Source organism: Amphibalanus amphitrite, unplaced genomic scaffold (genome assembly GCF_019059575.1).
Source record: "Amphibalanus amphitrite isolate SeventyFive unplaced genomic scaffold, NRLGWU_Aamphi_draft 000835F_arrow, whole genome shotgun sequence".
In the NCBI taxonomy this organism is placed as follows: Eukaryota; Metazoa; Arthropoda; class Thecostraca; order Balanomorpha; family Balanidae; genus Amphibalanus; species Amphibalanus amphitrite.
The window spans coordinates 1-205,352 of NW_024882329.1; the positions used below are offsets into that span (position 1 = coordinate 1).

Genomic DNA, 205,352 nt, shown 5'->3' on the forward strand with positions numbered 1-205,352 from the left:
GAATGATGCGCCACGTGACCAAAAATTCCGTGCCAATGCATAATTGAAAGGTGCGAGGACATCTGTATGAAAAACGAAAACTATCTTATAGCGGCTTCAATTAGAATGTATCTTGTGTAGCTAAAACGCATCACCTCTTCTCACACATAGGTCAATACCGCCTGTCACTAGTGTTCGTATAAGGTGTGTCTGTCTATGGATATGCTATGCTCTCAAACCACTGACACGCTGTGATCTTTCCGCCCGTCCCAGTCCGAGCCGCTGCTGTACCGGCGAGATGGGTGACCTGCCGGAGCTCTCGGCGCCGCTGCAGCTGCCCCACCTGCCCGGTATCGCCGCCGACGTGACCTTCTGTACCGAGCCAGGGCCGGCCATCGCGCCGTCCGTGCTGCTCGCTGCTGACCTGCCGCTGCCGGAGCTGCCGCCGGCAGTCGATGGCGGCATGGATCCGGCCGTGCCGCCGCCCCCGCCGCCACCGCCCCCGCCGGCGGTGGGCAGGTGACAGCGGCAGGACGGGAGGGGGATGGGGCGGTGACCGCTCCGCCGCCGCCGCCGCCGCCGCCACCTCCGCCCCCGCCGCCGCCTCCACCGCCACCACCGGCGCCAGCAGCGACAGAGGCATCGCCCGGCCCACCGGAGTCTACCTCAACACCCGAAAAGGTGAGGAGCATGCAGCTGAGGAGCTGTTGGAGGTTGGCGAGCCGTATCTCACATCGTAGTGTATGCTCAATGCTGCACGATGAAAATGTTCGTCTGAATGCATCAGTGCCAATGAAGAAAAAAATACAGTCTAGGAGATATTAGAACACAAGCGCGAAGCTGTACCAATTTTTAGTTTGGTACCTCACCAGAGTAGTTGATGCATTGGTAGGCTTTAGAGAATGGTGGTGGTTGATTCATGACCACTGGCGTTTATCTTGAGCTTATCCAGGCACCCAGCTATTGCGCAGTTATGACAAGGAACAAATGAACTCGAACGATTTCACTCACGCGAGAAACATGCCAGAGGTAACGCACCAGTGTGATATATTTCAGTTTCCAGAGAGCCATTTAATGCCGGCAATGAATCAAACGCCGAGCTCTATTTAATTTTGTTGTTATTTAAGAAGGCTGCTGCTAATTCGGTCATCAGTCACCTCTGATCAACCTAGTCTGTTTGAGAAGATGTTGGCTTTGCGGGAAGCTTCATATGTATGTCACTATGTGCATTATGAATGCATGCAAAGGTATCTCTATCGTTATAATTAAAGTAAGCAATAAGCATATGAGGCCATGAAGCGACATAGGGTAAGGGCGGGTAAGAGTACGCGGGCGATAAGAGTACGCATCAGCTGTTTCGGTTGCTTAGCAACGCGGGTTTGTCGAGTTCATGAAGTGACATGAAGCCGCCAGTGCGTGCTTGTCACCAACGGAACGTGGGCGTTGAGCGGCGACGCTTTTGAGTTTAAGGCGATAAATATTATTTTCGAGCGTTATGATATTATTATGGTATGGTACAATAATTTTGATACTTGGCAGTTGAGATAAGGTACATTTCCGTGATTGTTGTGGGAAACTTGTTAGGTTATCTGGGGAAATACTGTGCAGTGCAATATTCTGTTTGCGAAGTTTTGCACAACGTTTCGGGGTTGTTTTGTGCGCGAATTGCATGTACGGTAAGAGGACGCACTGTTCAGGAGGGTAAGAGTACGCAGAATTATACATTAAATCGAATATACAGAAATATAAAATTATTAATCTATCGCTCAATGACGTTTGTTTTGTAGGTATATCATCAATGGAGCACTGTGATGCAGATGTGTACCCGAAATTCTTCCAAATACGAGTTATTCTCCCTTTTGATTGTACATTTTTTTTCTAAGAAACACACGACATGATTATTTCCTGATTTATAGACTTGAAAGATGTATTTTATGTTTTTCTTTTTGGATACTAGAATTAACTTAAGTGCCTTCTGAGTTTGAAGTTAAGCATTTGGACAATGGACAGTACAAGCTGCATAGGTGTGTGTTCATATGCTTGCGTACTCCACCCGCCTGGCGTGCGTACTCTTACACACCCCATATGGTAAGAGTACGCAACTGCAGCGGTTCAGAAAATGTCAGTTTTAGACCACTTCCATTTACGCTGAAGGATCGTTGCCCCATGGGTTGATAGCTAATTCAATGAACTTTAATATTCCCTATTTGCGATTTCTTTCTTTCAAATATTAAACAAATGAGAGAAAGAAATCCACTAAGTGCGTACTCTTATACGACTTCACCCTATGTCTCGTGTCACTTGGTTGTAATTGAATAGTATTATGCCTTAAGTTTGATGTACCTAATCGTCTCAGCTTACGCAATATTTCTTGGCTTCCATATCAACTGTCTGAACTTATCCTCGCTTGATCATTAGCGCGCTTTTTTAAGATACCGAAAAAATATTGATTGAGGAATATGCTTCTTTAATGGTTATGATTGCGTTTGATTGGTTCTTTTTTTTTCTGAGTTACTTCTAATGAGGGAAGACGTCTGCGGTCTGATGAGGAAGGGATTCTCAAGAAGACTCATGTTTGATAACCGCATCATGTAAACGGGGACATTGTTTAACGCATCCTCTGATATTGTCTGGCTAGCTGATAAGTTAATGAAGTCCCACTGTTTCTTGATAGCGTTTTATTTCTGCTGCCAACACACAAATGTGCGCGGACGGAATAGATTAAATTATTTCCAAAGTATCTTCAGGACTAATTCGTATATGATGTAAGATAAAAACACCAAAACCACCCAACGTTTCGTGTTATTACCACATGCCGAGATATCCCTTTAACATTAGCACGTGCATTTGGGAAATGGCTTCGGCCCGCCTCGGCTAATGTTGAAGGTATTTGGGAAACGATTCGGCCCTAGGGCTTTTTGATTTTCCCAGACAAAGTTTTACTGAATATTCTGAGCGGAAGAACCAATTTCAAAGAAGATATTTACGAATTGTGTGTTCACTAACAGCAACAGCAAAAGTGAGTGACTGCGTGTTTACATGCTTTTGCTGTCAACGTAATTCAACTAAACAAGGTTATCGTTCCAATGCCAATGTATTTATTGCTGCAGAACATGTTCGGAATAATAATTATTTCTACATAATGCACGCAAAAAAAACGAACAATTTAAATGCGTGAAGCATCTTAACGTGCCACAATGAAACATTTGATATTGTTCCAGCTGGGATCCAAGACGCGTTTGATTCAGCGTTTCACCCAATTTTTAGTTTTCATCACGGTTTCCTCACTCCTGCTGGACTCCATATCTTTATTCTAACTTCTGGCGCTTCACCATCTTCATCCTCAGCTTTTTCAAACCCTAAATAAGGGGGAAGTAGGAATTTCATCTTTCATACTCAACGCAGCCTAATAATGAAAAACACAAAAAAATAATCACGGTGACTATAAATATGAACATAGTATTAATATAACATTAACACAATACATATTAAGATTAAAGTGTAAAATATCAAATGCATATGATATCAACTGTTGCGCCGGTACGGCATGTGGTAAATCTCTTCCCAACCTTGGGCTGTGAAAATGTGTGAAAATGCAGTTTTATTCACCTCGGTTTTTGGCTACGGACCTCGTGCCTACCGGCACTCGGTCCTCCGCACAAAAACCTCGGTGAATAAAACGCATTTTCCCAGCCCCGGTCGGGAATATATATTCACTTTTTCAAGGGTGATATATCACCCTTGAAAAGTGAATAACACGAAACGTTGAGTGGTTTTGGTGTTTTTATCTTACATCATATACGAATTAATTTGTCCAATTCAAATAATCATCTTCAGGACTACTCACGCAGTGGCGAGAAGCGGCGAACACTACGGAAAGGTCCACAGAATTATTCATCTAATTCACAATGAAAAGCATTTTATGTGGATGATGCAAGTGCAAATAAATAGTTACACTTTTCTGTTACACGTGCTGGTAAATTAGCAGACTATTTTTGTTACCTACCGGCTACCGCTCTCAAATCTTGAAGAGCCTCGCCCTCGACTTTTCCGGGAAGCTTATTACTGGCGACAGTCTAATAAGAGTTGTTCCCACTGTTTACTGCATTTCTGCACACAAGCCAGACTAAAGCTATTACAATTACATGTTTGTTTGTCTTGTTCTCCGGGGCTGAGACGTAATCCCACAGACAAGTTGAAAGCCAGACATACAGACAGACAAGTTTAGTGTTGAGTATGATTTACTGTACTACTTTGATTTAGCGTCATGAAACTTAAACAATAGATCGTTTTTTTATTCTAAATTTTCTATTCCTTCCCTTTCTATGTTATTATCACCACCATATGTTACATACTCGTAAATCATGTTATCCTGCGATCGATGTCAACGCTAAAAATATAATGCAACTGTTACAACAGTGGCAAACTATACTAATGTCTGGCGTCCGCAATATGCTCGCTATACCGTTTTCTTTTATATCCCGCAATGCAATATCCTACGGTACTTATATTACTTATACTGCTTATGACTCGGTAAATTGTCACAGATGAACATTGTCGCAAAATTACAACCAGCTTAGACCCCACTTTATCTTGGTTCTAGTCAATAAAGCATCCTTATCGCAAATTGAATTTCCGCCTTATGGATCCTCCAGGAATATGACATGCTGTATCTGCAAATTACATCAGTTATGGGTAGAATAGTCCAATATATCTATGACGTGTTGTCGTTCTTGCATCGGGAGATTGCCGGATGGATAAGCTTGCCATCTTTTCGGGCGTTTCTTTTCGTGAAGATGCATGCATGCCTATAATCTCTATCTCTATCTCTTTATAATCTCTTTCTGCAAACCTCTTCTGTTAACACATGGTCGAATGATGAAGCTACTCTCAAATGTGTCATTGCTCGCCGGTCTTGGTCACTTTACGTCTGCACGTGCACACCCCCACCCCCCCCCCCACCCCCTCCTCCTCCGCACGTGTCATCCCCCACAGGCCACCCGTGCCGTTACCCTCGGCACGCAGCGGCATGGATCACAGTAAACATCGGTAGTCAATTGTCGAACCACTTCGGGGATTTGTCCACTCTCTTGTTGGCGCACTCCCCCGGAAATGGAGCCGCCCACGAGCTCATACAGCCGCCAGCGTGCGGCGCCAATAAGCCTCGTAGCTTAGCGCGTTAGAAGCCGGCTAAATTGAGAAGCGATGGGAGTTCTTTTTTCAATAACGGGTGTTGGAAGCTGTTTGTATTAGCGAGCGATGAGAACTGTTTACTGCTGAGCGGTGAAATATGGCTTTATCGACGAAAGCAGAAAGCTACAGAAAGCTGTAGTAACGTTGCTGAGAGTTGAAAGGTTTAGGTGGCTAATTTGATGAGAAGTGGGAGCTAGGCACAATGATAGATATAGAAGCTGTTCGTCCGATAGGAGGAAGCCATGTAATAATGTCGAGCAAATGACCATTTGCTAATACTCTGATTATGATACACCCATGATAGCTACTCTGTCTGCTAACTATCTGCCCATTTTCCTGTTCCCTTTTTTACCAAGCTAGGCGAACAGGCTTGAATGCATAGTGCTTGCTCCCATGCTGTGGTTTACGGATTTTATTGCAATGCGGCTTAGCCAGTTCCAAACATCTTTTTGTGATGAAAAGCTTCTTTATACGTTTGGTAAAATTTTACAAAATTGTACAGCGTCTAGTGTCCATTGTCCATATAATATACGTCCGAGTCCATCAACATACATTCCCAAACTTCCATCTAGCGCACGTCTACATCTGAATCGGACCGTTCTATATACATGTAGTAATCTTGATCTGACCTTTGTATATACAGGGTGTCCCAAAAATAATGTCACACCTTTCCAGCGTCAATTTCATGAAAATAACAAACATGAGAGGCGCGCTTTTCTTACGTATGCATCCCACCTTCTCCCTGATGCGGGCCAGCATTCGGTCCGGGACATCAGACATCAACATGTATAGATTCTGTGGACTGATCTTGGACCAGACAGATCGAACGTTCCTGGTCAGCGTGCGTTCAGGTTATCCTGGCGCCGTTTTGCTCACCTCTTACAGGACGATCGCCCAAATATTTTCTATCGGCGACAGGTCGGGGCTATTCACCGGCCATTTGTCCTTCTCCCAGAATGCTGGGAAGTTCGATCTGTACCAGCCCTTCGTCGTTCTAGCTCGATGAGCCGTGGCGCCGACTTGTTGAAAGATGACCCTGGACATGTTCAGCAGAAGTTTTCGGCTGGAAACGTGGCTTGTTGGGCTTCAGCTTTAGAGACATCCTCCGGTACCGATGGATTATCAATTTAAAGACTGGATGACTGTTGGCAATCAGCCTCCTTGCCAGTTTCCTTGTGGATAAGCCCGTCTTTAGCTCCGCACTTCGCGATGACGATCTGCGCTATACCCGGCTGGCGGAAGTCTTCCCGCCGCGACCTAGCTTGTTCCCAGGCGTCTATCCGCTTCTGTCGCGTGATAACCAGTGCCAAATCGTGCGACAACTCATGCTCAGTACCTCGGCGACCTGGCCGTGGGTCGTGCCACCGGCAACCATGCTGACTGCCCCGCTGCGGGACGATTTGCTCTGCAGTTTCGCCATCCTGGATACCTGGTCCGCGCGCGCTGGGTACTGCCCCGGAAATGACCTCTGTACACCCCTTGACCGGTCAGGGTCACAAAAATTCGAAGGTCACGTGACTTGAATGTAGCCAATATGGTCTGGGAGTCAGTACCGGTGAAATTATATTGATATTGCGCAGTAGAAGGCAAAACAAAGGTTGTGGGAGGGTGTGACAATAATTTTGGGACACCCTGTAATAAACGAAGGAAACTAGTTACACAGATAATACCAATCCCGCTTGCTTCCTAAACTCTCGTACTTTGATCATTACTCATCCCTAGGTACTTAAATGTCATATGCATAGTTTAATGAGGCTCTGTCTCCCATTCAGCCCCATCATGCTGAAGGTTAACGATCATAAAGAGTAATTACGGTAACATCATTAACGTGCAGCTTCACTGCCAGGTAGTCAGTTCTCACGGCCAACCAATTTAGCTTGACTTTGCCCTACAAATCTCTAGCGAGCCGCCTGTACAATGTACATACGTTGAACATGGGGACAATGTTCTATGGCTTTGTCACCAAAGCTTCAGGGGGTTGTTGACCTTTGGCGTTGCGCAACAGCAATCTCTCGAATGGTACCGCTGAGAGTTCGTGTAAGGTCAGCCTGCTTTGGGGTCACATCAATAGTGGTTCAAAGATTAAGATTCGTTTTTAATTTTTAAAACAAGCGTCACGCCGCGGCTGGGGATCCGTTTTTTTTACATGGTCGTGCTGCTTTCGGTCCCGTGGCGAAGGAACCGTCTTTCAAAAATGTTTATAAGAACTGTGTCTCTCAAGGGCTTCGTGTAAAGCCCTTACACCAGTTTTTATTACATTAGGGTAGTGTGGGGTAATTTGAACATATTTTTACGTCTTCTCCGTTGTACTAAATTCCAGTTCAACCCTGGATGAAGAAAAACTGCTTCAGTAGCGCAAGTGTCACTTGCTTTCACCATGCAAGCCTCATTTTTGGACGAGCCGAGCATACCTTGAATAGCATAGCCTCACTTCTCCACCAAGTCACGGTGTGTTCAAATTGCCCCACCGTGGGGTAATTTGAACATACTGCCTTTACCTGTCATAAAAACGATAGTCTCGCCAGCACCGATGTTGTTTGACCCATAAACAAATAGGCAGAACAATTCTAAACATACCTTCACTTGAAAAATCAACACAACAGCAAAAATAACAGTTGCAGTGTATCAATATCTGCACGCTGCACACCAATCAGTTGACAGAATTCGCCCCTCTTCAATTAACAGAACGGCTATCATTTTTGTTCGATAAAAACTCTCCCAACCGTACTACATCTGTTAAAGTGGTGCCAATCGAAACCTGGACATTTGGAATTCTGATTTTGTCCAATGTCCAATTCGGAATAGGTTGGACAAAGGTAGCAGACTGGACAACATTGGACGATGGCTTGCTACACTTCAGCGCTTTTTATAAAGTAATCGTGCATAGCATTGATTGGCGAATGGAAAGCTTGTTAAGCTCTCAATATAATGAACACTTTTCGGCTGGTAAAATTACATGATAAGCAATATAAATGACGGTTTTGAGTGTTGATAGCTGCATAATTTTCGGACATATTTGGACAAATAGTTGACTTAAACATTTTTGGACGGAAAATCAACAAAAATGCCGGACATTAGACGGATATTAGACGTAAATTTTCTAAAACTGGCATCACTTATCTGCTACTGCCTTGGGTCGAAAATATTGGCAAAAAAAAAAACTGGGAGCGTTGTTTTTTCGGAGCTATCCCTGTCTTCACTCAAATTCTCACACTATGTTCAAATTACCCCACGCTAAAAGTTATTTTGCCATTTTAAAAAAACAGGGTTCAAAAGCAAATTTCTTGGATTGAAGGCACTGATTAGGTCATTATACAACAAAAACCGTTGCGTATTAGGCGCTAGCAATGCAAGATCTTGCGCTGCAATGAAGTTGCAATGACGTGCTGTTAGGCGTTTTTCCTTGCGAAATTGATTTTTACACTGTGCGTCAACATCTTCATTCCCTGAAACTTTAAACCCCGTTCATATGATAGCCCTTTTAGTTACGATAATTTCCCTCATTGGTCTTATTGTCATGCCACTTATGGATTTTCCTTAATTTTCTGTTATTCACACTATGTTCAAATTACCCCACATGTTCAAATTACCCCACCCTACCCTATTAACGTATTGTACGAAGTAATTCACATGTTGAAAATTACAGACTTGCGAGAAACCTAAATAACTAGCCTTTTGATCTAGCTATTGGCAATATTCTGTTTAGTAGCTTATTAGGAAACTTTTACCCCAGGAATGCTGCATCTGATCCAATCACTATTACTGAACCGTTTCATCCAACTGCGCGCTCTCAATGACAGTTCCAATGACATTATTAGCCAGTATTACCCATGTATGTATATACAGGCGACGTGAATAACTTGCAAGCGTCTTTCATCCCACAACTCAAACTGACACGACCGCAGGATATATCATGCGACCTGTACGATTTAAGCGACGCCATTTTAGCGCAGGATATTCTGTATAATCGAATGACGTTATAAAATGCTGCAATTGGATTGTTACCGTGTTATCCGTAATAAGACATTAACATTTAATCAGCTGACGCACCAAGCTCTTTTTCTCCTCTCTCTCGCTCTCTCTCTCTCTCTCTCTCTCTCTCTCTCTCTCTCTCTCTCTCTCTCTCTCTCTCTCTCTCTCTCTCTCTCTCTCTCTCTCTCTCTCTCTCTCTCTCTTCTCCATCACTCTCTCATCTCGCCATTAGTGGCTCAAACCGCCCAGCCCGCCTCGGCCGCTGAGCTGTGTCTCATCCGCGTCTGTGTGTTTTGATAGTCGCCGTCTATTGATGTATGTCTGTCTGTCTGTCGTCACCGGCAGCCGAGTGTGGTGCCCGATCTGGCCGGCTCTGCGTCCCGCTCGGACCTGATGGAGGCGATACGGCAGGCGGGCGGCCGCGGCCGGGCCAAGCTGCGCTCAGTGGCGGCCGCGCCGCCGCCGCGACGGACTGAGGTAGGGAATAAGGGAGGGTGTGTTGGATTGAGTGGCAGGAGACGGACAGTGGAGGCTCTTACAAGGCTTGATGATGGACTGTGATGCGAGAGGCATCGGCTGAAATAATAGTTACATCAGACAATGTAATTGTACTGGAAATAAGAAGATAGTCGTCTTAAGTTTCATTGGGTATTCTTCCACTTAAAAAAGTACGTTCATCTTACAATCACCTATCATGTGTCGCTCATCTTTCATTACCATAATAAGTGTCAGTGTTTTTGCGCCCTCACCGACATTGATAGTGCTTATGTCATCATCTCTACCGTCCCTGCTCTATTTCCACCGTCCATATGAATTCCACGAACTAGTCCAGTGTGCGTCACAGCTGTCACCAGATGTCATCCGAGTCTGTTGATATCGTAGCTGCACTATTACCAGTTGTCGCCGGTGTCAGGTGACACTGCCGCTGACACCGTGTCACGGTTGTGACACTGATGGGTGATGAAAGCATCGATGTACTGCAGGAGACGGAGGCACCGCCCAGTGGGGACCTGATGGCAGACCTGGCGGCCAAGCTCTCCATTCGGCGAAAGGTTAGAGAGATTGTTGGGTAGAATGCGAGATGGACGATGGGAGGTGGCTTGGGACGATTGGGAAATCATTTGAGGGTGAGGCGATTGGCTAATTTCAATGGTGTTGGGCTGATTGAATCCCCGGATTCTTGTGACACAAGGTGGATCGATCACTTGGATTAATTTGGAATTCTTTTGTGCTGGTACAATTTAGGAAAATGTAGGCGTAACTAACTTTAATAACTTATCATACCAAAAACCGGATTCCAGGACAAATCTTCGTATGGCATTTCTTCGTCGCGCAATTCTTCGTCCGCATTTCTTCGTCCGCAAATCTTCGTCGGCGCATTTATTCGTGTCGCATTACTTCGTCTCGCATTTCTTCGTAGGTGCAAAAATTCGTAGCGCATTTCTTCGTATCCGCATTTCTTCGTCGGCGCATTTCTTCGTCAAGCATTTTTTCGTCCACGCATTTCTTCGTCTACGCAAATCTTCGTCCGCATTTCTTCGTCCACGCAAATCTTCGTCTGCGCATATCTTCGTCCGCAAATCTTCGTCCGCGCAAATCTTCGTCCGCAAATCTTCGTCCGCATTTTTTCGTCCACGCATTTCTTCGTCTACGCAAATCTTCGTCCGCATTTCTTCGTCCACGCAAATCTTCGTCCCCGCAAATCTTCGTCCGCAAATCTTCGTCCGCAAATCTTCGTCCGCAAATCTTCGTCCGCAAATTTTCGTCCGCATTTTTCGTCCACGCATTTCTTCGTCCAATCAAATCTTCGTCCGCAAATCTTCGTCCGCAAATCTTTGTCTGCGCTATCTTCGTCTCCGCAAACATTCGTCCACAAATGTGGTTCAATAAAACCATGAAGAAATATCAGACAGTCAAGTGAATGACGAATTTAATGCGTGGAATAGATGATCGAAACTTTTGAAGTCAGGTTGATGAGGTCAGTCAGGTGAAGCTGTTGTATTTGGGAGCCGACAATTGTAACATTCCATATCATTTGTGTCCCGGACATTCTTTTTTTTCGCGGTCGTTGAATGACAATATAATCTCTTGTACCCTCGCCGGCATAGGCGGCGGAACGGGGAGGGCACCGGGGCACCGTTCCCCTCTTTAATTTTGGCCTTTTAACAGTAGCCCTATGGGCGTTGCATGGAAAGCATATTGGACCAAAAGTCGGCAGTGCCGTGCCCCCCGCCCTTAATTGAAGATGTTCCGCCGCTACTGCCCGCCGGACCTATTTGTTTTCTACGGTACACGCCGGCCGAGGGGGCGGGTACGACCCCCCCCCCCCCTCATCGCCGTTTCGCCACTGGTGGAGCTAGCGCGTCGCGGAAAAAAACGAGCGTGTGCGCCGTTACGAGCCGCAGAGATTAATACCCGATTTTAAGGCCTTCTAGGTCAGGGGTCGGCATACGGCCCGCGGGCCGGATCCGGCCAGGTGGGTGACGGTTGGATCCGGCCCGCGACCATCTAACGTCCGGCCCGCGGCTGGTATCAGTGACTTACATCGTGTTCCGGCCCGCGGTTCCTTCATAAATCGACTCCGATATAAAAGTGATTCAAATGTGCTTTGGCACATCAGTTCTTCCTTCGCACACTTCATGAGTTTATAAACACCATTTGCGGGTGTTTTTGTCTAATTCTACTTCTAGACAAAACTTGCAACGGTAAGATTTGGTTAGCAGCTTTTGCGCACAGCATCAACGACTGCTGGCTGCGTGCACTTAGCGGCTTCACGTGGTCTATCTCGCGGTGTGTGTGTGTGTTGTTGTGTGTGTGTGTGTTGGGGGGGGGGGGGCGGGCCGGAACCCGAACAAGTTATAAGTCGCTGATACCAGCCGCGGGCCGGACGTCAGATGGTCGCGGGCCGGATCCAACCGTCACCCACCTGGCCGGATCCGGCCCGCGGGCCGTATGCCGACCCCTGACCTAGAAGGCCTTAAAATCGGGTATTAATCTCTGCGGCTCGTAACGGCGCACACGCTCGTTTTTTTCCGCGACGCGCTAGCTCCACCAGTGGCGAAACGGCGATGAGGGGGGGGGGGTCGTACCCGCCCCCTCGGCCGGCGTGTACCGTAGAAAACAAATAGGTCCGGCGGGCAGTAGCGGCGGAACATCTTCAATTAAGGGCGGGGGGCACGGCACTGCCGACTTTTGGTCCAATATGCTTTCCATGCAACGCCCATAGGGCTACTGTTAAAAGGCCAAAATTAAATAGGGGAACGGTGCCCCGGTGCCCTCCCCGTTCCGCCGCCTATGCCGGCGAGGGTACAAGAGATTATATTGTCATTCAACGACCGCGAAAAAAAAGAATGTCCGGGACACAAATGATATGGAATGTTACAATTGTCGGCTCCCAAATACAACAGCTTCACCTGACTGACCTCATCAACCTGACTTCAAAAGTTTCGATCATCTATTCCACGCATTAAATTCGTCATTCACTTGACTGTCTGATATTTCTTCATGGTTTTATTGAACCACATTTGTGGACGAATGTTTGCGGAGACGAAGATAGCGCAGACAAAGATTTGCGGACGAAGATTTGCGGACGAAGATTTGATTGGACGAAGAAATGCGTGGACGAAAAATGCGGACGAAAATTTGCGGACGAAGATTAGCGGACGAAGATTTGCGGACGAAGATTTGCGGGGACGAAGATTTGCGTGGACGAAGAAATGCGGACGAAGATTTGCGTAGACGAAGAAATGCGTGGACGAAAAAATGCGCACGAAGATTTGCGGACGAAGATTTGCGCGGACGAAGATTTGCGGACGAAGATATGCGCAGATGAAGATTTGCGTGGACGAAGAAATGCGGACGAAGATTTGCGTAGACGAAGAAATGCGTGGACGAAAAAATGCTTGACGAAGAAATGCGCCGACGAAGAAATGCGGATACGAAGAAATGCGCTACGAATTTTTGCACCTACGAAGAAATGCGAGACGAAGTAATGCGACACGAATAAATGCGCCGACGAAGATTTGCGGACGAAGAAATGCGGACGAAGAATTGCGCGACGAAGAAATGCCATACGAAGATTTGTCCGGTTACGCAAAAACCGTCCCATGCTGGGTGGGATGCGCGAATCATGCCAGAAACCGTCCCATGTGTAGCAACCCTTTCGTGACCGGTCGCCTCCTCCCGTCAGGGTATCTCTGGCGAGAAGGCCCGCCAGGACTGGGCGGAGGGCTCCGGCGGCGCCCTGGCCAGGGTATCGGCCCTCATACCGCCCCCGCCTCCCGGGCCGGGGGACGACGCCGGTGACGACCCGGCCGCTGTGGACCCCGACTGGAGCTGAGACTTTCGGCCGAGGAAGGTGTGAGGGGTTTGTGTCAGCGATGGAGACTTGTACCGAGTGGAGAGTCATTGAGGCCGGGCGCTGAAGGTGTCTACGTTTTGGTGTGAAATATGGAGACTCGTGTTACCGAGAGATGCGTTGTGAGAGGGAGGGGTATTCGCTGGCCAAATGCGGACCAATGTGCCTATGCTTGGTGAGGATAACGCAGGGTGATATTATATCATGGCAGGCTGGAAATTATCCGGGATCAATGTTATACTGAGCGTATAGTCAATTTGAATTAATGCATGCATTTGTATCGTCGTTATCAGATGTAAGCACTGTGCAATGTGCATGTATGTCCAATGTATTGAACTATGTGCACAAGTATTTTTTCTGCATCGCTGAATACCATTATCGACAAATTATCTTTGATTTTTCACTCCGATTGTTCGGTTTTCCAATGCGACCAGCAGGATGATAAATCACTTACAGCAGGGCAAATTGTCTCTTGTCTCCATCTGAGCGTACTTTCTTTTCAATATTCATCGTTTCACAGCATATGCGCCACGACGATGACCTTTTCTACTTCACCAACAAGTGCATTGAGCACTCGCATGGATTGTGATCTTATGGAGCTTCTGTAATCTGAAATATAGAACAAAAGCAATGCAAATAGTCATAAAAAGGTCAACTGTGCTACTGTGCTAGCTCCATGGCAATATGGATGGATGGTGACTAGGAAATGGCATTCGTCTCTGTGTTTTGCTCTTACATTGATATGGTTTTTATCCTTGAAATACGCCGTAGCACTCGATCTACGAGACGCAATGATGCTACCAAGTTATAATAACGACCAGGATAACTGATAAAGTAATAAATTGAAGTTCATTGGCTGGTGCAAATGCTCTTTTAGGAAGGAGGCATACTTTTTACTCGTATTTACACGATGAACCTCTAGAAGCACAGTGACAGGTTATGCCGCAATTTCAGATAACGTTGGTTCAATTTGCTGATGTCATATCTGGATGCGAGTTGATTCGAGCATCTGACGCCTCCACTGTTGCTAAGCACATCCGAACGCCGTCACCTAGTAATATCTTGTCACGTGGCTGGCGGGATGGGATAACGCGCCGACTTATTCTCACTGAGGGAGCTCTTCACATCCTCGCCTCCACGGCAATGCCGGGCATTGAAGACGGCTGAATGGGCATGAGATACTCTCGGGTGTGTCAATATCTTTCATATATATGAACGGCTCACAGATGCGATAACGATGATGATATGACTTGAAGTGAAAAGAAAAAATGGGAAGTCGAAATAGTTTTCGTGGACCGGAAATGGAGAGGCACTAAAAGAGCTTTGTGCAAGAATGGTGTAGCTATAAGAGAATCGTGAAAATCAAATAACTGGATGCGTATGCGAACTATGTGACATGTTCGTGAAGTGCAGGGCTAGTTTGGCTCTTTCGGTAAGCTACGATGTCATTTTTGTTTCGATCCTCTTCACTGAAGGATGAGTAGGCCACAGTTCTTTCCACACAATATGTCCGTCCGTTGTCCAGGGTCCGGGATTGCTCGGCCAGGGCCTTGGCTCGGCCCATCATCTTCCCTTCAGCTGACGCTCATGCAACGACTTCTTCCTCGACATGCCGTGATCGAGACTCGATGTATGTTATAAACCGGTTCCGTTATTGGTTCATGAATTATGTGACGTCCAAACTAAACCAAGGAAGTCGATCATTCTTGTCCGGCCCAGTTCCTCGACAAGCCAGTGTCCTTGTAGTTTATCGCCACAGTCCCAGTGTTACGCTCGGTGCAACAATTCGAGAGCTAAAGGACTGGCTGTCACGGGCTGTTGCTTTGTCGTGCTACATTATTTCGAAGAAAAGTTTCCAGTGTTACAGTCATCCGACATCGAGGCTATAATAAGTCAAAACGATGTAGCCCATCTGAATATAACCAGAGTCCGAGTATCCATTATTAAGACGTTGGATTATTTTCGTGACATTGAACCACTACGTAGCGCGTCTACTACGTCGACGCCATGCATTATCCGGTGTTCACTGGCGATATAATCTGAGGGCGTCGTTTTTATTGCCAGCGCAAAAGACGCTGCTTCAGTCCCATGCTCGATGTTCGGAGCCTCATGCCCTTTTCTTCCGATGAACAAATGTGAACTATGGGCGTTTGGCTATGTTTCACATTTATCAGAAATATGTGTAAAAAGCTCAAAATAACGATATAGCTTGCAGCCCACTCGCGTGGCATGCAGCGCTCAACTGATGAAGGGATAAACATTGCTCGCAAGAGATCGGGTGTTTGACGTCTCTTTTCCAGTGTCTGTTTTCAAGTAATTTGTAGTCTTTATGGGTCCCGCACAATGCACTTTATCCAGGGTAGGTACGGGTTTTTCGGAATCCATTGCTCCTTTCGCTTTGAATAATCGCCGTCTTGTTCCTAACTTCAGCACAACGCTTTGAACAATAAGTCGTTTTGTAACGCCTCTGTAGAGTGGTTTTCCGTTTTCCAAATTTTATTTCCTAATCCAGGCGACACTGCTAAAAAAAATTATTATTCGACATCCGTCTGTTCGACACATACCTACTGTTTTAATAAATACTCCCAGGTGTACTTTCTGCCTGAAGTTACTAACGATTTCGAATTTGTATTATAAAATAAAAATTCAGCAAACTAAGGCGTATCTAGCAGTCTAATCAATCTAGCATACCTTTTCAAAATAATAATCGTTTCAAATACGGAGTACTATAAACCAAATTAAAAATTAAATACAAAAGACTATGATCCGCTGACGATAAATAACACGCTGAAACGCAGTGCGGTTCACTAAGGAACTGCGCCAAATTAACTGTAAATCATGCGCTGGGTAATGGGTATGCCGTGTTCCAATTTCCTCGCAACATTGCTCGCGGCCCGGACGATGTAACGTCGGATCGCCCATTACTGAAGCTTCGATGCGAGAGGCGTGTTGCGTAAGCGTGCGATAGCCTGCCTGCTGACTGGTCGACGGGACCCCCTCCTCCCGACCCCGCTACTAAAGAACCCCTCCTGGCCTTCAGGATACCTCCTCGCTGACCAACCCAACAAAGTGTCCCTATTTCCCTTCCGACTGAGTGTCCATGCATACAGCGCAGTTGTTCACTGATCCCCAATCCCCATGCTGCCCTTCTTCTCTCTCCTGACTATCGGGATTCGGGATGCCCTCCTTATCCACCCTCCCCTGACCGTTGGGGCGCCCTTCCCCTCCACCGACCGTCCTCGCCTCCCTCTCCCTCCCTCTCGGTAGCTGCGGAACACCTTCAATTAAGGGGGGGGGGGCACTGCCGACTTTTTGTCCCATTCTTTCCATGGAACGCCCATAGGGCTAATGTTAAAATGCCAAAATCAAAGGGGGGCACGGTGCCCCGGTGCCCTCCCCGTTCCGCCGCCTATGCTCCCTCTGGCCGTGGGACGCGCTCCTCCCCTGGCCGTCATGATGCCCTTCCCTCCCCCTCCCCTGACCGTTGTGATGCCCTCCTCTCCCCTCTTCTCCTGGTCGTGGGATGGTCTCCTCTGCTGACCGTCGAGATTTTTTTTTTAAATAAATTTAGTCCGAACCTTTTGATAGGAAGGATTCACAAGGACAAAGCCAGACGAATCCTTTTGCGGTGACCCTGCTCTCTACCCTCCGATCGCGCAATTCCAGTTCTATGCAGAATTTAGAGTTCAAAGTTTAACGTGCGCACATTGACATAGCCGCGCACGGCCGGTCCCCTCACTGACTTCGCCTGGCTACAGCCTGCCACCAACCGCAAACATACCTGTCAGGAGGCTGGAGGCCCTTAGATGTCAAGCGCCCGTCGCGCTTCAAACCCGGACTGTTATAACCGGTAACGCGTGCTCTCACCACGCGGAGTCCAACGCTCTACCAACTGAGCTGTCTGAGCTATGCGACCGGCAAGATGAGATTCTCCCCTCTCCTGACCATTCAAGTGTCCCCCTCCACTGACTGTCAGGATGCCCTCCTCTCCTCTCCTGGCCGTGGGTTGGCCTGCTCTCATAGTTCTGTTCTGAGCATCGGGGATGCCCTCCCCTCCTCTCCTGGCCGTGGTCTGTCATCCTCTCCTGGCCGTGGGGAGGGGGAGGGAGGGTGCCCTCCTCTCCTGACCGTCGCGTCGGTTGAGGCCGGTCACCGGTCCGGCCGGCTGCCCGTCCAGTTGCCGTTTCGTCTCGTCTCTGACTGGGCGCGCCGTCGGAGGCTCGTCTGGTTAACCGAGAGGGATCTGATACTGGAGTGAACGGCGTCTGTACAGAGGGGAGCTGAGAATACTACACAGGTAAGTTCACCGCTTTATATTACCAGGAGTTTGATTCAAGCTCATCGTTATGCAGGTTGTTACGTAGGTCACTGCTATGTTTGGCACCTAGAAGTCCTAAATGGATGGCATGCTGTGTCATGATTTACGCCTTTAATATCCTCACGCTAATTTCTTATGATGAATAGGGAGAAATACAAAGATAACTACTAAAAAATGCAAAGTAATGAGAAGCAGGAAATAATTGAAACCCTTTTGTTAGAAAGCAGCTCGGTTCATTCATACCATTCACTAAAAGTAATTACCTTACCTTATATTTAAAAGTAAAGTCGATCTTTAATGCAAACTTCGTTTATAATGCGCACTTAATTCCTCAAATATTTAGAGGTTAATTGGCCCGTATTTTCTGGGGCACTCACCGTGCTGAAAGAACCTCGAAACTCGTTCGATAGTTTCAGCGCCGATGACCTGCCTTTCGGAACGCTCAATTTAAGCAGCGGTTTTAATGAGCCACAAGAGAGTTTGGCTACCCCGTTTTCTGTTATGTGTTCGCGCCAAACGTTGGTTAGTGCGGTATAAATAATAATAAAGGCCTGGCTACACTATGCGTTTTCTTCGTGCGTTTTTTGCGTGTTTGCGTGTTTTGCGTGATATCGTTCTAGAAAAAAGAACGATATTACGTTTTTGTGATGTTTTTCACCTTAAATTTTAGTTACATAAGAGTTATATTAGCTTTTGTATATAACCAAAGTAAAAATTATACTGTTTATAACTTTTTTCCTAGAACGATATTACGCAAAACACGCAAACCTGCAAAAACGCACGCAGAAAACGCATAGTGTAGCCAGGCCTTAAGTCTGTGTGTGCGAGTTCTTTTATACTAACAGGCTGAACCAGCCTCACCACATCACATGTGCGGATGCTGAGAGACTCTCTATGCCCGAGTCCTATATGATATTCAACCTTACAGGTAACAAACTCTGCGTTCATTATCTCGTCTCTCACGGTTCCGCTTGCCGAAGTGTATAACGGAGTTCGCGTGCCAGCTGTAACCTGGCCGGGTGCCACCCGACTTCATAGGCTTCTCCGAGCTCCAGATTGCTTCCTGCACTGTCTCTGCCGCTCATACTGACTCAGGGAACCGAAACAAACGGCCCGGTGGCATATCCTGAAAGGGCTCAGTGGCAATGGGATACGGATCTGCATGACAGTAGCATGCCTAGTTAAATGGCTCGACAGCTTCTGCAAATCAATTATGCGCTAAATCGTATGGCATAGCTTTGCTAGGCTTTTTGACCATGACAATGGGACGCATCGATTGAACACATTGATGGGGCAAATCGATGTTATTCCAATTACCTGCCAGAAGTATCAAGCTCAAAATGTTCGATTTATATCAGGGCGGTGTCACAAAATTGCAAAAATGAAAGATTCATTTCTTTTTTCATTATGTATCTGTATTACTGAAAGCTCCCGATGGATAGTGATATTGTTTCGTCACTCTACCGATCTGTTGTCCGTTCGTGAAAAATATTCTTGGTAACTGATTTGAAACAAATATGCTGGACTGCGCTGGTAAATCCCCACAGCTCTACTGAACGTGAGCAGGCAATCGTTTCCCTCTGCCTGCTGCGCTGTCGCCGTCTGAACAGCGGCAGCTTGTAGTGTATCGAGTACCTAGTGCATCGGGTGTCCGAGGCTCGGCATCGGGCCCCCGGTAATACGAGTGTGAGGCGGCCGCACCCTGCTCGGCTCCAGTCAGAGCCAGCAGTCGAGAGGCTCCGCCCGGCCGCACAGCACGGCAGTGCCTCAGTGTTTTGCACCGCGAGTTTGTGAGAATACATCGGAACCCGGAGACGGCGGTGGACACTACATCTGGCGACAAGGATGAGATCCTGAATACTACCGACGATGAACGTCGAGGGGGTGTCGCCGCCAACTCCGTTCCTGGCGAGACCAGGAAAACCAGCACTGCCCTGGAGTGACTGGATTTTCAGTTTCCACAACTACCTGACTGCCCTGGGAGGTGAGGCCTACAGCACGGAGAGGAAGACGGCTCTCCTTCTGCACTGTGTCGGCGCCGAGGCGCAACGGGTGTACCGTACCCTACCGGTCCAGCCGAGGAGAGAAGACGAAGACGAGTTCCATGCGGCTGAGCGGCAGCTCGCCGAGTTTTATGAACCTCAGGTCAACGTGATCGCGGAGCGGTTCTTCTTCCGGCAGCGACGGCAAGAGTCGCACGAGCCGACGGCCGACTACGTGGCGGCGCTGCGCCGCCTGGCAGTAAACTGCTCGTTTGGACAAATGACAGACGCAATGATACGTGACCAAGTCGTGGAAGCAACAGTGCATCCGATTCTCCGCGAGCGTTTTCTGCAGGATAAGGGCCTGACCCTGGACCGCGTTCTGGAGATCGCCGAGGCATTCGAGCGATCCCGACGCGAGGCGACCGCCATGGCCGGGCCGGCGCGGCCCGCCGCCGACGGAGCGCAGTCACTGCATCAGATATCTGACGCTCGTCAGCGCCGCGGGCGCCGGCCCTGGCGACCCGCCCGGCGGCAAGACGACCGCCGCCCCGCCCCTGCCCAGTTGCAAGCCGACCGTCGTTCCGGACCTGCCCAGCTGCAACCGGACACGTGCCCCAGCTGCGGCCGGCGCCAGCACAATGAGCGCGGTCGGTGTCCCGCTACCGGTGCCACGTGCGGGCAGTGTGGGCGGACGGGTCACTTTGCCGTGGTCTGCTGGTCTGGTGAACGGAACGACGACAGAAGGTGTCACGAGCTGACTGTTCTCTGCTGCGCCGTACCAAATACCGATAAGATGATGTGCGAAGTACAGATGGAGGTACCAGGTATCACGCAGACCGTGAATCTGCAAGTTGACACGGGTGCCACGGTGTCCGCTTTAGGACTCGGCATCGCCAGACGTCTCTTCAAAGGCAGTCGTCTCAATAGAACGTCTGCTCGTCTGTTCGGTTTTGGTCGACACCAGCTTCAAGTGCTTGGCACGCTGCCAGCGCTGGTGACCTACCGTGGACGGCGAGCCAACACAGAGTTCTTCATCATAGATTCCGACGGTGAAGAAGCCGTCATGGGACTGGACCTGCTGAAGCAGTTGGACGTAAACCTGCACCCCGCGAGTGGGGCAATCGATCAGCTGGCGGTCACTGGGAGCGCAGAAGTCCCGGAACCGCCACCGTCTCAGCCCGACCCTGGCGAGATATGCTCACTGACAATGGTCCGTGGCCACCCCGAAGAAGCGGACCTGCATGAAGACAGCTCCGCTGAAGAAGAGGTGATCGCTCTTCTGACAGATGAAGAGAGCGTGCTGACCGAGCAAGACGTCCGCACCGCGGCAGCTGCTGATCCTGAGCTGCAGCAGCTGCGTCATCAGATCAAGCGCGGCTGGCCGAGCAGCGCCAAGGCCTGCCCGGTTGAAGTCCAGCCGTACTTCAAGATGAGACACGAGTTGTGGGTGCGCAACGACGACGTCATCCTGAGAGGAGCCCAACAAGTTGTTGTGCCCGTTCAGCTCCGCCGCAGATACCTGGAGCTGGCGCACAGCGCGCACGACGGAATCGTCCGCATGAAACAGGCGCTGCGGAATCTGGCGTGGTGGCCCGGCATCAACCGTGAGGTGGAGGAGCTGTGCCGAAGTTGCGAGCGCTGCCAGCACAGCGACGCAGTCCTCTCCCAGCGCGCACGCCCTGCGCCCATGCAGCCAGTCGACCTGCCGGACCGCGCCTGGTCGAAACTGGGAATGGATATCGTTGGTCCAATCAACGGAGCACCAGCGACTGCCCGTTACGCCATCACTCTGATTGACTACAGAAGCAAATGGGCGGAAGTCTGCCTGACGTCATCGACTGAGACTGAAGACGTCATCAAGTTCTTGTCAACTGTGTGGGCCAAAGAGGGCTATCCCGACGAGATCGTGACGGACAATGGGCCTCAGTTCACGAGCAGGGAGTTCACTGCGTATCTGGCCGCCCGAGGGGTGAAGCACACCAAATCGTCCGTCTACTGGCCTAGAGGCAACTCCGCCGTAGAGCGCTTCAACAAAACGTTCAAGTCGTGGATCACAGACTGTCCACCAGCAGCGTTCATTGACGAGGTACGCAAGAGCCTGGCGGTGTATCGAGCCACCCCACACACGACAACTGGGAAGTCACCGTCAGAGCTCCTGCATGGACGACAGATGAGGCTGAACCTGCCTGTCATTCAGCCGTCAACACCAGGAGCCGACAGTGTGGCGTCTCGAGTTCGACGCCGACAGCAGTCCAACAAGAGGTCCTACGACCGCCGCCGTGGCGTGACGACGCCGCGCATCACTGAGGGCGACTACGTCTGCGTGAGACGGCAGGGATACCGCTCGAAGACGTCCTGTCGGTTCACGTCTCCGGTGCGAGTCACTGGGCGCGTCGGTCCCGCAACGTACCGTCTGGCTGACGGCCGGACCTGGAACGCCGCCCATCTGGCCCGTCTCCCATACGCGCCGGCGTCTCCCTCCGCATCTCCCCCCGCTGGGCCCGGCGAGACCACGTCGACCGCCACGACTTCCGAGGCCGACGCCGCTGGCCCGCTGACCTCGCTCGCCGCTGCTTCTCGCCCGTCGACCGAGACAGCTTGCGAGCCGTCGCCGGACGCCGCCGATGTGAGCGTGCAGCGTCCCAGGCGAAGCGACCGTGTCTGTAGACGACCGGACTACTACGTGTCGCAGTGATGCTGTTCCTTTTTTTTGCGAGAGGGGGGAATGTGTAGTGTATCGAGTACCTAGTGCATCGGGTGTCCGAGGCTCGGCATCGGGCCCCCGGTAATACGAGTGTGAGGCGGCCGCACCCTGCTCGGCTCCAGTCAGAGCCAGCAGTCGAGAGGCTCCGCCCGGCCGCACAGCACGGCAGTGCCTCAGTGTTTTGCACCGCGAGTTTGTGAGAATACATCGGAACCCGGAGACGGCGGTGGACACTACACAGCTGTTTACCGTACTATATTTGGCAGCCAAACAGCAACCCAGACTGGCGGTGAGCACTGCGCCGGTAACAAACAGAACACGGTCAGACGTCAACAGGTTGCGGCCGAGCCCGCGGGGCGACTCTGCGGTCAACAGCGGCCAAATCTGTGTCGGAGACAACAGCAGAATAGATGGTCGGGAAGACAGAGCTTTGTGGGCCAAAACAACAGGGAGATTCATTAGCTCACGAGCACTGTAAGAACAGATAAATACGAGCTGCAGAAGAATGCATGTAATTGATGTTCAGAAGGATCACTAGAAGGCCCAGTAGGCCAGAAGTATCACAGAACCACCGACCGACGCCGGTGCTCAATGTCAACGTAGATATATCATCACTGCTAACAGCACGTTCACTATAAATTCCGGCCCGCAGGGATGCGCCCGTTATCGACGTAGCGGTGCATACCTATAGCCTATAGGTGTTATGACCTAACTTATATGACCATGCATTGATTGTTCACAAGTACTGTTCACTTCAAACACACTATTTTTGTTGAGAGCCGACACTTACCATTGTTTCTTTTTGCTATACATTGCTGTTACACTCGTACCAATTCTCAATATCAAACATAATATATCCACTTACCACTATTTTCAGTTCATAAGAACAAGAGACGAAGGCCACAGGGGCACGTCCCTTAGCCTTAAAGGCTGCATATTGACACGAGACTTTGGTTTCAGAGCAGTCTTATCCCTTTCCGTGGTAACCATTTCTATGCGGGCTGACCGTCATTACCGCCATACAACTGGTTAAAGGGCGGCACCAGTAGAAGCATACCTCCTTTCCACAGTGACCTTATGACTGGCTTTGTGGTCAGTTCTACCGGAACATTTTTGCCTCAACTAGATAACCTCAGTCACTATGGTGTACCAGTCGGTGGTCCATTCAACCCAATGTTTCCTCTTATAATATTTCATCCCATGCGGCCCTGAAATGGTCTTCATTGACCGAAGGGCTTAACCCAACAGAGAAAATATCGAAACCTCTCCCGATTGAGTTGGGTGATATAATTGGTAAGCCTTGTCAGTTGTCAAATTTAAACGCTTTAAAAGAGTCATATAACTGTCAAAACATTTTATAAAAGCAGTTTTTTATCATTTTGTGAAAAGTGCCACTAGGAGACCTTTGTGAGGCCGCACCGTGACGTTTCATCAGACAAGACAATGAGATAGCTTCCTTGATCGAGAACGTTTTTTTATAATGCTTACCTTCCCTCCATCACACCACAGCTGCTACAGGGAAATGCAAGCTAAAGTTTTGAACACTGTTTTTAAAGGAAGATTTATAATTAGCCTTTCTTGTCACAATTTTGTGTCTCAGCGTCAAGGAACTTCTCAGCAAAGTTTGTTACATAGTGCACATTGCAGCACCGACCCATCTCTCGACATTTTAGTCAAACAGCTTTCAGTATGTGACATATTATAGTGCATGTATGGCCTAAACTTTTGAATTCATTTTAACCCTATTAGTGGCAGGCTCCTGGCTACCCCTATTAGTGGCAGGGGGGGGGGGGCTGTTTACGACCCCCCCTTGATATCTCGAGATCTAACGGGCCGATTTTCAAAATTCAGACGGCATTCGATTTCGCTCAACGAGATCTACATTTCTAATAAAAATGTCAATAGGGGGATAGAGGGGGGTAAAAACGGGCAAATTGCAGATACATTTTAGACTGTTTATCAAGGCCAGGTTTCTGAACCAATCTTAACGCAACTTTTGCCGATCGATAGAGAATGAACCAGGAATTCACATGGATCCTAAAAATATGCATTTTCAAAAATCATAGGCGGATACAGATCATTGAGATTGGGGGTACACAAAAAGTATAGTAAATAAGGTTTTTGTTGGTACTGTTTCTAAAAAGGGTGGCAATGGTCTTGTTATGTTACAATTTTCTTATGAGAGAACGACTAAAATTGTATTGGTCATGCATAGGCGGTGTCAGGGCACCTATGTTGGGAGGTAAAAAATAACCCCTCTTTTTGGACGCCTGGATCCGCCTATTATAGCAAAAATGTGTCAAAAGAGGATGCACAATAACTTTGTATATGTTATCACATAATACCTTTCATTCACTGTTCGTAAAACCGGTGCAGCATCGTGATCTTCGCCCAAATGACTCGCTTCACGAATAGGACCCCCCAATTCCCAGTGCTCTGGAGCCGCCCCTGGTAAAGTTATGAACTTGAAATTTTCAGGGAATGTGCCCAATTTAGTTTTTGGAAAAGTCAGAAAATTTCAGCATCGTAGCTTCAGCGGTTTTGGAGATATTCCCGAAAAAACCTGAGGGGTGGATAAAAACAACCCCCTGCCACTAATAGGGTTAAAAGGGGAAAATACGCATGAAATTACACCTGTCTATTGATAATCCTCAGCTTTCAGTATACCTATTATAGTGAGAATGTTCGGATGATAATTAGCCATTTGTTCCATTCACTTGCGACTTGCAAGCATTAGGACGCTGATCCCAATGCCAAATTGAACGACACAATGTCAATAACAAAACAGCCATTTGCTGGCAGGCGGGAAAACAACGTCATCAAGTAACAAAAGCAACAACAAGAACAGCAACAAGCAACAAACGTCAACTTAGAGAACCATGAATTCACACCTCGGACACCTTGCAAAATTTTAGTTTGACTCGGCTTTGGTGTTCTTAATTTAGGTAAGCAGTGACAGACAATGAGGTTGGGGAGCCCGAAGCCAATAAAAGCCGGCTTGCTGCCTTTAGCCAGATAATTGTCGCGCCGGCTGGCGTCTAATAGGATGGCAAATGTGTGAAGTGCATTAGGCGCAGAAGACAGGTAAAAGTATCAAGAGACCCTGTCATCCAAGTTAGCAACTCTGACGCTCTTAGTAGATCTCGTCTGTTCATTAAAAAAAAAAACAGAAGTACCATGCTATTTAGTTTTATATGTATGTTTAATTGTTTAGCTATCCCTTTGTGCCTCCCGTTTACGATAATAACCACCGAAACGGTGGAAAGTCTCATGACTTAGATGTAATAAGAGGCGCGTCTCCGGAAGCGCTCAGAGCAGCTGTTGCGCCATATCGTACACCCGGTTACCCATAAGCTTATTTATAACGATACTCTTCTCTTTTAATGTTCAAGGCCTTGACAACAAGCCAGTACATATATGGATATTACGGTATGAGAGCACTTGTTATTAAGGGCATTATTTTAACCTAGGAAAAAGAGTTAGGAAAATTTGCGGGTATTTGCCGACGTATTTGTAAGAATCAATGAGTACACTGTTATCAAGAACTTTCATCCCAAGCCTCGATTACTTCATTCACATATCGAGTTTGCTTTTGAAAGCTGTGGACCTCGGGCTACCAGCAGATTGAAGCCTTTATCTTCAGACATAGCCTACGGAGAGTGGCTCACGGCAGTTGTTGGCACACTGCAGCCGGACCGAGACCGTGACGAATTGTCTGCCGAGTGGCGTGGAATGCTATAAACATCACATGTCTCCCATATATTTATTGGCCGTATCTAGTTGCTTTGGAAGTCCTGGACGGACCGACTGTAAAAATAGACAGAAAGGCTGAACGGTCGTGCGATCTTCTTTGTAAAATCTTCTCGACGACCCAGTTCAGTTTCGGGTGATGTATTTCAAAGACTGTTTTTGTTGGTAGCACTAGTGTATGTGTTCGACTGATGGCGCCTCCGTTTTGGCGGAGCGTTTCGCTGAGCTCCCAATGGCCCAGCTGGTCTCGCGCTGGTCGTCCCTCATCGATCGTCTTGTGTCTGTCGTCACTCAGAGAGCAAACGCAGACCACCATTATCTGAATAACATGCGCCGCAGGATGGCGCAAACAACAGAATGGAACAATATGCGCTCATTTCCTTACGCCCCAGGCCGATTCTCTCATGGGTGAGGCCTGAGGAAATAGGGACAAAGTGATGAGAGAAGATGCATTATGCAATATGCATCGAGTTGTTGACTGTTTTCGCATTTTCGCTTGATAGCGATAATGAGTTTGTTTGTGACTTTTGCCTTCACAAAGAACCTGTCTTTCATGAGCCGGCACTCTTTGAAAGAAAATAACCTGAATGAAAACTGACCTGCCTGGACCACCGCCAGTTCCAGTGATCGTTATCTCACGTTACCCTCACATCCGTGTGGTCTGCACTGCCATGCTGGTGGCGTCAGCCCGATACCTGTCTGGCCAGAGTCCACCGCTGACCTTTCATTAGTGATGTTTGAACGGATCAGCGAACAGCACGGTGGGTGGGGGTGGGCTGGGGCGGGGGTGGGGGGGTGGGGGGTCACTCGGTCCAGAGTGACGGTGTGTCGCGATTCATCCACCCCTCACATCCTCGACCCCTCCCCCTACACACTCCCACCTCGCTACCCGGCAGCAGTCAATCAGAGAGAAGATTGTCAGGTCAGAAGAACGACACACCTACTCATTCCCACTTCTCACCGGAAAAATAAGTCGGCTGGCTGGGAGCTCCGATACGCCTGATGATCTCTTCAGCCTGAAGATCAAGAGGTCGCTCTCTCTCTCTCTCTCTCTCTCTCTCTCTCTCTCTCTCTCTCTCTCTCTCTCTCTCTCTCTCTCTCTCTCTCTCTCTCTCTCTCTCTCTCTCTCTCTCTCTCGTGCGTCACAGTCATAGAAGCTCGTTGTGTGTGAGTGGTTCTGGCCTGTGCCGGGAGCTGGCAGCGTCATTGTTGGCTCGACAGATGGCGGCCAGCCCCGGAGCGGGCGGATAGCACACCGTCTCTGTTTACCGATCGGATAGCGGGCCGGACAGACACACACAGACACACAGACACACAGACACACATAGACACACACAGACACACACAGACACACACAGACACACACAGACACACAGAGACACAGACACAGACACGTACAGACATAGACACGTGAAATAGATACAGACACACATAGACTAAGACACACACGGACACAAAAAGACACAGACACGGGGGATAGACACATACACAGACACATACGCACACAGACACAGGGATAGACACATAGAGAAGCAGGCACAGTGACCGGCAGACACAGACACAGTAAATACCTACAAGCGCATAGAAGGCACGGTGACTGCCAGACACAGGCGCAGACATAGGCACACGACACAGGCTCAGTCGCAGGCGTACACACAGGAATTTAGAGGCACAGACACAGGCACAGCAACACAGACACAAGCACATTTCTTTCAAGCAAAGACAGACATCGGCTCGCAGGCAGCCAAGGGCGCAGTGTGGCAGCAGAGTAGTGGTTAAAGTCAACGTTTGATGCAGCCATTTTTTCTTTACAGTGTACAGTAATTGAATAATAAATAGCTGTGTCTTATAGATACACAAATATAGACACAGATGCAAACATAGCACAAATACCTACATGTATTAGACACGCATGGCCCGCACAGACACCGGCGCACCTGACACAGTTTTTCAAAGCTAGCGCCTGCCGCATGCTGTACCGCACGGCACTGTAGTTTCAACGCCTGCCGCTAGATGTCTCGTAAAGTAGGCGCCTAATAGATGCTGCGCCGCATAGCACAGCCCGCGCGGCTCGGTGTATTTTACGCTCGGGCATACGTGCGGATCTAGAAGTAATGGTAAGTTTTTTGTACCAGGGGAGAGCAGAACTTGGCCGGTAGTTTAGCGAGGGCGCGTCGGATAGCTGCTAACCGGCAGCAAAAGTCGCTGAGCACGGAAGGAGTGGCCGCAATTGTTTTTAACTCGACCGTCAGTACGAATCGATGAGCGGGGGTGGGAATTCCAACTGTTGGCAGATGATAGGCGTTAAAACTTCAGGCCGCCGTCCACTGTTTGAGTACGCGCTGAATTTAACATTATATAATGTTAAATTCAGCGCGTGTTTTCTTTTTTTGCTCATACACTCTAGGGTGCATGAGCTGCTCGCCGAATGCAGTTCAGTGCCGAATGCGCGATAAAACGCAGTCAGCTGATCATTGGTCACCTGTTGGGCGCCGACGCACGCGCTGACGATTGAAGAGTATGTACTTTACTTCTCCTGACGACTTGAAACGCTTCAACCTTTCAGTGCGCTCTAAGCACCGAACAATTACGCGCACAATGGGCGCCTAACCAGTGGACAGCCACTTTTAGGCAACTTAGGCCTGTCCTTGTAACTTTGCGACGCTTGAAAGGGTCAGATAATGCTCTTCCGACTTTGGCGATCATTCACGGCACCGATTAGATGCAGAGATCCGTCTTTGTTCTGCATGCTCATATGGCAGATATATTACAAACCGTATGGACTTAAATCTGGAACCTCATTTATCTGTTACATTTAGACACATCCGGAATTCCGAATAGTGTTTGATAGCTGTCACTCATTCTCCGCGTGTTTGGCAATGTTTTGCAAACATCCTCTGACCTTTTAGCGTTTGGCTGTAGGATAAACATTACACGTAAACATACCTTCTTTGGTCCGAATAAAGATGAGTCAGATGCCTTTCTATGACAGCCTTTTTATCCCCTAGAGGTTTCTAGGCTCTTGTTGGTCTTTACGATCTTCGTGTCAACTTTTCGACAGACACTGGAAAGACTCCGGAGTCCTCTTCTTTTATATACCAACCCCTTTGGCTCTTTGTGTCGTTCTTGTGTTATCCCATCACCATGCACCAAGTAAAACGGCGTCTCAAATGGGATCAATGGCGGGAATACAATAAAGAATACGCACTCACGCCGTTTTTTCAGTCGCGCCTAAAAATTAAAACCATGAAGCTCCCAGGTCATGTCTGTTTAAACTTAAAAATGCTTACGTGTTGTCAGTTGTCACCGTTTTCAATATCGTGCCATTTTTTAAGTCCCCGAAAACTTTTTTTCATATCCTGACTGCTTATCAATCATCAAATAAAAAGGGAATGCTCCTGGCAATTGCATATGGTTTCGCAATGTTATTATTATTTTTTTTGTTGGGTTAGGCCCTTTCGGTCGACAAGACCATTGCAGAGCCGGAAGGATGATAGGAATTAGGGGGAGACATTGGTCTGGGCAGGCACCCTAGTGAGTCGCCGAGGCTGAGCCCGTCCAGAGGACAGGCCACCCAGCCCCAAGGCACTCACTGCACCCGGCTACGGGGTGCGCTCCCTCAGGAGCAGCGGTGCCGCTCCAAGGGAGCAGCCCGCATGAGATTGAGATAAAGTTACCTGTCCAGCCCGGAGGGGGTTGCGGCGTGGAGGAGAAGGATTTCAGTATCCTGAGGATAGAAGCATGGAAAGGTGTTCGCAATGTTAGTAAGACTCTTTCTTATTTCATTTCAGATCACGACTCTCGGCAGACCATGGAGCTTCCAAGCACGACCCGTCTTCCGTCGCCGATGAGTTTTACCACAGCGCCACCTACCGCGGACACGGCGGCGCCCTCGGAGCCAGTTTCGGACGCGTGCATGCAGATGGCGCTGGGGCGGATGTGTGAGGCTCGCTACCTGCGTGAAATGGAGTCGCTGCACAGCACCGCCTCGTGGTACGGCACCGTGTACGCCGTTCTGGTCATCACCTTCTACGTCGTGTTCTGTCTGGTGCTGCTGCTGCGATCCCGGACCAGCCTGAGCTACAGTGCGAGAGGAAACCTGCAGGTAAGCATTGTATAGCCAGGAATTGGCCAGGATGATCGATATCCGTCCTCTCTGTCCTCATGATTAGCCCACCCTCATACTTGATCACGCTCCAGCTGGGCTGACGGCCACTCCTCCTGACGACCAAGAATGGTAGCTCCAGTAGGATCACACCCATCAGGGGTGTATGTACGTCTGGTGTGGTGAGGTGACCGTCCGCAGCCTCCACCAGGGAAGTTGTCATGAAGGAGTTTGGTGCTCAAACTCATGAGCATATGGATGAGCTATCTCACCAGGATACTCAGATTCCACTGGAATGACTCAGCAACGGCGACGCTCAACCCGGTGCACCGGCTTGAGCCCGTCACTACTAGCGAAATGATATAACTGCTGCATCGTTAACACGACTTCACCTAACAAATATACACCGTTAACTGTTAAGTGATATGTAATGTCACCATGTAATGTCATCCATTGCAATATGATGTCTTTCATATGATTTGACGTCGCCAACCAGTGATATATGTAAGGTCATTCGTTTCAGGCTTGCCGCGTGGTATCCCGACCTCCCTGCAACCGACGCGCGGCCGCAAGAGATGTCACAAACGACAGCAGTTTCTCTACGGAATCTGCGCTGATGAGCGAACCGAGCTGTTCGTCCCAGGCGCCGTCCCGACCCAGGTCAACCGCGCACCCCTGAAGGGGTGCAGCTTTGAGGGGAAGGGAGCGAACTAACCGTCGTTCTGTTATCGGTGCAGTGCTAACTTTAAGAAAATATGCTGGTGAATGGTCATAAAAGTGAAAAACACATGCAGGGAGGTTCACTCTCTTCAGAAGAAATTTATGAGTGTGTGAGTCGTTCGGACCTTGCGAGGCGGCTGATCGTTAGGTGTGTGACTGTGTCACATCTCATGGTGTCACACCCGTCATACATTCAGGTATAGCGTGCAGTGTTATTGGTGTGTTGTCCAGTGTCGCTGGTATTACTTGCATGACATTGACATGCTACGTGCAGTGTCATTCGGCGAATAATAGGAAGCTATAGTGTCCCGCGTCAGGTCAAGTCCAGATGGTGAGCCGATGAGGCCTGAGAGTCTTGATGATTGAGTTTACTGTAAGTAACTGACATGACTGTTATTTACAGCCAATCAGTTCATCATCTTGCATTCGTCGATAAAACTCTTGTGACAAAAGCTTTTTCTATGACGAATGAGTCTTCTAGCATACTATGTAGTATAATGGTAAAGTATTGGTTTTGTGGTCTCTAGCATGTATGATTGTACCTATGTACATATGCATTATTTTTCTGTTGCCCGATTGCAGTTGTGCATTGTATTACAGGCATACAATTTTATGGTCCGTTTTATTGTTTCCCATACCTGCTACATTGCATGATTAAATCGAGACATCTAGGCATTTAAACGGCACGTGCACTGTACCACACTTTTCAAAGTTTAACCCTCGCCGGCCGAGGGGGGGGGGGGAGGGCGGATGCCGCCCCCCCCCATAGGGTTTTTTGCGATAGCTCCGAACACGCTGGCGATAGAGAGCTGAACCTTAGCATACCTGACCTTTGATTCAAGCCAGATCTTTTGACACCAACCGCATTTTTGGGTCAGGTCAGGTCAGGTCACTGACCTATAACGTCATAAGTGAACCTCTGCACGGCCTTCAGATGTCGCAACTTCGCAACGCCCTCACTGCCAGAGGAGATGTCACAGGGAAATGAAACTTGCAGGATCTAGTATCAATTATGAGTCTCACAACTTGTATATCTCGGATTTTTCCTGAAGGTCATATGAGGTCAGGTCATTTTCGTGACCTCACCATTATAAGTCAATGGGGAAAAATGAAAACTGCTATTCTGGCGCCGGGAACGATCTCCAACTATCTCAAGCACACAGAATCGTGATTTGATGCACTCCTTGCAAGATTAGATGCGTCACTTTTGCAATGTTGACCTTGCGTGAAGTCATTTATGACGTCATCAAGGTCATATTAGTTTTTCGTCAATAACTCCCGATCAAATTGAGCTAGCGAGTCGGGAAAGCCACCAACGGACTCAGGACCAAATCGAATGATATGCGACATGACCTCTTTCGACCAACTTCGTGACCTGGGGGTGCTGACCTGACCTTGACCTGAGGTCAACACCCTAAGTTGACCTGACCTGAACAAAAAGTATATCATTCGACGCGCCTGAGCGAGGCGAACACGATGCTGCCAAAATCGCGGCTCTGCGTCCGTTTTTTGCGAAGTTATTCACCAAAATCTGAACCGTACCTTGGGGCACTTGACCTGACCTCAGAGGTCACCGGTTGACCTATCCCTTAAAATCGGGTACCAATCTCTTCGTCTCGTAACGGCGCACACGCTCGTTTTTTCTGCGACGCGCTAGCTCCAACAGGGGCGAAACGGCGAGGGGGTCGTACCCCCTCGGCCGGCGCGTATGTAGAAAACCAATAGGTCCGGCGAGAGTTAATGCAATGCTTTAATACATATTACAAGCCGTGTGGTTCAAGGGGTGTGGTTAAACACGTTGAACCACACGGCTGCTGACGTCACTATCATATAGTTGTGAGCTTTTTGGCAGGTATGGGAAACACCTTCCAGCCCTAAGGCCGGGAATTAAGTAAATGTCTCCTCGCCTTTTTTAGCAAAATCACCTCGGGCCTAACGGCCCTTGGAGTTTTCGCTCAAAAACCTCGGTGACATTTATTGAACCATCCCGGCCCCGGGCAGGAATACCTATATTATGCCGAATGTAGATGGGCGCCTTTATTTACGCAAATGCGTAAATAAGGGCAAACACTCTTTTCCCAACATGGTAGGTATATTGTTCGTTTACTTCATATGCAGCTGTTTAATCCGATATAATCTATATTTTGTTCATATCGAAGTGTTTTTTTTTTGCATAAAGCATCTGTACCGTCGCGAAACGTTAAAAAATGTAGCAAAAATTATTAGCGACTATGTCAAATACACGTGACTATCAACCGTCACATAATGATACACCTATGTGGAAAAAGTGTGTTTCATTAGCTATAATTATGCATAGCAAAGAGATGTTGTTGGTATCACGCAACTGGCAATTGGTTTCGTTTTTATTCGTAACACGCAACCGGCACTATGGCAATACCTAACTATGAGACCTCGGGAGAGGTTAGCATGTGACACATTGACAATTGAGAAGTCCACGGACGTTAATTGGCACAAGATGTTCATTTTCCCACGATTGACGAGAATCATCGACGTCATGATATGTATATTACTTAATCATTAGCCTTCATATGGAGTGTGGACTTAGCTCAAACGGTTAAAAAGGCTGATTGACCGAGCCGGAGCCTAAGTTAAACATATCTTGTTACGAGGCCCCCGATCAGACTTGATTCCTGGGATCGGTAGAGTTTGGATGTTAACCCGCGCATGGCTGGGGTATTTTCGATAACGCGAGTGACTGGGGGGGGGGGGGACTTGAACAGAGCTACCCCTCCTATCTCCGAAACCACTAGGCCGATCGTCAAAAGTTCAAACAGCATCTGATAGCCCTGGAAAAACTGTCGAGACGAACCTAATTTTATTGACCTCGTGGTCACAGTTGACGTCAAAGGTCAGATCAAAGTAAAAATTATCAGCATTTTGGCTTGTTCACAATTCAGGCTCTGGCCGCCGGCTAACAAGTCCGATCAGGCTCTTTTTTGGTTTACGCACTCCTTGATATATGCCTTGCTGAACTTGTACTTCGAATTTTTAAGGTCAAAGCTAGGTCATCCTAGGTCACGGTAATTTTATATCATGAATCGGTCACGTGACGCATGTTTTATGGTCCATTTTACTCAAAGATTTCAAAACAATGTCGTCTGTGTCATTTGAGGTCATTTTCAGCTGAATTTACAGTCAGGCCACTTTCGGGTAAAAAAAGGTCAAATTTTGAAAATGAAATTTTTCAACAAAAAAGGTGCCTATCAGATGCAATTTGAGCTCATAAACACGCTGGTGGTAAACATATTGCTGTATGATGTCAAAGACGTACTGCAAAATGAATTTAAAAATCTATATTTGTGAAATTTTAACTATAATGCGTATAACTTGGCCATTCTTGAAGATATTGGGCTCAAATGCTTTAAAGTTGGTCATCGATGGATGGTCTATTGCATATACATATTCTGGTTTATTTGAAAAAGCAAAAACGTTTATAATTTTTTTTGTAATTGTATATGTATATTTTAAGAAATTTTCAAAATTTTGAAAATCAAGGAGAGTAGTTTGATAGCCATGTTCCTTTTGAGTCCACTAATGCAAAGAAATTAGATCTAGCTTGAAAACTGAGCTCTTGAGAGCGATTGCGTAGTTCAATGTTTTGCTTAAAAATCGGTCGACATTCCGTCACTCTGACGTCATTTTCGGTCGACCTATGGTAGTAAGAGAGTTGAAATTTGTATATAAAGTGTCAAATTAATGCTGCTGAAGGTACGTCAAGTTTCGTGTTGATACGTTAAACGGTTTGGAAGATATTGCCGAAAAATGGGAAGGGGCTCTGTAGAGCCCCCCAGTCATGCGCAGGATAGCGAGTAGTAGCGAGTAGCGAGACTTAGCGAGTCCATCAAAGCCAGATGTGGTCCGGCGCACTCAATTAACTTCAACTGGTTGTGGTCGCTCTCACAGCCCGGTAGATCATTTCCGTCAAGAGTCTCGTAAATCGAGCGCCGGATCGACTCAAACCCGGGCTCTTACCACCGGTAGCCTAAGGCTCTCCTCTTCCAACTGAGCTACATGACAGATTTGATAGAGTTATCACATTATTATAAAACCTCATTCGTTTTCAGTAAAAGCCTTACTTTTCTACGGTTTTCAGGTAACTTGGTATTTACTTCCATTATCGAACGGACGCCATTTAATTGCGTCCCAGAAAAGCTATTTCTGGCACCTAAAAGCTGACTCGCCCCAAAATTGGTCCTCAGCACCTATTTGGTGGATACCAGCACCAATCATGGAAAATGACCTTAATTAGCTGTTTCTGGCACCTATTCATCGGTACGCCTTACTCTTTTTTCTGAATCTGGCACCTAAATGCTGAGCGTAGCACCAATCTAGTAGAAAAATGAACTACTGGCTGGTAGAATCATGTTGTTCTGGTATAATGACCCCTGGAGTCTAGCCTAAAGGTTGCCAGTGCAGCTACACTCTAAGACAGCCCCGTAGTGATCTCAGCATTGTATATGACGTTTAAGTAAGCAAATAATATTAATTTGTTTGAAAAAAACAATGTCATTTGCATATTTAAAAGTATTTATTTGTAATGCTTAAAGGGAAACATTTTTGTGAGTAATTGTCTCGATTTTGACCATTAAAACGGGTATTGTATTTTTTGACGTCATCAAATAGCTCCAAAAAAGAAATGTAATGTTTTCATTCCGTTCAAGGCCGCTGAAGAAACGCGGGATCTTGCGTGGGACATTGTCCGTTGTTTGCCGCGCAGAGTTGTGCCGTGGTTGTGCCTTTTTCATCCGTTTCTTACGTATGACATATGTGTGCATGAAGCTTTGATTTTAGTTCTTCTGAATGCTTGAGACGAGGTGTTAGTATCACTGATGTTAGTTGTCGGACTTTCGTCCCCGACTTTCGTCCCCGTCTAACATCTCAACTCAAGACGGGGACGAAAGCCCGACAACTAACATCAGTGAGCTTTGATTTTGTTTTTGTTATTGTGTGGCCGGTCAGTCAAACGCCCCTGTAGAAACCGGATGCTGCCTTTGATCGAGATGGAGTCAGACGATGATTGCAGAAAGCTAATAATATTGAAAAGAGGGCCTGTTGCGTGGCATGTCTGTTCAGAGTTGACATTTTGCTTTACTCCAGTTTATGACCTGAGAGCCTCGCTGGAAGTGACGGATCCAAACTTTTCACGTTAAAATGGCTGAGGGTGCAATAATCTCTAGTCTCTACATAGCGGGCTGGTATAGGAGCGTCTTGCTACGCTGCACCAGTGCACCATAGCTGGCTAGTGATTCTCTTTTGGCTAGAAATGGCATTAATCATTATCTCCACTGGCGAAAATGGCACTTGACATCACCGAATGCAACGTTCATGTTGTTAGGATACATAAAATCAGGAAGATTACGCGAATTAGGTAGGCAAGCGTGGAATAAATAGGTGCTGGATGTTTTGGTTTTGGTGCTGAATCAGCAAACAGCAAATACGGAGTTCAACTAGACGATCTGGCAACTTAAGGCTGTGTGGAAGCAATTAGGTGCCAGATTCAGATATTAGGGTCGAATAAGCATTTTGGGGCTGATCAGCAATTAGGTGCCAGAAACAGCTTTTTAGGGACCAGAAACAAATATTCCCCCTATCGAACTAGCAATGATTGTTGGGGCAAATAAATTTTTCCCCCTATTTCACCACTTTTTATTAAAGCTAGGCATGTAGATAGATGATGACAAAATATATAAGCAGCAAATAGCAACAAATATTGAATATCGAACTTTTTCACAAATTTATGCTACCCATAAAAGTGAATTATTGAGCGCTGAAAATTTGAAGGTTAAGATAAGCACGGCAAATCCAACTTCTCGTCGTATATGTCATATGCGTCGTATATGTCATAGTGCTAACATTCAGACACACATCCTTTCGGTAAACATGATCGACCTAGCTCCTGACCATTTACCGGGTTAAGGGAAATTAAAAACAGCGCTATGCATTCCAACTAATCTATAACATCGATACATCTAATAAGTCTATTTTTGTTTTTCGTAAATGCTATGATCCTGGCAGATTTCATGCGCATAGCAATCACTTCTTTATCACAGATCACAATCCTTTCTCCGCAGATTGCTAATAAGTTCAGTGATTCAATATCGTTCAAGGGTAGCCCAATCAAATAAAAACGGACCCTTTCGACCGTGGCCAGGCTGTTTTCGAAAGAGTCGGGCAGCCGGCTGCAGATTGCCGTGTCATTATGCGCCGATTGTTTGGCGTTTACGACGGCCCGGTCGGCGGCCTTTTGTTGTATGTATTGATTTCGTTATTATGGTAACGGCTGGCCACACAAATCTGGCCAGGTCGAGGTCGAAACCTGCCCCATGGAGGCACAGAAGGGGCGGGGCGGGGTGGGGCACGGCACGACATTGTCTGCCACTCCGCAGGACATTGAACGACGGTGCAGAGCTCGGCTGGCCAGTTTGTTGGATCAATACGAGGACTGTCACCCTGGCCGTAACACGGCGACGTCCCTGTCCGTGCCGCTGCCGAGGAGACACTGTAACGCCGGGTCAGAGGACGGCAGACGTGCGGCCTCACAGGGCGAAAATCACCAGCTGCGTCCCTCAACGAAACCTGAACTCAAAAGGCTGCCATTTGCCCTCGGTAGTTTCCCTGGCAGGTGGTTGAAAAGAATGATTTAATTAGCCACATTTCAGCCCTGAGCTACCAATGGCTTTCGACAAAGGCCATGTTTTTAGTTTTGATGGACGCTGACACGATGAAATGAATGTTTTTGCCTCACTTGATAGAGCAGCGCCATCGGAAACATTGCAATGAACAATATTCATTATTCAATGTAATTTATACCTAACCTAACTCGAGTTAAACACATTGATTTGAGAAGGAAATTCAAATGATTGTTTCATCTAAGCATTTGTAATGTTTTTGGTCTTTTGTTGAAATCATATTTTATCGGCAAAATTTCTTGATTAAAATGTTACAACTCATAACAAAGTCATTATTACATAACCAATGTTTTGTCGGTTTTCAATGTGCCTCTACTAAGATATTGAACGGTAGTATACCTAACGACCTTAGTCAATGAGAAATGGTCACTCAGCATAAAAGATGAATCAATGCGAAGCTGAATGTTGTAAGACAAAGTTTCAAAATATGCTTTTACCACATACCATAACTTGCATTTCAACAGAGGTTTACGAGCGAGGATATTTTATTCGGCTTCAAAATGCACCGTTGCACCTTGCTAAACTGCGCCACAGGTAGTCACAGCATCAACTCGCACAAGAGCCATAAAATATGACCGCTTAAGGTAGGTAAGTAGCTTTCAAACATCTCAAACACGCACACATGAAAATTTTATCACGCTTATGAGGCATAAGGCACCGCAAATCTACATGGAAGACAAATAGATTGCTTCTTATGTATGTACTTTAGTTCGATGGCAAAACTTTGCTAAGCTTTCTTACTTTGCACTCAATCAACTAACAAATTGCGTAGCTGTGCTACCCATAAATGCTGGCTCTAACCGCCGCAAATGCACGCCTATGTATCTAACTTGCAAACTTTCTTATTGCCACCTACACGCCCCCACTTCAAACTACCTCAACTCACAAATGGATGACGGACGTTTTGTTAGTCTACGTTCCATAGTTGACCTGTGACGTCATCCATCATGTCATGCAGTCGGCGCTGAATTTCCACACACCCTGCCAACACGAGGGGCTCAGAGGTAATGTCAACAGGTGTTGGGGATTGCGTGCCACAGGACCACCCGGCACTCGGCTGCCACCCGGCGACTGTCGTGTGACAAGGGCCGATTTCCGACACACTTACACTTGTGAGTAAGTCGCTATCGTGATTTACCCGAGTGAATTAATGCATGTCAGGAAGTCACGATAGCGATGTGTGCGTGCCACAAGCACGCACTGTTGGATGAGGCTGTGTAGAGGCTGTTCGTATCTATACAAACAATTTACTGAGGATGAACTCGGCAGTGATTTTACGATTGAGTTTGAAACTTGATAATCACTAACATGCTTGTAGTGCCATCTCATGTAGTTAGTTAGTTCCACGACATTTACGCTAAAACTGTGTGATTGCTAGTATCTCTTCTTTATTTACGGGAAAACCTCAGAGTCGAATCTATACATAGATTGTTCGCTTCTGAAAAATTACCAACCAAATCTTACTAACCATCGCCGGTCCCATAGCTCAGTCGGTAGAGATTTGGACTCCGCGTGGTAAGAGCACGCGTCCCGGTCACAAAAGTCCGGGTTCGAAGCGCGACGGGCGCTTGACGTTTATGAGCCTCCTGACAGGTATGGCTGGGGTTGGTGACAGGCTGTAGCCAGGCGAAGTCAGGGAGGGGACCGGCCGTGCGTGGCTATGTGCGCACGTTTAACTTTGGACTCCTAAGTCTGCCATAGCACAGTGATGCAAATGGGGTTCACGAGTGGCCATAAATACGAAAAAGGCCCAAAATTCAAGTTCACTTAATCGAATAAATCGTAATATGGTCAGTTAGGCAAATGTTTGGGGCGTCTGAAAAAGTATGATTTTAATGTTTTTGTCAAAACCGGCCTCGTGTATGATTGTCAGAAGTCGAGACATTTTCGATGTCGTAAAATGACTGTCAGGTACTTGAACTTCAAGTGCCGCTAGCGTGCGATCATGTCATACAAACTGCAAAAATTATACATGAAAATGATCCCCGAAACCTGTTGCTTCTAATGCCAGGTCATAAAAAGCCGTATCTACTTTGGTTTGGCGGTGAGCTAACTATTTGTAATCATGTTGCAACCGCAGTTTTTTACCAAAAATATTTGCTTTCAATTCACCTAGAGAAGTTCACACAATGTGTGCCCGTTAGTGCACCATATCATAGCATTCCCTAATCATTTCTGAGTCGCATAGTGAAAGAATTAAGGCGCTAGCACAGGGCTGACCGGCGCTACAGAAGTTTTCGTCCGGCGCGGTCGGGTGCCGCGGCGCAGCGGGCGGCCCGGGCGGGACGCCGCGCGGCGGCACCCACCCGCCCACTGCGCGCCCACTGCGGCACCCGACCGCCCGGACAAAAACCTCTGTAGCGCCGGTCAGCCCTGTGCTAGCACCGTAATTCTTTCACGATGCGACTCAGAAATGATTATGGAAGGCTATGGTATGGTGGACTAACGGGCACACACTGTGTTAAGTGCTGTAGGTGAAACGAAAGCTTTTTTTCTTAGTAAAAAACTGCGATTGCAACATGATGATAAATAGTCAGATTACCGCCAAAGCGAATGAGATACGGCTTTTTGTGACCCGGCATTAAAGGCAGAAGGCTTTGGGGATCATTCCCATGCATATTTTTTTTTCAATTTGTACGAAATGAACGCAAACCAGCGGCGTTTGAACTTGCGGGTGTCTGACCGTCATTTTGCGACCTAGAAAATGTCACGACTTCTGACGATTATACACGAGGCCGGTTTTGACAAAAACATGAAAACCATGTGATTTCAGATGCCCCAAACATTTGTCTACTCGGCCATATCGCAATTAACTCGATTTGGTAAACTTGACTTTTGGGTATTTATGGCCACTCGTGAACCCCATTTGCATCACTGTGCATAGTACCGGAATTGCGCGATCGGAGGGTAGAGGACAGGGTCAACGCATCAAGCTTCGCTTAGCGGGGGCTATGTCTTTGTGAATCCTTCCATTCAAAAGGTTCGGAGTTCGGACCAATTTTTTTAATGTGAGCAGATCATTGGACGGCATAGGACGGACGGCTTACAATAACCAACACCTACCACCACATGAAAACATGCAGGACTTGTCACCGTTGTCTACTTCACTTTAATTACATCTGTTACTCGGGTAAAAATAGACATGTCATCTTCATCAAAAGCTTAATGATCGTAGTCGCTTCAGGTAAAACATTCATATTGTCACGGTGTAGCAGTTATTGCATGGAACGGAATAGGCTGAATTATTCAGTAGAACAGTAAGGCGTATATGAATCCAAAACCAAATAAGAACGGGACAAGGTTTGGACTGATTTGGTGGGACTTCGTATCAAAAGAAGAAGAAAAAACGTTAAACTGAAGCGGCTGAGCTTTTTTTATATGCATAAAAATTTCCATTGCAATACCAAGCGCGCCTGCGTCTACAGTGGCCAATGCGCGACCACCACCCTGTCGGTCTCGTTCCGGCTTGGTTACGCAGTGTGGCGGGTTCTTGTTGTTGCCTACCAGCCTGGTTACAGAAGGAGCGAAGCGTCGACCCCCTGGCCGTCCGACACTTGTCTAGCGGCCCGGCGAGGGGGCAGCCGCAACGGCCGACACACCGACGCTGGTAGGTGGGGGCAAAGTAGAACGATGGGAGGATAAGGCGCCTGTATTTGCTGTCCGGCTAGGCCCTTTTGATCTGATTAGGACATTTTAGTCCCTGGGCTTAAATGATAAGCGGAGAAATTTAGGACTGAATCGACCACTTGCTGGTGCGCTGCATCAGCTGAACCCATCCCTTAGACTATCGTACCACGGTGACACAACCACTGATCATCTCGTACAGTCACCCCTTACGGGTATTTTCGTTTGGTTTTCCTTAGAAAATGCCCTCACTGACCGGTGGGCCAATCGATTATCGGGTGACCGACATCTCGGAACCAGACAATTGGGGGAGGGCAGATCCGAAAGAAGCATGTGCCTCTATAGTGTGAACGTTGAAGTATCTGGTGGCCTTTTCCACAGACACTCTGGCTCTTGCTCTGACTCGGATTCCATCGCGATAAGTTCAGTGGCTACGGTGCATCAGTCGGAGCTCATCCCAGCCCGATATTTTACCCCATTTTCTTATTTTCTCGCCCGGAAATGTCCTCAGTAAACCGAAAGAGGCCGACCGAACAATGGAAAGATGTTTTAGTTTGAGAACACCAATGTTTTATGAAATAAAACGATAATTTAATTGGTTTTCCTATTCGGAATAAGTATTTGAGTCAAAACTAAAATGCATAATGCGAATAAATCGACTTCCCTTCTTAAAGTGGTCTTTGTCATCAAGACCCATATCTTTTTGTTATTATGGCATTTTTTCCTACGATTAGGGTGTCATTATCCTATTGTTGTCCAATTATGATAGTTTATTTTCCATGTTACCTAAACGTAATTTGAAGTGATCTTATGTCTCCAAAGCAGCCTAGCATAAATGTTGAAATACTTAAAACTACAAGATCTGTTTTCATGCTCAATAATGTGAAAACCAGAGCCTAAGTGGCCTGAGTTCTTCTGCGTCAACTCATGCAAGAATAATTTTTAACTAAAAAATGTCCCCCAGACAGTAGTATTTAAGAAGATAATTATTTTGCTTCAAAATTGATCAGACGTGACATAACTGACGTCACAGCTGCTGTAATCGAAACAGCTTTCCGAAAATACCAAATTCCCTCTGTCTGGTCGGCCTGCGCTCGCGGGACGTCTCGGTCGCTGCGGGTCGTCGGCGGGGGACCGGTGCAGTGGTTGGCGCTGGGTGGCAGCCGCTACCTGGTGGTCCGTGTGCCCTGGCCGCCCTTCGCGGGGCGCCCGCTGGCGCGTCTGCCACCGCCGCCGCCCGTGCTGGTTTGAGCTGTATCGCGCAATGTTCTTTTTACCGTTTTTTTTCGTGTTTCGGCCGCGGCCGGCGGCAGCTGATGGCCCGCACGGCCGCCGGACGGCCCCCACCCCTAGGCCGTCGAGGGGCGCGGGCTGCCGCCACACACCGCTGTGAATTGTGTCGTTCCGTCGCGATTGCCACTGTTGGATTAACCGGCTGGGGCGCGGGCGCGCGACAGACTCGTGCGCGCAGCACTGGGGCAAAGTGACTGTGTTCTGCGTCTTGTTAACCACTTATGAGCGAAATAAAGTTGCTAGCATTAAAAAAAAATACCAAATTCCCTCGCCGGCACAGGCCATTTTACGTCCTTCGACGGCACAGGGAGGGGGGGGGGGAGGCGTTGTTACGACCCCCCTTGCGTTTGGTTCCTGATCAAGCTAGCTAGCTTCGCGGAAAAAAAACAAGTGTGTTGCCCGTGACAAGAGGAAGCTGATGATACCCAATTTTAACGTCCTAGGTCATCGGTTGACCTTCCAGGTCAGGTCAATGACCCAAAGTCGGGAACATCGGGACCTATTAGAACGTCGTTAACCCGCGACCCGCTGGGGGGGGGGGGGGGGGGGCTGCTATGGTGTGGCTGCGATGGTTTTTTCGGGGGTGCTGATCACGAATAGCATGTTAGTTTTGAATTTTGATCACAGATGATGTCTTTATACATTTAGGCCAGATCGGGTCGGTCAGGTCAGGTCAACCAGTAGGGGTCCTGCTGGGTATTCGTGGTACGTGTCAACCACCTCTGACAGCCATGCTTAACATGTTACGAAGGAACCAAAACTACTTGGTAAATGTTCAAATGGTTGCTAAATTGGAATTCAGCTCCAGACACTAGCTTAGAAACATGTAAAACTCAAAAAAGTGAGCCGAGCTCATCAAAGGTCAATGACCTGAGCTGAACTTCAAGTGACCTTGACATACATCCTAATACATGGGAGCAGCATCAAATCACATGTTTGAACGCTTGAAACCACGAGAAGATTGCAAACGCGCGGTTAATGCGAGCCGACATACCTACGCCGAACCGCGATTCCGGCCAAACATAGTCTCGGAAAGTTAAATAGGTCACAGGTCAAAGGTCATTTGGGTCAAGGTTATGAAATTTTCAGGGTAAGTGTAAAATTGATCAACGCGAGGGTACTGAAAGTTTCGTCGCGATCGCCCGCTTCGCTTTTTACGCGAGTTATTTGCGAAACAGTTTTTTTGGAGCATCAACTTGTGCCGGCGAGGGTTAAGGCCCCAGGTCACTGGTTGACCTTCCACCTCATGTCAATGACTCAAAAGACGGGAAAACAGGGACCTGCTAAAGCTTGTCAAAGTGAGGTCGTGATGTGGTTTTGGGTTACTCATTTTAAATTTCATACTAGTTTTGATTAACAATGGTGTTTTAATGCATTTTGAATAGGCCAGGACAGGTCATGTCAAGTCAACCATTAGGCGTGCAATAGTAACTCTGAGCAACCACTGACAGCTTCGTAATATGCTGCATAGGCACCATGCCTACATACTTCTCAGATGTTTAAATAAGTGCTTTCGAAAATAGCTCCAAAAACTATATAGCAAAGCAATAAAACTCGAAAAAAATCACCCGATGTCATCAGAACTCATGACTTTTACCCGAATTTCAAGGTATCCTAACACTCACCATAATGCATGAGGTAAACATTATTTCACATGTTGGCACGTTTTTAATCACGAGAAACATGTCACAGGTCAAATGCCATGTAGGTCAGGTTCATTAAATTTTCAGGGCATGCATGCCCTGAATTTCAGTTAACACATGTGTTAACTGAAATACGAGGGTGATGAAAGTTTTGTTGCAACTGGCCACTTTTGCGAGTTATTTGCGAACAACCGAGGGTTCCATCCGCCCCTTTCCGCCCATAAGTGCGAGAGTTAAAGGGAACCTCTCACCTTCAAAAAAGTTAAAACTCGCATAACAGTGATGTACCGTGGTTCAGAAAGAGCAAAGATGAATGCCTACCAAATTTCACCGAAAATATTCGCCGGTTTATGAGATATTTGAATTTCATTTTTGTACATTTTGGGGGCCTCTGCTGTTCCAATGACGTCATTTGGAAGCAATGATTTTGTGTCTTTAAAGTGCGACAGATGTTGCGTGCAAGCTGGTATATACCTCCACAGCAACAATTATCCTCCATCAAGGTTTTAGTGTTATATTTAAAAATCGCTAGACCTGCACTGACGTCACAAAGTCTGAGGAGGCATTCAAATGTATTAGCCTATCATAATCCAAAATCTGCAGACTTCGAAGCTAAATACCTCCAATTCAAGGCATTGCTCGTTGTGAATGCCCAAACCGGTAATTACAAGCCAGGGGCCCAAATTTGGCTATCTCAACTCAAAACTAATGCTAAGGTGGGGTATCCACTTTAAGATAAGTCACAGACGCCAAATTTAGGTACAAATTGAAAAGGGAGGAAAGTTTTATGACGGTAGATTACGATGATTGATAAAACGATTCCTCCAGCTAGTAGTGCAGAAAATAAAAAGCTAGAGGAGCCTGATAAGTTCCCGTTAAGTCGGGTACCGGTTTGTTCTAAACTGATGTTTGTAATTTGTATAAGCAAAACAATGCTTACTCACTAAAAAGCCTCAAACCGAAAAAAATGATGCCGTGGCTCAACTAAATCCCTTCACTTTTATTGCACTATGCCCAGCTGTTTCTTTCGTTGACAGCCCCCATGACCGTTGACTGTCTGTGCCGTTCAGTCAGCCGCCATGACGAGGCGGTGGCAGCCCGGCGGCACCGGCCCAGTGGCTCTGCTGCTGCTCGTGGCGCTCTTCTGGACAGAGGCTGAGGGCGCCTGTCTGCAGGACGACATCACAGCTGACGGCTTCAGAGGCCTGCTCGCCTCCGGAGGCAACTATGACCCAATCAAAATCACACTGACGGTGAGTGTTGGAACGCACGCATCTGTCGCAGTACGACAGCCCGGGGACTCAAAGGAGTCTGTTACTGCGATGTAGAATCGTAAATACTATGCCATAATGGGTTTGAATTAGGCATTGATGAATTCCATTAACCCTCGCATGTGTAGGGGAAGGGGCCCCCATGGACCTCCCTCAGTTTTTCGCAAATAACCCGCGCAAAAAGCCGACGATCGCGAGGAAACTTTAAGTGCCCTCGAGTTGATCAACTGTACACATAATCTAAAAATTTCATGACACTGACCTAAATAACCTTTGACCTGTGATCTATTTCTCGAGACAATGTTTGCCCTGAATCGCAATTCAGCGGTATGTCAGCTCACAGTATCCGCGCATTTCCAGTCTTTTTGTGATTGTAGACATCCAAACATGTGAAATGATGTTCGTCCCATGTATTGCGGTGGGTATCAAGGCTACCTGAAGGTCAGGTCAGGTCAGGTCATTGATCTTTGACGACTTCGGTTCACTTCTTCGAGTTTTACATGCTTCTAGGGTAGTTTTCTGGACTGATTTCGAATGTAGCATCCAGTTGAACATTTATGAAGTAGTTTTAGTGCCTTCGTAACATGTTAAGACGCCGTCAGCGGTAGTTGACACCTACTGTGGATAGCCGACAGGATGCCTACTGGTTGACCTGACCTGACCTGACCCGACCTGACCTAAATGCATGAAGACATCATCTGTGATCAAAGCTAACATGAAATACGTGATCAGCAACCCGAAAAACCCAGTACAGCTTCACTTTGCGAAGTTCTGACACGTCCCGATTTTCCCGACTTAACCCTCGCCCGTAAACGGCGATCTGCCACCTTCGCCCATGCAGGGGGGGGGGGGTTGGTGCGACCCCCCCTTGGCGTTTGAAAACGGAGCGTCGTAGAGCTTAGCGGAAAAGACCAACGGATTGCTCTCGCCGCGATCTCGCGATTGGTGGTATACAGCTGCCGGACATTGGTCACGTGACCACATTTTCCGTGTGACCTTGAGTTGGCACCAGATTTTATCGACAGACGTGGCGCAGCTTATTTTACTGCATTATTTTAGAAACTAAATATTTAGACGCATGGTGGTAAATGATACCGTGCAAATAATATTGAATCATCGGTGACATAGTTACCATTGATACTTGAATAGCATCAATAAAATGCAATTAATCTATTATTACTCTTCCATTGATTTTATTGTGTTTGCAGGCATAGGTAGAAACTGAAGAGCTGAGCCTGCAGCTTACAGTTGTTCTATACAGTAGCGGCGGAACACCTTCAATAGGGGGGGGGGGGCACTGCCGACTTTCGGTCCGATTCTTTCCATGCAACGCCCATAGGGCTAATGTTTAAATGCCAAAATTATAGGGGGCACGGTGCCCCGGTGCCCTCCCCGTTCCGCCGCCTATGGTTTTATAACTCTTAATGCATAAATCAATGCTACTGAGGGCTGCAAATTTGTTTCACTTATCTTTAATAACTGATGCCCTTCCTTCATCTACCATTATCTGTAAGAATCTTGCATCAATCATCACCAGACTTCTTAGTTTTTTTTTTACATACCACATACCTACGCCCCCGCCGCGAGAGTGGGCAGGTACGACTCCCTCGCCCTAATTGAGCTAGCCTCGCGGGAAAAACAAGCATGTGTGCCGTTACGGGACCGGGGGCGCAGCGATTGATGCACGGTTAAAAAGTCTCAGGTCAACTGGTGGCCTCTGAGGGTCAGGTCAAGTGCCCCGAGGGCCAAAATACGATTTTGGGTTTTGAAAAATAACTTTGCCGAAAAAAACGGCGCAGAGTCGCGATGTTAGTACCATCATGTTTGTCATGCTCCGGTGCGTCAAAATGGTACACTTTTGTTTGGGTGGGGTCAACATAAGGTGCTCATATCGGGTCAAAGCCAGGTCAGAGGCACTCAGGTCACGAACTTGGTCGGAGGAGGTCATATCGTATATCATTCGATTCGGTAGGTCTTCCCGAGTCTATTGGCGACTTTTCCGACTTGCCAGTTCAATTTTGTCAGGAGTTATTGACGAAAAAACTTGTGACCTTTGTGACGTCATGAATGACGTCACGCTACGTTAAAGATGCAAAAGTGAAGCATTGGACATTGCAAGAATTGCATGAAATTGCGATTCCATGTGCTTGAGCTAGGTTTAGATCATTCTCGGCGTCAAAATTACAGTTTCCATATTTTCCCCATTGACTTGTAATGGTGACGTCACGCGATCGGCCTGACCTCATATGACCTCTAGGAGAAATCCGAGGCGAGATATACAAGTTTTGAGACTCCTAGAGGATACTAGGTCCTGTAAGTATCATCTCGCTGTGACAGCTCCTCTGGCACCGAGGGCATTGCGAAGTTTCGGTATTTTGGAACTATTGCAGAGGTTCACGTGTGACGTCATAAGTCAGTGATCTGACCTGAGACGGAAATGCAATTGGTTTCCAAAGATGCGTATGGAAGCAAAGATAAGGGGTGCCAAATAGCAGCCCTCTAGCTGTAAGGTGTTTTGAGCTATCGCCAAAAGTCGTGAGTGGAGCGCTACTGACTCTCCGGTCGGCCGCCGGGGGTTCGGAGGCGTGCAGGGTATCGGAAAACCACCTGGTACTTTGCGAATTTTGCCGATAAAAATATGTTTCTTATGCCGACTTATAGCCAAAAGACTACTGAATCTCAAACCAGTCGTATCCTTGCACTAAATGGCTTGGTTTAGACACGATAGGTCTGAAAAGAAAAGGTCCCATGTATTCTCTATGGGCGCCGCGAGGCCGTTGGCACCAGAGTTTCGGGAAGTGCCCTCGCCACAACCGCACGTGCAGATTTGGTCACGTGACCAAGCGCATTTGCCGCCACTGTATTTATATACACTGTGGTGGTATATTTTTTGTTCCTAGGTCAACATTTGACCTACTTTTGACCGGTCAAAGGTCAAATTTTCGGAAAAATAGACTTTTTTTCAACTTTCGGCGGCGATTGCGGCAACACGGTGGGAGATGTCGACTTGAAACCTTCACTATCGTGTTCCTTGATCAATTCTCTATCGTTTGGTATGTATTTCGTTTCCCTAGCTCTAAAAATGGCGCGTTGGGAGCGCCGGAAGTCGGCAAGGTCACAGTCGGCGGCAGAAATTCGAAAAATCCAAATTTAAATTTTTGAAATCTGATTGTATTTTTGGATTTAGGAGGTCCATGTGCTCCCTATAGAAGCTAATATTGCTGCATATTCCCATTGAGGTGACAAGAATTAGCAAAATAGTGGTTCGGGCGCTTTCCAAAAATAGTACCGGACGCTGTTCCTCTTGTGACGTCATAGCTCCGTGACCTGACCTGACCCGGTCAAGTTTCTTATACCATATGATAGCCAATACTTGCCCCAACATGCATGGGAAGTTTCATCACGATCCATCAACCGATCTCCGTACCACCGGCAGGAAACCTCGGGCGTTGGCACTCAGTTTGTGAAAATCCGGCCGGAGGCTGTTCCCTTTGTGACGTCATAACTCCGTGACCTGACATGACCCGGTCAATTTTTTTTATCAAAAGATGCGCAAGGTTTGCCCCATAAGGTACCCAAAATTTGGCGGCGCTGCGCGCCGCCGTTTTTGCACTATTTTCGAAAAACCTCAGGGGGGGGGGGTTGCACCAACCCCCCCTACATGGGCGAGGGTTAAGGGCCAATGACCTGACCTGGAAGGTCAACCAATGACCTAGGACATCAAAATTGAACATCATCGGCTTCTTCTCGTCACGGGAAGCACGCTCGTTTTTTTCCGCGAAGCTCTAGCTCAATCAGTGCAGTGGCCAAACAGCAGGGTAGGGGTGGGGGGTCCAACCGACCCCTTCCTACACATTAAACGCTGGAAAACGCCGCACACATGCGAGGGTAAAGTCACACTCGGGGGACTTAGATGGGTCTGTTCGAATTCAATGTAGATTGTAGATGTTATGCCGTTATGTGTTTCATTTATCGATGTTCCTCGGGAGGTGAGCAGGAAAGAATGGATAAGACGAGAGCGAAACTACTAAACCATTGCAGTGCGAAATCACATAATGATTTGTCATGCAGAGAAAAACCAAATTGGGTTTATAACTGCAAAAGAGGTAAGCTGTATATGTAGAACTAAGAAGGATGAACCAAGCGCGACTGGAAAACATGTTTGATTCCTTGCCTTGGCGGTGTTGGTGCCGATCACGGCGGGCTCGGTGTTACGCGCCGGCCGTCGATACGGACACGCCCTGCTGAAACCATCCATCGGTACCGATGGCCCCCGTGTCCAGGCGACGGCAGTACACCGTCACAGAGCTCCATAGACACAGGCCGACCGCGGACGCAATCAGTGTGCAGCCGTTGCCCCGCGCCCGCAGTAAACAGTTCAGGCCACGCTTTCGTTGTCTTCTTGTGACGCAAAGCCAATGAATCCAACCGATGCTAATGCAGAAATAGCAGGTCTGATGGCCACCCCAATGTGGCTGAAGCGCCACAGTGCGGTAGGGACCCCGTTATGTGCCATTCACGGTCATTATGGCATGCCAAGGCCCGACTTTTTCGGCGAATAATTCATTTAATGCATTAGCTCCAAGCCGTAACATACTTGTTAAGGCGATATCGACACTGAAGAGGGTTACATAAGGAGGAGGAGGATTGATTTTGTAGGAAGGATGCATTTGGACAATGGAGGTCACTTTTACCGTTTTGCTCCTTTGCTGCGCCAGAGTCTTACCTAACTCGATCTCCGAGTCCATGAAACAGCGCTGCCAATTCTGCCAGACGCTTCAAAAGGTCACGAACCATTGCCAAAGGCATTCACATTTTTATGTTGCTACTGGGTCCAAGAATCTGGGTCACAGTAATTATCTAGGTATATATGTCTATCCCCGTCTCAATAAGACGGGGATAAGGATAAGATCGAAATTCCTCACAGCTATATGTAAAAGAATTGTACCCACTCACAAGCCTCACAAACAATCTAACGCTTCCATTTGGATATGTGAGACAATCTAGCAAAACACATGTAAAGCGATCTGACTCTCCAGCATAACTGTAAGATGACCTAACGCTTCCACAGACCACCTGTAAGACGATCTAGCACTTCCAGAGACCTGTAAAACGATCTGACTTTTTCACCAGACCTGTAAGACTATCTGACTTTTCCACGGGCCTCTTAGATGATCTGACCTTTTCACAGACCTGTAAAACGATCTGACTTTTTCACAGACCTGTATGTAAGACAATCTAGCACTTCCACAGACCTGTAAGACGATCTAGCACTTCAACATACTTGTAAGACGATCTGACGTTTCCGCAGACCTGTAAGATGATCTAACACTTCCATAAACCTGTAAGCAATCTAACACTTCCACATACCTCTAAGACGAGCTAACTTTTCCGCAGACATGTAAGATCTGATTCTCTTACTAACTGTAAGGCGATCTTACACTTCCAAAGCTCTGGAAGATGATCTGACTTTTCCACAGACCTTTAAATGATCTGACACTTTCACAGACCAGTAAGACGATTTGAACTTAACGCAGACCGGTGAGACGATCTGACATTTCCGCAGACCTGTAAGACGATCTAGCACTTCCACAGACCTGTAAGACGATCTGAACTTTACGCAGACCTGTAAGACGATCTGACTTTTCCACAGCGCTGTAAGACGATCTGCTCGGACACTGGCAACGGCGAGGCGGCGGTGGAGGACGGCATGGCCTGCCTGTGCGGCACCGGAACCCAGCTCACGGGGCTCACCACGGCGACCTCGTGTCCCACCACCTGCACGGAGGACGGCGCGGAGTGCGGCGGTCCCGACGGCCTGGTGACGGGCGAGGCCGCCCCGCTCCGGTCCGGCCCGGTCGAGCTGACCCCGGTGACCTCACCGGTCACGGCGGGCGGCACGGCGGTCACCGCCGCCGGCACCACGCCCGCCGAGGTGGTCGACTTTGTCGTTAACCCCGGCGACGGATCGCCACCGTTCCTGCTTGGTGAGTGCTGCTCAGCCCATTGTACAGCCCACCGCTAAAGTAATGTAGGGCTTTACCCATCTCAACGGTTGGCTTTGACTGGTGATTGTTTAAAGGGACCCTCCCACCTTCAAAAAAGTTAATGAATTGGCATGAAAGTGATGTCCCTCGGTTCAGAAAGAGCGAAAACGAATATCTACCAAATTTCATCGAAAAAATATTCACCGGTTTTCAAGATATTAGACTTTAACTTTTGTTTACTTTTTGGGATCTCCGCTGTTCCTAGCGATTTTATTTGAAAGTAAGTGCCCGATGTTGAGTGCCCAAACCGGTATTTTCAGGCCATGGCCACCAATTTGGCTATCTCAACTCAAAACTAATGTTAAGGTGGGATGGTCACTTTAATGCGGAGTGATCGAAAAGAAGATGTCAATGGCTAAAGTTGCAGCTGCAAGGGTGACGATACAAGTTTCATTGTAGTCTGGCTAATCGTTCCTAAGCTTTAGAAGCAGAACATACCCATGACTGAAACCGCTCATTACTTCTGCTGTGGACTGTACTTACATAGTGCATCGCCTGCCGCCTTTCGGCAATTTCGGCCAAGCTGGTTCTCCGAGTTGTTTTCGTTGCTTAGGAAGTTTGGTTGTTCGTTTGTGGGGATTTTCTTGTTTTCTTGTCTTATTTTTATTTCATTTTTCGTGTTTTTCCTCTTTTTTTGTGGGCTTCTTATTGGCTCTTTATTATTATTTTTCCGGCTTTGGGGTCTGTTATGGCGACTGTCGTTGGAAACCATAATCAAAGCATAAGTCACGTGATGCTATAAGCGTGACACGTTATTTACTGCCGTTTGCAAACACCATTAATTTTGTCCTTAGATAATCTGGGATTACTACTAATTTTTATTTTGCTCTGTGCTAATCATTTTCGCTCGCAAACATTGATCTGCCTTAACCCGCGTGCCGCTGGGCTATTCACTGATTCATTCAGCCATACGCGCCCTGCTGGGGGGGGGGGCAGATTCTGCCCCCCCCCCCCTATCTAACTTCCGAACCGATGGTCGTAGAAAGACGGGGAAAACAGCAATCGAAAGCTCTCAACAAGGCGGATCTTAAGAGCCGATTTTCTTTGCTTAAGTAGGTCAGAGGTCAGGTCAAGGTCAGGTCAAGGGTACAAAATGCAAGTTTCTACAGTATCGGCCTTGCACCGTAGTTGCCGAAGAATGGACTGAGACTGGTTGCCCAAAACGTGTTATTAGGCTACCAAGACAATATTCGTTGCATACAATATCATGCAAGGTCAAGGTTAAGGTCAAGGTCAAGGTCAGGTCAGGTCACCAAAAACGAAATATAGAAAATGGCACGTGCGATGCATGTTTTATGGGTAATTTTATTCATAGAATTCAATAGGCACATTCAATAAGTGATATGGACCACATCCGGATGAATTTCAGGTCGAGGTCAGGTCAAAGTCAGGCCAAGAGAGGTAAAATTTTGAAGTTGGTTGTTAAGACCAAAAAAGGTGTCCAACTGGTGCAGTTTTTTACGGCGAATCGAATGGTGCTATTTTGGTGTCTGTACGAGGTCTAGAACGTCCAAAAAATCTTTTTTTTTTCAAAAAATGTGTCGTGAGTTCGTGACGTCATACAATTTTGAATAACTCCCACATTTTTGAACTGATTCTTCTAAAAATTGTTATGTAGGTTCACATAGACCACTTCTCTGACATGTGTCCCGGTTTTTCGGTACACTCAAAATTCTGGATTTTATAATTATTTTCCCAAAAAGCCAGTAAAAAATGGGCCAAAATCAAAATTTTCAAAAAACCGAGATAGCCATTTGATAGACAAAGTAGAATCACGTATAGCTATTTGTTACGTCTTGATTCCTTTAAAAATGAAGACGTTAGCGGCGTTTGAAGTTTTGCCGTTTTTGAGGCAACAATGGCGTGATATGATGTCACTTAAACGTCATTTTCTCAACAATTTTCCGACGGATTTTTCTCACATTTTCAGGAAACGTGTTAAATTATTATATGAGAAGGTACTGAAAGTTTGACGTCGCTGTCGTAACGCGTTTAGAAGTTATTGGCGAAAAACGGGAGGGGGCAGACTCTGCTCCCCCAGCGGGGCGTGGGTTAATCATCGCAATCGTATGTTTGATATCAGTTTCAAGTTTGAAACATGGTCTGACGTAATCAATAACTATTCATGCACGCAATCTGAAAAACACCATCCCGTCCGCAGCTGGTACGGCAAATGCCGTCCGCGGCACGGACTTCTCGGCCTCCCTGGACTACGTGAGCCCCGGCACGTTCACAATCTCCGTGTCCAGTCCGTGGGCCGGCAACAGCTCCCAGGTGGTGGTGGAGAGCGCGCCGCTGCTGCTGGAACTCAACTGTCCGCCGCTGGTGGAGCCCAACCAGCCCTACTTCTGCTCGGCGACCGTCGGCGGCTCCGGCCTCCAGCTGACGGCCACATTCAGCGATGACAGCATCGCCATGACGGTGTCGCCACCGGAGGCGCCATGGCTGAGTGTGGGCCACCCGCCGCCGAGGGGCAGGGCTCAGAGCCCCGTCCAGACCTCGGGCGGGGAGCTGGAGTTCACCCTGCGATGGCCGTTCTCCCAGCGGACGCAGCTGATGGCCCTGCACTGGCACGGAGCTGGAACAGGCGACTGTCAGCTCACGGTGAGAAACGAAAAGTATTGGCCAATGGTAAAACGCGTGATTAAGATGCTTTCGGAATAATTTAACCTCTTTATATTTTCTAAGAATGCATTTACCTAGGCCGTCACCAATGAGCGAGGAGTGCCTAGTAATGCAAAATTTTACGTAAGTAGGTAGCAGGCACTGTAAACTGGTCATTCATGATTAAAATGCTTTTCCGGCAGCGACCTAATTTATTTCACAGACAGACAAAGTAAAATAACATAAGGGAGCCCCGCACTGACTGACCCTGATATGCTGTTGCTTTCAGCTGATGGAGGGCTCGTGCAGCGACGCCAGCCACGTGTTCTGTCCCAGCTCGGGCTTTTGTTCACCATTTTGTCCGCTGGTGACGGGAACCAGTAACTACTCGTGCGACGCCAGTGAGCCGACCTTCTGCCCACTCTCCGGTCAGGTCAGTGACTATTCCGTTGATAAACGGAAAAATTCCTAAACCGTCCTATGCTAAGGAATAATAGCTAGCCATAATTCTTTGGAATGCTTGAGACGAAGTGTTATTATCACTGATGTTAGTTGTCGGACTTTCGTCCCCGTCTTCATCTCACCTCAAGACGGGGACGAAAGTCCGACAACTAACATCGGTAATAGCTAGCCATTTCTACATATCTATTCAAGCGCGTTGTAGCTTTATAGTAGTTTTTAATCTAATGGATTGCTTTGTTGAATGAAATAGAAGTTTCTCAAGTCTTAGTCAAAGGCTGGCTACCTGGCATGAAACTAACCTACATTCGTGCAAACAATTTGTATGTTGCATTAGAGCTTCATTTCTGCTAGGCAGTAGGCACATGCAACTTATGACAAATTACAAGGTGACATATCTATTTGTCATCATGTGCTAGCCCGCGCCCGGCTGGGGGTCCTGGATTTCCACGCCCTGCTGGGGGGGGGGGGGGTGTTCAAACACCCCCCCTTCTAACTCGGCTCCTGGGCCACGTAGCGATACGCCGAAGGCGGCGTTCGAAAGAGCGTCAAAAATAATGAAGAAATCACTTCGGTCAATTTTTTGGTCAGGTCAAAGGTCAGGTCACCAGAGGTCATTGAAGGCAAAATATCGCCGATTTCCAGGTCGAATGTCGAAAATTTCCAAGAAGCCAACGCATAACTCGGGAACCAATAGAGCTACAGCGCCGCGGAAAAGCGCATTCGATAGCCCTATTAACGCCCTTTCTGAGTAATTCCCTCAGATTTGACCTAATGTCAACGGTTTTGCCTGCAGGGGGCAAAAACTGCAAAAATAGCCGATTTTTTCGGAAACAGTTTTTCTGCAATATCTTTTGACCCAAGCCTTGTACGAGCTTACTTTTACCGGCATCGTGTTCCTCTCGTCAAGACGCGTCGAATGAACTATAACTTGACCTTGAAAGGTCAACTTGAAAATTTGACCTCAGGTCAAGGTCATGACCTGACCGGAAAGGGTCATGTTGCATATCAGTCGATCCGTATCGTCGAGCTGAACACATCTAAGGCGTTTTCATCGCTCTAGCATGCCTCTATCAAAAGTTATTTGCGAAAAACTGTTAGATACCATTCGTGACCTAAGTTGACCTCAGGGCATAAACAGGGGTCACGGACACCATTTTCATGTTCAGTGTGTCTAAACCACTTGTAATTCAGTGTTTGGGAGTGTTTATAATGTCCTTCGTCAAAAAGAGGCGCATTTCAATTTTCTCCCATTGACTTATAATGGGGAGGTCGCAAAATTGACCTGACCTTAGGTCATCGATATCAAAATTCTGAGATATACATTTTGTACATGCTATTGCTCTTAGCAATCGCTGAAAGTTTCAAAGCGATCGGTCACTCGGTGTAGCTTTGACAGACATTGAAACTTTTTATGAGGTGAGGTCACTTCAAGTGACCTGGTGACCTGACCTTGAATGACCTTGGTTTGAAATTTTCACAACTTGTGTAGAATTGATGTATGATAAGGTGTACCAAAAACGGCGGCGCTCCGCGCCGCCGTTTTTGAGATATTCGCGAAAAACCACAAGGGGGGGTGTTCAAACACCCCCCCCCAGCAGGGCGCGGGCTAGAAAACTTAATCGCCTGGCGCTTATAGCATCATCATAAGACGTCAAGGAACGCTTGTTTAGGTATTTATGTTTTAATTTCCCAGCCACTCAGTGCAATGATGGCAAGTAGAACGCTTGTTTATTCATCACTCACAAACTTGATGCATTGTGTCCAGTTATATTTATATTATTATTCTGTAGCCTTCCATTGTATTTAAGCGGATATGCCTTGCCACTATATGCGTTCTCGTTGTACTTGCGCCTTTTGAGGGGAAATAGTACAAAAAGGGCCAGATTTTAAGTTTAGGGGCATAGCGTTTTGTTAACATTACGCGTATTACAAAAGTCATAAAAAGGTTGACAAATTTCCAGTGCAAGAGTCCTTGAATTTCAATACAACTGAACTGACTAACGTGTGTGAGTTATTCTTTGCAGTGTTCCATGTCGGACGGCACGTGTGCTGCACGTGCAGCTCCGAGCCTGGTCGCCTCGTCAGTGGCACCGACTACGTTCACAACCGCCGCTGATGCCTATGGAAAGCTCGACCTGTCCTCGGCGGGCACCTGGGCAGAGCCTGGCTGGTTTGCTAAGGTGACTTTTAAAAGATAAAACCGATTAAAACCGCTAGGTATTTTACTGAATACCACCAACGTGCTTACTAAAAATAAACATGATTATTGATTAGCTGGTCTGGTCGAAAATTAATTGGAACTTAACTTACAATGCATGCAACAATGCACTATGTGTGCAGTTCATGTGTAGCTGCCATTAAAATAGTCCATTCCATGCATGAAATGTATGAGTGTGGTCTTTCTGTCTGACTGCAAAGGGTGTGGTTTTCAGGTGACCTGCTCAACTGGCTCCGTGTCCTGGATGGCGACGTCAGCCGGTACCGGAGACCTCGGCGCAACGTCCACCGACAAACGGTACATGGTCGAGCTGGTGGGCATCCCTCAGACACCAATGGGCATCGGGCACACCTGCGCAGCGATGAGCGACATCACTCTGACCGTCACCGACGGCAGCACCACGACTCTGACCAACACCACCGCCTGCCAGATCCCCGTCGGCACCATCACCGTTCAGGTAGAGCAGAACAGTGCCTCAGTGACGCCAGAAGCCAGCCCGGCACCGGGCGCCAACTTCAGCGGCGCCTTCGTCATCCAGTCCAACGTGGATGTCACCTTCAGTGTCACCATCTCGCAGGGCGCGCCGGTCCAGCTCAACTACACCTTTGACACGGCGTCCGGGGTGGCGAACTTCCAGGAGAGCATTCAGCAGTCGGTCACCACGGCGGACGTGTTCACGCACACGGTGCAATTCGCCACGTCGGGGACATTCACACTGAAAGTGACCGGGACGAACCTCCACAGCGTGCCGCTGCAGCCGGCGCACAGCGACCTGACGGTGATCGTGCAGCACCCGGTGGTGGCCGAGTGGTTGCCGCAGCTGGGAGCCGACAGCCAGTTCCTGGCCGTCGTCACGGGCACCAAGATACCGGCCGCTGTGGTGCTTGAAATGCGCCTGCCCAGCACCGCCCAGCTGCCCACGGACGCCCACATGGACATAGACTTCGGAGACGGGTTCCCGATAACCGGTCTTCAGCTCTCTGACGCTTCCATCAAGTGAGTTGTCGAGGCGAGCTGCGTTCTAGGACAGTCAATGTTGATCGACTGTTCAGCCCAACGTTTAGTAGAGAAGTAGTTAGTTCAGGCTTTGTCCAGTTTGGTCCAAGGCCTAAAATCCAACGAACAAACATAGCTGCTTTGGTTTCCACTTCCCACGCAAGCTGCTGATAATTATTTCCATATCAGTTGGGGCTTTTAAGCGTTCGTTTAATAGCATCGATTTATTTAAGTTATTTTTGTTAAATCATTCTGTGATGGTGATGCATGAACGTGGGCCTTACATAATTAATTCTGTAAAATATCGTTATTTTACAGAAGCATACATATGTCAAACGCCACTTTTGGAAGGTATGTAACGTGATAGGCATTACTTGACAGGTCACTTTACTTGACTGGGTTCGCTTTCGTAGTCGTAGGCTGCCAATTCATAAGAAATAGTGCGACCATGTGGGGGGCAGCGCGTGCTTCTTATTTCGGAAATAATGAATCATTCTAAGTCACTAATGCATTTATAATGCATGATAGCTAACACATAACTTTTGTGTTTCAGTCTGGCGGACAACACTCCGACTTCAGCAGCCGTCAACGGGTTCTTCGTGGCACCGGTTAACCATGGCTTCGACAGTAGAGGCGTGTATTCGGTCCAAATCACCATGAGAAACAAAATCAGTGAGCAGGTTGATACTATTGAAGTCGTGATAGAGAACAAAATCATTGGCCTCGAGGGTTTGATTCTACAGAACCTGGACGACAGACGTGCCGAAGAACTACTGACGGGCATGGGCGTGGATGAGAACCAGTACCGGAATGACCGCAACCTCACATTTGGTTTCAACCTTCTGCAGGGAACCATGACAAAAGTAACGCTGTTCAACGACTCCGACGGTGGCCATATAGAGATGGCCTCATACACCTTCAAAGACAAGGACAACCCCACCGCCGAGCAATTCGTCTATCACATCAACACTAACCAAGAAATCCCTCTGTCATTTGTCGGCGAGAATACTTACGAAACGACAGATCCTGTCACAGTCAGAGTGATTATTCAGGACCCAATTACCGAGATCAGCGCACTGAAAATCGCAATGTCTGAACAACAGTCAGAAGACAACTTCAAGCTAAAGAATTTCACGGCAAGCTGGACATCGGCAAGTACAATGCAAATGTGTCTTGCGATTCATTTTGGCGACAATTCTCCACTGGCAACATTTGGAGACGAGATCATGTGCGCTGAAAAATATCCATCAGCGGTAAACATGCCCACAGCTCTGAGGAATCCGATGCCACTTGAATTTCTCTACTGGAACAAAGGTATTTACAACGTGACAATTAATGTGTTCAATCCAAAAGACGATGAGACCTATGAGCTCTTAGTGAGCGTTTCCGATGTTGCTTGTTCCAATCCAACCGTTTCCATCGTGGGAGCATCAGAGGAGCGGGAAGATCCACCTACTTATCTCAAGTCGCAAGAAATAGTGATCGAGGCAAAGGCAGTGTTGAATTGTGATGCCTCTATGACGACTAAGAAGCGTTGGGAAGTTATACACATCAAAACAGAAGAATCAGAATCTGCACACATTATGCACCAGCTTCCGCACTGGGACAAAGCTGACTTGGTCATACCGAGGAATTTCTTGAAGCCTGGTCTGTATTTGCTTCAGTACACGATGACAATGCAAGACGAGGGTCTCACAGACGGCGATATATTCCAGACCCAGTCCAAGGCATATCTAAAAGTCGAGCGCACTCCGCTTTACGCTGGTATAATCAAAGGTGCGGTGTCTAAAATAGTGCGCGGGTGGAGCCAAACAATTGTTCTCGACGCACTTATGTACTCGGTTGACCCAGATGATGTGCTATCAAAGGATTTCACCTTCAAATGGTACTGTCGGAGAACAGGTGAGGAAAGGGAAGGCGCACTGGGGGCCACAACGCCCCCTCAGTCTCTGGTTGGCAGACTGGCGGCGGCTGCAGTGCCCAGTCCGGATCTGGGCGGCTGCTTCGGTGAGGGCCCTGGCCAGTTGGACTTTGACGGTGGAGTTCTAGATTTGAAAACTGAGATCCTGCAGCCGTATCGCCAGCAGGTCACTTTCGTCATCACGGCTGTCGTCAGCAAGGACGTCAGAAGCAGTATGGCAGAGGTGCAAGTAGAAATGCTCCGAGGCGATCCACCATTGATCGAAGTGCAGTGTGCTGATGAGCTTCTTTGCTCACCATCCTTGGGAGGTGTGACCGTCAACCCTCAACATAATCTTGGACTGCGTGGCGGTTGTACCGATGGCGAATGCCCTATGCCTCTATCCTGGTCCTGGTCGCTTTCCACAGAAAGTGCCGATGGCACGGTGACGGCAGTACCGAATGCTGAGCAGTACCTTCCCACGCCAGACGCGGAAGAGGTCCGCATCAGCAAGACCCTGTTTTCAGATTTCTCCGGAATAACAAAGTTCCAAATCGGTCTGCAGGCGTCAGATGGCGTAGTCGGCAACGACCCGGGCCAGGTGACTTACTTTGTGACTGTGAACCTGCCACCGGTGGTAGATGGAAAGGAATGCACATGCGAACCTGTTGGAAGCAGTAGCTTTGCAGTTATCGACACATTTGCGATCAAGTGTCAGACGCCCCTGGACCCGGAAGGTTTTCCTGTTGAGAAGTTTCAGTTCTTCACAACAGTCGATGGAGAGGCACATGTGCTGGCTGCCACAAAGACGCCAAAACTCAACACTAGCCTGCTTCTTGGAACGAACCAGCTACATTACGTTACCGAAGACCAGCACGGCGCCAGTGCTCGAAAGGACATTTGTGCAATAACTACAGAGGCGCCATCAGAGGAGGCTTTGCAAGCCTTCCTGGATAGCAAAGCTCTCTTGAGCTTGGCGGGCACTGGTGATTCACGCAGTGCCATTCCCATCATTCAGGCGGTTGCTTCGCTGGATAAGACGACAGACAGAACCACGATGACGCTCGAAGAACTTCAACAAGCAGACGTCGAAAAGGCGGCCTACAATGACAGAATGTTTCAGGCAATCAGCAACATGGCAACCACGTATAAGGAATCTATTGAATTGATAGCCAGTGCGATGAATGCGCTCATGTCATACGGTTCAGAAAACTCCCTGAACTTAGATATGAATGCGATTGAGCTGGCCACGTACCTGCTGGAATCACTGTCCAAATCTGCCGCAGATGCTGACTACTCTACTGCAGATGAAATGCTGGACTTATTAAAGAATGTAATGGCAAGTGCATCGATCTCGAAAGACCATTTGGCAGTGAGCACTACCAGTGAGTCTTGCGAGGACATTCCGCTGGCAGACCTCGACAAGGCACCGTTTTTGCCCATCGACACCGCACAAGACTATGAGGCCATATCGGAAAATCTTAGCCTTGAACAAGAACAGAAATGCAACGTAAGGGACATTGCCAGAGGGAAGACGTCAGGTTTGGATGATCGCATTGATATAGCGGTTCAAAACATTCAGGGCGCAGTCATGCAGCGGATGGTCCTTGATGAGGAGGTCGAGGTACCTCTCCCCAAAGGAGGAGCCACAAAAATGGCAATAAAGAAGAGTCTTAGCGGAATGAACGAAACTGTCGGCCAAGCAACAATAGCGTGGCCATCAAACATGACCATCAACGATAACAAACCAATTGCTGTGTCTGCTACAGACAATGCCAAGAACTCAAAAACGACAGCGACTGGAGCTAGCAGCATTTCAGTCACATCACGTGTGCTAGCCCTAAATGTTTTCGATCGCAATCTCAAGCCAGTAACAGTCGCCAATATTTCGAGCGGAATACTGATGAGGATTTCTCAAACGTACAACAACGCAACTAATCGGAATTGTACAGACTGTCCAGCGCCACCTACTCAAATCATTTCTGCTGATGCTCTGAAAGGAAAGGTGAACCCTGTCGTCTATTCAACCATCAATATATCGAAACCGCATAGCGCATTCAATATAGAGCTAACGGCATACAATGGTCCTGTCAACGACGTATTCGTGATGATCAGCTTTGGTCACATGCCGACACTACGCAACCACTCTTTACTGAAGATGGTCACAGAGTTCCCTTACGAGGAAGCTCTTGAACCAGACGACATCAATGCTACAGCAAAATATCGATGGTTTGTTTCCGCAGACTGGGTCAACGATCGCCGTGGTGCAGTGTACGTGGGCGTAGGCCAGTTCAACTCATCCAGTGCGAAGTACAATGCCACGATCGCCAGTCTCAGCACCGGAGGCAATTCACTCAGCGACGTCAAAAGTAGGGAAGTACTACGAACTGAGTTCACCATGAGTGAGTACACCTTGCAGACATACACGTCTTCATGCTCTTTCTACGACGAAGAATTGAAGATGTGGTCGAGTGAGGGCTTGCGAGTGGCGGAGGCAGACCTACGCTCTATCACATGCAACAGTTCCCACTTGACATCGTTCGCTTCAGGCTTGTTTGTGCAGCTTAATACGATTGACTTTGCCTACGTATTTGCGAATGCTTCTTTCACGGACAACCTGACGATCTACATGACGCTCATAATCCTTCTCGTTTTATATCTTCTGCTGCTAATTTGGGCAAGATGGCAGGACAAGAAAGATGTTGAAAAGCTCGGAGCTTTTCCTCTACCAGACAACAAGGTGGAGCACAAGTACCTGTACGAAATCATGGTGTTCACTGGACACAAGGCAGATGCAGCAACAGATTCAACGGTATCATTTGTACTGACCGGCGACGATTACGACAGCGGAAAACGCACGTTTGGAAAGCCAAAACAACGATTTTTCAGAAAAGGTGGACAAGATGCCTTTGTCATGTCGGTGCCTTGTTATCTCGGGGATCTCAAGTATCTTCGCATCTGGCACGACAACTCAGGCAAGGGACGCTTCGCCTCATGGTATCTGCAGTATATCCTGGTTCGCAATGTTCAAACAGGAGAGATGACCACATTTGTCTGCAACGAATGGCTTGCGGTCGAGTACGACGATGGCCTTATCGACCGTTTGATCCCGGTAGCCGGCAAAGAACAAATGCGAGACTTCGCCACCGTGTTTCCCCACCAGTCTCAGCAGTCACTGTCCGACGGACACCTCTGGTTCTCCGTGTTCCTTCGACCGCCTCGCTCGCGCTTCACTCGGATGCAGAGAGTCTCGTGCTGCTTCGCCCTGCTGTTCTTGTCAATGATGGTGAACGCCATGTGGTACGAACGCGTGCCTTCGAAGCCGTCTGCCGGCTCGATCAAGTTTGGCCCGCTCTCGCTGTCTCCAGAGCAAATCGCAGTTGGTATCATGTCAAACATCATAGTGTTTGTCCCCTCCCTGCTGATCGTCTTCTTGTTCCGCAAGTCTCGTCCGAGGAAGCTCCGTATGTCGAGGATAGACAAGGCCATGTCAGAAGCAAAAACTGAAGGTGGTGCAAAAAGCGGTCGCAGTGGAAACGATACCGACGAAAAACCTGAAGAGTCTTCAAGTCGCAAGGGATCACTTGCTAGCTCCAGTCATGGTGATACGTCAGCCAAAAACAAAAAGGTGAAAAAGCGAAGATTCACTCTGCCATGGTGGGGTGTGATCATCGGATGGATTTTATGCATCGTTTGTCTGTTTGGTTCCGCTTTCATTGTCTACGCGTACGGTATTACCTTTGGAAACGAGAAGGCGACTAAATGGGTAACATCACTGTTCATTTCCCTCTTCTCTTCAATTCTTCTGATACAGCCACTGAAAGTCTTCTTGTCAGCTCTCGTCATCTCCGCCATTTTTAAGAACGTCGACCTTGACTCCGACGACGCCAACGAGGATGAGCAGGACCCTCAGTTGGCACCTGATGAAGAATGGTTCGCGGCTGCCTCGGGAAAAACACGCACCACTGGAGGTGGAAGCAGTCCCTACGACAAAGAAACCCTCGAAAAAATGCGCAAACAGCGGCTGAAAGAAATTGAAATGGGTGTAATTGTCCGAGAGATCATTAGCTACTCATTCTTCCTTTGGATACTTTTTGTCCTCAGCTACGACAACAGGGATCCCAACTCTTTTTACCTGCAAAAGAACCTGGAAAATGCCTTTATCAAAATCGGAGACTACACCAACTTTCACAGGTGGTTAGACTTTTCGAGAGTATCTAATACTAGTGCATTCTGGTACTGGTCGCAGAATGTCATACTCCAAGAGCTGCGCGCACAGACTTGGTATAACGGCATAACCCCTGCATACGGGCTACGAGGCTTCCTTGACGACCGAGTGAATAGGATTGTTGGCAGGGCAACGATGCGACAAGTGCGCTCCCGCCCGGACACCTGCACAATTCACAGTGGGATGCGAAGCTTGATTGGGGGCTGCCAGGGCTACACCAGCATTGTGAGCGAAGAGACCAGCAGTTTCTGTGCCAACTGGACGCGACGGGGCAGCAGGGCGGATTGCAACCGCGTGGAATACCGCTATTCGACCGGTAGCCAGCTCCAGGGTCTGCCTATTGTCGCCAAACAGGACGTGTATGGTGGAGGAGGCTACGTTTTCCATTTCGCTGGAAGAACACCTGATGTGCTGGAGAGAATGGCACAGCTAGAACGAGAAAATTGGATAGACTCACTTACAAGAGCAGTGTTTGTGGAGTTTTCCGTTTACAACGCTCAAGCAAATCTCTTCGGTGTCGCAACGATCTACGTTGAGATGACTCCTGGGGGTGGGATGCATCCTTGGTGGCGATTTGACGGCATTAGACTTTTGAAACAGGCCGGTTCACAAGCATTCGTGATTGTTTGCGAAATTCTGTACTTTTTGTTTATCTTTTACTTCATCGTCCGAGAGGTTCGTCTGATCCGCAAGAAAAGGAAAGAATATTTCAAACAATACTCGGCGTACGCTGAGTGGGCCATCATACTTCTTTCTTTTACTGGCTTGATTGTATACATCATGCGCTTCATTGAAACAGACAAAATTTTGACCATCTTCAAGGACACGAATGGAGGCGGGTATGTCCGACTGAATTATGCTCAGCTGCTTGACGATCTCTACGGATATATCATCGGCATCATCGTGTTCATCGCCACACTCAAGTTCATCAAGCTTCTGCGCTTCAACAGGCGTATTGGCATGCTGTCAGCTACTCTCAAGCAGACCTGGAACGATCTCACTGGCTTCTTTGCCATCTTCACCATCGCGATCGGGTCGTTCGGTCTCCTGTTCAACCTTTTGTTGGTGGCTTACATGGATGACTTCAAAGACTTCCTTTCGGCGGTCGAGTCGTGTTTCGCCATGATGCTGAACAAGTTTGAATTCATGGAGATGTACCGCAGCAGTTTCCTGGCAGCCATGATGTTCTTCTTGTTCGCCATCTACATGAACATCATATTCGTCAACGTGAGTATCGATAATTGGCTCAATTTTGTTTTATTATTTTTTGCCTTAAAGGCGATAAAATCTTAATTGTTCTCTGTAGATGAGTTATGACGTTTCATGAATGACAACGGTTTGTAGATAAAGAGAACATTTGGCGTTTCATCCAAGTGATCAACCTTTTTTTGCTACCCGCGTCCCGCGCAGCAATGAAGTTAGCCTTCTTTTGTCTGCATTGCACCATGGCCCTGTCATCTTGTTTCTTAAAGAAGCGTATTTTTTTGCAGGTGCTGCTTACAATCATCCTGAAAGGCTTCGAACAGGTGAAGAATGACGTCACAAAGCAGCCGAACGACTACGAGGTGGTCGACTTTGTCATGCGTCGCTTTAAGAAGTTCCTTGGCATTAACTCTGTGACTCCGCTGAAAGACATCGTGACTGAGCATCAGCGGGAGGAGCAGGAGAGCAAGGACGTTCGCCAGCTGCCCGACAAGGTCAGCACGTTCATCGACCAGATCAACCACACCTACTTCGACGGCAAGCTGGACCTCAACGACAAGAAGATGCTGAAGAAGACGCTGCGACAGGCAAAGCACGAGCAGCGAGGCCGACCCAAGTCCATGGAGGGCTTTCAGCGAGATGACGACCACATGACTGAAGATCAGAAACATTTGGATGAGCTTTAGTTCGCTGCTATGTAAAGACTGAAATGCTTTTGCATTATCAGTTAGGTTATTTTGAAGGCAGTTCTTTAGCAATCGGAGGGATATGTGTTTACGAAGGATGCTTGCACTTCTTGTGGCCTTGGTATAGTTTATTGGAATTATTTCCCTATAGGATGCATTTAAAGCTGTATTATTTTAGGTAAACATTTAAAGCAAATGTGAAATCTTACCTGCAAAATAAGTTCAACCAAGTGATCGCACCCTGCTGACCTGGCTAGGAATATGACCAGATACTGATGACGCCTTGTATGTAATACCAGTATAACGCCTTTTGGGGCGACTAACGGAGCGAGCGAGAGGGTGAGCCTTGCACGTGCGAAATTTCGAGGGGGTACCTCCAGCTGACTTGTGCACGGCACCCTACTAACCGGTCTCTAGCGATGTGCCAAATTTGAGCACAATCGGCCCAGCCGTTCTCGAGATCTGGAAGCGGCACCCTGCACGTGCGCACGTGCAAAATGGGTCCCAACTGACCTTTGCACGGCACCCTACTAACCGGTCCCTAGCCATGTACCAACTTTGAGCGCCATCGGTCCAGCCGTTCTCGAGATCTGGAATCGACCCCTGCACGTGCGCACGTGCAGCAGCACCCCAACTCCGGCACATGGATATGCATTGCCTAGTGGGTGCCTACCTGCATGCCAACTTTCAGCGCAATCGGCCAAGTAGTTACCGAGATATTGCAACAATTACAAAAGTGACACCTCTTCGTTTTGCACGTGGCACGTGCATAAGGGGTCACCCACATGCATCGGGAATAGTCCAATACTTGGTAGAAGGAATGAAGCTACCCTACAAAAATTACCGCATGTAAATCGGTCAAGTGGTTGCTGAGATATAGCGTCGCAGAATCGTGACCACGGCCGGCCGGCCGCTCATACTCAGAACTTTCCGTTATTCTACGTAAGACTCCGCTCGCTTCGCTCGCTCCGTAACCATGACTGTTTTGATGCTTCTGTGTCTGTGGTGAGTTGCATGTAACCAGAGTGCATTTTTGGAATGTAATTTAGTACAGGTAGACGACTTATATTGCTTATCCGGTGTGGCAACAAAAATGATAAGTTAGGTATCCTATTCTGGTCTTTCGAAGTCTTTATAGACTTCGATGCGATTGTCTTAAACTTTGTTGCATTTGTGTGACCTGTCTCAGAAGCAGATTAATGATAACCGTTCGTGTAGAGACAAGAAAAACAACTTAGTGTTTGTGTTGATGTCAACCTTCACCTAATTTATTTTACTTTATTGGACGGTAGTTATAAGCTGATCTTCGTCGTACTCGAGGCTGGACCACCTATGCTTTGATTAGGTATATGTCAAAAATATAGCATACAAAAAGACAAAAGATGTTTTTGAACTAGTAAGAACGGTCAGCTGCTGATACGAGTGATAGGATTATGTGTAATCACATTTATAATCACGTCCATTTAGCTCGACAATTAATAGAGACAGTAAGACACAAAAATAGAGACCGATTATTACCAGTAGGGGAAGCCGGGGGATGCCCGGCATAGTAAGCTCTTTTTCATTTTTATTACATAGGTACCATACGTGCTGTATAAAATGTTGATATCCTGCTAGCTAGCTAAGTTCATTGGCCGTGTTTTCCCAAAAATTCGGTTTCGTGGAATAAGTATAAGGTTGAGAAAATCGAGTTTTAAAAAAGTGTTGATTTTTCTGGGGTAAGCCCGGCATAGGGGTAACGCCGGCCACCTCCCCAGCGCTTTACAACGAGTTGATGAAACCATTATGTGTTTTCCAAATATTAACGGAAAGTGAAATATTAAGGTACTGATTAGCTCTGGACATCTTAGAGTTTATGTCACTACTGGTATTTTAGCTACCGTCTACTACATATACAGTACAGGTCGATGAAAATCGTGATGCAAAATTGACAAAAAATGTGTATTTCAAAATTCCTTAAAATTTATTTTTCTTTTTATCTTAATGTATCATATTGCATATCATTCGACTCGGCTGATGAAGAAGAACACAACGACACCATTTTTGAAGCTCTAGCTTCATTGTCTGTCGCGTTATCTGCAAAAACGTAGTTTGACCCTACTTGACCTTAAGTGACATGACTGGCTTTGTCTATGATAACATGTTTATTTTCGAAATTTATCTTTGATCTACGTGTAAACCAAACCTGCTCAGTACCTATTATCTCATGGAAAACAGTGGTTTAGTGGCATTGCTCTCGGTTGGGGGTAAGCTTGGCCACTCGCCCGGGGTTACCCCAATGTGCTAATTTTTATTTTAGAACAGCGATATTCGAAAAAAATGTCATACTTGAGCCAGCCTGCCTCGTCACCCCTCACTACAAACACTTAAACGGTCCTTACATAACATTCGTATAAATATTAGTACTGTATGGTATAACATTAACAGTGCAACATATCTCACTTTTTAGCTAAAACCCCCTAAAATATCATTTTTGCGCTATAACTTTAACAATATGCAATTTTTGTCAGCCTTAACTTTTTTGCTGGCGTTACCTTAGCTGCCAAGCTGAAAGGACAAACAGTTGAGCATTTTATTGCGAATAATTTAGCCGGAAACGGGGTGGCCGGGCTTCCCCCGCGCCCGGGCTTCCCCCGGCTTCCCCTATAACGCCTTGTGGGGCGACTAACGGAGCGAGCGAGAGGGTGAGCCTTGCACGTGCGAAATTTCTAGGGGGTACCTCCAACTGACTTATGCATGGCACCCTACTAACCGGTCTCTAGCGATGTGCCAAATTTGAGCACAATCGGCCCAGCCGTTCTCGAGATCTGGTAGCAACACCCTGCACGTGCGGCGTGCGCACGTGCAAAATGGGTCCCAATCGACTTGTGCACGGCACCCTACTAACCGATCCCTAACTGTGTACCAAATTTGAGCGCTTGATCAGTTGAGCCGTTCTCGAGATCTGGAAACGACCCCTGCACGTGCGCACGTGCAGCAGCACCCCAACTCTGGCACATGGGTATGCAGTGCCTAGTGGGTGCCTACCTACATGCCAACTTTCAGCGCAATCGGCCAAGTAGTTACCGAGATATTGCAACAATTACAAAACTGACACCTCTTCGTTTTACACGTGGCACGTGCATAAGGGGTCACCCACATGCATCAGGAATAGTCCAATACTTGGTAGAAGGAATGAAGCTACCCTACAAAAATTACCGCATGTAAATCGGTCAAGCGGTTGCTGAGATATAACCCTCACCGGCCGAGGGGGGGGAGGCGGGTGCCGCCCCCCCCCCCATAGGTTTTTTTCGCGATAGCTCCGAACACGCTGGCGATAGAGAGCTGAAACTTGACATACCTGACCTTTGATCCAAGCCGGATCTTCTGACACCAACCGCATTTTTGGGTCAGGTCAGGTCACTGACCTATGACGTCATAAGTGAACCTCTGCACGGTCTTCAGATGTCGCAACTTCGCAACGCCCTCACTGCCAGAGGATATGTCACAGGGAAATGAACCTTGCAGGATCTAGTATCCATTATGAGTCTCACAACTTGTATATCTCGGATTTTTCCTAAAGGTCATATCAGGTCAGGTCATTTTTGTGACCTCACCATTATACAAAGTCAATGGGGAAAAATGAAAACTGCTATTCTGGCGCCGGGAACGATCTCCAACTATCTCAAGCACACAGAATCGTGATGTGATTTGATGCACTCCTTGCAAGGTTAGATGCGTCACTTTTGCAATGTTGACCTTGCGTGACGTCATTTATGACGTCATCAAGGTCAAATTAGTTTTTCGTCAATAACTCCGATCAAATTAAGCTAGCGAGTCGCGAAAGCCACCAATGAACTCAGGAAGGCCTGCCGAATCGAATGATATGCGACATGACCTCTTTCGACCAACTTCGTGACCTGGGGGTGCTGACCTGACCTTGACCTGAGGTCAACACCCAAAGTTGACCTGACCCGGACAAAAAGTATATCATTCGACGCGCCTGAGCAAGGCGAACACGATGCTGCCAAAATCGGCGCTCTGCGGCCGTTTTTTGCGAAGTTATTCACCAAAAACTGAACCGTACCTTGGGGCACTTGACCTGACCTCAGAGGTCACCGGTTGACCTAGGACCTTAAAATCGGGTACCAATCTCTGCGTCTCGTAACGGCGCACACGCTCGTTTTTTCCGCGACGCGCTAGCTCCACCAGGGGCGAAACGGCGAGGGGGGGGGGGGTCGTACCCGCCCCCCCCCCCCCTCGGCCGGCGCGTATGTAGAAAACCAATTGGTCCGGCGAGGGATGAATAAGCCTCGCAAAAGCGTCCGCACGGCCGGCCGGCCGGCCGCACTCAGAAATTTCCGTTGATCTAAGGAAAGACTACGCTTGCTTCGCTCGCTCCGTAATCAGACAGTTATTTCACTATAATAATAAGTTAATCTTTCCTCTGGTCAGTGTATGGTCACCGAACGAGATCATGAAAGATCATATGCTCTCAATTTCTGACATTTTAAACACATTGGCGTGAACCAACAGAGCCACAACGTTGCAGAAAACCGATTTCTTTAGCTCTTTTAACCCTCGCCAGGCGAGGGACTTTTCATGACGGTGACGGCGAGGGGGTACGATCCCCTGGAGATTGGCTCCTATGGCACTTAGAAACGAATTTTCAGAGTAGGTGGGCCCATAGAATATCTCGCCTCTATGCATATTTGGTGACTATAGGTCAATATTTAGGGGGGGGGGGGGTTTGGGAGCATAAAAGTCTTTCGCCTATAACTTTTGGGCAGTGACGATAGAACAAAAGAGCACCTGTGAACTCATCACATCAATGCGCATCGAGCGGTATGCTTTTTTACCAATTTTAGTGAACTTCAAAATTCACTCAAAATTAAGTGAACTTTGATTAACTTTTTTTAATTTAGTCCGAACGTTTTGAATGGAAGGATTCACAAGCCCCCCGTAAGCGAAGCTTGTTGCGTTGACCCTGCCCGATCGCGCTATTCCGGTTCTATGGCAGAATTTTGGAGTCCCAAGTTTAGCGTGCGCCCATTAAGTTATAATTATATCAGTTACATATTATATATGTTATAGTTATAATCATATTAAGTTATAGTTATAGTTATAATATGATTAACCCTCGCCGGACCTATTGGTTTTCTACATACGCGCCAGCCGAGGGGGGGGGGTACGACCACCCCCTCGCCGTTTCGCCCCTGGTGAAGCTAGCGCGTCGCGGAAAAAACGAGCGTGTGCGCCGTTACGAGACGCAGAGATTGGTACCCGATTTTAAGGTCCTAGGTCAACCGGTGGGTGACCTCTGAGGTCAGGTCAAGTGCCCCAAGGTACGGTTCAGTTTTTGGTGAATAACTTCGCAAAAAACGGCCGCAGAGCCGCGATTTTGGCAGCATCGTGTTCGCCTCGATAAGGCGCGTCGAATGATATACTTTTTGTTCGGGTCAGGTCAACTTTGGGTGTTGACCTCAGGTCAAGGTCAGGTCAGCACCCCCAGGTCACGAAGTTGGTCGAAAGAGGTCATATCGCATATCATTCGATTCGGCAGGCCTTCCTGAGTTCATTGGTGGCTTTCCCGACTCGCTAGCTCAATTTGTTCGGGAGTTATTGACGAAAAACTAATTTGACCTTGATGACGTCATAAATGACGTCACGCAAGGTCAACATTGCAAAAGTGACGCATCTAACCTTGCAAGGAGTGCATCAAATCACATCACGATTCTGTGTGCTTGAGATAGTTGGAGATCGTTCCCGGCGCCAGAATAGCAGTTTTCATTTTTCCCCATTGACTTATAATGGTGAGGTCACAAAAATGACCTGACCTGATATGACCTTTAGAAAAAATCCGAGATATACAAGTTGTGAGACTCATAATGGATACTAGATCCTGCAAGTTTCATTTCCCTGTGACATCTCCTCTGGCAGTGAGGGCGTTGCGAAGTTGCGACATCTGAAGACCGTGCAGAGGTTCACTTATGACGTCATAGGTCAGTGACCTGACCTGACCTGAAAATGCGGTTGGTGTCAAAAGATCCGACTTGAATCAAGGTTCAGGTATGCCAAGTTTCAGCTCTCTATCGCCAGCGTGTTCGGAGCTATCGCGAAAAAAACCCTATGGGGGGGCCGGGTGCCGCCCCCCCTCGGCCAGCGAGGGTTAATTAGGTTCGTAGGCTATTCAAAATGCATCATATTAGCCGTTTTCACGACGGCCATCTGGTACACATTGGTGCACATCTGGTGCAGACAGGTGCAGATTTGGTCAAATCAGGTTCAGTGTGTCTCTTAGTAGCTATCAGCTAGGGTTGCACTATTTGCTTATATGCCTGCTTTGTCATATTATCAGAGAGTATCATCGATTAAAACACTGAAATGAATTCATAAGATAAAGATATTTGCTGTAAAATAAATTAGGTGCAAATTTGGTCAAATCAGGTTCAATCAGGTGCACTCGCCGGAGAGCCCGTCGTGAAAACGGCTATTGCATACCATTCAACTCGGCTGATTACAAGAAACACAATGACGCTATTTTTGAAGTTCTAGCGTCATTGTGAGCCAAGTTATTAGCAAAAACGTGGTTTGACCTCCGTTGACCTCATTTGACCCGATCTCAGCGTTCTTGCGACATACAAACATCAAGTAGACTCAAACTAAGGTATAAAAACGTTAAATCGAGCATATCTCTCTCATGTTTTTACAATTGGAACCCTTCGGGAAAATGTCCTTATAATTTGTCATAACCTCTAGATGACCTCAGGTCAACTGAACTTGGAAAGCTGGGAGGTACGCGATGGCACTCGGCGAGCTTAGCATATCCTTCAACTTGCAAGTTTGAATCAACTTGATGAACTCCTAGATAGATTTCCTGGAAAATAGTGTATTTTCAGTGTCAGTTTGACAATGTACCGATTTTTGTGACCTTGTGACCTGACCTGAGGTCACTGGAACTCAAAACTTCCAGGACACGCGTCAAATGAACGCCCCAAGTTGTACTTGAAATTAAGTAGCGCTATGTGGTATGGCACTCACGCTATTAATGAAAAGCTCGTGTCGTTCCGTTTCCGCTCAACTTTGTCGTCCAATTTATCCTGAACAAGGTTTTTGTGACCTGGTAGCCTGACCTAAAATAACTGAGACCTGAATTTGAAAGATAAGTGTCCGAATGCTGCCCTAGAGGGTATGCCAAATTTGGCAGCGTTACACGCCGCCGTTTTTACGCTACTTGCGAAAACCCTTAGGTGAGTTGCATCAACTCCCTCACCGGGCGGGGGTTAAATCTCCTTCAACAGCATATAAATGCTCCCAGATTAGACTGGAGGTCAGTTGTTTAGCTCCGAAAGGACAGAACCCGTCGAAATGGACATTTTGTGGAAAACGTTTTGATGAAATAGTTTTGCATGGGCTGCAGGGAAATTTCGCTTTATACATGACTGCTTCTTTATAAGCGATGCTGATCTTCGACTTAACCGCCACATACCGATAACTGCATTGATTTGCAATTCTATCATACTCAGTCTAGGAGGTCATGACATGACTTTATGCATATGCGTTTCAGGTAAACCGTTGCTTTCCGAAGCGGCTGTTTGTCTTTATTGAAGACGCGATAGGACTATCGATTTCAGCTGACGCGGCCGATGGATGATGAGAATCGAAGAGGTCGTTCAGAATATTGACGGCTGACCGGTCCTGAGTGTCCCGCCTGGGCAGCACCTCAGTCCTCGCTCAACCGCGAGCGGGTCGCTGTTTGCAGCCATCTGTGCTTTCAGAACATACATCGAGTCAGTGACTACAGAGCGTCACAGGTTGGCCGTTCGAACACTCAGCTGTGGGTACACATTGGATCCGTGAGGTACCGAACAGAAATGACGGTAAATCTAGCGATTCGTCATTTTGGCGCTAGGGATGGAGAGCAATTGTGATTCATAAAGCACCTTTTGGGCTTTTTGGTGAAAGACTTGGTGACTTGATCGCTAGTTGAGTCTGATAATTAGTATCTCGGGGAAGAGCCAAGCAGACAAATGGCTCTTATGTGTAAAGAAATGCTGACAACACGATGGACAGTGTGGATAGTTGTGATTGTCTGGAATCTTCAAACGTGTAACGCTCAAGACAGCTACAAAAATCAACTGTAAGTATGTGTAGCTGCCTAGTTTCTTATATTACGCCCATTTTAAAGCATTTTACATTGATGTACATACATATGCATTCAGACGTTTACCAGACTAAGTGACCTCGCTAGGAAACTGAAACTACAGCAGTTGTATCTATCAAAAGAAGGATGCGATGCATGGATAACGGCAACGCGCATCATTTGAGGATACTGCTCCGCCTTACATGCGTGCTAGGCGGCACAGTCTACCCTGATAGAACGACGCGCTGAAGCTGTCACTACAGTAGTGCAGAGCTACCTCTGTTTTTCATAGAAAAAAAATATAGGTTGGAAACGTAAATACGGCAATTCTAGCGCATTTAAATGTCTGACTTCTTCAATTTCACCAACTTTATTTCACATATAACTTTTCACCCGCGCCCCAGTGGCGCACAGTGATGCAAATGGGGTTCACGAGTGGCCATAAATACTGAAAAGGCCCAAATTTCAAGCTCACCTAATCGAATAAATCGTAATATGGCCAGTCAGCCAAATGTTTGGGGTGTCTGAAAAACATGATTCTCATGTTTTTTTCTCAAAACCGGCCTCGTATATGATTGTCAGAAGTCGTGACATTTTTTATGTCGCAAAATGACTGTCAGATACTCCCAAGTTCAAACTCCGCTAGTGTGCGTTCATTTCATACAAATGGCAACAATTATGCATGGCAATAATCCCCAAAGCCTTCTGCTTCTAATGCTGGGTAACAAAAAGCCGTATCTCTTTTGGTTTGGCGTTGATCGAACTATTTGTCATCATGTTGCAATCGCAGTTTTTTACTATAAAATATTTGCTTTCGTTTCATCTACAGCAGTTTACACATTGTGTGCCCGTTAGTCCACCATACCATTGCATTCCCTAATCGTTTCTGAGCCGCACTGTGAAAGAATTAAGGCGCTAGCACAGGGCTGCCGGCGCTACTAAAGTTTTCGTCCGTTGTGGTCGGGTGCCGCGGCGCGGTGGGCGGCCCGGGCGGCCGCGCCGCGGGCGGGCGGCCACAGCGGGGGTTGGTCGGTGCATACCCATGCTGTTCCTAAACGAAACGTCCTAGCGCCTCGCGACAAAAACCAACGGCTTGCTCTTGACAAGACCTCGCGAGTGAACATATTTTTTTTTACTTAAGGTCAATATTTGACCTACTTATAGCAGGTCAAAGTCAACCGTCTGTCGAAATTGCAAATCCGCGGTGAAAGCAATCCGCCTACCCCAGTCGGCCGGCTGACCTTGGCCGGGTCGGACGCGCGAGCGGTGCTCTGCGTGCGCGACCGTCTGGACGAGCGAGTCTGGTCAGCTGATAGCCAGTGTCCGTGTGCGGGCCAGTCATGCCCAAGAGGCGGAAAGTGTGCTCCCCAGCGCAGGGTGAGCAAAGTGATATAGACATCTGTGCTGAACTTAAAGAGTTTATCGCACAAGAAAATGTGAAGTGCGTGAAGGAGATACGGGACTCGAACGACCGACGGCTTATGGCTATAGAGGAGTCCTTGTCGTTCGCGATGGATTCCCTCAAGGCGGTGTCGGATCGACAGAATTCAGCGGACATGGACATCATCCAGCTGCAGAGGGAGACCAAGGAGCTGAGGCGGCGCCTCCAGCAGATGGAGCTGAGTGAGGACCGGCGGCAGCAGGAGGAGCGGCGGACGTCTCTCATCTTCTCTGGACCGGCGATACAGACGCTGACTCGCCGGGAGGACGCCGCAAACCTGATTCGGTCCCGGGTGCAGCAGCACCTGAGGCACTCACTGGACTCTTCTCAGGTGAAAGCCATGATCCGGCTGAAGAATGGTAAGGTTTTAGTTGACTTTACCACGGCTGCGCGCGGGTCTGATAGAGACGTCCTATTTAGGACTAAGACCAAGCTAAGGGGTTCTGGACTGTTCATCTCAGAGTCTCTCACTCCACGCCGTCAGGCACTGTTCTCTGATCTACTGCAACTGAAGAAGGAGGGGATCATTTTCTCCGTCTTCACGAGATCCGGAGACATTCTAGTGTGTCGGTCACGCGACTGTGCACCCATTCGCATCGTAGACCCCGAGGCGGTGCGTCAGTTGGCGGAGACGAGTGCCCCTCCCCGCCCCACCCAGGGTCGCGCTCCGGCCTCGGAGAGAGGTCGGCTGGACCCAGCCACGGAGAGAGAGGAGGAGAGGAGCGCCCTGGAGAGAGGACGCACTCCGTCGGACCTCGGCGGTGTGATGGAGCTGGAGACCCGGCGTTCGGGCGGAGCCGTTGACTCTACTGCTCCCGTCTCCTGTTCGGTGCCTGCCGGCGCCGACGTCGTGGCGGGCCGTGGCGGCTCGACTTCATCATCGCTGCTGGACTGTGCCCGGGTGACGCCCACCAGTCTGGTGCGGCTTTCGCCGCCCCTGGAGCCGGTATCACCGGCTGACGCCGCCGCTGCGGCTGACCGGTCGGCGGACGGCGGCGATCGCGGGCTCGCCGGGGCTCGGGATGTTTCGGTGTCTCCTGGTGTCCGCCCCGCGGCCGCCCGCCCTGCCGGGACTGATGATCTGGAGACGCCCATGGACGTGACGTCAGGGGCTGCCCCGCCGCCGATGACAGCTCGGGCGTCCGGCGGGAGCGGTCAACAGGATGAGGCGGTGAGAGGGATGGGCGGGGCGTCGTCGCCCGGTGAGCTGCGGCCGGCGGTTGATGGCCCTGGTGGTGGGGTGAGCCTTTCTGAGGTGTCGCCGAACCGGGGCGGGGGCAGGGTGGGGGGCGTGGGAAGGGGTGGTGGGGAGGTACCCGGGGGGACCTCTTCTCGAGGGCGCGATGCCCGTGCCTCGGTGAGCTCCCGAAGCTCGGGTGGGACACGGAACCGCCCTAGCAGTAAGGATATAAGAGAGTATTTCTAAATGAAGGCAGGCTCTAGAGCTTTTTTTTTTCTCGTATGGTGCCACCTTTGGCTACTTTGCTAGTAGTTCCGAGCCGTCGTTTGTTTGTCTGTAGTCTGTTTATGTCTTGTCTACGGTCACCTCGCTTTGTAATGCTTAAGAAGTTTACAACCCATTGGCGCCAAGCAGATACACTGAGAAATGGTCGTTGTCCCAATCATATGTTTGTGCATGCATGTTATATTGTGTTTCTGTTTTCTGTCTGTGCCTCTTTGTTGTTGGTAGGTGTTGTCGTGGAGCGCGAGTCGGGCTCAGGAAGTCCTTTCTGTACGCGGCAAGGCCGGATCGGCGCGGCGCGCGGCGGCGGCGCCTTCCTGGGCGCTCCTGCGGGCTCTGCGTCGGGGCCGGCGACTGCTGGGACGGCGGTGGAGACGGTGGTGCTCGTCTTGGGCGTCATCTCTCCTGCGGCCCGCGCTCGCCGCTGTGGTTCCTGCTGGCGGTCTCGGCGCCTGGGACGTCCGGCTCGCGCTCCTTCCATACCAATCCAGCATTCCTGCTCCTCTCAACCAGCGCTTCACTACCCTCTCCCGTGCGTAACAGCACCGTTCACACCGTTCACCCAAGTAAGTAGACACTTCACTCTAAGTTTGTCGCTAAGCTATGGCAGACCTTAAGTTTATGACTTATAATTGTAGGGGCCTTGGGAGTCAGGAGAAAAGGAGAGACGTTATAAACTTTCTTAAAAATCTTGATTTTGACATATATTTTATTCAGGATACACACCTCACCAGAAAAACAGCACAATGTTTCAATACCGTTTGGGGTGGCAACTGTTATCATTCCTTTGGTACAAATAACAGCCGAGGAGTATCGATTATATTTAAGACAAAGGTACAGCACAGCATACTTCATGAAGAATATTGCACGGAAGGAAACTTTGTGATACTTGAGTGCACTATATTTCTCAACACCTATATACTCGTCGCGATATACGGACCCAACGATGATCGACCAGCTTTTTTTCATACATTATACAATAAGCTTGAAGAGTTGCCAACGAATAATTTGATTATCGCAGGAGATTTCAACTTTGTCGCAGATCTCCAGCGTGATTCGAACTATGTTCGTCAAAACAACCCGGCTGCAAAGTGTGCATTTTCAAATATCATTGAACGCTTTAGCTTGATTGATTCGTGGAGAGAGATGAACCCTTTGAGCAGCGGATATACTTGGGCTAAGAAGAATCCATTAAAGTACGGTAGATTAGATAGAATATATATTCAGAATCACCTTGTCAGTACAATTGCATCATCCAACATTCACGCTGGCTATAGGTCAGACCATAACATAGTATCATTAAACGTCAAAGAGCCACTTATGAAAAGAGGCCCTGGTCTTTGGAAGTTTAATGCCGCACTCCTTGAAGATCAAGAATATAACGAACTTATCAGAAAAGTAACAATAAACACAGTTAAGCAATATGCATTACCAATTTATAACAATGAATATATATCAGACCCAAACAATTTTGACAATATTCAATTCACAGTGACCTGTGGCTTGTTCTATGAGACATTACTGATGATGATACGAGGGGAAACCGTACGATTTTCAAAACAAAAGGCGAGAAAAAACAGACGCGAGGAAAATATAATATTAAATGAAATAGACGAACTAAATGCTCGTTTCAATACTAACGAAACAGAAGAAAATTTAAAGCGATTAGAGGAGATGAAACTTAAATTAGAGCAGATGCGATTACCCAAAATACAAGGATTAATAACACGGTCCAGAGTTAACTGGTTCGAAGAAGGGGAAAAATGTTCGAAGTATTTCCTCTCCTTAGAAAAGAGGAACGCAATGAGAAATTCAATTCTTGCCATGCAAGACGGTGATAGGCAAATAACAAACAACAAAGATATTCTTGAACATCTTTCAAAACATTTGCAAACGAAATACCGAAAAAATATAAATAAGCACAATACAAAAGAATACCTTGAAAAACACATCGAGCGAGTGCTATCCGACGAACAAAGGATCGCTCTAGACACTCCAATATCGTTACAAGAACTACAAACAGCTTTAATGAGTATGAAAAAAGGCAGGTCACCGGGGTCAAATGGTTTTACATCAGATTTTTTCAAACATTTTTGGGAACTGTTAGGCATATTCCTCTTTCGAGCGTTTAAAGAAGGTCTGGTAAATAACAGTGCAATTATGTCTCACCAAGAAAGCGTAGTAACTCTTATTCCGAAACAGGGCAAGCCAAGGGATTCCGTAAAAGGATGGAGGCCCATATCTTTACTTAATGTTGACTTCAAAATTATATCTGGAGCCATCGCTAATAGACTTAAAAAGATAATGAATCACTTGATATCCCCAACTCAGACGGCATACATTAAGGGACGATATATCGGGGAAAACACGCGACTAGTGTACGATGTAATTGAACATGTGAATGCTTCATCCTCTTCCGGTATCATAATGGCAGTTGACTTCGAAGCCGCTTTCGACACGGTGTCGTGGGAGTTCCTAGCAGAAGCTCTCAATTATTATAATTTCGGGCCACATTTTGCTCATATGATCCAAACATTTTACCTAAACTCTCGCAACTTTTCTAGGATTCTTTTAAATGGATATTTAGGTCCCAAAATCAACATGGAGAGAGGTATACGACAAGGAGACCCCGTATCTGGATATTTATTTAATATGATAATGCAGCCCCTAACAAATCAACTAATGCAGTCGAGGGAGATGAAGGGGATACCCATAGGCGTAGGATTAGAAGTACGATTATCGCAATACGCTGACGATTTAATAGTATTTTCAAGCGCGGAACCGGAATCTATAAATGCGGTAATAAATGAACTAGACATATTTCATAAAGTATCTGGATTACGTGTTAATATAGATAAAACAAAATGTCTTCAAATCGGCAAAACAGTTGACTGTTCGTTTTTGAACATGTCAGGGTTGCAGAAAGTAAGCGAACTGAAAGTATTGGGAATAATCTTTTGCAATACAACCAACACCATCGTGGAAAAAAATATGTCTGAAGTATTACCTAAAGTAAGACAGGAAATAGCCCAATGGAGGCGACGAAATCTCACCTTGATAGGAAAGATAACAGTTGTAAAATCAATGGTTATTTCTAAACTAGTACATATTGTATCGTCATTGCCAACCCCAAACGAAAAGGACATTTCTTACATTAATAATATATTGTTCAAATATATCTGGAACGATGGTCCTGATAAAGTTAAAAGAAACAAGTTGGTACAAGATTACGATCACGGGGGTTTGAAAATGGTCGATATTAGGTCGTTTATAAAGAGCCTAAAAGTTAACTGGATAAAAAGACTATATTGGTCAACATCTGATGTTGTATGGGCTAACATAATCAAGAAAACTTTACCTCCTATTTGTGAACTAGTTTGCTACGGCACGGAGAAGTTGAGAAACATCTCGAATCATAGATTACGTAATACATTTTGGAAAGATGTGCTGAACGCCTGGGCGGATTTTTGTGCGGTCTTCCGAACAACACCAGAAAACGTTCTGACGGACAAGCTGTGGTATTCAGATCACAGCAAATTCCAAACGAGCATTGTAAAAGATTGGGATAGAAAGGGTTTGAGATTTGTTGCAGATTTGTATTCTAAGGATAGCGGATCATTTTTAGAACAACGAACTCTAAGTGAAACCTTTAACATCAAAATGTCGTTTCTATGCTATGAATCTTTAACCAGAAGTATACCGCATCATGTGGATAATACTGTTGTTGCCTGTAAAATCATTTACCCAATAATACCTTATAAAATAGCGCTACTCTCCCAGAAAACAAACACTTCACGCTTAGCATATAATGAATTCGTTTCTGCCCTGTTAAAACGAGAAACAAACCAGTCAACGCAAAATCATATTAAGCGTAAATGGAATAGAGATATAGGGTGTACGCATGAGGGCACGATGTATGATATTCGCCATGCGACTAGAAACACATACTTACAAACGTTCCATTATCGTATAATAAATAGAATAATATCTACAAACACTTTTTTGTATCGTATTGGAAAAGCAGAAAGTGCAGTTTGTACTTTTTGCAACGAGCGTGATGAAACGTTATGTCATATACTTTGGGAATGTAGAATAGTAAAAGACTTTATAAAAGATATAGTAGCATACTTTCGAAAAGAATACAATTTTATAGTAAATATCTCAGTGCAGTCGTGGATATTTCCAAGGCTAGCGGATGAAAGCGAAATAAATATATTAATATTCACATTAGCAAAACAAGTAATATTTAGGGCAAGACATAACACTCAGATTCCCAGCATACATCATTTTCATCACATACTTAAAAGAGAGGCTGAAAATGAAAGTAAATTCTTTTTAAGGCATAAGTCTACTGACAAGTTTTTGTCCAAGTGGGGCAACGTCTCGAATATTCTGTCACAGAATCTTCCCTCCGCACACAACCAACCTACATCCTAGATTTCTTTACCCATCCTTATTGGCCGGCCAATCTCTCCAGCACTCTCTGGTCGGCCTGCGCTCGCGGGACGTCTCGGTCGCTGCGGGTCGTCGGCGGGGGGCCGGTGGTTGGCGCTGGGTGGCAGCCGCTGCCTGGTGGTCCGTGTGCCCTGGCCGCCCTTCGCGGGGCGCCCGCTAGCGCGTCTGCCGCCGCCGCCGCCCGTGCTGGTTTGAGCTGTATCGGGCAATTTTCTTTTTACCGTTCTTGTTTTTCGTGTTTACTCCGCGTGTCATGAGAACTGGGACTGCGTTCTGGGACTGCATAGAACATGAGAACTGGGACTGCATAGGTTTTTTTCGCGATAGCTCCGAACACGCTGGCGATAGAGAGCTGAAACTTGACATACCTGACCTTTGATCCAAGCCGGATCTTCTGACACCAACCGCATTTTTGGGTCAGGTCAGGTCACTGACCTATGACGTCATAAGTGAACCTCTGCACGGTCTTCAGATGTCGCAACTTCGCAACGCCCTCACTGCCAGAGGATATGTCACAGGGAAATGAACCTTGCAGGATCTAGTATCCATTATGAGTCTCACAACTTGTATATCTCGGATTTTTCCTAAAGGTCATATCAGGTCAGGTCATTTTTGTGACCTCACCATTATACAAAGTCAATGGGGAAAAATGAAAACTGCTATTCTGGCGCCGGGAACGATCTCCAACTATCTCAAGCACACAGAATCGTGATGTGATTTGATGCACTCCTTGCAAGGTTAGATGCGTCACTTTTGCAATGTTGACCTTGCGTGACGTCATTTATGACGTCATCAAGGTCAAATTAGTTTTTCGTCAATAACTCCGATCAAATTAAGCTAGCGAGTCGCGAAAGCCACCAATGAACTCAGGAAGGCCTGCCGAATCGAATGATATGCGACATGACCTCTTTCGACCAACTTCGTGACCTGGGGGTGCTGACCTGACCTTGACCTGAGGTCAACACCCAAAGTTGACCTGACCCGGACAAAAAGTATATCATTCGACGCGCCTGAGCAAGGCGAACACGATGCTGCCAAAATCGGCGCTCTGCGGCCGTTTTTTGCGAAGTTATTCACCAAAAACTGAACCGTACCTTGGGGCACTTGACCTGACCTCAGAGGTCACCGGTTGACCTAGGACCTTAAAATCGGGTACCAATCTCTGCGTCTCGTAACGGCGCACACGCTCGTTTTTTCCGCGACGCGCTAGCTCCACCAGGGGCGAAACGGCGAGGGGGGGGGGGTCGTACCCGCCCCCCCCCCCCCTCGGCCGGCGCGTATGTAGAAAACCAATTGGTCCGGCGAGGGATGAATAAGCCTCGCAAAAGCGTCCGCACGGCCGGCCGGCCGGCCGCACTCAGAAATTTCCGTTGATCTAAGGAAAGACTACGCTTGCTTCGCTCGCTCCGTAATCAGACAGTTATTTCACTATAATAATAAGTTAATCTTTCCTCTGGTCAGTGTATGGTCACCGAACGAGATCATGAAAGATCATATGCTCTCAATTTCTGACATTTTAAACACATTGGCGTGAACCAACAGAGCCACAACGTTGCAGAAAACCGATTTCTTTAGCTCTTTTAACCCTCGCCAGGCGAGGGACTTTTCATGACGGTGACGGCGAGGGGGTACGATCCCCTGGAGATTGGCTCCTATGGCACTTAGAAACGAATTTTCAGAGTAGGTGGGCCCATAGAATATCTCGCCTCTATGCATATTTGGTGACTATAGGTCAATATTTAGGGGGGGGGGGGGGTTTGGGAGCATAAAAGTCTTTCGCCTATAACTTTTGGGCAGTGACGATAGAACAAAAGAGCACCTGTGAACTCATCACATCAATGCGCATCGAGCGGTATGCTTTTTTACCAATTTTAGTGAACTTCAAAATTCACTCAAAATTAAGTGAACTTTGATTAACTTTTTTTAATTTAGTCCGAACGTTTTGAATGGAAGGATTCACAAGCCCCCCGTAAGCGAAGCTTGTTGCGTTGACCCTGCCCGATCGCGCTATTCCGGTTCTATGGCAGAATTTTGGAGTCCCAAGTTTAGCGTGCGCCCATTAAGTTATAATTATATCAGTTACATATTATATATGTTATAGTTATAATCATATTAAGTTATAGTTATAGTTATAATATGATTAACCCTCGCCGGACCTATTGGTTTTCTACATACGCGCCAGCCGAGGGGGGGGGGGGTACGACCACCCCCTCGCCGTTTCGCCCCTGGTGAAGCTAGCGCGTCGCGGAAAAAAACGAGCGTGTGCGCCGTTACGAGACGCAGAGATTGGTACCCGATTTTAAGGTCCTAGGTCAACCGGTGGGTGACCTCTGAGGTCAGGTCAAGTGCCCCAAGGTACGGTTCAGTTTTTGGTGAATAACTTCGCAAAAAACGGCCGCAGAGCCGCGATTTTGGCAGCATCGTGTTCGCCTCGATAAGGCGCGTCGAATGATATACTTTTTGTTCGGGTCAGGTCAACTTTGGGTGTTGACCTCAGGTCAAGGTCAGGTCAGCACCCCCAGGTCACGAAGTTGGTCGAAAGAGGTCATATCGCATATCATTCGATTCGGCAGGCCTTCCTGAGTTCATTGGTGGCTTTCCCGACTCGCTAGCTCAATTTGTTCGGGAGTTATTGACGAAAAACTAATTTGACCTTGATGACGTCATAAATGACGTCACGCAAGGTCAACATTGCAAAAGTGACGCATCTAACCTTGCAAGGAGTGCATCAAATCACATCACGATTCTGTGTGCTTGAGATAGTTGGAGATCGTTCCCGGCGCCAGAATAGCAGTTTTCATTTTTCCCCATTGACTTATAATGGTGAGGTCACAAAAATGACCTGACCTGATATGACCTTTAGAAAAAATCCGAGATATACAAGTTGTGAGACTCATAATGGATACTAGATCCTGCAAGTTTCATTTCCCTGTGACATCTCCTCTGGCAGTGAGGGCGTTGCGAAGTTGCGACATCTGAAGACCGTGCAGAGGTTCACTTATGACGTCATAGGTCAGTGACCTGACCTGACCTGAAAATGCGGTTGGTGTCAAAAGATCCGACTTGAATCAAGGTTCAGGTATGCCAAGTTTCAGCTCTCTATCGCCAGCGTGTTCGGAGCTATCGCGAAAAAAACCCTATGGGGGGGCCGGGTGCCGCCCCCCCTCGGCCAGCGAGGGTTAATTAGGTTCGTAGGCTATTCAAAATGCATCATATTAGCCGTTTTCACGACGGCCATCTGGTACACATTGGTGCACATCTGGTGCAGACAGGTGCAGATTTGGTCAAATCAGGTTCAGTGTGTCTCTTAGTAGCTATCAGCTAGGGTTGCACTATTTGCTTATATGCCTGCTTTGTCATATTATCAGAGAGTATCATCGATTAAAACACTGAAATGAATTCATAAGATAAAGATATTTGCTGTAAAATAAATTAGGTGCAAATTTGGTCAAATCAGGTTCAATCAGGTGCACTCGCCGGAGAGCCCGTCGTGAAAACGGCTATTGCATACCATTCAACTCGGCTGATTACAAGAAACACAATGACGCTATTTTTGAAGTTCTAGCGTCATTGTGAGCCAAGTTATTAGCAAAAACGTGGTTTGACCTCCGTTGACCTCATTTGACCCGATCTCAGCGTTCTTGCGACATACAAACATCAAGTAGACTCAAACTAAGGTATAAAAACGTTAAATCGAGCATATCTCTCTCATGTTTTTACAATTGGAACCCTTCGGGAAAATGTCCTTATAATTTGTCATAACCTCTAGATGACCTCAGGTCAACTGAACTTGGAAAGCTGGGAGGTACGCGATGGCACTCGGCGAGCTTAGCATATCCTTCAACTTGCAAGTTTGAATCAACTTGATGAACTCCTAGATAGATTTCCTGGAAAATAGTGTATTTTCAGTGTCAGTTTGACAATGTACCGATTTTTGTGACCTTGTGACCTGACCTGAGGTCACTGGAACTCAAAACTTCCAGGACACGCGTCAAATGAACGCCCCAAGTTGTACTTGAAATTAAGTAGCGCTATGTGGTATGGCACTCACGCTATTAATGAAAAGCTCGTGTCGTTCCGTTTCCGCTCAACTTTGTCGTCCAATTTATCCTGAACAAGGTTTTTGTGACCTGGTAGCCTGACCTAAAATAACTGAGACCTGAATTTGAAAGATAAGTGTCCGAATGCTGCCCTAGAGGGTATGCCAAATTTGGCAGCGTTACACGCCGCCGTTTTTACGCTACTTGCGAAAACCCTTAGGTGAGTTGCATCAACTCCCTCACCGGGCGGGGGTTAAATCTCCTTCAACAGCATATAAATGCTCCCAGATTAGACTGGAGGTCAGTTGTTTAGCTCCGAAAGGACAGAACCCGTCGAAATGGACATTTTGTGGAAAACGTTTTGATGAAATAGTTTTGCATGGGCTGCAGGGAAATTTCGCTTTATACATGACTGCTTCTTTATAAGCGATGCTGATCTTCGACTTAACCGCCACATACCGATAACTGCATTGATTTGCAATTCTATCATACTCAGTCTAGGAGGTCATGACATGACTTTATGCATATGCGTTTCAGGTAAACCGTTGCTTTCCGAAGCGGCTGTTTGTCTTTATTGAAGACGCGATAGGACTATCGATTTCAGCTGACGCGGCCGATGGATGATGAGAATCGAAGAGGTCGTTCAGAATATTGACGGCTGACCGGTCCTGAGTGTCCCGCCTGGGCAGCACCTCAGTCCTCGCTCAACCGCGAGCGGGTCGCTGTTTGCAGCCATCTGTGCTTTCAGAACATACATCGAGTCAGTGACTACAGAGCGTCACAGGTTGGCCGTTCGAACACTCAGCTGTGGGTACACATTGGATCCGTGAGGTACCGAACAGAAATGACGGTAAATCTAGCGATTCGTCATTTTGGCGCTAGGGATGGAGAGCAATTGTGATTCATAAAGCACCTTTTGGGCTTTTTGGTGAAAGACTTGGTGACTTGATCGCTAGTTGAGTCTGATAATTAGTATCTCGGGGAAGAGCCAAGCAGACAAATGGCTCTTATGTGTAAAGAAATGCTGACAACACGATGGACAGTGTGGATAGTTGTGATTGTCTGGAATCTTCAAACGTGTAACGCTCAAGACAGCTACAAAAATCAACTGTAAGTATGTGTAGCTGCCTAGTTTCTTATATTACGCCCATTTTAAAGCATTTTACATTGATGTACATACATATGCATTCAGACGTTTACCAGACTAAGTGACCTCGCTAGGAAACTGAAACTACAGCAGTTGTATCTATCAAAAGAAGGATGCGATGCATGGATAACGGCAACGCGCATCATTTGAGGATACTGCTCCGCCTTACATGCGTGCTAGGCGGCACAGTCTACCCTGATAGAACGACGCGCTGAAGCTGTCACTACAGTAGTGCAGAGCTACCTCTGTTTTTCATAGAAAAAAAATATAGGTTGGAAACGTAAATACGGCAATTCTAGCGCATTTAAATGTCTGACTTCTTCAATTTCACCAACTTTATTTCACATATAACTTTTCACCCGCGCCCCAGTGGCGCACAGTGATGCAAATGGGGTTCACGAGTGGCCATAAATACTGAAAAGGCCCAAATTTCAAGCTCACCTAATCGAATAAATCGTAATATGGCCAGTCAGCCAAATGTTTGGGGTGTCTGAAAAACATGATTCTCATGTTTTTTTCTCAAAACCGGCCTCGTATATGATTGTCAGAAGTCGTGACATTTTTTATGTCGCAAAATGACTGTCAGATACTCCCAAGTTCAAACTCCGCTAGTGTGCGTTCATTTCATACAAATGGCAACAATTATGCATGGCAATAATCCCCAAAGCCTTCTGCTTCTAATGCTGGGTAACAAAAAGCCGTATCTCTTTTGGTTTGGCGTTGATCGAACTATTTGTCATCATGTTGCAATCGCAGTTTTTTACTATAAAATATTTGCTTTCGTTTCATCTACAGCAGTTTACACATTGTGTGCCCGTTAGTCCACCATACCATTGCATTCCCTAATCGTTTCTGAGCCGCACTGTGAAAGAATTAAGGCGCTAGCACAGGGCTGCCGGCGCTACTAAAGTTTTCGTCCGTTGTGGTCGGGTGCCGCGGCGCGGTGGGCGGCCCGGGCGGCCGCGCCGCGGGCGGGCGGCCACAGCGGGGGTTGGTCGGTGCATACCCATGCTGTTCCTAAACGAAACGTCCTAGCGCCTCGCGACAAAAACCAACGGCTTGCTCTTGACAAGACCTCGCGAGTGAACATATTTTTTTTTACTTAAGGTCAATATTTGACCTACTTATAGCAGGTCAAAGTCAACCGTCTGTCGAAATTGCAAATCCGCGGTGAAAGCAATCCGCCTACCCGCCGCCCACCGCGACACCCGACCGCGCCCGACAAAAACTTCAATAGCTCCGGTCTGCCCTGTGCTAGCGCCTTCATTCTTTCACGGTGCGGCTAAGAAATGATTGGGGAAGGCTAAGAAATAGTGGACTAACGGGCACACACAACTGTGTAAACTGCTGCAGGTGAAACGAAAGCAAATCATTTTTAGCAAAATACTGCGATTGCAGTATGATGACAGATGGTTAAATTACCGCCAAACCAAAAGAGATACGGCTTTTTGCGACCCATCATGAGAAGCAGCAGGCTTAAGGGATCATTGCCATGTATAATTTTTGCAGTTTGTATGAAATGAACGCACGCTAGCGGCGTTTGAACTTGCAAGTACCTGACAGTTATTTTACGACATAGAAAATGTCACAAATTCTGACAATCATACACGAGGCCGGTTTTGACAAAAACATGAACTCTATGTGATTTCAGATGACCCCAACATTTCTTTGGTTGGCCATATCGCGATTTACTCGGTTTGGTAAACTTGACTTTTTGGTATTTATGGCCACTCGTGAACCACATTTGCATCACTGTGTGGCGGTCTCAGCCAACTTCACCATAGTGGGGGGGGGGGGGGGTATATGTTACCACCCATCTCTAACTCAAAAACTAAGAGGGCTAGATAGACGCAGTAAAAAGCAGTCGATAGCTCTCAATGCGTACGTTTGAAAGTATTTCGGTCATTGTTCATCTTAAAGCAATATTGGGGTCACCAGAGGTCATCAAAGGTCAAGATTTGCCAACTGTCATTATATTTTTCAGAAAACATGCCGTTATCTCAGGAACTCTGATAACTAGAAAAACGCATGGAAAAGTAATCGATAGCTTTTGAACATTTCTTTTGATAAGGTCATATCAAAGTTGACCTTAGGTCAACGGTTAAGCCTCCATAGGTCAAATATTGTAAAAATAGCTGTTTTTGGATACAACTTTTTCACGAATAACTTTTGAACCAGCGAAGATGAAGAATTGGCAATGGCACTATCGTTTTTATCTCCTTCAGTCGCTTCGAAACATATATTTGTACTCCCTGGAAAGGTCAAGGTCAAATTTTGACCTCAGGTCAAGGTCATGTGGTGACCTTAATAGGTCATGTTGGATATCATTTGATGCGTCTCGACAAGACAAACACAATGAAGCCATCCCCAGCGTTCTATCTCTTTCCAATCGAGAGTTTTTGGCAAAAATCTGTTTGTAGCCTCAAATGACCTGGGATGACCTTTCTAGAGGCTATCAGCAAAAAGACACCTTGGTCGTCATGGGTGGTCCAAATCATTGTGATTCTGAAATATTTGGACTGTTCCTATGCGTACACACGGATCTAGAGGCATTTTAATTTTCTCCATTGACTTATGATGGAAAGGTCACGCCACTGCACTGTCCTGACCTTAGGTCACGGACATAAAAAATCCGAGATAAACAAATTATAGGCGCCCATAACATCATGCAATCCACCAAGTTCAAACCTCTCTGACAAACACTGCAGGCTGGACATCATTGCAAACTTTTTTAGGCTTGGTCAGTTAACTTAACCTGGTGACCTGACCTGACATGACCTGGGGTAAAATTTGTTCACACATTGTCCAAAATTGATAAACAGAAGGATACTCCAAGCGGCGTCGCGGTTTTTTATTCACACGCAAAAATTGCGACAGGGTGGTAATATATGCCCCCCCCCCACTGGGGCGAAGGTTAAAGGAGTTAATTCATTATTACTTTATGTAAATCATTTACTTAGCGACACTGTCATTCAAATGCAGGTTAAAAGCATTGTTTTGCTTTATGGCAAGCATTACATTGAACTGACAAAGATGTTATATTCCCCACAGATTATCCGCCGAGGAAAATGCCGACAATGCTACGTGCAGAGTGCAGCCGATCTACAACGTCCTTCCGAAGGATTACGACAAATACATGCCTCCGTTCACCAAAGGTCAGCCAGTCAAGCTCAAGGTCACCTTCTGGATTCTTTCCATCACCGAAATCAGTGAAATGAGACAGGATTTCACAGTCGACTTGTACTTCCGCATGATATGGCACGACTACAGATTGCTGTTTCCTGTGTGCGAGCATCGGCCCTTCATCGTAATGGATACTGACCAGTTGGAGGATATCTGGCTGCCGGATCTTTTCTTCAAGCAAGCAAAGAAGTCATCGAGACACGATGTTGTCCGTTGGAATGCAGCTCTCAAAATCAACAGAGCAGACAAAAGCATATTCTACTCGGAACGGTTAGCGATCACCAACTTTTGTGCTTTCGATTTTCGATTTTTCCCCATGGACCGTCAGCGATGTTCCCTGCCTGTCGAGTCGTTCAACTTTTACGCCAAGTACATCAACCTGACGTTCCAACCACCGGGAATCTACTTCAACAACTTCAAGTTCAAGATTCCGCAGTACACCCTGAGCAGCGTAGAGCCGCGCGACTGCTCCTATCACTACCAGTACGAGAACTCATACCTGAACCACACCTGTGTCGAGGCCAGCTTCATCTTCGACCGCCAGTTCAGCTACTACTTCGTGCAGATGTACCTGCCGTCCATCCTGATCGTGCTCGTCTCCTTCCTCAGCTTTTGGATCCCGGTGGAGAACGTCTCCGGCCGCGTGATGCTGGGGGTGACCTCGCTGCTGACTCTAGCCACACAGTTCACCACCGCCCAGCGCTCCCTGCCACCCGTCTCTTACATGAAAGCCATGGACGTCTGGATGTTCTTCTGCATCGTCGTCGTGTTCTTTGCCATGGGGGAGTTCACGCTGGCTTACAGCTTCAAGAACCTGCGGCTGGGCGTCGGCAGCCGGGTGAGGCCGTTGCTAGTCAGACCGAGGAAGGTGGCCACCATTACAGTGCTCCCCGGGGACGCAGAGGTCACCAAACGGCGCATCGCCTTCGGTGCGACGGCAGACTCAGAAGAGCAGCTCGATCAGAATGAGGGCCTAGTGAACCGCTTTCTTAGCTGGCTCAACAAAGGTAACTCGAGTGTCATTGATAACGTGTCAAAGATTATTTTCCCTACCACTTTTGGTGTGTTCAATATTATTTATTGGATGTACTACACTCGTGCACAAAAATGAGCATCTAAATATGCAAGCGCTGATATGACTATACAGTAGTAGACACCTATTGGACAATCAAAGAGTGTTCAAATGAATTATATTCCCAACTTTCGTAATAATGTTTCGTATGTCGTTATGCATAATCCCATGTTCGCTTTCAAAGCATAGCAAAGTAGGCAAGCAGATCGTTACATGTTATCATTAAATCCACTTTACATAACATACAAGCATTTTTAGTGTATAAATGCAGTTCATTTTCACATGCACCATCTTTTCGCAAAGTATCGTTGTTTCGATAAATAAGTGTGCGATGCCAAGTACAAGACATTTAATTATATTCGGAACCTTGTTTCGCGCCGTTTTGATTTCTAATGTGTTGTCGCATGGATCAGCAGAGCATAATAAACACCAGCAGTGAATGACTATACATCCAAGTGTTCCAGCCAAACCCAAAAGAGGGATGCAGCCCATAGTAATCATATTCCCTTCAGAGTACTGAATATATGAGGCTAAAAACAAAGTTTTATGCCATTAAAGAAGTTTCGTTTGGCAGTCATATATGTAGTGTAGCTATAGGGATGAGCGAAACATTCAACATAACATGATAATTCCTTGCTTTATTTTGCAATATTACAGCCCAACTTGTTTTGTTTTCATCACTGTTCGTTCCAAAAACAACTGCATGAACCATGTAATTGAATTCATATTAATTACATCTAATGGCTAAATATAGACGTAAACATGACGATTTCAACTGAGAAGTAGAAGTCATTCAGAAAGAAGACCGGCTGTTTCTTCATTTGCTAGAGGACGGCACAGAACGTTAGGTGATCTTCAGTATCACGGATACTTTCCTTGGCGCCTCTGAAATAAAACAACTCGTTAACATCAATCAATGATTGAGAACATGAAGTCAGTGTAAACAATAAGTCGAAGCCATTCTGTTACAAATGGTCCAAAATTGGAAAAAGCTTTTGTATCGCCAGAATTCGCCTCACATATAAAACGTCACTTGATCACGCAGCTGAACGCTGTGCGTTGAAACTCGATACCTTGATGTTGATTTTGGGCACATCAGCCTGGCCCACGCGATCGATCTTAGGGAGGTTCTGAAGAGGAGCTTGACGAGCCTCCACGCCATCCCGGATAGGCAGTTTTACCGGCACTGGTTTCAACGGCTCACTGAAAACGGTATGGTATTGGTTATTGGTGTAAAATCACGACTGTCATACCCAATTTAGATTTCAGGACCAAAAACCTGCAGTTACGCTTGTTCATCTCTAACAGCAACAGACAAGCATACAATCTTTTTACGCACACCTCAAGCTATCTGCATTTTTCTTGCCACTGGCATAGAGGAAGCAGCGACATTTGTATGGCGACCGAGCTATATGACCCACCCGGCACGCCTTTCTGACCTGAGAGGAGCCTCGTCAGCGGCCTCCGGGCTCGGCGACAGGATGGTGGCGTTCCACAGAATGTCGTTCAACACATCGATGATGACCGGCATCAGGTCAGTGCGCGTCTCGTTGACGATCACGTCCACCAGAATCGGCCCCAGGTCGTCGGCGAAGCCGTCAATCACAGTGGCCATGTCTTCGCTATTGAACAGGTTGTGCATCTGGACCTGGTAAAGGAGATATAGAACTTTATTATATTTGATCAAAAGTCCGGAGTAATGAATATAAAGATATAATAGAAAAGCTTGAGTATGTACTGTGAATGTTTAATTTGTTGTTATCAAAGGTTGATGAGTTGATGGATAGAATGGAAATCTAAGAATGTTTCCGCTTACGTCCAGAGTGTCGAAGTGGTAGTAGAAATCCAGATCGGTTATCTGGTAGTGGTCATGTCCGCCAGAAAAGTTTTGCTTCAGATCGGCATTGGCAGTCAGGACCATGCCTTCCATGGCAAAGCTGCAAACAATCATGACGTAAGACTTCGATTCAAGTTGGTAGATTGATCACAGTTCTAGTAATGACCTGTTGATATAATAGAAGTATTTTATTTACCAGTAAAACACGTTTTGGGCGAAGAACGAGCGAGCGAGATAGTGAGCCCTGCACGTGCGCAAGGGCGAGAGGGTACTTCCAACGGGCTTGTGCACAGCACCCTTCTAACCGGTCGCTAGCGGTGTGCCAAATTTGAACGCAATCGGCCCAGCCGTTCCTGAGATCTGGAAGCGGCATTCTGCACGTGCGCACGTGCATGCGGGGTCCAAACTGACTTTTGCACGGCACCCTACTAACTGGTCCCCAGCCGTGTACCAAATTTGAGCGCAATCGGCCCAGCCGTTCTCGAGATCTGGGAGCGCCCCCTGCACGTGCGCACGTGCTGTAGCACCCCAACCTTAACACATGCAGATGAATTATCTGATGGAGACCTAACTGTGTACCGAGTTTCAATTCAATCGGCCCAACCGTTGTGCCGTTATTGAGGTTGCAATTTTGGGGGTTCTTAAAAAATGTCCAACTTTACCACGCGCCACGTGCGGTGGTTGGCAAGAACGCATGGTGGCCATTACACCACAGAACTTTTACGTCCAAGTGACATTCAGTAAAGAAGACCGCTTGTCAATCGGATGTCCCGTTCCTAAGATATTAGCTTTTGAAGAGCGTCCCCACGGCCGGCCGGCCGGCCGGCCGGCCGCTCATACTCAGGATTTTCCCTTAATTCAGTATGAACTCGCTCGCTCGCTGCGCTCGCTCGCTCGTAACCACGAATATAACACCAGTAAAACGCCTTTTGGGCGAAGAACGAGCGAGCGAGATAGTGAGCCCTGCACGTGCGGAAAGGCGAGAGGGTACTTCCAACGGGCTTGTGCAAAGCACCCTTCTAACCGGTCGCTAGCGGTGTGCCAAATTTGAACGCAATCTGCCCAGCCGTTCCTGAGATCTGGAAGCGGCATTCTGCACGTGCGCACGTGCAAACGGGGTCCAAACTGACTTTTGCACGGCACCCTTCTAACCGGTCCCCAACCGTGTACCAAATTTGAGCGCAATCGGCCCAGCCGTCCTCGAGATCTGGGAGCACCCTCTGCACGTGCTCACGTGCAGTAGCACCCTAACCGCAACACATGGGAATGCATTGCCTGTTGGGTGCCTACCTGTATGCCAAGTTTCAGCGGAATCGCCCCAGTAATTACCGAGTTATTGAAATGGGAACAAATTTGGCACCTCTTATTGTTGTATTTTGCACGTGCACACGGTTGTTGTATTTTATTTTGCACACGGTCACTCACATAGATCAAGAGTATCCGACCTTTGGTAGAAGGGATGCAGCTACCCTACAAAAATTACCGCAAGACAATCACCCAAGCGGCTGCTGAGATATGGGCCTCTCAAAATTACTACTTTTGCAAAACAGCTTGAACACCCTTGACTTTTCACGTGGCACGTGCCACGACGATCACTGAGATGTATCAAAAGTAGTCAATTACGGGATAGAAGGGATGGGGTTACCCAGCAAAAAAAAAAAAAACCCGCAGGCCAATCGGTCCAGCGGTTGCTGAGATATAAGCCTCTCAAAAGCGTTACAGGCCGGGCCGGGCCGGGCCGCTCACACTGAGATTTTTCCGTTATTACGAGCGAGCGAGCGCAGCGAGCGAAGCGAAGTCTTTTCAATATAAGGGAAAAATCTCAGTATGAGCGGCCCGGCCCGGCCCGGCCCGGCCTGTAACGCTTTTGAGAGGCTTATATCTCAGCAACCGCTGGACCGATTGCCCTGCGGTCTTTTTTGCTGGGTAGCCCCATCCCTTCTACCCCGTAATTGACTACTTTTGATACATCTCAGTGACCGTCGTGGCACGTGCCACGTGAAAAGTCAAGGGTGTTCAAGCAGTTTTGCAAAAGTAGTGATTTTGAGAGGCCCATATCTCAGCAGCGGCTTGAACGATTGTCTTGCGGTACTTTTTATAGGGTAGCTGCATCCCTTCTACCAAAGGTCGGATACTCTTGATCTATGTGAGTGACCCCCGGTGCACGTGCAAAATACAACAATAAGAGGTGTCAAATTTGTTCCCATTTCAATAACTCGGTAATTACTGGGGCGATTTCGCTGAAACTTGGCATACAGGTAGGCACCCACCAGACAATGCATTCCCATGTGTTGCAGTTAGGGTGCTACTGCACGTGCGCACGTGCAGGGGGCGTTTCCAGATCTCGAGAACGGCTGGGCCGATTGCGCTCAAATTTGGTACACGGTTGGGGACCAGTTAGTAGGGTGCCGTGCAAAAGTCATTTTGGACCCCGTTTGCACGTGCGCACGTGCAGAATGCCGCTTCCAGATCTCAGGAACGGCTGGGCCGATTTCGTTCAAATTTGGCACACCGCTAGCGACCGGTTAGAAGGGTGCATTGCGCAAGCCCATTGGAAGCACCCTCTCGCCCTTCCGCACGTGCAGGGCTCACTATCTCGCTCGCTCGTTCTTCGCCCAAAAGGCGTTTTACTGGTTACGAGCGAGCGAGCGCAGCGAGCGAAGAGAGTCTTTTCTATATAACGGAAAAAATCTCAGTATGAGCGGCGCGGCCCGGCCCGGCCCGGCCCGGCCTGTAACGCTTTTGAGAGGCTTATATCTCAGCAACCGCTGGACCGATCGGCCTGCGGTCTTTTTTGCTGGGTAGCCCCATCCCTTCTACCCCGTAATTGACTACTTTCGATACATCTCAGTGACCGTCGTGGCACGTGCCACGTGAAAAGTCAAGGGTGTTCAAGCTGTTTTGCAAAAGTAGTGATTTTGAGAGGCCCATATCTCAGCAGCCGCTTGGGCGATTGCCTTGCGGTAATTTTTGTAGGGTAGCTGCATCCCTTCTTCCAAAGGTCGGATACTCTTGATCTATGTGAGTGACCCCCAGTGCACGTGCAAAATACAACAATAAGAGGTGCCAAATTCGTTCCCATTTCAATAACTCGGTAATTACTGGGGCGATTTCGCTGAAACTTGGCATACAGGTAGGCACCCACCAGGCAATGCATTCCCATGTGTTGCGGTTAGGGTGCTACTGCACGTGCGCACGTGCAGGGGGCGCTCCCAGATCTCGAGAACGGCTGGGCCGATTGCGCTCAAATTTGGTACACGGTTGGGAACCAGTAAGTAGGGTGCCGTGCAAAAGTCAGTTTAGACCCCGTTTACACGTGCGCACGTCAGAATGCCGCTTATCTCAGGAACGGCTGGGCCGATTGCGTTCAAATTTGGCACACCACTAGCGACCGGTTAGAAAGGTGCTTTGCAAAAGCCCGTTGGAAGTACCCTCTCGCCTTTCCGCACGTGCAGGGCTCACTATCTCGCTCGCTCGTTCTTCGCCCAAAAGGCGCTTTACTGGTATTGAAAAGACTCGCTTCGCTCGCTGCGCTCACTCGCTCGTAATCATCCACAGCCGTTTTTACGAGCGAGCGAGCGCAGCGAGCGAAGAGAGTCTTTTCAATATAACGGAAAAATCTCAGTATGAGCGGCCCGGCCCGGCCCGGCCTGTAACGCTTTTGAGAGGCTTATATCTCAGCAACCGCTGGACCGAATGGCCTGCGGTCTTTTTTGCTGGGTAGCCCCATCCCTTCTACCCCGTAATTGACTACTTTTGATACATCTCAGTGACCGTCGTGGCACGTGGCACGTGAAAAGTCAAGGGTGTTCAAGCAGTTTTGCAAAAGTTATGATTTTGAGAGGCCCATATCTCAGTAGCGGCTTGAGCGATTGTCTTGCGGTCATTTTTATAGTGTAGCTGCATCCCTTCTACCAAAGGTCGGATACTCTTGATCTATGTGAGTGACCCCCACTGCACGTGCAAAATACAACAACAAGAGGTGCCAAATTTGTTCCCATTTCAGTAACTCAGTAATTACTGGGGCGATTTCGCTGAAACTTGGCATACAGGTAGGCACCCACCAGGCAATGCATTCCCATGTGTTGCGGTTAGGGTGCTACTGCACGTGCGCACGTGCAGGGGGCGTTTCCAGATCTCGAGAACGGCTGGGCCGATTGCGCTCAAATTTGGTACACGGTTGGGGACCGGTTAGTAGGGTGCCGTGCAAAAGTCATTTTGAACCCCGTTTGCACGTGCGCACGTGCAGAATGCCGCTTCCAGATATCAGGAACGGCTGGGCCGATTGCGTTCAAATTTGGCACACCGCTAGCGACCGGTTAGAAGGGTGCTTTGCACAAGCCCGTTGGAAGTACCCTCTCGCCCTTCTGCACGTGCAGGGCTCACTATCTCGCTCGCTCGTTCTTCGCCCAAAAGGCGTTTTACTGGTACTATTTTATTGTAATAGCCAAGGGGAGAGGGGTGGTGGGGGGGGGGGGGGCTGACGGGGTACAGTCGTAAAATGTATAGGATTAAATTAAAGGATTAGGTAGTATATAGGATACATTAACCCTCGCATGTGTAGGGGGGGGGGTCGGATGGACCCCCCCCCATGGTTTTTCGCGAATAACTCGCGTAAAAAGCGGCCGATCGCGACGAAACTTTCAGTACCCTCGCATTGATCAATTTTACACCTACCCTGAAAATTTCATGACCCTGACCCAAATGACCTTTGACCTTTGACCTCTTTTCCGAGACCATGTTTGGCCGGAATCGCGATTTCGCGTATGTCGGCTCGCACTAGCCGCGTGTTTGCAAGCTTTTCGTGGTTTCAAACGTTCCAACATGTGATTTGATGTTACTCCCGTGTGTGTCAAGGTCACCTGAAGGTCAGGTCAGGTCATTGACCTTTGGTGACCTCGGGTGACCTCGGGTCACTTTTTCGAGTTTTACATGTTTCTAGGCTAGTTTTTGGAGCTGAATTCGAATTTAGCAACCATTTGAACATTTACGAAGTAGTTTTGGTGACTTCGTAACATGTTACGAAGCTGTCAGAGGCGGTTGACACGTACTACGAATACCCGTCACGACGCCTACTGGTTGACCTGACCTGACCTGACCCGACCTGGTCTAAATGCTTCAAGACATCATCTGTGATCAAAACTAACACGATATTCGTGATCAGCACCCCGAAAAACCCCTTAGCAGCCACACTTTACGACTTTCTAATAGGTCTCGATTTTCCCGACTTTGGGTCATTGACCTGACCTGGAAGGTCAACCAATGACCTAGGACCTTAAAATTGGGTATGATCGGCTTCCTCTCGTCACGGGCAACACGCTCGTTTTTTCCGCGAAGCTCTAGCTCGATCAGGGGCCAAACGGCAAGGGGGGGGTCCAACCGACCCCCCCCCCTACACATTAGAAGCTGGCAAACGCCGCACACATGCGAGGGTTAAGGTTCGAAGAACACGACGTGTGGTGATGTAAGATTTTGCTGAAAGACAAACGACTGATATCATAGACGGGGCAAAAAAATCTGCCATTCGGAGTTAACATCGGTTTATTTCAATTAAACCTTCCCTAATTTTAGCCAAATTCCTCTAATCCTACTGGATATAGTTATATTAATTAGGCAAAACCGAAACTCTATTGTTTAACTTAGTTAAGTTTGTTCATTGAATCATCCCCAAGCACACGTCCAATGATGAATGAAGTCATAGTACAAAAAAAGCCCGAAAGGAATGGAGTAATCCGACTACAATTATACCACGGAATGCAAACACGGTGCCGCCGCGCCCGGCCCGGAGTGACCCGTGACTGACCTGGCGGGGCCGGCGCCGTACAGAGGAAAGAGGTCACCGATGACGCTGCCGCTGCCGAAGGCATAGTTACACTCCAGGCTGAGGGTGGGCAGACTCAGAGCCAGGTCCAGCTTCAGGGTAAGCATGTTCACGTGGATGTTGTCGATGACGAACGTTGACAGATCGTGCAGGAGGGCTTCGGTGATGTTCAGGTGGATGCTGCGAGCGAAAGAGGCGGCGACGTGAGGCGATGCTAAAGAGCACGAAACTCTTGGCCGATAGATCCTGCACAGTTGTTTTAGGGCTTGTGTCACGATCACGTATAAGATTAAAACGTCTACACGATTTAAGATTAGCATGCAATGTAAAAATATTGATTTACACCTATGCTAGCGGCATATTTTCGTCGGTGTAGGTAAATGATCGAAATGTGCTCATTTGTTGTAGCCACATACGCATGCCGGGATGAGATCGGCGAATAGTGGCCATTTTACCTTTGTAAATTGAAACACCTTTGGTGTTCTTCACTTTCTTTAAATCAAACACAACTCTATAATTTTCATTTTGTGGAAATTGATTCTGATGCCAATGGAAAACCACCATATATGTAAACTTACGTAAGGAGTCCCGGCACATCCAGGTTGAATGGGATGTCGGGAATGGGCTGCGGCTCGCTCAGGGAGTCTCTGAACGCCTCCAGAAGAGCGACGATGAGCTCATCGATGGGTCCGCCGACGGCCGGCGGCGCTGTGCAGCCGCGCAGTGGACACTCAGGTCAGTGAGAAATAGGGCTTCAACTGGATTATTGTTGCATTATCTATATTTATTGGTTAACATTGCATTAAAGTTATTGGTTAATCACTGTTCTGCGAATATTTATTATTGAGAATTTTCAACAGAATGTAATGAATGAGAGTTAGCATGCGTGAAAAGACAAAGATGTGCTGAATATGGGCTGTCTTGACGGGAAAACTGAAAAGGCCATACTTGGAAAAGGCTAAATAGAAAATAAACTAATTGAAAATAAAGAAATAGAAAATATAAAAATAGAAAAGAAAACAGTACATTTATAAATGGTTCGGACCATATCATATGGAATAGTTCATGCCGAAGCCAGTGCCAGCAAGACAGTAAACGTTACCGTGCTGTTACTCACAGCTCTTGGGCGCCCCGACACATTGTGTCACCAGAAGACACACCGTCAGTGCCTTCAGCAGCATCTGAGCGGAACGAGCACAGTACGTGAGGCATTGCGATGTGAAACCGTTCGAAACAGCGTGACTGTCACCGACAGAACTTAATCGGAATCGGTGGCTGGAAGTCTGCACCAAAAAGGAAAGAAGATAAATGGAATGCTTGTGACCTTTTCACAAAAGCAAAAACATGCATCTGAATGTACACCGCAAACCATGAGATGAGCCCTTTTCTCAAAAGAAAGCAGCAATTTCGACCACATATTGCTGAGTTACTAAGCACGATCAGACGCTGATATGACATCACTTTGCAACGAGAAAAGTTCACTGGTCTCCAGCCTTATTCCCGCAGTACACATTCAGATACCCTCCCCAGCCGAACTCTACCTTGGCGAGCTGTGATTGCCTTGTCGCAGCTCTGACAGGCCTGCGTCCCCACCAGCGATGCCCCGGCGACTGGTCCCCGGGCCCGTGGGCTGACTGGCGCCCGCATATCTGTGAGACAGCTCACACATGGTAGGTTCACAGGAGCCCCGCCCTGTTATAACGCCCTCATTTCACAGGAGCACCCACGTCGTTTTTAAGGTGTGGCTGTATTTTATGTTTCTAAATGGATGCGGAAGAGAGAAAAAGAACAAGTGGTGTGTATGTACAAGTGGTGTGTATCTTCATGCTGTGTGGCTACTGGCTACTGAACCTAAGCGGTCAAAACGTGAATTACCCATGCGTACATAAATGTAAAAATTCGTACCTGAAGTCTATATTTCCTGTATTAGTTTTAAACCTCGCATGTGTGCGGCGTTTGCCAGCTTCTAATGTGTGTGGGGGGGGGGGGGGGTCGGTTGGACCCCCCTTGCCGTTTGGCCCCTGATCGAGCTAGAGCTTCGCAAAAAAACGAGCGTGCTGCCCGTGATGAGAGGAAGCCGATGATACCCAATTTTAAGGTCCTAGGTCATTGGGTGACCTTCCAGGTCAGGTCAATGACCCAAAGTCGGGAAAATCGGGACCTGTTAGAAAGTCGTAAAGTGTGGCTGCTAAGGGGTTTTTCGGGGTGCTGATCACGAACATCGTGTTTAGTTTTTATTACAGATGATGTCTTTAAGCATTTAGACCAGGTCGGGTCAGGTCAGGTCAGGTCAACCAGTAGGCATCGTGACGGGTATTCGTAGTACGTGTCAACCGCCTCTGACAGCTTCGTAACATGTTACGAAGGCACCAAAACTACTTCGTAAATGTTCAAATGGTTGCTAAATTCGAATTCAGCTCCAAAAAACTAGCCTAGAAACATGTACAGCTCGAAAAAGTGAACCGAGGTCACCCGAGGTCACCGAAGGTCAATGACCTGACCTGCCCTTCAGGTGACCTTGACACCCACCCTAATGCATGGAAGCAACATCAAATCACATGTTTGAACGTTTGAAACCACGAAAAGCTTGCAAACGCGCGGCTAATGCGAGCCGACATACGCCGAATCGCGATTCCGGCCAAACATGGTCTCGGAAAAGAGGTCACAGGTCAAAGGTCATTTAGGTCAGAGTCATGAAATTTTCAGGGTAGGTGTAAAATTAATCAATGTGAGGGTACTGAAAGTTTCGTCGCGATCGGCCGCTTTTTACGCGAGTTATTCGCGAAAAAACATGGGGGGTCCATCCGACCCCCCCCCTACACATGCGAGGGTTAAGGCTCAATAAAAGTTTTTTTTTTTGCTCTTGTGAAAGGAGGAAGAAAGGCATAGCTATTGAGATTACACTTTCTGTTTTTTGTCTCCTGGGCAAGTTTGAAAGTTGCAAAAAATCTATTAACGATTGATGTGCCGCGAGTTTTTCATTTTATGTCATTCACAACTTTTTAACAATTTGCAAACCAGAAAAGCCCAGGCCAGTAAACATCGTATCCATAGCATCTTTCGACTATCCCCGAATGTGGTCTTTCGGCGGGGGACAGCCAGCTAGCGTCTGTTGTTTCTCACGCTATCGGGCGTGTGTATCTCGCCTCTCCCGCTGGCCTGTGCGGACAGCACTGGGCTCAGGGACAGGGACGTGGGTAGCGGCGCCCAGCGGAGCAGGTGACGCTCTCAGTGACCTTGGAGCCCGAGTTTGCAGAGGCTAAACGGCCCAGGACACGTTTTGATAAGAGTTGTTTGGATATTCCTACTTTATATATTTCCGCATCAGATCTGCGTAATTTTACACTACAGACACGGTTAGTCGTGGATGCAAAAGTAATTCGAAGATATGGTTTTGAAAACGTCATATTTAATGTGAATTAGTAGGTAAGAGACGATTTTTCACGTATACCTAACACATCAGGTCAAGTGTAGTGTCTCGGCATTTGTAAGAATTTGCATAAGTAACGTTTGTAAAAAAGTTAACATGCCATGCACAATGCACATCCTGGATACGAGACTTCCTGATCTATTTTTTTTTGCGATTTTTGCTACGTTATTGAGCTCAAGCATATCATGTAAATTTTCCTCTGGTGTTGAAGATAAGAGACGCATGAGAACGACACACATGGCTGGCCCCTAGAGACGGCACATGGCTCAATGTCACTTCACAAAGCTGCTGCTGATACTTTAGTGGCGCAGAAGCTACCATCGGAGTCACACATTTGCTGCTCAAAGGTACGCTTGGTTTTGCTGTTTAATTTACATCTCCACGTTTTTAGTTTCCTTCTTGGACTTTATCATACGAAGCCCAGAGCTGGTTGACTTAGGTATGTCATTTGGTACTTATCATCAAAACATAGCCGTTGCTGTTTGTAGGTCTAGTTGTAACTGACGCCTTTCCCAACATAATTACAAGATATTTGTATTCCGTGAGCTTCAATGTTGGAGGGATATTCTACTTATATTTCTGCATTATTCTTATCTGATTCAACGGTGGGAAGATTATTTATATGCACATGTTAAGCTTATATCATTTGATAAACTGATGCAACAATTTTGCAGATGCTGCTCCGGGTTTTTTTGACGTGCCTTTTGGTGTCCCAGTCTGTTAGTGGGCTACCGAAATTGGCCTCCGTTCAGGCTGGTAAGTGGTAAGGTTCAAACGCATATTCCGTGAAGCGGCTCCCATAGCGATGGCTATTACCAGGCACTATGAGCAGGTCCGCGGGTTTTTAAAATGGCTTCATCGTAGATCGATTTAGTTTCTGAGATATAACCGGAAATGTAAAAGTGCAAAACCTACCGCTTAATCTCGCGAGAGCCGTGCGCATAAAAATAGCATTTTCTCTTGCTATCGAGTTAGATTGATAAAATGACTGACCTTCGTGTCACAATGCTCTAGTGTTGTATCATAAAACTATATGATAAATAAGTGTTGCCTTTATTTCTAATGTAATCAATGGACATTTCTTAACAAATGGAAAAGCGCAGAGGTCACCTTTTCCACATTGCAATCGGGCTATAAGTGACTGATTATATAGGACTTAATAAAGAGCTTCATCTAAGTTATATGTGATATCGCATACATGCGATATCACCCCGACGATTATAAGCATGGTATTGCTATCTAAAGCACGCGGTAAATTGCCATTCCTGTTGCGATGGGTTCCTGCAGCGGCGGCGCGGTCGTCCAGTGACGCTGCCGTCTCGGGACCGATTGACGACCTGCTGATTGCCCTGCTGGAGCAGCTGAGGAGCCTCCTTCCCGAGCCGCTGCCGCTGGGAGACCTGGCCATCGACGTCGACTCACCGTCCACGATGTGAGACTGCGGCCTATAGAATCTCTATTGGACACTATGGATTGTCCCTTAATGTTTGCATGGTTTACTTGATGGACCACATTATGTACAATTGAACCCTTGCATGGCATTGTTCAATGGAAAAGATGAATCGCTCAATGTTATAGCATGCAAAATTCATAATCGCTCCATCCATGTGAGTTCCGTCAACATGGTTACACACGGCTAATGGCTGTTAAGATGTTAAAATGATAATTGCGCCATTTGATGATGTTCTTTATGATCGCTGTCCTCGAATCACCGCCTCTAAAAGTAACCAACTTCACTTCGCAGCATCCACGCCAACATCACTGATGCCGTGCTGCACAACCTCTCGACGTTCATCATCGACAACGTGCACGTGAACATGTTCACCCTGAAGGCTGCCGTCGCCCTGAGCCTGCCGACGCTGAGCCTGGACTGCAACTACTACATCGACAGCAGGAGCGTGCTCGCCGAGCTGTTCCCGCTCTACGGAGGAGGCCCGTGCAGGTCTGCCACCTATCGTAATGTCAGCCTTACGCAATAACGTACGCAACAGCTTTGGATGCAAGTGATATCGAATCAATGCTAATTCATCACCATAGTTCTTTTGGAGAAATTATCCATTAAAAGAAACATCATGCGATGAATTTAGGCGGTTTTTGCGTTGTTTTGACAAAGGTTTTTATCATTCATCATTGTATCCGATCCCTCGAAGTGACTAACCACCTCGCGCTTCTGGCAGCGTGGCTCTGGGAAATTTGGCCGCCTCCGTCGACGCTGACCTGAAACACAACCGATCCGACGGCAGCGACCACTACCAGATCGAGGCGCTCGACTTCAATCTGCACTTTGACACTCTGGACGTGAGCCATGATAAAACGCCGCATGCAATGATAGTTTTAATGCCGATTGGCCTCTCGTTTTATTTTAGTTTGTCATTAGAATAGAGCAATCATTTTCATAAGAAAAGGCAATCATTTTGACCATACTGCGGTATATTTTCCCCTCGTTGGGCAAGGGGTTTAAATGAATATCGGGAATTCATTTAAGCCCTGTACGTCAAATCTTTGTGACCACCGTTTAATTCTTATATTGCTAAGCCGCCGCACCCGATTACAGATCCAGATCCACAACCTGTTCGACAACGACGAGCTGGCCACTGTGATTGACGAGTTTGCCGATGACTTTGGCCCGCTGCTGGTGGATATTTTGGTCAACGACACCCGTCGCGACCTGTTGCCGACCATCATTGACGAGCTGAACGACCTGCTCTGGAACGCGTCGCTGCCCCTCGCTGAGACTCCGGCCGTCAAACACTTCCAGCGCTGGACCAGGTGGTAATATTTTTCCCTACGATTTCAATCAATGAATATATTGATGCATAGGATGAAATGATAGAAATGATAAGGTGTTAAATGCAGGGTGCAGAGCCGGAGCCGGAGCCGCCGGAGCCGGCACATTTTTGCCCGGAGCGGGAGCCGGAGACGGAGCCGCCATGACATTTCACCGGAGCCAGAGCCGGAGCCGAAGCTGTCTGAAATTTCCACGGCTCCGCATCCCTGGTTAAATGTAAATGACGAAAATGCAATAAATATCGCGTGTTTTGCTCGGTTTGTGTATTATGGTGTTGCTGATATTCGAGTTGTGATGGCGTTCATGTTTTTTCCAATAGGACGGCCCCGTCGACAAACGTGCTCAAGCTGACCAGCTCAGCCAACGCCAACTCCTTCTTCGACAACATCATCCCGAACCTGCAGACGTTCATCGTCACCAACAGCCTGGACCCGATGCCGCTGCCGGAGATGGATGCTGAGGTATATACGACCGTCAGCATACTTTTCTTGTAATTCAGTTCGCTAGTTAAGCCCGTTTGATTACATAAGTTATGCCGTTAATTTAGATCAACTCAGCATCTACATATTTAATCTCGCCAACTACTAACTAGTAACGAGGTTATTTCTTTGTAATTGTTTTTACAAAGCTTATTTTCTTTAAAAAGTTTATAAAAAAAAAACTTTCTAAGAGGCTGCAACAAAATTTGCACTAAGTGCACAAATCCAAAATCACTCATTCCTTGCATATATTGGCAAATATGCAACACATTTTTGCCTCTACATGTCCACTTTGCTACCAGAAGAACTTTCCACGCATGCCAATCTCATTATTGGTTCCACCCCACCAGATCCTGGGAAATACCGGCGTGAAGCTGTATAACGGCTTTGTGAACGGCCTGTCGTCTGTTCACCGCACGGCCGACGCCCACCTGGTCTACGACGAGGTCGAGTGGCTGTCAGTGGACGGCGGGCTCGGCTTCGACGAGCTGGTGGCCGGCTACAGCCTCAAGATCGAGGTGTTCGGCATCGGACCGCATGTCTCGGCCGAGATCCATCTAACCGGGACGAAGGCCGAGTTCCAGGCGCAGATCTCCTCTCAGGACCTGGCTATCGAGCTAGGAAAGCTGCGAGTCTCCGACATCGGGTAAGAAGCGTTGAAATACAGTAGCATAAGATAATCCAAGAAACATCACTAGAGAAATGGTTAACACGTCATGCTTTCACGTTTAACGTTCCGTTTATTTATTGTTTCCATGGGTGTAACTAGTAGACAAACAAACCGATAACTTTGTTGCAATTTGTTGAACGCTTCCCCTCATATCATTTCCACACTGTTTCAGGAGTATCAGGGTGATCATCCACGGTCTGAGCCTGTTCGGGTGGCTCATTGACCCCATCATCGACCTCATCATCAACCTGTTCCGGGGCCCGATCGCCGACGCCATATCGGACGCCATGTTCAGTGCCGTCAACGACATGCTCTCAGAAATCGACCTCCTGGCCATGCTGGAAAACCTCTAAATGATGACAGGATGGCAGGACCGTGATGAATCACATGTGAAGATTTCGACAATAAGTGCAGTACATTTATAATCATATATGATTTGTCTAGTTATTTACTATTCATGCTTGCCAAGATACGTTGTCCAGGAAATGAAATGCATTGATATTTGGTGTGTTAAATGATATTTAGATACGTCCCGACCAAGAAAACCAAAATAAGACCATCCCGAGGACTATGAACTGAAAAGATGGCGCTAACATGGACTAAGCGACCACCCAGTTTGTGCTCAGCCGCGCGGGTCAGCCCGTCCTGAACGTCGAGCTACGGAGCCGCGGCACTGTCGCCCAGATGTGAGCCTTTTCTGTCGTTCACCGGGGACCGTATAAGCCGGAACAAAGAATGGTGATACAAATGGGAAAAGGGCACGTCCTCAAGTTAAAGAAGATAGATTTAGTGATTGAAAAAATATGTCTGTTAGCGTTAGCGCCACTCTCGGAATAAATCGGATATAAATTATGCCAGTTACCCAGAGCTTCAAGATCTGAATTAGATGAGTAGATCACAGAGGACAAAGTCCTGCCTAAATCTAATAACGTTATACCTAACTAAATGACAGCAATTTATGGTAGCATTTTATGTTGCATACTTTTGTCGTACCATTCGTAAGCTCATAAGCTCGTAAGCTCGTAAGCTCATTCGTAAGCTCGTAGGTACAGTTGAAAAAAAAACTGCACAGCACGTGTAAGCGATGCTATGGAGAGATGGGGGATGGGAAAGAGGGAGATGGAGGGTGGGGCGAGGAGACGGATGTCAGGCTTGCGGGAGGTCACCCACGGAACATTCGGCCTTTCCCACGAGCTCACGTGGCTGATTTCTCACGCGACGAGGAGTGCTAACCTTGTCTGGCTAACAAGTTATACAATACGCAGTCACCTGAGTCGGTGTAAGCTTTACAAATTTGTAAATGTGATTCATCACAATATTCGTGAGTAAACTAGGCAAGTTATAATTTTGCTTGTTGACGGCAAGCTTTCCATCTGAATTTTCCTTCTAAGAAATTACATATTTTTGTTAATGAAACCATGACAACGGACAATTGTAAACAGTTCATTTTGCAATCCTTTTTCAATTTTCTTCTGAGCAGCGACATATTTAGCGAAATTTATTAGCGAGCTGGGGTGGGTCATGTAATAAAATGAATACTGGGGGTCAGCATGTGATTGATGATGATGATCAGCTATGTGATTCATCACAATATTCGTGAGTAAACTAGGTAAGTTATAATTTTGCTTGTTGACGGCAAGCTTTCCATCTGAGTTTTCCTTCTAAGAAATTACATATTTTGGTTAATGAAACCATGACAACGGACAATTGTAAACAGTTCATTTTGCAATCCTTTTTCAATTTTCTTCTGAGCAGCGACATATTTAGCGAAATTTATTAGCGAGCTGGGGTGGGCCATGTAATAAAATGAATACTGGGGGTAGGGGCAATAAGAAAACAAATATTGCCCTCTTTGACGTCACTGTATCCTTCGGGCGAATACTTCAACAAGCATAATTGCCCTCCGCTAGGCCTCGGGCAGTAAAACTTGTTTCGGTCTTCACCCTCGGGTTACAATGACGTCACATCGGGCAACATTTTCATATTTGCTTGCCACCCCACACAGTTTTCAATCATGGACCATTTCTTTCCAGCCATTGTCAGACATTTATGAGCAACGACGCATATTTTAAGGGACCAATTGAACAGTGGTCTACCGGTTCCACCAAGCTATTTTCTTTTTTTTTAACCTTAACAGTCCGTTTGCAGTACCACCGTCACACTCTTTGAACCGAAAATTGCCTCATAAATGTACAAAGAGGGAGTATATTTGAACTATACATAGAAGGCGTTACTGCTGCTGCAGTACATACGGGCATGGCAGGGGTGGCACATATAAATACGTGGTTTCACAGTACACTTATGAGCTACTGGGTAACGATACGGTCATTTACTGAAACGATGGAACTCCGTAAAGCAAAACAGCTTTTGTAACCGATATGTAGTGTAGACAGCTTACCAGAGACGACGTAAGACCGCAGAACGATTACAAAGTAAAACCAGATGCGATTCATGTGAAGATTACAGCAATACCTCATATCTATTCCGGAAATAATGTGACTGAGGGCCGTCAACGCACACATAAGTCCGTCAGAAATCGTACAAAATCTATACGTTCCTACACGCATATAGTTCTGATCGGCTAGAGGGCTCGAATATCATTCGGGCACTGATCTCATAGCGGCCATAAATATCGTGCCACAATAGGTACATGGAACATACAACATCACAACACGGAACATTGTGGATAAGCAAGTCATCTCTCTCCACGACACAGGTGAATGACAAAATGCGCCGATTTCTCCCACTTTATCCAGAATGCCACAATGCGCAGGCTGACACAACTGTCGACCAGATAGGCCTAATTCAGGCCTTTCAAATACGTATGTCACCTGCCACATGCAGGGATGATATCAAACCCTTTCGACTTAGGGTACTAACGATATGGCACAATATCGAATAGGTTAAATGTCAGTCAACGCTGTTGGTCTGGACAAATTATCGTCCGATTTCCACTGTGGATCGTCATTTCTTAGGTAAAGGAGTGACTTCAAAAGCAGTAGCGGCGGAACACCTTCAATTAAGGGGGGGGGGCACTGCCGACTTTTGGTCCCATCCTTTCCATGAAACGCCCATAGGGCTAACGTTAAAATGCCAAAATCAAAGGGGGCACGGTGCCCCGGTGCCCTCCCCGTTCCGCCGCCTATGCTTCAAAGAGCGTGACTGGTTGAACGTTGATACAGCTTTGATTGAAAACAATTATTACATTACAAGACCACTGCTTTCCAAGCATGAATCAACTCAGGAGGATGTACTTAAAAACTGTTTCATTTGTAAAATAATAGGAGATTCTCCAATACGCAAACGCCTTATTTTCGGATTGATACGTATGAGCTGTAAAAAACACAACCTTCGATGATACAAATAATTACGCAACACCACCGAGAACATAGCCGACTTGACTAAGACGCCTCCAGAGTACTTACCCTCCTTTCCTAGGCCATAGTTGCATCGTTGGCACCTTACACAGCTCACACATGACTACTAAACAACCAAATATCTCCAATGTTAGAGAAACTCTCCGTAAAACACACCGAACCCACCGGAAGAAGTAGAAACATCTCACTCCACTTGACGTCATTCTACCGATACTGGTGGAATGCAGTTACACAGAGTCGGGTTTGTATTTGTAGGCGCGTTTCCAGATCTCGCACAGACAGACGGTGCAGTGGAAGCGGTAGAATATGGCCAGAGGCATGGACACGTGGCTGATGATGGTCCACGCCCAGAAGCCGAAGAAGTGCAGCTGCTTAGGGTGGGCGTCCGAGCGCGAGGTCTCGAACGTGTTGATGCACCACATGGCCAAGTTGCAGATGAGGAGGAACGTTACCACCTCTCTCCCGGGCTTGTGCCGCACCTGAGGGGAAGGGAGAACAGCCTTAAAACGAGCGAACACCTGCTGGCAAAAGTGCGAACTATAGGAGAGCGTTTTTCTAATGCATGCCATGGATGATGGTCGGATCGATAAGATTGAAAAAAAACGCATCAAAGTACAATTATTTCTATGTTTTCTTAGTAGCAGACAAATATGAGAAATGTTATTTAGGCATGGCTAATATAGACTTTTGATGAATATGTTCATTTAGAATTCTCACCTGACTACTCCGGCTGGCCTGGCGGCATGAGGCGTCCAAAATGAACATCGTCTGCATCGTCACCTGAAAAATGACACATCGGTATGTCATTCAAGAGCAAAGGAAACAGCGTGGGAGGTAAATAAAAGCTCTTCATTATATTGGCATAGCCCAGCTTCATAAAGCTTTTTTACACCTTTGCCTTAACCCGCGCCCCACTGGGGGGGGGGGCTATTTATAGCCCCCCTCCCGTTTTTCTGCAATAACTTCCAAACCGCTTGACGAATCGACGCCAAACTTTCAGTACCTTCGGCTGCATCAATTTGACACCTTGTGTCAAAATTTGAACTTCGTAGCTACCATAGGTCGGCCGGAAATGACGTCAGAGTGACGTCATGTTCGTCCGATTTCGACGCAAAACATTGAACCACGGCAATCGCTCCCAAGAGCTCAGTTTTTAAGCTAGATCCAATTTCTTTGCATGAAAGGACTCAAAATTGACCGCCCTATCAAACTGCTATCTCGGATTTTCAAAATTTTGAAAATTTTGAAAATTTGATATAATAATATTCAAAATTTATATTTTTATATTTTTTTTCAAAAAGTTTTTGACTTTTCGAAAAAAACCAGAATATATGTGACAGAACGCATGATTATGACTAACTCTAGCAAGTTTTAGCTAAATATCTTCAAAAATGGCCAAGTTATACGCATTATTGCAAAAAATTCACAATTATTAATTTTTCAAATCAATTTTTCAGTACGTATTTGGCATCGTGCACCAATATAAATGGCACCATCGTGTTCCTGAGCTCAAACTGCATCCAATAGACACCTTTTTTGTTGAAAAATTTCAACTTCAAAATTTGACCTTTTTTGACCTGAAAGTGACCTGACCTAAGCTAATTTCGACTCAAAATGACCTTGAATGGCACAGACGACATCAAATTCGAACTCTATGGCCTAAATGGACCATAAAACATGTGTCACGTGACCGACGCATGATATAATATTTTCGTGACCTGTGATGACCTGACCCTGACCTGAAAATCAAAGTACAAGTTTGGTACCCTCAAGGTATCTAGAGCATCTGTTCACGAGTGTGGAAACCAAAAATGAGCCTGATCTGACTTGTAAGACGGCGGCCAGAGCCCAAAATGTGAACAAGCCAAAGTGCTAATAATTTTTACTTTGACCTGACCTGTGACGTCATCGGTGACCTCGAGGTCAATGAAATTAGGTTTCGCTCGACAGTTTTTCCGGGGCTATCAGACGCCGTTTGAATTTTGACGATCGGCCCAGTAGTTTCGGAGTTAGGAGGGGGGCTATGAATAGCCCCCCCCCCCCCCCCCCCAGTAGGGCGTGTTATACACAGACCCCAGTGGGGCGCGGGTTAACCTGGCGCATAGCGGGATTCTTCTTGAGACATCTAGCCGATGCAATGAGAACTTGATTGTCATGCGGTACAGCATCATTCAGGCGTTTGACGGCAGAGACATCTAGGGAGAGAATGTGAACTACGCCGATGCCTCTCTCGCTCGCTCTCGCTCTCTCTCTCTCTCTCTCTCTCTCTCTCTCTCTCTCTCTCTCTCTCTCTCTCTCTCTCTCTCTCTCTCTCTCTCTCTCTCTCTCTCTCTCTCTCTCTCTCTCTCTCTCTCTCTCTCTCTCTCTCTCTCTCTCTCTCTCTCTCTCTCTCTCTCTCTCTCTCTCTCTCTCTCTCTCTCTCTCTCTCTCTCTCTCTCTCTCTCTCTCTGTCTTTCTCTCTCATTAAAAGGCATTCATAGGTCGGTCATCTGACAACTTACACTAAAAATTGAAGATACAGGCTTCGATACAGATGTGAAAATAAGTGTGCAATGTTGCACATAACTAACTATAAAGCAACTAACTACAGGTCGATGCAAGTAAACGACAGGTTTGGCACGACGAAAGTGAACTGCAATTTTACGTTGCACAATGCAACACAAAGCATGCTTTATAGCCACATAAGAACGCAAAAATATGCACATACATCATATGAATATGCACTTGTGCCTTCTTCTTATTACACTAAACGTCTGACCTCAAGCTGTTACGTTACATAACTTATTTGACTTCATAGCTACTTTACCATATGTATAAATTCTACCATGCGTCAGCGTCTATTGGCGGACATATGCTTGTTTTATATACCATGGACACTGGACAGGCGGTCGGACAGGCTCGTTATAGCCCTCGGGCGAAGACTTCAACAAGCATTATTGTCCTCAGCTACGCCGCGTGCAATAAAGCATGTTTTGGTCTTCACCCGTGTCATGTCTTTAGCACCCCGAGCCGACAGTTCTCACATCGCCTGTCTCACCTGTATCTAGCTCACCTGGTTCACCTGTGCCCGCACCTCACCTGCACTATGGACATGATGCCGGTGATGACCTGGTTCACCTGCCACACCTCACCTGCACTATGGACATGATGCCGGTGATGAGCTGGTAGAGGTCGCCAGAGAAGTGCGAGCCGATGATGTTGAAGGAGGCGTACAGGTAGACGCCCGTCTGCGCCACCACCAGCAGGATGTTATCCAACTCGATGTTTCGCTCAGAATCGTACCTGAAAAATACGAGTCATTAGTGTCTGCAATTTAGCAATTGAGCGGTATAACTCGGTCGCTTTCACTGTGCTCGACTATTCCCACAGGAGCAGTTGGTAACGTAACCACCAGCCTGATCCAAGCAAACAAGGCTGAGTCGCTGTGTCTGTAACATCCCTACTATAGCCTCTCCGCTCTCTGAGCGAACTAGCCTGAGTTGCTGTGTCTGTATCATCCCTACTAGCCTCTCCACTTTCCTCACGAACCCACCTGAGTCGCTGGATCTGTATCATGCCGACCAGCGTGGCCAGGACGGTGACGCTGTACAGCACCAGCTCCGTCATGCTGGCACTCATGATAGCCACCGAGCGAGTGGCACCGTTGTTGATGAGCACGAAGAATAGAATCAGAGAGATGACCGAGGCGACGAACACCAGTATTCCCAGAAACAGACCCTTGGAAGCCCTGGAAGTGCAGAATGGTAAGCGTGTTTTGGCAGCCGATGCTACGGTGAATGTTTGACGGCAGTAAAGCGACAGCAACACATTCAACAGCGTGGAAAGTAGGCATTGCTTATTCATAAGTGGACGTCGCATCATTAAGTATTCAGAACGAAGCACATTGCTAAAATGTTTTCCATTAACAGCGCCTTCTTATGAATTAAAGTAAAACTTGGCTCGCAAGTTTAACGTGCGATTCTAAAGACATGAAATGTAAATTAATATATCTTAGGGATTGACGTAGGAAAGTAAACAGCTTTAACTGTATGCTTCCTCACATAAACTTGTGCTTCTCCATGGAACATCACGGCTCTGCAGTGTTCATTTCAACATATAGCTCAATTTAGCTAAGTGTTTGACTTGTGGGACAGTCGCGTTACTTTATGGGTTTCTGTTTGATAGAGGTCACGATTGACCTTTCAAAGCGTCATCATCAGATCAATAACATCCAGGACCTATAACAATGCTCCCCTGCTTATTGCTCACTTACAAATACCAACCGTCTAAAAACAAAACGATCACGACTTCTTTGAATGAACTTACCTTGCACAATCGACTGAATACTGATGTTTCTTCAGCTTATCGGTCACCACCGAGAGGCTGAGGTCGGGCACCACACAGACCGTGTTCAGCTTGTTGAGGTTCTTCCACATGACGTAAAGCGTGGCCGCGCAGATGAGCGAGTACTCGATGGTGCAGGGGAAGAGGAACGGCGCCGCCGAGTTCACCAGCTGACCCATGATGTCGGAGCGCATACACTTGGTGAGCGAGGTGCCGTCCAGGGTCGTCCTGAAGTGACCCAGGTCCTCCAGCAGTGTGGCCGTCTCGGAGCTCACTTCAGCGCTCTCGGAGGACGAGGACAACGCTGGAAAACGAGCAGGCGTCGGTTATGGAGAGACCCTATGGGAATTGAAGAAAAAAATCATTGCACGGAAAATGTACTGCATTACAGACTAAGCAGAGTGCATCTTCTTCAGGCTCGCAGCGTTCTTTTCTTTTAATGGGACTGTACTCAAAACTATAATTCATAAATTCATAATTTATGTTATGAATAATTAATTAAAATTAATATAATGAATACAATAAAACTACGCTCTTCGTTCGAAATCACCAAAGTAAATAAATAAGTAAATGAATGAATGAATCAATCAATCAATCAAATACCACGACAATCGTCGCCACCCACTTACACTCATTGCTGTCATCCAGACCCCCGGGAATTCGCAGTGAGTCGGCATCATGATCCAGCTTGTGCAGCAGGTGCACCAGCTCGTGCTTCGTCTCCTCAATCACCACGTTTAGCCAGACACAGAGGTTGGTGCCCACCATGTGCATCAGGCCGAACCGCGCCACCAGCTTGTGCTGGTTCACACACATCTGTAGAGCAGAGAAATTAACGGGTGTTAGTGCGAAACAAATGGCTCTAAACGAGGAGCAAGTGAAGGTTACAAGGTGATGAAACGCTTCACTGAAAAGGGAACGTCCGAAAGACAGCAATGGGTGTTTGGGGAAGGCAGATCAATACGCGTGTCGTTGAAGGAAATGAACTGGCTTGTTTTTCTCGAGTTGTTATGTTCGGAACTCACCGCCTCTGAAGAAGAAAATAGCGTTTCAAACTACGCCACTTGACTGCAAAGCAGAAAGTGCGTTTATGGGCGCAATAAGTTCACGCTAGCTGTGTTTTTTTTTTTTCAAGCTCAACTTTGCTGCCCTACAAAAAGGTTTCTTTGTCGGCTATGTCATAGATCGTGAACTTACACGAGACTCAGAAAGTAAGTTGTCGCCGAGACTAACCTTACTTTAACTTCCTGAATATAAACGTACACATTATGCATATCACCTTCCTACTTACACTGGCGTTGAGGAAAATGAAGTACATCTGGACAAAAGTGAAGGCAAGCCGTAGTCCGGGAGTAACCACCACCAGAATGTTGGTGCACTCGTCCAGGGCAGGCATCTCGAAATACTGACCCATCGAGAGACCACAGTAGATCATACTGCCGATTCCAAACACTGTAGGCAAACAGCAGGGTCAAGGAGCCGATCACAACAAATAAAGTCAAGTTCCGCTGTGACTAGAAAGCGATACCATCGCACAGTGAATGCAGGGAAAAGTCGTAGCGTCTAAAAATCGTTGAACAAGCTAAATTCACATGAATTTGAAGGACGGACGAGTTAGGGCATTCAGATAGCGAACTGCACACTGCACAGGCCATTCAAGACGATCCTTTTAAATCTGCTGGATTAGAAATTAGAAAGTCACTTGGTTAGAAAGTGAATATTTCAAAGCAGTTTTCCCTTGTTTACCACTGTCTTACTCACGGACAGCTCCCATGCGGAGGTAGAAGCTGCCGTAGTTGGCCACCAACACCTGGTACGGTTTTCTCTGAGAGGCGCGGCTGGTCTGACTGATGGAGTCCAGGTCACGGCCCAGCTTGTCTCGCTGTGAAGCCTCCGGGCGCAGCAGTCGGTCTGTAAGAAACATCGAACAGTTCTCGAGCCATTCTCGGTATATATGACCATCGGTTGCCAGCTCAATCAGTTCATCGTGGGCTAAATATTGCAGCGCGCATACGAGTTTGTCTGCAAAGGGTGAACAATATTATTTGTTACATGCAATTAAAAAAACGAATAAGGTATTTCGCTCAATCCCATTTATCCCTGCATAATTACTTCACTGAGTCGCATTTGTCCTTGCATGCCACTGGAAATACCGACGGCAGAATGGACACCTTCATAGCATTGTCATTTGTCACTATGCAACAGGTGTTGTTATATGAAGTCGTGCACAAGTCTATCTAAAACGTAATGCAGTGGAAGATCGTGAATGAAAGGTCTAATAAAGTAGGTCGAGCGGAACAAATGATGGGGAAATACAGTGCAAAACAGCATGCCTTCGGCACTACAGTAATGACATACATTGTGTTTAAACATTAATTTGCGTTAAATCATTCGTTTCATGCTCCACTGCTCTACAAATAATATATCAACCGACATTGCACAAAGAACATCTATTGTATTAGGAAGAGAGATCACTAGGAATGCTGATTCAACACTACATCAACAAAGACAAATTGTCAAAACTAGCCTTTGCGTGACTTATCACCGCTTTTCTTTGTAACCCGTCGACCACTCGGGCCTGGCAAAATGACATAGAGCAAAACATTAGGAATACCATGGGTGGCATAAATCAGGTGTTACACTCTGCATTTCAGGAGAGAGAAGAGCAATGTCATCCAATTCACCTATTGACAAAGTCTGAGCACGTAACAAAGGAACCTTTTCTTTATGAGCGGAATGTCCTGTCTTATTAAAACAAAAACTGAGGCATCGTCATTTCATCGTTAATTAACCCGCGCGGGGCTGGGGGGGGGTAAATTTTACCCCCCCTCGCGAATTTTTGCGATATCTCAAAAACGGCGGCGCGCAGCGCCGCCAAACTTTCAGTACCTTTTCTTACATCAATTTGACACGTTCCCTGAAAATTTGAGCGAAATCAGTCGGAAAATTTTTGAGAAATTGACGTTTTAGTGACGTCATGTTCGCCATTTTCGCCTCAAAAACGGCAAAAGTTCAAACGCCGCTAACATCTTCATTTTTAAAGGAATCAAGACGTAACAAAAAAGGTTATACGTAATTTTACTTTGTCTATCAAATGGCTATCTCGGTTTTTTGAAAATTTTGGATTTTGGCCTAAATTTTTTCAAAAAACTGATTTTTTTGGGAAAATCATTATAAAATCCAAAATTTTGAGTCTATCGAAAAAACCGGAATATATGTCAGAGAAGTGGTCTATGTGCACCCACATACCAAATTTTAGAAGAATCGGTTCAAAAATGTGGGAGTTATTCAAAATTTTATGACGTCACGACACACAAAATTTTCGAAAAATGACTTTTTTGGAAGTTCTAGACCTCGTACGGAAACAAAAATAGCACCATTCGATTCGCCGTGAAAAACTGCATCAGATAGACACCTTTTTAGGCCTTAACAACCAACTTCAAAATTTGACCTCACTTGACCTGACCTTGACCTGACCTCGACCTGAAATTCATCCAGAGGTGGTCCATATCACTTATTGAGTGAGCCTATTGAATTCTATGAGTAAAATGACCCATAAAACATGTGTCGCACATGCCCTTTTCTATATTTTGTTTTTTGGTGACCTGACCTGACCTGACCTGACCTTGACCTTGACCTCTGAATGATATTGTATGCAACGAATATTGTATTGGTAGCCTAAGAACACGTTTTGGGCGATCAGTCTCAGTCCATGACTCCATTCTTCGGCAACTACGGTGCAAGGCCGATACTGTAGAAACTTGCAATTTGTACCCTTGACCTGACCTTGACCTTGACCTCAAACTTTAAATTAAGTACATGTTTTTAGTAGTTCGTGATGAGAGCTTTCGATTGGCGTTTGAATTTTCCAAATCGGACCATTAGTTCGGGAGATAACAGGGGGGGTAAAATTTACCCCCCCCCCAGCCCCGCGCGTTCGGCTGGAGACCCCAGCCCCGCGCGGGTTAATACTTGACTGTACAGTGTATGCACAGTGTACACTGTGGGTACAGAACAGGTTCATACCACTTTACAACTGAACACGATCACCAAAGTGACGAAATGTTAATGACACTCGTCCTTGCGGTCGTGACTTACTGAGCCTAGAGACGCTGGCACTGGAGAGCTTGGACAGCTTTGAAGAGCCCGGCGACGATGAGGACCCGGACAGGTCTCGCATGAGGAACATGTACACGTACAACAGGAACAGAATGCTGACGCTGTACAAGAATATGTAGAATGCCTGAAACAGATGTGTGGTAGAGAGCACAGTAAGAGCGATGGGCATGTCCGTGCTGACCGCCTATTAGCGTAACAATGTCCAATATCACGTCCAAACTTCGTAACGAACAGAAAACCAACGCAAATCGCAACCAGAGAAGTAGCTGGATGTCATCAAGGCTCACATTTACCCAATTCGGGTATTTCTGACAAATGATGACAAAGCTATAGGGATAGCTTCAAGTGTAGGTATACGACACATAGACAAATCCTGCTGACGTTAAGAACAATTGAAGCAGCGACAGGGGCCGGACTTCGACTCACATTGTAATAGAACGGCGGTATTTCCGGCGATATGACCTCGGAGAGGGGGAAGGCGAGACCGATCACCACCAGCAGCTTACAGTAGAGCGCACTCAGCACCAGCATCAGCGACTCACTGCCGGTGAGAAAATAACAGTGAATTGGCCTGTCCCGTAGCTCACTTGGTAGAGCACCGGACTAGTGAGAGGCCTGGTTCGAGTCGCTCCGGCGTTCGATATTTGAGACTCCTGACGGGGATGGTCTGCGGTTGGTGGGAGCAGCCGCAGCCAGTTAAAGTCAGTTGAGTGGGACAGGTCGTGTCCGGCTTTGAAGGGCACGTTGAACCTTGGCATCTAAATTCTCCCGTCATCCGGAATTGCGCGATCCGGTGGTAGGAGTCGGGGTCTACGCAACAAGCTCTGTTTAGCGTGGGCCTCGGCTCTGTCGATCCGTCCATTCAAACATTCGAGCTAAATTTATTTCAAAAAAAAAAAAAAATTAAGAGCAGAAAAACGTGAATCAGCTTCAACCCTGTCAACCGGCTGCATTAGTCGGCTAGGATACCACTGAGCGTAGTCTGTAAACAAAAACGAATCGGGGGAGGGGCTTTCGGATATTTTCGTCGTTTGGAAACATGACAACTGCCCCACCTGATGTAAAATCGAGACAGTCGGTCTCTCAGCCACTCGCAATTTGCACTGTCTGCATTGCTTGCAATTCCGTCCTCCGCGAACTCCTCCTCCTTCTCCTGTTGCTGCTCCTGATCTATCTCCTCATCCAGAGTGAAGAGGACGGCCGGCTCCCCCTCGCCCCCGACCCTTAGTTTCCAGGGGCGTGGCGGCGTGGCCGGCGGGGTAAAGGTTACACTGGGCGGCCGATGACGTGGACTGCTGTCGCCCATGATAGGCACAGTTGGAGGTGGTTCTATTTCAATTTGGAATAAAGAACAACAAAATAAGCAAGTATTGGTGGTTGGATTCAATGATTCATGCGAAACTGAGCTCTAGCTTGTAGCTTAGCTTAGCTGTTGAGGTTAAAAAGATTAAAATATTTCCAAGAATAAGAAAAGCGTTGGTTCCTGAAGTTTGGATCTTTTGTTTCTTCTCCACTCGTCAATTGAATAAAATGTTCCGTTTTACTCTTCAATGCTCGATTTTCTCAGCTTAGCAAAATAATTCACTCTTCACTTCACGATTTTCCTTCACCACCAGTCACCCCAACCTTGCCGCACTTGTCTGGCCTCCGTAGCGTCCACCCAATCCTTCACAAGCACGGCCGCCGCCAGCCGCTCGAACCAACTGCCCCACACAACCGCTCGGCAGGCTCCACACGAGAGCGACGGTTGGTTCGCCTGTTCACAGCCGATCTCCGAAGGGATCACGTCCAATCAGACCCACTTCCCCTCCCTAAACGACCTGCTTCCTGTGTCGAACTGACCTTAGGTTATGCTCCATCGATGTCACGCTTGCAATGCAGGATGTTGCGACAGATTAATTATTAACTAGGCGTTTGGTAATTTTTGTCGGCACTGGCGCTTGAAATGGCTGTCCATAAACACAACAAATAAGTATTCGGCAGTGTGGGGTTATTTTGTCGGCTCGAGTCGCACCAACAGCACAGAGTCTGCATGGTGTAAGACGCGCATTTAGACGATTGGCTCGAGCCCAGTTGAATGCACCAATGCTGGCAGCGCTAGGAGTTTGGCGACGGTTGCTGGCACTGATTGGAATCCTAGCAATGTGTCCCATAACACACTACTGTGGCTGGTAAACTTCGAGAAGGTCGTATTTTCGCGAATTGCTATAAGAAGTCCGACTTGTGTTAAAACCACGGATAAGTCATTGTGACCAGCCTTATGTTCGAGGCACCCTAAAGTCCCAATTAACTAACAATCACACAGCATGCCTTTATCCAATGGGTTCAATTATTTCAGTGCATAACTAAATCGTCTTAAAATAATAATGCAAAATTAGTCTACATACAGGGGCCAATAAAATACGCCAGCTTATAGGCAATTGTAAAAATATCGTCGGTTAGGGGCAGTGTCACATTTGAAAGTTCACAAACTTATAAAGATAAGTTGGCTTTCTCGACTTAAATTTCCGAATTTACCGTTTGTAAATCATATGGCCCAAATAGTGTGACTTCTAACCCGCATCAAAAGGTTTCGCTTCTGGCACTTATCTTAATCAGGAACTGAACATTGGTAGGCATTTTTTAATGTTCCGTGTAACTACTTCATATTCCTAACGCCTTTATTGTAATATCAACGATACCCACCAGCTCTGTTGTTTCATGCTTTTGGTGTGCACCGACGCCAGGTCATTGTCGTCGTCCAGACAGGGCGCGATCTCGTCCAGGTCGTCCGAGTCGCCGTCCGCGCAGCTGGCCAGAAACTCCTCCGTGGCGTGACTGCGATCAATAAAACACCGTCAGACTCACCGGCCACGCCGGCCAAACGCGATGAGCTGCACGTAAACGGATCGTGAATAATAGAGCTACGGCACAAGCGCCAGGAAGTCATGTCCAAATGACACAGCAGTAGAAAACAAACTACACAGTCGTAGCGTCCACTGTCGTAAGCACAACCTAATTACCAAATGACAGTTAATTGCTACAATATTTGGATATAAATCTTACCTGTCACGACGGTCAGTGTGCATGATGGAGACGGGGACTCGCGGCGGTCCGGGCGGCGGTCCTGGTCCTGGTCCTGGTCCCAGCCCCGGTCCCGGTCCCTCGGCCAGGGCGCGGCCCTGCGAGGGACCGGGGGCCGGTGAGGGGGCCGGTGCCGGCGGCGATGGCGGTGGGTACGCGGGGGCTGTCACCTCCACCCGCTCGGGCGAGGTCCGGGAATGCAACTGAGGGAAGCTTCCCGACCTGGAAAATAGGACGGAGAGGTTTGTTAGTCTCTGTAACAGACCGACAATTGGTTTGAGTACACAGTATCATGACGCGTCTAATGGAGAAAAATTGTGTACGGGCATCCCTAAATCATAACAGTGCAAAGACATACAGTGATAAATACTCTTTTTTTTAAATAAATCATTGCCCTATATGATTTATTGGGTGCTAAGTTCATCCAGTCTCATGCCTTCGCAAATACCCTCAGTTTGTCCTCGTCTAGAATAGCGCAATGTTGGCGTGACCTTTGCCCATTTAATCCGGAAGGGCAGTCGGATCGAAGCAGTCATTTTAGCTGCAGACATACTAAAGGCAGCAGCACGCCTTGACGTAGGAAACCGTAAACGCCGCGATCAAACGATTGCACCCGACGACTCTTTGTAAACGTCATCGCGTACTATAAAACAGTAACAATGCACACTGCACAGTGATGTAAATAAGTAATTAGAGTAGAAGCGCTTTCAGCAAAGGAATGCAATTTGTTTAGTGGTTCAACTTCAGTGGGGTGGAAGCATGCGTGAATAAGCATATAATTATCGCAGAAGCTTCTCATGAATCGCATACAGAACAAATACCTAGTAACGTTTAACTGATAAAATAGTATTATCAAGAGTTGAAAGTTGAAACATAAACTGCAATATTTTCATACAATTTTTTGCATCTTTCAATTTCAATTAGATACGTCGGACACTTCATTACTTAGGACTATATGATACACAAGTCAAAAATATGTTAATATCATTAAGAATTGCACTAATAATTGTATTGACAAGCCGAATTTAACTAATACTTGTACAGGCATTAATTATGTACATTAGAATTAATAACTGTATGTATTTTATCAACTTTATGAGAAAAATATGCAGGTAAAATGTTTAAAATAGCTGAAAACGACCTACATTACACTATACAATACCGTCATTTTTTTTTTGTTAATTTAGTCCGAACCTTTTGATGGGAAGGATTCACAAGGACAGAGCCACCGCTAAGCGAAGCTTGTTGCGGTGACCCTGCCCTCTACCCTCCGATCGCGCAATTCCAGTTCTATGGCAGAATTTAGAGTCCAAAGTTTAACGTGCGTACATAGCCGCGCACGGCCGGTCCCCTCACTGACTTCACCTGGCTACGGCCTGCCACCAACTGCAACCATACCTGTCAGGAGGCCCATAAATGTCAAGCGCCCGTCGCGCTTCGAACCCGGACTGTTGTAACCGGGAACGCGTGCTCTCACCACGCGGAGTCCAACGCTCTACCAACTGAGCTACGGGACCGGCTTATTTTAACAAATAAGTTTACGGTTAATTTTCATTACGATGCACAGAGCTGAGTTATTAAAGATTAAAACGAAACCTGATGGTGCTATATGCAATGCGCGTGGTAAAGCGACTCACTTACATCGATAATTTCCTTTTTAACCTGCGCATTGAGGCGTCTCGTAGACTTTGCAGACCTTTTAGCTCACTTCAGTAGGCCTAAATACACCTTGCTTATCATGGACTTTTACGGAAATATAGAGACTGCGTCTATACACGATCTAGCCCGACTCCACTATTGCGTTACGATCAGCTTGCCTCACAGTCTCTGCGCGACACTCTCAGCACCACACCGCTAAGCACCATGCCCCGTCCCGCCGTTTGGCAACACTGCTCAGCCGTCACCAACCCGCACCAATTGAGAGAGCGGGGGGAGAGGTGACCCGGGGGGGGGGGGGGGTTGAGAACGCGGACGGCAGTCGTTCATCACACCCTATCGAAGCCCGACCGACATCGCCATTAAGCTATGGCAGTCGATACAGGATGACAATCGACGGCTCGGGAACGAACTAGGAGGTCGAGCTCTGATCTACGGGCGCCATGTTGAAAGAGAGATCACCACCTGTGTAGATCATCAGTTTTTCACGATAAACGCCGACAGAATTTCTAACTAGTCAGATCATACAAGCTCCATTAACTTCCCCCCCCCTTACCCCCACCCCAAAGAACACTGACGGTTCAAGCAGTGATAAACGTAAAAAACTTCAGAGAGAAAAAGTTCAAGGCTATAAACATCTCACTACATTTAAATTTGCTCAGACAGCTGACAGTTCCAATGGCGCATACGTTTTTTCAATAAACCTTTACATTTTACCCTAAAAAGATAATCGCGATGCATTGTTGAAAGCTGAGACGGTGGAGCTTCCGTGTAAAGCTGCCCCAACTGAGCGGAAGTCCTACGACGGAAGTCTGAATCCCCGGCGGGCTGTCGAGAAGTAGCCATACAAGGACCTCGCGGGGAACTGATTCACAACACTAAGCAGGTGTTGGCCTACAAACCAGCCTCCAGCACGCACTCTCTGCCCCACGCGGAAGTGTTTTGGGATTAAAATATCGTTTCAATGTGTCAAATGGCAGGAGTTAGGAATTTACAAAAAGTTGCCTTCATTTCCGATGAAAGGAATTTACAAAAAGTTGCCTTCATTTCCGATGAACTTCAACCAAATCTCATGCTCAATCAAATGCGTGTTGTATTTGTCTCTCAGTTTAATATAAGACGTGCATAAGATGAAATAAATAAGAGCACAGAACGTAGAGGTAGCGGAATATGTTTCATCGGCATAGTTATCGTAAGACAACTTTAGTGTCCACCGCCGTATCCGCCGCCATATCCACCGCCGTATCCGCCGCCGTTTCCACCGTATCCACCGCCGTTTCCACCGTGTCCACCGCCGTTTCCACCGTATCCACCGCCGTTTCCACCGCCGTTTCCACCGTATCCGCCGTTTCCACCGCCGTGTCCGCCGTGCGAGGCGTATCCCGAGTAGGTCACCTCGGCGTTGTGTCCGCCGTAGCCGTACTGGTCCGAGTGGTACTTGACGTGCTGGGTGCGGCCGTCCGGCAGCGCCACGCTGTAGTAGCCCTGGGCCGCCTTGCCGTCGTTGCTCTCGCTGTGGGAGAACTTGGGGCCGTAGTGCGGGTCGTCGACGCCGTAGGAGAACTTGTAGGAGGTGGGCACGCTGTGGTCGCCGCCATAACCGCCTCCGTGCCCGACTCCGTGCCCGCCTCCGTGCCCGCCTCCGTGTCCGCCTCCGTGCCCGCCTCCGTGCCCGCCTCCGTGTCCGCCTCCGGCGCTGACGGCGGCCACCAGGAGCGATGCGATCACCAGCACCTTCATACTGCTGCTGAGCTGTGGCTACACTGCTGTGGACGCTGGGTGGACTGGTGGTCTGACCGCTGGCCGTCTCCGTTATATACGGCTGGGTTCGGGGCTGGTGCCGGGGGCAGCCGAGGGTGACCGGTCTTAACTGGGCAGTTCAGTTCCTCACGACTGGAGTATAGTCGTGTCACGTCTAACAATTAGTTGTTCATGGAGTGTCTAGAAGGGAAGCATGAGCGTACTAGACGGTAGACAGTTAGACACTGCATTTGAAAATGCTTTCGATTGCATAACTTTTTAACGAGCAAACGAGAAATGCGAGGTTAAATAGAAGAAAAACTCAGCAATAGTGGCCGGACGCGTTCGGGCCCCGTGGCGCCTTTCAAGACTTCTACATGTCTCGATGCACCGGCTCGACCAATCGTCAGGCGGTGTGCTACGTCAGATAGTTCCATTTGTTCTAACGGTCGCTTTTATATTCTTATCGAGAACGTCTGGGCTGTCTGTGCTAAAAAAAATCGTTTCGTTGAATACCTGTTATAAGAGTGGACTGCAAAAGTCAGTTGGGGCCTCGCTACATTTGTGCACGTGCATAGACCGCCCTCTACATCTGAAGAACGGCTGGGCCGATTGCGCTTAAGGAAAGCACTCTATGAGAGACCGACTACATAAGCTGACCCGCATAATCAGACGATGATCCCACTTTGCATTTAGCCACGTGCAGGGCTCACAATTGCGATCACAATCAATTGCAATCTTAGGCACCAAATTGTCGTTTTTAGTTCTAAAGAAGACCATAAGGAAACCAGATGAAGTGAACCTGACATCTCACGGTGTAAGGCGATAGCCTCTAATTGATCAACCACACATACCACGTGAATTTCACCAATAAAATGATCAGAAAAAGCAAGCAAGCTGGCAGCACGCTGCTAAAGAAGAAGAAGAAAAAACGACCGAAGAGCGCCCATGCCTATGCTGTTTCCACACAACCCTCCAGTGTCGCCCGATCACAAGTCACGTCGTTTTCAAAGTCATTGTCGTCCTAACTCCTCATGCACAGTTACAGCAAATCGTGTAAACAGCTTATACTCCGCTAAAGCGAGCGTATCCTGACTTGCACTTCCTTGCCGGTCGTTCCAACTTCACGGCCACGACCGGAGACACGACAGCACCACCACTGACATCACGACCAGACGGTGACCCCAGGTGTCGACTGAGGCGTGCCCGAGGGACAACCCTCTCCCAGGGACACCCGGCGCCACCAAATGTGACACAGACGTGACCCGGCTGTACCCCAGTCGTGAGGGGAGCCCAGGTCAGCCCGGTCACCCTCGGCTGCCCCCATCACCAGCCCCGGACCAGCCGTATATAACGGAGACGGCCAGCGGTCAGACCACCAGTCCACCCAGCGTCCACAGCAGTGTAGCCACAGCTCAGTAGCAGTATGAAGGTGCTGGTGATCGCATCGCTCCTGGTGGCCGCCGTCAGCGCCGGAGGCGGGCACGGAGGCGGGCACGGAGGCGGGCACGGAGGCGGGCACGGAGGCGGGCACGGAGGCGGACACGGAGGCGGGCACGGAGGCGGGCACGGAGGCGGGCACGGAGTCGGCTATGGCGGCGACCACAGCGTGCCCACCTCCTACAAGTTCTCCTACGGCGTCGACGACCCGCACTACGGCCCCAAGTTCTCCCACAGCGAGAGCAACGACGGCAAGGCGGCCCAGGGCTACTACAGCGTGGCGCTGCCGGACGGCCGCACCCAGCACGTCAAGTACCACTCGGACCAGTACGGCTACGGCGGACACAACGCCGAGGTGACCTACTCGGGATACGCCTCGCACGGCGGAAACGGCGGTGGAAACGGTGGGCACGGCGGTGGACATGGTGGAAACAGCGGTGGATACGGTAGTGGGCACGGTGGAAATGGCGGTGGATACAGCGGTGGATACTAACGCTAGCGATCACCGTCTTTAAAATATCTGCATGATGAGCATCTGCGCTTTTAAATTTGAAATACTTTATATGGATGAATGTCGAAAAGGCAATAGTGGTGACTTCTTTGATTGCATGTTATGTGTGGAATATACAAAATATACGACATGTCGTATTTTCTTGACTAACCAAGAGCGTTTTTGATGTTCGATGTAATCATGGGCTCCCCCACGGCCTACATATAGGTCGATGATCTTTCACCAGACGTGTTCATGGAGCTGAGAGGTGGATCTACGATCTTAGTGGATCTTATATGATCTGAATGGATCTTTGATCTAATAGATCTATCGACAAACCAGAAACAGGGATCTATGTTCCAATTGGATCCCACACTGCGCAGCATTTCAAACCATGCTTGGAGGTGGTTCCATGTCAAAGAAAAATTCACAAAACAATAAAATACCTACTTCTGTGTCGAAAAATTGAGTACCCAAGGAGTTACGCTTTCAACATATCCCGATAAAAAAATGCATCTATGACTCCAATGGGTCTCTCGGCAAGCGAGAGAGCTGGATCTATGATCCCATCGGTTCTGAGATCAAGATCCGTGGGAGCAGATCTCAAACATCTTTTCTCTTTCTCGGATCCATGCACACGGCGTGTGAGGATAGAGGAAGGTACCATCATCTAGAAACTTGCCGAGTGTTTTAGCAACGATGTAAAAAACGAAGGTATATTTTTAAATTATTGAATGCTGAACTATTACGTTTTTTGATTAGGTATTTGACAACCAATTCAAGCCGGACGGTTTCATTCATCCGAGAAACAGCAATGGTTTGGTTGCTCTACATACTGAAATATGATGAAATACGTCAAGTGTTAAAGGAGATAAAAATTGCATGGCGGTTTTATATAATACTGAACGAGGCCGGTGTAAATAAATTTTCAAGACCGAGGTCCTTACTGGATTTTTGAACGAGGCCGAAGGCCGAGTTCAAAAATCAGTAAGGACTGAGGTCTTGAAAATTTATCACCGGCCGAGTTTGGTATGTATTTTACTGTATGCCAACGAAAAATTTATTTTCTGGACTGAAGCTCTTAGCCGACTTAGGAACGAGACCATCCCAAAATGTTGGCTTAAGTGCATTCTGGTAATACATTTTTGACCGTGGTCAATTTGCTTACACCAGTTATTACCACACCCCTCTGGCTAATGTATTTGAATAGGCCAGGCATACAGTAAATTCATAAATACAATTTTAGATAGCAATTAAAGCTATGTGTAATGTTGTTGAGCGCTTGTGCAAGGAACCGCACAAGCACTCAACAACAGTTTAAGTTAAACCAGTTTAGGTATCATATGACCTTTCCTCGTAAAATATAGATTACCAAAAAGGATAGGTATATTAATATAGATATTTCGATCACAGATATTCGTTGGAAAATTGCTAGCAAAAGAAAAGAGCAAAGCCGATAACTCTATTTTTAGCAATTCCGACGAAGATCTGTGATCGAAATATCAATATTAATATATCATTTTTGGTACTTTATATTTTACGAGGAAAGGTCATATATGATACTAAAACAATCAAAACTGGTTATCTGGTTATCTCCAATGACTTCAAACTGAATTTACCGTCCTTTCTATAGCCCGCACTGTAACGGTCTTCTGTAGTTATGTGAACTAACTACACAGAGAAGTGGATTAGGAGCCAAGTGATGGGAATACCTTACATAATAGACAGCTGATTGGTTGCACGGTTGTGAAGATATAACCAAGTATTTCAAAGCAAGATCCCTGATCGGATAGGGCCACCCTTACCGTCCCAATAAGCGTTTTTCTTAAAGATAAGACAAACGCACTTCTCACTTCCACGTTCTGAATAAGCAATAACTACTTACTTACTATTTCACCCGCGCCCCGCTGGGCTATTCAGCCATACGTGTCCTGCTGGGGGGGGGGGGGGGGCAGATTCTGCCCCCCTGTCTAACTTCCGAACCGATGGTCGTAGATAGACGGGGAAAACGGCAATCGAAAGCTCTCAACAAGGCGGATCTTAAGAGCCCGATTTTTTTTGCTTAAATAGGTCAGAGGTCAGGTCAAGGTCAGGTCAAGGGTACAAAATGCAAGTTTCTACAGTATCGGCCTTGCACCGTAGTTGCCGAAGAATGGACTGAGACTGATTGCCCAAAACGTGTTCTTAGACTACCAAGACAATGTTCATTGCATACAATGTCATTCAAAGGTCAAGGTCAAGGTCAGGTCAGGTCAGGTCACCAAAAACAAAATATAGAAAAGGGCATGTGCGACACATGTTTTATGGGTCATTTTACACATAGAATTCAATAGGCACACTCAATAAGTGATATGGACCACCTCTGGATGAATTTCAGGTCGAGGTCAGGTCAAGGTCAGGTCAAGTGAGGTCAAATTTTGAAGTTTGGTTGTTAAGGCCTAAAAAGGTGTCTATCTGATGCAGTTTTTTAACGGCGAATCAAATGGTGCTATTTTGGTTTCTGTACGAGGTCTAGAACTTAAAAAAAATCATTTTTCAAAATTTTTGTGTGTCGTAGCGTCATAAGATTTTGAATAACTCCCACATTTTTGAACCGATTCTTCTAAAAATTGGTATGTAGGTGCACATAGACCACTTCTCTGACACGTATTCCGGCTTTTCTGATACACTCAAAATTTTGGTTTTTTGTTTTTTTTTTTCACTCAGTTTTTGAAGAAAAAAATGGGCCAAAATCCAAAATTTTCAAAAACCGAGATCGCCATTTGATATACAAAGTAGAATCACGTATAACCTTTTTTGTTACGTATTGATTCCTTTAAAAATGAAGATGTTAGCGGCGTTTGAAATTTTGCTGTTTTTGAGGCGAAAATGGCGAACATGACGTCACTAAAACGTCAACTTCACAAAAAAATTTCCGACAGATTTCACTCAAATTTTCTGGGAACGTGTCAAATTGATGTATGATAAGGTACTGAAAGTTTGACGTCGCTGGCGTAACGCGTTTAGAAGTTATTGGCGAAAAACGGGAGGGGGGGCAGATTCTGCTCCCCCCAGCGGGGCACGGGCTAATTACGTAGAGTTGTCTATGCGCATGACAATCATTTTATCATGTTAAATATTACTCTGGCAGGTTTATTTTTTCCAAAAGAATTCGCGATTGACCTTACCTTAAAAACCCTTTCATATGATGTAGAGCGTTCTGTGTCATTTGCTGTGATTATTGAGGCCCGGTACCAACCCGGTACCCTTTAGAAACTTCACCTAAATCTGGAGCAAATTCACGTGGTGAGTGTCTCATCCAGCCCCCTCGACCGAGACGAAACATAGAAAGCCACCAGGTATTGCGAGACTTAACGTTTATTTCCACGCATGACGTGAGCAACAGCAGTCTGTATCCAATCCAAAACTGAGCCATTCATGCATGGAATATAACACGACATCCCGTCATGAGCTTGCTAATGACATTCTCTACGACAAGAGGAAGCTGTGCAGCGACTTTAGTATCCGCTGTCGTATCCACCACCGTTTCCACCATGTCCACCGCCGTATCCACCGCCGTTTCCGCCGTGTCCACCACCGTATCCACCACTGTTTCCACCGCCGTTTCCGCCGTGCGAGGCGTATCCCGAGTAGGTCACCTCGGCGTTGTGTCCGCCGTAGCCGTACTGGTCCGAGTGGTACTTAACGTGCTGGGTGCGGCCGTCCGGCAGCGCCACGCTGTAGTAGCCCTGGGCCGCCTTGCCGTCGTTGCTCTCGCTGTGGGAGAACTTGGGGCCGTGGTGCGGGTCGTCGACGCCGTAGGAGAACTTGTAGGAGGTGGGCACGCTGTGGTCGCCGCCATACCCGCCTCCGTGCCCGCCTCCGTGTCCGCCTCCGTGTCCGCCTCCGTGCCCGCCTCCGTGCCCGCCTCCGGCGCTGACGGCGGCCACCAGGAGCGATGCGATCACCAGCACCTTCATACTGCTGCTGAGCTGTGGCTACACTGCTGTGGACGCTGGGTGGACTGGTGGTCTGACCACTGGCCGTCTCCGTTATATACGGCTGGGTTCGGGGCTGGTGATGGGGGCAGCCGAGGGTGACCGGGCTGACCCGGGCTCCCCTCACGACTGGGGACACAGCCAAGTCACGATGCATGCAGTACCGATCTTGACAGACATGAATATTTCAATATGGTTTAGTTTTGTTTAGTTTTAATAACAGACGACTAAGCAATAAATCGAAATGTTTTATAGGCTCAGAATGTTCGTATTGGCCTGTTGTTTTCAACACATAAAATCAGTGTGAAATACTTTAAACTTAAAAAATATATAGTTAGGATAGTTTGCAAAACATACCTGAACACACAAAAAGCATCGAGCGTGAAACATAGGGTTTTTGAGTCTCGCAGTCGCAGCACTGATACATGTCATAGTAACGCTATGGCTTATCACATGTTGATAGATAACCCGTGTTGCGAAGTTTGTTGAGTGAGCATTGTAACACCTGCTGTTTGCATTGGAACACGCACCAAATCACACAATAGTCCATCAACCGTAACACTTTTCCTCCCAAGGGCAGAGCATTGTCAGACGTGACCCGGCTGTGTACCCCAGTCGTGAGGGGAGCCCGGGTCAGCCCGGTCACCCTCGGCTGCCCCCGACACCAGCCCCGGACCAGCCGTATATAACGGAGAAGGCCAGCGGTCAGACCACCATTCCACACAGCGTCCACAGCAGTGTAGCCACAGCTCAGCAGCAGTATGAAGGTGCTGGTGATCGCATCGCTCCTGGTGGCCGCCGTCAGCGCCGGAGGCGGACACGGAGGCGGGCACGGAGGCGGACACGGAGGCGGACACGGAGGCGGACACGGAGGCGGACACGGAGGCGGGCACGGAGGCGGACACGGAGGCGGGCACGGAGGCGGACACGGAGGCGGGCACGGAGGCGGGCACGGAGGCGGGCACGGAGGCGGGCACGGAGGCGGACACGGAGGCGGACACGGAGGCGGGCACGGAGGCGGACACGGAGGCGGGCACGGAGGCGGGCACGGAGGCGGCTATGGCGGCGACCACAGCGTGCCCACCTCCTACAAGTTCTCCTACAGCGTCGACGACCCGCACTACGGCCCCAAGTTCTCCCACAGCGAGAGCAACGACGGCAAGGCGGCGCAGGGCTACTACAGCGTGGCGCTGCCGGACGGCCGCACCCAGCACGTCAAGTACCACTCGGACCAGTACGGCTACGGCGGACACAACGCCGAGGTGACCTACTCGGGATACGCCTCGCACGGCGGACACGGCGGTGGAAACGGTGGATACGGTGGTGGACACGGTGGAAACGGCGGTGGATACGGCGGTGGATACGGCGGTGGATACTAACGATAGCGATCACCGTCTTTAAAATATCAGCATGATGAGCATCTGCGCTTTAAATTTGAAATATTTTACATGGATGAATGTCGAAAAGGCAAAAGGGGGACCTCTTTGACTCTATGTTACGTGTGGAATATATAAAATATAAGACATGTCGTATTTTCTTGAGTGATCATGATCGTTTTTTATTGTTCGATGTAATCAGGGGCTCCCCCACGACCTATAGGTCGATGACCTTTCACCAAACGTGTTCATGGAGCTGAGAGGTGGATCTATGATCTTAGTGGTTCTTATATGATCTTAATGGATCTTTGATTTAATAAATCTATCGAAAAACCAGAAACAGGGATCTATGTACCAATGGGATCCCACAATGCGCAACATTTCAAACCATGTTTGGAGGTGGTTCCATGTCACACAAAACTTCAAAAAACAATAAAATACCTACTTATGTATCGAAAAATTGAATACCAAAGGAAATAACTATATTCTCAACATATCCCGATGCAAAAAAATGCATCTATGACTCCAGTGGGTCTCTCGGCAAGCGAGAGAGCTGGATCTATGATCCCAATGATTCTGAGATTAAGGTCCGTGGGAGTCAAATATATTTTCTCTTTCTCGGATCCATGCACACGGCGCATAGTAGAGAGGCTAATGGAAGGTACCGTACTCCGGTACCTATACTTGCTGCGTTTTTTCAGGGCCGTGAAAAAAGTTTTTTTTTGGAATTATTGAATGCTGAACTATTACGTTTTTTTATTTGACAATCAATTCAAGCCGGGCGGTTTCATCCGAGAAACAGTAATGGTTTGGCTGCTCTACATGCTGAAATATGAAGAAATACGTCAAGCGTCAAAGGAGATAAAAATTGCATGACTTTTCAATACCATTTTAACACTAATGGGAAGGTTTTACAAGAAATAGAATTTTAGATAACAATCAAAGCTTATCTGGTTATCTCCAATGACTTCAAACCGAATTTAACGTCCTTTTTATAGCCCGCTCTGTAACGGTCTTCTGTGGTTATGTGAACTAGCTACACAGAGTATTGGATTAGGAGCCATGTGATGGGCATACCTAACATAATAGACAGCTGATTGGTTGCACGGTTGTGAAGATATAACCAAGTCTTTCGAAGCAAGATCCCTGATCGGGCAGGGTCCGATCAGGGCCTTACCGTCCCGGTAAGGGTTTTTCTTAAAGATTAGACAAAAAAATATGGTCATGCGCATAGACAATGTCTATGCGTATGACAATAACTTTATTATGTTTAATATAACTCTGGCAAATTTATTTTTTCAAAAGGATTCGCGATTGACCTTACCTTAAACCTTTCCATATGACGTAGAGTGTTCTGTGTCATTTGCTGTGATTATTGAGGCCCGCGGTACCTTTAGAAACTTCACCTATCTCTGGAGCAAACTCACGTGGTGAGTGTCTCGCCCGGCCCCCTGGACCGAGACGAACTAAAGAAAACCATCAGGTATTGCGACATTTGCGAGTCTTATTCATTTCCACCTATGATATACGGTTGGTACGGGGCTGGTGATGGGGGCAGCCGAGGGTGACCGGGCTGACCCGGGCTCCTCTCACGACTGGGGTACAGCCGGGTCACGTTTCATGCCTTACCGATCCTGACAAACATGCATATTGCAATTTTTTTTTTGCTATATTTGAAGACCATAAACAATTATAAAGACATTGTTTTAGACATCATTAATCCGTAATATGATGCTGCTTAGAGAACGAGGGATCAGAAAAACAAATGTTTAATTAAAAAAAGCAAAATTGTAAGCATAGTTTGCAGAACTCACATACACTGGCGGATCCATGGGGGGAGGGGTCATTTGGGGCCAGTGCGCCCCCCCCGCCTTTTTATAATTTTGAGATTTTCTTAGGGGTCTTAAACCCCCCGCAGTGTGCAAGACCGCCTTTCTGGATCCGCCAGTGCTCACATAATAGGAAAACTTAGCATGAAATATCGGGGTTCATTTGAGCTAGTGATCCTGAGGCTTTCAATAGAAAGGGCATCGCTTATCACATGTTGCGAGATTAGCCGTGTTACGAGGTTACAGGTTTGCACTTTGCAGTGACTTCATTACACCTGCTGTTTGCATTGGAGCACGCACCAAATCACACCATAGTTCGTCAACCGTAACACTTTTCCCTCCAAGGGCAGAGCATTGTCAGACGTGACCCGGCTGTGTCCCAGTCGTGAGGGGAGCCCGGGTCAGCCCGGTCACCCTCGGCTGCCCTTATCACCAGCCCCGAACCCAGCCGTATATAATGGAGACGGCCAGCGGTCAGACCACCAGTCCACCCAGCGTCCACAGCAGTGTAGCCACAGCTCAGCAGCAGTATGAAGGTGCTGGTGATCGCATCGTTCCTGGTGGCCGCCGTCAGCGCCGGAGGCGGGCACGGAGGCGGGTACGGAGGCGGGCACGGAGGCGGACACGGAGGCGGACACGGAGGCGGGCACGGAGGCGGGCACGGAGGCGGGTATGGCGGCGACCACAGCGTGCCCACCTCCTACAAGTTCTCCTACGGCGTCGACGACCCGCACTACGGCCCCAAGTTCTCCCACAGCGAGAGCAACGACGGCAAGGCGGCCCAGGGCTACTACAGCGTGGCGCTGCCGGACGGCCGCACCCAGCACGTCAAGTACCACTCGGACCAGTACGGCTACGGCGGACACAACGCCGAGGTGACCTACTCGGGATACGCCTCGCACGGCGGAGGAAACGGCGGAAACGGCGGTGGATACGGTGGTGGACACGGTGGAAATGGCGGTGGATACAGCGGTGGATACTAACGCTAACGACACCGTCTTTAAAATATATGCATGATGAGCGTCTGTGCTTTACATTTGAAATATTTTAAAGGGGTGGATGTCGAAAAGGCAAAAGTGGTGACTTCTTTGATTGCATGTTATGTGTGAAATATACAAAATATACGACATGTCGTATTTTCTTGACTAACCAAGAACGTTTTTTGATGTTCGATGTAATCAAGGGCTCCCCCACGGCCTATAGGTCGATGATCTTTCACCAGACGTGTTAATGGAGCTTAGAGGTGGATCTACGATCTTAGTGGATCTTATATGATCTGAATGGATCTTTGATCTCATAGATCTATCGACAAACCAGAAACAGGGCTCTATGTTCCAATTGGATCCCACAATGCGCAGCCTTTCAAACCATGTTTGGAGGTGGTTCCATGTCAAAGAACAATTCACAAAACAATAAAATAACTACCTACTTCTTTGTCGAAAAAATGAGTACCCAAGGAGTTGTGCTCTCAACATATCCCGATGCAAAAAAAGCATCGATGACTCCAATGGGTCTCTCGGCAAGCGAGAGAGCTGGATCCATCTTCCCATCGGTTCTGAGATCAAGATCGGTGGGAGTAGATCTCAAATATCCTTTCTCTTTCTCGCATCCATGCACGGTATGGTAGAGTGAGGATAGATGAAAAAACCGTCATCTAGAAAACTCGCCGCGTTTTTTAGCAGCGATGTCAAAAGCAAAGTTTTTTTTTTTAATTATTGAATGCTAAACTATTATGTGTTTTATTATTTGACAATCAATTCAAGCCGGACGGTTTCATCCGAGAACCAGTTGGTTTGGTTGCTCTACATACTGAAATATGATTAAATACGTTAAGCGTCAAAGGAGATAAAAATTGCAGACTTTTCAATACCATTTAAATATTAATGGGGAGGTTTTACAAGAAATACAATGATAGATAACAGTCAAAGCGGGTTATCTGGTTATCTACAATGACTGCACATCGTTTTTATAGCCCGCTCTGTAACGTTCTTCTGTAGTTATGAGAGCTAATTACACAGAGTAGTGGATTCGGAGCCAAGTGATGGGCATCTAACATAATAGACAGTTCGCTGATTGGTTGTACGGTTGTGAAGATATAACCAAGTCTTTCAAAGCAAGATCCCTGATCAAGCAGGGCCACCCTTACCGTCCCGGTAAGGGGTTTTCTTAAAGATAAGACAAAAATATATTGTCATGCGCATAGACAATGTCTATGCGCATGACAATAATTTTATCATGTTCAATATTACTTTGGCAGATTTTTCTTTTTTTTCAAAAGGATTCGCGATTGACCTTACCTTAAACCTTTCCATATGACGTAGAGTGTTCTGTGTCATTTGCTGTGATTATTGAGGTCCGGTACCTAAACTTCACTTAAAGGTAGTGTGCCAGCTTTCTTGGACCATATGGAGTTAATGACCCGGATAAGGAGAACCGGATTTTTAGAACTTATCCATACCTTCAAAACTTATGGAAACGTCTTAAATTCTTCAAATTTTGAGTACCCCAGTGCGAAATTCGCCCCGACGGGTTGTCGGTCGTACCCCAACCACATTTCACACCACTATGAACAATAAATGCACACACTAAAATCGCTATTACCGATAGGCTCATCCAATCAAGTTTCGATAAACCCGTTCATCATCATCTCCTGCGGTTTCGAACACGCCTGTTAGGTGGCTTCTGATGCTCGTCGAGGTCGGAATTTCCAAATACGCGTGGTGCGTCGGGCCGCGCGCTCTGACTTCGGCCAAGAAAAATGCGTCAGCTGATCATTGTCATTTCTGCCACTTGCGTGTGGTGTAATGGGGTCATAACTTAAGAGACGGCTGTTTCATATCAATTATTTTACATAAAATCATATTTCAAACCACAAATTAATGTTCGACAGCCAAATTTAAGAAACAATACCAATACAGGCTTACAGTTTAAGGCTCGACATTGTGTTGTCTACGATTAGACAGCTGATAACTCATTCCCGTACGTCGTATGGTCGTAACACTATAATGACCTTTGCTTATTGTCACAAGTGCGCCGCATTCGCGATTGTTGCCCGACGCCTGTTTGCAGGTGAGCCCACTACAGTTGTTATACATATCTAAAAACCGATAAACTTTTAGGCGAAAAAGGCACTATTCCAGGCCCATTTTTGATTTTTTTTGCGATATTAGGTAAAAACAGAAGCTTCTTATCCTAGGAAAAATAAAACGGGAAATCTTTCAAAGGTGGCACACTACCTTTAACTCTGGAGCAAACTCACGTGGTGAGTGTCTCATCCGGCCCCCTGGACCGAGACGAACTAAAGAAAGCCATCAGGTATTGCGACATTTGCGAGTCTTATTTATTTCCACCCATGATGTGAGCAACAGTAGTCGGTATCCAAACTGAGCCATTCATGCATGGAATACAACACGACAACCCGTCATGAGCTCGCTAATGACATTCTCTACGACAAGAGGAAGCTGTGCAACGACTTTAGTATCCGCTGCCGTATCCACCGCCGTTTCCACCGTGCCCACCGCCGTTTCCACCGCCGTATCCGCCACCGTTTCCACCGTATCCACCGCCATTTCCACCGTGTCCGCCGCCGTATCCACCGCCGTTTCTGCCGTGTCCGCCGTTTCCTCCGCCGTGCGAGGCGTATCCCGAGTAGGTCACCTCGGCGTTGTGTCCGCCGTAGCCGTACTGGTCCGAGTGGTACTTGACGTGCTGGGTGCGGCCGTCCGGCAGCGCCACGCTGTAGTAGCCCTGCGCCGCCTTGCCGTCGTTGCTCTCGCTGTGGGAGAACTTGGGGCCGTAGTGCGGGTCGTCGACGCCGTAGGAGAACTTGTAGGAGGTGGGCACGCTGTGGTCGCCGCCATACCCGCCTCCGTGCCCGCCTCCGTGCCCGCCTCCGTGCCCGCCTCCGTGTCCGCCTCCGTGCCCGCCTCCGTGTCCGCCTCCGGCGCTGACGGCGGCCACCAGGAGCGATGCGATCACCAGCACCTTCATACTGCTGCTGAGCTGTGGCTACACTGCTGTGGCCGCTGGGTGGACTGGTGGTCTGACCGCTGGCCGTCTCCGTTATATACGGCTGTGTTGGGGGCTAGTGCCGGGGGCAGCCGAGGGTGACCGAGCTGACCCGGGCTCCCTTCACGACTGGGGACACAGCCGGGTCACGATTCATGCCTTACCGATCCTGCCAAACATGCATATTGCAATTGGATGAAGTTTTTTTTTGCTTTATTTAAAAACCATAAACAATTAAAAAGACATAGTTTTAGATTTCATTAATCCGTAATATGCTGTTGCTGTGGGAACGAGGGATAAAAAAACAAATGTTTAACTAAAAAAGCAAAATTGTAAGCATAGTTTGCAGAACTCACTCGCAAACACTGACGGATCCATGAGGGAAAGGGGTCATTTGTGGCCAGTGCGCCCCTCCCCCCGCCTTTTTGGAATTTTGAGATTTTCTTAGGGGTCTTGGACCCCCGCAGTGTGCAAGACCGCCTTTCTGGATACGCCAGTGCTCATATAATAGGAAAACGTAGCATGAAATATCGGGGTTCATTTGAGCTGGTGATCACTGATGCCTTCAATAGAAAGGGCATCGCTTATCACATGTTGCGAGATTAGCCGTGTTACGAAGTTTCAGGTTTGCTGCAGTGACTTCATTACACCTGCTGTTTGCATTGGAGCACGCACCAAATCACACCATAGTTAGTCAACCGTAACACTTTTCCCTCCAAGGGCAGAGCATTGTCAGACGTGACCCGGCTGTACCCCAGCCGTGAGGGGAGCCCGGGTCAGCCCGGTCACCCTCGGCTACCCCCGATACCAGCCCCGAACCCAGCCGTATATAACAGAGACGGCCAGCGGTCAGACCACCAGTCCACCCAGCGTCCACAGCAGTGTAGCCACAGCTCAGCAGCAGTATGAAGGTGCTGGTGATCGCATCGCTCCTGGTGGTCGCCGTCAGCGCCGGAGGCGGGCACGGAGGCGGGTACGGAGGCGGGCACGGAGGCGGACACGGAGGCGGACACGGAGGCGGGCACGGAGGCGGGCACGGAGGCGGGTATGGCGGCGACCACAGCGTGCCCACCTCCTACAAGTTCTCCTACGGCGTCGACGACCCGCACTACGGCCCCAAGTTCTCCCACAGCGAGAGCAACGACGGCAAGGCGGCCCAGGGCTACTACAGCGTGGCGCTGCCGGACGGCCGCACCCAGCACGTCAAGTACCACTCGGACCAGTACGGCTACGGCGGACACAACGCCGAGGTGACCTACTCGGGATACGCCTCGCACGGCGGAGGAAACGGCGGTGGAAACGGCGGATACGGTGGAAACGGCGGCGGATACCGCGGTGGACACGGTGGAAACGGTGGACACGGTGGAAACGGTGGACACAGTGGAAACGGTGGTGGATACGGCGGTGGATACGGTAGCAGTCACTAAAACTGTCTTATCACCCCTTTTTATCGAGTGCTGACGACAATAACCTACCGAATACCGTTCGTGATCGAATTCATGGGAATTTTGATCGTATCCAAAATATAAGTTACGCTGACACTGGAAATATGTTTAATCTGCGCAGCTTTAAATGTTGAGATTATTACCTGAATTTATAATGAGTTTCCAAATACCTATTAGAGATATTTGGGACAGAAGTTGAGCAAGTCTTATTTCTGGCATATTGGCTTACAGCGCCAAGTAACGTAAAAACATAAGCACAAATATTTATGGTATATATGCCTATACAAGTAAAGGAAGTCACACGAGTGCGTTATTCATTCTTATTTTTATGTCCTTTTTTCATAACTGCCGATAACTTTTCTTGTACAAATAAAGTAGACGCACTCTAAATGGCCAAAGATAGGTACTGATTTTTTTAACGGTTATCCCGGAGGAGTACGATCGTAGAGGAACAGCTATCCACCGGTTATTTAGCGCGATAGCGGTCAGCCCGAAACACGAAAAAACGCGATCCAGAACGGAAATGGCTAGTTTTGAAAATATAAAAGACGGATGTGGGACAAATAACTATGAGAATGTAAAGGCTGAAACAGACTCTTTCCGCATTTAGGAAATCGCATGCGACTCATGCGAAAGCCTATTCAAATACGTTATAATTCTTCTCGCATAATACATTATAAATCTTCTCGCATCAATCGCTTGCGGGAGGTGCTTGCGATTGATGCGAGCGTGCTTCCATGTATTTGAATAGGCTCTCGCATGCGATTTCCTGACTGCGGAAAGAGTCTGTTTCAGGCTTAACCCGCGACCGCCTGGGGGGTCGGATCCGACCCCCCCTCCGTTTTTCTTGAATAACTCATGAACCGCTTGCGCTATCAACTTGAAACTTCGCATACCTTCTCCCCCATCAATTTGACGTCTCCTGTGCAATTTTTAAGAAAAAAAATTTCAAAAATTTCTGAGATATATCGATTTTAGTGATTAGGGTGTGTCATATCAAATATTTTTGTCTCAGATCAAGCGCTTCCGCGAATATTCCTTGTCCCTGGGTTCATTGAAGCCCATTGGCACTGTTCTTTTTTCGCTGCACCGAAAATTCAGGCGGCGCGGGCCCAATCAATTTCGACATTTCCCGTGGCGCCCGGCGTTGAAGTCTCCATACTGAACACAATGCGTACCGTAGCGCTAACACCAGCCATATGACTCGCCGTCGGCCTGTAGCGGCCAACACCGTTTGACAGTTAAAACTCGATTGCTATTTGTTGTTTAAATGGACGTCGGACGAAACATACTGTTATCTTAACCCGCGCCCAGATGGGGTCTGCCGAGCAACGTGGTCTGATGGGGGGGGGGGGGCATTTTGGCCCCCCCCTCAGATCTCGAGAACCACGCAACATAGCGACAAGCGGTAAACGGTGTTGGATAGCCCCAACGGGGAACTACCTTGTGACCCAATTTCATTGACCTCGGTCAAACCGATGACGTCACAGGTCAGGTCAAAGGTCGAATTTTCACCGTTTACAGGCATTTCAAGAAATGCGTTGTAAAATCGTGTAAAATGCATTTCATTGAAAATCATCGATGGGGAAATGTTCTTCAAACACATATTTTGCTATTTGAGGTCACTGATACCAGGTCAGGTCACAGAGGTCAGGTCACTGGGGGGGTCACAATATGAAAGCGTCGTGTGATACATGTTTTATGGTCCATTTTACATGACAAATGCGATTATGTGGGTCAGACAGACTTAAGGGCCAGCTTAGGTCACGTTTTGTTCAAAGTCAGGTCAAGGTCAGGTCAAATTAGGTCAAATTTCAAAGTTGATATTTTTGCATAAAATGGGTATTGATTCGATGCAGCTCGTCACGGGGAGTTCAATGGTGGTCTCCGTTTTGCGCTACGAGCTCTAGAATTGCTAAAAATTGAGTTCAAAAATTTGACGTCATCAATTTTTAACAGTTTTTTCGCTATAACTTGGCCAAAAAAAGAGGTATCGATCTAAAATTTGGTATGTATATCGAAGAGCGCAGGGACTATCACATATATTCCGTTTTTTTCGAAAATCGAAAAAATTTTGGAAATTTTTTGAGTTTTTCTAAAAAAATCAATTTTTTTGATTTTTGGGGTTCAAAATCCCAAAATTTCGAAAATCCGAGATAGCAGTTTTGTAGCGCCGACTTTTCTCTACACAACCACATAAAGAACTTTAAAATTGCTTGTTAACTGTAGAATTGGTGAGCGTTTCAAGATGTCATGTTTTTTGCTCATTTTTACTCGAACATGACCTCAGTTTGACCTCAATAACTCCTGACCTGAGGTGACCTGTGACTTGAAATTGTGTGTGAAGGTGTCAAATTGATGCCCGGTAAGGTACCCAAAATTTGGCGGCGCTGCGCGCCGCCGTTTTCTCGCTATTTAAGAAAAACCACAGGGGGGGGGGCCAAAATGGCCCCCCCATCAGGGCGCGGGTTAATGTGTTGAGGCCATTCAGGGACCCACAGATGATCCATATAATAGGACATAGGCGGCGGAACGGGGAGGGCACCGGGGCACCGTGCCCCCCTTTGATTTTGGTATTTTAACATTAGCCCTATGGGCGTTGCATGGAAAGAATGGGACCAAAAGTCGGCAGTGCCCCCCCCCCCCTTAATTGAAGGTGTTCCGCCGCTACTGTATTTAATAGGATCACGCTGCAGCCTTGGCAAGACTATCACGAGTGGGGCAGGGAGAATGAGAGCACGGATGGACAGAGGGCAACGTGACTGGGGTCTCGGGTATCACCCCTCCGTCGGCAACACAATGTGCCGGCTTTCGAGTCATGTGCTGTCTCCCCGAGACACACGAGCTTGCAAAGAACGTGAGTCAGTCTGGTTTCAGCTGCGGCGTGAGCAGAAGTGCGTGTGGTGCAATCGAATCGGACTATCCGTGCCGCAGTGATGCAGTGGTGAAGCAAGGCGAAACATCGTTATCGGGTCTCCCAGTGTGCTGCGGGTAAATCAGCTGCCTACCAACAGAGATGTAGTGAACTATGTGAGACTCATGGCAGAGGATAGAAAAAGTGAGCGGACAGTCACTGCATGTTTACGTGAAGCAGCGGAAGCGGTGGTTGCAGTGTGGTCGAGTGAGGGCATACCAACGATACAAATGCACAATGTGGTTCGGAAGGTAAAGCAAGTCTGCGAAAGATTTCGCCGATCGAACAAGGTGTTCGAAAGAATGTGGGAGGGACAAACGAAACAAAGTGTTTCTGAAGCGAGTCTGTTTCGTAAGCTTTTTGACATCGCCCGCTGCCGCTGTAAAGATCGGCGAAGCTGTACCTGTCCGCTTTCAAACCGGGTACCGCCAGCGGAAATAGCATTCCTTCGAGACCAGAGAGGAGTTCGGAAGATGAGACTGGTTGGTGTGGACTACGAGGAGACGAGGAAACCACGTAAGACTGCGAGCCTTAGAATGAGACGGGAGCGGAACGAGGGGAGGGGCGACGTGGGTCAAGCTGGTCCTTCCCACCTCCGTACCTATTCCAACGGCGTCAATATCGACGAGACAGGCCAGGTAGACTCGTCGGTAACGACCGACACCAACGACAGTAATGAAGACGTCACAAGTGAATTTGAGATGTAGGAATGCATCAAAGACTCGAACTATGATGATATGACAAACACTGCACTGGCAGCTGATTTAATAGGTATGGTTTATCCAACCCTGCTGTAGGGGCCGTCATCAATGGTTTTTAGATGGATGTCGATCGCGTAGCGAGCGGCAAAACAGAATTGCTGGTCGACCCGAAAAAGTATGGAGAGAAAGATGCCGGATGAGACAAGCTGCCAGCTGCACTCGAATGAGCTTGTACTCAGGGAAGTTTTCCAGAACTTGGACGGCAAAACCAGTGGACCCGGATCATTCACGGGGCCGTTGGGCAAGGCAGCCGGCGCCTCCGTGCACCGTCTTTTTCCCGTGAAGTTCCGACCGGTGAGCGGCCCAGAACTGGATCTGCCGGACATCATCGCCGACCTCAGCAGCGGCAAACTTCTGCTGTATCAGCTCACCAGAGCCGTGCGGACGGGCAACATCTCCGCAAAGGAGGCCTGCAAGAAAATCGGTCCCCTGAACCATGCAAGGTAGGCAAATGCTAATTGAGTTGAATTCAGTTTGCTATTGAATGGCAAAGATGCATCTTTTCTGTGTAACCGTTGTCTAAATAGAGGATACTGCCTCGTTTGCATTGCTTTCATCCGTATTGCCAGCGTCTGTCGACGCTAACAGGCGAAGACGCGCGCGGCTGGTGTTAGTGTCATCAAACGCATTACGCCAAACATGGAGACTGCAACGCCGGGCGCCACGATAAATCCCGAACTTCTTTCAGCCGGCGCCGATCGAATTTTCGATGCATGGGAAAAAGAACTGCACCAATGGGCTTCCATAGACACAGGGACAAGGAAAATCAGCGGAAGCGCTTGATCTGTTTCTAGTGACACACCCTATTAGTGATGTAACTACATGGCGTTTTCAATCAAAAAATGGTAAATGTTTAAAAAATCGCCAAAAATCGAAGTTTTAAGCAAATTGCAAATTAAGGACATGAAAAGACGCAGCTCAACAAGTTCTTTAAAATGGCTATCTCGGATTTTACATAAAAGGCGTTTTTCACCTCTAAAAATTCAAAAAAACTATATTTTTTGGAAAACAGCTAATAAAATCCAAAATTTTGAGAATTTCCAAAAAACCGGAATATATGTTATAGAGCTGTATTAGAACATTAGCTGTCCCAAATTTCAACTTTCTATCTTGATTTTTGACCCCCAAATTGTAAAAAAAATAGCTCCAACAAGCATAGGGCATGGTGACGTCATAAGCATTTTCGCGAATTAGAGGCACTTCTGAACATCGCATGTGAAAACAAATGGCACCACTAGATTCCTGGGACAAAGCTCGTCTAGAAAAGTGCATTTTTATGTCAAAAATAAAAAGTTGAAAAATTGACCTTTTTTTCTTAGCCCTCGTTTAGTTATGTATGGTATAAACGATTTTTTATGCTTTCAATGCACACTTATCACCAGCACAGTGACTTGGGGTCACATATAACCAATACCATCGGATTTGGCGTGAAAAATAAGCCATAAAACATGTGTCGCACGCCCATGTAGCAGAAAGTGAAAACCGTGACCTTTCGTGACCTGACCTGACCTTGACCCGTACTTAGTATGACCCCTATACGCACATGGTACCTTCACTAGGTCTTTGAGGTCATTTGTGGTGAGTTTCGAGCAGCAGCTATCGATTCCGCTGTCCGTAAGCCTAATCATGCAAAACCCCTGAATTTGACCTTTGACCTGACCTTGACCCGAAAGTTGACCTCAATCTTAAAATCTTAAGAGTGCTTTGGGAAGGTCTCGTAGAGACCTTTCGAACGCCGCCTCGCGGGGCTCGATACGACCATTGGTTCTCGAGATAACAGGGGGGGGGGGGTCGGATCCGACCCCCCCCCCCAGGCTGATGTGGGTACGGAAATAGCCCAGGCGGTGCCGGGTTAAATCATCAGCGGGATTGTCTGATCGCATCAGCAAGATAAAACCTCACTCGTTTGCCAGCAGGGCCTCGCGGCTCGCAAAGCTCTTACGGAGAGAGCTCATGATAGGGAGGTCAACCGTCAAAGTAATGCCGTTTTGATAGCTCTGCTCTGCACGATGCTTCTCACCTCTTGCCGTACACCTGCCCCCTGGCGGTAGTAGCCTGTACTACCAGTACCCAGGTGGCCCGCGGGTCACACACCCGCCGTAACGCTCCTACAAGTGGAGCGGCTGCGATCAATAAGCCCGGCTTGGGCTTTGTGGCAATGCCATTCACAGAGCTGAGACCGAGCGGGGGCGCACAATGGACTCGGAACGATAAAGGAATGTGGCGCACACTGCTCAGAGGACAGGGAAACGTCTTAGCGATAGCTAGTCTTGGGAACACTGCTATGACATTTATTGCCTTGCACGGCGCACGCGATTTCATCATGACTTTATTCATGGCGATTTATTCATACAGCATGTAATCACTGGCACTGGCATTGAGAAGTCCTAGAGATCCTTAGGATCCTTAATTGTCCATCTCTACCCACCGCTGCTCGATATTTTTTTTAAGTGTTTTTAGGCCCAAACTATAAAATTGACCTCGCCAATCGGCAATCTTCATTTAGATAAACCACAAAATGAAAATACTTCAAGAAAATGGCTCAATTGCTTTGTTTTCAGCGAATCTCGTTAGCATATTCAACAACGGAAATAAGTTAAGACAGAAGACCTTTCGTTTGATATCATAAGACAGCATGCTATGATTTCATAAAAAAGGAAATGGATATGAATATTGATACTGATGTGAATTAAAGTGTTACAATGCTGTGCTTCGTTCTGTAAAAATCTTTGAATCTCTCATTTTTTCACATAATTTAAAGAACACCATACCAACTCATAGTTCCGCTTCTATCAAATCACCTTTGCTATGAGATGAAGAGCGTAAAAATTAGGTAGTCGTTTTCCTTGCAGTCTTTTCCTTTTTTATAAATCAGCGATTTTCGTGACGAACCAAAATTCCCAGACGTGTCATTTCTATGCCACCACACATTGCATGAGCTAAAGCGCAGATTTGAGTACATACCTTCCTCGGGCCTCGAGTTCAACAGCCGAGGCCGAATATCCCAGATACTTTTGACGCACACAATTCGAAAGAGCTCGTGACACATGCATTCATTCATGTTTCATCATCCCGACTAACAGCCATGACCATAAAATCTACATATTGTCGGATTTCACAGACTAATCCGTCTTCCTATCGCACCATTACCATACGCAGTGTCTGTTTCTACGCCACTGTAACCATCGTGACCCAGCCCACTATAAAATGTATTATTTAGCCGTCATGGCAGCACCCGGCTGGTGCCACATCAGCAGTTTCTATCGGAGCTGACGGTGACATCCTCGTGACGCGCACGGCCCGGTGACATTCCGACTTTAGTATATTAGACACCTGTGGCGGCGTCAATCACTCCCGAATTCGAGGCATGGCCCAGGCACGCCGGACGAGCTGCCACTACCTTGGCACGACCTTGGCTAAAACGGATGGCTGGCTGGGAAGGTCGCAGCGGAGGACAGCGTGAAATTGAGGCACGTGGTGGTGTGGTGTCGCTTGATGTCTGTGGAGCGGCATGGCATCGGTCGGTGTGGGGTAGAAAGGACAATGCACTAGACTTGACATGATTTGATGCGCATGCTATGCAGTCCATGAGTATCCAATGGAGCGCACCACTGCCGCGCAGTCTGTTACTGAGTTTCTGGTCACGCAGGGTTGTATACGACTCAATCAATAGCAATCAATTCAATCACGACAAATTTGGGAAACCAATCAAATCAATCAAGTCAGAGCAGTTTTCGGGAATTGATTCAATCGACTCAAACGCGACAATGAAAGGAATCAATCAACTCAATCAAACGACTCAAACCAAGACATACATTAGGTTTTTTTTGCCCCACCAACTTGGAAAAGTGTCCATAGCAGTCTGCTGTCTGGTGTACCTACCTACCTACCTACCTACAGAAGAACCATAAAAATATTGTCATTTAAAATTATACCTAAATTGCCATGCCATTCAAACTTTCTATGTAATAAGGAAGGATATCTAGTGATGGACAGGTGGATCATGATATTGAGGTTCAATGGGTAGAATTAGAGCAGAAGTGTCATTTATTGGGTCGGGTGCAAAATGACCCAGTAGTTGACTCGCCCCTTAACCCAAATCACCACCTTTCACCTAAAAGTTGTCAATTTAATTTTGGCCATATTCCAACTCCATTTACACTAAATATCAGATATTGCAGTTGAAAGTTGGTTGCTCGGATTTTGGCAGTGTTCGTGATTTGGCCATTTTCCCTACACCATGTCTATTTTAATGGATAATATGCATCAATAACATATTAACCATAGGGAAATAGAAATAAATATCTTACCTGCATCATGCATGTGACGGTTTCGGTTAGACAGAGACTGACGGGCAGCCTGAAAAATCATTCCACACAATGTGCATTTGAGACATGGGATGTTGTCAGATTGGGAAGGAAGAGATTTGAAGTATTTAGCGGTCCACGATTCTGGACGTGGCATGTCAATGTTAGGTACCTATGTGAAGAATTCAAAACATTTTTTTGCAATACAATTTGAGACTGTTAGGACTGGGGGATAGGGATGAGGATTAAATATTTAAAAGGAAATGGAGAGGACAGGGACTCTGGGAAAACGGCACGGCGCGACTGCAAAACAACGAAAACGTTTGGTTTTGCCAATAAGTATGCTAAGCTTTTATAAATCCTTATTCTACTTCTTTTGACTTTGCGGTAAGATGACGTCATTGATTATCATGTAGTATGGTAGATCATCATAAAATAAATCGGTTGTACAGCACCAATTTCGTTTTAATTATTATTTCATTTGAAATAAAAACACTTAATAATATTCGGTAAAATATTTTAAGGAAAATGAAATATATTAAATATGTTATGCTTAGGCTCTCAGGAGAAAAGGATCAACAAACGTTCTGCTGCAAATTAAACAATGCAGCAAAGTAGCTATCAATTGTACGTAAACGTAATCAGCGAAACGAAAACGGCGCTTTTGTTTCAGTTATTTTTTGTAGGGGTTTCAGATATTTATAGAGTTCAGTGGGCTGTTTCTGAGGAGATGTGGAGATGTGAATTATTAATTAATCACACTTTATTAGTATATAGGGCCTTGCACTTTATCATCTGGATTTAAAAAAACGTTTCCTGCTGAGTGCAGAAAGGTAGGTAGGTGCATCGCCAGGTTCTATCACCAGGATTGGAGCAGTTATTGCAGTCGAAAGTCAACGTTGGCTGTTCATGTTGTTTAGGCCCTGTTCTTTATTTGGCCATCTACCCCATATTGCAGTTGTGATGACAAGACGTTTTCAGTGTAGTTTTGTGATCTTTGGTGTCAGCAATTGGTGTCATTATTTTTCGTCAACTAAAACTTATTTGAACTTTCCATTCAATCGACTCAATCATACGAGTCACTCCAATTTTCAGGAATCAAATCAGTCAACCAGTCGCTAAAGTCAAACGAGTCAGTCAACGAGTCATCTCAAAAAGTCAATCGACTCAATCCAATCAACTCAAAATACGCGTTAAAACAAATCATTCAATTCAATCGACTTGATTGGTATACAACCCTGCTGGTCAGTCGGATAAATAGAATGACGCGGATTACCTAAATGGACGAAAATTCTCCTGAAGTATAGTGTTCCTGTTCATGGAGCGCATATGAACAAATCGATTGCTTTCAACATGTAAATCGGTTCGGTAAGTGAATATGCCTTATATATTCGACTGATAAAATATCTCCTAAAAATTGACGCTTGATGAAATGGGCGACAACATTCGAACTCGTAACAGGTCTACTGGTGTCTGCCGCCAACCTTCATGCTAGCAGTCGTGAACTCTATATTGTGACGACCTCAGCACCATAACATCCCAACAAACAAGTCATGTTTTTTCTTTCGACGATGAAACATCGTACCGGAATCGTACCATACGTACCGTGTCCAAGGACACATGACTTCCCGCTGTTAAGTGTTTATGGTAACCAATCAATTCACGTTATCCATGAAAAGACGGGAGCCCTGTACACGACCTTGTAGTGTTGCACGCAGCTGCAGACTGAGCAGCACAACCTACACGCTATTCTGTGATGTGACGAAAACATGTTTACATTTCACTCTCATTCAACTCAATCTGCGCTGCCATAATCTCAACATCTGGGTGTGGCGCCGAGCGTATGCGGAACCTCCCAGGGCGAAGCCCACGCCTCTAACCCAATGTGCGCTTCGCCCCGCGCCCAGACGTATAAATTAGGAAAAACAAATAAATAAGTTATCAATCGATATAAGTAGAATCCGACGTAGACTTGGAAATATATCAGTACCTATACCCATACAGTAACAGCTAACATCCAGCCAATCAGTGGCAAAACAAGTACTATTGAAGAGGCGTAGGCAAATGAATGCATCAAAAATAAATATACCTAATATATCCGTCCATCTATCCGCCCGTCCGTCCGTCCGTCCGTTCGTCCTCTCTCCGTCCCTTCCTTCTTTCCTTTATTCGTTCGTTCGTTCCTCCGTTCGTTCGTTCGTTCGTTCGTTCCTTCCTTCCTTGTCTCCCTCTCCCTCTCCCTCACTCTATACCACTACCTCTCTTCTTCTCTCTTCTTCTACCACTTCTCTCTCTTGCTCGGTTCTTTTCTTCATCTCTCTCCATCCCCCTCCCCACCTGATGGTTCACCTCCGCTGACAGATCATTACCAGACCACACGGCCTTATCTGTCCGTCCAATCAGTGGCCGGCGGTGAGCAGACAGCTCCCCTAAGGACCTGGCCGGCGCCCCCACCCAATACCCATACGACCCACGGCCGACACACTGCCCATGGCCCAAGGCAGTCTAATGTCCGTTGTTCATAGCCCACAGCAAGCGGTGCATGAATTAGGAGACAAACTGACAAAAAGTTAACAGCTCATTATTTCAACGCTAAATAACCGTGTTTCACCAAGTCCGATTGACATGGGGAATCCTATCAGTTTGGATTGATCTTGTTTTTTTTTTTACACATTCTGACCTCGGTGAATAGTTAAAATGTACATTTATAATATTAAGCAGACTCAAGCCTTAAAATATAATCTTAATATCATATGCTTCTGTTTCATGTAGCACGTGAACGACCGATCACAGGGAAATAAGGAGACCGACACTCCACTTTCACGGTCGTCTCGTCCTTAGAGCAAACCTAATGACGCTTCACGCCGGGAGAGGAGCGGACGAGTTGGTCCTGGGGGAGAAGCCAAGGGAGAGACGGAGGGAGAGCTGGGACACGCCCAAGACTGCTGATTGGCGGGCAACCATTCAAGCGACAACACTGCTCATTAGCTGACAGAGAGAGGAAAGAAATCACGGAAGAGGGGAAACTATAGAGCCATGGGAGAGAAGAAAAGCTAATTATATTGGTATCGAAAGCCGATATATGTACGATACACACAAGTCTGAGTCATCAAACATGGAACTGGAGAGGGCGCGTTTATGTTCTGTACGACACGCGGATGTTCCGCTACACATGTATCACGCCGACACAGCCAGCATGTCTGGCAGCATGACATGAACGTCCAGCCGCTCCGCCAGGCACCGCTCGCGCAGAGCCCCGCCGTCTGCTTACTGTCGCTGTCATCGACACCGTCCCGTCAGGCGGAGAGGCCTGATTTGTGCGTGTGGCAGCTGGGGAGGAGGTCACGCCAGGCCCCGCGCGCCAGCTGGCGACGGTCAGATGATATCCTCTCGCGGGACGGCTCCCAGTCTCACGGCAGGGACAGGAACACGGGGAGGACAGGCCAGGAACCTCCCAACCAGCGAGACGCCGAGCGGTCACGGGCTATAGGGAAGGGCGGCAGCGATAGAGGCGGAAACATGACTAAAGAGGGGTAGAAAGGTAGCACTAGCATCCAACTTGATGACTTGTGGTGATGGGTCTGCCAGAGACCCATCACAGTCTGCCTCGCGTTGAGCGATCCTGTCACCACAAATCCTTGCCCTCTTTGCAGCGTTATTGGTGATTTATGACCAGTGAAATTCAGGTCGGCAGAGGGACCAGTTTTTGTGGTTGGTCTGATAGGGCTTTAACCCGCGCCCTGCTGGGGGGGGGGTGTTTGAACACCCCCCCTTGTGGTTTTTCGCGAATATCTCAAAAACGGCGGCGCGGAGCGCCGCCGTTTTTGGTACACCTTATCATACATCAATTCTACACATGTTGTGAAAATTTCAGACCAAGGTCATTCAAGGTCAGGTCACCAGGTCACTTGAAGTGACCTCACCTCATAAAAAGTTTCAATGTCTGTCATAGCTACGCCGAGTGACCGATCGCTTGGAAACTTTCAGCGATTGCTAAGAGCAATAGCATGTACAAAATGTATATCTCAGAATTTTGATATCGATGACCTAAGGTCAGGTCAATTTTGCGACCTATAAGTCAATGGGAGAAAATTGAAATGCGCCTCTTTTGGACGAAAGACATTATAAACACTTCCAAACACTGAATTACAAGTGGTTTAGACACACTGAACATGAAAATGGTGTCCGTGACCCCTGTTTATGCCCTGAGGTCATCTTAGGTCACGAATGGTATCTAACAGTTTTTCGCAAATAACTTTTGATAGAGGCATGCTAGAGCGATGAAAACGCCTTAGATGTGTTCAGCTCGACGATACGGATCGACTGATATGCAACATGACCCTTTCCGGTCAGGTCATGACCTTGACCTGAGGTCAAATTTTCAAGTTGACCTTTCAAGGTCAAGTTATAGTTCATTCGATGCGTCTTGACGAGAGGAACACGATGCCCGTAAAAGTAAGCTCGTACAAGGCTTGGGTCAAAAGTTATTGCAGAAAAACTGTTTCCGAAAAAATCGGCTATTTTTGCACTTTTTGCCCCCTGCAGGCTAAACCGTTGACGTTAGGTCAAATCTGAGCAAATTACTCAGAAAGGGCGTTAATAGGGCTATCGAATGCGCTTTTCCGCGGCGCTGTAGCTCTATTGGTTCCCGAGTTATGCGTTGGCTTCTTGGAAATTGTCGACATTCGACCTGGAAATCGGCGAAATTTTGCCTTCAATGACCTCTGGTGACCTGACCTTTGACCTGACCAAAAAATTGACCGAAGTGATTTCCTCTTTATTTTTGACGCTCTTTCGAACGCCGCTTTCCGCGTATCGCTACGTGGCCCAGGAGCCGAGTTAGAAGGGGGGGGGGTGTTCAAACACCCCCCCCCCCCCAGCAGGGCGTGGAAATCCAGGACCCCCAGCCGGGCGCGGGTTAATGAAAACGGCACTCTCCGTTTAAAACTGGCGGAGGTTGAATGCATCACAAGCTCGTCCCTCCTAAATGACGAATTTCTCACAGGAGCGAATGTCCCACAAAAGTTAACTTTTCACAAATCCAGGATTGTAATACTAGTACGACACGTTTCGTCCAACGATGTGATTTACATGTTGTGCGGGAGATAAACATAGCTCTGAACTTCGCCTGACGCATTGCCCCTCAGCCCCCCACACCTGAGATGCATAAAAACGCAGACATGACAAAAACAATGTTCTCTCTGAATAGCTTCCAATTGATGACATGTGTTCCTGCCATGTTTGGTAGAATCGCCAACTTTTAACGAAACAGGTCAAGGCTCAATTGAGTTATGTACGTGCTATGCATGCCATGCATATTACCAACATGCTAAATTGAAACTGTATTGATCTACATGCCAACAGGTTGCAGGGCAGGTTAAGTAGCAGTGCACTATTGTTTGCAGCTGCCAAATTGCACTATATTGCACTTATAAGCACACAGAACGGAGACAGTTGATTGTTGAATGACGTCGTCTACATATCCCGTTGCTTGTGAATCATTTTAACACGCGCACCGACGGGGGGGCGGATATCCGCCCCCCTGAGGTTTTTCGCAAATAGCGGGAAAACCGCGGCGCGTAGCGCCGCGAAATTTGGTACGACTATTCTCTCATCAATTTTACACATGGTGTGCAAGTTTGAACCTCTTAACTTTCAAGGTCAGGTCACCAGGTACCTTTGAATGACCCAACCTCAAGTCACTTTTTTGCAACTTTGTCACCGTGCCAGAGCTACAGTAGATGTCGGAGGCCTTTGAAACTTTCAGCGATTGATAAGGGTAACAGTATCTATAAAATGTATATCTCGGAATTTTGATATCCATGACCTAAGGTCAGGTCAATTTCTCGACCTCCCCATTATAAGTCAATGGGGGAAAAATCAACTCCCTGTTTTTACCACTAAAACGGGTCGGAATGGCTCCATAAACCACACATGACCTCATATACGATCAACCTTCACTACCTTGAGGTCTGTTTTGCTGTTGGGCAGCTGTAAGGTCATGTGACGTCATCAAAGGTCACCAGCGGTTTTTTTGACAATAACTCCGTACAGGAACAAGATACAGCCGCGCGGATGGTCTCATTGTGTTCAGCTCGTCAAGGCGCATCGAAAGATATACATGATGACCTCGAGGTCACGTGAGCTGAGGTCAACCTTTGACCTTGACCTTTCGAGGTCAACATATATATCATTCGATGCGGATTGACAAGAGGATCACGATGATGCCCTTAGTTTGTTTCTATATTGACTAGTTCGAAAGTTTTTGAGAAAAACTCTCCATACCTAGCGCCGCCATTTTGACTTTTTTGACCCCTGTGACGTCATCTTTGACCTGACCTGAAAATGACCTTAGTAAAAATTGTAGAACTTGTTCGTGCGTATCCCTTGCCGTCTACCGCTTGTCGCTATCTTGCTTCGTTCTCGAGATCTCAGGGGGGGGGGCGGTCATCCGCCCCCCCCCGTCGGTACGGAGTTGGCGCAGACCCCCGTCGGTGCGCGTGTTAACCACGCCTTCTGGGTATTATTTTGTGCTCAGTGCTTGTCGACCTCATAACAACACCGTCATCCCATGGAATCTTATCCTGAGACATTCCAGTGACTGAGGCATACCACATTCCATAGTCCTTACATGACCGTATACCCCATAAACCCGGTCACACCGGGCCGATAGGCTCATACGTGGCGGCCAGCTCGGTCAACAGGTGGCCTGGGCTCTGTTATGGTGATGTGGCAGGGAAAGAGGTGGCTCTCACCAGCCCGGCGGTCCCTCTGTGTCAACAAAGGGTCACCGCCGGTCTCCGACGCCTCTGCCGCCTTCCGCTGGCACTCGGGGGAAATTCGAAACGAACTAAGACCGCAGGCGCTCCCCGGGTGCTCCCCGGGTGCTCCCGGCGGCAGCCCTCCCCCGCCCCGGGGCCATTTCACAGCTCCATCCGCCCGGAGACAACGCAACGACGCGACGCTACCGACGGCGTTCGATAAGGGCGCTCTATGGCTGACGCACAGCGCTACTTTGAGCCCTAGCGACACGTCGGATAAGGGTCGTCGGAAACGACGCACGCCGGGCACGGATGTTATGGGAGCAGTAATTTAGGCGGGCGGCGTAGTAAATAGTGCTTGCTTTTGTTGGGGAAATGAAAGCGAATGACGGAAACTTGGTTACTCCCCTGGGGCACTAAGCTCCACCGACCGAAGTATGAACATAAATTCTCATATCCTGAGTATTGTGCGACGGCATCCCGTGGCGAGTATTTGTTGATTGTTTTGCTAAAGGCAGCAATTCCAGGAACGCCAAGCAAAAGAAAGACGTACAAAAATAGCATTCGTTGGAGATATCAAAGACAGATACAAAAATTGAGGGCTAAACACTACACAGCTGAACACCTAGCCAGAAAAATGAGCACTCTACACTCCATATATCCTAAGATATACATAGGTATAATGATATGGGTAAACAAAATCACCATGCCCTCATTCTCTTTCATTTTGGCTATTCAACAAGAAGAAATCTTCTCAAATAACAGAGACAGTGCGTCATCCGCCATCAGGAATATAAATCCAAAGCACAATACTGTACACATTGCCGTGCCTCAGCCACTTACAAGCATAAATCTAGACGTACCTACATCAACCCGTTGGACTAAGCGCAAAAAATCATCAACATGAGAATAAGTGCAGCCAAGCGAGGGTGAGCGAGGCATTAATGACGCATTTCTGACGTCAGCAGGAATAGCATCAGTCATCGGTGACAGGATCGTCGGCATCCGAGGAACTCTATGTCGGAGAGATTGCTGAATAGGAAGGTGACCAAAGCTCGCCAGACGTGCAGTCATTGATTACAGTTAACTAAGTTAACTAAGTTAAAGTTGCAGACTAAAGTTATTCTAACTTATGTTTCTACCTTATGTAATCTAATCTTTCTACATAGCCTACCTTCGCTGCTTTTGGCAGATTAAGTAATAAACATCAGTTTCCTCAACATATTTGAGCTGAGCATATTCATTATGCGATTCAACATGTTGAAATTAAATTACGTATCATGGAAATGTGTAGGCACGCGTCTGGCCACAAGACATTCTCCTCCGAACTGGGCCGGTATTTTGAGAAGAAAACTTACCCCACACAGGACCATTTATAACGCCTATCTGGATTTATGTAGAACCACAAGCGGTTTACCGACGCACACTGCCCTCATGCATAATGCATTCTTATCTCACACCCGCGACGCCGACCTTGTGCTAGTATTATATCACATCGGGACTGACGGATCGTCCGCCACAATACGAGTGTCTCTTCATATCACTCCGGATTGCACTCCAGGCCCGGATTACACTCCACGATCCTCCATGGAATTACAGAGGACGGCCGTACAATGGAGTCCAGGTGGCGCTGCAATTGGTGTACTTACAACGGGGTCGGAGTATTTTCGCCACGTTATGCCTGTCATATATGTGACACGGTCGTGGAAAGCTCGGCGAGCCACCACGATAGCCATGTAGTGCAGTGCCAGTGAGATTTCACCAGCCTAAACAAAGTGCGTGAAACCGATCACCTCGCGTTGAGCCGCAACCGGCGGAAATCAACTCGGCCCAGTCCCTAGTCTGCAGCGATTATTGAACAATAGCTACCTCTGCCGGCAGGGGACTTCCGCGCCTACAGTCCTTCACGCGTATACGCAGCAGCCTATGCAGATCCCGTGCACCGAGCACCAACAGTATATCTATGTCCTTGATCGGGCGCGCACAGTTCTCTCGCCGGGCTGTTTACCTTCTGGTATTTACGAGCCATCAGCGAGGGTGTTTTCCGTCAGAGTAACTCTCCCTAACGGCTTACGGCTCTCAGTCGACTACACTGTGTGACCAGCTGCCACTGTCACGTCGTCATAATGCCACACTGTCACAGCGAATGAAACAAATGGTGCAACAATATTGCAACACGGAACATTGCAAGGGCACGTTCGGTCGGCGGCCTATTACGCCAGATAGGGTCATGTGGGCTTTATTTGATCGTGCTGATTGAGTTCACCCATGGCTACTATGAGCGAGCAGTTTAGAGCGTGATATTTATTGCATTGAGACCGACACGTCGACCGTATTGACTGGTAGACCAGTGCCGCTTCATAACGCTGCTACGTGTTTTATTGGAGCATGGGTTGCAGCGGTTATTGATCTGAGCTGCAAAAGTTATAGCTGCGGGGCTCGGCGACTCACATCTGAGTGCGGAGCTTTAGGGCAGCCCGTCGGGAAGTTTTCATGGTTATCAAATATTTTGCAGCTGGCGCATCGTGTAGCTGCCGTGCTTTATAACGCAGCAATAGATTTTTAAGCTCTGGCTCCCAAATGCGTTAACTTTCAATGCATATTTATTCCCCAAAATTTACGATCGAGTACCTATGTATATCGTGGAACCTTGGGAAAGGTTGGGCTTTTTAGTGCTAATGCAGGGTTGGATGACAGCTACCAAGTCACACTATTCAGTCCATGTGACCTCTTATTCTGTTGGAACGAATCCGTTGAGTGTGCATTCAAATGTTAACCCATCTAAGTCATAGTCATAAAAACGGGGGAAATATAATTTTACACTATTTAGTGAATAGTGCATTTAATCTCTATTTGAACGTAACAAGTGTTACCTATAACTAAGAGATTGTGGTAATAGGATTCACCGGAAGCCACCCTGGTGAACGTATAAAACAATCGAGGAGTCGAGAAACTTGGGTACGGTTAGGGAATAAAAATGTGATTAAATATACCGCAGAAATGTCTCGTTCACAAACAGGCCAACCGCATAAGAGGCGATTGCTTCCAATGTCGAACCATCCGCGGTGGTCAGAAAAGTCAAAATCGTACCTGATTCTGCCTCGTTATCAGCCTAAATAAATAGGGCATTTCATAAGACATTACGTAGCTTGTAAGTCACTACGCAACATAAGCCTTCACCTTCACACGTTTTCGGTGGTGTAAAAGGCTATGCTTTTTTTTCAGCAGCTCGGCCTACTTGCAACAACAAGGCCAAGAGATGCCGTAAACTAGGTTACAACACAAGCTAACCCACTGAACAGGACCCGCTCCCCACTCCCAGAGGGACAGGTGACCGGTCCCCCACGGAATCCTTACTTGACTGGCAGTGGCGGCAGCGCCAGGGCGGCAGGCGGCGATGTCGGCGGGGGCGGCGGCGGCGGCGGTGGCGGGGTCGACCCCCGCCTCTGTTTCGGCGGCGTTGCCGGTCGCGGCGGAGGGGGAGACACTCGCGGCGGCGGAGGGGTCGGCGGCGGCGGCGGCACAGCGTCCTCGTTGAGCCGCATGGTCGCCTCTGTGTTGTCGCTGGAGGCCGTGTCCAGGCTGTCCACACTGGGCGTCTGAGCAGTGTCCGAGCCGGCCGAGGGCGCCGCCAGCTCCTCCAGGTCCGAGTCAATGCCCTTGTCAAGCTGCACGTAATAGCCATCACCGGACTGGTCGCCGCGACTGCCCCGGCGCGGCAGCCGCGAGCTCACGTCCACCGCGTACTCCTCCTCCGGAGCGGCCATCGCACGCGACTGGCTCGTCTCGTGGCGGCAGCTGCCGCCGAGCCGCTCCCCACACTCCCCTCCCCGCGCAGACGCGTCGGGCGGCGGGCGGCTCGCTCGCGCGCGGCGCGGTGCGGCCGCTCTCCCCCGGCTCTGCCCGCCACACCAGGGCGGCCTCTCCCTATGCTCGCTGGCTCCCATCCGGCGAACGGGAAACGAGCCGGTGACGGACGCCACAGGCCAATAACCCGCCGCAGCCCTGCCATCTGCCGGCCCGGGCGGGAACTAGCCCGGTGAATGGGTCAGCTCGCTCACGTGAATGGGGAGGGCGCCGTGTGCGTTTTGTGGTCGTGAGAACCGCCACTCAGCGGGACAGAAGTCAGAGGTCATTCGACACGAGCTTGACTGTGTGGACATACTGACGGACAGAAGTCGCCCGGCCGCGCTGATAAGGGCTATCGAAGAGGCGAATGTGTGATAGATAACACCACAATGACTTCTTGTAGGTATTCGTCGAAGTAAATATCAGAACAGCATATGTCCCGGTGTTACATGTTTGCCATCGTGTATTCGCATCTCTATTGTAGTGTATTATCTGCAGTGTATTATCTGTGCCTCTTTCAAATCATCCAGGCTGCTGGTTGCGCCTTTGCCACCTGGCTGTATGTTTTAGGCCCGTATAAAACAATCGCCATTTTTGTCCGACTCAGGTAGGTTGGTGTCATTACCACTGCAAATTATGCTGGGACTGATTTTCGGTGTAAGTTGTATGTAACAACAGGAGAAGACGTGATAGACTTTCCGATTTTTCCGATATTTGACCTAAGTCGAATCCTATCGTGTAGGTAGGTAAACCTCGGGTAGGGCTAGCCTATCATGCGCAAAAACCGTCCAAATAAAAATATTTTGAGAATATTGTTCTTTCTGCAATAACTTGAACTCAATCGATGCACCGCGCCCTATTGGGGGGGGGACTATTCATAGCCCCTTCCCGGTTTTCTGCAATAACTTCTAAACTGCTTGAGCTATCGCCGCCAAACTTTCAGTACCTTCGGCTGCATCAATTTGACACCTTGTGTCAAAATTTGAACTTTGTACCTTTCATAGGTCGGCTGGAAATGACGTCAGAGTGACGTCATGTTCGGCCGATTTCGACGCAAAACATTGAACCACGGGAATCGCTCCCAAGAGCTCAGTTTTTGAGCTAGACCCAATTTCTTTGCATTGGAGGACTTAGAATGGACTGCGCTATCATCTGTGATCAAAACTAACATGATATTCGTGATCAGCACCCCGAAAAACCGTAGCAGCCACACTTTACAAAGTTCTAACAGGTCCCGATTCTCCCGACTTTTGGGTCATTGACCTGACCTGGAAGGTCAACCAATGACCTAGGACCTTAAAATTGGGTATCATCGGCTTCCTCTCGTCACGGAAAACACGCTCGTTTTTTCCGCGAAGCTCTAGCTCGATCAGGGGCGAAACGGCAAGGGGAAGGGTCCAACGGACCCCCCCCCCCCCCTTATACCTACGTTCGCGGCTGGAAAAACACCAATACGGGCGAGGGCTAAAGAACAATTAGAAATGAATAAGCAACTAATAGAAATGACTATTAGAAATGAATAAGCGAATAACCGCTTATTCATTTAATTGTTTTTTTTTTAAATATATTCGTAGACTACTGGCTCTTTACTACGTAATTAGGTATAGGGGAGAGTGGGGTAAGATGCCCAGGGTGGGAAAGACGCCCCACCCCCTCTAGCGGCGAAACAAAGAATCGAACCTGAAAATTAACGTTCTTAGCGTAAAGCGGAAGCCTGCCTTGTTAACTGCACAAAAATTTGCGAAGCTCAGTTGGGCAACGGCTGGCTGGTGATTGCATGTTTTATTTGCTGCTTTCAAAAAATATTTTGGTGTCAAAACATTGTACATATCAAAGGATATAGATAATTGTTATGCCCCTTGCTATAGTCATGATACATTAACATGCGTGTACTGTGTCCCAAACAGTTTGTTTCAGGGTGTAGTTTTATGGCTAACAAATTGTAGTGATTTAATGTTACTTCGGTACCTTGGGGTAAGATGCCCCCTGTCCCGATGGGGAAAGACGCCCCCTAAATCCGTAGGCTGTCCTTCAAGCAGCCCGTCAAATCATTTATTACATACTTGTGATGAGAGACAAAAGCCGATCTGGGACTATTGAGAGTCCAGTACGGTCGGGTGCTCCCCATGGCGGTCTCTCGGCCCACACAGCGACTTTTTGGGCGGCATCTGACTCTGAGAGCCCTCACGACGGTCTCTGTGGGCCCCATTATTGGCTCCAGGGCCCCTCACGACATTCTTTGAGGGCTCCAACGTTGGCTCCACGGGCCGCGCTGGCATCTGAGGTCCCCACGATGGGCTTGAGGGTCCTCAAGCATCATGAAGACCTATAAGGGCCCCACAGTGGTCTCCGAACGCCACCACGGAGGCTTGTTTGGCCGCGCTGGACTATGATGGCTCTAACGATGACCTCTGAAGCCCCTTACGACTACTTCTGAGGGCCCTTACCCCGCGCCCTGGTGGGGTCTGTTTATAACGCGACCTGGTGGGGGGGGGGCTATTTTTTGCCCCCCCCCCCCCTCGTATCTCCGAAACTACTGGACGGATCCGCAAAATTCAAACGGCGTTCGAAAGGCCTGTCAAATTTGTCGAAGGAAACCAAATTTCATTGACCTCGGGGTCACCGATGACGTCACAGGTCAGGTCAAAGATGAAATGTTTCACCGTTCACGGGTCTTCTAGGGAATGCGCTATAACACCGAGGAAAACGCATTTTGTCGAGAATCAGCTGTAGGGCGTCAGTTGCCTAGTAGATATGTTGCTATTAGAGGTCACTAGCAGTACCAGGTCAGGTCACGGGTCAGGTCACCAAGGGTCACAGGTCAGGTCACATGAGCCCAACTTTACTAAGGTTGTGTGATACATGTTTTATGGCCAATTTTTCATTTCCAACTCAATGGTGTTGGTTATAAGACTATCAGGTACGGCTTAGGTCACTTTCTGGTGAAGTTCAGGTCAAGGTCAGGTCAAGGTCAGGCCAAAAAAGGTCAAATTTTAAAGTTGATATTTTTGCATAAATTGGGTATTGATTCAATGCAGCTCGTCACGGGGAGTCTAATGGTGGTCTTTGTTTTGCGCTACGGGGTCTATAATTGCTAAAAATTGAGTTTGAAAATTTGACGTCATCAATTTTGAACAGTTTTTTCGCTATAACTTCGCCAAAAAAGGAGGTATCAATCTCAAATTTGGTATGTGGATGGAAGGCGGTAAGGACTATCACATATATTCCGGTTTTTGCGAAATTCAAAAAACTTTTTGGATTTTTCGATTAGTATATCCAAAAAATCTATTTTTTGATTTTTGGGGGTCAAAATCCAAAAATTTCAAAAATCCGAGATAGCAGTTTTGTAGCCCTGTCCAATCTACAGCTTTTATGTTTTATCATTTTTCTGTATTTGCAAAGCTATAGGCCTGACAGCTCTTCCCGCGAAACCCTTTTTTGGGTCGAAAACGGCAGAACATGACGTCACTCTGACGTCATTTCCGGCCAACCTATCATAGCCTTTGGAAAAATTTTTGGTCACAATGTGTAAAATTGATGTCCGGGAGGGTACTGAAAGTTTGGTGACGATCGGCGCAGCGGTTCTGGAGATATATCGAAAAGTCTGGAGGGGGGGGGGGGCAAAAAATAGCCCCCCCCCCACCAGGGCGCGGGTTACGATGACGTTTGGTGTCTATTGCAGGCCCGAAGGGACTACTGATTCGTTCAGGCGATTCACGTGCCCATTTATGTCACTTATAGTGCAGGGGGGCCGGGCATCTTCCCCAACGCCAGGGGGCGTCTTTCCCACCCTGTGGGGTAAGATGCCCCCTTTCACTTCAAAGGGCCACCTTTAACATGGGGATTGAAACTGAGATAGCCATCTTGTAGCCCGTGTCCGAAAACCTCTCTGTTTACCTCCTTACGGCCGATTTCGGCCTCCATTCGTAGTTATCGGCAATTTTAAAAGAAAATATGCCAGGAATGCGTTCTTATCCCAGGAATGCGTTCTTATCCGACAATACAGCCACCCGCGGCGAGGCTTTGGTTTTTAACCAATCAGCTTGCAGCAGTACTGATCAGGCACGGATCCCTGTACTAGCGAGCAGACCACGAGCAGTTGCGTTATTTTTCGTTGTCTGTTCTGGCAATCGGCCGGCGGATGAACATCCGCAATCGAATCTTGAAATCCGTCGCGCTGATTGGTGATGAGTTTCATGAGCTACTTTCATGAGGTCTATGAAAGTAAACCTATGCTATGCCCTGAACAGATGACATCTCGTTTGGTAGCCAATTGCTAAAATGCATTTTTATCTTACGCAAGGCAGTATACCATATTTTATACCGTGGCTCTGATCCGAAATCAGGGCATTTTTGTTCGAACAAATACCTATAATAACGATGAAGAAGTGCGTGATCCGCGGAGCAAACGACCTACGTCGGGTCGGGACTGATATGCGTGTGACTGTGCACAAGTAAGTACCTAGGTACCTAGGTAGGTACCTAAATTCTTATTTATTGCAATGGCTCTTCTATTACTTTTGTTTTCACAGAACTCTCCCCTGGATTAGCAAACCCTTTTGAACTGTTCAGGCTTTCACAACTGAAATGCCAGACTGGATAAAAAAACGCAAGTTATGCCGAATATGTCATGCGAAGTGGCGTGATTGCGGCGTTGCCCCGAAAATTTCATCGCACATCCAGCATAATTTTGCATGCGTCAAATTCAGCGCATGGTGGCAGCTGAATTTTTAGGTGCAGGGTGACCGCATGGCGCATTATGTTTATGCAAATGGCTGTCACCGAATTTTTTGACACGCTGTGGTCAATCTAGCAGCAGACTTGCCCTGCGGGCGCTGGCAGGTCTGAAGAGAGTCGGAACTTCCGGCCTGGGCCTTGTTTCACCTTAAGATTCTACAGTCACAGTGTGCCACACAAATTGTGGTATTGGGTTTTCATGGGAACATTAACTAATTCAGACGCTCAGAAAGGGAAGAGCGTCTGACTCCGAGGCCCCGGAACGATCTGTCTGGTTGATATAGCCTTGGTCGGTAGATATGCACATGTGCTTTATGTAAAAGTGGCTTAATTTTGGTGCAAACAGGCACCCAACTTTCAGTGGAAATCATGCACTGGAATTTCAGCTCAAAATTGCTTGCTTCAAATTTTGGCGCATGAGGGGCTCACGGGCATCCGGCGTAGTGTATGGATGTTTTCCAGTCTGGCTGAAAGGCAGAACTCAGACACATTTATCCAGCCCTTCAAATCCCATTTCCTGGTTGTGGTAACACCTACCTTTCCATGGGGGTTTGGTTCATCTCTTGTCTACACAGTTTTCTTTCACTTATGTGCTGACAACAAAAGGAAACTCACCAGAGCCCAGTTTCACCAAGTGCGGTAAACTCAATTTGGGGTAAACTACCAAACTACCCCACTACTTAACTACAAAAACTACCCCAAAATTAAGTTTACCGCACTTGGTGAAACTGGGCTCAGTGGAGCTATTCAGCTTAATACACAGAGTATGTGTTGCATGGACTAAGCATGTGTTGACCCTTTTTTACTTTTAGGTTTCCGCTAAAAAAAGAAGTACAGAGAAAAGTGGATGAGGGTGTGTGGCATGACCAATGAGCCAAGACCACATGACCACTTAAACTTAACAAGAAGTGCGCACCATGATAAGCACAGTCAAAAACGTTTGCGTCTAAAGAACAGTGCTGTGCCGGATCAGAATGTAAGTTATTTTTTAAAAGTGATGAAAATGCCTGCAAAGTTATCAAAAGACTTTGAATATTGTTTTTGTAACACTTCACTCTAAAGTTATTCCTAGTACCAGACATTACAGCTTTAGTGCAGAGTCTTTATTTGTGATATTTTTAACCAAAAATTATTACTAGTGCCGAGCCCTTACAGCTTTACAGCCCTAGTACCTTGCCCTTATTTTTTATATTTTTTAGCCATTTCAACCTAACCGAATATCTGTATGTTTGTATGTTATTGTTTTGATCTGTATTTTATGCTACCTCCCTATAGGTAAGTTTTATTAAAACATGTGGTAACGGTGTGCTGATTTTTTACAGATTCCGTATACGCCTTGGGTTGCTGTCGCTGCTCGGTCACCCACAGATGAAAGTGATCAAGAAATGGACATCACTCAGGTAAGATTCAAGCGTCCTTTATTTTACACATAATACACTAAGCAGTAGCACCCTAACCGCAACATATGGGAATGCATTGCCTGGTGGGTGCCTACTGCCTACCTGTATGCCAAGTTTCAGCTAAATCGCCCCAGTAATTACAGAGTTATTGAAATGGGAACAAATTCGGCACCTCTTCTTTTTGCATTTTGCACGTGCAGTGGGGGTCACTCACATAGATCAAGAGCATCCGACCTTTGGTTGAAGGGGTGCAGCTACCCTACAAAATTTACCGCAAGACCGCCCAAGCGGCTGCTGAGATGAGCCTCTCAAAATCACTTCTTTTGCAACTTTTGACAAATAACGCCCTTGACTTTTCACGTGGCACGTGCCACGACGGTCCCTGTAATGTATCAAGAGTAGTCAATTACGGGGCAGAGGGAATAGGGCTAGCCAACAAAAAAAAAAGACCGCAGGCCAATCGGTCCAGCGGTTGCTGAGATATAAGCCTCTCAAAAGCGTTACAGGCCGGGCCGGGTCGGGCCGCTCATACTGAGCTTTTTCCGTGATATTGAAAAGACTTCGCTTCGCTCGCTCGCTCGTAATTAACAATTCATGGTTGACTATATGGATTAAGCTAAGTGATTGCGCTTTATTAGCACACTATCTAAGTAGCCCTTAATTGCTGCCGGTGCGTGGACTGTGAAAGTGAGCCGAGCTGTGACGCAAACCGTGCGCCTTTTTCAGGTGTGGGATCACTCGTGGAAGTTCACGGCGGATACGGAGCCGTGCATGCAGCTCTGGTTCGATCCTGCTCAGGGAAGCCCCAATGACGCCGTGGCGCGCATCTGGGCTGAGCGGGTGGTGGCTGGCGGCCGGTGCGCGGGCGCTGCCGCGTGGCTGGTGGCCGCGGCCCTGGCGGCAGCGGCCCGCTCCTGACCCGGTCGCCCTGTGCCGAGCACAGAGCGCCGACTGAGGTCAGTCTTGTGATCGAGCTTCCGCGCCGGAGGTGGAACAGGTGGAGCTGGCGGTCACCTGCGCGGGCTCGGCGGCCTGTAAGCCGTGCCGAGACGAACCGCGACACTCTTGCTAGATCTGCACCCCATTGTAATCTTCTGTAGTCGATATTCGGTAGGTACTCAATGCTCATTTTTCTGATATTAGACGAGTGGCGGGTTTTGATGTTACATTGGAGACTGCTGTCTCGGGTGGCCCGACAGTGTTCGATTGTGGTGTAATGTAGATACATAGACGGGATGCCGCGGCTCGGATTCGTAGCTGGACTACCATGTGCCTGTCGATTGAGATGCTTTGCCTGGCGATTGAGATGATTCGGGGCGCGGCCCCACACTGACGCCATGGTGCAATGAGTGACTGGCGACAACTAAGCAATTATGTACTTTTGTAGAACACATGTTTTCATGGATACGAGAGGCAGTCCTTTTTTCGCTAGCAGTCATTTGGTTCACGATACTTTCGATACCGACAAATATGTTCGGGCGGCCGGTCCGTCCACAGCTAATGCGTGCTTGCCCGCCGATGCCTAACGGAGCGCTGTGCTGTCTACGCTCACTGGTCGCTGGCCCGAGAGCCGTTCGGTTGCTGCTGTTAAAACAGTTCTCACAAAAACACGCTGGCTGGCTGCCAGTTCTTCACCAATGAGAGGCCCAGTAGCATCAGCAGGTAGCATTGTTTAATATTACTATTCCATTTTGTTTACCCATATGTCCGACCTAGAGCCGACTGGTAAAAAGCGGCAACCGAGCAGCCCTCCGCAGCGCTGCAGATCATGTACGCTCGATTATACACAATACATATATGTGTCTTTCTTGCACACAGAGACATGACGTTTTGTAGAGCTTTTATATCGCTTGTGGCTGAAAGGAATATTGTACATTTTAGAGCTTTCATATACGCGAGAAAATATGGTGCAAAAAAACATTTATGAAGCCTGTTGAATTTTAAAGGTTGTTGGGGCATTTCACAGACTGTGTCGGTGGGCAGGGCAGCCCGGCCCCGGCCGCCGCCGCCGCCGCCGCCTCCTTCACTGGTATGTGGCAGGGACGGAAGCTTCGTATTGATATACCGGGGTGCAACTCAAGCAGCATATCACCTATCAAACAACCTTCGGTTATGAAGTGAATGAAAACTAAATATTATGTATAACTGTGATCTGCGCTGCGGTGTTTCCAAAGTGGAGGAAGTACGGGGAGCTGGACCCGGACTCGATGAGCCCTCTACTACGGATCTGGGTCTTCGCAGCTGATCGTCTGTGAATGAGAGATCATATGATACCAATGCATACCGAACGGATCAAAAACAGTGCCATTATATATTTGCAATTCTACAGCTTTACGTAAGCCCATCCTAGTGAATGCATTAATACGCGTTGATTTGACAACTGACATCCGGTTGAAGGTGTTTTTTTTTTCGGCCAACAGCCGGCCAGCAGTTGTTGCAGGCCGGCCTCGTTGGGAAGCAGGTTCATTTTCCGACAGCCACTGCGTGCGGAAGCACTCTCTGATGGCGCGGACGGCGCGCGCCGGCTCCTGTTTCTGTAACGTGTAGAGGCGGGTGTCGAGCAGCTGGGCGCGTAGCGGGCGGTCCTCGAGCACGCGGAACGCGGCCGGCTGGCGCGGGTACAGGCGCTCCCTAAACAGTAGGCTCGAGTGGTGGCAGTCGAGCGTCGCGGCGCGGCAGAGCGCGCGGCGCGGCCGCCGTCTGTTCCAGCTCGGCGTCGGCGCGCCCCTCGGCGAACAGCAGGTGCAGCTGACGGTCGGCCAGGCAGAAGCCGCTGATGCCAGGTGTGCTGACGTCGCCGGGCCGGCGCGGCGCGGCGCCCTCGGCCGCCGCCGGGCTGGGCGGCTCGTTGAGCTGCTGGATGAGCTGCAGCACGCCGCTGCGCTGCAGGCCGCGCTGCGAGACGACGGCCAGCAGGCGGCCGTAGGCGCAGCGCGCCGGCGCCGGCCGCGGCAGCAGGTCCAGCGGCACGGCCAGCGACACGAAGACGGACAGCTGCGCCGCCGACTGCAGCAGCTGCAGCGGCCCGAACGGCGGCGGACACGTGCCGCGCTCAATGTCGGCCGCCGGAGAGGCAGCCGGTCCGGCCGGCACCGCTGTCAGCGGCACCTCCACACTGAGCAGACGCACGCCGCGCGTCAGGGCAGAGACGTCCACCACCACCTGCCGCGCACACAGAGGGCCGACAGTGGTGACAGCGCGCGGCGGGTCAGACCTCACAGTGGGGATAGCGGCAGCGGGTCAGACACCCTTATAGAACAGCACGGGGCGGAGCGGACAAAAGAGGACGAGGAGACGGTCATACAGCCGACTGAGGTCCGGGCACCGACTGACTCAAAGTGCTGAACATGTCACACATTTCTAAATGGCTTCTGTAGGACGGAATAGTGTCTCTTCCTTCCAAGGCTTACTTGCAGAATAATATGGAAAGACACAATTTTACAAGTTGTGTTTTTATGACATAAGTTCTTTATAACATTTCAACACGCAAACATCATACCTTGACAATTGTTCACGATGAAGATCATGCAGGAACATTTCATATTTAGTCACCCTTGATTATTTTGTTGATAGTGATGCGAAAGGCAAATTACCAAAGTATATATTTGCAATTATTTGAGCTAATAATTTCAACTTTTTTTGTGTTGAAAATTGACTTTTGAAACAATAAAGGCAAATGAATTATCAGTGTCTGGAAAGGTGCAATGCTGAAAGCTTCTTATTACATTCTAATTTATATCTAAAGCTTTGTGATATCCAAACTCTCAGAAATAACCAAGGACGTAACCAAGGAGGGGGGGAGGGGCACGGGAGCCATGCCCTCGTGCCCCTTCCCCCCTCGGTGATGGCGATTTTTTTTTAAATAAAAACAGCTGTGACACACCCCCAAAATAGTGGGCCTAATCAGAGAAATTTTCCTTTTTTGGAGGGGGTACAACACTAGGCCACAACCTGTGACCCCCCCCCCCTGAGCAAAATCCTGGCTACGTGCCTGGAAATAACAAAGCACATCCTATCCTTTGATGTTGGACGCAAGAGCCAAGTTGCTACGCGCCCTAACCCATAACAACAACAACATCCTATCCTTTGATGCCACTTACCAGCAGCTTTGCGCACTACCAAACAGCCACCTTTGGGCCTTTGTTGTTCTTGTTTTGGGCATTGTCAGTGGTAACTGGAAATAATCAGACATGATGGTCAGAGTAGGGAATGTGACTACAACAAAAATCATTTCATTCCTATAAAATAGACATGATTTAATAGAAGACCTTCTTCTTAAGAAAGTGTGTCATGGATACCAGCTAATCTGTATGGTATTTATCTCCAGTATTATTATATAGGTATAACAATTATCACCACCCGCCACCATTGAATGTAGGTTTTAGGTTGTAGGTTGTAGGTGGTAGGTTGGGTATCAGTAAAGCTGGTGTCACCGTCAGCGCTAACCGGTAAATGTGTAGATAAAAGGAATCTTAAAAACAATCTAACCTAACCTAACCTTACCTACTGACCTGCAACCTACCTACCCACAACCTACCAAACTAATATACGCTGACAGTGATGCCAGCTTTACCAATGCCGTACGTTGTAGGTTGTAGGTAAGGCTAGGTCAGGTAAGATTATGTTTCATTATATATTTACTGAGAAGACGGCTGAATGCTCTTGAGACGTGGCTATACATTTACATTTTGTAAGTAATTTTCAGGTTTCAATGAATATTTCCTAGTGGAATGTTTTGAAAACCATTCTAAATGATGACCTTTAGCATTCCATAGTACTTTAAAGCTAATTAACCACATCGCCAATGCTAGGTCACATTGCATGCCTACTTCCACCGGCAGCTCCATGGGATATATGATAGGCAGGGGTAAATGGAATATTTTTTATTAATATTCTTGAAGAAAATTATAGGCATGAAAAGAAGATGATCTGCCTTTGAGATTGATATGTGATGCCTACTTTGGAGGAACATAATCATAATAATTACACAATCATAAAAAATGTAATGTAACCAAACAGCCGCTTATGCCGCAAAATGAGAATCAAGCCAATCACTGAGGACAAACAATTTCAAACCACCAAAACTATATTCTTGCTATTCACCAATAATCCTAAAATAGCGTTCCATGGCCATTATGTCCATCTTTCACCCTTACCTTCGACAGATAACTAGCGCCACGGGCAAACACACGGGGCGACAAGTTGTTTACAACCGCTACAGTCCGACGAGTCTATCCTCCTCAAGGCTGATTGGCTTGAGTGTGACGTCATTGCTATGACATCATACAGTAGCTGCGGTAGAGAGTATAAACATAGTACCAATATGTTAAATAGTTTGAAATACTTTTTAGCGAATTATGCACTTCTGGCACCGGTTTTGAAAAGAAAATGGAAAATAATAATGTCAAAATAAAAACCAACGATATCTTCATATTTCAAGAAGGTGGCACTTTTCCTTTAATAGCAAAAAAAAGTTATCATATTTCAGGCACGAAAGTGTGATATTTTTGGAGAAAAATGATGTCGGCTTCTGTTGAAATTCCAAGTTTTTGCTTTCTGAATTCTGATCGTCATTTTCGAATGATATATGACATAGTAAAACCCTGGGCATATTTCCCCACTCTCCCCTACCTATCTTCACGAGTGATTCAGACGTGATATGATGTTTTTCGTACTCCAGCGTAGATGGGTAGCCATACGGCTTCCACGGTTGATAGTGATGACATCAGTCATCAGTCGTCTGAATCACAACACAGAGTGATTCAGACGCAAATCAAATGTATTAGGTAAGACTTTGTTCCTAAATACCTACATGTGTGAGACGCCAGCATTCCCGAAAACATAATCAAAGCAAGCTAAGTGATTAGAGGTCTGGCGGCAGTCTGTCCCCTGCAAGGCCGTATAAGAGGTCCCCTGCTCGTAACCAAGGCCATATATAGTGGGCCGTATAGGCCGTATATAACCAAGGCTCGTAACATTCACAGGGACACCAATTTTTATGGTAGCTGTCCATAGGCGTCGCCAGAGATTGTCGGTTGGGGGGGCAAAATCAACTTTTGTGTCAAAACTTGCCTTTCCCCAGTCTTTACTCACTCGTTTTACATATCATTCGACGCGCAATGGTGCGAGGAATCCGATGGTCACAAAGGTTTCCTTCTAGCTATGACATGTAATTTTTTACAGAAAAATTCGAAATTTTGAAATTTCATAACAAAACGACTGGTAGAATTATAGTGGCTGCGATTGCCGACGCACTGCAGAGGGCCCCTGTGCAGACGCTCGACGCTCATGATCATTACCCATTAAGAGGTGAAAAACGCTCCATTTAATCGGATCACCCTGCTAGCACCTCCATTCACGCATGCATGCAGAGGTTTTACGTGAAATGCATAGGACTTATCCCAGCCGCCGATTGTAGCTAAGTTGGGCATTCGGCGGAGAGTGAATGTCGGAAGTGTGAATCGGAATTCGGAAGTAATTCATCTTTGCTTCAGTGAGATGAAGTGCTTTGTTCACTCGAGTGTGAACAAAAGTTTCTCGTTTTTCGTGTGAAGGGAAGCGCTGCAAACGCGAACAAAAACTGTTAAACGGAACCAAAAGTAACGCACGGCATAGCGGCAAGGGATCCCGTAGAGATAGGTTTGTGACTTCCAGGCCATTTCAGGCCACTCAGGGTCAGTACTGACTCTCAGAGCCTGCTTAGGATCCCGGAGATCGACGTGGGTCACCTCAAATATTTACGTGTACGTGGTACTTTAGGGCTTTCCGAGCCCAAGGTGGGGCCCTCAGAAGCAGTGTGGGCGGCGGGCGCTAAGAGACTAGGCTCAGGGTGAGCCTGGAGCCCTCGGATAGCAGTGTGAACCCTCGGGGTCTGTGTCGAATCCCTAAGGACCCTACGTAGGGACATAATAAACATGTGTTGCGGACCTCAGAGGGACACGTGGGCTGTGACCCCTCAGATGCCGGCTTGGGGTTGGCAAAGTCTGTCGCCTCAAAAATTTGGCTGAACTATCAGAGGCCAGTTAAGGTTCTCAGAAATGTTCGAAGGCTCAAAGATCCCTGTATGGGCCCTCAGAGAACATGAACACCAGTGGGACTTTCAGAGGCCGGTTTGGGCCCTCTGAAAGCTTCTTTAGGGCTCACTGGAGCTCCTTAGGAGCCTTTGTTTAAAGCAAGCTCATGAGCCCTGCGACACTTGTACGGTAGGTACTTAAGCCTGTCGCAGACATTTGACGAGTTGAGAAAGGCCCCGAAGATTTCGTTTCACGCTTTGAACAAAAATTGTGTCAGTACTCCAAAACTTATGAAAATCAGCTGTAAAATGTAATAAAGAACGAACTAGGAACATGTAATGAATCACAGCATTAACATTTCCGAGTCTGGACTCGGAGTCTTGAAGATTTTGGCGACTGCGAGTCAGACTCTGGTTTGAACTGCACGCTCAAACCGAGTCTGACCTCACAGGCATTCTCAGAAAGGTTCTCAACAACAGGCATTCTCATTTTTTCCCGACTCCAAAATCTCATCGGATCTGTATCGATGTCAGGGGGCATAGGCGGCGGAACGATTTGAGACAAGGGGGGGCACCATGGCTCAAGGAGCCAAACCTAGGGTACCCCCAAATCCTGTTTTCTCATCGGATTTAGGCCACTTATTTTTCGTCACAGCCCTGACACGATGATTTTTTTTATTTTTTTTTTACTAAACAAAAATGAACATCTCTTTGTGGGGGCATATGCACCCACAATCCTGAATTATGCCCCCACAATGATGAAAATGCACCCACAAGTCTTTTACAAGGCTGCAAGCGTCCTTTCGAGAGCACGGTGCCCTTCGCTGCTCTAACGGCGTCCTCCTGACTGTCTCGCGTTCATGGATAATACGAGTACAGCGTTTTTAATCACTCGGCGCCCTTTTACGAGAATGGCGCCCTTTTCATGATCTCAAGGCGCCCTCGTAACCAGGTCTGGCGCCCCCACGTCCCCACCAACGTAGCACTACTGACTGTGCGGCGCCCTTCTGGCCTCTTAGCGCCCCTGGACCACATAGCGTTTTCAATCACTCGGCGCCCTCCTAAGAGAATGGCGCCCTTTTCATCGTCTCACGGCGCCCTCGTAAACGTCTGGCGCCTCCATATTTGGTGCCCCTCCTACTGGATGGCGCCTCTCTACATCTTTTTTTACGTCCTTCTATTCAGTTTCCACTTTTAAGCGTGTATTTGCTTAGTCAGACACGTCACTTGAAGCGCCCTTCGGCTAGCAATGTTATCAAATTCGGTGTTAATTTAGGCTCCCACATAAAGAATATCCATCGCGCCCCAAAACGGCCTGGCGCCGGGCGCCCCTACATGGCTGGGCACCCACAATCATTTTAGGAAAATTACACCCCTGCCCTGCCCGTATGTTTGGTTAACTTTAAAGGGACCCTCCCACCTTAACATTAGTTTTGAGTTGAGATAGCCAAGTTTGCGGCCAGGCTCAGAAACCACCATTTATCCTGGTCGCAACCCCCGCAGCTTTATGGTGTTCAAGAAATTTCTTCCCTTTACTTGCAGGGTGGGACCAGCGTGGTCCCTATCTCTTAACCATTACGAGAGTCTGATGACGTCATCAGGCTTTCGAACGTCCGTTAAATGTTTGACTAAAACGTTTTGTAGCACGCGGTGGTATATGCTGCTTTGCGCGCAACAAATGCCGCACTTTCAAATAAAGTCGCTAGGAACAGCGGAGATCCCAAAAAGTAAACAAAAGTAAAAGTCTAATATCTTGAAAACCGGTTAATATTTTTCGATGAAATTTGGTAGATATTCGTTTTTGCTCTTTCTGAGCCGAGCGACATCATAGTTCTTCTGAATGCTTGAGACGAGGTGTTAGTATCACTGATGTTAGTTGTCGGACTTTCGTCCCCGTCTTGAGTTGAGATGTTAGTTTGAGATGTTAGTGAAACTAACATCTCAACTCAAGACGGGGACGAAAGTCCGACAACTAACATCAGCGAGCGACATCACTTTCATGCCAATTCATTAACTTTTTTGAAGGTGGGAGGGTCCCTTTAAGCTGATCCTCAAGTACCTATGTGTTTGTCTCTTCCTTATTGTCGTTTGATAAATTCCATTTATCCTACATGTATCAAATTCCCAAGAAGCCATCGCAGTACTAATCAGTGGCGAATCCCAGGGGGAGGTCACATGGGTCATGACTTAGGGCCTGGGGTCACCACATGCCTGCCAGGAGCACCACAGGCCTGACAGCCGACAGGGGCACCACAGGCCCGCCAGGGGTACCACAGGCCTAGCAGGGGCACCACGGGCCTGTCAGTGGCACCACAGGCCTGTCAGGAGCACCATCGGCCTAGCAAAAGCACTACAGGTCTTCCAGGGGCACCACAGACCTGCCAGGGGCACCAGAGGCCTGCCAGGGGCATTATCGGCTTCACTGGGGAACCACCGGCCTCGCAAGGGCACCATGGGCCTGTCAAGGGCACCACAAGCCTGTCGTTGGCCCTTAAGGATTGTCAGGGGCACCACAAATCTGTCAAGGGCACCTGCGTTCTAACAGGGGCACCACGGACCCGCCAGGGGCACCACAGACCTGCCAAGGCCCAGGGACACCACAGGCCTAGCAAGGACACCACAGGCCTGTCAGGGCCCACCGTAGGCTTTTCAGGGGGCAGGGTAGGTAGGTAGGTACCACAGTCTTTCCAGGGGCACCAGCGGCCTAGCAGGGGCACCAGTCATCACATGACTAACCAAAAATAAAGAAAATAAAAAAAAACTGAAAATAGGGCACCACCAAAATTAAGTGGCCGAAATCCGTTGAGGTTTTAATTTTGGGTATAGGTAGGGGCACCACTTCGATTCATGATCCTCCCCTTGGAGTTTTCCCGAATCCGCCCCTGGTACTAATACATCAAATTTAAGGGGGGGCACCTTGCTATTGGTGCCCCCCTTGCAGAATTCAAGGGGGGGCACGGTGCCCCGGTGCCCCCCCCGTTCCGCCGCCTATGTCAGGGGGTGCCCGGTCAGAGGTTGGGGGGGCAAGTTGCCCCGCTTGCCCCCCCGTGGCGACGCTAATGTAGCTGTCAAATAACTTCATTCATGCGATTTGGTAGCTACATTATTGTTTTCAGATGTGGCGCAAATGTTTCAAAAATCAGTTATTTCATTATGTTCGATAATGCAAAAAATTCGCCATATGCATCTTCTGCTTGACAAATCTGGCTTTTGATTGGCCGAACTCAGATGCTTGCTTTCAGTTGACACCATTTACACCAATAAAAGTTAGTTAATGAACAGGATTTCTGAAAATTACCAAACAAAGGAAAATCGTCTCTTGCAGCTTTTGTCGCTTGGATTTTCTCGAGGATGTTGTGTGGGCAGCCGCGTATTTCAGTGATGATAGAAACTGTTGAGAAAGAAATGCTTGTTTAGAGAGTTTCATTGTCTTCTGGCCTTGGGTATGTTGCTTTTCATTTTATGCAGTTTTGACACCCTTCACTTCGTAAACTAAATTACCTACATGGATTTGTTTCCTTTGTTTTCGTTTTACCTAGGTACCTGACGGCTGACATTGTCAGCTTTGTGGAAAAGGAATACCCAATCACTATTACTGCTCCTTACAAGACTAGAAACAAACTAATATGACCAGATAACAGCAGAAACACTATGCACTGACTGTAGAAGCTAGAATACCACAAAAAGAAGTAAAATATGCATAAAATGCAGATGGAAAGCTCCCTGGTCCCTTGGTGATAATCAGTAAATTGCCACATTGTAAATGATTTATTGAGCATTTTGCAATTTTTTATCAGCATGGTGCAATTTCCCAGCTTCTCAATGTAGGAACTCACATAGAGGGCTGTTCACAGCAGGGTATATTGAGTGACGTTCACAGGCCCTGTGTGTGGCCAGACCATATACAGCCTCCAAGCTCCGCCCACTGCGTCCCTACGTCAGCCTTCCGTCACCGCACACAGTGACAGCTGTGGCCGGTTGGGACCGGCCACAGCGGACCGTCCACCACATGCAGCCGTGATGTCTGAACCGCCTACCCATCCCCTACCCCCCACGCCTGCTGCACACAACTCACACACTGCATTCAGCAGTTTGTGGTGCCCGTGAACACCCCTATGGTCTATGCTTATCATCAATGACATTGAGAGATATGCAGGCATGTAATCTTTATGCATGACATTTGTTTTATGGTCCTATATCTGCTCAAGCAGGCCTGTTGCAAAACCTGGATTTCACAGCTTGTATCACATATGTTGGGCATAGCGTAAGCAGCTTTAACTTCTTAACACAGGAAACTGCAAAGTCCTGCAATCTTCAATACCCTTTGCGTGTGCCAATGGTAGCATGGACTATGGAGATCAAGATGCAGGTTGGATTTATTTTAAACTGGGTGCTGGGTAGTGGGCTACTACTCCATTCTGCATTTTTATACAGACTTATTATCTGCTTTTCCTCATATTATGCATTTCTAGTCTGCATTATTGATATCAAAGATAGCACATTACTATATTGGATATTCTTCTGCAATGAAACTAAGTGTTTTGCTCATATAGTTTTTGTTGATCTTCAGCAGGAGTAACTGTTCGATGCAATGGGTCAGGGGAGCAGCAAGCAGCAGGAAGACTTTCTAACTGAGGAGGAAATTGAAGATTATCAAGATCTTACGTACTTTACCAGACAAGAAATCATTGTGTGAGTGTTCTACTATTTAGTTATAATGGGAGTTTTATAAAGGATTTCGATATCAGTCAATATCTATTGTTTTTCTTTTGTTGATTTAAGCATAGTTTGCTGATGATAGAAAAATGATTGAAATGAGATGCTTTTGTCAGCTATAACCTCTGCCAACACTCATTTTTTGCTAACTATGTACTGCTGTCCCTCCCAGTGCTCACAAGAAATTCAAGGCTCTTGCACCAGATATCGTGTCAGAGAACAGAAATGCACGTCTGGAGATGAGTGTGATGCTCAACTACCCGGAACTGCGAGCCAATCCGTTTGGCGACCGCATCTGTAAGGTGAGCATGGCCCACTCGAATGATCGAATGCAATCGAATCTCGATTCGAATCGAAATAACAACTAGCAGGATCTATCAGAGAAGACTGATGAGGTGTTTTGAATTGATATTTGTACAGCATGTGCATTGCACAACGTTTCTTGTTTTCAGTTGGTTCAGCTAATGTGTACGAGTAGTGAGTACCTATGTGATCTCCGAGACGTTCGACCCGTCAGAATAACTTAATCATTTATCAATAATGACGGATTCAATGCTTCTATTGAAGGAGGGTATGGTATTAAAGCCTTCTAATGCATCTTACGCGAACCTTATAAATCATCCAGGCCTTACTTATACCGACCTAACAAACCTCATCTTGCACCACAGTTGGGTTCCTCTTCAGCTCAGTTTGGATGCGGCCTGGACGAGTTTATTGACGTACGCACCGGCCAATGCACGCACGCGAATGCAGCATCCTTCCGCTTTCCTTGGCAAGCCTTCCACGCTCACCAACCTGAGTCCGATCCTCTCCCTCGGTGTCGGCAGGTCTTCAGTTCCCTCCAGGACGGCTCATGCACCTTCGAGGACTTCCTGGACATGATGTCCGTGCTCAGCGTGCACGCGCCCAAGACGGTCAAGTCCGAGTACGCGTTCCGCATCTTCGATTTTGACAATGACGATATGATCGGCCGTGAGGATCTGAGGGAACTCATCAACCGGCTGACGGCGCCGCAGCGCATCACCGAAATGGAGATGATGGTACGTTTGGAACGTGCCAAGAACGTGCCAACATTTGTTAATAAGATGCGCCTTCATTTGAATTTTGATGCACTGTGCGTGTTTAACTGTCCAAACATTTACATTGATATTTCATTTTTTCGTTTCCTGCACAAGTCTTTGCATTGTGAGTTTTTGCGAACAGTATTTCAAATGCAATGGGATTGTCCTACTTGTTTTGATGTTAGCGCGAGTGATGCGTGCAACCTAACTTGTAATCTTTTTTGGTTTGCAGCAACTCATCCAGAACATCAACAATGAGTCTGATTTGGATGACGATGGCATGCTGTCGTTTGCCGAGTTTGAGCACATCATCTCCAAGTGTCCTGACTTCACAGAGTAAGTTTGCTTTTGGGAGAGTGGACGTTATGCAAAGGTCTAAGATTTTACGATAATTCTACGATAATTACCTTAGGTTGTAATTTCACCTGTGGTTCGATATTTTACTGTAATCGGCACGGTTGTTGTTCAGGTAGTTCAACTATTGATCAGCTTATCTGAGCAAAGAGAAGACATGACATGAACCTTCTAGTGCGAGTGTGGTTATTCGTCAAAATAACCCGTACTAAGTCAATGAATTTACTAATATTTTCATCTCTTTCCAGCTCCTTCAGTGTGAAACTTTAAGCGCTCAAGACGCAGCTGGCTCAAATATTATCGTGAGTACTCAAGTCTAAAAGATCTACTTTATATGGGTCTGTCACCACTGTCTTCTGATGTCGCCACAACCACATCTGTCAGCTGTTTCGACCAATGTCACTGGTGAGTGACGAGGCAGCGCTAGGTATGTGTCTGATGTCACGTAGCTCTTCTGGTTCCATTGCTCTCGACTACCACTGCCGGCACGCACAAAGAAGCCACCACAGACTCCCAGCAAATGGACGTATGCTCAACATCTTGGGGTTGAAGGCAGTGGCCGAGGCACACATTTTGTATCAACTGAGAATATCATATGATATTCTCGGGGGCTTCCTCCAGCATGGCACGCACTTTGTTCAAATTGCAATGATCAGTTTACGATATTCCACAAACATCACTTTTTGTCGCACTGGGTTGTGAATTATTGACAGCTGGTATACCTACCTAGCTCAAACTGGGGGAGAGGTGGGGGTAAACCAAGGGGTAAATGGTGGTGGGTGTTTAACAAATCTTTTTTAAATTGGCAATGATCTGAAGGGAAGTTTGCAAGAAAGAACGACATTGTCTCAGTGGCTACTGTAAAAGTTATTTGTATTGAGTTGAAAGTCTACGTACCGTATATGAGGTACGTATCTATTACTAGATTGTTTCAGGATGGTATGAGTGCGGATTTTGTAATGCGTAGGTTAAATAGAACCCCGTGTGTGTAAAGGTTGTGGTTGTGTCGCTTTAATGCATATTGGACCGCGATGTCCATGTAAAGCAGGCTCTACAAACTCCATACCAGGAAATGTGATGTTATCGTTCCATTATAATAACATTTCGTTTTTTAAGAAACATTATCTGTAGTGCAAATAACTTGCCGTTCATGTTTGACTAAGCATCGTTGTTTTTGAAAATTTTGATGTCTGTTTTTGATGTAGCATCTTTTTTTCATAGTTTGTCTCGGAAATATTATTCAAGATTGTTGTGGTGGATATAAACGTTCACATTGATGGTCCTCTGTGAAATTGTTTATAGTTTTTCATTTTTATAGGCTGCTTCAAAAACCATATATTTTGCAATTGGTAATGCCTGTAATTGTATGCTGTATAATGAAACTCATGTGTCAGTGACGCCACCTGGAGGACCGTCGTTGTGATTAGTTTCAGTAACTGACCGGGAGGTGGCTCTAGCGTTGGTATTTGTGCCGTAATTGTACGGCTCTGTACGTCCCCGTTTCCGTGCGTTATGCGTTATTGTTAGTTTGATGTGAGAAAGGCCTGGCATCTCGGTGGTGGTGGATTTCTCAGTCGGGTTAGTCATTATTCCATATCGACTCTTGCCTGGTTATGGGGTAGTTTGGTGCCAAAGATAGCGGGGAGGCTGTTCACTTGTGTTTGTCGCGGTTGAAGTCACTTTTCAGCTGATGTTGGCATTTGCGGTTGTGTTTGATTGAATTGAATCGGTTGTGTTTGTTGAGTGAATAGCGGCGCACTGGCTCAACGCATTTTCTTGTCACTTTGTTGAGGTTTCGTATGCGGTCCAAGAGGGTCACCTATAGTAGGGCGCTTAATGTTGTAGGCTAGGCTCAGGTCAATACATATTTGATCGCGCTCCAATACACGCGATTCGAAGCAGACTATGGCATCTGAACAAAGTTGGTGGCTTTGGTTTCGGTTATGATACTGTGCATGCGTTGTTATATGTTCGTTCACGTTACCTAAGACCAATACAATAAGCACTTCGGGTTTTGTCACTTAGATGTTTAATGTTTATTCACCTGCATCTGCTTATTTACAACAAGAAACACGGCTTGAGCAGAGTCGGCTATGTCAGTAGCCTCATTCAACGAACCGAGCTTCATGGGACGAGGTCGGTTGATATTTGATTATTACAGAAATAACCTTTACGCATTGACCTTTAAACTTGGCGTTAAATCGTCTCATGCGTTTTTTAACCGCTGATCGTTCTCTTTCTAATAGAACTCTCGATTTGCACTTTGTAACGACACAGAGAAGGCACGTCATGTTCATGAGATCGCACTACACTCTTTCAAACCCTCTCGATTCTCGAATGCACACTCAAAGCACATCAGCTACACACTCGAATCATCCAGCGCATCATCGCTCACCTTTCCATGCCTCCACAGTCCACACACTTCGGCTTCTAAAACATCAGTCCACCGCGCACGCCGCGAGCCTCGTCAAAACTCTTTTCGCCGCCACCAGCCGGATAACGCCAGCTGCCATTGCTCGGTTAGACCACTGATATTCGTAGCATCCGTAGGAAGGAAACCGATCTACACAGGATCAGCCAGCTGATCTTCGTAGAGTCGGACAGATGATTTTTGCGAAAGATCACACGATCTCCGCCTGGACGGTCATGTGGTCTTTGAGAGATCACACGATCTCCACCGAGTCGGACTGCTGATCTCTACAAGATCATACGATCTCCGTAGGATCAGACAGCTGATCTCCTTCGAACCAATCTGTTGATCTCCGTAAACGGACCGGTAGTATCCGACTGTAGCCTCTTGCCTCTGTTTCACCTCCCCACCTACGCTGGCGCCGTCTTCAAACCTTCATCGCTACGCGCTGTATCGTACCGAGGCGGCGGCGACGGCTATTCGTCTGTCGGCAAAGAACAGAAACAAGGCTCTCACCAAACGATACGGCGCTATGGCGGCTGGCCGGGAACCCTGGGATGCAAAGGCAGCACTATAGAGCCTCGTCAGAGCGAGGGTGTGGGCGCGGCTGGGACAATCCCGATCGACACAGGCGTGTTGATATGAAAAGACCGCAATTAAGGAGAAATCAGATTACGCATGCGTGTAGTCATCAGGCGTGTGAATTGAGGCGTAAATGCGGGAATGCTAAATAGGGTCAATAGGGACTAAGTGGGCGTGATTGGCGAAAGACATGTTTTACTACCACGCATCATGCTTGTCGAATAGTGAAATGAATGGTTATTGCCATACCTATAGGAGAAACGAATCAAGACTTTAGGTACTGTGGTTTTCAGAACCGGGAACTAGGTACATGTTCATTGTTCAAAGGTACTATAGTTCTTCATCTCTCCGTTGATCGCTGTTTCTCAAAACTATGCAGAATAATGTAAAATGTGCTAGAAGTTTATAGAGCGAGAAATTGTCATTCCTACCGTACTTGCCCAGGCTGCCGGGCGTGCGACGGGCTGTCGTCTATCGGCGTTTGCTGTACCCGTCGAGCGGCTTGAACTGGGTGTAGGTGTACAGGTGTCCGTCTCCGTACCCGTACAACAACTTCCCGTGACCGTAGCGGTCGTAGAAAGGGTACCGGTACCGCGGCCTGCAACAGTGCGGTACGGGTGAAAAGGGGGGCGCCAGGCGGGGAACGGGAGACGACTCAAAACAACGCGCCGCCCTTCTGCTGGGTGTGCTCCGCCTTTGTGTTGAGCGTATCACGTCTGTCTAGAAGGCAATGCGCATCTGGTCTAGAGCGCGCGCGCCGCCTCTTATTTAGAGCGCACGTCGCCCCTGTCTATAGCGAGGACGACAGGTGCCTGTCGTCCAGAGGCCAGAGGGCATCTCGCCTCTGTGTAGAGCGCTCGCCGCTTCTGTCTACATCATGCCACCTGAGCGTGTGGAGGGCGTTCCACCTCCGTAGCGCGTGCCACCTCTGCCGTGGACGGGGCAGCGGACGCCATTTTCAGAACCTGGCGTTTTCCTGGAAACCGGTTGGCTATTTTCGGAACAGAGAATCGTGGTTGATCTGGTGTAGGTACTATTCGATAGTGAGGGACATGACGTACCGCTTTCGCTGTCGCGGTATTTAAGTGCTATCGCGGATCGCCATTTTAATGTCAGATAAGCGCCAAGCAATTAATCACTGTCGCATTTTTACGTCAAATGTTCTTGTTCTATCGCTATGTATGTAATTTCTTACCTTTCAGACCAGACGATTAGAATCATTTATTATTGATTAATGATTATTTTTTGTAAAGCAAACATTCGAAAAGAAGAAAATACAAAGTGGTGCCTATTCCACATGTCACATGTGTGCCATCGACGAAACTTCCGGGTCATGTTAATTAACATTAGCATATCGTCTTACAACGGAACGGAGCTTTACGTAAGCTTGACATCTGAGCAGTTTAGTGTTACTGTTTTGTCGCATGTTTTGGGAGCTAGTACTCCTCTCTCTGATGGCTGCACTTTGACAGCCGAAGCACGACGATCCTGAATGAAAGGCGGGACATCACACACGTCAGTTCCGTCATGCGTCACACATCAATTGGGTTAACTGCACTGGAATTTATGTACTGAAAGGCTCGAATTTCGATGCTCGCACCTGGGGCCAGGGGTATTAGGAAACAGTGGTAGTATGACTCGCTGGAACTAATGAAGTCATATGCATGCATAGAGCGATTATATTTTACTCAGACTGCCTTCATAGCATGCTTCTGAACATACAACTTTTACGTCCATGGTTCTCCTTTACTACTGTCAGTTGAAAGGAGCGACACTTCTCTGAAACGGACGCCCATTACTCACCTTATAAACAGTAGTGCTAAAACAGCATAGTCTCACCTCTGGTAGTAGGGGTACGGTATCTGCGGTATAGCCAGGAATCGCTCCCGGGAGTAGGACTCCTTGCCGACACGGCGCAGAGCGTGCATGGCGCGCGGCACCCGTATCCTGAACCGTCGCCACCTTCTGGCTGGTGTGCTGGGCGGCACCAGCGTCACCAGGATCACCAGCAGCACCAGCAGCCACGCCAGCGGCACCTGCACACACGGGGCACCAGGTCAGCGGGCGGCACGGCGGTCACGGTAGGACGGCCTCACAGTACGGTGATCAGAATCAGATGGTATTTTTATAGCTGAGTGTGTGGAAGCGGGTGATGTACAGGTAAATGACTCGTTTGAGCTGTAGATTGCCACTGGACTACGGAAGTAGGAATCTATTACAATGGCGTTTAATTACTTTTTTAAATTGATTGAAAAGCCCTTATGCTCAACTTGGCTCATTTGGCCTTTTCGGTATTTTGCGCGACCAATTTTTGTTCTTGATCACTGCACATGTCTAGCCTCGTATAGCATATTTAGCAGGACCCAAATGGTGTATAATTAAAGGAAATAGTTCACTTTTAACATGGGGTTTTGAGCTGGAATAGCAGTTTCGTAGCTTGAGCTGAGACTAGCACAAATCAGGAGCTTTTACGGCTCAACGATCACCCTAGACGAAGATATTCCATTTCTCGTTCCGAAAAGAGTGCCTTGTAGAGGAATGCGTGCCTTGCACAGGAATGCAGCCACGTCATCGTCAGCCAATCAGCGTGCTGCTTACAGCCAATGCAGTATTCGTAGGTTTGAGCTACGCAATATGATTGGTCAATGCGTAATAAGCTTCCGCGTCAAACATTATTTTACATAGAATATAGTTCGTCCTATATTAAAATAAAGAAAATAATTGTTTTTACAAAAAGGTTTTATTTTATTTCATGATTATTTTGAGCATAAAAAATCATAAATCAATAGCAAAATACTGATTTCAGGAAAGTGGACTGTTTCCTTTAATAGTGTTTTTTTTTGTCGATCGATATAGGATGGAGAGATAATTGCTGATGCCGCGGAAGTGCGCCATTTTCGGCTCTCTTTGAAGCAGGACTTCCGGAAGACTCCGCGAGTGAAAGTGCTTTTGGTTGGAGATCGGTGCGGTTTTAAAGGGACCATCCCACCTTAACATTAGTTTTGAGTTGAGATAGCCAAGTTTGCGGCCAGGCTCAGAAACCACCATTTATCCTGGTCGCAACCCCCGCAGCTTTATGGTGTTCAAGAAATTTCTTCCCTTTACTTGCAGGGTGGGACCAGCTTAGTCCCTATCTCTTAACCATTAGCGGTTTTTTGATGACGTCAGCAGTCATTTCAACGCCCGCCATTCCTTGAACCCGAGTTTTGCTGACCTTGAGCTTCCTTTTTATCAACGTGAAATCCGTCGTCGGCGCTGAGAAAGCCTATTGCTTTTCATTTTAATTTGAATATTAGAAGATACCCACCACTGGAACTTGGACTGATATTATACCAAGGCCGAAGATGATCAAGCTGCCTGCTATATCTGGAGCTTGGTGTTCAACTTCAACATGGAATAAAAAACAAAATATCAAAGCAAACTGGATATGGTACTGCAAGTTAAAGTCCAAAGAAATTTGAAGAGCTGACAATTGACATTAATTCTTTTCCTGCAAGGTTTCCATATGGAGATCACAGTCGGTCATGAAGAAATATTTTTGATGTTAACAGTTGAAAGGGGATTTATCTTCCAGTTTTGACGAAAGACGCTGCTGACTGTCTTTGGAAAAGGATGTCGGCATGAGGTGCAATTGTGCTTGTGAAGTGGTTATAACTGGTCTTTTCACAGTATTAAATTAAATGTGCCATTACAGCCAAGTGTATTATCATGTAAGGTAAAAGCAAAACTACAATGTTGGTTTTACGAGCATTGAGAAGGCTGGTAGGTAACACCTGCCTGTGCTCGTAAATCATGCTGCCAGAGTATTCTAAATTAATTTTATCATACACTTTTGTTGTCCAGAATGGTTGCACTATTGTTTGGTATCATATTATTCCATGTAAATATGGTAGTGTAAAGTCCGACCAACATGTTGCCAGATTTGAAGCTGTTACGTTACCTAAGTACCTGTTTTTTACTGGCGTGGTGAATGTCACCTGGATTTTGTTTTGAGGTGCAGACCTAGTAACTCTGACTACATGGGTTTGAAGCTATTATCTATTCTGTTTTTACTGGCCTGGTGAATGGCGACTGATGTCCGTGGGTGGATGGCACTGAAACAAATTTTGAGTGTTTTGTACAGTGTTTTAATACAATGCTGAGGGCTGAAAGTTTTCTTGTTTAGAGTGGTGAAAGTTCAGGATATGCCAGCCACCATGGTGGGTCAGAGTTAAATGTGTTGCAGTCAGTTCGGCTTCGGCAAGCACACGGATGGGCATACGCATCAAGACCTGCTCTGCCATACTTTCAGCCAATTTTACCTAGGTAAGTCTTTTCTTTTTTTCTGCCAAAAGCTATGACATTGTGAATTTCAGCACTGTGGCCTGTGTGTAGCTTTCAGGAAAGCAATTCTAAATAAAGCTCTGATAAAGTGCAAAATCAGCAATGCAGCCCTCTATTACATTTTCTACAACATCTTACTTGTTCCTTGCATGGAGAGAAAAATGCAATGTTATGAATTCGTTTATTCACATAATTTGACAAGCATGCAGTTACCTGCTACTATCACTGCACAAAACAGAGCAGAAAACATCAGTTGATCAAACACAAGACATAACAGAAGTTTACAACATAGGGCTGCCGAACCTGCTTCCTCGCACCACAGTTGATGCCATTTCCTAGCCTGGCTTGATGTGAGCACTGAATAGCTGCTTTGTCTAATTACAGCTCACTACCATTCAACTTAAACTATCTTTAAAGTAAGAGTGAGAGAGTTCAGTGTTCATAGCAGCTCGACAGATGACAGACAACAAACATCTTGACAAACCAACCAGTATTTGATTTGGCTAATGATTTATGTGCTTGTTGTATCATGGCCAAACTACTTTAACAGCAATAATCCCTGTTTCATCTTGATCTTGCTTTTATTTCCATTTGAACTCAGATCTTGAAACAATCATCTGAAGTGATATCAGATACTGGCTTCTGTTTCTCTTGAAAGCAAGTTAAAACAACAATGATAAACTAAGGCAGGAGATGTGAGTTGTGGCAGTACATTTTTGATTCAACATATGTCAACCTTATATTGCTTGAGACCTCTGTGACAGACAAACAAATATTTATAGTTTTTTGATAGTTTGGATTCTTGGCTTGATTTAGCAGATCAGCTGTGAACCTTGACTTTGAAATCACATAAGTGTCATGGTACCCGAACGAATCCTCGCATGACATTTCTTCGTAGCACAATTTTTCGTCCGCATTTCTTCGTCTACAAATCTTCGTCGGTGCATTTATTTGTCCCTCAATGCTTACCCATCCCACTTTTATTCAATTCGATGGTGCGTCCCATTCTTGAGTACGGAAATTGTGTGTGGGGACCAATATATTGCATGGATCAAGACCAAATCGAGCGGGTACTACGTCGGGCTACTAAGCTGGATCCAGCTTTGAGGGGCCTACCATATGAAGAACGTCTGCAACAGCTCAATATAGCATCAATGTTCCACAGAAGAAAGCGTGGAGACATGATTATGGTGTTTCAGATCATCACTGGAAGGATCCCAATACTAGAAGATTGTCTGTTTACAAGAGCAGAAGAAAGACCAGGTAATCGGGGTCACCATCTTAAGCTGAGGAAGCCATATACCACCACTGTGTGCAGACAGAATAGTTTTGCAGTCAGAGTAATAAATGAATGGAACAATCTACCAGAAGCAGTAGTAAGTGCTGATTCTGTGGCTGAGTTTAAGAAAAGGCTAGATCAGCATTGGATTAGCCGAAAGTTTAAAACAAGACATGATTGGAATGATTGAAATTGATATGAGATATGCCAGGAATGAGCAAAACGTACTGTATGTATGTTGTGCACGGTATGTACATACATTGTAACGTGTTTTGAGCAAAACGAACTGTATGTATGTTGTGCACTGTATGTACATTGTAACGTGTTTTGAGCGGGATCAATAGGCGACAACTAAGCCTTCTCTCCCGAAATATATATTGAGTATTGAGTATCTTGCATATATTTGCGTTGAAGAAGAAATGCGAGCCGATTTTCATATACCCAGACCCTGGTGCGAGACAAAGTAATGCGATAGGTACGAATAAATGCCCTGACGAAGATTTGCAGACGAAGAATTGCGATACGAAGAAATGCCATAAGAATTCAAATTGTCCTGGAATCCTTTATTGGCCATCATATATTGACCTTGATAAGATAAACGCATCATTCGCGCAATATTTGTCGCACTTTGATACCAAACTATTGCTTCCAAATGCCGACGTAAAGAAAACCTTTATGTGACGTCATAGAAACAGCGGATTTCCCAAAAAGTAAACAAAAATAAAAGTCTTATATCTCGAAAACGGGTGAATATTTTCCGGTAAAATTTGGTAGATGTTCATTTTCGCTCTTTGTGATTCACGCTACATCACTTTTATGCCAATTCATTAACTTTTTTGAAGGTGGGAGGGTCCCTTTAATGGGACCGCCGCACCTCTTCTCTCCATCAGGGCTTTGGTGCTTCCTTCAAGTTTCTTCGAGTTCGAAGGATTGTTTCGCTTCTAACTACTTTAGATGCCAACGAAGTTTGCACTGAAATTCATTCATCTTTGCTATGAAAATGACCACGGCGTGTAGGCCACAAAACAAAATAGGTAGGTTATAGGTACCACTTTTGATGCGATCCCCGTTTTGCTTGTTCAGCTGCATTGAATGGCCAATTATTCCTTTCCACATTATCGAAGTCCAGCGTCTCTGGTTCGGTTGGCCGGTTCAGCTGCACCTACTCTTCCGCATGCCGCCGCGCTGTCTGCTGCTCTCTCCGATATTACAATGCTCTCATGTGTGTGCCGCTTGTTCCATTGCCTACATGTGAGCCCGTTGCATGTGTCATGTGAGCCTGTTCCACTCTGCTCTCAATGCAAGCCCGCTATGCTGTAAACAAGTGAGCAGTTCCACTTGGGTCGTTTGCTTCACTGTCCACATGTGTGGGCCAGTTGTGCTACCCACTTGTGAGGCCACTCCACTGTCCACATGTGAGCCCATTTCACTGTCCAGTGTCCACATTGATCTCGCTCCTCTGTCCACACGTCATTCCGTTCCGCTGTCCACATTTGCCGCTAGTTCCGCTGTCCACATGTGTTGTCCGCTCCACTTTCCACACGTGTGTCGCCCGCCCCGCTGTCCACCATGCGGCAGTCGCGTGCCATGGCCGCCGGCCAGCTGCGGCGCCGGTACCGGCGAGTTACGCATGCCGTGTGTAATCACCGGCCAGTCGCCTCGCGCCGCCGCCCTACCGCGACCGTGTTCTAGGCCGCCCCCGCCCCCGCCCCCGCCCGCGCCCCCGCCCGGGCCGTGATTGCCTAGACCCGCCAGCGAGGCGCGCAATCACACGAAGGTATGGCGACACGGCGGAACGGGCAATACAGAGTGACAAAAGCGCAGAGCTATACGATGCATGCAGCAACATGACACCAAGGTATACGACCCTGCAGAACGGGCAATACAGAGTGACAAAAGCGCAGAGCTCTACGGTGTATCCAGCAACACTACACCGGACTCACTGCATGATGCACAGCAAAGGTGTCACTCCAACTGTAAAGGTGAGGTGACAAAGGATCAGAAAGATTTCACTGAGCACCGCGGCACCAGCTGGTAATATTCAGCAACACCGCTTCAATGTATGCTCCACCAGACTGCCATCGATATGAGCGACGCCGGACTTATTTAGTTATTTAGCGTCGCGCGCATGACTTTGGGACACAGCACCGAACTTGGGAGACAGAGACGTACCGCTGTGCTAAAGATAACAGCACCGCGTGGTCGACATAGCGATATAAGCGACAGCGGGACCCGGGCCGGGCTCACACTGGGGAGCGGGATCACATCAGCTCATATTTTGGGCGGTAGCCGATCAGGTAATGGGACACCCGGTCAAAGGGAATTCCTCTCTAACCGATGGGGCTCAATAGACGGGCACCTCTGACCGAAATGGAAGGTGACTCGTGTGATTTGGGGATTGTGTTGGACGAGATGGGCGTGAGCGATATGTGGTGCGCTATCTGATTTCGGTATAATTTATTGTCAGGTGATTAAATTGACTGTTGTGCTTCGATAAACGATCGCTAATGGGTGATTCAGTCATCAGTGTTGTGTGTGGCATGAGACTTGCTTATACGCTATATTGCGTGGCTTTTAGGTGCGCTTGCTTTCGCATTGAACATGATTTATTCGTCGCCTGGCTGCAGGTTGTTTGTATGCCGACATTTATATTCGCTAACAGGACAGGTGATACATCATTTCCGGCGCCTACCGTCACTCATCTTTTTGCTGTCATTTTTTAACCCGTAACTCGTCTCGCATTCATAATGCTCGCACAGACAAGCATTTACGATGCATTGTCCTGGCGCTCTGTGGCTGAAGGCGTGTCCTGGTGCTCATGAACCCGTCTGGATTCCGCATCTGCTACCATCCGCTCTGCTGCCGACGGCTGGGTAGGGAGAATGATGCGTGACAAGTCGTCACCACGGCGGACAGCCGGCAAAAATGTCTTCTCGCCGCTCGTCAGGAACATGCCGGTTTTTGGGAGAAAGGACACGCGTGACTTGACGTTTTCTAAATAGGTGCTTGTGTGCTAAGAGTGACAGTCGGCTATATGTGCCTTTACTGCTACATATATCGCTGCAAAGTGGACTGAAAAGATAACCCATCCGGGTGGAATTGGAATGTTTTCGAATCTAATCAAATCATCTGCTACGCATCTAATTCTGTTTATGTATAAGCCTTAGTACTCCTATACAAAAGAGGAGAAGCGCAGTGAAACTTATCTATAGCTCAATGAAACGGACACCATATAATACACCGAACAGCGCTGCAATTTCATGTCGCGCCGCTCGAGCTAAATCACTGCGAACGGTCCGCCGCACCTGGCCACTCCTCCATGTGCCGTGATTCAGTGGGAGCGCACCGCCGCGCCGTCCTCTCTCGCCAACTATCGGCGCATTGACTAGGCGCGCCGTCTGAGGTCCGCGCCCGGTCCACGGGTGGCCGGCACGGTTTCAGCACCGGCCGCCGCCCCCAGGCTGCGAGCGGAGCGGCCCGGATGATGTCAGCCCGACACCCAATCGTGCCTGACGTGGAACTTTCACTACACGAAATCCCACCGATGAACTTGAATTGCGCCAGCGCCCGTGGCGAGGGTCAGGGTCTGGGCAATGGATTTTGCTCGGCATGTGTGATGCTGTGCAGGCCGCTGCAGGCGTGACGAGGTGCGGCTGGGAGCAGCAGTGCAGGCATGCTAAATCGATTTGGTTTATTTTTGATGAACGCGTGTGACATAGCCGCGCATAGTAACGTGGAGATAGGACTTAGTTACTGATCGTGTCGTCCGCACTATGTGTCAGACAAATTGTTAAAACGAGGGACGATGTGGAGTAATCATTCAGAAATACGTTCCTGGATATGTATAGTATGCTCTCACTCGCATTTGAAACTAGAATGACAAGAATCATGTGTGATGTGAGTGTGAGCGGACATTGTAAGATAAACGCAAGCGCACGGGCACAACAATTACATAATCGTGGGAAAAGGCGTGGGAAAACACAAGTCCTTACATAGAGGGCATGCGAAAGGCACGCGCCTCTGAATGGGAAGCGATGAGAAGGAGAAAGGCGCACGGAGAAGGACGATAAGTGGACGGAACTGTCATATGAGAATACGAATAGAACGTAGGTTGATACTGCAAGGAACTATGCGCAATCCGCAGGTATTGCTACTGATCTTATGTGCCAAGCTCTAAACATACAGCTCTGGGTCAGCCAATATGTACATGCATTGCAATGTAAGTGTGCATTGTGAAAAACTTGCTTTGCATTCGTTGCACCACAATGACCACTCATGCACCCGCGTACCAGTTTGCTCACAGCTGATGACGACATCGAATGCTGTCTCGCGGGTCGACGGTCATTTCATGAAAGGTGTCAATCAGCAAACTGACGTTTTGTACGGTATCCAGGTATTCAGAAACATATTATTACACAGGGTCAATGTTACCACGTCATGAAGTGTGGGAGCCAGTCTGCTTCTCAGCGACTCAGCGAGCTGGTTCCCATGGGATTGGTCTCGGTTTACGATGAGAGCAATCTTTACGTCCTTTGATAGCCAAGGCTGCATCGAAGCGGTTTCAACCTTGAAGTAGCTCATTCTTCAAGGTTGATGCGGGATCTATACGGGATGGCTCTTCATTGTAGATATTCTTTTTTAGCAGTCATTTTTTGGAGGATAAGCTCGACTAGCGCTTTTTAGACGTTTATTGAAGGAGACCCTTTAAGTTGTGACTTTTTGTAAGGCATTCGATGTGTGTAAGCTTAATTTGAAAATATTGCTGATGGCTCAACCTGATACACCGAGCCGATCTTTGGTGTTCGGTGACTACTGACAAATGCAGCGCACCCAATAGATTTGGTTATAATGCAAAAGGCTAATAGGAAAGATGCCGGCGCCCTCAATTTTTACGTGGCATGCAAACTTGTTTGCTGTTCCCCAAGCTTTTGATTTAAGCCAACAATTTTATGTTATAAGATATGATAAAATGTCATCTTCGATTCATAAGTTTTTTTAACTATTTACCAGAGATTTGATGCGAGCTTTACCGCACATTCAACCGATTGATCAATATACAGGAAAATCCCAGGCCGGACTCGGTATCATGAACAGGTCACATTACAAATCTCCAATTACAGAACGCAAAAAAGTATCGAACCCACCTTCATATTTCCCGCTGCGTGTCTCCTCCGGCAGCGTTGGCTCTGGTGACCCGGTTCGTACTCTCCCGGTGCCTCTGCCGCACCCCAGCCGTGTCCTGCGCCAGTGTCCTGTCCGGGACACTCGGCCCGTGTCCGTGGCGCCGTGTCTCGGTGGAGCGGTCGCTCGCGGCACGTCGACAACCCCAGCTCCCGTGGGACACTGCCACGGCCAGCGCAGCACTCTCGCCTCCGCCGTCGCGCCCGCGCGAGTAAAAGTGATTCCGACGCCGCAGACTGGAGGTCACAGCCGCCTCAGCCCTCGGGCTGATAACGCAACCCACGCCCCGCCGCCGGCGCCGCCGGCGCCCTCGCGCGTGCGTGTGTGTATGTGTGTGTGTCGGGGGCGACGAGACGCCACAAGCAACCGCAGCGTCCCGGTTGAAGATGCGTCTGTGGTGAGCGGCGTCACGCTCTGCATTCATGCATGAGGTCGTTTGAGATGTGTCAGCCGCGGCGGCGGCCGTCTGGTCGAGGTTTTACTTTCGTTGGAGCGCCAGGTGCGACCTTGTCCCCGTGAGGTATGTGGAAGCGCTCGCTGCAGACGCTCGTCTTCTGTGGAACTCTATCCACCCGACGGATGACGGCGCCTGTGGCGTATTCGATTGAACAACGTCCGCCGTTGCGAGCGATCGGCCCGTTGCGCAGCCGACGTCTTGTGTGGCAACGGTGACACCAGACGGGGGCCGGACCGGCGCAAGAGCCGATTGACCTGACATTGCCAAGATCCGGCCATGACGAAAAGGAGTTGTGACGTGGCGCTCCGTGAGGTCAGTTGATGTGTGTGCGATCAATAGGCGGATGTCCGGTGATATGTTGGAGAAGCATAACTGGAAAATCCTGTCTGTAGAGAAAAGCATGTCCTCTTTTTTATCACATCTTCTGCAAGCCTCGGTATTACCTCATCTTGTTAGATGTTGTTCTTCCTTTGAATATCAATTCAAAACATCCAGAGACCAGCGATTGTACAGCCAGAGATTGTCAATGAAAGAGTACCACCACCATCTCTGGGTTTAGTTATCTGCCATTAGGGCCTTGGGCATTACACTTTATTTTAGTGTTTCTCAATCACATTATGCATGATATTGTTTGGCAACTGGTTGCACGGGCCAGTTAAATTGGTTCAGTGGTTACAAAAGATAGATTCCGTGACAACATTTTGCCTAGCATTTCTTCACTCTTCCCATCTCATAATTATAGCAATTGCAAATGCAACAACACCGCATCTTGGTACGTTTAACTACTTGTGCTGTAAATGACTGTAAGCCTCTCCGGACACTATCCTTACTATATTGCACTGTCAAAGCCCTCATCCCGTGAGCCCTTGGCTCGCGCGGCTCTCGACACCTTTGCTCCAGGCGGCTCATTGAGATTCGAGCAGTGTGTGCGCACCGAGCAACACAGATCCCCACTTTCACTTTTATTTGCATCCCGTCATGATGGTGTACAAGTCACCACCCACAGGTGCACGTGCAGCAAACACCACACATTCCTTAGGCAACTGCAGCTGCTTCCCAGTCGTGGTGAGACGAGGCGACGGCATGGTGGGCAGGAGAAGCAAGTAGATGAAGAAATGATGCAACACCGGAGAGGAGAGACGGTGGGAGAAAGGTAAGATAATCGAATAGTTCGATTGGAGATGTTTTGCTCATCGAACTCGGTGGTAAGAAAGAGAGAAATGTGCGAGCGAAACTGGTAGATCGTGTTGTCTTTTTGTGGCACAGCTCGCCTTGTAACACGATCTCATGCAGATGAATCAATGTTTTTTGAATTCATTGAATCATGGCTGTTGTCTTGCATAGAAAGACCAAGTTTCACTAGCACTTACGGACCGGCGTTAAGTATTCAAATGCTCCTCGAAAGTACGTACAAGCCGGCATTATCCCGCCTCATCCCATGGATCAAGAAGGGCGTTTTCGAGTGCCGCCGGGCTGATAACTGACAAAATCTGACGTCTGCAGCTAAACCCGATTTCTAAGATCACTCTCAGCACCTCTGCGGTTTCTTTCTGCCAGACACACAGACAGGTTAGTGTTCTAAAAGCAATTGGAATTCTGGTACCGGCGTGAGCCTTTGACTTTGTTAAATGTTCGCAAATATTGACTGTTGTCTCAGGATTTCTGTTTGGAGAGTGTGACGAACCGCTAAGCTGACGAAGAGTGGTCATGAGAGCCGGGTTTGATCCATTTTAGCGCTGGTTGTTTGCTGCCGACCAGGGGTGAAATTTTCCTAAAATTATTGTGAGTGCCCACTGCCCAGCTCTAGGGGCGCCAGGCTGATTGGGGCGCAATGGATATTCTTTATGTGGGAGCCTAAATTAACACCGAATTTGATAACATTGCTAGGCGAAGGGCGCTTCAAGTGACATATCTGACTAAGCGAATACACGGTTAAAAGCATAAAGTGACCGGAAGGGCGTAAACAAATGTAGAGGGGCGCCATAGGTAGGGGCGCCAGACGGTTACGAGGGCGCCGTGAAACCATGAAAAGGGCGCCATTCTCCTAGAAGGGTGCCGAGTGATTGAAAATGCTACGTGGTCCACGGGTGCTGAGAGGCCAGAAGGGCGCCGAACAATCGAGGGATGCACGGTGGACAGAGACATGAGGGCGCGAGACGGTCAGGAGGGCGCCGTTAGACCATGAGAATGGCGTGGTGCTTACAAAAGGGCGCCATTCTCCCGGAAGGGCGCCAAGTTAAAAAGGCTACATTTAAAAAGGCTATATTATCCAGGAACGCGAGACGATCAGGAGGACGCCGTTAGAGCATCCGAAGGGCGCCCTGCTCTCGAAAAGACGCTTGTAAAAGACTTGTGGGTGCATTTTCATCATTGTGGGGGTATGGATTGTGGATGCATCTGCCCCCACAAAGAGATATAAAACCAGTATAACGCCTTTTGGGGCGATTAACGGAGCGAGCGAGAGGGTGGGCCTTGCACGTGCGAAATTGCGAGGGGGTACATACCTCCAACTGACTTGTGCACGGCGCCCTACTAACCGGTCTCTAGCGATGTGCCAAATTTGAGCACAATCGGCTCAGCCGTTCTCGAGATCTGGAAGCGGCACCCTGCACGTGCGCACGTGCAAAATGGGTCCCAAATGACTTGTGCACGGCACCCTACTAACTGCTCCGTAACCGTGTACCAAATTTGAGCGCAATCGGTCCAGCCGTTCTCGAGATCTGGAATCGACCCCTGCACGTGCGCACGTGCAGCAGCACCCCAACTCTGGCACATGGGTATGCATTGCCTAGTGGGTGCCTACCTACATGCCAACTTTCAGCGCAATCGGCCCAGTAGTTACCGAGATATTGCAACTATTACAAAAGTGACACCTTTTCGTTTTGCACGTGGCACGTGCATAAGGGGTCACCCACATGCATCGGGAATAGTCCAATACTTGGTAGAAGGAATGAAGCTACCCTACAAAAATTACCGCATGTAAATCGGTCAAGTGGTTGCTGAGATAGGTATAAGCGTCGCAGAATCGTGAATTCGTGACCACGGTCGGCCGGCCGGCCGGCTGGCCGGCCGCTCATACTCAGAAATTTCCGTTATTCTACGTATATATGCGAGTTGGCGGCAACGGCTATAGTAGAACATGTCCCCTAGCTCCGTTTTATCGATATCATACCAATTTCCTAATATGTTATCTGGATTCTTTTCACTGCGTTCCTCATATCTGAACTATTCCCAGTCATTTCAGTTTCCTTACATCTGCGCCTATACCTACCCGTTGAACATTTTCCGACTCTGGTCGACTACTGCACAGCTTCCTTTTTTTCCGGTCTCTGCAATGTCCTCTGACCAGTTTAATTCAAACGGACCCTGACCAGTCTCACTACCATCACGTCCCCCGACCGGTCTGCACCATTATAACTTTTCAATCCTCTGACCGGTTGCGCCGGTACCCATCCCTGACCAGTATGCACCAATCCTTCTTTTGACCGGTTTGCTCTCAAACCGTTCACTGACCGGTCACTCTCCAACCCTCTCAGACAGGTCACACTCAATTCTTCCTCGACAGGTCGCGTTCTAAGCCTTCACTGACCGGTCGCGCCTCACTCTTCCTCGACAGATCCCGCTCAATGGATCCCAGACGTTTCACGCGCTGACCCTTCACTGACCAGTCTGCACGAATCCTCTGACCGGTCGCGCTCCGTCGCTCCTCAGCCGAGTCTGAAGGCCACATCCCGTGCAGGGTGTCTGGGCTGACCGCCCGCGGCCACACTCCTCCTTCTGCGCTGCGCGTGGTGAATGGACGAGCACCGGCCGCCCGGAACGGTAGTCGAGGTCGCCTCCAATTATCCGTCAGAGCCGGCCGGGCGACGGATGTGGGTGAGAGACCGCGTGTGAAACTCGACCACCGGAGAGGCCAGTGGCTGCACCTGGACGCATTGTCATCCCTGCGGTCAATGTGAGAAAGGTGAATGAGATAGTTTTGGGAGGAGAGTGCCTATATGCATTATTGGGATATGTGTCGGTTTCTAAACGGTCTAACTTTATGAGCTAAAACACGCACAAGACATGCATGGTGACACAATGCAATGACAAATGACAAATGGCAAATGACAAAACGGTGTGAAATGTAAAAGCGAAATCCGAGATGTAAGTACCTACTGAGCAAAGTCTTTTATATCACGGTACATTTGACAGTGCCTTGAAGGCGTTCAGCTGCAATAAATCACCGCCTGATTTCAGAGGCACGCTCTAAGCGGTAGCTGCACGAAATGATATGGCCCAGCGAGATATGGGAATAAAATACGCGTTGGGAGATGGACCTTGATTGTTGGAAAAGATGTTGGTTTTCTAGGCTGTACTGCGCTTCTTATTATTTTTTTAGTTCCATGTAACACGAGTGAGAAACTCTTTGGTTTTCTCTGCCGTCTCGGTTTTAGTTCGGTCTGAAGTAAATGACTTTTGTAATTCGGTATCGACTTACCAACCGGTAAGAGGATGGGAACGGCACGGTCACTTTGGCTTATAATTGATTGTCTGCTCTAAAGTCTATGTAGGGGAGACCCGGGAGGTATGGGCCCCCTGGAGGTATGGGCCACCGCAGTTTTGAAGAAGTGTTGCGTACTTTTACACATTTGACGGCGTTAACTGATAGCAGCCATTCCGTTATACATCCCACGTGATTTTCGAAATCTTCCTCAGTCTTCTTTGGCAATGAGCGGTGATAAAGCGTTTTTGCCCTCTTCGAGTAAAATACGGTACATACTGAAAATTCGTGATAAATTTGAACCAGGCTCGTTTTGTGATGTCAGACCATCGCTAACATAAAGTTTAAAGCATGCAAATTAAGACTGGATAGACAATTTGAATCTTTCTTGCAAGATTATGAGCTGAGATGCTACGCACATTCTGGCGTCCTAACCGGGAGGTTCGGGCCACCCACCCCGTTGATCCTAAATAAATAAAAAAGATGCTTTCATTGAATGTCCCCGTCAATAAGTTTTATTTTTGTCGCGCAAGGTCGAAAATTCAACTTCAAATTTCATTCGTACAGAAAAATATTGTTGATCTTATTTCATGGTGCATTCTTTAGTTTACCAAAATACACATGGGCCCAAGTGACCTCCATGAAGTAAGCTGTTGGCCGCTTATGCGGTTCCTGGGCTCCAAGAGAGATCAAGGTAGATACCAGCTACGAGTATTATTCTCATTGTCGAGAAAAGAATATGAAACATGGCACCGGCCCATACCTCCCGGGCCGTGGCCCATACCTCCCGGTGTATTTTGCTGGATCGAAAAAGCACATGATTTATTGAAAGTTATCTCAAGACAAAATAGTTTATCCCAGATGCCTAATATCAGGCACACGTTGCAGGCGAAAGGCAATTTCACGTACACAGAGTGAAAAACCGGGTCTAGCCACTGCCCACTGGAAAAAAATAGCCTTTTCACAAAACCGGCCCATACCTGCCGGGTCTCCCCTATCAGTCTTGTTAAGCATTCCGACCGAAATATGAATGGAATTTCCGAACCAGCTGGCATGTACTCACCATTCTGTCTTTTTCCCAATTTGAAGTCCCTATTTTCTTTCTGCAATGTCATTCTTTTAACCACATGTATGATAAATGACCAATTAATATTTTACGCATCGACAAATTACGACGGGCCACTAGACGGGCCACCTATCGTTTAACCTTCCATATACCTACCCTCTAATCGACAACGCCCCACTTCCAGCATTCCGTTCGTTCTTGCCCGGCAGTTTCGCCAAACCATTTCCGAACTAGGAAGGCAGAGAGCACTGACGAGCGGAGAGAGGACGAGAGCGGCCGACTAAAAAGGGCGTGCACACGTTACACAAGCGTCTCGAGTCTACGTGACCTGTCGGCGGCATACCAAGATCAGCATACCAAGGCCACTCCCGGTGTCGGCCTGCCGGCGGCGGAGGCGCGAGCAGCTCGCCCACCGCGGCCCGCACATCTGCCGGCTAGAAAGTACTGCTCGGCCTGGTGACGGTCGTGTCGACGGCGGCGGCTGACGTAACTGTGGCCTCTCTGTCGACGGTGACGGCGCCGACTCGCGGCCGGCCGGACCTGCCGCCGCCGCCGCCGGCGACCGAGCTATGTGGCAATAGTGGAGGAGTTCGAACTCGGACGACGCCGGACGGCCGCCTAATGATCGACTATTTTCTGGTGTCACCTTTTCGCGATAATATATGGGTGGTGTGCAGTTCTCAGGTGGCTGTTAACGCAGTCGACCGGATATGATGAATGAACGATTTCATCGACCTCTTTCTGAAAAAGTAGCTGGACGGATATAGGAGATTCCAGAATTTTATTTAAATATTTTAGCATGCAATGTTGAAGTGGTTGAGTGTGCACTGTGCAGTGCCTGCTGATGCCCTCAGCTTTTGTAGAAGTGTGCATTGTTTGCTCTATCGTTTCCCGGGTGTAGCTGTAATCGGCCAAAAGACGGTATTCAGCATTCAACTCTCACTTTTCTCGTAGCCATCCGTTCTCATTCCAATTCTTAATTTCATGCTCACTTTCTCGCCGGTATGGAATAGAATCACGCCTAATCTGTTGGGCCACCGAGGTGTTTACACATCACCGGCAGATGAGAGGCGTCCCTTCCAAATTACACGCTGCCTGAACTGCTGGGCCCGGCGCCGCCGGCAGGCGCGCCGGCCTCCACAACAGCTCGGCGCCGCCGGGTCCAGAGGGCAGGGCAGTGCCCCGAGCATTAGCGCCGCTCCAGTGGCTACGACCCTTCACACGTGCACTGACCCCGCCGCTTGACCCCGCCGCACGGCCTTGAACCTGGCCGGCGGACAGGTCGGCAATCTGCAGCGGCGCCGGTCTTGGGGCTGGATTCCGGACACAAACTGGAAACCCGAGCGGAGTGTGATGAATGGCCGGAGCGGGAGACTTATGGGCCCGGCTCTCGTTATCGCCGTAATCGCCGATGGTAATCGCCCGGCTGCTGTTCATGCGGTGGGCAAACTACCGATGGGGGATGCGTGTCTGTGTGTGTGAACGATGGAACGATGATGGCTGTTTGAAGAAGCGGGGTGCCCGACAGATCAAAGAGAAAGGACGGTGTGCTCCTGAAAGGTTTCCTGCGTAAAGAAGGTGCAAGGGCGACTTATCGGATGCGTTTGAGTTAGTACCCTTTCGATTCAACAATTCGTTGAGGCTCGCACTTTTGATAAGTTGCCGTGAAGTTGTTTTCATAGACTGACAGGTGAGTCGTTTTCAATCAGCATGGGTAGATACATCCGAAATAGAGAAGTATGTACCTACCTAACCGCATCTAGATTTCACAGCATTAAATTTAAATCCAACACCCGCCAGCATCCATCACCTCCTATCTGAACGTGATCGAATGTAAAACATCGAAATGTCATTTCCATGAGTTATTTATCAATGTTGATGTGATCTTAACCCTCGTCCGGCGAGGGAGGGTTGATGCAACCCCCCTAAGGTTTTTCGCAAATAACGTAAAAACGGCGCCAAATTTGGCATACCCTCTGGGGCAACATTTTCGCACCTTTCCTGAAAATTTGAAGTCCCAGTCTTTTCAGGTCAGGCCACCAGGTCACAAAAACCGGTACAAGGTCAGGGGAAAATTGGACTAGCTTAGCAGCAACTGAATTCCAGAGTTCACTTAACCCGCGACCTGGTGGGGGGGGGGCTATTTTTTGCCCCCCCTCCAGACTTTTCGATATATCTCCAGAACCGCTGCGCCGATCGTCACCAAACTTTCAGTACCCTCCCGGACATCAATTTTACACATTGTGACCAAAAATTTTTCCGAAGGCTATGATAGGTTGGCCGGAAATGACGTCAGAGTGACGTCATGTTCTGCCGTTTTCGACCCAAAAAAGGGTTTCGCGGGAAGAGCTGTCAGGCCTATAGCTTTGCAAATACAGAAAAATGATAAAGACATAAAAGCTGTAGAATTAAAAGGGCTACAAAACTGCTATCTCGGATTTTTGAAATTTTTGGATTTTGATCCCCAAAAATAAAAAATAGATTTTTTGGATATAATAGTCGAAAAATCCAAAAAGTTTTTTGAATTTCGCAAAGACCGGAATATATGTGATAGTCCTTACCGCCTTCCATCCGCATACCAAATTTGAGATTGATACCTCTTTTTTTTGGCGAAGTTATAGCGAAAAAACTGTTCAAAATTGATGACGTCAAATTTTCAAACTCAATTTTTAGCAATTCTAGACCCCGTAGCGCAAAACAAAGACCACCATTAGACTCCCCGTGACGAGCTGCATCGAATCAATACCCATTTTATGCAAAACTATCAACTTTGAAATTTGACCTTTTTTGACCTGACCTTGACCTGACCTCTACCAGAAAGTGACCTAAACCGTACCTGATAGTCTTATAACCAACACCATTGAGTTGGAAATGAAAAATTGGCCATAAAACATGCATCACACAACCATAGTAAAGTTGGGTTCATGTGACCTGACCTGTGACCCTTGGTGACCTGACCTGTGACCTGACCTGGTATTGTCAGTGACCTCTAATAGCAACATATCTACTAGGCAACTGACGCCCTATCGCTGATTCTCGACAAAATGCGTTTTCCTTGGTGTTATAGCGCATTCCCTAGAAGACCCGTGAACGGTGAAACATTTCATCTTTGACCTGACCTGTGACGTCATCGGTGACCCCGAGGTCAATGAAATTTGGTTTCCTTCGACAAATTTGACAGGCCTTTCGAACGCCGTTTGAATTTTGCGGATCCGTCCAGTAGTTTCGGAGATACGAGGGGGGGGGGGGCAAAAAATAGCCCCCCCCCCACCAGGTCGCGTTATAAACAGACCCCACCAGGGCGCGGGTTAAATTGGCAACAAAGTAGGTATATCATTTAACGCGCACGGACGTCCTGAGTTCACTGGTGCTTTTATTTTTGCTCTATCTTTACTAGGTAAAAAGTTATAAGCGAAAAACTTGACATGTTTTAGCAAAATTTTTGCACTCCTACCCCCCAACCCCCCCCCCCTAAATATTGACTTAGAGTCACCAAACTTTCACAGGGGCGAGATCTCCTATGGACCCACCTACCCTGTAAATTTGGCGTTTCTAAGTGCCATAGGAGCCAATCGCGGAGGGAAGGGTCGTACAACCCCCCCCCCCCCTCGTCGTCCGTGTTATGGAAAAGGCCCTCGCCTGGCGAGGGTTAAAATGTGATTTGTGACTTTTGTATCAATTACTGACGATGCACGTTGTTGTCGAAACGTCTAAAATACAAAAAGATTTAGATTTTAATATCAATTTTCAGATTTCATAAACCTCCTATCTGTTTGGCTGGTAGCCTGCTAGCAGTGCAGTCATTTGACGAGTGATACTTTCGTGTGATCTATTGCAGTCTCCGTCTTTGGTGCTACTGCTCTGTGTGCTGTTGCAGTCTCCACTCCATAGTGCTACTGTCACATGTTCTGTTGTGGTCTCTGAGTGTTGGTGCTATTGTTGTGTGCTGTGTTGAAGTCACTGGCTTTGAATGGTGCTATTGTCTTCTGCACTATTGCAGTCTCGAAGTATTGGTGCTACTGTTTTGTGTGACATTGCATTCACTGTGCGTGTTTTATGCAGACCCATGAGAAACGTGTGTAAATCGACAGTGTCACCTTCCTGTGACACCACTGCTTCATTTTCGTCCACCCGTATGCTCACGGTCATTTTGTTTTCATGTAGGTGGCATGACTTGGGCAATGTACGCTACAACAGTCTCAATAGCCGGCACTTTTGCTCTAATGCACCAGAGTCGACACTGCAATATGTGTAATGACATTGACACTCTTATGTGAGCCATTCGTTCTTGTTTCAGCGTGCAAAGATAATAGCTCCCGTGCATGGTTATGCAACCACGTCCACGCGGCGTCTTGCAGAACGATTATAGGCTAGACTGCAGCATGTGCAGTGTGCAATGTACCTACTATGTGCATATAGCTCTGGTGCCTGAAGTGGAGATAAAAATACCATCTTTTCACTAGGTCACTTAGTGTATATCAATATTGCACTATGGCACATCAGAACCTTTTAAAAGTTGCATAACGTTTCGGCACGAGCCACGACTATTGCTGTTCGAGTAGTAAATTTGTAGTACATAAGCTGACACATTTACGTGTTCTAATCCGATGAGTAAGCCGTGCTATTTTCTTGTGGAATGAGAAAGCTGTCCCATAAGTAAAAGAGGAAAAATTGACCATGTGAACTCAATAGGTTTACCAATCATTTGGTTCTTTTGAAGCTTACTTATCTAAAGGTCACCTCGTAGTGCTTTTGATATCTTCAAGATATCTCGGCCGTTCAAAGTAATCGACCATAATTATTGGAATATTGGAATTAGCCAGAGAAAAATGAATGGATTTCCATCCAAAATGTGTCTATATTTTGAATAAACTAATCGCATCACATGAGATCAGCTAAAGTCACGACTTCTGCCGCCACCCCTTCTATACGAGTGGATGGAGTATCCGAAAACAGCCAACGGGCCACGGGGCACGAGCGACCTATAACCCTTCGCCATGTATCCATTGTGATGAAAATTTGAGTACGTCTACTTTATGTGTTATTGTAAGCGTCTAGCCCCGGCCGCTGGCGTCAGAGGCACACGCCGAACTCGGAGCCAACCAAGCGTGTATTCAGCAGACAAACAAACTGAAACGCCCTAGAAAGAAAAGACAAACAACTGTCACAATCCCGACACATACAAAGCCGGCACGAAATATCAAAACCCGTTATTAGAGAATGTGAAATAAAATAAACAGTAATTATCACGAAAGTTGAAACCCACCGTTCAAGCAGGCGCAATCCAAGCACATCCCGATCCTCGCCATGTCGCGGCGCACCGAATTCCCGCTCTGGACGCGACGGGGGTTCAACGGAAATTCGGCTGCTCTCTCATTGGTCAGAATAAGCGGTTACCTGATTGGCTCTCGCGTGGCGCGCAGCTACATCATTGGACGAAATCATTACAGGAAGTCTAAAACTCTTCGGATAAGAAATATGACACATAACTAAAGAAACATTGGTACCGATCAATATCAAATAATAAAATAGTCATTACAAATCAGTATCATAACTAAATAGCACTAAACATGCGACAACAAACCAAGGACATTATTGCAGCACAGGACGAATTTAGAGTTGCCACTTTCACTTCTGGTAGGCCCAGTATCCGCTCGCATAACATGTAAGCGGAAATCCGCTTACACCCTTCCTCCCTAACGCGAAGAAATTTCTCGATTATTTACACATACAATACAACGCATCGACCTACGAACAAAGGAACTTTTTTTTTAACTGGACGGCTAAACATGTTCGGTCTCAACTGAATAACTCCGTATTGCAGCTCAGCTCGTGCGCTTCTCCATTCGCTAGAGAACTACCTAGGTGCCCATTGTACAGAGGTAACACTAAGGCTCGCTTGCAGCTGTTCTTACTACGATAGGAATCTCAAGTCAAGTTATCGCCCAATGTCATTGCCTTTCACCCAGTATTAAACATTAAAAACGACAGCAGCACACAGCAGCTCTGTGTGATAGGTACCCACAACGGAAAATCACGGCGAATACCTGTCGGGAGGAATGACTACTCGTGTTGACCTACGCAATTCGGGACTGCGCATATCTGCGGTAACCTGAGTGTTCGCCACGTCGGGCGGCACCTCTGCTGGTCCAGTCGGAGCTGAACCTGCTATCGGTTCTGCGACTCCCTCTGGCGTCTCACGTGTCTCACGCGCTGTCTCTGTCTGAACTGGGGGTGTCTGCGGGGCGAAAGATATGGCGAACGGATTCAGCAGGGACAGGGCCGGCGGCCCTGAGTCGTCAAGACTAGCGGCGTCAGCTGGTTGGCAACTAGGCCTACCTTCACACTGCGCACCACTTACCCTCTGATTGTCACTGACACCATCCATCCTCCTTCGGCCTGTCGGAAAGGTCACGCCTGCTGCTGTCCCGACAGCCGGCTGTGGTCTCGCGGCGGGGTCCGCCCGTGAGACGGACGCTGTCGGTGCGGTCACCGGTGACTCACCTTCTCCGGTATCCACTCGAGGCTTCAACCTGTTGTGGTGTACGATGAGCGTAGACCTAGCTCCTTCTAGTCTGATCCTATAGTTCAGAGGACCGACCTGATCTACTACTACTGCTCTCTTCCAAGGACGCAAAAACTTGTAATACTGACCGCGCGGAACGATTCCCTTATGCAGATACACTTTGTCTCCGGGTAGGTAACTATTCTCATTTAGCTTTCTATCATAAATCTCCTTGTTCTTCTGATGACTTCTGTTCGAGTTCTCTAGTGCTACTTTGTGCAGAGCACGCAGATTGGTCTGCAGCCTCTCTAGATACTCCGTGATGGGTCGGGTCCTGCACCGAGTAGGACCGGCGTACTCGGCATCGGCGGGCAGCCTTGGCTCCCTGCCAAAAAGTACGCAGTACGGTGACACGCCGAGGGAGCGGTGCACCTGACTGCGGAGCCCGAGCATCAAAAGGGGCAGGTGGATGTCCCAGTCTGAGTGCTCGTGATCCTCAAGGAATTTAGACAGCATACCAAGCACAGTACGATTGATTCTTTCACAGATTGAATTACCCATCGGATGGAATGCCGTGGTATGTGACTGCTCTATCCCCAGTAACTGGCACGTGAGCTTCATAACTTCCCCGGTGAAGCAGCCACCCAAATCCGAATGGATCGTCTTTGGCACCCCATATCGAGACACAAACTCTCTGACAAACGCCTGAGCTACCTCAGTCGCCTCTTGTGTCTTCAACGGAATACACTCTACAAATCGCGAAAAATGATCGATAACTACGAGCAAGTGTCTGTGCCCCTGCGACGTCACTGGCAGGCCAGACAAAATGTCGAGCGCTACTACCTCCATGGGCGATGAGGCTGGCAGCTGGCCCAGGGACGCTCGCGGGGCGGGAACCGGCTTGTTCCGCTCGCCGCAGCGGTGACACGACTTACAGAACTTTTCTATATCTACAGCCATGCCGGGCCACCAGAACCTTAACCTAGCTTGAGCTAACAACTTATCACTAGCGAAATGACCTCCCGTGGGTCCGGCGTGCAGAGAAGTCAGCGCCCCTGAGATCAGACTCTTGGGCAGCACTACCTGTAGCTGATCAGAATCGCCAGGCCTTCTTCTGTACACGCGGAACAGAACTCCGCCTACCAGTCGCAATCTGGACCACTGCGACAAGTATTTGCGACACGACTGGGGTAGATCCTTAGCTTTAGGCTTGGTTCCCGCGGAGACGCACTTCGATATTTCCGCGATATCCTCATCCTTGTCTTGCTCCGAGCGAATGTAGCTGGTCGACCAATCGTCTGACCTTACCTGAAAGCAGTATTCAGTCTCTGGGTCCGTCTGACATGACTGATCAGTCTGCTCGTCTGGTCTGCGGGAGAGAGCGTCTGGCACTGTGTGGAGGGCGCCTGGGCGATACTCGATGGTGAAGTGGAACTGAGACAAGATCTGGAACCAGCGGGCAAGCATGCCAGTCGGGTTGCGGAAATTGAGCAGCCATCGGAGACTCGCGTGATCACTCCGTACTTTAAATTCCTTACCTTCCAGGTACGCAGAAAACTTTTGCACGAAGATCACTACCGCTAGCAGTTCTTTCTGAGTGGTACCGTAATTCATCTGCGATTTTGACAGCTTCTGACTCCCATACGCGATCACTTTCTCCACGCCACCCTGAACCTGTAGCAGCACGGCGCCCGCCTGGGTGTCAGAACAATCACAATCAAGAATAAAAGGACCTGCGTCTCGGCTGAAATCGGGCAGCGTCAGCACTGGGGCTTCACTGAGGGCTTTGCGAAGTTGGTCGAACGAGAACTGCGCCTCCTCTGACCACTGGAACTTCACGTCTTTCTGCAACAGCTTGAAGAGCGGTGCAGAGATGCTCGCAAAATTTTTGACAAATTTGCGCATGTAACCAGCCAGCCCTAGGAATGAGGAGAGCTGCTTGGCTGTCCGCGGAATCGGCCAGTCGCGCACTTTGCTCACACGGTCGGGGTCGAGAGACAAGCCACTCTCATCCACCACATGTCCCAAGAATTTGACACTCGAACGGAACAGGGAGCACTTTTCCAGATTGATCGTGAGACCGGCTCGGTGGAGCCTGTCTAGAACTAGCTCGAGCTTCTCAAGTGTCTCCTCGAACGTCTTACCACCCAAACAAACATCATCAAAGTAGGAATGACACGTGCCCTTGGGAAGATCGCGCAAAACAATATCGAGCATGCGGGCGCAGCTAGCCGCGGCACCATTGAGTCCCATCGGGAGCCGAAGGTGCTGCCAAGCGCCGAACGGGGTGACGATAGTCGTTTTAGGACGATCCTCTTCTCTCACACCGATTTGAAAATAACACATGCGTAGATCAAGCACACAGAACATTGAATTTCCACCCAGGGAATCTAGAATCGTATCTATTCTGGGGACAGGATAAGCAGGCATCTTAGT

The 205,352-nt window shown here is 47.5% G+C and overlaps 14 protein-coding genes and 1 long non-coding RNA gene across 24 annotated transcripts; 9 read left to right on the forward strand and 6 right to left on the reverse strand.

Moving 5' to 3' along the window:
* The first annotated feature begins 251 nt into the window (after positions 1-251).
* LOC122366852 (WASH complex subunit 1-like) lies at positions 252-13,918 on the forward strand. Of its 2 annotated transcripts, XM_043339480.1 has the most exons (4): positions 252-660; positions 9,490-9,621; positions 10,128-10,196; positions 13,334-13,918. In XM_043339480.1, the coding sequence occupies exons 2-4, from the start codon at positions 9,538-9,540 to the stop codon at positions 13,481-13,483; spliced, it is 303 nt and encodes a 100-aa protein (XP_043195415.1). In that variant the 5' UTR covers positions 252-660; positions 9,490-9,537; the 3' UTR covers positions 13,484-13,918. The 2 variants fall into 2 exon arrangements, with proteins under 2 accessions (XP_043195415.1, XP_043195416.1); XM_043339481.1 differs by lacking the exon at positions 252-660 and having other exon boundaries at positions 9,593-9,621; positions 10,058-10,196.
* Positions 13,919-17,676: 3,758 nt separating this feature from the next.
* LOC122366853 lies at positions 17,677-31,614 on the forward strand. The gene is made up of 3 exons (XM_043339482.1): positions 17,677-17,798; positions 30,050-30,363; positions 30,887-31,614. Exons 2-3 carry the CDS (start codon positions 30,070-30,072, stop codon positions 31,040-31,042), a joined length of 450 nt encoding a protein of 149 aa, XP_043195417.1. The 5' UTR covers positions 17,677-17,798; positions 30,050-30,069; the 3' UTR covers positions 31,043-31,614.
* Positions 31,615-41,380: 9,766 nt separating this feature from the next.
* On the forward strand, positions 41,381-62,679 carry LOC122366854. The gene is made up of 9 exons (XM_043339483.1): positions 41,381-41,400; positions 45,424-45,606; positions 51,278-51,611; positions 53,833-54,275; positions 54,565-54,708; positions 56,762-56,917; positions 57,170-57,951; positions 58,505-62,404; positions 62,640-62,679. Exons 2-9 carry the CDS (start codon positions 45,433-45,435, stop codon positions 62,677-62,679), a joined length of 5,973 nt encoding a protein of 1,990 aa, XP_043195418.1. The 5' UTR covers positions 41,381-41,400; positions 45,424-45,432.
* Positions 62,680-62,740: 61 nt separating this feature from the next.
* LOC122366875 (polycystic kidney disease protein 1-like 2) lies at positions 62,741-66,350 on the forward strand. Its single transcript, XM_043339518.1, has 2 exons — positions 62,741-65,306; positions 65,570-66,350. Exons 1-2 carry the CDS (start codon positions 62,766-62,768, stop codon positions 65,966-65,968), a joined length of 2,940 nt encoding a protein of 979 aa, XP_043195453.1. The 5' UTR covers positions 62,741-62,765; the 3' UTR covers positions 65,969-66,350.
* A 23,197-nt stretch (positions 66,351-89,547) lies between these two features.
* LOC122366855 (glycine receptor subunit alpha-1-like) lies at positions 89,548-90,929 on the forward strand. Its single transcript, XM_043339484.1, has one exon. The coding sequence runs from the start codon at positions 89,772-89,774 to the stop codon at positions 90,927-90,929; it is 1,158 nt and encodes a 385-aa protein (XP_043195419.1). The 5' UTR covers positions 89,548-89,771.
* A 62-nt stretch (positions 90,930-90,991) lies between these two features.
* On the reverse strand, positions 90,992-100,186 carry LOC122366857. Its single transcript, XM_043339486.1, has 8 exons — positions 100,090-100,186; positions 99,666-99,729; positions 99,127-99,256; positions 98,531-98,728; positions 92,707-92,827; positions 92,330-92,538; positions 91,964-92,093; positions 90,992-91,775 (listed from the first exon to the last, which is right to left on the reverse strand). Exons 2-8 carry the CDS (start codon positions 99,727-99,729, stop codon positions 91,752-91,754), a joined length of 876 nt encoding a protein of 291 aa, XP_043195421.1. The 5' UTR covers positions 100,090-100,186; the 3' UTR covers positions 90,992-91,751.
* A 1,964-nt stretch (positions 100,187-102,150) lies between these two features.
* On the forward strand, positions 102,151-106,767 carry LOC122366858. 2 transcript variants are annotated; one of them, XM_043339488.1, is made up of 9 exons: positions 102,151-102,325; positions 102,653-102,734; positions 103,266-103,410; positions 103,723-103,920; positions 104,156-104,276; positions 104,533-104,747; positions 105,086-105,227; positions 105,596-105,891; positions 106,088-106,767. In XM_043339488.1, exons 1-9 carry the CDS (start codon positions 102,248-102,250, stop codon positions 106,266-106,268), a joined length of 1,458 nt encoding a protein of 485 aa, XP_043195423.1. In that variant the 5' UTR covers positions 102,151-102,247; the 3' UTR covers positions 106,269-106,767. The 2 variants fall into 2 exon arrangements, with proteins under 2 accessions (XP_043195423.1, XP_043195422.1); XM_043339487.1 differs by having other exon boundaries at positions 102,196-102,325; positions 104,533-104,750.
* Positions 106,768-108,100: 1,333 nt separating this feature from the next.
* On the reverse strand, positions 108,101-157,417 carry LOC122366867 (proton channel OtopLc-like). 2 transcript variants are annotated; one of them, XM_043339506.1, is made up of 14 exons: positions 156,859-157,417; positions 120,780-121,019; positions 120,420-120,551; positions 118,161-118,275; positions 117,714-117,858; positions 116,143-116,193; positions 115,377-115,526; positions 114,907-115,067; positions 114,245-114,431; positions 113,598-113,919; positions 112,825-113,019; positions 112,424-112,574; positions 110,010-110,072; positions 108,101-109,771 (listed from the first exon to the last, which is right to left on the reverse strand). In XM_043339506.1, the coding sequence occupies exons 1-14, from the start codon at positions 157,266-157,268 to the stop codon at positions 109,520-109,522; spliced, it is 2,574 nt and encodes an 857-aa protein (XP_043195441.1). In that variant the 5' UTR covers positions 157,269-157,417; the 3' UTR covers positions 108,101-109,519. The 2 variants fall into 2 exon arrangements, with proteins under 2 accessions (XP_043195441.1, XP_043195442.1); XM_043339507.1 differs by lacking the exon at positions 116,143-116,193.
* LOC122366869 (glycine-rich protein DOT1-like) lies at positions 123,530-124,270 on the reverse strand. The gene has a single exon (XM_043339508.1). The coding sequence runs from the start codon at positions 124,191-124,193 to the stop codon at positions 123,657-123,659; it is 537 nt and encodes a 178-aa protein (XP_043195443.1). The 5' UTR covers positions 124,194-124,270; the 3' UTR covers positions 123,530-123,656.
* LOC122366870 (glycine-rich cell wall structural protein 1.8-like) lies at positions 129,463-130,116 on the reverse strand. Its single transcript, XM_043339509.1, has one exon. It carries the CDS (start codon positions 130,080-130,082, stop codon positions 129,621-129,623), a length of 462 nt encoding a protein of 153 aa, XP_043195444.1. The 5' UTR covers positions 130,083-130,116; the 3' UTR covers positions 129,463-129,620.
* LOC122366871 (pro-resilin-like) lies at positions 133,803-134,420 on the forward strand. Its single transcript, XM_043339511.1, has one exon. It carries the CDS (start codon positions 133,836-133,838, stop codon positions 134,286-134,288), a length of 453 nt encoding a protein of 150 aa, XP_043195446.1. The 5' UTR covers positions 133,803-133,835; the 3' UTR covers positions 134,289-134,420.
* Positions 157,418-161,318: 3,901 nt separating the features above from the next.
* Positions 161,319-164,873, forward strand: LOC122366872. 2 transcript variants are annotated; one of them, XR_006253961.1, is made up of 4 exons: positions 161,337-161,804; positions 162,900-163,063; positions 163,410-163,487; positions 164,214-164,873. XR_006253961.1 is itself a non-coding variant. In XM_043339512.1 (3 exons), the coding sequence occupies exons 1-3, from the start codon at positions 161,731-161,733 to the stop codon at positions 164,440-164,442; spliced, it is 381 nt and encodes a 126-aa protein (XP_043195447.1). In that variant the 5' UTR covers positions 161,319-161,730; the 3' UTR covers positions 164,443-164,873. The 2 variants fall into 2 exon arrangements, 1 of the variants encoding a protein (XP_043195447.1); XM_043339512.1 differs by lacking the exon at positions 162,900-163,063 and having other exon boundaries at positions 161,319-161,804.
* Positions 164,874-165,779: 906 nt separating this feature from the next.
* Positions 165,780-171,954, reverse strand: LOC122366873. Of its 3 annotated transcripts, none has more exons than XR_006253962.1 (3): positions 168,644-168,849; positions 167,588-167,661; positions 165,780-166,649 (listed from the first exon to the last, which is right to left on the reverse strand). It is a non-coding gene; the product is annotated as an uncharacterized LOC122366873 (long non-coding RNA). The 3 variants fall into 3 exon arrangements; XR_006253964.1 differs by lacking the exon at positions 168,644-168,849 and adding an exon at positions 171,920-171,954 and having other exon boundaries at positions 166,469-166,649; XR_006253963.1 differs by lacking the exon at positions 168,644-168,849 and adding an exon at positions 168,591-168,627 and having other exon boundaries at positions 166,469-166,649.
* Positions 171,955-173,783: 1,829 nt separating this feature from the next.
* On the forward strand, positions 173,784-178,654 carry LOC122366865 (calcium and integrin-binding protein 1-like). 3 transcript variants are annotated; one of them, XM_043339501.1, is made up of 6 exons: positions 173,784-173,942; positions 175,070-175,191; positions 175,388-175,517; positions 176,043-176,255; positions 176,509-176,612; positions 176,879-178,654. In XM_043339501.1, the coding sequence occupies exons 2-6, from the start codon at positions 175,091-175,093 to the stop codon at positions 176,898-176,900; spliced, it is 570 nt and encodes a 189-aa protein (XP_043195436.1). In that variant the 5' UTR covers positions 173,784-173,942; positions 175,070-175,090; the 3' UTR covers positions 176,901-178,654. The 3 variants fall into 3 exon arrangements, with proteins under 3 accessions (XP_043195436.1, XP_043195438.1, XP_043195437.1); XM_043339503.1 differs by having other exon boundaries at positions 173,824-173,857; XM_043339502.1 differs by having other exon boundaries at positions 173,835-173,942; positions 175,073-175,191.
* On the reverse strand, positions 178,643-190,613 carry LOC122366866. Of its 2 annotated transcripts, none has more exons than XM_043339505.1 (4): positions 190,369-190,613; positions 181,462-181,658; positions 180,063-180,220; positions 178,643-179,524 (listed from the first exon to the last, which is right to left on the reverse strand). In XM_043339505.1, exons 1-3 carry the CDS (start codon positions 190,372-190,374, stop codon positions 180,094-180,096), a joined length of 330 nt encoding a protein of 109 aa, XP_043195440.1. In that variant the 5' UTR covers positions 190,375-190,613; the 3' UTR covers positions 178,643-179,524; positions 180,063-180,093. The 2 variants fall into 2 exon arrangements, with proteins under 2 accessions (XP_043195440.1, XP_043195439.1); XM_043339504.1 differs by having other exon boundaries at positions 179,080-179,524; positions 180,054-180,220.
* Between the last annotated feature and the right edge of the window lie 14,739 nt (positions 190,614-205,352).

Bases quoted from the DNA above. Each gene is read 5' to 3' on its own strand.
- LOC122366852 (XM_043339480.1), top strand. From the start codon at position 9,538: ATGGAGGCGATACGGCAGGCGGGCGGCCGCGGCCGGGCCAAGCTGCGC. The intron at 9,622-10,127 runs GTAGGGAATAAG...GATGTACTGCAG, and splicing joins CGCCGCCGCGACGGACTGAG to GAGACGGAGGCACCGCCCAG. The intron at 10,197-13,333 runs GTTAGAGAGATT...TCCTCCCGTCAG, and splicing joins AGCTCTCCATTCGGCGAAAG to GGTATCTCTGGCGAGAAGGC.
- LOC122366853 (XM_043339482.1), top strand. From the start codon at position 30,070: ATGGAGCTTCCAAGCACGACCCGTCTTCCGTCGCCGATGAGTTTTACC. The intron at 30,364-30,886 runs GTAAGCATTGTA...CATTCGTTTCAG, and splicing joins GTGCGAGAGGAAACCTGCAG to GCTTGCCGCGTGGTATCCCG.
- LOC122366854 (XM_043339483.1), top strand. From the start codon at position 45,433: ATGACGAGGCGGTGGCAGCCCGGCGGCACCGGCCCAGTGGCTCTGCTG. The intron at 54,276-54,564 runs GTGAGAAACGAA...TGTTGCTTTCAG, and splicing joins CAGGCGACTGTCAGCTCACG to CTGATGGAGGGCTCGTGCAG. The intron at 57,952-58,504 runs GTGAGTTGTCGA...TTTGTGTTTCAG, and splicing joins CTCTCTGACGCTTCCATCAA to TCTGGCGGACAACACTCCGA.
- LOC122366875 (XM_043339518.1), top strand. From the start codon at position 62,766: ATGTCGGTGCCTTGTTATCTCGGGGATCTCAAGTATCTTCGCATCTGG. The intron at 65,307-65,569 runs GTGAGTATCGAT...ATTTTTTTGCAG, and splicing joins TGAACATCATATTCGTCAAC to GTGCTGCTTACAATCATCCT.
- LOC122366855 (XM_043339484.1), top strand. From the start codon at position 89,772: ATGCCTCCGTTCACCAAAGGTCAGCCAGTCAAGCTCAAGGTCACCTTC.
- LOC122366857 (XM_043339486.1), bottom strand. From the start codon at position 99,729: ATGCTGCTGAAGGCACTGACGGTGTGTCTTCTGGTGACACAATGTGTC. The intron at 92,828-98,530 runs GTCAGTCACGGG...GATTGTTTGCAG, and splicing joins TACGGCGCCGGCCCCGCCAG to CTTTGCCATGGAAGGCATGG. The intron at 91,776-91,963 runs GTATCGAGTTTC...GTTTTATTTCAG, and splicing joins TGCCCAAAATCAACATCAAG to AGGCGCCAAGGAAAGTATCC.
- LOC122366858 (XM_043339487.1), top strand. From the start codon at position 102,248: ATGTCACTTCACAAAGCTGCTGCTGATACTTTAGTGGCGCAGAAGCTA. The intron at 103,411-103,722 runs GTGAGACTGCGG...TTCACTTCGCAG, and splicing joins GTCGACTCACCGTCCACGAT to CATCCACGCCAACATCACTG. The intron at 105,228-105,595 runs GTATATACGACC...CCACCCCACCAG, and splicing joins TGCCGGAGATGGATGCTGAG to ATCCTGGGAAATACCGGCGT.
- LOC122366869 (XM_043339508.1), bottom strand. From the start codon at position 124,193: ATGAAGGTGCTGGTGATCGCATCGCTCCTGGTGGCCGCCGTCAGCGCC.
- LOC122366870 (XM_043339509.1), bottom strand. From the start codon at position 130,082: ATGAAGGTGCTGGTGATCGCATCGCTCCTGGTGGCCGCCGTCAGCGCC.
- LOC122366871 (XM_043339511.1), top strand. From the start codon at position 133,836: ATGAAGGTGCTGGTGATCGCATCGTTCCTGGTGGCCGCCGTCAGCGCC.
- LOC122366867 (XM_043339506.1), bottom strand. From the start codon at position 157,268: ATGGCCGCTCCGGAGGAGGAGTACGCGGTGGACGTGAGCTCGCGGCTG. The intron at 120,552-120,779 runs GTAAGATTTATA...TATTGATCGCAG, and splicing joins CACACTGACCGTCGTGACAG to TCACGCCACGGAGGAGTTTC. The intron at 114,432-114,906 runs GTAAGTAGGAAG...TCTGCTCTACAG, and splicing joins TCATTTTCCTCAACGCCAGT to ATGTGTGTGAACCAGCACAA.
- LOC122366872 (XM_043339512.1), top strand. From the start codon at position 161,731: ATGAAGAAGTGCGTGATCCGCGGAGCAAACGACCTACGTCGGGTCGGG. The intron at 161,805-163,409 runs GTAAGTACCTAG...GATTTTTTACAG, and splicing joins ATGCGTGTGACTGTGCACAA to ATTCCGTATACGCCTTGGGT. The intron at 163,488-164,213 runs GTAAGATTCAAG...CGCCTTTTTCAG, and splicing joins AAGAAATGGACATCACTCAG to GTGTGGGATCACTCGTGGAA.
- LOC122366865 (XM_043339501.1), top strand. From the start codon at position 175,091: ATGGGTCAGGGGAGCAGCAAGCAGCAGGAAGACTTTCTAACTGAGGAG. The intron at 175,518-176,042 runs GTGAGCATGGCC...CGGTGTCGGCAG, and splicing joins TTGGCGACCGCATCTGTAAG to GTCTTCAGTTCCCTCCAGGA. The intron at 176,256-176,508 runs GTACGTTTGGAA...TTTGGTTTGCAG, and splicing joins TCACCGAAATGGAGATGATG to CAACTCATCCAGAACATCAA.
- LOC122366866 (XM_043339505.1), bottom strand. The intron at 180,221-181,461 runs GTGAGACTATGC...GCACTGTTGCAG, and splicing joins CCGTACCCCTACTACCAGAG to GCCGCGGTACCGGTACCCTT.